At 40.8% G+C, this 277647-nt stretch overlaps 8 protein-coding genes across 16 annotated transcripts; 4 read left to right on the top strand and 4 right to left on the bottom strand.

Moving 5' to 3' along the window:
• Nucleotides 1-7340: 7340 nt before the first annotated feature.
• Nucleotides 7341-55913, bottom strand: bmal2 (basic helix-loop-helix ARNT like 2). 4 transcript variants are annotated; one of them, XM_088923824.1, is made up of 19 exons: nt 55884-55913; nt 55445-55519; nt 31229-31373; nt 26307-26345; nt 24812-24853; nt 23544-23701; nt 23204-23283; nt 21747-21839; nt 21252-21369; nt 20543-20692; nt 19236-19470; nt 16701-16807; nt 16270-16420; nt 15411-15481; nt 15000-15114; nt 14472-14559; nt 12791-12890; nt 12307-12454; nt 7341-11249 (listed from the first exon to the last, which is right to left on the bottom strand). In XM_088923824.1, the coding sequence occupies exons 2-19, from the start codon at nt 55488-55490 to the stop codon at nt 11198-11200; spliced, it is 1938 nt and encodes a 645-aa protein (XP_088779950.1). In that variant the 5' UTR covers nt 55491-55519; nt 55884-55913; the 3' UTR covers nt 7341-11197. The 4 variants fall into 4 exon arrangements, with proteins under 4 accessions (XP_088779950.1, XP_088779952.1, XP_088779951.1 ...); XM_088923826.1 differs by lacking the exon at nt 55884-55913 and having other exon boundaries at nt 12258-12454; nt 55445-55554; XM_088923825.1 differs by lacking the exon at nt 55884-55913 and having other exon boundaries at nt 12824-12890; nt 55445-55554.
• Nucleotides 55914-60407: 4494 nt separating this feature from the next.
• stk38l (serine/threonine kinase 38 like) lies at nt 60408-92727 on the bottom strand. 2 transcript variants are annotated; one of them, XM_088922885.1, is made up of 14 exons: nt 92340-92727; nt 72723-72862; nt 70652-70703; nt 69945-70067; nt 69757-69840; nt 69429-69552; nt 68652-68806; nt 67369-67471; nt 67001-67062; nt 64650-64767; nt 64350-64473; nt 63713-63808; nt 62769-62860; nt 60408-62352 (listed from the first exon to the last, which is right to left on the bottom strand). In XM_088922885.1, the coding sequence occupies exons 2-14, from the start codon at nt 72854-72856 to the stop codon at nt 62225-62227; spliced, it is 1395 nt and encodes a 464-aa protein (XP_088779011.1). In that variant the 5' UTR covers nt 72857-72862; nt 92340-92727; the 3' UTR covers nt 60408-62224. The 2 variants fall into 2 exon arrangements, with proteins under 2 accessions (XP_088779011.1, XP_088779010.1); XM_088922884.1 differs by having other exon boundaries at nt 92346-92707.
• An 8806-nt stretch (nt 92728-101533) lies between these two features.
• Nucleotides 101534-110932, bottom strand: med21 (mediator complex subunit 21). The gene is made up of 4 exons (XM_088922887.1): nt 110876-110932; nt 109854-109968; nt 106075-106175; nt 101534-102489 (listed from the first exon to the last, which is right to left on the bottom strand). The coding sequence occupies exons 1-4, from the start codon at nt 110915-110917 to the stop codon at nt 102313-102315; spliced, it is 435 nt and encodes a 144-aa protein (XP_088779013.1). The 5' UTR covers nt 110918-110932; the 3' UTR covers nt 101534-102312.
• A 1316-nt stretch (nt 110933-112248) lies between these two features.
• Nucleotides 112249-130233, top strand: tm7sf3 (transmembrane 7 superfamily member 3). 3 transcript variants are annotated; one of them, XM_088923591.1, is made up of 12 exons: nt 112249-112596; nt 118078-118232; nt 119679-119829; nt 120909-121029; nt 121811-121982; nt 122585-122762; nt 123779-123865; nt 124239-124319; nt 125499-125651; nt 126060-126157; nt 127327-127489; nt 127929-130233. In XM_088923591.1, the coding sequence occupies exons 1-12, from the start codon at nt 112509-112511 to the stop codon at nt 128180-128182; spliced, it is 1701 nt and encodes a 566-aa protein (XP_088779717.1). In that variant the 5' UTR covers nt 112249-112508; the 3' UTR covers nt 128183-130233. The 3 variants fall into 3 exon arrangements, with proteins under 3 accessions (XP_088779717.1, XP_088779719.1, XP_088779718.1); XM_088923592.1 differs by having other exon boundaries at nt 112260-112596; nt 121844-121982; XM_088923593.1 differs by lacking the exon at nt 125499-125651 and having other exon boundaries at nt 112253-112596.
• Nucleotides 130234-131643: 1410 nt separating this feature from the next.
• Nucleotides 131644-140810, bottom strand: fgfr1op2 (FGFR1 oncogene partner 2). Its single transcript, XM_088924088.1, has 6 exons — nt 140743-140810; nt 139173-139309; nt 138536-138653; nt 137596-137738; nt 136167-136280; nt 131644-133968 (listed from the first exon to the last, which is right to left on the bottom strand). Exons 2-6 carry the CDS (start codon nt 139305-139307, stop codon nt 133831-133833), a joined length of 648 nt encoding a protein of 215 aa, XP_088780214.1. The 5' UTR covers nt 139308-139309; nt 140743-140810; the 3' UTR covers nt 131644-133830.
• Nucleotides 140811-157006: 16196 nt separating this feature from the next.
• On the top strand, nt 157007-188047 carry slc17a8 (solute carrier family 17 member 8). The gene is made up of 12 exons (XM_088923529.1): nt 157007-157107; nt 170578-170830; nt 171747-171865; nt 176106-176220; nt 176750-176837; nt 178987-179073; nt 180748-180890; nt 181815-181964; nt 184136-184268; nt 184525-184635; nt 186452-186579; nt 187697-188047. The coding sequence occupies exons 1-12, from the start codon at nt 157007-157009 to the stop codon at nt 188045-188047; spliced, it is 1779 nt and encodes a 592-aa protein (XP_088779655.1).
• Nucleotides 188048-197077: 9030 nt separating this feature from the next.
• Nucleotides 197078-228076, top strand: nr1h4 (nuclear receptor subfamily 1, group H, member 4). Of its 3 annotated transcripts, XM_088924387.1 has the most exons (10): nt 197078-197177; nt 200321-200454; nt 204376-204750; nt 210184-210324; nt 214080-214222; nt 218015-218113; nt 218718-218817; nt 219703-219849; nt 226104-226217; nt 226704-228076. In XM_088924387.1, exons 2-10 carry the CDS (start codon nt 200358-200360, stop codon nt 226940-226942), a joined length of 1455 nt encoding a protein of 484 aa, XP_088780513.1. In that variant the 5' UTR covers nt 197078-197177; nt 200321-200357; the 3' UTR covers nt 226943-228076. The 3 variants fall into 3 exon arrangements, with proteins under 3 accessions (XP_088780513.1, XP_088780515.1, XP_088780514.1); XM_088924389.1 differs by lacking the exon at nt 200321-200454 and having other exon boundaries at nt 197090-197177; XM_088924388.1 differs by lacking the exons at nt 197078-197177; nt 200321-200454 and adding an exon at nt 202748-203022.
• Nucleotides 228077-240803: 12727 nt separating this feature from the next.
• On the top strand, nt 240804-277353 carry gas2l3 (growth arrest-specific 2 like 3). The gene is made up of 11 exons (XM_088922655.1): nt 240804-240833; nt 254636-254691; nt 258319-258496; nt 260010-260128; nt 261593-261734; nt 265198-265261; nt 265675-265813; nt 266425-266487; nt 270067-270174; nt 272724-273157; nt 273284-277353. Exons 2-11 carry the CDS (start codon nt 254668-254670, stop codon nt 274215-274217), a joined length of 2205 nt encoding a protein of 734 aa, XP_088778781.1. The 5' UTR covers nt 240804-240833; nt 254636-254667; the 3' UTR covers nt 274218-277353.
• The last annotated feature ends 294 nt before the right edge of the window (nt 277354-277647 follow it).

Genomic DNA, 277647 nt, shown 5'->3' with positions numbered 1-277647 from the left:
GCAGTCACTCTGCTAAAATGCAGGATTGTTTCTTTTTTTTTTCCAGATGTAGATGGAGTTCCAGATGTAGGTTCTGGACACGCAGCAAACAAACATGACAGCCCTGGCCAGGCACATCCATCTGCCTTCATAGGCAGCGCCAGTGTGCAACAGGGCCAATTTCCTGCATTTCGACGGAATGGCGCTAAAGCAGAGCATCTCATTCAATGCGCAACTTCCAGCAAGCAGGAATGACAGAATTATCTTCAGTAGCCAGAACAGGCAACATCGTGAAACCTGGCTAAGTGCAAGAATGATTTATTAATGTTTTAGCAAGTTGTTTGGTTCTGAGTAGCTAAGCACACTGTGCATAGCACAAAATACACATAACTACTTAGTATAATAAACATAAAATCAATTACACCAATTGTGTTTCCAAAATCAATTGGAAATAATTTGATCAAATTTTTGTTGCTTATTGTTGAATACTTTAGGAAGCCCAGAGGACCTGTGTATCTCCAGGTTTTCTGTCTATCTGGGTCTTGAATTTTAGTAACCTGAATCTGCTCATTTCTGGCTTAACCAATTAAGGTCCAAACCTATTTAGAAACTTCTCACAGCTCCTCAGGTGCTGCTGCTTTGAAGAGACACAGAAACCACCCCTAACATATTGTGTCATTTATGTACTTTTTGCAACCATGGCCAGGATGTTTTTTATGTAGCTCAGCAGATCTCCGTCTTCATCCTTAACTAAAGTGCCTGTCAATCCTGAGGCCTGGATTAAACTAAATCAAATACCCAGCTGAACGCCCGTTCACTTACTACCAGAAAGCTCCTTAATTCCAGGAAAAGGCAGTGACAACAACAAGGTAGGACAAGGTAGGGCAAACACACACATGAATAAATTCACAGGGACAATCTAGTCCATAAACCAATCAACATAAACCACATGTACTGTATTTGGAAAGTGGGAGATAATTGGAGTACCTGGAAAAAATCCATATAAACCAAGGGAGAACAGGCAAACTCCACAAAGAAAGAGTTCAATCGAAGGAACTGTGAGCTCGTCTTCATATATTATTTGTTCAGTGGAAACCCATCTTCAAGTATTTGAAATGTAAGGGCCATTCAAAATTGATTAAATCTGAGTCTGTCTCCATGAATAAAAACCAAGATAATTTTCACGTAAAGGCATTTGCTAATGGCTTACAGGAGAACATTTAACTGTATTATTGTGTCACAGCTCAGCCATGTGATATCAGGGTTGCAGAGCTGGAAGCGGACTGACTGCACCACCCAGCCCTCCAGACAACCCAGAAGAATAGAAGTTTGAATTTAACAAACAACACAAGTCAGAGCTCTCAAAGCAAAAAAAAAGGCAAGAGCACAGACATAACATCTGAACAGGTATTATACTTTCACTTCTGAGTTCAAAGAAAGACCCAAGATAAGAACGAGACAATTTATCACACACAGACGTATCCACCCAGGGAAAGGCCATATCTGTGCTGAGGCTTTTATATTGCTGGCTAGAAGGTATATTGTGTGAAGTTAGATGTTATATAATAGTATTTGTTTGTAATGGCAGGAAAATATGGATAACTGCCATGGTGCACTTGTTTTCCTATTGAAGCTGGCAGAACTACCCAACAACTGCATTCCCAGTAACTCCTTCATACTGTTTACAGAATTACTCAGTGCTCTGAATTATTCATATTTCACACTGTGACTAAGGGTGCAAAGTAGGCCTTACTTTATAGTCTACCTGCTTTTAATATTAACTGTTGACAGAAAACGGAACAAAACAAGCAAATAGGGGTCGTTTGTAATGCAGTAAGGGTACAATGAAGCCTCTATAGCAGGGATCTGCCACACCCCGATCCAGGCAAGTTTAATTCCAGCTGCTCTCCAAATCCACATGCTGGAGAGGGTAAAATACCATCAGCCTAGCTTGCTCTGACACCCCCCCCCCATGTCAGGCTCCAGGCACTGTTTCTATGATTTGGCTTCTCAATGAGAGGATTCTTTAGAAGAAACAAGGTCCAGTAAGGGGGAAAAGATCAATTAAAAAAGTTATTTCTACTTCATTAAATCCTCAGTTTTACTAAAATGCTAATTGGGGGATATGAAACAGGGAGTAACCTATATGTAAACTTAAGACAGCTTGCAATAAATAACCTTTCAGGAGGTGAAAGAAAAGCAGAATTAAGTTCAGGTGGAGCCTGACCTCATGAGCTATAAGCTAAGCAAGGCTGAGCACCGTCAGTTCTGATACTGTATTTTTTTTTTTAATAAGAGTAGGAGTGTTAATCCTGGAGTCCTGGCTAAATCCTACTCCAGGCTTACACGGTCTGGACCCCTAAAGCGCCATTGCAATTGATTTCTCACTCCTCCACTTCACCTGCTCTGCTGTGGGCCTGCGGTGCAGAAGGGCCGGTCAGGATCAGCAGAACAGGAGGCACTTCTTTACCGAATGGGTTGCTGGAGTATGAAACAAGCTTTCCAGCCACACCAAGTTGAAACTCTGGTTTCTGTGAAGCAACGGCTGGGTGAGACTCTTAGATTAATCAGCTGCTAACTTCTCAAATGGCTGGATGGGCAGAACAGCCTCATCGCGTTTTGCAACTGCTTTTGTACTGAGTGCCTTTTTACAAACAAGATCTATTTTTCCACCTTTTTTCAGTGTTGCAACAATTTGCATGTGTCCCTGACAGCCACTTGTCTAGACCCCCAGCCAACAGGGCTGTGTGTTTGTGCATCTGTGTGCAAAGTCCACAGACAGTTTATAGCTGAACACCCAGGTGCGCCCGAGTTGTGGTATTCTCATTCAAATAGACTTAACAAACTGTAAGCTATGCCAAAAGCCTGCGACGAGACACGACGCCACCCAAGTCGCCCTCGAGCTCCGCCGCAGGGAAGAAGCGTGAAAGAGCTTGTCCAGCCGAGCGAGAGCAGACGGGAGGAAATGGCTAATCAGAGCAGGTGTTCATCTTTCCAGAACAGTGTCAAAGATTCACCAGAGGGACCAGATAGTCTGCAGCGTGCAAGAATGGCGACTGGCCTTGGACTCGGCTAAAAGAAACACACATTCATTGGAAAAAAATGCATGGCTTCAAACCAAAGATTTTTTTTTTTTAAAAAGCATGTTTTTTCCAGCTTTCTAGCTGTAGATATGATACATTTATCTAATTTCTACAAAAAAGGACTGGTGCCACCTGCACATATTTGTGGAGAGATAGTGGGTGGCGCCCTTCACATTTGTTTCTCCCAAACAAAAGCTTCTTGTTCATGCCTGAACTCTTCCCTTAGTCATGGACATGGCCCTTTTAAACCCAAATAAAAATGATCATATGCATTTTCTTGCCTGCACTAAATACTCCCTGAAAATAAACAGCTTCTATTCACCGACTGTTGAGTATAAACTAAACAGGGGCTTTGAAGTCTTAGGCATCCATGCACTTGATCATTTATTAAATGAAATTCCTCGTGTCCATTTTAAAATGCTAAATGACTTTTAAGAATGGCAAAAGTAGACACCGAGCTCCTATTCTCTACGTGGGGTGTTCCCTAAAGGAACGGGAAGGGTTTGCATTCCTTTCATCGGGCTGTGTGTGTTTTCTCTCTCTCCTGCTGGTCTGCGATACGTCAGATTAAGAGCATTTCAAACAATGGCTGCAGCTGCAGAAAGGGGGGAGATTGACACCCCGCAGTTACCCCCTGCCTTCCAGGAACAAAAACCACTATAACAGGTTTTAAATAAGTGATAGATTTTCATGTGTTGAAATGAAGAGTTAAAAACCAGATCATGACCCATGAAACCATTCCAATCGACAGTATCCGTGTTTGACTTCCGTGATTGATATGTGCTTCTAACACTTCAATAGCCAATATGGTGCAGGTAAATTTACTTCTAGGTAGGCCAAACAAGCTTTGCATTTAATTATAAAATATGACAGATACGTGACCAAAACATGACTGAATCCAAGAAGCACTTGTAGATTGTTGTTAAAGGTGCTGCTGAGAGCACTACAGCACCCTTGGACACGTTCTTCTTATTACATATGCACCGGCTTTAAAATAAACACAGTCTACATACTGTATTATACACTGACACTGACAGATCAGCAAAGTTACTAATCTTACATTCAAGTCTAATGACTCTGAAAAAATATTTATTGTGTGTTTCTGGCTTGATCCATACTATCAAGTTTTAAAAGAGACTATGAAAAGCTGCTGGTCTCCTGGTAATTGACAGAAGCCTTTTCATTGATAGGCAAAGTGTAACGGATAGACTGAAAGCAGGAAATACTATCACAAAATAATGCAATTAGCATTTTCAGAAGTTCATTTCCATTTTAAAGCGCATTAGGCCATGATGCTTTTAAATATTTCAAAACCTAAAATACTGGGAGAACTATCTCACAGGACAAGAGTGTTATCAGTTACCTTTGAAGGATAAGAAGTAAAAATTCTAAAGAACACATCTGAAGAAGGCTCCATGGCCGAAACGTTGTGTTCTCTTTCTTCTTTTTTTCAGCATGGAATAAACCTATTACAAAATTCTAAAGGTGTCAGCAAAACACTCAATTTTAAAAGTTAAAAAATTTCCATCAATGCCCAGAGCTTCAGTTGAGGACTTTCATAAAAATCCTGAGATAGCAGCTCTATGTTGAGCTCTGTGTGAGTTTATTTTATTGAAGTAGTTCAGGTGGGTGGCTGTGTCAGCATGTGTCGGCTGCAAAGGAACAAGTAATAGGTTTATTCTATGCTGAGAGAAGAAGGAGAACAACGTTTCGGCTGTGGAGCCTTCTTCAGTGATGCCACATGCTCTAATGACCAGTTAGAGCATTTCCTGCACCACTTCACCAGCTTCCACCCATCCTTCAAATATACAGTTAACATATCCTCTGCTACTCTTCCATTTCTAGACATAAACCTGTCCATTAATCATCCCCGACTCTCTACTTCAGTCGATTACAAACCCACAGATTCACACAGCTATCTCCTATACAGCTCATTTCACTCCAAACACACTAAAAACCCTCCCCCTTTTCACAGTTCCTTCAACTAGGACGACTCTGCAGTGATGACATGGATTTCCAGAACCAAGCACTCAAAATGCACTCCCTTTTCATCAACAGAGGATACCCCACCCATATTATTGACAGGGCCCTCACCCAAGCCAAAAACAAAAACTCCGGGCCTAACAACCGCATTCCTTTGGTGCTTCCCTTCCACTCCAACACACTCTCCATCCCCAGGACCGTTAACAACAACTTTTCCATCCTACAGGCTGATCCCTCCACTGGTGCCCTCTTTCTTGACCGCCCCATCATCTCATATCGCCGACCACCTAATCTGCGTAACCTTCTTGCTCTCCTGACCGCCCTTAGCAACCATCCACACCAGGTATATTCCCCTGCAACAGAGCTTGCTGCACCACCTGCAAGTACATATCTAACACCACACTCATTCAAGGCTCCTCAGGACAATTCCGGATCGCCCAGGCGACCTCTTTAACTGTATCCCTTGCAGTGAATGCCCAGCCATCTACATTGGGGAAACAGGAAGGAGACTCGGAGACCACTTCAGAGAACATGTTAGGGCTGTGAAGATGAAAGATCTCTCCAAACACATAGTTTCTCATTTCACCTCTGAAGTCCATGATCGCACCGATCTCTCCATCTGCGTTCTCAAAGAAGGGTTTCTCAACTCCTATAGCAGAAAGACATCAGAAACAAAAAATATCCTGAAACTTGGTTCACACCTTCCCCCTTCTCTCAACGACAGACTTGTTTCCGTGTGATGTTCTCTATTCACATGCAGGTTTCGACTTCACCCCTCTCTTCACCTCTCTCCACTTCACACCACCTCTCTGCGTCTCCCCTGCCCCGGCCTCCTCCACTCTCCCAGCTTTTGTTCTCCTGTGTTATTCTATTCTATCTGTGAAGAAGGCTCCACAGCCAAAAAGTGTTTTCTTTCTTCTCCTTTCAGCATGGAATAAACCCATTACTTGTTCCTTTAAAATCCTGAGATGTCTTGAATCCAGAGCACTTTTGCTGCAGGAGATTTTCTTTACCCAGTGGAATGTCTGACCTGTCATGGATAAGACTGACTTATCTTTCCCTCTCTCTCCCAGGTCTTTAATCATCAACCACTAACAGAAGGCAGAATTCCAGCAGCTCAGGACAGAGGCTAAAAGGGCTGTTTACCACCAAACAAAGATGTTCCTGAAAGAATGTAACTGATAGCAGTGTTTCAAGGGCACTGGTTCCTCAACAAACAGAACGCAGCAGACATACCTCTGCTGCTGATTTCAGTACTTATTACTTCTTAAAAGCTGAGGCAAGAGCAGAAAAGGCAGTATAAAAGGAAACTTTGTTCTGAATAAAGATCTAGAACTGATCCTAAAAGCACATCTCATATGTCTTTGTACTTTGTAATTCTGGCAATTTTGTCGAGATCTCAAATAATTACAAAAGGTAAGCCTGCATAGAAAATGATTTTTTTATTGAAAACGTAGCACCTTTTCTGTATAATTAAACTGAGAGCTACAATCCAGGCCTTTCTAGCTTTGCTTCGCAAACACAACATGGTGTTAACGTTGTACAGTACTTCCAAAATAATTCAAGCAGTTCAATTACAAGCAAGCATTCGCCACCTTGTGGTACAACCCAGTATTGCGATTTCCGAATCTATCCCGAGTACTTTCAGGACGTCAAAGAAGAAAAATCACTTTCGAAATTAAAATCACTTAAACTTAAAACGTACCTACAAATAACAGAGATTCTTAAAATCTCTGAGGACAAAACGTGCAGAAAAACGAGCAAAACCTAAAAAAATGCATTACGATTAAATTCTTAAATGGAACAAATAAAAACTAAAAATATGGGAATGAAGCAACACAACAGATTGATAAAGGTTTAATCGCTATTCAATATTGTTTCCTTCAGATTCATTTCTGGGCATTACCTTAGGTAAAATATTTAGTACCTTCTCTTTCTGACCACTTACCAGTGACTGGATACATCTTCCTAATAAGAATAAATAGAATCAAAACATGTTCAACAAAGCTGAAACTACGTATTTACCTTCAACCCAATCGGCAATATTGCTTCACAAACATAAAAATGTATCAATTTAAAACATAACTCCTTCAAATGCAAAATGAAGAAAAAAATTGCATTCTAAGGATGAGGTTTTTAACACTATATATATATTTAAGCACCCTCAACGAGATGCACTGTTCCAGCACTTTTTTAAACTTTTTTAACCTGTCATAAGAACCAAACAAAGACAGAAGAGTATTTTCCAAATTAGTTTGAGGGTATGTTAAGAGATATCACAAAATACAGAAAGCACAGGAACCTAACATTTATTTAAAATGTTTATACAGGACGGCTTTGAGAGATGTATCATCTCTGTCCCACAGTTGTCCTGTCACCAGCAGCAACGTTACAATGAAAGGTCTTGACATAAGTGCTTCAGCGTGAATACAGAGAAAAGGGAAAACATCAGGGCTTGTGAGGATTCATCTACTACCTGCTCCACTTCAGTCAGCCTCCCTTAGACTGGTAAAAACTAGAACAAAAACAAGTCAGAAAATGGGTCTACATCAAAATCACATCAAGGAACAAAAAAAATGCAACCTGCTTTCACACAAGTCAAAACCTGGAGCAAAGGCGTTTCAGATACTGAAATGGAGCGTTTGTAACCAGTTGTACAGTACAATGATACTTTTCAATGAGGCTTTCCAAAGGCCTGATTTCTCACACTACCTCATTCCATGATATTTCTTGATAAACTTAAGGCAAATGCAAACCTTTCCCCCTTTAAAGAAACAAACAAAAAAACCGCTCATTCGAAATTCAAGACCATTTAAAAAACTGCATGCAGAGAATAACATTTGCAAAATAACTTGCACATAATATTAAAACAACAGTGACTTAATCAGGCCAATGCTTGCTATAACAGTCTACAATTAAAGCATTCATATTTGCATCACTGCAATTAAGAAAGACTTGGCTCGCAGCTCCCAGTCCTTGGTCTTTACTTAGGGAAAAAAAAGGACCATCTTACAATAATCCAGATATTACTCATATACAGTACTTCAATGAAAAAAAACACCTGCTTTATCATGTGGAGTGTCTTCCTTAGGAAGGGCTCATTCAGACTGCAGATCTACTGTTTCACCGTGTCAGAACAGGACAAGTACACATGGGATTTAAGTGACTTCACAAGCAAATTAACAGAATTCTGACTTATGCAATAATCACTGGTTGCTTACTAAAATGATCACTGCCATGCCAGAAGGGAATAGGTTTCTCCTGAACTATTAAACACCCAAGAAAGCTTGTCATTGTCTTACGCAGCCTCCCTTTGCTCCGGCCTTCTCTCAATTTCAGGCAGGAATAAAACAGTTCATATTAAACTGCTAGTTTGAGAAAAGCACCTACTGTCGTGACTGAGAAAGCATGTAGCAATAATGGTTATGAACCCTTATGGATTTTCTACAAAACTATGCATGTCACCCAGGAGAAGTCTGAATTTAAGTGTGGCAAGGCACATCGGAAATACAGGCAGGTTGTTCTTCTGCTGTGTCCTTCTTCATCACAAACCATAAGGGCCTTTTTTCCCCAATGGAATTTCTGTGAGTTGGTCTTCTATAGAACAGCTGAGATTGAAAAATGCATTATCCTGGCACACTTAAAAAAATAACTAAGATCTTAAACAGAAAAAAATCTGGGTGGATCATGCACTGCACGCCGCAAAGAATTGAAGGAATAGGGGTCCGATCTGGAAGTGCGTCATCACTAGAGTGTACTGCTGTTGTGTAGGACTGAATTTAGCAAAACTCCCAAATCAGTTAACATTCCTCATTCTCTATTCATCACAGCCTGTCCTTTTACTTCTTACATAATGGATAAAACAGATCAGCAGCAGAAAAAGACAAACGGCTGTGAATTTAAACAATTCTCAAAATCTATGCAGGACAGTTTGAAGTGCAGTACTAGCTTCTAAGGTTAAATGGTATCGCAATATTTTCTTCTGCTTCAAAATGTTAAAAACAGAAATGTAGGGCAGCCAGTAGATCTAAAATAATCTTCACAAAAACACTGCTGTATAGGCATGGAAATAAGTAACTTTTCGTGAAATGCACAAATTATTCACACACAAAAAACAAATCCTGCTAAATACTTTGGTAGGCAGCAACTTCCTGACTTTGTTTAAAGGGATGCTATATTTTTTCACTTCTCCAGAAATTAGTTTCACACCTTTCTGAAATCTTTCACTATTATGACGGAGCCAGGAGATACAAACAAGACCAGCAGTTCATATCCACACACAGCAAGGAAAAAAAACACAGGGCCAAGCAGAGGTTACTTCCACACTCAAAAGTGAAAAGAGAACACATTGTGGCTATTGTTTTGGCCGAGGCATTGCATTTTTTTGTGTCATTCAGTGAGAAATGATCTTCTATTTGTTCCTTTGCAGCCCAGAAGGTTGTGCAGAACCTCCGAAGACAATACAGCCAGAAGGCAAATCCCAGGAGCATGTAATCAGCATGGCTACAGCTCAATGTACGTGCGGTATCGCACCCTGCAGCAGGGCCTGGAGAGCCACGGTCCAGCAGGGTCTGTTCACCACTAAATTACCAATATCTACAGACCTGGAGCAACTCATCATATGATGTGAGACCATTCAGCCTTCTTTAGAGATCACAGGAACAAAAATCAAAATAACCCTAAGACTCAAGTTCCCTTCACTGAACAAGAACCTTCAAGTGTTTTAATTTTTTTTAAAAGCAATTAGAGTGGCCTCTAAGACTTAATGGACCAGAGCTCTCCAGGACTTGCTTGCATACCTGTGTATCTTGTGATATCTTGGGATATCCGTCATCCCAAACAAGACTTTTTCAGTGCATCAGCTACTTGGATTGTGTGAACAGATCCGTCGGGAAGTGGAGTTAATGTAATCTCTGAACCTGGAGCCAGAACCAGGATTCAAGCAGCCTCCAAACCCAACTGTACCACACAGCAGAAAGCCTGTGAAGCTAGAAACTCGTCTCGCAAATCAGAATAAAAGACGTGAACTATACTACAAGCATGCAGGTGTCAGCAGACATCTAAGTATAACACAAGTGTAGCTATTATCACTGCTCATATTGGTTTCCTGAGTTATACCCAGATCTGCAGTATGAATGTAAAACTAGCATGTTCTTCACAGTTGCAATGAACCCGTTTGCAAAATCTCAATATCACTGGCTGCCATGTCCTTCTGTTATCTTCTACAGTAATTACAGCATTGTAAAAAAGGACATGTGTAGAGACCTCTGTGCTATTGAGTTATTCACATCACTTAAAGAACTCTGTTGTTTTAGCTTTGTATACAGTATCATTAAATTCACGTTCATGGATCGATCACACTGCTGCAATATTCACAGCTTTGGACAGCCTTCATTGAAGTGAATTTGGGGAAGTACAAAAGAAATATACAATGGCCACACCTGTGTGAACCCCTTAACACCACCTGCATGATAAAATACATTATCTTCACGGCTTGTGTCCAGCTCCCCCTGGCGGCAGGTCATCTCAGCTGGAGGCAGGTGGCAAATGTATCGGTAATGTGATAACTATTATTTCCAGACAAGTTTTTGTCACGAGCCCTCATGTGCCTTGCAGTAAAATGTCCGCAAGTACAGTACATTAACTCCATTAACTGGGATGGATCATAAAGAAGGTCATAAAAATGATACCACCGAAACAATTGGGTGCACAACGTCCTCTTATCATCATTTAAAAGAAACGGGGATTCAAAAGCAGTGCTATTCCAGAATATGAGCTTAATAACTGTTGTTAAATGCACTATGGTTTTATATCAACTACTGAACATCTTTGCAAACTTCACTGAATGCCAGTACGTTCTAGTGAAGATTCCCAGTGATTTCTTCAGCTTCAGACCTGGAATTCAACACTAACTCTATGTCTGCAGCTCTGACGAGAAACAGTGATGGGGAGAAATGCTTGGAGCTGTAGACGTTAAGGACTAGAATTCACAGTCCCTGTCCGAACTCTTCATTCACCTGGAAGCTTCAGCGCTGCCTGTTAGGATGGATCACCCTTCCAAAACACTTCACGAGGGATCAAGGATAAGTGTAGTTTTTATAAAAAACGTTTACTCCACTAAGTCAGGCAGCGAATAACGTATCTCTGTGGCTCTACACAGCATGTTCATCCATAGCATCCTGCCATACAGGGTGACCAGGGTCACTGGAACACAGAGAACAGAGAACGGCATTTTAAAGTGTGCTTAAATTGAGAGAGGTTAATTTTAAAAAAATCAACATTATGTCTCTGCCAAGACAAAAATTGATAAATCATGCCTGCATACAATAAATGCATAACTCCTCAGCCGTTTGCTATAAAACCAACCCCAAAAAGACACTTCGGATCAAATGAGGAACACGGTTCATCTGTTCACATGGTGTGACCTCTGGCAGTGGTTTGTGAACAGCTGATGGAAATTACACATTTACTTTGTTCAGGCACATCACCAGTTTAATCACCAATTATCACCTTCAACACAGACACAAAGCTGATTTTGCACTTTAACCTCTCTAGAAACCAAGCACAGTTCTAAAATCCTGTCCTGTCTGAGCTTACAATGGTGAACTCAGAAAGCCATATGATCACCCTACTTTTAGAAAACAAAATTGCAAACTTTATCATGACTGAATTCAAGAGTTGATATTTTTTTTTTAAATCACCATGAGCTAAGAAGGAGTTCACCTGAAGATGCAATATTTCTTTTAAAAAGAAATCAGTGGTCACGAAAAAAAATGTATCTTGATAGTTAATGTGCAGTAACACTTAGTTTACCTTTGCTTATCAATACAACATAAAAGGACACAAACCATTTTCAATGCACTTAAAAATGTGACATTGTACTATTATGAAAAATAAATAGTAGTTTAGCTTAATTCAACATTTACTCAAGGGGCTGGAATTTTCTTTGAGAGGCACAGCCTTAAAGTCATTTTACTGATATTATGAACACATTAAGACAGCATTTAAAGAGGAACGCTGTTGTTGAACAACTACTTGTATAAAAAACCTAAAAAATGGTCCCCCAGTGTTCCTTGTGGTCACACACACCACCCCAGACTGCTGTCATGTTTAACAGATTTGAAAGCAAAATTCAAGTCTGCAGATAAAACCTCCAAAATATAAATATACATATATCAAACAGCTGGGGCAATCTCAAAGCAGGTGAAATACCTAGAAAAGATAATTAAAAAAGACGAGTAAAAATCAAGTCTAGAGAGACCAATGCATTTCGTTGAAGTCCACAGCTTCCCCAAGGTTTCCTTCAGTCTCTAAAAGGCTCATGATGACAGCCATGGCTGCTTCATCGTTGCTAAGGCTACCCAAGCCGGGCCCGACCACCATGTCCAGGTCCAGTTGGGCGCTGTCACCTGCAAGACAGGGCGAGGAAAGGTCAGACTACACACCTGCCTTGGAAGAGCACATCCAGTTGGGCTAGAAAACACCCACCCAGCAGGCAGACAGACAGACACACAGACAGCTGGATCAACAGAAGGGAGCACACAAGAAGATAACTGGACATCTGGACAGGGGTGCAAAGAACTCCGTGAACAGCCCATTCAAACTCTAAAGGGGTCTGTAGAAGAGCTCCTGGGAGCATCTCTGTGGGAGAGTTCCATGAGCTGCTTGACTGGTTCTACGGCACAATGCACAAGGACTGGCGAGTTAACCTGGAGCCAGATGCACGTCTGTGTCAAAACCCTTACTCGGCACAGTTTCGCCACCTGAAAAGGACGCACCCCCACTTTCACCTTCTTGGCTGGGCTTGTGAGGGACCTCCGAGTCAACCACCTCTCCGTTTGGCACCTGAGAATGACAGCAGAGCGCACAGTGAGCCCAGTGGCATCTTCGGATCTCACACCGGTCTGATGTTTCAGGTCTGAGGTGGGGGATGAACAAACTGGCAGGGACCAGGGACCAAACTCTCCCCATTAGCAACCCAGAAAATCACAAAGGGCTCCAGGATAACATCTAATGTTCTGCAGATCTCTTTCACTATGGCTAATGTCTGTGGGACTGAATGGGAAGATAACAGGAAAAAATCAATTGCTTTCTCAATTTCACCAAAAGAACACCAGGCTATTTGAGAAATGTTCTCTGGAGTCACAAGTTTAACTTTTTGGCCACAATAAGCAAAGTTTTGTGTGGTGAAAACCAAACACAGCCCTTCAATAGAGGAAAAGAAGGCTGAAGCACGGTAGTGGTGGCTTGGGGCTGCTTCAGGACCCAGACAGTTTGCCTTCATTGACAAATGCAAACTTGGGAAGAGAAGGTCAGGTTATCCATTCTTCAGCTGTGGCCGAGCTGAAAGGAGATCATGAAGTAGATCCACATCACAACGGATAAAGAAGAGATTTTGCATTTTGGATTTGAGAGGTTCAAAGCCCAGATCCAAACAGCACTGAAATGGCATGGCACAACCTGAACCAGTCTGTTCCGGCAAGGAGACCCTCACCTCTCACCACCAGTAAAACAGTTCTGGAAGGAAGAATCCAAACTTCATAAAAAGCAGATGTGAGAGAACAATACACACTTACAGACAATGTCTAGTTGAAGTCATTGATGTTAAATGAGACTCCAACAGTTACTGAATCTCAGGAATCATATTGTTATTCACATGCGGATATTTACTGTTGGATTTTTTTTTAATTAAACTTTCCTAGTATGTCTCCGTGCTTTAATGAAAGATAACCACATTAAGACTACAAAGTGTGAATAAACTTGAAGGAGCAAATCACATGATCTGCTTAATCAATCAGTGATTTTAAAGCATTCCCAACTTTTAGGGTTACCTACAGTATAAACCATACTGGATCAGGGATCTACAGGACCTGGGTTGGAGACCCCTGGTAAAATCAGAGAAGTTTCATGCCATTTTAAAATGATTCTGTTTTAGTGTTCATGGTAAAGAACCATATAATATAATGAACACAGTTCGGCTTGTTATCTTAAAGGATTACAGGACATGAAGAATTTAACTCTACACTCAACATAAACCCACACAATGAAACACCATAGTGCCACATAAATAGATTAAAATGTTAATTTAACATTCCCTAAAAACAGTATATATTTTGTAACAATGTTTTTATATATACAGTTTTAAAATTAACTGGTGCACTTCGAGTAACCGAATGTATTTTTGGGAAGTGCCTTCAAAACGTCAGGAGGCCCTTCCTTGCACAAAGGGTTGTGGGAGTGTGGAACAAGCTCCCCAGCCATTCATCCAAAGCCAACACCTAACGATTTTTTTCAACTACGTGAGCCAAATAGCCACCTCTTGTTTGCAAGCTTCTATTCTTCTGGATACAGCCGTTGGCATTTAGTCAACACTTCTGATCAAAGGAATGAAGAGGAAGAAGAGTGAATGGGACACGGAGCACTCACGTTACTGGCTGGAGGTACAGCAAGGGGAGATTTGTCTTGCAGTAAACTAAAAGGGCTTGCATTTCCACTAGATGGAGAGGAGTTTAACCTTTAAATGAAAAGAAAAAAAACTTTTACTTTGGAGAAAAATGTAATGAGGTACTGTCGACTGAAAACATGTTATTGCATGCAAAAAAGCAAGGTCCAGAGAGTTCTGTCCAGCCATGTCTCACAGGATAAAAAATCAGATGTAGAAAACTGCCACCAAATTGTTAAATGAAATAAAAACGATTTTAAAATGTAGTACAGTTCCTATAGAGAGTCTACACACACTTTGCAAAGTAATACCAAAAGTTTTGTGGCCTAACAGCCTGAAATCAAAACACATTAAAAGAGAATTTATTATACCTTTAGTAACAATTTAACACACAACCTCCAAATTAAGAACCAAATGTTCACAACGTTTTAAAAAACTCATTCTATAAATGTCTTAGCTTTTACAATGAACACTTAAGACTCCTGTTCATTACACTAATGTCATTTACTGACCTATTAAAATCTAGCAGCTCGTTTGCAATTTGGGTCCCTATACTTCCAGCATAAATCATAGTTCCCGGCCCACTGGAAATCCCTGGGATTATTGGGAAAGACTTCTTGGATACTTCTGAGGGGAGTGAAGGAAAAAACACATTAAGAGATTTTTCATCATTTATGTGCACCACATAGGATCTTAAAAGATTGTACAGGATAAGATGTCACTGAAAAACAGTTTTGAATTTGTGTAGTTTTAGGTCACATCCCTCTCGAAATGTTGAAAAAATTTGTTTATTTCTTGTTGTACATAAGTTTTCATCAGTAAGGGGTGTCAAAAAGTTGCAGAGAGGAAAGATTTGATCCACGCGAGGACCTAACTTTCACCTGAGGTAGTTACAGCATACAGAATCACTTTGCTCGGCTCACCTTCTGTTGACTTGGAATCGCTGGGTTGCTCCAGTTTGTCGTCGGAGTCTCTAGGACTACTGTGTGCACCCCTTCATGAAACAACAAGACACATTAGGTCAGTGGTCATGCACAGACAGGCCACTGAAGGAGACATTATACTGCTGTCTGGCTGAATTAATTTTCTTTTTGGGGGCATCTCCCTATATATTATCTTTCACAATGATAGAAAAATTGTATTGTAGCAATTAAGGCAAATGCTGCCAACCTCAAATGTCAGAGACAGACAAAGGGATTATTAAAATTTTATTTCCTTTTTTCACGCTTCTTGATATGTTCAAAATCCAGTCTAGTTGTTTTGTATTTCTACCAATTTCAGTAACAGTTCTGATATTTTTTTAGGTTGAACAGATGGGTTCAGATCATTATACTGTGAAAGAGTGAAATTATATTTACCAAGTTTTTGTAAGAGCTAGTGTACAATTTCTAGACACGTCCAACTTGATGTGAGTGTTATTTTGTGAATAATGAGCATATTACAACGCTGAATGAGAACTGGTAGAGAAATAAATCTATTCCTTCTGCATAAAAATTTACATCTCTGAAAAGGGCCCAAAACAGTGATTATGAAGACACAAACAGCATAAATGTATTCAAAAAGGTGCCAGCTTTCAAGCAAATGAAAGCCTATATTATAATCAAAAACAAAATCTAAAACGACAAAAGATAAAGGTTAAGCAGAAACTTGATGAAGCAGTTCTACAAATTCTTAATCAGCATTAAACAGCATTTGATATCCAAACTACCTCATGCATAACCACATTCTGTTATGGGATGAGGAACGCCATTATGGAGTCATGTGATGGCAACAAGTACTTACGATATGACCGTGTTAGTTGACACTATATACTCTACTTCTTTGGTCCACGGATTTACAAAACTAAACCACTGGCTCTGCAGTGTGACGAAAGAGCCGTATCTTGTTTTAAACTTGTAGCAATTTGTTTCAATCTTCTCCTTACTCCGGAGAACTAGAGAGGGATGGGAGGAGGGTTGGGGGATTTTCACAAAGACATCAGAAGAAACACATTAGCCTGATCCAAGCAAAAAATTATAGGCGCATACTTCAAAAAAACAAAAGACAAAAAAACATTCACTATACAGCAACTTGATTTAAATATTCTATTTAATTGTGTATGACAATCTGAAAGTGGTGCAATACCTTACACACAGACATTACAACGGCCTGTTCAGGAAAACGTCAACATGGTGAAATAAAAAAATCACAAGTTCTTTAGGTCTGACTTCTACCTTTTCTGTGTCTGTCTGCTAAGTGTACCAGGTCATCCTGATGGAAGTACTCGTAACAAGATGTCCCTAAAAGCTCCTGTGGTAAATAACCCAGAATGGTGGTTGCCCTACATTGGAGAAAAAAAAACACTGGTTACATTAAGGCCCTGTGAAATTCCAAAAAGCTAGCAACTCTGTTGTTTTCCATGGTTTCATAACCTGAAGATGCCAGACAAACTGCTAGAGTACAAGTAATCAACAGCATTGATTTCCTGGCTAATATCATTCTGTAACGATGGCATGTAATGCTCTCCGACTCATCTATTGAGTAGATTAAAAGCCAAGTGCAATGCGCTCACTGGTCTGAAGTAGCCACAGGTACAGTTTAATACACTGAAATGAGGCATAACAGACACACAGTACAAGCAGAGGAAGCAAATCACCTATCCACTTTCAATAACTACTTATTCCAATACAGGATGATGGAGTGCGTCATGAGTCTGAGTAATTCATGTACCCTTTTGTGATTTACTCTATTTTTATTCCAACTCTAGCATCATAAGAAGCCTCTGGCAATTTTGAGTTACTTTGTTTTCTCTGCTCTCCGTTTGCTCGCTCCTGGGAAGCTTCGCAACACAACTTCACTTTGTGTGCTAAAAAGCTGCAACTCCTGGCTGAAAACCAATTTCTAGAGCCTGACCTGAACTGCTGTATATATGGCTTTGAACGGGTTTCTGCAAACATGCATTGCTGTGCACTTGCTGGCGTTTTACAAATATAAACTGATCGTTGCGTGAGTTTTTAAAGTAATAGATCAAGCTGCTTTTTGCACCTGGTCAACAATGTGTGTCAGCAGACTGCTCAAACTTAAACATGCACAAAAAGATTACAATCTCTCGTTATTGGAGAAAATTGTATAAAGGACTACGAAGCTTTGGTTTTTATTTAACACACCTTATTTTTGAATTGTGAATAACTGCTTATTAAGGTACTTCAGTGTCCAAGTAAAGAAACAAGCAGTTTAGATCTGTTTTATAAATGGTTGAAACCTTAGATGACAAACTTTTCTGTTTCAGGTAGCATTTAGATGGTTATGAACATTTGTCATACAAAACATCTGCTGACACGTGGTGGAAATAAAAGACGCACTGGAGGCTAAGTGAGACGCAGACTGACAGACAAAAATAAGGGAACGAGCGATCAGCGATCTGCGTCGCCCGTCGTGTTCCTGTTACAAATGAAGGAGAAACAATCAGCAGTTCAGTGGAGACTTGAACTTAAGAACAAACAACTGTTTCATAATTTCGGAATCCATGTTTTACTTATCGAACCAAATGGCTTCTCAATTTTAACGAGATGTCACATGGCAAAAATAAAAAATGTAAACCAGTCCTATTTGTACTTAGCCAGCAATTTCACTGGTGTTCTGGGTTTCATCAAATACCTCCTTAATCTTGAGATAAGTTTCCCTGCCAAAACCTTTACTGGAATTTTGAGGTTTTGGCCTGAAAACCCAATAGTCAGGCTGTTCAAATCCTCCCTTGAATTCCACAGGGCCTTAGTTACTACATCAGAAGAGAGACTGAAAAGATTCCAGAAAAATCTGCCATCAAAAAGTTTTAGGCCTATTGGCTGCAAAGACTTATGTTTATTAGCCTACATTTCAGTGGCTGATTACATTCACTGAACAATAAAATACTGAAAAGGGGTTACTCTGCTCTCTAGGTGCTGCTGAAAATGGCACAAATCCAACCCCTTAACTTACAGGTACTGCAGGCCATGACTGTGGAAGTGATTGCCATGGCAACCAAATCCAAGATGACTGCCAGCCATCAATTTAACCAATTCGTTTCTTCGAGTACGACTTAGATTTCAGCATTTCCTTCCCTCTCTGTTAATACACAGACATTGAAAAGGCAATAAAAACATACAGTTTGCTCAGGCAGCTGTTGAAGAAATGCTGCTGCAATTTGTTTTTATTCCCTCAATTTAAATATACATATAATTTAAAAATGTTAAGATCAAAACTGATAGCAGAGCTCAACCTGCATTTACATTTCTAAATGTGATATTACAATTTTCTGGGAAATGTTAAATAACCAATACATTTACAAAACCATGCACATCTGTTGATTTATGAAAAACAAATTGACAAAAAAAATGTTTTAGAACAATTTGAAAATGAGAAAAAAAGCTAACTGTAAAAAGGAAACCAATTCACAGCTGAATTCATATTAATGTGTGCCAGAGTCTCCTTGAATTAATTCACATTATTACAAGGTCAAAACCTGGCAAACTGAAAATACTACAGTAATGTCATAAAGCATTATTAAAGATAGTGGTGAACTCAGTTAAAAATGTGTAATATGAGCTTATTAGAAGACAGCATGGTTTTTAAAAAAGGTAGGTCTACATACACTCAACTCATTTAATCATTTAAAATGATTAAGAAAAACAGCTGTAACTAAGCTTTGGATGGTATAGAGTTTATAATTCTGGTTCTTGTCTAAGTTAAGGCAAGTGAGCAAAACGGGAAATAAGAACGCTCTGCCTCACCTCTGGTCCACAAAGGTGAATTTCCCATCCACGGCGCAACGCGTCACGAACTCTGTGGGCTTGACTCTGACTTCCCCGTTGGCCGGGGGGAGTGTGTGAGGGTGCAGGCGCCCTATGGCCACAAGGCAGCTGAAGTTATTGCTCTCCTTCTCCGAATCGCTCTCCACCCCCACCTGGCTGGCCGGCCAGCTCCGCATGTAGCCAGTGCAGTGAACAGTGCAGTACCTCTGAAACTCTACAACGGTACAAGGGTCAAGGGTCACCAACACGAGCTGCGGTGTCCTCATCTCACACTCACTCACACTCTCATGCTACTACAATCTGGACATTTACACAAGCACATTAAAACACCCCGTTTCAAGTTCCGATCGATCCAAAAACCTGGTGTCACACGTTATGAAACATAAAAAGACAGTCTCTTTCCTCCTAATCTTTCATGTACATATACGCATTTCCAGGTCATTTCCTCCCAAGTGTTTTAAGTCACACACACTCTTTAAAAGAAAAGGGAGCCTGTTAAAATGCAATCATCTATATGAGAATGAGATTACCCATTTTTCCTCCAGTTTCAAGAGTCTGTTGTTTCCCCAGTATCCATGGTGAAAAATACTAACGGTGATAATAGTGATAATGGTGAAAAATATCAGTGAATCTCATGACTTCTCTGCACAACTTACACGAGTTTACTTCGGCTGGAATTGACTTTATGTATAAGAAAGCAAAATAGCAAAGAATAAAATCTTGCCAATTTAAATTTATATAATAAGGGAGATTAATCTGCGAGGATTACTGGAGGAGATGTCAGGGAGGTTAAAGGTTAATGAGGGTTTAGAGGGATTTAAGACATACAAGACAGACAGCTGTAAATATCGAGATACATTTTATCCATTAGACCATGACGGCTGTGACCTTAAACGGACATGTCTAGGGTTTAGAAAACTAACAGGTTTATGGGACTTAAGCATTCACTTCAGTTTACAGAAATGACAGCTAATTGTCTACTATGAATGTCTGCATTTGTTTGCAATGTTCAGTAAATATCTGTATTCATCCAACAGAATAAGTGGTCAAAAATGTTTTTATTGTAATGTTATTTTCAAAAGGCACCTTTTTGATTATAGTTTGTAGCTGAAAAAAAACCCATCATAAGCCAGCACTTAAATCTATAACATGTAATCAAGGACACCATGTAAAGCCTAAAAATTGCTCTATGACAAGCACCAGCAACAGTCCTCAACTCTAACAGATGCTGCTTCAGGTGAAGTGTTTTAAGAGGAAAGAAGCGCGACTTCCAGATTCATCCTGACCTTTCTTCTTGGAAGTACTCGGCTTGAAGTCTTTGTCTTCTGTCTTCACGACCACCCTGTTATACTTCATTCGGCAGAAGAAGGACCGGCGAGCTCCCGAGCACAGGCGAGCTGCACCTACTGGAATGTCCGTCTGTACCTGTAACCCAGCTGGAGACGAGAGCACCATTAGTCCCAGCCCAGCCCGTATCTCACTGAGAAACCTGGAACGAGTTCTAGCCTTCTTCTGAACTAGTGCAGCCTACATGAGGGCAGCACTGTGGGGCAGTGGTTAGCATTTGCTGCCTCGCAACACTGGAGCCCAGGGTTCAACTCAGGACCTGGCACGCTACTGTGTTTAGAGTCCGCATGTTCTACCCACTTTTGAGTGGGTTTCCCTCGGGGTGCTCTGGCTTCCTCCCACAGTCCAAAGACATACTGGCTGGTCAAATGTTGTCAGGGAAGACTGGCCCTGGTTAGAGGACGTCTCCGGGCCTCTGTCCTGAGATGGACTGGTGTCCTGCCCAGGGTGTACCCTGCTTTGTGCCCATTGCTTGCTGGGATGGTCTCCAGCCTCCCAGCCATGGAAGAAGTGGTTAGACAATTACCTATTAAAACCCTGTTCATCTTTTATGTCTTCAAATTCTGATTTTAACCCGATGGAGAATTACGCTATGCACAATAAATTCTGGAAAATTTTGGGAAATCAGTTTTCCGATTTTAATCTTACTTTTGGCATCGATTAGCCTTTCCCGAGGGAAAACCTCGGAAGCAGAAAGCTGCTCCTTGACCTTGGCAATATCCTTTGGGTGCACATAGTCAAAAAGACTTTGTCCGATCAATTCAGCCTAAAAAAAGGAATAAGTACAAATTTAATATTAAACAAATTAAAGGAAAGAAAAACATCTCTCACCAAGAAGATTCTACCTAACTGTATACTAAATGAAGAAAGGGTTTAAAAAATAAATGTCTTTATCCCTAATTTTATTTATTTTTTTAAATGAACCCTTAAACAACTAAATTGCTTCAACCTTCTACCACTTTTTGTCCATCTATACCATTTGATTACTGTAACTGCTGCAAAGAACCCAAAAATAATGCATGGATCAAATGTATACATATTACATGAAGTGCACTTTAATATATTACTTTAAGAACAAAGAATCTTCATTCTGTTTATAACTGTACAATCCCAGCACCACCAGCAACAGCTGATTGTACTCACCCGACTGTAGTTCAGCATCTTGGAAACCGACTCCGACACAAAAAGAATTTTTCCCCGATCGCACCCCACAACAAACAGGAAGCCGTCCGCAGCCTGTACAATGGGCAGTCAGAGGAGTTAACACCGCGCCACCTTCAGGAGCTCCGACGCACTGATGAAACAGCCTTTCTTCTTCTCTGTTTCAACCCAGCTCAGACTAGTTAGACTCACTCCACCCAGGCTACAGTCAAGTCCCATCTCTAAGGTCTTTGTGTAATCCCTGGCTGTGCCTAGCTCAGAGAGGACCTCGGCATTCAACACCTAGCTGGCTCAGGCTTGCCCAATTGGTACTCACTGCTCAGAAGAGACATGCCATTCATTGGGTAGATTCATCAGAGGTGCAGTGGTGCAGCCTAAACAGCTGAGAGCCTTAACTTTGTCAAAGAGGGCTTCTGTCCAAGTACTTAAGGGTAATCTTAACGTGAACAAGGAAAATTGTTAATACAACTGAACAGGCATTTCCACCGTCCAGAGAATCTTGGTTATAGTGTAAGACTCCAAGTGCACTTCTCAAAAACAACTGCAACATACAAAGTGATTAAAGAAATCAGCAATGCAAAAGTGTCCTAATTAATTTTGTTGAAATATATATTCAGCCAGTCTGCCTATGATATCATGACCTGCTATACCTGCAGTGATAAAAACATTTCTAAATTCTGTGATAATGCTACAGTTTGTGTGTTTAAGTGTTAAACATTAGACACTTATTTCCATTCTCAAACAATAACTTATTCCATTAAGTCACTGTGCTGTTCAAACATCTGCCTGGGTAAAGTGATCATGAAACCTTGAAAAAAACTGGATTTCAATTTTTTTTAAAAGGAGTATAAATAAAAAAACAAAATATTTAAAAGGAATCTGGAACATTGAAACTGATCTATGTTATCATTCATTCAGCATTAGCAGCATTCTTTGATAATGCCACAGGGTTGTTTTTACCTTAACAGAGCCCATCTGTAGTAATAGACTTAAGAACAATAGGAAGTAGAACGCTTCTCTTAAATGCCATCTCAAAAACTGTATAAATATGTCTATAGTGTGTAAAATACAGCGCAATCCATTATCAACAGCTGTTTTACAGTACCTCAGATAACAGATTACATTTGTATATAGAATCTCTTCTTTTGGATTCAGCAGTGGAGAATTAAACCACCTGCATCACATTCATAAAACACTATTGATGGATAATGTACTACATTCTTGATTTTCTTTATTAATAGTATCATTGATTTTATTTACTCGTTATTGTATTCTCTCCAAGCCAGAGCAAAAGACTGTCTGTTTTAAGTTTGTCTTTTGATCACATGAGCACTCAACGCTCTTGGCCCTAAACAGAAGTCATAATAAACCTGTTCATGATCACTGCTTTCCCATGCAGATAACAACAGGCAGAATAAGGGTAAAGTAGAGTCAGTTACCCTGAGTACTAGATGTTTGAGCTCATCATCAGGCAGGAATGAAGGCTTGTAACTGGCTTCAGCAAAAGAGCTGGTGGCACCTGGTCAGCAATGAGAAAAGTCAGGGAAACCGGAAAACGAAATCCAGCATGACTACAGCTCAGGCCTGCCTCCAGTTAATGTAGAAGAGACTCCAGATGCACATAATATGCTACCTAAAAGCATAGCAGCCTTTCTTAAAATGCCACTTTCCTGCAAGCTGTCATCATATTTTGAGGCACTTCTATACCGGTGTAAACACCACATCGCCACACAGCTGACAACGCATTATGGGTAAGGGGAGGTTGTCTGCAATGCTTACCTTTCAGTGATTTCAAGTGCTGCACAGCCATCCTCAGCACAGTGAGCTTGTCTAGCTTGCGAGACACGGGGTTACAGGGCGGGATCATGGCGGATAGCTCGTCGATAAGGTTGTTCATTTTGTCCCTCCTCCTCTTCTCGATTTGGCTGTGTGGCTCTCTAGAGGGGATATCAAACGACTGCAGTTAGAAACTACATTAAGATGACCTAAGATGTGCCGCATCCCTCTTTGTCACACTGCGGGAAAACCAGGTTCTCCTGCCCAATACAGTGATTTCAGACCACCTAACTTTAAGTCATTTTCTTGATATGCACAATCCAGTTTATAGACGTTTTCTGCCGAACCTCTTAAGCATGGAATTATTAAACCCGATGACATTGCCTAGAGAGAAGCATGTGTCTCCATCTCCTCTTTTGTTTCATGCAAGTAAACCTTAAGCGGATCATTTTAATTCGCTGTAATTAAAACATGTGTGGAACGTCAGAACCAGGGAACAGCAGTTCCTTGTTGCCAATATTCATTATGTTCTCCTATACAGCGAAACTGAAAACCAGAGTGCTGAGCTAATATGCCACTGGTATCAAAAAATGTTTAATCAGCAAAGTACTTGTGCTCGTCCTACTGACGGTTATTATACCAATACAAATTAGCTCAGAGGCCGAGCCTGTGACAGAAGGTAACGACACCCCAATTAGTGCTGAAATCCCCCAGAGCAGGAGACCTGGTCTTTTGGAGAAGCACAACTCTCTGCTTTGCAGGAGGCTCTGAAGGTGGAGTGCCTGCAGAGACAGAGCTGCACTGGTCACAGCAGGACTTTAAAGCTGTGTGTGACACCACTGGTTTCAAAGGGATTTAAAGGGAATTTGATTTGATGGGATTGACATCTACAAACAAAATTCATTAGACTTTTAATCAAAAAGAAGACCAGTAAAATGGACAACCACTATACAAATATTCATAAGCATAACTGAATATCTAACAGATCAACCTCTATATGAAATTACATCTCCAAATTTCATGGCACTGAAATTTACCATGGTACATGGTAAAATGTAGTACTAATGATGAATGTACTTTATAAATCTTAAGACTTAAACTTCAGTATTCTATTAAATGTTTTTGCCCAAGCAACTATTTTACTGAGATCTTAAGTTTTTGTCTTTCTGTCTTTCACTGTGGAAATAGTTATTTAAGATTTTTTTTACGAAACTGGACGACAGATTCTCAAGTACACAACTCCAAAAATTCAAAAATAGGAAAGTTCATACCTAAAACACTTCACTTTTACTTGCTGGTCATCTCCCTCAGCTCTGCAAAAGGTAAAAAAAGGATTAGTCCACCCATATATACCCACTGTCAGAAAACCACTTATTCCTGAAAATGCAGAGCTGAGCCCCAGCATTGTGCCTCCCAGAGAATTAATCCGGTGAACAAAATCTACATATAAACTTTCCTGTCATGACCTAAGGTACATTGAATAATTCATTCTCTGTTTTACTCAATTCAGGGTCATGGGGGAGCCGGAGCCTACACCAGCAAGCAATGGGCACAAGGCAAGGTACACCCTGGACAGCATGCCAGTCCAGCACAGGGCAGACACGCACACGCACACGCGCACGCGCACGCGCACCAAGGCCAATTGGCATATCTTTGGACTGTGAGAGGAAACCAAAGGACAAGGAGAAAAGTAACAGCACCCCAGGCACTGAACCCAGGGCCACAGCACTGCAAGGCAGCAATGCTGATCACTGCGTTTCCCTACACTGAATAACCCATTTGATGATCAAGTACATACTGTATAAAAAGATTACTGAAGTAGTTGCATACTGAAAAGGCAACATCTGATCCACTTTAAATAGAGCAGACATTTGCCTTAAACACTACACGAAAACGTAAGCAAGAAAACGTAAGCAGCTCCCATAAGCAAAATTAACTTTTTTTTTTATACAGCGCCTTTAAAGGTAGCTTCTCAAAGCGCTTTACAGAAATAAAACAGCAACAAAAACAATTTAGAAAGATCAACACAGTGAGAATATACAGTGGAGACAGTAGATGGTGGTACTAAATACAGCAGGAGCAGAGGGGTAAAGAATGGAACCAGTTCAGTAAAGGCTCTTCTAAAGAAGAAGGTTTGAGTCTGGATTTGAAGGAGTTTAGAGAAGGTGACTCTCTGATATCCTTGGGCAGAGATTTCCAGAGCTTGGGGGCATAACAGGAAAAGGCCCTGTCACCCAGAGAGTGTAGACGGGCTTGGGGGGACAGTTAGGAGACCAGAATTAGAAGAGCGAAGTTTGCAAGGTGGGGAGTAGGGCGATAATAGTTCAGACAGATACTGAGGTAGCAAGCTATGCAGAGCCCTATAAGTGAGCATGAGGATTTTGAAGTCGACATAAAACTTGACAGGAAGTCAGTGCAAGGACTCCAGGATAGGAGTAATGTGATCACTTGCACTAGACCTGGTCAGGATTCTAGCTACTGAATTTTGGACATACTGGAGTTTGTTCAATGTAGATTTAGAAACCCCAGAAAGTAGTTCATTACAGTAGTCAATTCGAGAAAAAATAATTGTGTTGATCAGCTTTTCAGCCACAGTTAGTGATAACATAGGGCGTAATCTAGCGATATGTCTAAGGTGAAAGAAAGATGTTTTTTAACAATATGCTGCACATGTGGGTTGAATGTTAAGCCTGAATCAAATATCACCCCGAGGTTTTTCAATTTAGACTACTACTACTACTACTACTACTAATTTAGAAAATGTACCTGTCTTGTTCATCCTCCATATCGACATCAACAGGATCCCTAGAAGACAAAAAACACCAAACCAAGAGATGAATTGTAGTCTGCTGGATATGTATACGTGTTTAATATACAATGGATATGCAATGGATAACGTGCATTGAGTAGGTCTGACTCCTGTCTGGCTCGTCTTTCTTGGGGCGGTGCGGTGGCTCTGTGGCTAAGGTTTTGCACCTGTGGCTAAAAAGTTGCCGGTTCGTATCCCGCAGCAGATCGTATCCAGCAGCATCCTACAGCAGAGGCCCTTAACCCCAACTGCTCCAGGGGCACTGTATAAATGGCTGACCCTGCGCTTTGACCCCCAGCTTCTCTGCCTGTCTGTGTGTCTCGTGGAGAGCAAGCTGGGGTATGTGAAAAGAAATTCCTAATACAAGAAATTGTATATGGCCAATAAAGTGATCTTATCTTTATATCCACCTGGAATCATTAATCTACAACACTGTTGAGTTTCTTGGATTCATCTACCCTAAAACACATACTCCCTCCAGTAAATTTAGAAGTGGGCACTGTCTTACATGTTCATGCAGCTGCCCTGTGTCCTGAGTCACTACACAAGGCAAAAGACACAAATGATCAAATGAATGGAACTAATCATTAACCCAGGCTTCTCCATTAAATCATTAAGTCAGCCACCTTAGAACATTTAATTTAACAGTGGCCCCTTCGTTCTGCACAAGGTCATTATGACAGCCTTCAAATGGATAGGTCAGGCAGGCATAGGAAATAGTCCTCAAAAGAGGTTTAAAAATGGTAGAAATGAGACAGAAGACAGTGAGGAGATTTGATGGAACCGAGAGAGAGAGATACTGTACGTCCTTCAGCAGACTAAGAAACCAGAATCTATCCAGGTAGGCTGTATACTTACAATGCACTTCAGAAAGGGACTTGCTGTCTTATATAGTTAGAAATATGGATTTTCTAATTGTACAACCCACATACTAAACAACTTTCATTGGTTAGAGATGCAGTGTTTTAGAATAAGGAAATAGGTTCCCATTCATTTAGCACCTTTTTAAGAGACAGCTTTAGTCACAGGCAGGATTTTTATTTCATTAGATGCTGGTTCCCTGTCTTTTTAAGCTGTTTTGTAACTCAATTACTAAATGTTTGGTTTGTATATAGTCAATCACCATGTGCATGACATATTGTACATACAGTATTTGTTAATCCCATTTAAACTTGGCACCTGGTTAATACTCCAATATCAAGCTGCGCCAGAGATTAAGATAGATTTGCCTTGTAACAGTGTTCCCCGACTACAGGGGGTGATATTATCATTAATATTTAGAAATTACTGGTGTCAAGACCTGATTCTGATGTGTTAACTCGCTATTTAAACATTTTAACACTATTATATTTTTAAGCCATTGTTATTTTAAGGTGAAGGTGATGAATGGTTTGTGTATTACAGTAATTCTATTATTAGAGCTATAAATTCTTAACAGCTTTATATATCAGGTCTTCACTGTCAAGACGTACTCAAAAGCATCCACAAGCCCATTTCTAACTTAACATTTGACTAAAGCAAAGACAGACACACAGCTGTCTCCCCGAAACAGAAGCAGTCTCAACCACAACAATCTTACTTTACAGGTCATTTCCTATCATTCCCCTTTGCATGTTCCAAACAGATCACCTGACTGGCATATTGCACACTGTCACATTTCTGCACTGCACACCAGTTCTCTAAACAACATACTAAAATGAGTAACAGTGCTGTTGCCGCCCTTCAATATGAATACATCTATCAAATTTCCAAAGGAACAGCAAGACTGATATTGAAGAAGAGAGTTTTATTCATGTGCAATCTTTAACAACTCCACCACTCCTGCAAAAATATCTATAAGAACAGAGGCTGGTTGGCCTGGTTGGCCTATTTGGCCTGTTAGTAGTTAGGTGATCTCAGGATCTCATCCAGTCACTCCTTGAAAGAAGCCAGGATTTCGGCTTTAACAACATGACTGGTTAGACCGTTCTACACTCCCACAACAGTTTCCACTGTTTTCTGTATCAATGTTGTTTCTAGAGTCCACTGAGCTGATTGTGTTGAGGTTTTTGTATTTAACACTTTAAAACTTTTAGGTGCTCTCGTAGTCTTCCTGTTTCAAGACTAAAGAGATTCAGTTCCCCCAGCCTATCAGCGTAGGAATGCCCTGGAATGTACTTGGTTGATCTTCCCTGGCATGATTCCTCAGCAGCAATATCGGTTTTGTATCTCGGTGTCTAAAAATTGTACACATAGATTAATACAGTAAATGAGTTGCTACTAGTGCACTGGACTACATGGCATCACTTGATTTTAACTGTATACTTTGAACTTTATAGCTTTTTTTACCCCACATATTAGAAGACAGCAGTTCTAATAATGAGAACTAGTTAAGTTCTAATCATTGCTCCCATAAGCTTATTTGTAGTTGAAGCAAGGCTTCAGAGTGTAGAACATCGTTTCACAACCGGTGCTCTGTGACACTTCAGGAAAGACACGAATTGTTGATCCTTTGTGAAACAACACATTTGTTTCATTTTGTGGTGGATCCAAAGTGTTGTGCTTCTCCTTCCGTTTGTAGATGTGTGACGGGCTACACACCAGGGCTGTACTGGCGGCAATGGGGAGTGGTGCGAATTTAAATTTGACGGATATAAAAAAGAAAAACAGGGGACATCTGAGAGCTGCTCAGCAAGCACTCCGAATTTCACCATCATCACGTCCTCCCAGGATAAGGACGTGCACTATGCACTTTGAGACAGACTCATATTAAACAGTGAAATCATTTTTGTTTACAATATTAATAATGTGCTCATGCCGGTGACGTGTATATGTGGGAGGAGGAGAGGACAGTGTGCTGTGCAATGGGAAAGTCTGAGAAACACTGGTCTGGAAGCACTGGGTTCAGTTCTGTCACCCTTATTTTAGCTATTTCCCCAGTCAGGACATACTACCTCATGTACAATTTGTAAGAAACAATTAAACTCATTTTAAGGGCTTCCAATACCTGTGACACTTTGTCTTTCCTCAGCCTGATGCATTTTGCCAATTTCTTCCTCAGCACACACCTGAGTGAAAATATTAATTCCATACGTTGTCCATTTTGTGTTCATAGGCATTTTGGTCTTGAGGAACCACTGTGTTTTCCAATATGGAGACGCAATAACAAGAAATACTGATTAACGCCTACAATCCCATTTCCGTAAACATGATCCTCTAGTTGAGGTTTAATCATTGCTTACATAAACTCACATACAACAGAAATCAGACTTAAGCTTACCCATTGACTGGAAAAGTGCTAATGGAGTGCCTGTCCATGAAAAGGGCAAAAAAACTGAACCAAGTATGTCTCGAGCGACTGCTGGAAGAGTTTTTTCCATGATCTAGCATATCTTCATTCTCTTGTTTCAGAATTGGTAGAATACCATCAGGCCCTGCAGGTTAGCATTAATTTTAGTGCTTATAGCATCTGTAACAATTCTGCTTCTTCCAGACTATATGAAATAGTGTTAACACTCTTTTCCTTCTGCCTGAGCCATGATAGTGACTTCTTCCTTAGCAAATATCTGAGTGAAATAGCCTTTGAAAACACCTGCCATTTTGCTTTCATAGTCTGGTAGTACGATTTCATAGAGCTGTGGTTCTCAGTTCTTCTCCTGAGGAACCACTGTCTTCTGGTTTTCCTTCCTGTCTGGTAATTATTCAAAGGTACTTATTAATGCCAGTAATTAATCCAGTGCTGCACACTGGTGGTGGTGGAGGGGATCCCCATTACCTGTAAAGCACTTTGAGTGGAGTGTCCAGAAAAAGCACTATATAAGCTATATAACTGTAAGCAATTATTAATAATTAATCTTCTTGTGCAGACTTTGTTTCAGCACTTTCAGGCCTTGGTTTCATGAATACCCTGGCTAAAGCACATTACACCTGTACCTCCTTTCACGAATGTTCTTTTTATGAAAATTCAATACTACAAAGCATGTGAATTGTCACCTACATTTCGAATAACGAACAAGGAAGTGATACAAAGAAAAAATTCTAAATCTCTTCCAAGTGTAAAGTGCAGAGGAACTTGTTTCATATCGAGTGTGTGCATCACATTCCCCTGACTAGTCTGGGCACAGAGCCTATGAGGTGGCAGGAAAGACGTGTGATACAGTTCACTACATCTTGCTTTGTGCGTTACTATCGTGTGCGCTCTTACTGCTCATGTAAAAAAACCTGTGGTTTAGAATTTATTATGGACCCTTAAAGTGTTAAGAAAATAAAAACTGTAAGTGTGTTTAATTGGACAAAACGTAAATGAAGTAGTTACTATATAGTACTGTACGTAGGTATGATTACTGATGTCTAACTAGGAAAATAGTGTTTTTTTACTACTAAGTTTGAATGTTAGTTATTATTGGTTCTCTTGTCCTTTTTTGGTGAAAATAGGGTTGACATTTTTAGGGTCTGGAGAGGATCGTAATTTTTCCCCATTAAAAATAAAGGTTTTTCTTTTTATGAATTTTCATTATATGTAAGGGTTTCTGGGAATGAACCATGTTTGCCAAAAGACGTACAGGTGTTTTTCCGACAAGATCAGAACAGCACAGATCTTTCCTCAGTCTCTCCTCATCCTGCTGAGTATTTGCTTCCTTATTTCTAAATAAACGAAGCTCTTGACGGTTTGTGTAGAACGAGCAGCCAGTGGGAGTGACGATGTAGCAGACTCCCACAGTGGGCGTGTCCTTTTGACCTCTGCTTCAGCCCAAGTGGCTGCATTAAAGAAACACCAGTCGGTCACTTGACCTGCGATGAAGAAGTTAGTTGGAACAAAATTCAGAAGACACATCGGCCTCCCCCCATTCCCCACCATCATGTCCCTCGTCGGCTCGCACGCGGCCGGGAGATCACTCACAGGTTGTCAGTGCTTCCTTTCCGCTTCCGGGGGAGGTCCATGCTGGATACAGGGGAGCCGGAGGACATGCCAGCGGCTGGAGCTGGGGGCATCAAGCTGGACAGGGGCACAGAGAGACCTTGGCTTTCTTCGGCCAACATATCCTCTGAAAGAGAGGAGGAACCCAGAGACACGCCAGTCATCCTCAGAGCCGCAGCATGCTCCATCCCGGTCAGGTTTCTGAGAGACGCGTCGTGTCCCTCAACACAACTCATTTATTGAGCATACATCATGTTTAATAATTTAAATATATTATTGTCAAAATGCAAAAAAAATCAGGCACATTTAATTTGTCATTTTTCCACATGCTTTGATGCATCTAAGGCAAATTGACAAATGGCACACACTTTAATATTGTATTAGTAATATAATACAGCATTAGCACAAGTTTGGCACGTTGCCTTATTTTTTTATTCTACAAGTAAGGATTTGTGGTGACTCTTTTTTAGGTTAATGAGAGATAGATCTCTAATTCTGGCTGTCCAGGCAGCATGTAAGCTGGTACAGGAGGTCGCTGGCACTTGTCCCCTGTGCAGGACAGTGGGATTAAAAGACACGCTAGAATGTTAATTGACCTCCTAAATAGACAGCACACATCTCTATGGTAAAACTACAGAAACTCTCTTAATTCTAGGTAGGTTACAAACATGTGCCTACCAACACAATGTACAGAAATATGCTTAATCACTGTAGAAGAATTATTGCAGATTCTTCTAGTATTCAGGCAGAAAATGTAGGGAAGAATAAATAAATGAATGGTATGTGGAAAATGTGTGCAAAATGTGTGGAACTTAAATGAGGATAACATCTCTTCATGTTTTTCAATGTACTAGTAAGAATCATTTAGGATCATTTAAATAACTTTGATCACTATATCACAAAAAGCTCAAGAAACATCAAAGAAGATCATCCCTGGTTTCTGGAAACTGTCGCATACAGACCTAAAGACTAAAAAGCATAAGGACTAAACCACTTCAGTTAATGAACATGGAGATTGGATATGATCTGTAAAAAATGTATAACAAACCCTCAATTATACTGTGGCTCAACTGGCAAATGACCGCAGACTGTACAGTAAAACAAGGAGAGGAGCTCAAGTGTGAAAATAAAATGGAATCATTCATCTTTACACAAAGAGTTGTTGGAGTTTGGAACAGGCTTCCCAGCCAGGTGGTCGAGGTCCAAAATCTGGGCTCCTTCAAAAAGCGACTGGCCTGAATTTTAGATTCACCAGGCTACTCAACTACGGAACAAGCAAGAATGGCCTTCTCTCTGCCCCGATGGGGCCCTTCATCCTGTGCTGGTGTGGGTCTCCTCTGCGTGCTCCAGTGTCCTCCCACAGGCCAAAGACAGGCTGGCAGGTAAACTGGATTCTGGGAAAACTGGCCCTGGTGTGTGCATGCGTGTCTGTGTCTGTCTGTCCTGTGACGTCCACTCAGTCCATTGCTCTTGCTGGGATAGACTCTGGCTTCCCCGCCACTCAGAAAACAGATGGATGGATATACCAGCAGACTTGCTCAGTCAAAACACAGCTCTCTAGAAATAAGTGGTGGACGGGCACAGGATGGTGTGAGACTCAGTCTGCCGCCTTGCTTGGTCTTTGAGAGTTGCCACCTGCACTTGCAAGGCTGCTTCACTTCAATTACTCCTGTTTATTAAGGCAGCATCATGAAAATAAGTCAATATAGATCAAGCACAATAGATTATTGCATTTATGCACACTGAAGTCCAGACACTTTGAAGCCTGTACTTGTCCAAGAAAATAGAAACATCATGCAATGCAATTGCCTCAGTAATCTCTTAACAATATTGAAGTATATTTAAAATTTTAGTCTCATAAGTGAAGTCCTACTAATAATGTAGAGGTAGGAATCAGTGAACGGCATAATTACTACTGTGGCCATGAGAAAACTCACTGATGGCTGCATTTGAGAAAAACTGCTCCAGATTACCCTCTCCTCCCGCTGCCTCCTTTACTGTATTTATTGAACTCAGTACTAGAGCACTAGTCTTATGAGGATAAATTAAAACCTACCAATACTATTAAATGGCAATTTAAACATTAAATTGGTTTCAAATTATAAGCAAATCTGCTAAAATTCAAAGTAAATCATGCTTCTCACACTCCAACTCCCCAGGGCACATAATGTAAGTGACCATTGTTTCGTAGCATGTGGTAAAAGTGTCAGAAAAATTCTTCCACTTGTGATTCGACTTAAAAAAAAACTAAGAACCGTAATGAGCAGGCTTTGACAGGACCCGACTTCCATGAGCTGGAACAGAATTTTTCTCATCCCAACTGCTGAAGGGCCTTGAATGATTCTTTCAGCAAAATTGTCGAAAAAAGCAAGGATCAGTTATGTGGTTTAGAGTTAATCCCAACAGCCCTCAGTTTATTCCCACGCTGTCTAATTTAATTTAAAGCACAATAACAGAGCCTGGCACAATGTGAAGGCCTCTGAGAAACCCACAATTTGGTCTCCCTTCAGACAAATTACAAAAAATTCCCACAAGCCATCAGAAGCTCCAGAATGGGCTATTACACCATTACATCAATTCTCACACTTCTTTTTCCTGAATTAAGCTACATTTATGGAGAATAAATAATTACTCTTATTTTTAAACTTCTTACAAATTAGAACATAAGAGCCACATAACTGCTCCACAAAGGGTTCCTCTCACCTGTGGTCTATTTCTCTATAGTCCCATAACCAGTAATGGTCTGAATGGGAACAAACACCACCAGGTATAAACCCCCACTCCTTTCTCCCAGTACCAGCTCACAGTAACCCATCAACACTACCGTCCACAGGGATGTGGGAGGAAACTTGGGTGCCCAGGGAGAAACCCACATGAGAACATGCAGACTCCACATAGAAGAGCACCACAGGCCCAGTTCCAGCCCAAGACCTTCGAGCTGTGAGGCATAAGGGCTATTCACCAGACCACAGTGCTGCCCAAGCACACTGCGGTGATAGATAAAAATGAACGGTCATATTATTCAGTCATCATTTCGGTAGTGCCAGCTGAGGGTATGGCTTGTCAATTAACAATAATGGTGACTCAGCTGAGTTCAATGCAGTTAAAATCCAGAATACCTAAAGTTTTACAACACAGCCAATAACCGAACTAGAAGTATGAGCTGAGCTTTGGAAAACTGAAAGCATTTGAACTATTTTTTATACTTTTATACAAGCAATATCTGCTCCACTGACCCACTTATTCAATCTCTCTTTTAATATAGGTATAATCCCACCAGATGCCTTCTTCTCCAGTACAAAAGGACTGATAGGCCAGACCCCACTGCTACAGGCATATATACATTCTGCCTTGCCTTTCTAGAATCGAGATTTAACTAGTAGTCAAGATGTGTTTAAAAGTTAATTATATTTGATCAAACATATTTGGCCAGGTTTTTGTTTAGAGTACGAATGTGATGTCATAGCCATTAAAGTTTGTGGTGATATTTTAATTTAACCAAAATCACACTTGTGCCAATACCTTTGCAAATTTATCTAAGGCTTTTAACACTGTGGGTCCTTCTGAAAAATCACTATGTTCAAATGCTATGATCTCATGTGCATGGTCTCAGAGTGACTTAAAACCAGTATAGTGGGTGAAGTCAACAGCTCCAGGTACTGGCTGTTCCTTCTTATATCAGGGTACGGTATTAACGGTAGACCTTCACTGCACATCCAGTATTATAGCGAACTGTAGAGAAACAGGACACTTCCGTTACACCAGTAACAGAAGCTTTCAGGAAACACACTGACATTTATTTGAACAGACAAGGCAGGTAAATTAATTGGCAAGCAACGGGGAGCAAGGTGGGATATACCCTGGACAGGACACAAGCCCATCACAGGGCACACACAAACTCACACACCCTGGACAGGACACCAGCCCATCACAGGGCACACCACACTCACACACCCTGGACAGGACACCAGCCCATCACAGGGCACACACAAACTCACACACCCTGGACAGGACACCAGCCCACCACAGGGCACACACATACTCACACATCCTGGACAGGACACCAGCCCACCACAGGGCACACACACACTCACACACCCTGGACAGGACACCAGCCCATCACAGGGCACATACACACTCACACACCCTGGACAGGACGCCAGCCCATCACAGGGCACACACAAACTCACACACCCTGGACAGGACGCCAGTCCATTGCAGGGCACACACACACTCACACACCCTGGACAGGGCGCCAGCCCATCACGAGGCACACACAGACACACACACTCTCGCACTCATGCCCATTCCCCCAGAGCCCACCTGTATGTTTTCAGACTTTGCAAAGAAGCTCAGAGCACCTGGAAGGAAACCCACGCGAACACATGGAGAACATACAAACTCCACACAGACAGCACCCTACTAATCAGCATTTGTCATACAAGTCACAGGCTAGTAGCATGTGTGGATTGTGTGGATCTTTTCATGTGGAGAAGCAACAAAGAAAGGCAGAGATCGATAAAGGATATAGTGGATTGTGTAGAATTTAAATCAAGATATTGTATAATGGGTCTTCCAGCTATTCCCTTACTGTTGAACTTCTAATTCAGTTAATTTAGTTCTAAAGACTGTTTACATAACCTCACATGTAATAAAAGTCAGATTTATTGGTCTATAAAGAATTGGTTCAGTGTTTGTTATCCCCTTTATTCTGGATGGACACTAAATTAAATGTTTCCGGCCACGGGGTGTACTCTACCTTTGCATTGAGTGACCACTGGAAGAGTGCTCTATGAATAGCATCACATGTGGTCTGTCTGCTAATGGCAGGTGAATATATTCTCGTTTCCTTCAGTGCACATGTGAGAATATCAATTCCTCAGGCCCTGCAGGCTTGTCCACCTTAAGTGCTTCGAGTACAGTAGTATGTAACACTCTTGCCTTTTCTAATACTTGTCCTTTATGGGCTGAACTTGTGCTTCTGTGTGAAAACAATAAGAAATGCTTATATATTGTAGGAATGCTTCCTTTAATACAAAAAAATCAGTTCTCATTGTTGTACTTGAATATTTTCAGGCAGCAGGACTTAAAAGGTCTCTGTACCTATAATATACCCACGTGGATGTTATTAGGTTTTTAATTGACTATTTGATACAAGATGTGCACAAATTGTTTTATCAGAAACATAAATTGATCAGTTTTACACAATTATCAAGGATAATGAAACAATACACTCATAGAATAATTCAGCTACAATGACTCAATGAAAATAAAAATTTAGTAAAAAACTTATTTTCTTCTTTTACACAGACTGAAACATTGTAGAATGTGTACCTTGAATGTGGCCAAGAACAATGTTTTTCAGTGTTTCTTGCTCTTTGGCCAGTGTTCACCTCGATCCTGCATATTGTCATCGCTCAGTGTAAAACTTCCTTTCTTCCCCTTTGCAGGTGGCAAAAAGCTTATAGCTATTTTTCTACGTTCCTACAGGCCATAAGGGTTAATGCAGAACTTTGTGTGGGCTCCACCCGAGACGCAGTATTGATATCTTCCTTGGGAAACTTGTGAAGCAAGTGAAAGTTTCAGTCTGTAAGTGAATGCATCAGCCATTTTGCTTTCATTATTTGACTTTTGCCATTATCCCAACTGAGTGATAGTGTGCTGACTTAGACAGTGGCATGGCCCCTTTCTTATATCTAAAATACACAACCTTTGTTTTTCTAAACTCATGAATGCATTTGTTTTTCAGTGTTTTAATGATCTGTGCATTAGCATTCACTAGATACAACCTCAGAGGAAGAGGTGATAAAAGCTTCTATCTGCAGCTACAAACACAACGTTACACAAAAACATCTATTATAGCCCAGACTACTACAACATAAGATTAAGAGATTTTTTTTCCCCAATGGTCACAAATAGCTTAAGACTTCAGACTTCGTGAACAGGACTTATAAAAAAATTCTATGCAAGGCTGGGAATACCAATCATCTGTAGTATTCAGAAAGTATTTTAAATTATCGTGCACATACAAATTACTTCCAATTTAAACAGCATCTCAGCTCTATAGCCAACCTGTCCAGTTACTGTATGTGCTGTACAGTTTGCTGTGATGTCCTACAAATGTCAAAGCAGGTCATGTAGCTTGAAGGACAATAGCAAAGACTTTAACAGCACTGTTCTGATCCCTAGATCCTATTTTTAACCCTGCTCTAAAGACCTACTGACCTAAATAACACTTGACACATCAGCAACCTGATTTTTAAGACCAAGTCTTGAGTGGAAGAACTGGAGCAGGATTACACAGGATTTGTACTGGTAATCACACTTTAAACACTAAAATTTTTCATTCATAAAAAATACAATTTGGCCAGCAGCTCCTCCATTGCTGAGAGAAACAAACAGCCTAATGACTTAATCAACAACAAAGGAAGGGTTGAAGACAAAAATTGGGTCATGTTTTCCCATCTCTAAAAAGATGATAAACACATACAGCTCAGCAAAACAAAACAAAGATCTTTGAAATATCTTTTATAGAAGCTAGAATAACCAGACTGCAAGAGAATCATGGAGCTGTTATTTCTTCAGAGAAAGGGCTTGTAACAGCACTGCACACTGTGTGAAACATGTGGGATTACATAGTTCAGGAACTTTTCACGACACGACCTGCTTCCGATACCTCTTCACAAGTCTGAGCTAACTGCCTCCCTAATTTCTATAGAAACTGTGAATGAAGCATTACAATAAGGTCAATGTGTAAACAGCCACCCCTTTTTTGAACACAGATTTCCCCAAGAGTTGTGTTTTTTGTAAAATTTTAAAATCAACAGAACTAAGGAAACAAAAAAAAACAGAGGCTTCCTTTCATTTCTCATCATCTTAATGTTACACTTTGAGAAAATAGCTGTGCAATTAAACATGCTTGCTTTCTTCACTGAATAGGGACCACATAAAATACTTTGCATGAGTATACTCTCACAGGTCATAATTATAATCAACAGTTATTTCTTCAGAGCCAAGGACTTGTGCGGCTGGAGAACTTGATCAGCTCATTTGCTGCCTTTAAAGAATGCACATCCTTTCAGAGCTATCAGACCTTCTACTCCAGAACTCCATTTCTACATTGGCATTCATTAGGTCCAATGCAAATTGAATTCCTTGATTGCACATCTAAACCTGGTAAACCTGAGTAATTTTGATTGTCCTGTTTACTGGGTTTCCAATCCACTACAACCTGGCCCAAATCTGCTGTTATTTCCTAATCTATTAAACAAGAAAAGGATTGTATCTTGACAAGTGCAAAACCATATTTCACTTTAAAACTTATGTACGCACTAGTATAAAACTGAAGGCTGTCATGTATTTAAATAAACTCTACTAAAGGTTCAAGTAATATTTTTTCCACTGTAGATAATAGGAAGATGCATAAGAAAGTTTATAAAGAGAGGAGGTCATTTTGCTCCTCCAACCCATTTGGTAGCTAACAGATAATTGATCCAAGGATTGAAAAAAGAGAGTAACAACTTCAACAACATGGATGGGTAACTTGTTCTTGTGCCCTGTGGATCATGTTACATGAGAATAACTAAGATCCCATTGTACAAATCCTGACACTTTTATGTCTATCAATAAGAATACACACTCATGATTCCTGGTTTCTAAAAGAGGGGGCAGCACCTCAAGAACTGGACTCCCTGACTGACGTTATTTGCACAGTATTTGAAAGAATGTTCAACATTTAACTCTGAACAATACATGAGCAGCTTAGAGTACAACTTGGTCGCCACACCAAGTCTTTCAATAAGAATACATTCATTGTGAGAAGGAAATCTTAAAGCTGTCACAGATAAGACATTTAGCTCTGTTATGCACACTGTTATACTACAACATCAACTAATCAAAGCTGTTCTTGCACTGAGTCAAGATTACACATGCAAATGTTTGAACTGCAAACCCTTCATATCGTAAATTAAATGTAAGTGGTGCTTTGCAAATTGTCCCCTCTGCTTGTATGTGACTCTGACTTATTTTGTTACTCAGTCAAAAAAAAACTCAACAGAAATCCTGAGAAACAGCCAGAGCTCCAGTTTAAAAAGCTATAAGAGAACTGGTATGACATTTTCAAACTTTCACCCTTGTGAAAGACTATTCTCTCACCTTGTTTGAATATTCACTGAATTATGTTGACCTACATGTCTCAGAAATATGTCAATGTAGCAGAGAAGTAGCACAAGTCACTAGCACTGACTGACCATCTAATAACTCTACTTCCAATTAAGTAACTTAATCTATAATTCAGTGAGGTCATGTAAAATCCCACTAGTCTATTGTTTTATTTTTATCTGTGTGGATTGGAGTTAATGATTTGGTATGAACAGATACCAAAAACGTGTCACCCTGTGCTGTTTTATTCTATGATGGTGAGGTCTTGGGTTAGGCTACAATCTCACTCTAGATCTGCCGGACCAGAAAGTAAAGATCAGAGGTAACCCTTTAGATGTTGTGTCACTTTAAAAGTCTTAGAAATGGATTAATATCACAAATTATAAGCAGCACAAATGTGACCAACCTGTACTGTAGATTCATTGCATGACAGCAGCACAACCCTACTACTTACCATAGACTAACCCACCCCTGATCAGAGCTCTAGTGATGTGGCAAAAACGACCAGCCTGAAGTCTAATGGCAAAAATAAAAAATATATATATAGTTGTGTGCTCTTCCATCCATCCATTTTCTAACTGCTTCTTCCAATTCAGAGGCAGAGAGGAGATGGCAAGCAACAGGTGCAAGGCCTGATGCACTCTGGGCAGGCTTCAGTCCATCACAGGAGCCAATGGAGTGAAGCTACCTCCTGTGGGGTGATGACTGAACACTGGTAAGTCAGAATCTCCCCTAAAAGGACACAAACGCACACACTCACACCAGGGCCAATTTTCCCAGAAGCCAGTTAACCTACCAGTATGTGTTTGGTAACGTGGGAAGAAAACCACACGAACATGGGGAGAACATACAAACTCCACACAGACAGCACCACCCCAGGTCCAGAATTGAGCCCTGGGCCCCCGCGCTGTGAGACAGCAATGCTCACCTCTGCACCACCATACTGCCTGGCTGTGTGCTCATATTATTCCAAATTCACATTTACTGCAATTCAGAATAACCTTCCAACTACCAACTGACGGTTATACAGCAGTGGTAATAATACAGTGGAAAGGTTGCCAACAAAAAGTATGAGACCCAATGTGAATTATTTGGTTGCTAAGAGCTTATCAATTCAAGGACCTCATAAAAAATGCACTCAAAATGCCCAGTGAATCAGATTCCATGACACTCATGAAACATTTTGCTCCGAACACCTACAACTCTTCTTTACAAAATTACAGTTTCTGTGATAACTAGAGGAAGTAGAAGTAGGAGTATTTTTCTCCCATTGTGTTTCACTGCAGAGTCTGAAGTCATCTTTAAGGGCTCTGGAGATATCTTTCAGATCGGATACTGTCCCTGGTCCAAAGTAAAGTAATGCATTACTGTGGCCTTTTGACAGGCCTTTCAATCTCACATTATTCCTGGTTTCTATTCAATGAACTTTCCAGTACAGCCTTTTTTGCATTACAAAGAACAAGACTGAAAACTGCATTCTTAGTGCAACTGTAGAAGTCTTTTTTTGATGAATTCAAGAATCCTCTTGACCTTTTTAAGCCAGTGTTAGAACAGGGGTGGACAGGCATGACACTTCCTGTCATGCAACCCTTCACTCCAGCTAATCCTTAATTACCAAGATGATCATCAACAACTGGGTTTATTAAGCAATTAAGGATCAATTCGATAACATTTTGGAAGTTTCAAAGTCCTGTGATGGTGTGGTACAGACTTGCTATCTTTTTGCAGTCAAGGGTGACTATCCATATGTTTGTGGAAGATGACTAACAAGTGAGCAGTCTTTTTCCACGACTTATTTTTTCAAAACCTCTTTTGATTTTTAAAGGCTCAATTCTTGTTGCCTAGACAATACCTTCCATGTTCCTGCAGTACATTCTTTTATTTAATTTGCCATGTATCTACACAGCTTGTGCTACAGTGTAGCTACGCCAACAATTCTTGTCCTGTAACGAGTTGCATTGATCACCTCACTGAGTTTTTCTATCATTCCTAAATTCAAACTGTTTAACAATGACATTAGTACACTCCAATGACAGAGCCAGGAGCCATGCATTGAACACTGAGATACTCCTGCAGATACATTAACTCACTCCAGTTTCTCTTCTCAGATCACTGCCCTGTTGTCCGTCCATTAAACAGCTCAGTGAAGTATTCAGTGCAAGGAGCTAATCCTTCATGCAGAACTCCATAACTTTTAAAATCTAAATATATCCTGTTGTATAGTACTGGTGTCCACTATATCTGCTTCTTTCAGTGTCTCTGATGAAGCATAGAGCTCAGGCAGCTACAGAGGAACCGTTAGTGGCAGAGCTGGGGCTTGGACATGAAGCCCTCCTAAACCAGCCAGCTTCATACAATTTTGCTCCCTTTCAACTTCGAAGTGGATGGACATTTTATTTCCAGTTCACCATTTTGTCAATGTGGCCCCTATTCTTAATATGTTAGAAGATTTTTTCCTCTGATATCTTGTGTGTCAGCATGATAAACAAGGACAATGTTGGGTGAATTGATCTCACATATTTTTCTGCCATGTTCTGACCTTGGACCTAAGTAAAATGATAGAATAACAATACGTCTGGGTTTTCTCAGGGCTGAGGCATAACCAGAACACTTGATTTGTCTTGGTATTCTGTTTTCTGTGAAACTGTTCCTCTGACAGTCATTTAGGTGTTTGCATTTTAAAGTTCTTAACAATGGCTTGTTGTTTATCTTCTGCTCGTCTTTAGTTTTATTACCTTTAATTCATAATCCTAAAAAAGACTTAGCAAGACATTGCATGTTCCTAAGACATTTCACTCAATTCTAAATATAGACTTTTAAGTTTTAAGTTTAAGAAACATCACCAGATTTTTAGGTTCCCTCCATAGAGAACATTTTGCTGTACTGTAAAGTATCTTTAGCAAATACAGATTGAAACCTTCTACAGGACTGCAAGGACTGTCAAGCAAACTAATTTATTTTTTAGAACCATTTGCTTGACAATAAAACAATACTTCATAGAACTGATGAAACCAGCGACCATAACTAAACTGTCTCTGTTGGAAGGACATGATCATCTTTCTGAACATGTCACTCATGGAAATTATCTCTGCGGACATGAGGGAAGGCACGGTGGTGCAGTGGTTAGCATTGTTACCTTGCAGCCCTGGGTTCAATTCCTGGGGCGCTACCTGCACCCCCTTCCTGGGGTGTTCATGTGCTCCAATGTCCTCCCACACACCAGAGACATACTGGTAGATTAAGTAGCTTCTCTAAAATTGGCCCACGTGTGCGTTTGCCCAGCGATGAACTGGTGTCCCATTCAGGGTGCATCTCACCATGGGCCCACTGCTGGGTTGGGCTTCAGCTCCCCCATGAAGCTGCACTGCATAAGCGGACTAGTTCAAGTTCACGTTTATTTGTCACTCCAGCCATATACAAGTATACAGTGGAACGAAATATCGTTCCCCCTGGTCCACAGTGCAAATACAGGCAGCATAGACAGGACACTGACATAGACATTGTAGACAGGATACACATAGTGCAATACATAATACAATAGCTCACCCAAGAAGAAATTCAGGCACTCCAGTCTCTCTACAATAGAGGTGATATCGTCATCAAACCAGCGGACAAAGGAGGCGCTGTTGTGGTGTGGCATAAGGACCTATATATTAATGAAACCTCTAGCCAACTAACTGACACTTCTGCCTACCTCCCGCTCCAACAGGACCCTACCACTGACTACCAAGAGGAAGTGGTATCCACCATCTCCCTTCTTATCAGCAGTAAGGAGCTCCCCCAGGAGGCGAACCGGCTCATCATTGAACATCTGCAGGTATCTCAATTTTAATTCCTCCCCAAAATCCACAAACCCGACACCCCTGGACTGCCCATCGTATCAGCATGTAACTGTCCGAATACTTACATCTCAGCCCTTCTCGACAGCCTCATGAGACCGCTGGTTGAAGGTCTTCCCTCATACATCAAAGACACCAACCACGCGCTCCAATTTTTTAATGATTTCCAATTTCAGGGCCCCAAATGCTACATTTTTACCATGGACATCACATCTCTTTACACCACCATTCCCCATAATGACGGCCTTACAGCCCTCAAGCACACGCTGGACAAACGCACAGTGCTTGATCCACTCACCCACACTCTGGTACGCCTTGCAGAATTGGTCCTCACACTGAACGCATTCTCTTTCAATAACCTCTTTTACCAACAGGTGAGTGGAGCTGCCATGGGCACCAGAATGGGACCCAGCTATGCCAATATTTGTGTCGGCTGGGTAGAAGAATGCTTCTTCGCTTCCTACACTGGCTATGTCTCTGACCTCTACAAGCGATACATCAATGACTGTGTCGGTGCCGCCACATGCTCTAATGATCAGCTAGAGCACTTTCTGCATCATTTCACCAACTTTCACCCGTCCCTCAAATATACAGTTAACATATCTTCCACTACTCTTCCGTTTCTAGACATCAACTTCTCCATCAACTACCCCCGACTCTCCACTTCGGTCTATTACAAACCCATGAATTCACACAGCTATCTCCTGTATAGCTCATTTCACCCCAAACACACTTAAAACTCTCTCTCTTTTTCACATTTCCTTCAGCTACAATGATTATGCAGTGACGACATCGACATCCAGAACCAAGCCCTCAAAATATACTCCTTTTTCATCAACAGAGGATACCCCAGCAGTGTTACTGACAGGTCCCTTGCCCGAGCCAAAAACACCCCTCGGACCATCAACTCAATCAGGAACTCCCGCCGTGACAACCACATTCCTTTGGTGCTTCCTTAAAACCACAACACACTCTCCATCCCCAGGACCACTAACGACAACTTTTCCATCCTACAGGATGATCCCTCCACTGGGGCCCTCTTTTCTAACCGCCCCATCATCTCATATCGCCGACCACCTAATCTGCGTAACCTTCTTGTTCACAGATCCCTTGACCGCCCTCAGCAACCATCCACACCAGGCACTTTCCCTTGCAACAGAGCTGTATCACCTGCAAGTACACATCTAACACCACACTCATTCAAGGCCTCTCAGAACAATTCCGGATCGACCAGATGGCATCTTGTACCTCCAGCAACCTTATTGACTGTATCCCTTGCAGTAAATGCCCAGCCATCTACATTGGAGAAACAGAAAGGAGACTCGGAGACCGCTTCAGAGAACACGTCAGGGCTGTAAAGATTAAAGATCTCTCCAAGCCCATTGTTTCTCATTTCACCTCTGATGGCCACGACCACTCTAATCTCTCTGTCTGTGTTCTCAAAGACGGTTTTCTGAACTCATACATCAGAAAGACTACAGAAACCAGAATTATCCAGCAGCTAGGATCACACCTTCCGCCTTCTCTTAATGACAGACTACTTTTCTTCTAAATTCTCTCTATTCATTGAAAGAATCATTTCACACCTCTCTTCACCTATCCTGACTTCACACCTCCTGATTGGCCTCTCTTTCTGTCCCCTGCTCCCACCCCTCACTCCTCCTCTCTCCCAGCCTTTGTTCTCCCCCTACATTATCTTTGCCTACTGCCCTGTCTTTCTCACGCCTGAAGAAGGCTCCACGGCCGAAACGTTGTGTTTTCTTTCTTCTCTTTTCAGCATGGAATAAACTTATTACTTGTTCCTTTGCAGCCTACGCATGCTGACACAGCTACTCACCTGAACTACTAATACATAATACAATATACACAACACACTGGGGGAATTCCAACCCTGTTTCTGGACTTGGAGTGGGTGCAAGTAGATTTCAGGGTGTTAAGGAGCCTGACAGCCTGTGGGAAAAAGTTGTTACTGCGATATTAGGAAATGACTGTATAGATGTGTAAAAGAGGTAAAGTGAGACTATAGCTAGAGAACATAGATACTGTAGGTACTATTCGCTAAGCTTTTTACTTAGTTTCTAACTTAACCCTCTCGTACCACCTATGTGACAACTAGGCCAAGGCTAGCTTGTGGCTTGTGTTTAACCACATCACGAGGAGTGGGGAAACAGGAGCAGTACAGGTCCTGTAAATGGACTGGAACATGGATCTGAAGCTATATACGGAAAATGATTAGCCCGTAATTAAATTTTACACATGTGCAGGAAGTATGTCCTGGGGCACAATCCGTGTATACATGTCAGAAATGCATGATTGTCACATCGAACAAACTGAATACATCAGGGCTTTGAACCCCCCAAAAAATCTATTTCCAAACAAGTCACACTGATGCGACTTCAATTCAGGGAAAGTTTATTCTGCTGATGTACTGTAGTAAAAACCATAAAGACGTAAATTACAATTTAATGGGTCTATTACTAACAGATCCAGAGCAGGCGAACTTCTCAAATTGTCAATTCTAGAACAGCTACCCTTGGGCCTCAGATCACCTCCCATGGCTTTTCATGCCACTTCTGAGCAGCTGATGCTCAGCTCTGCTCTTTTCCTCCCTCTAGTACTCAGGTCTCCTGCTGTATTAATGCCTGAATTGCTGCCATCTCCTCCTGGATGCACTCCTATCTTCTCAAACTCACTCAGTCTAATTTCCTTTCATTCCTGCCCTTCTACCCCTCTGCTACCAAACTCTCACTCTTGGTTCCTCTTGATTCCAGCTCCTCTTACCCTCCGTCTCCAAGAAACTCTGACTTCTCTGGTTCCTGATCCCATCTCATTTCGACTCTCCACTCCAGCCACTTCTTCGTAAGCAATATCCGCAGGGTCTGCTGCTTCCTCTCTGCACGTCGAGCTCAGGCCCTGGTCTCCTGCCTGGACAATCGCAGCTCCCGCCTGCTGACCTGCCTGCCAGTGCTGCTCTTCTTCTCCAGCTCAGAGGAATTCTGCCGCCCTCCTGGTCCCTCCTCCAGCTCCTTTCACTCCACACCACACTGTTACTCCAGTCCCTCCTCTGGCTCCCTACAGCTGCACACATCGGCTCTGAAACACTCCTGTCTAAAGGCCCTCTTCTGTCCCAGTTCCTCCTCCTACCCTCTCCACTCCTCCTCCTCCTCCTCTCCAATTCCCTGCCTCCAAGACCAGTTCAGTCTCATTGCTGGAATGAACAAGCTGTAGAAATCACAAATGCTCAGACCCTCCTCAGGACTCATCTGTCCACACAGCAGTTCTCTCGGACACGGCTGTGAACTTTCAGCACCAGCAGGTACAGCACCCTGCCCAGTGAAAGACTCTTTACCTGCAGGACATCTACTGCTCAGTGCTAAACTTCTAACACCTCCCCTCCTGCTTTATTTTCCCTTTTTCTTTATATGTATTTTCCCAATTTCATTTTTGAATTTGTCACTTCATGAGGTTTTAAACTACTTCCAATTTTGTAACTGTACAGAAGGGTTTATATTAGACAGGAGACACGACCTCTTTTGTACAGCCTGAAAAATGATTTAGCTTTTGTCTATTTAAAATTTAACATTAAAAAACATCACAAATTAGAGCAGCAGGACACTTCCCACAGCTAGAGTAAGCATTATTTACAGGCCTCCCAGTACAGACAGGCAGGCAGTGGCTTATTGTGAATGGTCTCTAAACTACGTTAAGTGCCAAAGCTGTCAAATGTCATAAAGCTCAGCTCTTTCTCCCACTACCTACGCCTTTACACATAAGTAGATTGCCCTGTTCCAATTGAATAATTAATTTAAATGCTGAGGTCACTACTGAGCTGGACAAAAAAAGTATTTCACTCATTTTTGCAGGCACATAAATAATTTGAGAAGAAAACAGTTACAAAGACCTCAGGTATCTACACATGTAGCTGGAATAGGACACAGCTACATGAATACCACTTTGACATAAGTAGCTTTAATGTAAAAAAGTGATTTTCACATCCACACAGACACTATTACACATCTCCAAAACTGTACAGTCCAGACATAATGTGGTTTCCCCTGTCAATGCAAAATCACAAGATTACAAACAAGAAACCTTTGGATTCTGAAAACAACCTTTTGCTCATAATGTAGAGGTTTCCAATAAACAAGTAAAACATTGAAAAAGTAGAGCCAGCCCTCCAAGCACAAAGCAGGACAGCCAACACAGTAATTCAAACCTTAATCCCCAGCCCATATGTAACTAAGAGAACAGGTAGCTCAAGTGCACAGATCACACTAACATCACTCCCAGCTCATGTCTGTTTTAATTTGCATTAAAAGAAATTACAATGATGATCCCCACAGGATTTATACAGCTTGTATTTGACAAAGTTCTGAGCCAACACAAATTAATTTGAAATCATCCCTCTGAGTACATTTACAACATACACATAAAGAAAGCCATTTAGACAAAACATACACCTTTAGAAATCCCTGCCAAAAAGAATATCAGACAATTCATTTACTCTAGAAAGGTTCAAAAAAGGTTAAAGACACTTATATTTCCATTACTGCACTGAGATTAGATTTTCAGTGGTGATAGCATTGACATTCTTGCTATTCCACTGTGCTTGCAACATCTCGATTGTCACGAGAGATAATACTGGTCAGACAGAAATGAGTTTGGTTCCTGCACAGAGAAGTGGAATGCCCAGTGGTGGCTCTGCAGACAAAGCAGGCAAAAAGATGTGATTTGTACAGCTTCACACTTGAACAACCGAATTTATTCTATCACACCAAAAAAATATCATACAAAATACTGTTTCTCTGTTGTAAGAGTTTACAATTCTTAATACTAGTCATCATGAAAGGAAAAATGAGAGTCAGATGAGCGATGAACGCTGAAGGTATGTTCTGTGGTATTGTGACCGCTGCCCAGACAGAGCAAAAGACTATCACAAACGCAACGGTTTATTTAGACAGAAGTGCTCACCTAAAATAATACTAATAATATTCTTAGATAATCTTACCTTTTCCATAACAACCTATTCATAAATCATAAAAGATGAAAAAGGTTCTTCTGTGAATAAATGTTCTTTAATTATCAGATCAGGCTTCAAGGAATCTCGGATCTCCACTGCTTGATTAATTCTTATCAGAGCAAATTTTCCCATCAAGTGCCATTCAATTTCTAGCACGGAAGAACCACTATCATTGCTAAAAATAAACTCTGTTCCAGAGTAGTTAAACACCCTTCTTCAGCTGACCTACTTTCCATCACAAGTCTTCACTAAAATCCATTCTTTAGCAGGATTATTTTGTGGACTGGAGTTCACATCATTCAAACTGGCACATAATTTTGCCAAAGGCTTCGCTAATGAAATTCCACAAACTATGGAGGAAGTTATTTCATTTTCTTAATACAGTTTCCAATCTACTTATAAAATCACAATCCCAATGTGAGAGATACAAGTCACTACAGGATTCTGGACCAAACTGAAAAGGAATCTCAAGAATGGGTCAGGAGCACAAGCCGGCCTTGACGTCTCACCAATATAACCCCAGCGCTGTGTGCTCATGGACGTTTTCCTTCTTTTTAGGAAAACTGCTGGCTCAAGAATGTTATCAAAACACCACTGAGCTGCAAGACTGCCCACGGTCTCCAGCAAAGACCTTCTCCTCCCCATAGGACACCACCACCCCACTGGCGGGCTCGAACACCCCTCAGCACGCTGGCTTCCATAAGGGCCGTCCAAGGGCACGAGAGTTTTCAATCGGGGAACACACCCACCCCTATCACTCTCTGCCATCTCCTTGGGGATCTTCTCTCTCAAAGAAGAGGGCAATTTCATTTCTCAGCTGCCAGCTTCCTCTTACATAGCCTGCTAGTATGCAGATGGCTCACTCCTGTGTTACTTCTCCCTGGGAATGTAATGCACCAGTCCTGGGATGGTTGGGTGACCCTGTACCTTGCAGGGCATGATCCGTCCCTCTCACAGTGCCAGCCTCACTCACTAGGCAACTCTCACAGACACAGGCTGCCTTCAATCATGCCCTTCGCCGCTGAAATTGACAAGGTGTTCTCTTTTGCTGTCCTTGTATCTATTAAAATTATTTTTGGGTATGGAAATTTCTACAGATTCTTGAATCAACTCATTTAAGCAATTTTAACACTAAACAGAGGTCGTTATTGTATTAATCAAAAAAAACATTCCTACTTAGACCTTTCTGCTCCGTATTTAAATGTACAGAATATTATGTTCTCAGAAAAATCTTATCACCATGTTTCAAGAGTACATCAATGCATCTATCACTTCGATGGTGATTAAAAGTTGCTTTGTTCTGCAATAAGATTGCAATTCATTAGCATACAAGATGCCCTCTGAGCATTATAATGACAAGGAAAATCTTTAGAGAAGACACCAGCAACAAGGCAATTTTCTTTTATCTTTCTTCTTCAGAAACATGCACAGTATTGTAACCAATTTCTATTACTTAGCTTAAATCATGGTGATTAACTTGAGCTATTCGTGTTTTTTCAGACATGATTTCGTGCGAAATGCATTTGGTAACAGTGAAAGTATCCTGAAGCAAATACCCACACAGTACTGACAGATGGCTACTGTAAATGATGCCTTAGTGTCTCCTAAAAGTATACATGTAAATTTTATACTGGTGACATTTCCCAGATGCAATTATGTAATTTTATAAGTGGTCAGTACCATGCACAATCAATTTGCATAATGAAGCACTTCAGGAACTATGCAATGTGTGACTCACAATGTTAATTAAGAGTAAGACTTAATTTTTCATGAAATATTTTAAACAGTACTCTTTCTGCATTAGTCACACAAAGAATATTTTACATGCACTAACCAAGGCAAACTGTAAATTGTTCAGTGTTATCTAGAGCGGTATAGCAATAGTTAAGAGTTGCTCACTCACAGCTCTAGGGTCTCGGGGTCGAGCCCACGCTGGGACATTCTCTTTAGTTGCTTCTTACCCCAACACATGCTGACTAGTTTATGGGGGATCACTATATAGGTAACTATATATCCTACCATGGTTTGCCTTTTTTATTGCTTCCCCACATTGTGAAAATGTAAAGATCAGTCATTTTTCATAAGCTACCTCTTCAACTTCAGCGTCACCCATTTTATAGTGTTTTTTCTACCTGCATGTAATACTGCACTTGTCTAAGTCAAATGTCATCTGCCAGTCTCGAACTCTAAGCCCTTTCAATTCTTCTTTTGTAGCTTTTACGGCATTGACTGATCCTTCTGTTTCGGAATCTTCTTGAATACTCTATTACCTACACTAGACTCGAGATCGTTGATAAAATTTAGGAGGGGCAGTTGTCCTTCTGTACATCCCTCAGTACCCCGCTAAGTTACACTACTCCCCTCAGCTGTACCCTCTGTTTACTATACATTAACCATGCTCAATCATAACACATGCATTGCCTTGGATGTCTACTGCCTGCGGTTTGAGAATCTTTCATCAGGAACTGTATCGAACGCTACAGAAAAAAAACATGCTCTGTTTATTGCTTTTGCTTACTCAGATAACTAATATGTCACTTAAGCAAGATCAACCTTTTCCAAATCCCTGCTGCCCATCCCCTCCAATCCTGCTACCGGACAGATAATTCACTGGTTTGGTTCTAGTTATCCTTTTACAATCTCTACATGTTCGCAGAATTAAAACTTATACAGACGCATTGGCCTGATTGTTTTAGACACTGCATTAGTTGACAATTCAATACCACTGTCCCGAGGCCCTGATTATGATTTCAGTGCTTCTGATACTTGTAACACTTCTGTATTAAATACTCTTAGCACAGAAAGGGCAATCTTCCTTGATACTGAGGAATGCTGTCAATTTCTTCTTCGATAAATATCTGATTAAAATATTCATTTAATACATAAGTCAAGTTTATATAATTGTCTAATATTACTAGACTGGACTGTCCTGGTTTGTAACACCGACAAAGGTGCCCTACTTCTCTCAGTATATCATAATTGGAACTGCTTATTGTTGTTTTTTAAAGAGGGCAATCAGAAGGAGCAAATGTGATTCCAAAAGCACAAAGACACAATCCCGGAGCACAGCTTGAATAAGGGAGCAAGAAATTAGCCACACAGGGATAAATTCAGTCACATAAGACGCTCCTTTATCTAGAGAGATTTCACCCTTCACAGCGGTCCTGTGCTGAAGTGTCTCAGAGATGATAATGGGAAACATGTAAGAAATGTGACTGCACTCCCAGCCCCCCGAATACACAGCACACCTGCCAACAGTGATGGCTCTGCTGCACCAGAAGGCTACTCTCCCTGCGGCAGAACCCAACACCAACAGGAGTCCTAGAGAGTCAAAGGGAACTGCAGTGTAATTTTTACATTTTGGGATTATAATGAATTCGCAATGACGATTTCAGACCACAGTGAAACTACCAGGTACACAGTAATGTGTACAAACTCCAATTTACATTACAAAAGAGACGCGTTTCAATGTATGAGTGGCACCATGTTGCCGTCTTTGTCTGCGATTCAGAACGAGGCAACAAAACTTCCGATGATGCAAAAGCAGCCCTGTTATATTGGAAACATGATTCAGACAAGACAGTTTTACTACGATATCAATTTTAAATATTTTCACCAAATCAACAAGTACAAGTAGACTTTTTCTATGTACTGTAAGTAAAAAGCAGCCTGACAACCAACTAATATACAATACTAATATAAAAATCCAAGCGGGACTTATATTTTTGGGGGACTAGTTGCACCACAGCTCGTGCAGTCTCCTGAGCAGCCGAACTAAATTGAATTCAATATCGACTTCGAGACGGTTTTGTCAACAAATAATATTTACATGTTAACTTAGCATGCAGATCATGTTCGAATATTTCTGGGATGAAATGTTTGTTGCACAACCTGTACTTATTCGATCGTATCTCACACTGAATCTCATCGAGAAACTTGCTGATGGGAACGACGTCAGTGCCCATCGGCACCTGTGGTGAGACCAGTGGTTTGTCATCTACCTCGACAGCATGGTGAACCTACAGTACTTTCACAAAGTATATAATTTTGCACTTAATTCAACATTTATCAAATTTTGCTATACTGTCAATTTAGTTTGTTACCAAGATTCAATAACCTGTCTGAGAATTTGGGACCGCAGTTTCCCTTTAAGTCATCCTAACAGGCTCATCCTCCTGTGAGACCTGTTACACATTCAAAATGACAAACCAGATCAACTCAATCAGAATACATCAGTGAAAGTTTATTTAAAATAGCATCATCATACATTTCTCTACTATGTAAAGTGTTTCTAAAAATGTATTATACAAGCCACACAAAACTTCTGGACTCTGCAGTATGACAGTACATTTAGTTTTAGCAAAATGGTTCTTCAAAACTATTCCCACCGCCTAGTTCAAATACGCAACACTATTTTTTGTAACATTTTAGAGACAGAAAATTGCCATAATTGTAAAAGGTTTGGAACAATAAAATGGGAGGTCAGGACAGTGACCGAGGGTTTCTGCATTTGTCTTCTGATCTTGTTCTATATTCTGTTTAATCACACACACTTCTGTCCAACACTAAAATGTTTTTTTATAAACATCAGCATTCCAATATTGAAACAGAAAAAAATGCCTCAATATTAAAAAAATAATTTGATGACATATTTTTCAGTCTTGCAAGACTGAAGACAGTGCCACACAAAAGCTCAACTAAAGATTCATAACATTTTAACCTGAATAAACACAGACGTGTTCGGAAAAATTGACTCGTCAGTTTCACCTTTTAGAATTGTAACAGGACAGGGAATTTGGAGGAGTTTATCAATTAAGAAAAAATAACGCAAGATTATATCATTTTTAAGGAAGCTAAACCAGCATCGTACTGGGTACTCAATGTCTCAAACGCAGGACAGAGCATTTGTTAAAGATGTAGAAAATAACTTTACTGTGCAATAAAACCTACACTCAAAGAGTCAGTCTACTCCTATTGCCAAGGCATTTTCCTATGTCATCCATTCTAGACTCAGTCTTCTTCTTTAGAAGAGCCTTTACTTAACTGGCTCTGTTCCTTACCCCTCTGCTTCTGCTGTACTCAGTACACCCATCTACTGTCTCCTCTCATTGTATATTTTCATCGTGCATATCTTGTGTTCTTTTTATTGTTGTTGTCGTTCTGTAAAGCGCTTTAAGAAGCCACCTTTATAAAAAAAGGTGCTATATAAAATAAGGCTTTATTATTTAGCAATAGGACAACAGCCTCCATCTTCGAGTTCTAAGAACTCTTTCTTATTCTTTTAACTTGTCAGTGTGTTTTCTGATCAGGATCCCTGGAACCTGCATGGGCATACCAACCTCGTAATTCTCCACCAGAAAAGGTCAAAGTATACCGCAGAAAACAAGGTGCAAAATCCTTTCAGACACACTTTACAGACACTTTTGGGGGGAATTGTCCTTTTTGGTTTGGAATAACAATAATCTCAGAGATAAAAGGGAATAAGCGTATTTTGACTGGTTTTAACTCTAGTCCAACACACATCTGCCCTTATTGGACACCAGTCAGCATGAACAATACCCGAAAGTTCAAATGTACAAATTTTACATTGGAACAATTTTTATTTAAAAAGATAAGAAAGATCACCAGCATTGTTACATACTGATGATGAAAATGTTGCGTTAAAAATAATGATGAAAGAAGGATGCTTGTACTGTATCTATTAACATTAATATTCATTCGTTTCTACAAGATCATGGTTAAATTGGCAACAGTGGAAAATGGGCTATATTGTGTTATGTAATTAATTTTATTTGGAATATCTGCGAAGAACATCGCAGTGCGTTCTATTCAATCACGCCTTTAAAAAAGAAATGAAAACGTACACGATTGCATTCAGCAACATTTCGTAACGGAACCGGGGATTTGGCACACAGTGTGAAAGGATGAGAGCATCGTTTAAAATAACTAGGCTTGTTTGACCTACATATTATATAACCCGCCGCCCCCCACAACTGTCACGTTCAGTTTATGCATTTTATGAACGAACAGACCCGGAGGGAAAAACTCATCTAAAGTTTTTATCCTTGTCCTTGTTTTTTAAACCCAAACTTGACACCTTATATTTTTCCCCAACAAATAAGCAACACCTTGCGTTTTGGTTTTTTATGTTTTTTTTTTATATAAATAAAACCAGTTTTCGCATCAATATAGAGTAATTGAGAAAGTATCGCTACGGTAACTAGTTGTCATATATGTTTTTTTTTTTATTTCACAAATACAAGCACAGCAGTACCGTATATTCACAATCATGGCTTGAACTAGATTGTACGATTCACCATTCGTAAGGGTAAATTCGGGAAAATACTGAGTACCAGTACTTGACCTACTTAGGGAAACTCTTTCCATACTATAGCTTTTACGCCATCGCCATATTATCTACCCCAAGATTTATATTTATCTAAAGCCAAAAACAAGTATCGGGATGAAGGGAAACATTACAGTATCACACGCGAACACTGATTGTTATCAGAATTACGCTGTATTATGGAAGAATAAAATCGGTAAGGCTTGCTGAAAGATTCAAAGCTAAATTCAATAAAAGCAGAGGGCTGATATATAGGCTAGTTTAAACATCAAGGTTTCAACTACAACGAGTAATGGCGTTAATCTTAAATGTTTGTTTTTTTAAGTACCAAAAACATACCGAGATCACCTGAAGTGCATGTTCGGAATTAAAACGAACTAAAAGTGGAAGAGTCACCCTTAACCTTTCAAAACGAAGTAATGTCCATTTCAAGAAGCATAGTGAAAAAGTTAATGCACACTTTTTGCGGGGCTGTCCGGAATTTCTGGAGTCGAAATGCTTTCCCAGCTATGCTTTTTTCCCCCCGATTCAATCAATGTCACTACGCGTCCACACAAAACCCAGTGCAATGCGAAACGAAAGCTTTTGTTCCGCGAAGCCCCACGCACGCACGAATCGAGGAGCCCGGAGAATCTGATCTACTAAACTACTGACCTAGTTTCGGGCGCAACCAAGTCTAAACGCCAGGAGCGGCACCAGAGCGACAGCTCCACCGCTCCTTCCACACAGCGCAGCTGCCGGCACTGGGGGAACCGAGGCGCCTCTACACACACACCCCAAACACACACACACACGTTTCCGCGGCCGTGCGCCCCGACTGCCCCCCACGCTACCTGTCTGCTCTCCTGCCGCTCTGTCATCGCCGCCAGCCGCCGACATGGCTGGAAACGGTTCGCCGGGGCCCAGGACTGCAATGCATGAGGAGGAAGTGGTATAGTGGTTGTTGTGGTGGAGCAAAGAGAGAGAGAGAGAGAGGGATTGAGGTTGAGAGGGAGGGGAGGTGTGTGTGTGTGTGTAGGGGGGGCGGGGGTTATAACTGACTTTTTTCTAGGAAGACCGGAGCGGGGTGAACACAGAAACGTGCTAAGTGAGCGTACGAGGTAATCAGAGGCTGAACTCCAGGAACACACGGAAGGAGAAGAGAGGTGTCTCCTCCGTCTTTCTCCACCACCACCAGCGACAGCAGGAGCAGCTGGGCGTCCATTAACTGAAATCTGGCGAGTCCGCCGCAGAGGCCGGCAGGCGGCGGGGTCAGGCCAGGAGTAGACTTACCCGCTAAGGCTAGAGACGCGCAAATGTGTGGCGACTGTGCTGGGATCAGCTGAAGAAAAATGTATCAATCGTGTCCGCGTCTGTCACAGTAGCGGCCTTGAGAACAAGACTAGAGACAGGAGCCGTCAACAGAGCACGCTCTGCAGCCATGCGTTGTCAAATATATATGTATATCCATCTTCAGACTATTTCATTTCTGTTTAAGTGTCGACCTTCTGTCAAACTGTGACAAAAAGTCTTTCTTGAAAAAGAAGGAACCTCATGAAACTTGGATTCTTGCAATGCTGGTGAATCCGTGTCTGGGGGAGTGTGTAGTGTGGTTAAGTACGATAAAAGTGAAAAATTTTGTGGTTCAATAGTCAGTTCCATTTCGTGTTACAGTTTCGTTCAGAGTAACTCTGCACAGCGCAAGTGCTTGTAGTTGATCCTAATCGCGTCCTTTCATTTTTGTACAAACGTCTTGACTTTTTCCCTCTAATTCTAATCAATTATTGTTAAAAGGATTCAAAAGCTATCAATGCGTTTACCGCATATACACACGCTTCATGCCGAACATTTCTAGAACTCAAATGATCATCATTAGACAGTTTATGTTCGTGTAAAACATGACATTAGTATATATGCCTAAACTTTCAAATAAGAACACATAATCCTCTGTTATGAAAAACACGGGACTTTCTCCCTGTGCAGATGAGAATGTTTGGTTATCGCCTCCCTTTGGAGTTGGGTGTAATATCGTCGTTTTTCTCCACCCTGATTAGCTCTGAGAACAGGAAGAGTGAAATTTCAGCAGGTGTTATTCTTGTAGTACTTGTGCGTGACAACATAATGCGTCGATTCGATTATGGAGACGCACTTTTTGCTGTTTCCCCCTGGGCTGTCTTACCTATAAAGTATGGTCTTTATGTGTTATATTTAAAATATGTTTTGTGTTTTTTTTTCTTGTTCTTCAAAAATAAGAAAATATATGTAATGATAGCACTAAGTTAATAGCAGTATGTACAGATTTAAGTTTGCAACATACTGTAAATCGTGGAAATGCTCACTTGAGACCCCAGGTAGGGTTAGTGTTAGCATTCACACACTACTTAGCCAATCTTTAAGCTCAGCGCTGGATTTTGGGGCCCAAGTCAGGTTTAGGATGGGTGGTATTGTAGTCCTATCTGAAATTTTTTTTCAGAAACTGGGGGGCCTGGATGGCGCGGTGCACCACGCAGTAGTTGTATCAAGAAACTGAGTCTGTCGCATCAAAAGTTGTCACCAAGCATTACTGAATCTACTTCAATTTCAAGAGCTTTGATCAACATCTTGAATGTGTCCCACTCGTGCCTTTTGATTTGTGGAACATGTCGATATCCCATGACCAGAGAGGCTCAGATGTAGATCTCAAAATGCTCAGTTGACAAGCCAGCTAGGTTTAGTGTTAGCTTTTACACTCTACACAATTTATTTGCTTAGCACTGTATTTTGGGGCCCAAGTGAGGTTTAGAACGAGTGGTTTTTTGCCCTTATCTGAACATTTTTTTCCCAGAAAAAACTATTTTTCCAGAAACAAAAAGTAGAGCGGGCCTGGATGGCACGGTACACTGCGCGGTATTTGTATCAAGAAACTGAGTTGGTCGGATCAAAAGTTGTCTCCAAGCATTATTGGATCTCATTTACTGTATGCTTCTGCTGAGTAATTGTTGCTTTTAGTAGAGCGAAAGGTAAGGTAAAAAGAGATATTGTTAACATGCACGGCAGCACGCTGCCCTTCATTCGGGAATGGCACTTTCCTTTGGAAATGAACACTTTGGCACAACTCATCTCATCTGCTGTAGTACCTTTACACACTTTCACCAATTTTAAACTCATCTGGGAGCCACTCAGATGATGAAAGAAGGGCAGCAGGGAAGAGTAGCGCTGGGCTGGAGGAGCCCCAGGTTCCACTCCTAGATGGGAGGCCGCTGCTGTAACATTTCAGGGAGGTACTTCACACAAATTGTTCAAGGAAACACATTGTTGTGTGAATGTGTCTTTAGGTAGATTGTTATTTCTTCTAAATGTTTTCATCAATTTACCTATTAAAGATGAGAGCCTGGATGAGCAGTGGTTAGCATTGCTGCTTCACAGCACTGCGGCCCCGGGTTCAATTCTGGACCTGGGTGCTGTCTGTGTGGAGCTTGCACATTCTCTTGGTGTTCACATGGTTCTCTCCAACAGTCTAAAGACAAGCCAAACATCACTTGGCTTCTGGGAGAATTGGCCCTGGTGTGACCGCGTGTGCGTCTGTGTTTGACTCCCCTGTGATGGGCTGGTGACCTGTCCATGGTGGACCCTGCCTTGCGAAGAGAGACTCTGGCTCCCCCACCGCTCCAAATCGGATGGAGCAGTTCAAAAATGGGTGGATGGGAGAAGAGTTGGGCCATGCTGCATTTTTCCCCATCACCTACAGCCTGGGAGATAGGTTTCCCAGCAGCAGAGGTCTATGAGCTACAGGAAATACTAAAGGTTCTTCCACCTAATCAAATTAGCATCCTAACGTTTCACACAGTAATACTTTAATTAAAACAATTAAAACAATCAATGATTATTTAATCCACTGCATGTGAATTTTTTTTCCTTATGACTCAGTTTCACAACGATGACTCCAGCGATTGCTTGCACACAGGTGAAAAAGGAAGAGCACGCAGAAAGACTGAGTCCCCACACATCACAGGTTCTTTAATTTCATGCTGAAATGTAGAAAGATTAAACACTGTGTAGTAACCATTCTGGACATCTTAAAGTATGCCAGGTTATATGTATATACAGTTATATTCAGAACTGAGTGGTGGCTCTGTGGATAAGGATCTGGGGCTGTGGCTGTGGCTGGAAGGTTGCCGGTCCAAATCCCACAGCCGGCAGAGGAATCCTACTCCGTTGGCCCCCTGAGCAAGGCCCTTAACCCCAGCTGCTCCAAGGATGCTGTACAATGGCTGACCCTGCGCTCTGACCCCCAGCTTCTCTCCCTGTCTGTGTGTCTCAAGCTGGGGTCTGCAAAAAGACAAATTCCTAATGCAAGAAATTGTATAGGGCTAATAAAGTGATGTTATGTTACCATTTAAACCAGCATATGCAGTGCACCTTCTACCTAAGAGACTGAGTAACAAGCCTTTGCTCATATGGATCATGTTTTCTGACAGTTTTTCATGTTTTCCCCAAATGTATTGTTAATATTTTTTTAAATATGAATTTGCATTTCCTGCAAAGGTGAAGGACAATGGTTTTAGAACAGCCCAATCAGCTACAGTGTAATCAAGTGTTCAGTTGCAGTGTGCCACATACAGTAACACAAGTGTTCTTGTTTTGTCTGAGAGTTTCCATTAAAAAATGGCAGCCTTGGCGCAATGTTCTCCATTAACTCCCCTGAGATCTTCAACAGGGGATGGATTAGGTCAAAGCCATCATGATATTTTCTGTGCGATTCCATCAGATCTCCTCTTGCGATCTTCTCCATGAGCTCCCGTCAGACCTTCACCATAGGGTGGCTTTGCTCCAGGGCTCGTGAACAAAGCACCTAAGGATGTGGCTGGACCAGTTCCAGAATAAAGCAATTGTGTTTAGCCAGACCTCGCCGTTCTTGAATAGAATCCAAGTTTAATACAAAAGCTTTAAGAATAAATTAAAAAAGGATTCATGCTATTATGCATAAAAAATATGAAAGTTCAGGTCCGATTAAAAGTTACAAGCAGTTAACTGATGTCAGGGGTGAGCTAGTACAAAACCAAGAACACCTGGGTCTCGGAGAGCGAGACGAGGAGCCCTGGGCTTCAGAAATGCGTTGCGGAGTATTAAAGAGGAACTGCAGTCCCAATCTCTGACTGGTGATTAAATCCCACTAACAAAATAAACTAATTGATTTTGGCACTGATTGGTGGCGTAGAAAAACATTACAAATTTCGAATGAGCTCGAAACGTGATTGTTGTGGAAGCACGGTTAGTCGTAAACTGCTGGTCTTGTGCGGGAGCGAGAGTTCCCATGAACTGCGACGTGAAGCAGCCCTTCCTGCATTTAACTTTCATAGTGGTCTGAAACGCACTCAATGCCGTTTCTTTCTAACCCCTAAATATAAATAAATTGTTGCAGTTCCCCCTTAAATTAAAAGGCTTTTCAAACCTCCAATGTAGCTCACATTAAATCATAGCAGCTTTAATTAAAAATAAGAATATTTAAACAGCATTTTCATAGCATGCATTTCTTCATTTGACACTGAAAATATGAAACATTTCAGGTCTATGCACATGTATACAAACAGGCCTCCATCCTCTTCCATCTTTGGCACAGACTGTTAAATCATAGATCATGTAAAAAAATCAAAACTGAAACACTAAAATGTAGCCAAACTCCTCTAATGCAGAGACGGACCACCATGCACACTCACCTTCACACACGTCTATCTTCTGATCACAGCAACTGTCCTATCTAAACATCTAGCAGTCAAAGCATGTTGACATGGATTACAAAATAGTGTATATATAAAAGAAAAACATTTAGGCATTTGGCATACTTGAAAGTATTTTATTTTTTGGAGTTTCCACCATAACTTATGTTAAACTCCAGCAAACAGGAAAGCAATCCAGCTGCCAGGTAAATATATTATTTAAATTCCCTGCTATACAGTTCCCCTCATCCTAAACATATTAAAAATAAAAAAATGTCTTTGCTACAGTGTTTGAAGTTCTTATTAGTCTGTCCCTTTACGCTCTACAAAAGCAAAACATTGTTTATGGGCAGTGTATGCATGGACATGGAACATGCAGTTGTAGAACAAAATGAACAATTACAAGTAATAGTTTAAAACCTAGATGAAAATGTACATAAAACAATGAGCCCATAATGCCATAATGTATCCCAGTCTGTACAATAAAGACTAAGCTCTCTTTAAACAACACCGCCATATTACGGAGTTGCCTCAGCTTAATATATAATGTCATTTTTGATTGCTTAGCTGGCTAATGATCACTCTGCAAAACTTAAATCATGACCTGAATGCTAAACAGTCATACAGTACACATTTAAGCAGAGGAAAATCTTAGAATAAACCAGGAAGTACCTTCAAATCAAATCTGGAAGATAACAAGACAAACATATTTTATACCAGTGTTTGAAATACGGTATGTATAAACGGATTAAGCAATGTAAACTTTTTTAAATTTTCAAACCTGTTTTGTATAACTTTGAGCTTCATCTATTCAAACAAGAGGTATATTCTTTAACATTGATCTATACAAAATAATACAATTCCCTTGTTTTTACATTTTTAGTGACAACTTGTAGTGGAAAAAAACATACATTTACCCTGGTAGATGAGGACTGAAGTTGACATTACAAGTTGAAAACGCAAGTGATCTGTTAAAATAATTGGTACCTTTTAGGGCTTAGTCATAGCTTGCTGTCTGTCCTAGTTTACTGTAGAACCCTGGATTCTGTTATGCGAGAGAGAGAAATAAACTTACTTGCAGTGACTTTTACACATCAAAACTTCCCATTCTCTTATATTATAAAGTGACAGAAACCGAGTCTCCCATTCACCCACTGTGGAGGGAACGAAACAATGGGCAATCGGAATTTATAATTTCCAATAAACCAGTTTCAAAGAAAACAAAGAAAAAAAACTGCTTAAAAAAAAGCTCTTTTCCCCACAAAGTTCGACTTGCATATTTCATTGCTGCAGCATATTGAATTATTCTATACATTTAAAATAAATAAATAAAAGGTGATAAAAGTCTACATATTCTTCAGCAACCAACTCAGTTGTTTCTGATTGACATCATGCTGAAAAAAAGCCCCAAATTAAGGTGAAATGGGCCCCTATTCTGAAAGTGTAACCCAGTCACATACCACTTCCCAACTGCACTGGCAGGGGAGTCTCGTAGCTTGAACACGAGCAGTCACTGATCTTGCCTGCCAGTAATCGCACTGGGTCATGTGGAAGTGAAAATGGAGAGTGCGTGTTTTAGTGCTTTACATACAGATACAGTACAGATAAAACCCAGAATCACACCCTGAAGAACCCTATACACGGGCGCAAGAAAGATAAACAGATATGTTTAACTTACTCCAGTACCTCTACAGTCCCAGAACACAGAACAAAATCAAAGATGGAAAAAAAAATCACAAGAGAACAGCTGCTGGCTCTGCCAACTCAAAATAAAGGAGCCTCTTCAGTAGTCTTTGGAAATTCTAATCCTGTAGAATTTCGGGGTTTGTATTGATATTCTCCATTGTCTCCAGGAGTCTCTCAGTGTACCAATACTGAGAACTGCTGAGTGGCTCAGGCACTGCAGCTTATAAAGGTCCATCTCCTCCCCTCCAGAGCTCACAGCTTCCCTGCTTTCATGTAGGAAGGGATGGTGCCTCTTTGAGTCAGTCCTTCAAACCTCTTGTAGGTGTAGTTCAGGAAAACCCAGTCCTTTGATTTGTAGTCTGGCTCTGTTGCATTTACCACTGAAAGAGGAGACAATCAATAGTACTGAAAAATGACATTTCTCATTTACTTAAACCAGACACCTTCAGTAGGAGACAGAAAATTCAGGGTGTGGTGCACAGTTCATTAATTATAGGAACTGGGAAAATATTTAGGCAGTAAAACCTGAATCTCACCAAGAAGCACTTAACAAATATCATGGAAAATTAAAGATTAGTTCCTCGAACTGCACATTAGGTTTAATAAAAGTACCTACCTGCATTGTAATTAATAAAATTAAAAAATGAGGAGAGAAGCCAAGAATTATCTCCAAACTGAATCATCAAGATGTCTTCTCACACAAGAAATGTGTTTTTCCCCATCAATAACTCCCAATTAAAACTCTTCAAGTTCTTCTAAAATTCAGATGTATAAGAAAGTTAGGAAGGGTCCTTACCGGGCTGGAGGATGTCCGATTCAGGGAATTCGTCAAAGTTCGATGTGTCATCGATGCTTTTGATTTCAATGGAAATGGCAGCTGGCCTTTCCCTAAAAAAGGGGGGGTAGTGATTACAATAGGATCCTCCACAGCATTTGTCATGCACCCTAAAAACTTTGTTTCTGAACTCTGCTCTCCATTGTAAAATATATGTAACACCTTACTTAAAAGAAGCTAAAAACCACAACCCTGACTCCTTCATAAACCATTCAACATGCATACTCCTTAAGAACAGTTTGTAAAAAACATTATAAGCCCATGATTATTAGTAGTGGTTTATAATGGGAGTTTCAGCAGAAAGCAAAGAGCAGAACTTAAAGCAGAAAGATGTCAGGTGAAGACGATAGATTTTAACCCCATTAAGGACTCGAGAGGTCAGAAGGACTTCCTGCAGATGCAGCTCAGCGACAGTGGCAATCCTGGTATGTTTGTGAAATTTTATTTTACTATACATTTTTAGGCACAATGTTTTGTCATTAAAAGTGTTATCATAGTTTAACAATCAGCTAATAAAACATTCTTTTTGCTTAACTGTAACAAATATTAATACATTTAAATCAGGTGGGTAGCTGTGTCAGCATGCGTAGGCTGCAAAGGAACAAGTAATAGATTTATTCCATGCTGAAAAAAAGAAGAAAGAAAACACAACGTTTCAGCTGTGGAGCCTTCTTCAGGTGTGAGAGAGACAGGGCAGTAGGCAAAGGTAATGTAGCAGGAGAACAAGAGCTGGGAGAGAGGAGGAGCGAGGGGTGGGAGCAGGGGACAGACAGAGAGGCCAATCAGGAGGTGTGAAGAAAGAATAAGTGAAGTGAGGTGTGAAATGAAAAGTACAATGAAAAACCTACATTTAAATATGTACACTAACAGCTAAAAGCCACTGTGCATGCATGCATGTCAAATACCTTATGTGTTCCCAGTCAACTGGCTCAAAGAATGGATGGCTCTTAATTTCTTCCACACTTGTGGCACCAATTCTGTTCTCTGCATCAGTACAAAACCTAAAAGAGTCATCAGCAGAAAAATGATTTTCATGAACACACAACATTAAGCTGTTTTTTTATTACTTTTAGTAAGAGAAACTGCAATCAATTCTCAAAGATTTCCACATGGTGAACAGAGCTTGTGTTTAACAGTACCATGTACAGATACTAGATTCTGTTTACTGTAGCAATAACGGAATTGCAATAGAAAATTGGACTTTTGGAAGAAAGAAAACTGAAAAACAAAATCCTCTACTTGCAGGAAAATTCAGATCAATGACAGTTATTTGCAAGTATCTCCTGCCAGGATGTGATCAGTGTCTCAGACCCCATCTAGACCCAGTCTACAGACCAAGCACCCCTGCAGGCAGGGAAATCCTCTCCCGGCTCAGGTGCATTCAACACAATCCAATTTATCATCAGATTATGTCTCAGTCACTCTGTATGAGGTTCACAATGAGCCCTGATACACGTGGTAAACATTCAGCATAACCTCACATACTACCATTTTTTTTCATGTATAATTACTAGAGCATGTCTTATCCCATAGAGCACAAACCTTAAAATCATGTCTTTTGCCTTCTCTGAGATGGGCACTTCCAGAGGGAAGACAAGGGTCTCCTTCCAGTTCATGACTTTTCTGTATGTTTCCTGAGGTGTTTCAGAACAGAATGGAGGATATCCTGAAAAACAACAACAAAGAATAAGTGGTTTGGGATAAAAATATCAAAATAAGTAAACTGCCTCACAACACTATATTGATGCACACTGTGTCAGACGCATCAGCACTTGCTTTCAGCTGATAGGATTCCTCCCCCCTCTTCAACATTCTTACTAGAACAGTATGAAACATACTTACCTATGAGCATTTCATACATGATAACTCCCAGAGACCACCAGTCACACAGTTTGTTATACCCTGTCTGCATGAACACCTCAGGTGCAATGTAATCTGGAGTTCCCACAGTAGAATATGCCTGTAAAAAAAAAAATGACATTCATTCAGATGTTCTTTCAAGCAAAGAGGAACCTGTTAAATTAATTAATTTTAGGATCCACCACCTGGATTATGAGACGACAGCCATAGTGCACCATTACGCTCACCACACACCACACGCTATCAGTGAGGAGCAAACCAGTGTAACAAAGCCAATTCATAGATGGGGATTATTAGGAGTTGGTGATTGGTAAAGGCCAGGGAGAAATTTAGCCTGGACACCCCTACTCTTTTCAAGAAACGCCTTGGGATTTTTAATGACCATAGAGAGTCAGGACCTCAGTTTTACGTCTCATTCAAAGGATAGCAACTTTTTTACAGGACAGTATAGTGTCCCCGTCACTATACTGGGATATTAGGACCGACACAGACCACGGAATGAGCACCTCCTACTGGCCCCACTAACAACAATTCTAGCAGCAGCCTTAGCTTTTCCCAGGAATCACCCATCCAGGGTGTTACTAGTTGCAAGTTGCAGGGTGATACAGCTGCAGATATAGATACAAGAATTACACTTATTATTGAAGTGCTCAGCACTCCTATCCTCCTGGGGGCAGGAGAGGCCGGACCCCAGAGCAAGAAGCCACAGGATGGGAGACAAGAGCAACTGGTAGCTGAACCAGGTGCTGCCCCCAATCCCAGACGGCCTTAAGGAACGAGTGGAGGAGCTCATGGAGGGGAATGGGTACCCCAGCTCATGCAGGGGTATGGAAAGGTATGGGTACCCCAGCTCATGCAGGGGTATGGAGGGGTATGGGTACCCCTGCTCATGGAGGAGTTTGGGAAAGGGATATGGAGCAGCACAGGCCTGACATGGAGTTCTCTCATCTGCCTGGACCTACCTGTCTCTGTAAATAGTTAAGAACATCATCCAAGCCCTGCTCCCCTTACACATGTGTGCCTGAGACTTCAGTAACCTCAAGCGACAGTATGTTAATTTACTGATTGTGTACATGTGATAGTTCATTGGACACATGCTGAATATGGAGTAATACAATTGTTACACAGGGCATCTTATACTGCTCTGTTCACACGCTGGCACTACTGGAGCTCAAGTGAGCGCAGTGTCCTACCACATGTAAACCTGTCAGCTTTAGTTCTGATTGTCAGAGGGCTCCTTCCCTATTATCAGCGTCAGGGCCGAAAAAAACAGACTGGAAAAAAAAGGAAGAGGGGAACCTTTTCTTGTAATCACTACTGTACACCACCAACCTCCACAATATAGGTTAAAACATATTTCAGTGGAGAAATATTTAAAACTCCCTTTAAAAGCTTCCCCTCAATTTCCAAGCTGCAGCACGACATGACATGACTTCAAGAACAAGGTGACCCATTCAGCCCATCCAGCAAGTTCCTTCTTTATTCAAACCCAGACACATGCAGCAACAGCACGTTTGCCTCTATTGGACATATAGAAACGTGGAGTCAGAGCTGCTGCTGCTCATCACCACATTCCTCCGCAGGGAGCAGAAGTGCGGCACCTTCGCTAGGAACTGCAAACTGCGGCTGCTGGAATCGCACCAGCAGATGTTCCCCATTCGGACCAACGGGGGAAAAAAAGATGTTTATTCGGCTTTCAAAACTAAAGCACCACCATAAGCAGTGAGGTACTCGTGCAGAGCAACACACAGCGCACACACAATACTACTGAAAGCAGAACTGAGAAAGCCCAGACTGTATGAGGCATGCACACTGAGGAACACACTAATAACGCATAATGCACGCAATTTTGTCAGGTACACAAAGAAATGGTATCAATCACGATATGATATAGGATGTTAACATTTGTATTTTTCTATTGAATATTTGTCTTTTTGATGTAAGTTCTAGACCAAGACATGCATGTATACAAGACTGTGGATGGGCCAGTGGGTTGTCATCTGAGGGCCACATTAAGGCTACAGGCCACCCATTGAGGAGCCCTGGTGTCTGTTTGGGAGAAGAGCCTTCAAAGTCCTCCATCCTCTCGCATCACCAGCGAGCTGCAGAGGTTCACCCAGCGGACCAATGAGCAGGGCAGGACAAACAGACAGGCAAGTCTCAATTCCACAAAGAAAGGACACTACAAATTGGGAATTGGGTAGTAGATCAAAATAATTTCCTAACATTAATCCTTGCCTTAAAAACACGCATGCAGATTTAAATGTTAAGAAAAATTGGAGCAGTTTACTTCACCAGAAAATAACATTGTGACGTTTCAGAACTGAGCTCACCAGCTGTCGCCTGTTCTTCTTCCATGTCTCAGCTTTTCGTTTTGAGTTCATGTTCTGAAATGCTGCAGGAAAAAGCTCCCTTTAGTACAATCATTAACAATAGACACAGAACGCTCAAATAGCTGAACACATAATATAAAATAAGTCCCCAACTATGTTTATTGATCCAGAGAGAGAATGAGTATATCTTCAGATCTCAACCCCTTCCTTATAACAAAATACGAACACATTACTGTTCAGAAGACCAAGGTGGTGTTACAAAGTTAGTCTTTAAACAACAGATTCAATCTTGATCCACAATACACAAAGAATAACAAAGATACTTTAGTATAATCCTCATTACATGCCAAGACCATATGAAAACATACTGAAATCGCTGGGTGGATTGTGAGTGAGATTTCTGTAGAACTCTGTTCTGTGTGCTTTCTTCAGCCCTGTGCACAGACCAAAGTCAGACAGCTTGACATGTCCCTGTAAAATAGGACAGGTTATTAAATCCAGTATTGAAAGACCGTAAAATAACATATTTGCAGTCACCTTCCCATTTGTGATATTAACATTTAAAAAAATGCATTTATGTTTCAACAGACTAAACATTTATTTTTCAGAGAAGACTATGAGGAGACATTCACCCATTCATCCTCAAAGGCCTTGATAAAGTCAAACAGACGGCCTTCTTTAAAATCAACTGTGAAACACAATCCAGAGCACACTAATGAAAACCAGAGAGATGTGCATTTGAAACCAAGAACTGGAGGCACGTCTGTGGGAGTTGGAACAAGCTGCCCAGCCATGCTGAAGCGTCTTTCAAAACGAGGCTGGTTAAGGTGTTAGATGATAATTCATCCAAGAAAAACGAGCTTAATGAACCAAATGGGCTCTAGTTCGTAACCTTATCTTCTTTAAGGAATGACGTACTATAAAAAACTAGTTACAACCTTCCTTTATTAAGGTAATGGTCTCTTCCAACCCATAATTAAGATATACCATTTTATAATTTGTTGTAACACCTGTTGTTAACAATACTGGTTATTTTCTAAGTATATTTTACAGCTCACTCATATTGAGACAAAAATTAATTCACTCAACTGTTAAGTAGGCCTTCATGAAAATGAACATTTGTATATGTTAATTACTGAAGAGATCAGAAGAGTTCAGTAAAAATGATTTTATGTATTTGAAATCCTGGCTGACCAGATAAATATTAAAAAGTTCTAAGTCTGATGTCAGCAATTGTATAGAGATGCAAAGGAACAAGTAATAGGTTTATTCCATGCTGAAAAAAAGAAGAAAGAGAACACAATGTTGTGTTCTCTTTCTTCTTTTTTTCAGCATGGAATAAACCTATTACTTGTTCCTTTGCAGCCTACGCATGCTGACGCAGCTACCCACCTGAATTGTATAGAGATACTGTATTTTATTTTTGAAGAAACTTATTTTATGAAATGAGAATCATATTATAATTAATCATTAAAGAAATAAGCCTTATGAGACAATTCTCCAACTAATTAGCCAGGGTGGTGGATAAAGGCTTGTGTGACAAAGATGTTGCTGCACAGATCACCATCAGATAATTGAAGGAAACCAAGGTGCAACTATCCAACAGAAATGCAAAATATCCAAAACAAAGTCAATGCATTATGCTCCTTACTTTGGCATCCAGTAGGAGGTTATCTGGTTTAATGTCTCTGTGAATGAACCCCAGCTGATGTATGGAATCTATAGCCAGCACAGTCTCAGCAATGTAGAACTGGGTCTCTTCCTCTGACAGGGTATCCTTCTTCATCAGCAGAGTCATCATATCTCCTACACAGACAGAGGGCAACAGGAGTTCAGTTTTCCTTAAATAGCTGTTTTTAATGTCTCTCCATATAAAATATGTGCTAGGTCTTTACCGAGTCCTTTCATTCATGTGTAAATGACTTAATTCTGAAATCTAAGCAGTGTCAAAAACAACGCAGAGCAAGCTTCCAGTAATTTACACCCTTAATATAAAAAACTGTGCCTCCACAAGCTACAGTATATACTAAAAATGCACAAGTCTTAAAAAAAATAAATTTCCAAATAAATAATTTTTCATTAAATCTGACAGAGAAATCTGCGTTCCCCACGAGCAATACACATAGAAAGCACATTGTGAACAGAGCACTGTGGTCATACGCACAGTCACACTGCTTTGGTTGGTGTCTGTTGACCAGGGGTAGACAACCCCTGGTGTCCACAGCTGGGCTGGTCAGCAGGTTTAAATTCCAATTCAGCTCAAGATAAACCTGGTTACTGGCTCAACTGGACCAATTTAACGGCTTCTCCCAGCTCTTCACGCGCTGCTGCTTTAAAGAGCTCCGTCCCACTGACACACTGGCTCTCAAGACCGGAATCGGACAACCCTCGCAGACCACGCCCATGGCCCCAGCTTCATATCCCTTACCTCCAGGAAGAAACTCCATTATGAGGTAGAGGTTTCTTTTGTCCTGAAAGCTGTAAAACATCTTCACAACCCAGGCACCATCAGCCTCCACAAGAATATCTCTCTCAGCCCGGATATGAGCCACCTAGACAAGGTGAGGGGGGTGGAAAGAATACTTAACTTACAATGTAATTCTTTTTTACCATTAAGATTTAAAAAAAAAGAGCTTTACACCACAAATCACTTCATAGACCTGAACAAAACCTTTGGATTTAAAAACAAGGTTCAAACTTTCCTGAACTAAATTGTATGAAATGGCATGGAGTAGGAAGTACGGCACTCCTCATACCTGCTCTTTCTCCAGCATGTCTGCTTTCCTCAGAATCTTCATGGCATAGATATGGCCCGTGTCCTTCTTTTGCACAAGACGCACCTGCAGCAACACAGGTGGTGACACATTGGAGCAGCTCGCTTACATGGAGAGAGAAACACTGAAATCGCAGCACTGAGAGTCTGAGTGCGTGGCAGAGGACAGACCTCTCCAAAGGCTCCCCTCCCGATGACCTTCAGGGACTCGAAGTCATCCAGCCCCAGCCTCGTCCTCTTGAGGCGGAGGAACTCGGTCTCCTTGCGGGCGTGCTGGGACCTCCTCATCTTCTTCTGCAGGGGTCACAGAACAGCCGACGCAGGTTATTTCAGTAAATGCAAGCCTACTCTCAGCTAGAAAAAGACAACTGCAGACATCACCTCCCCCATAACCTCCTATCAGGAAATCAATACTGAAGAACAAATCACACAGGCCTGCATTCGCTGTGAGGACATATATACATTTTTTGCTTTTAAAAGGACAATTCAAGATCCAACAACTCTTATTTTCAAGGACAATTCATCTATTGAATAAAATGCTCATAATAACTGCACCAGCTGTAAAAGACTTATTTTCAGAATGAGTAAGTGTTTCAGAACACTGAAAGTTATTATTTCGTGATGTTTGGCAATTTTTTTTCCATTCCTTTTCTCCATTTGTAGATGGCTTGAATCACTGTTGGTTTGATATCTAATTGCCACTTGAGCTGCTAATGGATTTCAAACACTTACCTTCCCCCAGAGCAGCATGAGGAACAGGTATGTTTTCTAGTTTGGTTTTGACAGACTGAGATAAAACACTATTATCCCAGAATAACAAAAATATTAAGAAAACTGAACTTAAAAGCAGACTATTTAGAACAGAAAAGGTGCATTACCTCCTCATCTGCTAAGCCCTCTTCATCCATTACTTTTTCCAATTTCTTTTGCCTGCAGGGGAAATGCAACTCAATTAAATGGCAGAATTCATGAAGCAAGATGAAAGCACATTTTGCCACTAGATGGCACTGCAGTCCAAGACTCTAGACCATACAAAATACTTATCTACAACCTACTCATTACTACTATCTACTTAACCTACTAATCAACAGTATAAATTGATTACAAACCAGGCTTAAATATCAAAGCTGTGCAGGTTTTATACTCTTTTCAATGGATTTCCTTCTTTATGCAGAAACAATTCAATGTCTTCCTACTATTGAAATTTTAATCAATGTTATAAAATCAATTAATCCAGATAGATTAATATAGATATGTATACAGAGGAACAAAATGATGATGATAATGAGTCAATGAGATTCGATTGCTACATGTGGTAAATGTGACAAATTAAGTACTATGCCAAGTCGGCAGATATGTGAAGTTTGAGTCGTGATCACTTTTAAGATTCTTACTCATGTAAACTCAAGGTAGCTAAAGCCAGGCTTGGTTTCTTCTCATGCAAACTAAGTTCTATCAACAGTCAAAGAGGATTTAATAGTAGCAACACTAGGTTAGCATTAGTGGACATTTTTTTATGTTTACATTGTAACACCTGAGAGTCTTAATTCTACAACCGTGTACAGGCCTCATTCTTCAACCAACATCTACTTTTTGCAATAAGTTGACAAAAAAACTACAACTGTCGTTACATAGGTTACAAAAAGCTCAAACCACGTGCAGAAAATATTGCTGGCCAACTGTCAGTCAATTCCAAACTGTCTACATTAAACAAATATAAAAAATGTGAATTTAACTTTTAAAGGCACATCATGCAAAAACAGAATTGGAAAAAAAAGCTTCTTGCATTCACTGTGATAGGAACAGCTTCAAATGTCAACTGAAACAAGGCGCCGATATCAAACATCTGGCTTACAGGGAATCTCCTAGTAACAGAAGTAATAATGCTAAACTGCAGAGGATTCCAAGCCTCGAGAAGGGGAATCACTTCATCCTGCAGTGAAGAGAAGCGCCAGTCTGTTCAGAACCAGCAGGCCCTCTGCTCAGCAGATCACACAGGCGTGAGAAGCTCCTCTCCCAGGCGAAACAAGGGTAACCTCAAGTATTACAGACTATGGAGCCCCAGGGCCAGGCTCGGCCTGGACAACAGATTTCACACCCCCTACTCTTATGAACAGCACCTTTGGGATTTTGAATGACGAAGCAGGCAGAGCCCTAATTTAATATTTCTTCCGGAGGATGGCGCTTGCTACAGAACAGCAATCCTCTCCCCGATACCGAGCTGCTGGGGCAGAGGAAAGAATTCCAGCTACTGGCTCACCAAAACCCACTAACAGCAGCAGCCTGGTTTTTCCTAGAGGTCTCCCATTCAGGGACTGACCAGCCCTGAGTCTTTGCTCAGTTGATTGTTAAAGGGGCAGCGTCCACCTGTCCACAAGCTCCTATATAAAGAGCCTTCTTTCACACAATTAGACACAAGTATGAGTACACGCACATCTATGGCCAAATACCACAAGTCTTGAGTTGCAAGTCTACAGAAGCTTCAGGCAGTCTTTAAAGCCGCTGGAAGTCTATTAAGCTGCTTTGTTAATATATGAGTCATTCTTAAACCCCAGGGACATGTGCTGCTTGCGAATATTCAAATGCCCAGAAGGAATAAGATAGCCAGGTGTGATGATTAAAATGTTTAGAAGCAATTAAACTAGAAAGGTTACAAAATAAACACCTGAAGTATATTACAGAATGGAATGATGGGATCAATGTTTTTGAGAAGGGTCTTGCAGGTTATGGGACAGAGAAGCCTGAATTATTACCCAGACCATTTTAGAGGCCTTCATTTCTTTAACGGAGGAATAAAACACAAAGTGCAAGATGTTAACATATCCCACAAGGATTTAACTTCTAGGGTAAGTCAGGAAAACATCTCTTTACACCTTTTGTCACCGTTGCTCTTGAGCTCCTGTGGAGGAGGAACAATAGGTGTGGGAACACGCGAGACCAGGGGCCTACCTCATCTCCCGCTCCTCGTGCTGCGTGAGGAGGGTGCTGTAGAAGTTCTCCAGCGTCAGCTTGGCCACCGTCACTCTCTCGCGCGTGTGATTGCTCATGGGAAAGGATGCTGGAGCCCCTCCGGTCATGGCCATACTCGCCTGCAGCCACGGGGAACACAGAGAGGCCTATCAGAGCCCACCCGAACCTTTCTTTCCTCCTCTCGGGGGGCAGCAGAACGAGGGGCAGACAGACCGGCCTGCGCCCCCCACCCGACGTCACTGGAAGCCTCCTGGCACCAGGGAAGTCACAGGTGAAAGATCGAGAAATCCTGGACACTTTACTGACCCCTTTTTTCCCCTCATGTTTTAATGTGCATCGTTGGCTCTCCTGAACACGTTTGTCACATCCATCACTGAAGCACAGATCACTCCAAAGTAATGTAGGGGTTAAGGCGAACTCAGTTTCTGCCACCAGGGTATTATATAACAGCACTGCCTCAGTTGGGCAAGGCGTGGCTGTTTGCAGCAGAATGTGGTAAACACGTCACAGCTGAGTCTAGCTACCTGTGGGACACTGACGTACTATACCACAATACTTTGTCTGATTTCACACAAATCTGCTTTGCATCCAAGCAGCTATGTTTTACACACGGAGATAATCCCAAAATGTATTAACATTATAAATTACAAAATAAATAACTTAAGACATCAACACATACACAGTTATTATAATTCAATTAGGTAGCTGCGTCAGCATGCACAGGCTGCAAAGAAACAGGTAACGCGTTTATTCCATGCTGAAAAGAGAAGAGAGAAAACACAACATTTTGGCTGTGGAACCTTCATCAGGTGTCACCTCCCCCCACAATTAACTTGAGCCCCTTTAATTGCACAACACCTCTTAATCTTACACATAAGCACTGACTGCACTTGCAATCAATACTCCTTTATTGATTGAATATGGGATAACAAAACAAATAATTTCTTTAAGTCTGCATTGAGGGACTCTAAACATTTGAAGGCATGAGATGATATTCTTTTTGCAAAACATAACAGGGATCAGAGGACATACTAACAGCTTGTTTCAGCATTACTCTTTATTTAAGCAGTTTGAAAGCTGTGGTCAAGTGGCTTCCCCACTAACTTAGAACACATCTTCTAGAGTCTGGAGATCTTAGTATCATTACTGAGCTAAGTACAGCAAGAGAGTGCAATTTAGATTTTAAATGTTTTTTATAGGTATTGCAACTACTTTAGTACAGTAACAGTAAATTGGGAGTATTTCTTTCTTTTACTTGTATTCAACCCACTTCTAACACAAAACAATCAAGTTCTTGTGCATTGTATTAGGTTTCCTTACCTAGATTCTAAAAATAAAGAAATTGCAGGCAAGTCACAGAACTGTAAGATAACTGTAAAGCTCCCCAAGAAACTTTTGTAACTGAGGAAGCTCTTTGATAATCTGCAAGAGGAAAACACACCCATACCACAGCCTAACAGCCCTCATGGTTTTCTCAAGCTTACAAAACCAGCACTAACACAGAGGAGAAGGATACAAAGGCAGATTCACATATTAATAATCACCTTGCAATCCTATAAATCATTCGTTACAAAAAATAATCGACTAGTATGTTTTTTTCCAGCTCTTTTGAATGACAAGTCTTCCTAATCCATTCTCTGTCCCAAGGTCTTCTGCCAGAGAGAATCTCTCTCTGCTGCTTCTACCCATACTCCTGGCTAGCAGAGATCTGCTCCTCTGTCCTAGCTGTGTGCCCCAGGCTCCTGCTCCAGAGTGCCCAGCCCTGGCTAGCCGAGATCTGCACCTCTGTCCTAGCTGTGTGCTCTAGGCTCCTGCTCCAGAGCGCCCAACCCTGGCTAGCAGAGATCTGCTCCTCTGTCCTAGCTGTGTGCCCCAGGCTCCTGCTCCAGAGTGCCCAGCCCTGGCTAGCCGAGATCTGCACCTCTGCCCTAGCTGTGTGCTCCAGGCTCCTGCTCCAGAGCGCCCAACCCTGGCTAGCAGAGATCTGCTCCTCTGTCCTAGCTGTGTGCTCCTGCTCCAGAGTGCACAGCCCTGACTAGGCCAGCAGAGATCGTCATCCGTCTCCTCCACGCTGCGTGCTGTGGCACTGCAGTGAACTGGCCCGATTCACTGTTGTCTCCACCGTCATGCTGCACCTTGTAGTACTCCCGCCAGCGCCACCACTGTTGGACAGTTTTCCTCACAGTTTGACAGCTTGATCTGCGCTTACTTTTGTACCGAAGCCGGTCCCAAGGGTGGCTGCGATCACCGTTGCCAAGACATGGTCTGGTTATACCCACTACATGCCACTCTGCTGTGCTTGCCCCTACCGGTCCACTTGCACTTTGTACAGCAGCATCCTTAGAGGCCTCCCATTCTAGTACTGACCAGCGCCGCAGAAATTACGAGTCGCCAACAAGAAGAGGCCATTCAGCCCTCAACAGCCCATTTGTCAGTTAATAGCTAACTGATCCAAGACTCTTATCCAGCTGTTTCCTGAAAGAAGCCAGGGTAACTGCTTCAACAACAAAGCTGGATAGCTAATACTATACTCTCACAAACTTTTATGTAGGTAGGGCCTGCGGTTGCCATTTTTAATGTAAAAACTCGTGACCTTGTGACTTCACCCTTCACTCTGAAGAGATCCGCTGGGTTGACTTCCCTTTGAGGATTTTGAATGCTTGCATCAGACCTCCTCACAGTCTTCTCAGATCAAAACTAGAAAAGGTTCAGTTCCGTCAGCCCATCGTTGTAAGAATGACATCCAGGAATGTGGCTGCTCTTCCTTGTTCGGCTTCCAGAGCCACAAGCTCTGTCTGCTCTCTAGAGAACAAGTCTGTTCCGAAAGGGCACAGCAGGCTCAGATCACCAACAAACTCTTTCTCCATCTCAAGGCAGAGTCGACACCTAGTTAGCAACAAGGCTAGCTTGTATGATCACTGTGGCATTATGACAATGCTGCACCGATGTCCATATGAAGACTCTGTTCACAGTACATAATAGCAGCACTGATGTTAGAGGTATCTTGTCTCATTGATATCATTACTAGCAATGGCATTCATTATGGCTGTCTGTGCTGTCTCCCAATAACTCTAATATGCATCATCATTAAATTTAACCTCCCTTTGCCAAGGATTTCTCCTAGGCTTGTATTTTAATACTTAATAACGTTCTTTAAATGTTAAGCAACAAGAGTCTGACCCTCAATGGGTTTGTTACTGACCAAAAAGTCGGTTTCTCTTGTCTGACAGACTCACCGACAGCTGTTGTTTTACCAGTTTAATATCACACGATATTGGCTCTAATAAAAAAGCTTACAACTCTGGCCAGTGGTGGTATAGCAGTCTTTTAACACCAATGCTGGTGTAAATAAAATTCCTGTACAGTTTGTTTTTCTGTAACAAGCTCAGTGTCTTCTGTTTGAGGATTCTCCTTATAATGGCACCCTAGGACACGTCATTGACAGTCTAGCTCAGTGTTTTGTTCAGCCAGTGTGTCAAACAAGTCTTCTGCAGGATTTTGGCATATCAGAGGAAAAGTAATGAATAAAAATGTTTTCAGACACGTAGGCATCAGCAGAAATGATATCACAGCTGTACCCCTTTTGTATGTAGAAACTCCGGTTTAAACACCTGCCTGACCTCTCCATCTCTTATCATTTGTAGTTGATCTTTTCCGTTTCTAATCACTGTTCAGCGGTGATGTCAGCACTCACACGTTGCTAGGCAACAGAACACCTAGTGCAGGGCTCAGTCTGCAGCAGCTCTGGAGGCGCTACAATGAAAAACTATGAATGAAATCAGACAACTCCCTACAGTCCCCACCTGTCACTGCTTCATTGTTGTTGGTTTTTTTTTTAAAGAGACATGGGGGGGGGGGAACAAGTAGTTAAAGCTGTTCAGTGTTTTCCTTCTTGAGAACTGCAAGTGACTTCATCGAAATTAAAACACTGAATTTTGCTTAAAATGTGTTAAATTCATCAAGAAAACCTGCAGTGATGACTGAGTGATACAGTAACTGGAAAGATACCACACGGTTCTTTTAGAATACAAAATCATTCTGATCTTCAGCAGACACAAAAATGAGAACTAGGTTTTCTTAAAAAACAGGTATTCAAAAATCTAATGTATGCAACCAAATGCATCTTTGACCCTGGCACACTTGCAGTTTTAGTGGCATGTTGAATGTACAACCCCCTGAAAGACCCAGTTCTGATCTGGAACAGTATAACAATATATATCCTTCCAAAAACAGCCTATGAATTTTCTCAAATCATTCCTCTATGAACAGAAGAGAGACTGCCGTCATTTCTGAAAATTTTTAAACAATGTAAAATATGTAGCAATACAGGATTAAGAAAGGATTTACAAAGAGATGGGGATGAATCTGATTTGATATTTATACACCCAGATTAAGACCCAACAGATGCCTTTGGTTTGAATGAATACAAATCAGAGAAAGATGCCAGAAATTCAAAATAAGTTAGAGATTTTTTTTTATCTGGAGCCTTGCACAAGACTACTGACAATGTTCAGCAAACATCTCCTAAGCAAAAATGAACAAAACCAAGCATTCAGCAATGAGGAACGAAAACGTTTTCTTTTAACTTTTCAGACATCTTTTAGTATTAAATAGAGCTTGAACTTCTTGCTTTTCATGTTTTCAAGATTTTACAGTGCCCTGCATATATTGATAATCCTAATGAAAAGAGGATTTACAAAACACGAACTGTAAGGTTGCAAAAAAAATGACTTTTCACTGTGCAAGGCTATTACAATTAAAGTATTTCAAACAAGACATTACCCAATTTGAAAATATTTCAGTTATATGTTTTTCTTCCTCTTTCTTTGTGGCTGAGAATAAATCTAGCGAGCAGTAAAATGACAAAGAGCATTAGTGCTTAATGGGCCTTCTTGAGCGATGCCCATGACGCGTGAAGGTGCCTCCACATCTGCGAAGCGTATTTTAACTGATCCCAGGTGGGTGTGGCTGGGTGCCACACAGCACTTCAATTAAACAGGTGTGACTCGGGTCAGCAAAGGCTGGGAAACCAGTCGAGTGCCAGTGAATCCTGCCTCTCCCCCGTTTGCCACTTTGGAAACAGGTGTGCTACACTCTTGTGCGGAACAAGAACAGGCCGACTCAAGAACAGCTGCAGGCCAACTCTGGCTTTTTTTTTTCGTTCTCTTACTACAATTTTATCAAATAATAACAAAAAAACAGCCAAGTTAGAAATAAAAATGGATGTTCTCCAAACTAAGGACGCTGCATGAATTTCATACTCATGCAACATTTAACAAAACACACACTATTAATAACCGGTCGCTGACCTCACCTCCTGCAGTCATGACAACAATGCCCACTCCAGCTTTCTCAGGGATGAGTTAGCAGCTGTAATTAGACCTGCTACCTGTGTCTTGGGCTCTAATTGTACTCAAGGCCATCTTCTCGGCTGTTTGGCCATTTGTGACTAAACTCAATGAGGTTCAGTCCCTGAAATCCGGTCTCGTGCCTGTAGGCTTACAGTCTGGTGCTGTCAAACCCATTAAGAACAACTGGCCAGGACCTCAGACTAGGCTACTTAACTACCTCACTTGTTCCAATCTGCCTGAAACCTGGAATGGCAGTGGCAGCTCAGTTACAACCCCAGGGACTGGTAAACTGCTATTGGTGCGGTCAATAACAGCTTCTTCCTGGAGCATCTGGGGATTACTGGGAATTCCCTTCATTTGGTTACCCGAGACTAATTTGTAAAAGTTGGTGTTTTCGTGACATTGACCCATTTACTCAGGGTGTATTTGCATGTCGTCTCTTTGTCAGATTAACTGTCCTGGTTTGGGTTGCACTGCTTTGCTGCTAAATGTATTGCCAGACCAAATCAGACATTGGGCCTGTTAATGCAGTTTCTGCATTTTAATCATTCAAGGTTTATTTATCAATGCACGAACAATACATACAGCAGTGCCACGAGCTCGTTAAGAGGGATAGGAGAGTAGAAGGACAGATGTTTATAGGGATTAGGTTAAGATTACGATACAATAAATTATACAGTTGCTATTTACAATACAGTTTACAGATTGTGCGAAAGTAATACAGCAATAGGAGGTATTTAGCGCTCTTCGTATGTGTCCTGAGAGCAAAGTGACAGGAGGGCGCCAGTGCACCTGGCAGTTCAAGGAGGTTGCCTATTCGCCAGCGGCCGTTTGGGTAATTGCAGGCATCTGCTGTAAACAGCCAACCACAGCTAAAGACTGTTTGGCCCTCTACCGTCTGGAAAACAGTACCGGAGCATTCAATCCCGGACTACCAGACTCAGAGACAGTTTTTATCCCCGCACTATTAAACTATTAAACCCCCAGCCTCTCTCACCTACGATCTGAACCCACACAGTGCCTTCTCTCTTTATCAAAACTCAAACACACACTGAAATCTACCTCCACCTCACATGTCAAGAAGTTTACTTCTCATAATTTCCTATCCTTTATTTCATTCTGTTGATGTATGATTTTGCACAACTGTTGTTATTTTGCACACTGCCTGTGGTCTCCGTCTTTCTTTCTTATACAATTGTATTGTTGTTGTTTTTTTGTACTGCTTACCACCTGAGAGCTAGCTAAATAGCATTTTGTTACACCATGTACCCGTGTATGAGTATAATGACAAACTAACTTGAACTTAGCAGTCTTACTGCCTGGGGGAAGAAACTGTTATGAAACCTGGTGGTCTTGGTCTGTATTCTTCAGTATCGTTTTCCGAATGGTAGTAGAGAGAACAAGTTGAGGTTAGGGTGACTGGGGTCCCCGAGCATAGACCTGGCCTTCTTGAGGCATCTAACAGAGTAGATATCCTCGATGTTCAGTAGCGCACAGCCAGTGGTGTTTTGAGCCAGTTTCACCACACTCTGGAGTGCCTTGCGCTCTCGGAGCACTCTGACGTTGTGTTGCCACTTGAAACATTATAAGGGTGTCTTTCATCCACTAACAAAACAGTGCTCACATAAGGCCCCTTCTGTGCTTATCTGATGCAAAATACTGAAGCATATCCTTATTTCAACTAGATTATTGCAAAACCAATAAATCGTCAAAGGTACTAAAAAGCTCTCAATCTCTCCACTATTGTGGCTCAGGGGATAACTAAGCATACTCTGCATCGCCTCATAACTCCCACCCTCTGTATGTTGCTGCAGCAAGTGGCAATAGTAGGAAGTTGTTTTCCACATATCAGTATGACATTAACACATCCCATTCCCAATAGTAGCCCTGCTAACAAACATCAAGAGTTTAAACTGCTTTAATGCTTAATCATGAACTGGTACAAATAGCTGGGCGATAAAATACTACTACTGTTTTTAGTTTGGGTAAATCTACTAAATTTGCTCCTGAACAAAAGTATATTCTTCTGAAAGAAGGTTCAGTCCTCTCCTCTACAGGTGAAGAACATACTGGTATACCATAACAGTCTTCTCACAACCAGTTGAAATGATCCTTCATTTAAAGTCTGGGGAACCCGTAAACTACATTCAAGAGCACAGATAAGTTCTATGCTTTAGCCTCCAGATTCCATCCTTCAACAAAAAAGCAATTATAAATCTTAAGATGCTGGAACACAGCACAAATGAGATGCTTCCATTTAAGAAACCCATGCAAACCCAGCTTTTCAAATTGGCAAGTAATCTTTTTAAAGTTGCGTATGTAAATTAATATGGCAAAACAAAAAATCAGTGGAACATTACACCTATTTTCAGACAAAAATTCAATGGAGAACAAGTTTGACCTGTCCTGCTCTGTTGATGTGAAGTAACAGGTTGTTAATCAGCAAGATCCTCTCGTATGTACAGTCTAAAACACCCTTTTGTGTTGTTGGCACTTATTCTAAATGGCAAATGTGAAAATAACCCAAAGTTGATTCCTAAATGTCCACCCATAATCCTCCATCCTGAACAGCAGCTTTCACCAAGTGTCCTGTGCCATCGGTTGAAGCATAAAAACAGGTTCAAAGGAAAAATTCGTAGGCAGTTAAATATTCATAAGCCGCAAAGAAAAATGAATGCCAATTTGAAAACTGAAGAACCGCATCAACACATTTTAGAACCAAACAATGAAAATGCTTATTCCAATACATATCATTAAGTCCTAGGCGTGCTGTTACGTCTGATTTATACCATAAAAACAACCAGTCCTTTCTTCCTCATTTTCCCCCCATAACCTCAGGTACAACTGCTTGTACCAGCATAATAGGACACATCAGACAGGATTTCAGAACTTAGATCCTTGATTTACAGATGACCAAACATATTTCCACGCTACTGTAATATACTGTAGATCACGTAGGACACTCCTTAACACACACACACACACACACACACACAACAATTGTACAATTAAGAATGAAACGAAGATAACCTAATAGTAATTCATTAGTTATGTCATATGATATATACAGTATACGTATTTTATAGAATAAGTAGTAAATATTCTGTGAAATATTCTGAAACAAGGTTTGTTGAAATGATAGCAAATGAGTAGTATCCTTTGCCCTAGCTGACCACACAAGATTCCTCCATCCATGCAACCTGATGAAGCAGGTGAGCCAGCACTTATTACAGGACAGAAGACAGCACTGTGGACAACTCCAGTGTCTGCATGGGGTGAGCTGCTGGTACTCACAGCGCCATTCAGAGAGCTCTGCTGACGCCATGCAGTGCGTTCTGTGCAATTGATCCTTTTTCTTTCCCCGACTCTGCAGTTTAGAATAGCAGCCTCTGAAGTGACCTTAAAGACGTCTTGCGAGGAAATGCAGCAAGCAATGTGCTCAGGAGGGTGCCAGCACTAACGGGATGCTAAATATCATCAAAGCCACTTTCCTCAAGTTTACTGTATATAGCTCACACTACACTCTGCCCTCTCATTAGCCACCAAAGTGTCAGAGGATTGCCTACGCTTCTACTCATCTGCTTCCTGGAAGCATGTGAGCCAGTAATGATGTCCTAGAGGATAGAACACCAGCTGAACATCTTTACTTAAACTGCGGTTGCAAAAGAGGTGCTCACCTCTCATTACAAATCAGTAATGCAAGAATGTGCTTAGACTGATTGTCTGCAATATAGTAACCTCTAGACACGTTTGTTTTACTAAGACTGTATTCAAGCCAGCACAGCCCCTGTCAACCATGTGAGACAATAGGAGCGGCCATCTACAAGAGAAGTATTGCTTCTTACACAAACTGAATGCCATGGAAGACACGCAAACCCGACTGCAGTCATCTCATGACTCAGAGCTGCCAGAAAGCAGTGCAACCGCTCATACAATGGTAACATGACTCAGTTTCACAGGGCCACACAACTGCAGTCTGAACACAGATGACAAATCCTGCCATACCAGCAAAGAATCATGTTTCCTGAAGAATGTCCGCCCCCATTGGGCAGAACACAAATCAAGAAAAGCAGCAAAGGTAAGGCTGAAATCTCTATAATGGAACAACACTGTTTTGGTAGACATGATACACTGAAGTGCAGGGCTATAAATGCAACCTCCAGGAAGCCAATTTGTTTTGGTCAATGTACAGCACAACACACTAGCGTAATCAGAATATTATGAAATTATAATGCCTGCCAACACATGGGTATGGGCACAACAGACTTGTTGCTTCCCTCACAGATCAATGTTATGCAATAACCTGCTGTACCATACCTTACAGCAGGACACAATGGACACAATGTGCCAATCACAGCGTAATAACTTCTTCAGATCATCTGGGAGACTGTGGGCAACTTCTCTGCCAGTTTATGTAAGCTGTTTGCATGTTTGTGTTGAAACGTTTAAGGAACGTATCCTGCTTAAGTGACCAATATCTGGTGTTTGTGACTTGAAGGCATCGAGTGATCCTTACTACATGGGACCTATAAACTTACTTTTCTGAAACGTGTTTACAAAATGAAGATGTTACAACCACAGTGTATCCAATAAACCTAACCTTGAATATGTGACTCTAAGCCTAAGGCAGTAGTGTGAAATAGTCTTAAGGGCTCTAGACTCATTTATTTAAGTTTGGGGGCTCAAAGCTCAGGACACTAGTTGTACCCTTGAGCAAAGTACTGTACCTCACAAGAGATTAATGCAGTAAAACATCCAGATGTATAAATAGGTACAAATGAAAGATGGTTTGGATGAAAGATATAGCCACAAATTAATAACAAATAATTTCAGTCCATAAATATTTTGTCTATAATAGCACACATTCACAGAAAAAACCTTAAAATACCTTTTAAAAAATCATTTTACAAACTATTCATTCATGCACTAAAAATGAGTATTAACTGCTACTTGCAAAGCATTCATAATTTTGTACTGATGTTTTAGAACCATATTTCCTAATAGCAGTCATTACGAACATGATTCCTGCAAAAAAGATCGGGGTTCCTTAGTCATGTAGGACGCTAATTCCTGTAGGGAAAGAAGTTCTTCATGTAGAGCAGATGGAAATGGATCTGTGGTCAAGCCCTTGAATACAAATTCTAATCAAATACACATTTTCTGCAGTCAGGAAGGAGATGGGCAGGTGCAGGAAAATCCAGACACTGTACTGGAATGCTGCGAGTCTGACCCATTAACTGTAAATGACTTCATCTGGTAAACAAGGAGTCTGTTGACAAGATGTTCACCACCCTGGTTCGCCTTTCCAAGCCAGGAAGCTGCTCCCCTTCACACAAAGGCCAAGTCAACAGACTACAGATTTGCAGGCTGGCACCCGTGCCAAGACAAATAACTGACAAACTAATTTGAGCTCCTTAAGTCATCTCTGCAGAAGTGGAACAATTCACTGAGACTCTTGCTCAGTGGGGAAGGGGGTGGTGTGTAACCAGGGGCAATCGCCATGCCAGAAAAATCGACAAAGCAACAAGGAGCAAATTCTTTACCCAAATGACTTTACTGAAGCTTAAAGCCATTTGACATAAACTCGTGAAGAAGTTTACAGAGTGTTTTATGAAGACCAAAATTATACTTCACCTACTGAACACAGAGTGGCCACAGCAAGGTGGTCTTAAAGAACACAATCAAGAAGGAGCCAAGGCGTTGGGCATCACTTTCAGAGCAGGATCCCAAAAGCTGCCACCAACCACCTCCATCTGTACTTGACTGGAGCCTGGCAATGACGTCCATCCCCACAGAACAAGCACACAGGGCACGGGCACAAGCCTCAGGAGGCCAAGTGGAAGCGAGCAGTTTGACACCAAAGCTCCCCCTGTGGAATCCATTTACATCCTGAAAACGATTCTCAGTGCAGTTACAACATGAAACTGCCATTAAGAGGAAGGGTATTTTTCATGGCGATCCATCAGACCTGCCAGACCTTGTCAACAACCTTTTTTTCTTCTAAATAAAACAAACAACACGAACGAGGCCATGTAACATGAATCAAAGGACAAGTGGAAACTGGAGACGTGGGTATTCAGTACCAAATGGTTGTGGGACGTCCAGAACATGCATCCACGTTGTCCAAGACAACATCACCAGGTCTTTCAAAAACAGCTGGGTGAGATCTTGGGATCAATAACTTGCGAAAAAACCAAACAAGCGTACAAGGACTAAGTGGCCTCATGTTTGCAAACTCTTACGCTCTTACTATTTTAAAGGCTTACAGTGGGATTTAGGACTATCAAGTAGAGTTTTTCTAGGTAAAACCTGCATAACAGAAAATGAAGAAATCTTCAGATTATCTCGTGTTGAAAATGCAAAGCCCTTCACAAATTCACAAGGCACTATAAATATGTAAGCATGTCTAACATGCAGAGCTTTGCGATATATTTATAAAAGGTGCTGTGTAACATTACTGCTACTATAAATATGACAACTATAAGAGCATCACAACTTCCTGTGTCATGTTTATTTTGTCTGTGCGTGCTATGAAAAACATTACAAAAGACCTTCTGTAAACTTGATATTTAATTATCAGATCACTTAAAAGAATTTTAAAAGGGTTTCATCCATCACTGCATTGTGTGATTCAGAAAAAACATTCACAAATAAGCAGAATAAAAAACACCCAACACACCATTTTGCCAAGAGCATAATGATTTACAAGAAGCATGTAGAAAGGCTACAAACGAGAGGAGCCATTCAGCCAGTCTGGCCTGTTTGGTGGTCAGCAGCCCACAGCACCAAGGATCTCATCCAGCTGATTGTTGAAAGAAGCCAGGGGTCAGCTTCAGTGGAATGCTGGGAAACATGTTCCACACTCCCACAGTCTTCTGGGTCACTGAGACCCAGTCTTCACAGAAAAATCAACTGCCACATACACCACATATATGCAGAAGGCCGTTTGAAGTGGAAAAAAAGAAAACTACATTTAGGAGTCTGTAACAAGATACCAAGCCATATTGCTGAATCAGATACCCAGTCTCCTCTTAAGAATACAGATAAAAATCCCAAGGTGGCCAAAAAGAGATGAGGGATTTTTACTCACGTATGAAATTCCCAACCCCACGTACTGAGCACAAAGTAGCATTACCCATGTCCTGTGCAACTGCTTGGCATGATAAAAGTCAATCTTTGTTTAATTTAAATTTTTATTGCTAAAGATTTAGAAAAAAAATTGAATCTTTCATTTGCACAAGACAGGAGTACCTGCAAACATTTATTTTTCAGGTAATTACAAGGTATTTAAAACTGGACATCACTGTGATATAATCCTTCTATCACTTCATTCTCATTGTTTCTGAAATATTAAAAATGGTTTTTGCTATTACCATAAGCCACTAATTGTTTTTAAATGAAGCAAAAGCAACATTTATTGAATAGACAATTATTCCACCTAAGGTTACTTAATAAAAGCAAACTGATGTGTTTGGAAAATATAATCACTGTTAAGGACCCAGTTATAATTTACGGAAGAAAGTATTTAATAGATTACAGCGGATCATGGCAGCATCTATTTTTGAGAGAAAATTCTCTTGAATTAGAATTGTTTCAACATTCAGTTTCCCCTTAGCAAAGACTTAAGTGGGGAAAAATGACTTTCAAGACTTGAAGATACCTTATGAAAGCGTTCATCTAAAAATTATTGTATCTGACAAGATGATTCACAATTTCTCACAGAAACATAATTCTTCAAAGATGAGAGAGGAATACTCTCCAGTACAATTTACGTTCAAGAAGATCTCCTCCACAGCTGACTAAGGTAATGCCTTCCTCCATACATCAACTGTATGTAAAAGGTTCTCTGTGCAGGTCTGCACCTGATAGATGTCATCCTGTTGTATTCATAAAGTGTACTGCAAGCAACTGATCAACAATAAAGAATGCAGTCCCAGTTCTTTTGTAAAAACATTAGGAGGGCAAAGGTTTACCTGAAGAGTCTGAACCAGTTTTGCAGTTGAAAGTGAAAGGGAATTTAGATTAATCCCGATCATTGAAGACTGTACGACTGACAATACTAAAGTATAATAGAAAACAGTATTTCACAGCTGAGCATCAGGTAGATGTCTCTGTAGTTCTAAAAAAAAACAGCACAGCAGGAAATGTGACAAGATCTGCACATCTGTACGTCATGATTATGGGGAAATGAAATTGTGCAGGTATTAGTGAGTCTGCTTTTCCTCCATCTACTGAACAATAACATATCCAGGGTATTATTTCACAACAAAACATCAATCCATTGGTTGACCTCACCGCCTGCAGTCATGAACCCGTACTTCCAAAGGTTCTTGAAAAGCACTCACTAGTAAAACTGTGTGATTGTTATTAGTCTGTTTTCTGAATGATTTGTCTGATCACTCTGCGGCTCTTAAATGTGTGCACATAAACTCCTCTCCTGGCTCCTCTGTCAAGGACCAGATTCCATCTCAGTCCACTTTAACAACCTGGTCTGTCAGGAGCAGAGGTTCCAGCCCTTTCATTCCAGCCTAGAAGCATTTGAGCTGGGCATTACTGATCACAAGGCTGTATACTGAACCGGGTACTTCCAACTTATATTATTAGGATTCTGTTATCTAATGTGGAAAACATCTCTCTTCTGCTCGTTCCTCCTGTTGTACACAAACGGACAGTCTGCCCCCTGCTCTCGATGCTGTTTTGTGCCTTCATGAAGCAAAGTTCATCTACAGGCTCCTGAACACTCTTAAGGCAGCCAGATCCTCCTTCTCCAGTCTTAATAAAGAAGCCAAAATGAACTAATTCAGGTGGGTCCTCAAAGATGGTTTTCTGAACTCATACATCATAAAGACTACAGAAACCAGAATTATCCTGCAGCTAGGGTCAAACCTTCCCCCTTCTCTTAACAACAGACTACTTTTCTTCTAAATTCTCTCTATTCATTGTAGGTTTCATTTCACACCTCACTTCACCTATCCTGACTTCACACCTCCTGATTGGCCTCTCTGTCTGTCCCCTGCTCCCGCCCCTCACTCCTCCTCTCTCCCAGCCTTTGTTCTCCCCCTACATTACCTTTGCCTACTGCCCTGTCTTTCTCATGCCTGAAGAAGGCTCCACAGCTGAAACGTTGCATTTTCTTTCTTCTTTTTTTTAGCATGGAATAAATCTATTACTTGTTCCAAAATGAACTAATTATTCCGTTCTCCACTATCAATGATGTTGCGACCAGATAATTTCCTTTTCCACTCTCTACTGAATAATGTAGCACAAGACATTCACACAATTTTACCACAAAAACATGATAACCAGTTGTTGACTTCACTTCCCACAGTCATGAAAACTGCATTCTCTTCTGCTGACACGGGTTTGAGTTTCTCTCATTTTACCGGTGTTAAGGCTGCTTATGCAACTAAATTGGCTGCTAAAATGGGACCTACTGTGTCCTGGTCCCTGTTTCTACACCCCTGAGCTCAACGTTGATGAGGTGAGTAAGAAAAAGTCACTGAAATCTGGCCTAAATTAATCAAATCTGACCTGGACCTCCATGTTATTCATACCAATTGTCTGATTTCCAGTTCTCCTTTTATGCATTCCTGTTAAGTCTGCGGCAAGACTGGGTAGGGAGCTCAAATAGAATTCCACTTCAAATGAGCTCTTTGAATCTTTTCAGTCAGGGTTTATACAAAGACACGATGGAGACAGCCCTTGTTAAGGTACATTCGTTCATAATTTGTTAATGTATTTCTGGAATCCATCTCCCGCACTTTAAGCATAGCTTTTGAGCTTGTCAAACAGTCATAATATCCTACCTGAGAAAATAACGAACTTGAGCCTGCTTTAAATCAGATTTATGCCACTTACTCAGGGCAGTTACCTTAATTTGTTAGTATTGACAATGTCTCCAGTTCAGACTATTTGCTGTTGTGTACTTGGGCTTCACTGCTAGGATGAAGCTCGTTTGTACTTGCAAATTAAATCTGAATCTAAAGCAGAAAGTACAGTGGAGCAGTATCCCTCTTCCCCCAGAATAACACTGCACATTCAAGAACCTTACATTGCCTAACTCACGCTAAAATACCGAGACTTTTTTATCACCTTGTCACCAAGACGTGACTCACTAAGGTATCTTTCTAGTGTAACGAAAGGACCGGAGACAAATATTCAAAATCCTCCAAGGCACTGACAGATTCAACCCTGAGGATTTCTGGTGAATGAACAGACAGGAACCAGAGGGCACAAGTGGAAACTACGCAGAAGAGCTTTTAAAACAGGAGGCACACCTTTACGCTAAGGGTTGTGAGAGTATGGAACAAGCTACTAACTACCAAAGAGGTTAGACAGGCCAAATGGCTCTAGGGGACCAGGGCCCCCAATCCTGATCCATGAGTGCACCAATCCATCTGGTAATCCAGATTACCCTGAAACATCAGGAGTTTTGGTCATTTAAAGATGAGGTACGTAATTTGCTCAATTAAGGGAACTCACGAATCCTGTGGTTTGTGTCACCCAGCACCAGCATATAACTCGCTAGGTAACGGCACTGGTCCCTAGGACAACTGCACTGGAATCCAGTGAAATTTAAACATCCTCTCAAGAGTTTTAACAGCACTCTGAAACAAAACAGTCATTTTATTCCAGGAAAGGAAAATAACAGTTTTGCAATCTCTGCTGAAAGATGTGGGGTCTTGAGGACTCTAACCCCTTTCATCGACTTTGCTGACCTACAAAGAGTCAAAATCCAAAACCTTTCACATGCGTTCTGCACTCAATGAACTGGTTATTTTATAGATTAACTTTCATTATGAAACATAAGTTCATGACAATGTATTTCAACAATTAATTTATTTTGATTATAATCTACAACATTTTCCCATATGGATATCTGAACACAATGGAAGAATAATCATTACCCATAATTTCCTTGCAAGAAAGGAGGATCCTGAACGCATTCTTTTCCACTGTTCATGGGCTCAGGAGTGACTACAGTAAACACTGTGAACACTGTCCTTTATGTTAAAACTGAAATCGACACCTGCAAAGACAGAATGTAACAGTGCAGGACAGTAAGCACTAACCCAGCTGAGGGGCTGCATGTTGGACACTAGCAATAGTTAATTAGTGGTCCCTTTACTCTTCAGGTTATAATAATGTGTTGCATTACCACAGACAAAATTAACCTGAAATTGAACCAATCCACTGACACCATGGAGAAAGTATGTTTCTCTCAAATTGTAATGAGGAATTCAAATGGTACCTCCACTGCGTCCTCACAAGACTCTGTCTAGAAGGACTATTACAAGCACAAAAAAATGACAAAACTGTACCTGGGGAAAAGAATGTTCTGAAGCTTTAAAACTTATTTTATATCAATGTTGAATAAAAGTCTCAAAGTGACATTTTACGCATGATACACATTTCACAACTCCCAAAAGGCAGATGTTGTATTACTTATGGTCAGTACCTGAAGGGCTACCTGCCAGTCGGCCCCACGCATCTCCAGTTTCAGACAAATATTTTCTGAAAGTCCATTGTTTTTAAAAGACTAATGTTGAGAAGTGTCTATTTAAACGTTAATTCAATGATCTCATCAGAGCTTTAAATTACACCCTCCAGTCTAGAACAGGGATCCCATCAAAATGCTGACTCCTCACCAGGCAGCTACGTCAGACCCAGAAATTGCTGGTGGGATTTTGACCAAGGAGACCGAACAGGACAAAACAGAAAACGGAACCTGGGATTAGGGACTGGAAAAAAAATCAAAGAAACTTTGATTTAATCAGGATCTTCATTGGGATTTGAAATGAAGGCTGGGGGTTCATATTTATCTACTTCTTTAAACGTTCAGGTCAGCCGGGGAGTGCATTAAGGCTCCTAATGTTTTGTACTATCCAAAGGAAAAACAAAGCACTGAATGTTGTACCATTCATTTCTAAAATACTATGAATTCAGCAAAGATGCTGCGTGAAATTAAATTCCCAGTACTTATCAGGCATAAATAATATTACAAAATAGGCACACCTTTATATACCGGTTGGCAAGATCGCTTGCAAGTAAACCAAAGTAGGAGGAAAAGCGTCGATATGCTTGAGTGAGGTTTATCCACATGCATGCAGATCCAGCTTTGTCAAATCCCAGCAGAGTTATACATATTATATGAAACCTGCAGTGCCGGATGGGCTGCATAGAACTGCAAGCACAGAAACACACCGGTGTGAAGATTATGGTGGAAGACACAGCTGGTAACTAAACTTGACTTGAGAAGATCAAGACTCGCTACAGGACTTATGAAAGTGGTTAGAGCTGGATGACAAACTTATTACTGTGCTTTCAACTCACTTGGAAGGCTGGTTGACTGCCAGCTCTACATGAGCACATGTAACTTCATAAACGGTTTCTTTCAGCTTGCGTTATTACAGAGGCAAGAGAAAGTGCAATAAGGACCATGTGGACGTTCAGCACGGTTGAACTCCTCTCAGACAGGCACACCTGCTGCAGAGCGCGCTGTGAGCAGAAGCAAAAAAGATTCTTAAACCTGAACATCAAAGGCCATTCTTGGCAGGTGGAATGGTTACAACCACATCTCGACAGAGTTCTAACCAGAAACCTCACTGTGCAATTACAGACCACAGGTGGTGTAGCGCGCTGCAGCTGCTCTTTCAGGTCAAACCCAGAGGTGGTAAAAGGGAGTTTCAAGCCTCAGAAAACTTCAGGCTGCTTTTACTCCAACAAAAACCTGGTTTGGCTTGAACTGCAGAGTTGTAGTATTCATATTGGAAGATAACACAAAATTACAAATATCTCTACCTACAAAGCTGTAAAATAAACTTAAAATCTAGCTGCTAAACGAAAAAAATCACACCAATGAATGGGGTGTGGTTTGGAATTATTAAAGACTGAATGGGGATTTTGTTCATATATTTTATATTTTTTTACTGTACTCATAGAAAAAAGCTAAATTTTGCTAAATTTTGCTAAATTTAGTAGCAAAGGGTCAAATTAAAACCTAAATTCGTCCCTTTTTTTCATGTATTTGCAATTAAATTCAACATTACACCAGCACATCATCTTCTGTAAATTGGGGGCTTTCTTGTCTTACTTTCTGATGTTTTTTCAGGAGTTTCAGCAGGTCCCAAGAAAACTTATGTACATTTATGCTACGGATAAGGCTGTGATTACATGACTCACAGTACGGATCTTAGCCAAGCAAAGCATGCCACTGAAACAGGGTTCACTGTGAAACCAATGTGCACGATCAGAACTTTCCAAAAGGTATCCAACTCATAGATGCTCACATGCAAAGACATCCAATTTAACATTTGACATTTTTGTATAGAAAATAAGCTTAGCATTGGAGAGATCATTCAATACCCACTATGCGCCAGACCTTGATAGAATGAGCAACAAAAACACATGACGTTATTGGACAACAAAACGGATGTAGAGGAGAACATGAAGAGTTGCGACATCACTGAAGAAGAACGATCAGTCCTGTGCTGTTCGGCTGGAGCACGGTGTGGTTACCAGCGGGCAGGTTAGGGACTGTCTTCAGAAGAGCTCGAACTACTGGAATAATACTAAAAAAGCTCCGAAGGAAAAGTCTGAAAGTAAACCTCTAGGGGAAACTATGACTGTGCTCTGTGGTGTTTGAAGTAAACCTGACTTGCTATTTGTTTCAATAAATGAAAGAGGAGATTTCTAAGAGGTACATCCAACAGACAGAAAATGTATCGTGAGTTTTATATATCGCTGGCGTTTTCTCCGGAAAACATGACACAAACCATGCCACTTAATATCACCTTGTCACGAAAGGTGCAATCGCTCAACCTTATTGAAAACCATGATTTCTTTAAAGCACTTAGTAGGCTGTCTTATCAAAGGAGATGAGGTCAAATGAGAATTAATCTTAAAATATGATGATACAAACATATTTAGCTAGAGCCCCGGCGACCTGAAAATAGGAGTAGCTGCAACTTTATTTTTTAAATAAAGCTAGCTAAAACGCTCTCTAAAAATACCACAACCGCCTTGACTTTAAAAGGAAAATTATCACAGATACGCTAAAATTATCCCATCTCTTATATCAAGTGATGTGTTTTATCGTTATGTGAGGCATTTGTCTCGGGTTTTTTTAGCAATTCCAAAAATATGCTAGGAAATCTCATCTCCCATTGCACACTCCAATGCAAACAGATTTTGGAGCTGCATTCCAGCTACGCTTCGGAAATAAAAGTTTGGAAAATATCCTTACACTCACCGACGCGTCCTCCTGCGATCTTTTTCTCCGACTTGAAACGGGAGATAATTTCACTACGAATTAAACCTCGGTCAAAACTGTAAAGGAAAATAAGAGCCCAGACAAGTCTCAGAAGATTAAGGCAAATTCAACTGAGGGTCATCCCCGGTGCCTAGACTAAAAAAAAAAACTGTGCACTTTTTGGTAATCCAGCAGACGTAGAAAAAAAACTCTATTTGAGCAAGGTAATGTTTTCGAAACTTCGCCAGTTGTTTCTTTCAATAAAGCAGCGCCAACCTTGTAGCTTCTTCCCTGTTAGTAACAAATATAACCAGTCTTTCCTGTTCCTGCTCACAGAGACCTCACGCCACGCATCCCTGCGTCACCGGGATCGGCAGGCGCCATGGCCAATCAGAAAACAGAAGGGGGGCGGTGACCGCGCGTCTAGACTAATCAGAACGGGAGGCGTGAGCCCACTCTGTCCATTTACAGGACGCACAGTGCGTCAGCCACAGAGTGCACCCATTCGTACACACAGCTGGGCTTTGGAAAGGTTAACCCTCTGTTGGGGTGGTCGTCAGAACCGCTTGACACGTCTTCTAATATCGTAGTGCTTTGATTTTGAATGGGTGATTCACATAATGCCAACCCATTTTTTACACAGTTTATATCACATTTCTTTTGTGGCTCCTGGATGATGTCGTTTGATGAACAGTACGTACTGTACTATGAATGTTATAGTCACCATTTGTAGACTCACTCCCAGATAAGGGTTTCCAGGGAATTTTCTGGTCATCAGCTTGTTCCCAGAAAATATCCTTTACCCAATTACACCTCCTCTTACAACGCGGAGAACAGTTGAAACAGTTGTGCAGTTGAAAGCACACAATTTAGAAAAGAAGGAATGTCGAATTAAAATTGTGTAATACACTTGAAAGACCTCGTCTGGGTTGTTGTGCACATTTTGGACACCATATTATAGAAAAAAAAACATACTGCTGCTTTAGAATCAGTCCAGAGAAGAGCAACCAGTTACACTCTGGTGCTGAAGGGAACATCCTACACTGGACAGCCTGCAGGAATTGAACAGAGAAGATTATTAGCTGACCTCAAGTATCCAAAATCCTCAAAGTCATGACAGAGTCAACCCAGTGAACGTCTTCTTCAGAATCAACAAACCTGAAGAGACAAGTGGAAACTACGTGGGAGAACTTTTAAAAGAAGAGAAAACAAGGAGGCACTTGTTTACACAAAGGGTTGTGGGAGAATAAAACAGCCCAAACAGGTACAGTATGTGGTTGATGGGCAAAATTGCTTTCTCTCATTTGTAACCTTCGTTATGGTCCTCTTCCTCTGCTAGAGCTTTGCCACCTCCAAGAGAATCTTCTTGCACATTTCTTATTTCTTGGGACCCAATATTTCTGTGGCACAGTGGTGAAACGATCATTCCTCCGTCTAGCCATTATGAGAAACTTGTTTATTCCTAAGGTATGGGTCACAGTACCCTGGAGACTCTGTTGCTTTTGCAATATGCCCTGAGCACTGCCTTTTAATTTCCTCATTCTTGTAAATGATGTCACTCTCTCTTCCTGGAGCAATGTGTATGAGCCGTTTGTTGTTGCATTTAATGAAGAGCAATTCCATTAGCTAAAATTATTGTAAGCCAAAATCTTCTCAACAGCTTCCTGTGACTTCTGATCAACACAAAAAGCTCTCCTGCATGAGTGTAATGGGCAAACTTGCATTGACTACCAGTCACAATGTATTGTGAAGACTTGTGTGGTATTAGTGTATTAATGGGACTTACAGAAACTGTATGTGAACACCTGAGCCTCTGTCTCTACCTTCATGGTCAGTCAGTGAGATGCACAGCGTGCTTCTGCAACACTCACAACTTAACTGTTCAATCATGTAAACGTTTTAAAAAGAAAGAGAAGTAGATTTTTGCTATTGTTCTAAAATGGAGAACCCAATTTTTGCAATTCACATTTAAAATATTAAGGTAACATATAACAAAATGAAATCCTACTCATTATTTCCAAGCAACAAAAAAGTTTTGTATATGGTATCAATAATAAGAAAGACAATCCTATCAAAAGGCAAAACTGAAATATTTTACCTGCTGCAAAAAAACTCTATCTATAATCTTTTGCATGGCAAAATTATGTGAACAAAAATTAATATCACTAGCTTAAAATTTTAGTGTCTTATAACTAAACTGCATGAGCAGAATTTCTGACCTCCAGAAACGAAGGGTTAAAAATGGGTGTGGGTCTTGTGAATACCAGAGGCCTCAGGTGGTGATGTCACTGACAAGAAGCAGACGGGGAAATAGTTCTGTGTACTAAGACGCGCTGTTTGCAATAAAAGGGAGCACCATTCCCTCTTTTTTATAAAAGTGAATTTACCTACTGTGAGTTGAAACTTTTAGGTGTACTGTCAAATACTGCTGGTCAGTGAAACTTACTGTTACACTTCAAAGGGCACTACTAACATCTACAATTCTGGACTAACATCACAGTGCCCTGAGGGACGACAGGCACTCTTTGACAACAGTAGCTCCTTTTAGGGACTGTTCAATTCCTCCGGGCACTTGGCTGATGATGATCTCAACGTCTGCTGTTGGTACTTCCACCTCTGTAGGGGCTGGACTTCTTTGATGCTTGACATCATTAAATGAGATGATGTCGGTGTCATAATTCTTTAAAAATAGAGCATGATGACACAGTCTAAGACTCATTTTGTTTTGTTTTTTTTTCCAAGAATGTGGGACAGACAAAGCAGGGGGAAGATTTATTTTGTAATAAAGGCCCCCTTATCTGCCCTGTACAGTTCTTTATAATTTCCTGAAAGTAAGAATGATGATTTAACTACTGTAAATTGGATTGGTGCCTGAGTAGACCCATTATTCTTAATGTTGTCCCATTAACCAAAGCCAAAACATTCGTAAGTTCCTAGGACAGTAGACATATATGGGCTTTGTTTTCAAAATAGCCTGCAGTGCAATTTCTTAAGTTCATCATCAAACCGTGATTAACTTGATTGGATTCAAGGAGTTAGAATGAAATCTTAGTGTTAAGACACATGCAAAGCAAAAGCAGTTAAGCCCTTTTTGGGGGTTTGGTACACAATGTCCATGTGCCGCCCTTATCAGCCGGTAGCAGATGTCATTTGTTTAACATACAATCTTCCTGTCTCTTTCAACACTAAAGCCATGCCAAGGTCTTAGCAGGCTTCCAAAACAGGCTGCATTTAGTGGGATCAATGGTGGAGCTTAGCTGAGGTGGGAGAAACACCACCAAGAGCATCAGCTGTCTTGTTTTCTGTGCATGTTAAGAGCTTGAGTTTTTATTACCATAATTACTGCAGGTTTTGTGCACGCGCAAATAATAATAATAATAATAAATAGTTCCTTACACTTGTTACACTTATACAGTGGTTTTCTGGACACTCCACTCAAAGCTCTTTACAGGTAATGGGGATCCCCTCCACCACCACCAGTGTGTAGCCCCACCTGGATAATGCGATGGCAGCCAGAGTGCACCAGTCCGCTACCCACACACCAGCTCTCAGTGGGGAGGAGAGCAGAGTGATGAAGCCAGTTCAGAGATGGGGATTATTAGGAGGCCATGATTAGTGAAAGCCAGGATGCCAGGGTAACACCCCTACTCTTTTCGAGAAACACCCTGGGAGCACAGAGGTTTTATGTCTCATTGGTAGGATGGCGCCTTTTTCCAGTATAGTGTCTCTGTCACTATACTGGGCATTAGGACCCACACAGACCGCATTTGGAGAGTGGACAGTCGAGCGCATACTAACTCTTTTTCTCAGTTTTAAAAAATAAGGGGCAACAAAATCACTGAAACTAACCATCACCTCTCATATTCATTATTCACAGGTTGGTAATTATTTATTTTCTAAAAATAACATTAAATTATTGTAATAACATAGGGGGTCATTGTGCTATTAATATACATTGAATGATGGAACATAGAATCACAGCAATCCTTTACTGAACCAAATATGTCAATTAGGAACAAATTTTTATTCAACAAGAAGACTTGGAGTAAGTGAATTACACAGTAGGGCATTTACTGAAGCATTTGAGCCTCCTGTTTGCAGTTCAGAGACCTAACCACTATCCATCACTGCTGCTCCAAGAGAGTTGTAGAGAGCAGTTTTTTTTCCTTTTTTGGCCACATACTGTACTGTATATTGTCAACTCTAAGTGGAAAAGATTAATATTTACAGAATGTCCTCTGACAACTTCAATGTGGATGTTTAAAGAACAGCAAAATGTAGTTGTGTGGCATTCTGACTAGAATGATGGCAATGTACTGAAAATGTGCCTGAAATATAAATCTTTTTTTTTTTGTTAGTTACAATTCACATTTTCTTAAGATATATCACAGACCTATTTGGGTTATGCTAAATATTAACAATCAATTTAATAGCTGATCCGAGTAAAGATCTCATCCTATCAGACGTAGGTAACAGTGCATTTGAAGGTATTTAAATATCCTAAATGCGTGACCTGTCACTTTGCTTTCACATTTTCAGTTTTAAAAGTCTTAAATAAATACATCTATTATATTGGGGATTACAACATTAAGGCATTGCAGTGGAATTTTCTTGGTGCTTCTCCAGCCTTATCATAATATTAACAAAATGACATAAATACATATCATCCCATTCCAGACATCGAAAGGTAATTTTTACACTGAAAATGAAATAAAACAGCTAATACTTTATAAGAAATAAGGTAAATGTATCACCAATGAAACCTAAAAAGGTTAGATCCCCTGAAAACAAATTTTCTTCAAAGGGTATAGTTTAACTGATACATTACACACTGTATTACTTTCCCATTCAAAAACGTGACCGAGGTCAAACTCAGCGATCAGCACAGAGTTGACCAACCTCATTCTGAGCTCCAGACGTGCTGCTCTATCACAGTCAGTGCAATTCTCAGGTTTGGGGTAAATCACTCCTTCCAGGTTGGCAGAAGAACATTTCTTTAAAAAGGAAATGGAAAAATCAAGGAGTGTGGTCCAGAGTTTAAATTACTTCAGTAGGATTTACTGTACACTGCATTTCAAACCATTTATAATGAGACTAAGCAATCACAAAAGTCCTATTGCTTAAAAATTACAGAGAATTTTTAAATTTAAAAATTTAAGAGAATTTTTAGAGAATTGTTTTCATGGGTAATAAAATGTTGCCATGATAAGGGATTGAAAACCCATTCTAAAACAGGCCAGGAAACCTAGACAACACAAGTTTCATTAGGAATGAAGCACAGGAAATGCCGCTATTAGGGACTGTTATTAGTTGTTATCTTCTTTTGCCTCATTGCTTGACAACTATGTTATTTACATTAAGAGCCGCTGATTTTGCTCAAACCATTACTGAAGGCTTCTCACATGAATTAAACTGTTGTAAAATCTGAATTATTAATTCAAAGAAAAAATATGCCAGACATTCAACATAGGTTTTGATCAATACTGGAAAAACATCTGTCGGGTTTAATTGTTACCCCAAGCAAATCTATATATATAGGGTCCCGGGAAATTAATTTAATGGCTAAACAATAAGGGGCAGTGATCTTTAAAGCTTGTAATCAAGCTTTAATGTCTTACTTACTAAGATCTAGACAGATCTGGTTAACATTTCTGTCTCTACACGTAACATGAAGTGTCTCAGTTATCCGAAAGCTAACTTAATAAACATGTAATTTACAGAGGTGCACCAAAATACTGGAGAATCACATTAAACAAGTGGAACGCCATTTAGTGATATAACAGCACAAGGAAGATTGCAAATGAGAAGAAGCAATTTGGGCTCAAAAGTACTTTCAGTACAGAAGTGGCCACTGCAGAAAAAGGAAGGTAGTCAGAATCATTAAACACATTAAATAAAAAAAGCCCATTAGCTCATCATGCAACATGAGCTCATATTAAAACAGGTCTGTACCAGTTGCAATAACTGTACCATTGCTCTCATTACTTTCTCACACCCACTGCACTTACACAGCTCACTAAAATATCCCAAACCACAAGTTCCCCTTCACTGCAAGAACAAAGTTCAGTATTTCTGACAGAATGCTCACTTGAGAGTGCTTGTGAGAAAGGTGTCCCTTTTCCCTCACATCTGAGAGAGGTCTCCTAACGCAGGCACTTACATCAACGAATTAATATCCAAAGCATGTCTGATTTTTTATGTCTCACTTAATCAAAGTTCCCAACCCAACAGTGATCAATTTATTGAGTTTTTCAGGCTCAACAAAAATATATACTTACAAAACCTCTTTTGGTAACGTAGGATTACTTTTTTCTCATTCTACCATTCATTACATGTTTTGCCGGAATGTCGGATTAAATTAATGCAAATCATTAGTAATCCTTAGAATTACTTTCAAATGTATCTGAAATATGACTCAGTTTAAAATTCACTTACACTTTGTTAAACCCCTTAACATCTACATTCAGGTTGGTGAATCAGCAATATAAACAACGATTCCTAGACAATGGGAAAATGTGGCATGCTAATTTGTCACAATTTATGGACAAGTGAAATCTTCATGCCAGAAACCCCAGTCTGATTAGAATTAGTGATTTATATTTCTTTACATAATAATGCAAACAATGAAAATCCACAAAAACTTTTGTAGTACGTGAAGAGGAAATTAAAAGTGAACTATTTTAATCACATTTCAAAGTGAAAGCATTAAATTCCACCAACAATGACTTCTTACACTGTAGGCACTCAAACTCTGATAATCTCTGGAATTAATCTTGATAATTTCAAGAATTTCTGACTGACAATTCCCCGTTCTGTAGTCTATTCAGTTTTCTGTCAGACACACCCAGAATTGGGGTTTTAAAGTAAACAACTGAATGAGGCTATGCTAAAGATGTGAAATCAATGCTGTTATCATTGACTGGGAAATACAATAGATATACAGTCATGTGAAAAAGAAAGTAAACCCTCTTTCAATTCAATGGTTTTACATATCAGGGCATAAATAACAATCATCTGGTCCTCACCAACTTCTATAAATAGACAAATCTAGCCTCAGATAACCATGTGGACAAATTAAGTACACCCTTACTGCTTCCATAGCAATTAAGAAGATATTTAACAGCCAGGTGCTGCTAATCAAATGCACCTGATTAGTTGATCATCAGGACCACCTGTGACCACCTCTATAAAAGCAGAACTTTTGGCAGTATGGTGGTCTGGAGTATTCAGGTGTGTGTTAACACCCTGCCAAGAAGAAAGGACATCAGTAATGAACTCAGAGAAGGGTTATAAGGCCATTTCCAAACAATTTGAAATCCATCATTCTACAGTGAGAAGGATTATTTACAAATAGAGAACATTCAAGATGGTTGCCAATCTTTCCAGGAGTGGGTGTCTCGGCTACGTCACCCCAAGGTCAGACTGTATAATGCCGAGAGAAATCACAAAGAACCCAAGAGCTACATCTAGGGATCTACAGGCCTCAGTTAACATTTTAAATGTTAAAGTTCATGACCGTATGATCAGAAAAAGACTGAACTAGTATGGCTTTCTTGGAAGGCCAGCCAGGAGAAAGTCCCTTCTCTCCAAAAAGAACATGGCAGCACGGCTTAGATTTGCAAAGTTGCATCTGACCACACCACAAGAAAACCCGAATGCAGCGTATCGCCACAAACGCCTCGTACCGTCAAGCATGGTGGTGGAGGGGTGATTTTGGCTTGTTTTGCAGCCACAGGATCTGGGCACCTTAGAGTCATCGAGTCGACCATGAACTCCTCTTTATACCAGAGTATTCTAGACACAAATGTGAGGCCATCTGTCCGACAGCATGGCTGAAATTGGGTCAATGATCCCAAGCACACAACCTTTCTAGAACTGAAAGGCTGAAAAAGAAAAGAATCAAGGTATAGGAATGGCCAAGTCAAAGTCCAGACCTCAACCCCATTGAGATGCTGTGGCAGGACCTTAAGAGAGCTGCGCATGAACGAATGCTCTCAGACATCAATGAACTGAAGCAATGTTGTAAAGAAGAGTGGGCCAAACTGATGTGAGAGACTGATAAACTCACACAGGAAATGATTTATTTCAAGTTATTGCTGCTAAAGGTGGTTCTACAAGCTACTGAATCAAGGAGTGTACTTATTTTTTTTTATAAGTGGCTTCTGCATGTTGGCTTATTTTTTGTTAAATGACATAGTGGAATCCGTTATGCGTTTGTCACCTGAGGTTAGATTTACCCAATTCTAGGACCCGGTAAGGACCAGATTATTTTATGTCCTGATATATAAAACCACAGAATGGAAAGAGGGTGTACTTTATTTTTCACATGACTGTAGAACTGAAGCATCTAACCTCAGTGAACAGAGAGAGAATGGCTGACAAACCATTTCCAAGTTCTGCTCACCATGAGGACACTTTCAGTCACGCAGAGCCAGACATTCTCCCGTTTTTAATCTCCGTAACCTGTTTCATTAAAATTGTAGTACAGTACGTGAAAGGTTTAATATTAAGTGTAATAATGAGGGTAAATAACCAGTTTGATTAAAAGAGAAAGCTTGTATTTAAAATTCCAAATATAGCCTTCTTAGGGCACATAGTATTTTGTAGATTAGGGGTTTTCAGCAAGGCGTCCAGGGCCAACCAGGAGTTCTCCAAAGCAGGTGCTAGAAAGGCACACTGTGATGTAATTCCCAGGCTGGGTGTGTAAAGATGATCATTATCACAGGGCAGATCAGTGCTAACAGCATGATGAAGTGTGTTGAAGTGTCTAAGATCTTTTCAAGTCATTTTTTATACCCACCTACAGATTTCAGCTCTTTATTGGTAGAGATTTCTTGAAAAGGGCTCCCCCCACACTGAAAAGGCAGAAAACACCCAGCCTAGCTTGGGAATGCTCATGAGGGCCTCAACTGGTTGCCCCTGCAGCTCACTCCCTTTCCTTAAGGCAACCAGCACTTAAATTACTGAGACAGCTAATGATCAATAAAACAAGGAGCTTGTGTGAGTAAAACATTGCAATGGAGTGAACTGGAGGGGCTGCTGGTTAAGATTGTTTCTTCTGTTTCAAAACAGATCTTGCTCATCTGTTTATAAGATTTAATGGAACTTTAACAGAAATTAATTAACCTGCATTGAAAGAGACATCTTAAAGGCTGATAAGCACTTTTGCATGAAGTACTGGCAGCTTGCTAATGTCTGAATAAGATCACTTTATTGGCCATATACAATTTCTTGCATTAGGAATTTGTCTTTTGACATAGCCCAACTTACTCTCCATGAGACACAGAGAGGGAGAGAAGCCTGGGGTCAGAGCGCAGAGTCAGCCATTTATACAGCACCCCTGGAGCAGCTGGGGTTAAGGGCCTTGCTCAGGGGCCCAACGGAGAAGGATTCCTCTGTCGGCTGTGGGATACGAACCGGCAACCTTCCAGCCACAGGCGCAGATCCTGAGCCACAGAGCCACTGCTCTCGTTCTTACGACTTGTCAGACCTGGAATTATTCTGACTACAGCTGCTCATGGGATGTAGCCACGTGCCATTTCAACAGCACACAGACAGTCATCACTTATGTGTTTGTTTTAATTAAATTAGGGGTTTAAAGTCATCCTCGTTCACTTCTGCATCAATTTAACAACTGACAAATAAAAAAAAGAGATTGAAAAAAACTTTGGATTTCTTAGTTGACCTAGTAGTGAACATGTATCTAGAATTAGACATGAAAGGGTATAAATACATAATTTACAATATTAAGAAGTTAACATTAACAAAAAGTACAGAAAATATCTCTAGTGGGCACTTTAGTCAATTAAAAGCAAGCGCTAAATAATCATTAACATGATAGTTTCCCACATAGTTGCCATACTCTGGCATTCATGGAAGCATCTTGCTTTCAATGTCAATGAAAGAAAAAAGTCCTCAAGATTTGTTGGCTTCTTGTGTTTGTACAGCTGGGTGCTGCCCCCTGCTGTTAGGAGTCTGGAACTGGCTGGCTGGGTGCTCCACTCCTCGTCCGTAGCTGAGACTGCGCGATGTCTGCCAAAGCATTCTGGATTTTCTCCAGTAGCATGTCCCCTCGATACACCACCTCCTCCAGTCGAGCTGCTGCCTCGTGATTTTCCTCCTCAAGCTGGCGCAAGCTTGCAGCCTAAGTAAAGTAAAAAGTGGGAGGGGGGGGAAATTCACAAACCTTTTTCCTTAATTTTTTCAGACAAATGTACTAGTTTTGCCACATGAAAGGATACGGATCCTCTCGGCTGTGTGATGGCATCAGCTCTACATGCGTTCCTGAACTGTGAAGCAATCATTGTCAAAGGAGCAGCAGGCCCATCTACTTTCAGTGCAGCGGCCAATTTATCTCCGGAGTAGCATTTCCTAGTCCTGACACTGGAGTTGCCTCCTGATTTCATTCCATCTCATAAAGCATTAAGCTTATTGGACATCTGCTAGAATGACTTGTTTAAAAAAATTTTTTGCTGTCTCTGAACAGTGAAAAAGGTTCAAATTAAGCATCAACTCTGTATCAGAAGATAGGTTTCAGAATTTGTGCCATTTAGTCTAGCACAGTGGAATTTAAACACTGGGTTAAAGAAAGTTTAACAGCATCATTCCCCATGTGCAATGGCAGGAGCAATTGGTAAACTGTTCAGAAAGCAAAAAGTTGAAATGTAGATCCATTTGAATTATTTGTTTGAAATCAATATAAATGACTTATGAGACTAAGAACCGAGTGAACAGTTATAAATCTGCTGGCAGGGTAAGTTTAATTCATCAGCAGCTCAACACCAGAATATTCCAGGACCAGGAAGGCGAAACATTGCTTCAGCAGGAGTCTCAACATCAGGCACAGGACACCAGGTGGGACATCCCTGTATTACAGGGCAAGCAAACACTCACATACACAGGGCAATTAACCTGGACAGCACGTCTTTGAACTATGGGAGAAAACCAGAGCACCTGGAAATATCCAACACAGGGAGAACATAAAAGCTCCTCAAAGACTCGGACAGATTTGAACCCAGGACTCTGAAGCTGTGAAGCTACGCTTCCAGATGTTTGTCATCTTTTTTTTTTGCTAGGATTGGCATTTTCCACCAAGCAAGGTCTCAACAATGGATGCGTTGTTAATTTAAAAACCACAGTGAAATATCCATTTCATTGCGAGAATGTAAAATTATTTCATTGTTGAAATCATAGCATTCTAAAAACTGCCAACTTCCTGAGTTATACCAGAAACTATGCAATGTGCTTTATTTTTTGGCGTAACGTCTGATGAAAACGGGCATGTTTGTAAATTTAATTACAGATTTTAATTACATATAAAATAATCCAGCATTAATGTTAGAAGCACAAAGTTCTCACTTGAATGCAGCACCAAGGCTGTAATAAACTGTGAAAGAGGAACTGCTTACTGAAGATACATTACCACATCCCATTTCCTGCCACGGATAACAGAAGATAAAAGTAAACAGTTAGAAGGTGTTTATTAAAGAACTTGCTCATATTCTGCCAAATATCTCCGATTATCAGCACGCTTGTGGTACCAAGCATATATGATAATGTTGCATGCAATTAAACCTTTAGTTGAAATGAGTCACAACACCTCAGAAAAAAGATATATCCGTACATGAGCAAGATGTGCCATTTTGCATCCTGCTGAGGCATGTGCCTTCAGCAAATCTTCCGATTGCAAAAAAAAAATCCATACAGGACAATTCTTGCTTTGTAACGTAATATTCCAGCACACTGCATATCCACCTTTTAAGCTCTTTATTTGGCAAAAATATAAATGCTCTTGGGAATAAGTTGAACACAGGGACCTCAAAGTCTATTCTAAACTGTTTGCAGTATTAGGGTTAAGCACTATGGGTTACATGACATAACAAATCCACAATAAATTGAGCAAAGCTTGCTTATAGGCAGGTAATATTTAAAAACAGTGCAAACACTTCATGTCTGTGAGACCACAAACAGCAAAATCACAGCATTTATATTTTACACCACGCAGCATTTAGACATCTCCTTGCAAACTGTTAGCAGAAAAATCTCAATTAACCTGCCATTCTGTTCTAGATATTGTTCTGCTTTTAGTTCTAGATTAATCGCATTCATGGAAAATAGTTAAACTGCAACAGGAAGGCAAACGCAATTCAATTAACCTAAAGCCAGTTGTGATGTGATGTAACAAAAGGAAATGGCAGTTGGATTGTGTCAAAACCTCCTTAAGAGTGCATAACGAGTCAGCTTTGTTAAGAAACAATCAGTGCAACATTGCAGCAGGTACTTACTAAGTAATATATGACTATACAATAATTTTAATACTGAATTTGATGTAACAAATACAAAAGGGGCATCAGAAAATAAAACACCTAAATGTCAGACCGCTGATATTCAATAACATACAAACTGGGAAAATTAGTCACTGATATGACACTTGTATGCAAAGAGATTTAGAGTCTTCTGTGTGAACTCCCAAACACGTGCTGCTGCAGCACTGCATCACTATTCTTTCAAAACAGTTATGCAAAACCATATTGACAGGATCAGTCATTTTTCTACTTGGGAAACCCTAAAAACTCAAATACCTAGGTGTTCCAACTGACCAAAGACAGGAAAGCTCTGAATCTTTCCTCAGCTTTTCACTGATTGATGAAATGTAGGCTTGTTATAGACAGCCACACACCCACTATCCAAGATGTGAAACTCATTTCAAAGCCTGACAAACTGTAGAGCGCACATGAATGTCTCCCCAAATAGGCCTGTTTTTCTATTGGCTTTTAAGCTAGATGCACAATGCTGTGACACACACTGCTGTCCATAAAGCCATCGCTGCTAAAAACACAAAACCCATGAGCATGCTTTGATTTAGCTGAGAGCCCCACAGAGGATCCTGTCTTCAAGCTCTTTCACATGCAGAGGGATGTACTATAAATAAGCTAGCCGTGTGTCAAGAGCCACACAACTCTGAGGGTTACTTAAGATTTATGATAAGACTGATAAAGATATATTCTGTGATCTGGATGTAAAAGCAACTGTGCTGCCTCTCAGGCAGCTGCAGAGGACATTGCTCTCACCTAACCTAACCCAAACAAGCATTCAGTAACTCAGCTCAGTTCTTCCAAAGATTGAGATTTCATTCAGCCATTGTCAGCTATTCCTGGTTCATGGACATTTAATAAGCTCTGAATATTGAATTCAGTAAAATCTATACTTTAGACCTTGATATTTACAACATGCCCTGTTGTGACAAATTTGTAAGGTACTTGGTGATTTTGTCAGATTTTGTCTGAAATGCAAAAGTAAGATAGACAGCCTTCTTTCCTTGGTAACCTCTATTAAAAGGACAGTTAACCGACCAGACAGACTTTTTTCGTAGGCTGTGAGATGAGCAACATTTAGTATAGAATACCAAAACATTACCATGACCAGCCAATAGTACAGTAACTTAAGCAATTGGAAAAAGGTCTGAAAAGGACTTCTTCTCAGAGATTTGATACTTATCGTGGTTGTGCCTGAAACACATGCATTTACTGCTCCCTTAAAGGTGTTGATTAAAACAAACAAGATGGTGGTTAAGTGTAATGCGACGCAGAAAAGCAAAACATTCCTTGCAAACCTAGTGCCCAGCCAGTTTGAAATTTAAAAAAAAAACATACGCTCCCCCCATATGGGAGGACTCTGCAGTTTCAAACTCTGGCAGTATAAAAGAGGAAGACGAAAAAACTAAACTTACTTGTAAGGCTGCAGTTGACTCCTCACTCGGCAGCGAGTCGATCAGCACATCAATGTCCTTCGCAGTTCGGGCAATCAAAGCAGCAAACAACTGGGCATATTCTGAAAGCAGAAAAATGGCATTTGAACAAAAGCAGTGACAAGCCACCTACTGTATGTCTTCAACTTTAGAGCAGACTAAATTAAGCTGAGTACTTAACTCAAGTGAGATTTAAGGTCAACATCAAGTGAAAATGGGAACAAAACCTTTAATTTTCCATTACAGATTTTTCAATAAACCAAGGGAGTATATATAATGTATATAAAATGTCTTCTTCTGTGCATCATCCCATGTAGTTTTTTTAATCAGCATAACAGTTCAGACAAAACACTCTTCTTGAGAACTTGGATTAAAACAGTGTTGCACTACCAGGTTTTCTACTGTTTGAATTCTAAGGAAGCTAAGTTGGTTCCTCCAGACAGCTTTAAAACTAGAAGCCTAAGTAAAACCCTATCTGTTTTCCCAGATTAGAGAATGGCCAAAGCATCACAACATCACTGCCCTGTTTGGTAGTTTCTGAATAATGGTGCAAAATGAATCAAATACTACGATAAGGATTACTTTAAATAAAGCAAACAAAGGTTTTATAACGCAGACCCTACATGGGTGTAAAATATGCAGAACATGGACACAGCACCATGAGAATGTCCTCAAGGGTGGGGAGAACATGCAAAATGCAGGGGTTTCAAGGGTAAGAAATATGATACTTCTGAAATGGAAAAGACACAGCAAAAAAAAAAAAACAACCTTTGACTGGAACAGCACAATATCATGAGTCATACAGAGGTTAACAAGCTACAGACCCCTGTTCTGTTAGAACCTGGTTTTGGATTACGTTAGTGTGATTTCCTGTAAAGCCTAATCAGATGCTTATTAGTGGAAGTCTCATTTGTTTCACTACATCATGCACAGTTTGGTTAAAAGATTACTTAAATAACCTCATCCTACTGACAAGACCACTAATACCATATTTCCATGTGCTGCACAGCTCAAACAAGTGCCTGAAATGGTAATCCCCTCCTCCCACCAGCTAAACAAGAAACCACACATGGGAGGAACAGAAGTAAACTTTTTGCACTGCCTTTTTTAAACCCAAAACATGAGACGACCTGCGGAACTCACTTGGAAACTCAAGTATTTGAAGGAAATTGTATTTTCTTTTACCAGCATGAGTTTTGAGGTAGTCCAATTTGAGGTCACTCAAACTGTCTGATCAGGGAAACAGTACAAGAACTAGTTGCAGTATCTTTATTTCCGAGAAGGAAAACACTTCTTAAAAATCACATACAGCAAAAGAAAAAAAAATCATCACACCTTTTCATGAAAGTTTAAGGATAGCACAAGTAGTTATATAAAGGTGTAGCTTAATCAAGAACCCCAGTGTCTGCAAAAGACCATGTACAAAATCAGAATCCATCACATGGAAATGGATAGAACTTTTCCCAACAAAAGAAAACCAGTATGGATTTCTGTACAGCTGAGAATGAGGCTGTGATGTCAATGTGCCAAATATATTAGTAACAGGCCAGAGGGAATGTAACAAGCTTAGACTTGTTTATGGAAATTGAGAAGATACTGGCGGTTATCGTAAACAGGTAGTGTAGAGTGACTCACAGAAAATGCAGTCCAATGGCAATCATGAAATCTTACAGAGGAAGGAAAAGGTTTTTATGATTTCTGCTGTTCACAGCACTTCCAACATTGCCAGCTACACTCACTCATCAAAATACAACCCATTGGTACACCGGGCCTCTGTTCTTGAATGCCTGTAGCCCAGACCCCTCCCAGTCTTCTGGCCAGTTCAGACTCAGGTGAGGTTGCGCTGAGGATAGTGATGTGTTGAACTGAAGGGCACCTTTCACCCATTATGACAGCTTTCCAGTAGCTTTCAACAGGATAAAGATTTGCGGATCACTCTGTTTGGGAACAGTAGTGGAAGGTCTGCCAATGAAAACCAAGTCTTTTCTTCTGGCAGGGGCTCTAAAACCATTCTGCCCAGTGACTGGATATATCCTTGCCTTTTGATGACTGAGGGTCAGTTCCTTGCTCTGAGTGTCAACTTCTCCAGAATTGCTTATTCATGCATTGCCGGATTTGAGCAAGCAAAGATAAAAGTGCCTTTTTAAAAAAAAACAACAAATGTTTTATTCTTCATGGAAAGACCTCCAACAAAACTGACACTTTGAAATCACAAAGGAAAATGATTTAATCAGAAAATAACTTCATGCTTTCTTAGTACAAAAATACTGTTTTGTGCTATTATTTTTGGCCTAAAGTCCCACCGCACACATTCTAAACATATGCATTATGCACTAAAAACCACTGTAACTGTTAAAAAAGCCTTTTCCGTTAGAAAGTAAGAAAAAGCCAAGCTCAATTTTTTGGTATGGCCACCACTATGTGAATAATTATGAACTTCTTCCTGCATCACTTCACCAACTTCCACCCATCCTTCAAATATACAGTTAACATATCCTCTGCTACTCTTCCATTTCTAGACATAAACCTGTCCATTAATCATCCCCGACTCTCTACTTCAGTCGATTACAAACCCACAGATTCACACAGCTATCTCCTGTACAGCTCATTACACCCCAAACACACTAAAAACTCTCCCCCTTTTCACAGTTCCTTCGGCTACGACGACTCTGCAGTGATGACATGGATTTCCAGAACCAAGCACTCAAAATGCACTCCCTTTTCATCAACAGAGGATACCCTAGCAGTGTCATTGACAGGGCCCTCACCCGAGCCAAAAACAGCCCCCAGACCATCAACTCGATCAAGAACCCCTGGCCTAAAAACTGCATTCTTTTGGTGCTTCCCTTTCACCCCAACACATTTTCTATCCCCAGGACTATTAATGACAACTTTTCCATCCTACAGGCTGACCCCTCCACTGGGGCCCTCTTTTCTGGCCGCCACATCATCTCATATCGCCGACCACCTAATCTGCATAACCTTCTTGTTCACAGCTCCCTTGACTCCTCAGCCCTCAGCAATCATCCACGCCAGGTATATTCCCCTGCAACAGAGCTCGCTGCATCACCCGCAAGTACACATCTAACACCATTCTCATTCAAGGCCCTTCAGGACAATTCCAGATCACCCAGGTGACCTCTTTTACTGTATCTCTTGTAGGAAATGCCCAGCTATCTATATTGGGGAAACCGGAAGGAGACTCAGAGACCGCTTCAGAGAACATGTTAGGGCTGTGAAGATTAAAGATCTCTCCAAACACATAGTTTCTCATTTCATCAGAAACAAAAAATATCCTGAAACTTGGTTCACACCTTCCCCCTTCTCTCAACGACAGACTTGTTTCCGTGTGATCTTCTCTATTCACACGCAGGTTTCGACTTCACAACTCTCTTCACCTCTCTCCACTTCGCACCGCCTGAGTGGCCTCTCTGCCTCTCCCCTGCTCCCATCTCCTCCACTCTCCCAGCTTTTGTTCTCCTGTGCTATTTAATCTTTGCTGTCTGCCCTGTTTTACTCACACCTGAAGACGGCTCCACAGCCGAAATGTTGCGTTTTCTTTCTTCTCCTTTCAGCTGGAATAAACCTGTTAATTATGAATTGTACAGGTAAACACTTCAATAGCTATTGGACAGTTATTGATCTTCATCAGTATCCTTATTTCTTTTTTTTACTGAGGTATTACACAATATTAAAATATCCACCCCCCATCAGTAACTTAACCTCTAACAAGAGATCATCTTAGTAGAACAGGCAGAGACCTTCTGTGGGGTTGGATGGCTGGTCCTTGTTGATGGCGGTCTGAATGTTGCTGAAGGAGGCCGGCGGCGCACACTGCTGCAGGACTCCGATGGCGTTGCAGAACTGGTCCGCCAACTGCAGCGACAACAGAAGGTTCAACAGAAGGTCCTGGATAACCTGAGTCTTCAGCTTCTCATTCCAAGAGAACCGTTTCAGTTCTGCTCAGCAAACTCTTAAACTGCACTACCTGCTCGTAGTTTTAAAATCTCTTCAGTTATTAAACAGCACAACGAGATGAGAAATTAGCATGACTTGGCTGAATTTATTCAACCGGCCCACATAGCATTAAGAACACTTATGGTATGCTTGACAGCAACATTGCCACCCGTCTGCACATCACCGACAAATAATCCAAGTTGTTCAGAAAGTTAGAGGGGAACTATAATATTAAACCCAATTGGAATGGAGTTAAGCACAGCAGATATCTTGAAAAGTATTTGCTTGAAAGTCATTATGGGCAAGACTAAGATCCAAGGGCAGAAAACAGGTAAAAATCAATCATTCTAGTGGAACTAGAAATGACAGATTTGAGTCCTCGGTTTTAAGAGCTAAGGCAGTACAAATACCTCACTATAAACAGAACCAAGAACGCCAGCTCTCGAGTATTTAGCATTTTCAAAATGAATGTTTAAGCTTTCATTAAGTAGGGAGACAGAACTGTATCCGAGTACAGTTACTGAAGTATTACTATCTGGGAGTGTTGTTACAAACGTACAGATATTAATAAATAATTTCATTTGAGTTTTTAAAAGGAAAGTCTACACCGAAAGCAATTTATAAGTTAGAAAAGATTAAATACAAGAGTATTCAAATGGTCAGGATAACATATAATCAATAGCTTATTAACAAAACATTCCGACAATATAAAACCCGTAGCCATGCGTATTTTTTCGTTCTCGATAATTAGAGATCATGAAATAAACTATTAATAACCATTTAAATTCCGTTCAACGTTGCCTAGAAAACCAAATACATTTCTTACAGAATTTACAGCATCCTGCAATTGCGTCAACCGATCCGCCATGTTTGGGAAAGGCCAGTCCTAACAAGCAGCCTTCCTATTGAAGGAAGGTCGGCGGCCTCAGCCAATGAGAGGCGCTGATCTTGACGCTCTTCCTGGCTCTAGAAAGGCGTACGTACGGGGTCACAGAGGGGAGTCTGGTATTTCACTGCTGTAGAAGATGCCCAAAGGGTTTGAGCTGGAATAAATTTAGATCTTGTAAGTGAGCATGAAATAATTTGGGTTTGAGCCAGTTTTCTCTCTCTAAACGAGTGTTTACTTGTAACCACGAAGTATCGCACGACATGAGCTGTGCCACTTAATAGATGCAGTGGAATGACTCCAGCAATAAAACAGGCAAATCGGGTCCCACTTGAAACTTTTTTCCGCCTGATGCTTCTACCCCAAGACAGCTTCCATTCAAAACAACGAACTATAACTATTAAGCATATTAATTGTATTTTATGTAATTGTGTATAAATTGTAGAAAAGCGTAAACAGAAAATTACTGCCCTCGACCCCTACCACTGACTCACGCGGATGTGTTTTTTTTTCTCACACTGCTTGTCTGACTTGTTTTAAGCTGTATGTTATTTAACTTCTTGTTGCTGCTGCTGTTGTTGTGTTTGTTTTTGGTGATTCCTTTAATGTCTTTGTATTGGAGCACACAAACAAACAAGCATTTCATTGCACTTGTGCATATGACAAATAAACTGGACTGGACTGGTCCTTGTGAAATTTGTAATAATGGATTTAAGGTTATTCTGTGTACACACTATGTGCTGAATCCACAGCATTTTCGCTCAGGTACGGCTGACCCAGGAAGCAGCTGGGGTTAATTTTATCAGACGGGATCTGAGGTGCGTGATGCTTTAATAGGATCACCCGCATTAAAAATACAGTTGACCATGGCGAAATGTCCCCAGCTAATCCCAGAGTGACCTGCCGAGCTGTCGGGAGGCCTGCCCAAACGGGTAGAGCAACGGGCCTGGTTGAAATGTCGAAATCGCCTTCAAAAAAATTAAACAAAAAAACAGCATTGTTCGGTCAGGCATTTTTTTTCTCTCTCTTTCTTTCTTCGAAGTAGGTCAAAGACCTTTTTTTTTTAAAAAAAAATAACGAACACCCTGTTGTATTTGCAGATTTTGGGGCTGGTTTCCTCTGCTCTTCGATCTTACGTAACCACGGCAACGCGCCCGGAAGCCGCCGGGTCAGGTGGGCGCTCTTTAGCGGCGGCGCGGACCGCGGGCCGCGGGGGCGCGGAGGGGCTGCTGGCTGTGACTGGGGCGGAGCGGGGCGAGCGCGCTGCTGCGGGCGGAAGTGGGTGCTCGGGGACGCGAGTGAGGATGCGCGGCGGCGCGGGGGGGGCGCTCGCGCGCTTGAAGCGGGCAGTCGGGGCGCTGCGCAGCTGCCGGCTGGTGTCGCTGGTTTAGAGACCGGCTCGGACCCGGGGCCGTCTCCTCCTCCTCCTCCTCCTCCTCCTCGCCGCCCAGGTCCGCCTGGCGCCTAGCCATGGACAGACGGCGTCTGGCCGGCCTCCCTTTCTGACCGAGCAGCGGGCTCTTGTCGTTTGAGCTGTATTGGCGTTTGTAGCCGCTGCAGCACGTTAATAATCATGTTCCGCCGGCCGTTGTGGGGGATATTCCTGGTCCCCTTCGTTGCTATGCTGTGGGATGGAGCAGTGTCCCAGGTGTCGAGTCCCGGTGAGTGTTGCTGGGTTTATTTCATTGCAGCAGCTGAGCACAGGCACCTGTGCTGATCCGGTGCCTTATTATACGAAAACACCGGAGGAGATGAAAGCAGCCGAGGCAGAAGACTTTTAACGTGCATTCCTTCTCAATGTACGCTTTCTGACCCTCAGACCCTGGGAAATTGGCACTGAAGAGCTGCCGTGCAGTCTAGGCGTCATTCTTTCAGTTAATAGTAATAATATAGGTGGGGGGGTTAGCGTCATCTGGCAGTATGCATTGCTCAGGGGTAGTTTATGGGTCTTCAGCTTTTTTGTTCACCCCGAGCTCCTTATCTGATGAAGACTTGTCTGATTAAGTGTTGGGCTGCAAAACGTCGAGCGCAGCTCCGGGCTGTGCGTTTCAGCGGCTGAACGTTTGCCTCGACCAGACTTGAAAGATCTCAAGACGCACGTTGTGTAAGTCGGAGTAGACGGAGGCAGTTTGAGGATTTTTAATTTGGAGCACAAACCAGAAGACGATCTTATAAGAGGCTCTTCAAGCACAGAGGTGTCAAACTCGGTCCCGGATCCCGACGGACCGATCCCCCAGCTGCGCTGAAACTAAGTGAGAAAGAGACTAAAATCAGGCACGACTCCGAGTTCGTGCATTTAAATATAGGACACACATTTTTGGATGTTTATATTTTTTTCGAGGAAAAGGTCTTATGACTTTGTAGTTATTCTTAAACGTGCATAGCTCCAGAAATACAACCACTGACGCGCCCCCGTGGCTGCCGAATTAATAATCGATACACAGCAAAGTTATTCCCCAATCTGCGCGTTTGCAAATGTGTCGATTTCCCCACGTTGCCTTTAAACCTCACCTCCCTTTGTAGGACACCGGGAGCAACCATTTAAAGTTCAAACCAGGCAGCCAGATAGGTGGGCATTGCCTGTGCAGAGGAAGCCGGTTTATTTTTGTTTCGTGCGAAAGCAGAGCGAGTTAGCTTTGAGCTGGATATATCAGGTATGCAGTTTCCAGAATGACTTATTACTGTGCACTACAGCGCGGCAGGTAGGCGAGAAAACCGCAGTATGTGAGTGAAGGGTTGCAGTGGAGGACCTCAGGGGCTCGCAGTTTACCTGCACCCAGGTGCCTTTGGAGTGATCTTGGTCATCACCCCCTGCGGCCTTGATGGTTCAGAGCCTTTTACCTGGATAGTGACACTTTAAAAAAAGTAACAAGGGGATGGGTGGTAGTGGCAGAGTGGTAACCCTGACACTGACGTGCCTATCGGCTGGTGAAATGGCTGATGGGGAGTGTGCGGTGAGGTTGTTGCGCTGGGAAGATGCAGAGATGGAGCGTATCAGCCTCATGTTTGTTTGATACACAGGGCGGGTATTTCCACAGCAGCTGATGGAGCCTTCACCGCAGGTTTGCAGTGTGTTGAACAGAATGTATTTGTTGTTTTTTTTATCATTGCTGAATTAAGACGTTGCAAACAACGTCAGGATTTTTCATTTATGTACCGGAGAATTTAATCTTTGTGTTACACAAAGAATTTTATTTTTAAGAATTTTAAAATGTATGAATTTTAAGAATTATGTCACTGTTACTCCCAGTAATGTACTAGTTTGAAGTACACTGATCTATTTTGGGGACCACAGATCTCAACACGTTCATCCAGAATGACTACAGGTTTTTTTTTTTGCTTCATCTGGTGGATCAAATTTCAGTCTTGTCAAAAACAATGTTTGTATTATTCTGAAAATATGTCTATAATGGATTAGGACTACACCAAATAAAAAAAAATGCCACAAAGCATTGAGGTTTATCATGAGGCTTTTTCAAAATTCAATTATCCAAGCTCATATGGCATTTCTGAGGAATTTAGTATATTTAAACTTGACAGGAGTGTGACTAATTACCAATCGTAATTTAGTTATTCTGTAACAACATTAAATTATTAGGTTTTTGTAAACATAACTTAAAAAAACAGCTGTTTCATCACATTTAGGCCAAATCAGACAGTTATGTCTGTTATTAGAAGCTTGTTCAATTTGCTAATCACTGGAGACGCTTCCAGTACCATGAGTAAATTTGAAAGGGATTATCACAGACATTTTGTATTATTTATTTTGATAAAAAATGCATGTTTTAAGTTTAAAAAAGTGTTTAAGCACAGCGAATGTCACAGAAAGCCAACTCGCCTCTTATAGTAAGTTCTGCTGCATTAACTTCACTCTGAAATATGAAATATAAGTGAAAAGTCAAGGATTTCTTCATTTGTATCTCATTTTTTAATTAATACGCTAATTGGATCATCTGTTCCTTTTCCATGGGAGTGGTCTCTACTGCGTTAAAAACTGCATTAATTACTCCTATACTAATGAGACCTGGCATGGATTCTGATATAATGATGAACTACAGACCAATTTCTAATTTACCATTCCCATCTAAGGTTTTAGAACATGTGATTGCACATCACTTACAGGATCACATGAGCTTTTTGAACCCTTCCAGTCTGGATTTAGTACTAATCATAACACTGAGTCTGCTCATGTCAGTTTAGTGAAAAGTTTGCTTGAAGCATTCAACTCTGGGGCCAAAGCATTCTTATGCTTCTTGATGTTAATGCAGTTTTTACGGTCAGTGATTGAGTGTTGCTCGATCACTCGCATACATTTTTATCAGTGGTACTGTAGTTAACTGGCTCCTTTCATAAATGATTAACAGGCGGTGTTTTGATTCACATAAATCTCTCATGTCCCTGGTCAATTACGGTGTGCTGCAGGGTTCAGTCTTGGGCCCTTTGCTTTGTATTACTTATATGCTTCCTCTCAGTCAGGCTGCACGCAGACATGGTCTTCACTTTCATTGCAATGGAGATACTACGCAGATCCATCTCATAACCTCTTCCCCCTTCTGATTTACCATCTCTGTCACTTATCTCTTGTCTGTCTGACATTAAGCTGTGATTGACACTCAAGTCCTTGGAACTATACAGGAACAAAACCAGTTTTACTGGTCTGGGCAGTAAATATCAGCCGGAAAAGCCGGAGAGTTTCACACTAATGGTGGATGAGTTCCCCATTCAGGTGTCAGCCCTAGTGCAGAATTTGGGAGTCATACTTAATCCTCTCCTGTCTTTTGAACCCTTTGTGAAAAATTTGATTAACGCATCTTTTGTTTTCCGTCTTGTAAATATTGCCCATATTAGGAATATTCTATCGATGTCCGACACTGAGTGCTTGATTCATGCATTTATAATGTTAAGGCTTGCTTTCTGTAAGTCTTTGCTCTATGGGTAATATGTGCTGCAAAATGTCCAAAACTCTAGGCTGTAAGCTCACACTAGACTCTGGCAGTATATTACTTCTACTAATACTTGTAAGTCACGTGTTCAATACAAGATCTTGTTACTGACTTATAAGGCTCTAAATAATCTGGCTCCGTCATACATCTTTGAATTCTCCCATGTATACACGGCTTCTCATTGGCTTTGCTCATTTGAGTCTGGTCTCCTGCTCACTGTACCCGGGTCTAAATCTTGAACTGTTGGTTGCTCTTGTGTTGTACAATCTTGTTTCTCTCAAGCTGTTCCTTAATTCAACTGGTGAAGCAGCGTCTCACTTGTCTACTTGGCTGCTGCTGTGCTGTGGGGTCAGGGGTGCAGAATAGCCAGTCAGGTACATGCTACTCTTCAGTGGTGGAAACTGTGGGTCCCCTCCTGTGTGTGAAGCGCCTACATATACAGGCTCACATGCAATTTTGCAATGCGGTGCATGGCGTGTCTCCAGATAGTGATTTGTATCCTTTAGTTTGTTTTTTTGATCAGGTATATGTCAGTATTTATTGTGGCTCCAATGCTGTGTGCAATAAAGCATATTAAAAAATAGAATATACTGTACAACTGTTTCCTGTTTGTAAGGTACTGTGCAGAAATACAAGTTCTTTGAAACGCAAAACTTTCCTAGTCAGGCAAGCAAGCCGTACAGAGCATCAGCTACACTAATCTGGACCGGTTTCAGATCGTTCAGCTCGTGAAGTCAGATCGTGAAGTTGCAGCATGTGCTCTAACATTTACACGTAGGCCTTATAGGTAAAAGGCTATGGGGACAAATCTTGCATAAAAAAGGAAACTGAAAACGACCTGTATCACAGATGGTCTGCTCGGCGGAAAATTGTTCTGAAACGCTGCCAGCTGGCTCCTTTGATTGAGAAACGCTAATAAGTACACTAAGCTTGTGTATGTTGCGTTCAATAATGAAGTATTCCAGAGGTCTTTTCGCTCTATGGGCTATATAAATGTTTGTAGTCCGCATTTAAAGCCACATAGTGCTATTATTAATAAACTTGGTTACACTGCAAACGTCAGGTGAAACTGTGAAAAACCAACCCTATCATTTTGTGAGAGCATGCTGTTTAGGTCAGTTACTTCACAGATATGTTAAATTTATAACCAGAATCTTTTATACTTTAAAAACAATTAAATCATAATAGTTTTTTCTGTAGTATATTATAGTGGGATTTAAGCTTTCTTCTTCACAATCCAGTTAAATCATAATAGTTTTTTCTGTAGTATATTATAGTGGGATTTGAGCTTTCTTCTTCACAATCCAAAGGGCCTGTAAATCTGGCTCTACACTGGTATTTTGCTAATACGTCTTAAACAGTGTTTTATACCACCTAAACAGTCATGTGCTCTAATCCACAGCAGAGATCCATTAATGGATTACAGGCAATAAAATCAGCAGTTAAAGTGTCTGGCAAGGTTGTGACATAGCAAATTTTCAAGGAAACAAGAAAATTCCTGGGACCCCATGTGACGTTGAGAAGTTGTTTAGATTTTGATGTTATCAAAATCCGTTTCATATACTTTTAGATATTTTCCAGCATTCAGCTCACATGATTTACTAGTGAGCCTGCAACGACAACACCAGCAGGGCTCCAGTGTCCCAGAAAAGGAGCTGTCTTTAACACCCCTGTAATCTCAGAGTAGCTGACAGAAGTAAAAGAATAAGCAGAAGGTGGCACTGTAAACTGTGAATCACAGTGTGCAAACACCTCAAGAAAACCCTCTTCTTTTTAGGTGAATAAAGTACAGAATCTGTGAACTCATTTTGAGAGTGCCTGAAGATGTCTTGATTCCCTTTTCAGATTTGAGGAATTCTAATGCAACACTAATCATGGAAGCAATTCCCCAAAACACGGTAAACTAATCATCAAGAGGCGGAGATGATCATATATCTGTAAAGCTCAGCTATGTTACTGCTTATACTACTGCTATCTTATACGATATATGTTACTATGTACTGTGAACTTGGTACATAAGTATAAAACAATTTTAATGCCCTTATATTACAGACTGCTGGGTGTGGATTTGTAGAAGGAAGCCCTTAAATTTGTCCTCATTTTGAAAGAAGGCTCATCCTTGTTGTAACTCTTCAAGCACGACCTTGTGCTCGAAGGTGGAGTTTGCCATGTGGGCTGAAGTTTTTTATTTTTTCCCAGGCCGCATCGTTTTCGCGCTGGGAAGGTTCCGGAACGTGAGTCTGCTGCAGAACGCCACTGTGGAAGCCATCATACCCAGAATCCCCGCAGACGTCACCTACATCACCTTCCAGCTCCACACGCAGCACCAGAATGCCACAGTGTCTTATCACCGGGTAGGAGCCGCTGCTACGACCAGAGATTTATACTGCTCTGGGGAGACAGAAAACTAAGGTTTTGGAAATGCCAACAATTTAACAGTGCATAATGATCACAGCCCTTAAGATTAACTTTAATATTAATTTCTGATATGTGCAATGCTTGAAAGCCTCCAGTATTTACACCTCAACAGAAAACTGAAGTGGGGATTCTGCCAGTAATGTTTATTAAGCTTAATTTGACGTAGCTAAGAGCTATTCAGTAATCCCTGCTAATTCTTTCTGTACAGGGCAGTTTTGCCAATTAAGTAGACATTAGTGGATTTATGGTGGATATACTGGGACAAAAGCAAGCTCCTAGATCTAAAGTAAATTGTTTACTTAAGTGTGGAAACTCTCCATCTGCACAGTGCTTTACCTCCCATCAAATCATTTTTTTGCTTCTTTTCATTTTTTCCTCGTGGATGAATTTCTTTTCAAAATAAATCAATATACAGTCTCTAAAATGTGCAGCATTTTATACTGCAAAACATTTTATACAAGCATGTCTTTGTCTATTGTAACACAACAAATAAACTTACAGTCTGTGTAATTGTTAGATTATATAGTATTCTTTGGTTGTTAAAGTAATTTTCTGTTAACTGTTGTTAGCCAAGACTATAAACTGCTTTCTTTCACTTCCCTGTTTTTGTACTAGTCAGTATTATTAATGTTTGATTTGAACTTCTGCAGTACAATTTTAAAGGATCTATAAAAAAATATTTCTGGTAGTCTGAGGTTTATCTCCTCTCTAGGAAGGTTTTGGATCATCACACCCATCATGGGAATGAGGGTCCAGACAAGATACAAGCGTGACACAGTGAGGGAAAGTCAAGTGATGCTGCTTGTCAAGAGGTCAAGTTACAGCAGCGAGCACCAGAGAGTCATGAGTCTTGTTAACGCTGTGTATGCTACAGACTGCGGCAGTGACTGGGCCAGCCAGGACCCTGCACGGCTGCTGCGCTGTAGGGAAGCAATCATGTGGCGGCTGTTGTAGTATACTCAGAGGTTCTGTTGTTTCTTCTCCCATTCCGATGATGCGTAAAGAACACATCAAGCCCTGAAAAGATCAGACCTAGTAAAAAAAATTAGTGTGATTGTTTTGTAATAAAGGAAGACCAGCAGCTAAATGGGGTTGACTGTGCGGTCATGTGTGTGAGATCATATTCACACATCTGTGTGTAATTACATAATTCCTTTATACTACCACTCCGATGAGATTTTGATGAACATAATCATACTTGAATAAGGCATGAAGCCATGCCACTAACAAAGTGCTGTTTAACCGTGAGTTAAACAGCACTTTGCTCTTGTTTCCCTGCTACAAAATTACTTTAACATAGACCTCCTCCTTATCAGAAGTTGCCGGTTGCCTTATTGAATAACTTGAAAAGCCAGTTTACCACCCTTTTGCCCTGATTTCAGGTGCTGACCTCGAGCTCCTCTCTGAATGGCTCCGATGCAGGGTTGCTCTTCCCTCTCCTGCGCCTGCAGAGAACCCTCACCTGGTACCTTCGGTCTCCTGAGCGCAGCGCCATCACTGGGACGGGTGTGATCTTACCTTACAGGGAAATCCGTGAGTTAAACAGCACTTGAAGTTCAGCTGTCTTCACTTTGTCTTTAAGGAAAAGATTTATCGAATGAGTGTCTTTCTGTGTGTAAGATGTTGAAGATCCTTGTCCCAGAGTCCATCTGTGTCTGCTGGTTTTTTGTTTAATTACCAGTGCTAATTGATAACCTACAGTTCAGTTCAGTTTATTGTCATACGCACAATAAACAATAAGTGCAATGCTTATTTGCATGTGTGCTCCAATACAAGACATTAAGGAAACACCAAAAACACAAAACAGCGGCAGCAACAACAAGTTAAATAACATATAACTTAGAAAAAAAAACCTCAGTGTGAGCCAGTGGTAGGGGTAGAGTTCAGTAATCTGACAGCTTGTGGGAAGAAACGCTCTCTGAATCTGGAAGTTTGTGGCTTTATGCTCCTATAATGCTTACCAGAGGGAAGGGGGGAGAAAAATGAGAAACCAGGGAAGGGAACCTATATGCTTGCTGGTTTAGTTTTTGTTTCTGCCTTCAGTCATTGGTTTAAAAAATTACTTAGTCTTATTTCCAGCATTTTCAGTACACTGAACTTCATGCAGTTTGAGAATTAAGAATCGTCTCCCGTGTTTCAGACTAAACAGCTCTTATTTGGTGACCCATTGATGATGAAAAGGCAGAGTTACCCAGAATCTGCATCTAGAACCTCTACTAGGATTTTTTATTAAAAAAAAGGCCCGAGTGCAGAAAAAAAGGAAATGGATGAGTTACCTGCTGCAGTGATCATTAAAGGCCCAGTTGGAACAAAGACCAGCAGGCACAGACGTACTCCAGGACCAGGATTAAAAACCACATCTCTGTGGTGTTCAACAACAGGATGTCTTTCCCTTTTCTGATAATTCAGACTCTTCAGTTCCGTCTCTTGTTAACTGGTTATATTTTTACAAATTCATGCTCCGGGCTACTATTATAATGTTTGTTTAAGCATTCTGTGATGTTTGAGTGTTTCTGAATGTTCCAATTACATGAATGCAGTTTAAGATTTTAATATTTTCAGTAAATGTAGCAGGATTAATAAAATGAAAATGTTCTTTTCTGTTTCTGCAGACCCTGTTCCTGGAGGCTGTAACACTGAGTATAACCTCCTTGTTGATCCCAACATTTACCTGCAGTACAATTTGTTCGAGACCATCATTCAGTTTGCACCTGCGAATATTGGTTACGCGAGGTAGCGTTTTCCAGCTGTCTGAAATGTTTGAAATTTTCCTATTCCTGTTATTTTTTCATTCCATACAACAGTGCAGTCTGAGCAGTGGTTAACGCCAGATAGTTTGGGATTCCACTGGCAAAATCAAGGGCTCAAGGAGATTTAATGCCTGGGGAGTTTGCTCCCAGAATAAAAAGTTTAGAAATGGAGCTTGAAGGGACAATGAGCCTAATGGCCATTCTGTCGGTATTGTAATGCTCTGAAGAGTTCCTCCCACTGGACTCCTTTTCCACATGCTTGGGAAAAGAACGGTTACAAGGGAGGGGAGGGTACTCAGCCCACCTAGTCGGTTAGGTACTGTAGTAGATCATGAATCCAAAGATCTCTCCCAGCCGTTCCCTGGAAGAAGCTGGGATATTGGCTAGAACAGCTTGTTTCATAGTCCCACAGTTCTTTAGGTAAAGAAGTGCTTCCTGTTCTTGTGTTCAAATGCACTTCAAAAATGTATTTAAAATGACATAGAACCCTCTAAATTTAACCTTTGACTTTTTTCAATTTTATGTTGCACGCATTTTACAGTGTTTGTGCATCTACACTTTACTACCTTCTTTCCACATTAATTATATCCTGGAAAAGAATTCTCCTTTGCCTACATTTGGGCATGTGGCATTGCAGGAATAACATTCTCCTTTCCTTGGCTAACGGCTCCTCTGTGGATTCCGAGTTTATTTTTGGCACTCTCCCAGTGCCTTTTTCAATCCGGTCCGGGAGCCCGGCAGTGACTCCCTTCTCTGTGTCCCAGGGGCCGCACTCCACCACCTTGCGATGTAAACAGCGGGCAGAGCTCCCGCTGGCGCCTGGAGTATGACGTCTACCAGTACTTCCTGCCAGAGAACGACCTCTCCGAACAGGTCCTGATCGATCACATACAGAAGGTGGCCAGTGTGCAGCAGATGGTACTCAATGGCAAAAAAGTGAGTACAGTCCCTCCTCCAGTGTCACTGCCAAAGGGATCCTTTCGCAGTTTCAGTGAAGGTTTCATACCTTCTCTGGGTTACCTGGAGAGGCAGTTGTAAAACTTGAACTTTATTGCCATATGTAACCAGTGCATGAACTGGTACAATGGAATTCTTACTTACAGAAAGTCTCTCGATTGTTTAAAAAAAAAAAAAAGAGTGCAAGATCTGGGCAGGTTTCAGGTGCAGGTGAAATACAGAAGTACAGTACTTCTGTCTGCTTGTACTCTCATCCTGCTCTAGGGTTTGTTGTTTTCACAGAAGCAGTATTTGCATGGCGTGCAGCCTTCCTTAGTGACCTTCCCGATGGCACGTACGTCAGGGACTATATTTGCGCAGTCTGGGGTAAGGGGTAGGGGGATGTTTCTGCAGCTTTTCAGTTTGATATTCTAGGATTACATTGCAAGTGGGACAAAAGGTCATTCTGAGATCTAATATAATCCAAGTGCTGAATAAGAAGGTAGTTCTTGCACCACAAGTCTTAAAAGTGTAGATAATTGATCAATGTCAGCATTTAGTTCCCTGTTCCTCACATTTTTATCCTCCTCCTCTTTCTACAGCTGGTGATGTTAAAGTCAGTCGACAAAACTATGGTGTCCTTCAGCTCTGTTCCAGGCCAGGGGGTGATCTACTCCGTTATAGTGCGGGATCCACTGTTAAACTCATCTGCCTCCTATGTCCCCGTTCACACCTATGCCTGCAATTTCTCTTCCACCTTGGACAACTGCTACACTCTGGGTATGCATCGCCTGTCTCATTGGATCTTTCCTTCTACTAGAGTTTTTCTCTGAGAGGATGTATTTGGCACTGTTTGCATTCTAGCTGTGGGTAGGGCATTGTCTAAGTCAGAGCTCAGCTGGATGGGCTGGAAAGCATATGGACTGCTTCTGGATTCACTTCCAGACATTTGTCCATGGTCACAGCAAACATTGGTTGAAATATCCTGCACTAGACAAAATGCGTGCATCCTTTTCAAAACAAGTCTTCTAGACCCCTCTGGCCCAGTCTGTTTTCCAGTCCTTCATCTCTCCCTGCTCCTCTGCGTTTCACTTTCCCCAGAGCCAGTGCGTGCTCATCGCTGGCTCTGCAGGGCTTAGATGAGCTATCTGTTGAAATCAGAAGTACTCGGTTGCTCCTTAAAACTCATCTGTTCAGACCGCACCTCCGGTCTCTGATCACACTGTTGGGAACTTTCACCAGTACAGTACTCGGTTCCTGCTTTTCTGTAGTCAGTGACACCTTATTTGAACATTACTTCCTGCTCAGTGGACGTTGTTTTCACTTCGCTCTTCACTGACACTGTTCTAAGGTGCCTGCTTCTCTGTTATTGTCATTCTTTTTTGCATTTTTTCTTTTCTGTTGAATGTTTTGTTTTGTACTTGATGTAGTTTTGTCAGTTTTGCAAGTGCCTCTGGATAACAGCATCTGCTAAACAAATAATACAAAATAAAAATCTCACTTTTAGATGTATAATAAAGAAGGTTGATCCACTTTTTAAGATCTCCTTCCTGTGAATGTACAGGATGTTAACAGATACTTTTTAAGACGAAGGCTTGTTTTGTGGGGAAAAAAACAGGCATGGATATAGATTGTAATCATTTTGAAATCATTTTCAAAACCTTAAATATGAATAAAATATGTAATAAATATTGAAGAACCACTTTGTTGTTCCGATCTCTCAGGAGTGCATAAACAGCAATGTATTTTGAATATATTTAACTCTACACTGTATTTGTATGTGTTTTTAATTTCAGGAAGAATATCTACAAAGGTCTTTTTTACCATCGCTGGTATAGCTGGCCTTTTTGTTTGCTTCTTCGGGCACAGATTTTTCAAATCTGGTAAGAATTCTTCTGTTTGAAAGATGTTGTGGTAAATTAACTTTGAGCTGGAAATCTGAAAGGCAGGTTTCCCTCAGTGATGGCGAGTCGTTGTTGGGAACAGTGCATGAATGGCAGTAAAAGTGACACTGATTAAATAGCAGACGTTGGATTTGATTTCACAGGAATTCTCTGTTGTTGGTAATAGCAAAAGAAAGGGACACAAGGTGAAGGAGATTCAGGATGTAATTAGTACTGATTAGTAATTAGTTAGAACCAGGACCACAGAAATGGACTTGGTTTATTTAAAATGTTTTGTGTTTTTTATGCATGAGCATTTCTGTTGTGGTTGCTTAGGTAGTATTCATCATAATGCAACTTTGTTTCTCTTCAGAACTGTTCTGTATGGGATTTGTCTTTGTGGCGTTCCTGTTCTTCATTCTTATTACAAGAGTGACATCCCTGGACTACGACAGTGAGTGGCTGTTGTGCTAATTAAGTGGGCAGTGATACAGTCATGTAATGAAACATTGTTTCTCATGACCTCGCATGCTCAGTTACTGTACATTCAGATGGAATACATGGCACCCCTGCTTGTAATAAATAAGCGTAGCAGTGCTTGTCTGGTATACTGCTATAGTGACAAAAAGTGACTTGTGTCAAAAATAAAAAAAACAGAAAAGGCTTCAGCTCAAGTCCATCTGCCCAGCCATGTTGAAGTCCCTACAATGGCCTCTTTCAAGAAGTAACTTTAATGATATACCATTTGTAAACCTTTCTGATGTTATCTTCCAATGTCAAAGAAAGACCGGTTCACTCACATCCCTTCTTTTCTCCTTCTGAAAGCTTGGTTTTCTGCACTCTGTCCACACATCTTCGCCCCTCTCCATGAACAGAAAGGTGCTTTTATTCAGCCAGCACACCTGTGGCTTGTCCTGATTGTCAGATCTGGCCTCTTGCTCCGCTATGCTTTCATAAGCCTCCTGGCCATGTCATTATTGAAAACAAGAATTTGTCCCTGTTCATTTAAATAAATATAAGGAATAACATAGTTGGTGTGAAATCATTCAATTGTAGACAGATGTTAAATACATTCAGTCGTGCACTTGCTTTCTTAAAAAATATTGATATTCCATGATTAGTTTGCAGTACATAAGTTACTTTGATGGCACTATGGGGTTTATGATGGCTTCTGCAAATTAGGTTTTTCATAGTACTTTTGAAATGCAATCACATTGATATTAAGTTATTAGAAGGGAGGAAGCTCAATTTTATGTAACTTAACGTAATAATCCTTATCTTCTTTCATGTGCTGCTTATTAAGCTAAATCAAATTTCATGGCCAGGGAATAGAGGACTTTGTGTACAATCATGAACAGGGGTCAGAAAGCTTTGAATATAATACAGAAAACACAAGGCAGTTGTGTTGGCCCAGCTTTTAGTACCCTTTGTGACATATACCCAAACAGAAAGGTGAGGATATTGTGGGTGCTTTTTTCTCTTTATTTCTGCTCTTTTTCTTCTGCGGTTAGAAAGGACTGGATCTCTTCAGAGACGTTTCTGATGTTAGAAGATGTTGGCAGGGATTTTCAAATGCTCTGAAAGTGTTCTGTAGGCCAAAGCTATAAGTCTGAGTGCTCTGTGTGTCTGGCAGTGCGCTTGGGCCTGACCGCCCTGGGGGGCGCCGCTGGAGGGGTTCTGCTGGTTCTGTGCTGGTGGAGGTTCGGCTCGGTGCTCCTCTGCGTCGTGATTGTAGGGCTGATCCTGGGGTTCCTTGTGTCTTCCCTTTTATTCTTCACCCCAGTAGGTAAGTCAGCGGTAGCTGGGAATACATTTACACCTCAGTAACATGTTTTGTGCTTTAGTTTGGAAAACGGCGTGCTTGATCAGGGGCTGTAGTAACCGTGGTTTGTCATAAAAGTTTAATACGTCTGTTCCTTAGTTTGTGGGGGTTATGTAGTGGGTTGGAGTCCCGTCCAGGATGTTCCCTGCCTTGTGCCCGCTGCTTGTCGGGATAGGCTCCGGCTCCCCCGGGACCCTGAATTGGAAGACATGGTTACAAAACGGATGGATGTAGTGGGACATCTTGTGGAGTAAAATTTTAACTAAAGATGTGGCATCTGCTTTATCAGTGTGTCCTGTTTTAGTTCATAATTACTGCATTGGATGCTAAGATGGGTTTTATGTTAAAAACATTGTTTTTTATTCTCTCCAGGAGACTTGTCCATTTTCCGTACGGATTCTGTGTTCTGGCCAACATTCTGTAGCGTTGTTGTGATCATTCCTTTAATATTCTTCAGGTGGCCCAGGGAGGTAAGATCGTAATGCATTCCCTTTAATACAGAAAGAGATAAAGCAGGTCTTACCACGTGCATGGTCACCCTGTCTTTCTCGTCCATGAGTCGTCCGTTACTTCAAACATCCATTGTACTCGAAACTGCAGCTCTTTTATAGACCACATGCCGAAAAACAGCATGTGACTTCTGTCTTTTCCTGCTGGAAGACTAACATGAACAGAGAAGTTTTCCTCAGTACGTGTATATGATTAGATCTTAAGCTTCCTGAATAAGAGGTTTTAATTGTGTAGTTCGAGAGCTGCTCTGTAGCTGAAAGCATCCCAGAGCTTAGCCTAAGCACAACAAGGCACACATGTGCCAGAAGGCTGTCGCAGAGGAGAAGCATTCAAACTACCGTATAAATTACCGTAGATCCAGAATCTAACAGTAGACATCATAGAAATAAGTAGGCACGTCTATAATAATTAATCTTTCTTGCTTTTCTCATGCTACTCCATTACTCCACTCCCTCCAGTGGCTCCCTGTATTCACACACATCTAATTCAGAACCCGGGTTCTTGCCTTCCAGTAACTCCAGCTCCCTGCTTCTGCCTGTCATCAGTCTATCCCAGCCCTCCTCCTCCAGGAGCGGGCTTCCAAGCCCATGTGTTCTCCGCCCTCTCTCCTCAGTGGAGAAATTGGGAACATCTTTCAGCATCCGTTCAGACAGCAGCTCCAGTTCCTAGCTAACCAACTCAGTAACTCTCGCACTGTACTGCAGCAAAACATTTTAGTTCTTGATTTAATTCCCTTTGTTGCCTTATTGACAGGAAAAAAAGAACACATTACTGTTTTAGCACCTACACTTAGTGGGATGTTTCTGTTGAGCAAGTATAGAATAACTTGGTCGAGTAGCTGAATTCAAGTGGTATATTTTCAGAATAAGTAATAGGTTTATTCCATGCTGAAAAAAAGAAGAGAGAAAACACAACGTTTCGGCCTTGGGGCCTTCTTCAGGTGTGAAGGCTCCACGGCCGAAACGTTGTGTTTTCTCTCTTCTTTTTTTCAGCATGGAATTAAACCTATTACTTGTTCCTTTGCAGCCTACGCATGCTGACGCAGCTCCCCACCTGAAATATTTTCAGAATGCTGAGTCTTAACTGGTTTCAGAGGGTGCAGGATGATAAAATGCTTCATTTCTCCTAGGGGAATATCACTGCCTGTGGAGTTGCCGGCGGCTATGCAGTAATTTTAGCTGTGAACAGCTACATCTACACCAGCCTCTCCTACATTACATTAGATGTCCTGAAGAGAGCCTTAAACAATCAGTTCAGCAGAGCCTTCACAAACGTGCCTTTTCAAGGAATAGGTGAGCATGACCGCTCCTCCTTTGTACTGAAGCACGTATACTGTTCTGTCCTACAGGTTGATGAAATAATCCCATTGGCGAAGCAGTTTCTCACATGGCTACCTGGTCTGGCACTTACAGGGAGAGCCGTACTTCAGTGGTACATGTTCTTGAATGTAAAGCACATGCAGTATGGCTTCATGCAGGAGGAAAAGCACTAAACATATTCATTCCTTTATTTGTAGTTATTGCCCTCCTTATGAATCACATTTTCCATTTTGTTCGTTGTCTCCTGCTTCAGATATTTTTCTGAACTTCGGAAGCATCGGTGGAGCCGATCAGCTCCTTTTCAGATGGCTTATTTGGGCTCTGCGACTACTCTTCCCTTTGCTCTTCGTGAAAGGTGTGATTTGTTAAATTCACAATTAAGGGATGGAAGTGTCTCCCTGTGCTCTTGCAGATTACATCCTGACCACGGTGTGGGCAGTCCTGGCGGTCAGCGGCGTGGTGCTGCAGCTGTACCGGGAGCGCAGCAGGCCCTTCTTCCCACCCAGCCCCTACCTCATGTGGAAACAGGAGAGGGAGAGGCGGAAGACCAACATCCTGGACCCCAGCTACCACATCCCCTCGCTGCGGAGCCGCTTGAAAAGCAGAGTGCAGGATATGTTTCGGCGGAGGGAACCTGCAGGAGAGAGAACTCCCTTACTTTTATAACGACCTTCCGTCCCGGCTCCATCAGGCTTGCAGGGCCTCCAAGGAAGCCGAAAGCACGTTATCTGGAATGTTTCTAGCGCCGATGACCCAGACACCTGCCGTATTATCAAGGTGCTGTTGAAAACCCAGACTTCCCTGGGACATAACGGAAAAGGTGGAAGTTTTCCTGAACACCTGGAGTGTACCAGCCACAGTAAAAAAAAAAATATATATATTTTTGAAATTGTAGTGGCACCATTCCATAGTATTTTTAACACATCTGTTACTGCAGTGAAGGCAATCCCCCGATTGTCGGAGAACGAGCGCTCTTGCTGTAAGCGCACATGACTGTTGTGGTGAGGTAGAGTAAGGCACACTAAGGATTTGCCACCAGCATTTAAACTCCTTTGGTACTGTCAGTGAATGGCTTGTGGGACTGATGTTCAGTAATTGTCCGTTTGCACCCCAAATGTCACTTTATTCCCTTTGTCCAGCCAGGTCCCGGCATAGGGAGCTGCACTACTGAAGCAAATACCAGGGTTTTGACTTCGACTGCGCAACAACCTCGATTGTTGCAGGACTAGCGAAACAATTGTCGACATGCAATTATGTTTCTCTGAAAGGTAATAAAATTATCCAAAAAAGTCCTGGTACCAAGAACTCCAAAGGGCTACTGTTTATTTTCTAGTGGAGGGTTCCTTTGTCAGGGGTTTTGAAAAGGTGATGGAAAATGCAGTCCCTTTAAAGATCTGATCTGTCTTAAGCGTCTCAGTGAGGTATAAGACGTTTCTTCATGCAGAATTAAGAATCCCAGGTTGGTTTGGGCAGTTTGTATGTGGTTTGAGCTGGTGGTGTAGAATCCAAACCTACCTAACATAATTTGTTAAGCAGTTTGTTACATGAGCTTATTGTTCCTGTAAAGGATTTAATCTTGGAGGTTTGTATATTTGTATCTTCGTTTTACACCATCAGAATGTCCAGAGATGAGAGGAACAGAGGAAGCTGTTTGGATTATCATGCTCACTACATAGCTGTATTGAGAGCAACTTCGTTCCCCTGTAACGATATCTCTCATGGTTGTGTTTCTGACAGACAGTACGTTTGCTTCTTTTACATATCCCCTCTTGTAAAACTATCAAGGGCTTTGAAATACATCACCCATGTCCTCATTAAAATATTTTTAAATGTAGCACGTTTTCATGGGAAATTTGTTTTTTCAGCATTTAAGTTAATCATGTTTTAAAGCCATCACTTTATTGTTCCTTTTTCTAGAACCATTCAAATCCACAGTTGTTTTTAAATACTCAGATTAAGAAAACCAGCACTGTCTTTTAGTGAGCGCTTCTTGATTGTTTTGCTTATCGACTAAAAACACTAGTTTTTATCACTTCAAATCACAGGAAGGAAGCACTTCGAATCCCTTCTACATACAGTATGTATTTTTTATATATGCAATTTTCATTCTCCTTGAATTTTTTGTCCAGCTGCTGTTTAAGTAATTCAGTGTCTTACAATAGGTAGTATATTTAAAAAACAAGAAGTTATTTTTTCCATTATTGTGAAAAGCAACTTTAATAGAACTTTAAACTGGGAAGGGGGGTATACATCTTCCAAAAGAGGAGAACTAATATAAATATAAATGAGGCATCCCTGTGTATCAGCCCCAGTTAGAGTGCCTGCTCTTTTTTTATAAATGACTTTTTTGACAAATTCTTTGTAACATGCACTGTAAAAAAACAGAAAAGTACATTTTTTGTATGCATTTGGAAAAAAGAAGATAAAGTACTGTGCAGTGAAGATCAGCATATTCATTCTCAAAGGCAAGAGTATTTCCACTGCTTTAATCTGTCTTGGGAACCCCATCATGTTTTCCTAGAGATTTTTGCTAGCATTCAGGTGCTTTATAGCCTTTGAGAATCGGGAATTCAGTTTGTTTTGCCCTGTGACACCTGTAAAATGTCAAAAAAGGCATGCATTTGTGATTTCCTAAGCCCCATGAGGCACACAAGATTTACAGAGAATGTTTGAAAACCTTGTGTGTTGGTGTTAATAAATATTGCTTTTTTTGCAAGTGTGAGAAAGTGTTTGATTGATGCACAATGCACAGATTTGTTTTTAGAGATGAGAAATTGGTTTTCTTGCCAATTTAACAGTTTTCGGTGGTTTTTGCCAAGTAAAGCATTTGTTCACAAGTATGCCAGTTAAGTATTATTCATAAAAGGCAACTGCTAATTGGGCACATCTGTTGTACATTGCTCCTGTCTGCTGACTTGGCAACATTTTAATACTTTAATAGATATGGATGTATTGAAACATCCAAATTAAACTGTGCAGATGAGTATGAAAATGTCTTGCACAAAAAAGACTAGGCTGTTCTTTTACCATGTATTAATTTACAAATCTTTAATTGCAAAGGAAAAATGTACGCTGTTGAGTGCATCTTGCTTATTAATGAACAGCCTATTACCTAAAGGAACAGAGTTTCAGCCTCAAAGTCACTTCTTGTGTGGAAAATGTTTCCAGTTCTCTAACTTGATGCTTTTGTTTGTTCCTAGTAAAATATTCCCTTAGAGGTGAAACCTAGTTCATCAAGCTTAAGTGCCAATCTAAGTCATGGATCGTTATTTAAATATTGCAGTATTACAATAGTCCAGTATATAAACAGTGATGATCTGCCGATTTAAGTCTTATAGTTTGTGTGTGGGGACGTTATACCTGTTTAATTTTGGAGATATTTCAAGGCCCATGAATAATTCTGTGCAAACAACCATTTAGAATTAATTCCACAGCTGATGTAAAGTCCTTGCTCCTTTTAAAGAAGTGATGTTCTCAACTTGCAGTGATCCACATGCTTTATGGTCAGAGGTAATGCCCTCGCATAAACACTTCGGAATTCAAGGAGAGGTGTCACCCTGTACGTAAGTCATCATGAGCTTAAATCATTGAACTTGTCTTTCACTACGCAAAGTATTGACAAAAGCAAACCCTTGAACTCGTAGTCGAACCAAAAATGCCACCCCCTTCTTTGAAGGTACTACAATCAATATACTCAATTGGTACTTGACTTCTTAACCAATTGACTCAAGCCATCAAGACACTGAGGTCTGACAAGTCATAAGAACAAGAGAAATATGGTGTTCCAGCGATGAGCAAATTCTGAAGAGAACCATCTCTTGCTAGTATTCAGGATTTATTCCATATACGAATGAAACGGTAAGTCTGTCAATTTACCTGTCGAATTACTGATAACTGTTGGAGATACCAGGTCCCAGAACTAATACTTGGGGCCAGGTGTGTGTGTTCATATGTAGATGTATTTTTTTGTACACTTTCACTTTGTATAGCTGTTCCCTTTGTCTTGTCACACTAAACTTTTATTAAAAAATAAAAAGCAATGTAATGCTTACAATTTAAACAAGATGCTTTAAATCCTGCAGCATCTGTGTTCCTTAAACTTTACTGTACAAAAAGAGCCAACACGTGATAGTTCTCATTTTATTCGATTTATATTCATCAAAATATACACATCCTGTTATTATACAGTCCTTTTAAGCCAAAACATTCATTATATTTGGATAGCATTTCTTGTACATTAAAATATTTATTTTTCACAATAAAAAGATCTTTTTTTGTATAAATATCAAGCCACTGTTGTCAGTTGCTGTACTGTAATGAATGAGGCTGATCAAAGGGAAGATGTGTGATTTTATAGCATATATATATAGTAATGTTTAACAGGGGTCACCCGTGTTTCCATTGCTTTCTGCTTCATTGGTTGAATAACTGCAGACTACATTGTTCATACTAAATAGTATTTTAGATGCACGGGACACAAATCATTTCAATTCTCAAAATGTCTGTTTATAAACTGCTTTACAAAAGCACAGCAGAACTCTTAAGCAGGTGAAAGTAAAAGTAAATGAATGATAGAACTGAATTTGGCTTTTCTTTAGAATTTCACTTAACTTGAAATTCATGTACAGGGTTATGTTTCCAAATGCTGTACACATGTTTAACAAGCTATTGTAAAATTTAGGACACTACCTCATAATTTCTTCAGAGACATTCAGTTGCCAAAATCATAACATTTGATTATACAGTACAGAACTTCACCAGTTTAATTTGAGATAAAACACTAACTGGTTATTTACAGCATGTTATTTGGTCATCAATTAAATGTAAATCTCCTGTAATCTGAGATAAATGAAAACCACACAGCATTTAGCAGACTAGCAGAACTGATGCTAGTGTTTGATAGCATGTACATTTGCAGTAGACAACAATGACATTTTAGTAATTATCCAATCTGGTGTAATTTAATCCGTTTCATATTGCAAAAATGCATGCAATTTAATGATCTTCATCTAGAATTTTTAATGCAGTAAGGTAGATGGGATGGTCTCATTGAAATTAAGCAGATGACAAATAGTCATTACTTGTATTATAAATATGCCATAAATACCTTGCTGATTATGATTATCAGAACTAAGATGATTGCCGTTTCCTCTAAATAATATAACCTAAAAAATGTATTGTCATAAATATATGTGAAAAGCACAGATAAACACTCATTTCTAAGTGCCACAAAAATCTTCAGGATTTCTGCTCAACCCAGTATTCTCGCATACGAGGCCGAAGATCTGCCCATTACTTGTGTGCTACAGACCCTGCAGCCGCACACAGGAGAGTGCAGGCAGACTCCTCTGACCACCTGAGTCACAAGACCCACTGTTCTGAACCAGAGGTGCAGCCCTGATGAACTATCCCACATCCTGCCCCACCATACCCTCAGTGGAGCTCAGAGACACCTGGATCAAAGAGCTCTGTACAGGAAACGGGTGCGCGATATCCACTTCGGAAGAAATGCCTTTAATCTGGAACCGCTCGCCTTTAAAATTCAAGTTTTAATTAAAAAAGAACAGCAAACATTACTACAAATATTACCAGCATGTTAGTTAAAATTCTTCAGGAAACCAAACAGAAAATACAGCAGGGAGAACACCTTTAGGAAAAAAGATTGTTGGTGGAATTGTCGTGTCACACTGAGAAGTAATTTTGGATGTTGCGCTGTGTTACTAATCATCATTGTGGAAGTCCAGGTTTCTTAACAAAGACTAACTAAATGACGAACTTTATGTTTTGATAACCTGCATCTGTCATTTTAGATTTTTCTACCTATTGTTATAACAGTACTCTGATTCCAGTCTTGACATTTTCATGAACACACCTGGTGCTATACCCCGTGGTATAATACAGCATTCGGATACATTTCACTTCAGGAAATAAGTAAGTGGCATTTATAGAATTACAAATGACTTACCCTTAGTCATCTGTAACACCATAAAATAGTTAATATATTAACTGATACGTTCTCTCACATGGCCAGAAACATTTACATACCGGGTAAAATTCAACAACAACAAATACTTTGTTCTTTCACTGCTCTAAAGGATTCATGCATCTCTCTGTACAATAGTAGTTAAAAAAGGTAAAAGAAGCACATCATTTTGTCCGTTCACGATGCAATTCGTAACCAAGACCAAGCGTTCACGTCCACAGTTAGCTAGGAAAGGTAAAAAGCAGAGGCTCAGGGGCTGCGCCCAGCGTGACACCTTCCTGACCCCGGCGCCCGTGGGGAGCGAGTGCGTTCGCCGCCGGTCCTCGGCCCTCTAGCTCTTCCTCTGGCTCAGGTCCGTGCTCGTCACCAGGCCGGACAGCGAGGTGCTCTCGGAAGTGTCGTCTTTCTTCAGCGTTAAGAAAGCCTCGCGGCTGATATTGAGCAGCTCCCTCAGCCCTTTGTTCTCGAGCTGAAAATATGAATTTTGAAAGTGAAAACCCAGAACAGTACCGTCAGTGCAGCTGGGCATTTATATCTTAGATCGGCCGATCAAGGAAACGAGATGAAAATGAATGAATTAGGGCAAACAAGTGGACTATCAAAGCTGATGCTGTGTAGCTAGAAGCAGACTGTTGCATTCTGGTTATGAACAGAAAACACAATAAAAAATTCAATAATATCCATTCAGTAATTGTGCCTTATCTCCTGTGTTTTTGTGGAATAATAAAATTTACATCAGGTTAGGATTTTGAAAAAAACATTTTCCATTTTACAGTAGCTTTCAAAATATGTGAAAATCTACATTACTATAATTATATTTATACAGTCATGTTTAAAAGAAATAAAACAGCAAGTCTCTGACTTCACTCTTGCGGTAAGATTTTGATGTAGTATTTGGTATGATAAAATAAAGCTCTGCATTTTGATTAATGAATTAATTTCATATGTGGGCCGAGACCAAACTTTTATTGCAATTTATATAACAATGAGACCTGACACCTGGGCTTGGGTTCAATAGAAATTCTCTACAGCTCTGGCCAGCAAGACCCTAATTCCTATATTCACTATAGTTGCTCAAGAGTTACTTTAATCATTTATTAAATTATGCGTGATTTCAGTTTTTAAGTACATACAGTATTAACTTGTTCTCATTCACAAAACCTAAATCTCTCAGGATTAACAGATCAGCACTCCTGACAGTGGGGAGTCCTACAGTAATCTGCCTTTCAAAAAACTTTACTTCTTCTTTGCGGTCTCTCATCAAAATGGTCTAACCCCCTATTAGGAGCTGAAGAATGGGACTCCTTTTTAAGGAAAGGTGAATACTACAAGACCCAGGTAGCCACTCCAGATTTCTCAATATGAGGTTAGGCTCTTACTTTATAGACACATTTTCTTGTAAAACGTAGACCAACAGTCTAAGTCCCTGATTCTGTGGCCTTCTGACAGATTATTTCATGTACACAGACAGAATGAGATAAATATACTGTTTAAAGATCATAAGAGACAAAGTTCATGTCTTCACAATCTGCTTTATGCACACTTTAAATATTAAATACAAGTTAAACAGAAGTTCGAATTAGTGCTGCTTCTGTTTGCGCTTATTTGCCACTGTGCTCTGTGTTCTGACCGTTACTGTCATTATTTCCTGTACATCTTTATTAGAGCAGAGTGCCGGTCTGCGAGTGATGTGAATACGGGTCAGGAGGAAGCACCTACAGCAGACCCAGCACAGGCAGGAGCTGTACATCCTGCTACTACTATTTGTGTCCTAAAGGCAAGAAGTAATGAAAAACCGTGCGCAAGCCGTCAGTCAACGGGAGAGCAGTGAAGAACAGTGATCCTGCTATCGTTTGCGACAAGAAGATGTGCAGGGGCAGAGAGCGCGCTGGTTAATCTCTGCAACCCCCACCTGAATGCGCTGGAGCGCAACCAGATTGTCTGCATTTCTGTAGTGGGTAATTTAAAAACATACTCCTTTGTGCATTGTGTACATCACCGTGTATTGAATACCCCAGTAAACAACAGTGCAGATCATGCTGATAAATGTGATTTTGGAGAGACTCTGAGCTGCTGCTCACACTGGTAGTGTCACCAGTACATACTCTCCCCAGCACTGAGCACAGTTAAATAAATAAACACAAAAACGACCCCTCATATACACAAGCGACTGCAATCCTTTAGAGGACGATGTGGGCATTTCATTTTGGTGTCCACTGTTGTTAATAATACAGGCAGAGTTTGCATGCAAGAAATAACTCAAAATTCAAAAAGAGAAATTTCAGGGATTGAGTTGAACTCTTCAAGGTTTATGATAACTACAAAAACACAATCTGTGTTGCAAGATTAATCCTCAGCAAGTGGAATAACACTGGGGAACCAGCAAAGAAGGTTAATGATAAGCACTACATTGTACAATTAATCATTAATCATTCTACATTAATACAATTAATTAAGATTTTTAAAAATGCATATAGAAACATTTCAGGAGAGAGAACAGCTGGGGGGATATAGATCACAAACAACTCCACTGCTTGTAAAACGAAATCTGTATTTCATATCGCACAGTCAAAGAAATACAATGAGGCCAGAGGAGCAGTCAAACATGGATCAATGGCTTTGGACAGGGAAGTGCTGCAGCTTCTTCTTCAGGCACTGAACACTCACTTCAAGTTGTCTGATCCGTTCCTCCTCTTCACAGACCCGGTCTTCGTCAAGTTCAATGGCCTTTTTCATCACTGTCGCCATCTCACTGATCTTGTCAATATGAGCTTGCATTTCCTGCAAAGACAGATCTGCCTGATGACACAATTCAGAACGCCACTGGTTACACAAATGAATATCATGATCAATAAAGCAACTATTTCTGAACTACTGTACTACTTCGGAGCACCAAAAAAGAAACTGCTATCAGAAGCATATGCAAGAAAGCAGCACTAAAACACACCTGTGCAGAAAGAGAGCAGAGAATAAAATGGAGTAATTGCAAGGGGTTTATAATCTGGTGTACATACAATACAATAGAATATATTTTTCCAGTGACACCTGAAGAAAGCACCACAGCTACGTACATGAACGTCATACAGCTTGACATCATGCAGTATATACTATTTCCAAAACCCCCATCGGTCTCAATAGATGTTACCAAGTCACAAAAACAACGTTTAAGCACTCCAGGTGCCAGCGGGTTTAAGGATCATTTTCGATACAGTGTTTGACTGCAGGCATCCGGGGCAGCACGGTGGCGCAGTGGTCAGTTCCTGGCGTGCTGTCTGTGTGGAGTTTGTACGTTCTCCCCTTGGTAGGTGAACTGGCTTCCGGAAGAACTAATCCTGGTGCAAGTATGAGTGTGTGCATGTCTGTGTCTGTCCGCCCTGCGACGGACTGGCGTCCCATCCAGGGTGTATCCTGCCTTGTGCCCACTGACTGCCAGGATATGCTCCAGCTCCCCACACCCCTGTACTGGCTAAAGTGGCTAGGAAATGGATGGATGAAGGCATGCAGAGTCTTACAGCATGACAATAAATGAACTATAGACAGATTTATGCTGCATTTTCCATTTATGCTGCAACCGAGTTGCAAAATTCACTTTAGACTCTGGCGTTAAATCTACTAGTGTAGATTCTTGTATCACACAGTTCCCCCGACTCCTGGAAGGAGGAACTGCTCTTCTGCACCCTCAGTATATTTTGCTTGTTGTAACTCTGCTATATCAAATGTCTCTGCAGGACTGAGCCCTCCTCATTGACAGAAATACCCACGACAAGGCCAGCTGGCCCAGCTAGGCGGCTCCCCTGGGCCAGTGGGATCGTGCACTGCGAGCTCCACGTTCAAGCACAAGAGCCCGCTCGTCAGAAACAGTTACTATGTGGCTCACAAAGTCTGCGACACTGGTTCGTCTAGCTGACGCTTTGGCTTTAGGGAAAAGAAAATTATCACTGATGTAAAAAGAGCATTTGATTATTCCAGTAAGAACGCCATCAGTAAAAGTGAATGACAAGGGTAACGCTTAACAAATGGTTTAAGAAGAAGAAGGTTTAAGAAGCCCACACAAAGTTAAAAGTCCTTTAAATCTAACAGTGAATCTCATACTCACGTTGGAATGCTGCTCTTTCAGCTTTGCGATTATGACAGGGTCGTCTTTCTTGCTGGCCATTAACAACCTGAAGACCTGCTCCCTGTATTTGCTCATGATGAGCTCAAGAGCTGACTGGTGCTCCTCCAAAGAGGTGCGCAGTTCTGTGAAAAAGAACAGACACAGATTTGCAAAGGTACAAAAATGGCTCCATACCGACAAGCAGTCTTTTACAACATACACACTGTGGGGCTTTTTAAAAGCTTAACTTACTGTTCAGTTCTTATGATGTAGGCCAGTGGGAGGAAATAATCACTGAGCTGCCTACTTTGAGTACCTCAGTGAAAGGAATCTGCTAAAGGTACAATCACAATTTACAATACATCTTTCAGACAATGCTTAATCTTCCCAACTCTTTGCTCACTACTGTTGTTTTCTTGCTAACATTAACAAGAGGTGTGACCCAAGGCAATGCCTTTACTTTCACTGGGAGATCATTTTTGTGAACTGAGGACTTCTATCATAGGAGTAAAAGGACATTTTTAAGGAATGGACAGGTGGAAAAAATAATGGGATTTCCCTTCATCTTAAACTACCCAAAATTTAAGAACTTAACACATCTGAACAATTGAAAGGGTTTGTGTAGCTGCAAAGAAACAAGTAAAAAAGAAGAAACTTTTTGGCTATTGAGCCTTCTTCAGGTGTGAGGGAGGACGTAGGGATATAAAGCACAGGAGAACAACAGCAGGCGAGAAAGTGTCCGAAACGCTTAGCAGCTGAAGCCTTGTGCTCTCTTTCTACTGAGCAGCGTGGAATCAGCCTTCACTCGGGTCTGAACGGTGCTGGCTGCAGCCACGCATTCAAATGGAGAGGAAAGAAAAGAGATGAAAAGGTGTGGTTCTCATAAGATACGAATGATTATTCTGCTGATGTGTTTCGTCTCGTGGCACGAGAGTCTCACCTTTGTTCTCCTGCTGCAGGTCTCTGATCTGGCGGTTCTCCTGTTGAATGCCCATGACCAGGGTCGACCGAGGCCGGTGTCTCGCCACCTCGTTCAGCTCTTGGATCTCCTCCTGGTACTGAGGGCAAATCAAAGGTGCATCTCAAAAGGCCCTCTTCAAATTTCATCAACAGGAATACGCTTTCGTGCACCGAGACGTAGAAATGTATTTAAAGCAGAGAACAGGAGATCTGTCCTGGCCAAAGGGTTGTGGGAGTCTGAAACAAGCCACCCAGCCACCCAGCTGAAGCTGATACTCTGGTTTCTTTCTAGAAACAGCTGGATGAGACCTTTAGGTCAATTCACTACTAACTGTCAGGTGCGCTAGTTGGGCTAAATGGCCTCCTCTCACTTGTGGTTGCTCTTATGCACTAGTACAGCTTGCTTTGGAAAAATGTGGCACCTTGTGTTGTTACAACCAAGTGATAGAGATCTCTCATCTATTTCTTTGGCATGCATTTCACAAGCACAAAGCTCCTTAACTTCAGACAGTGGTCTGAGAACAGAAATCCATCCCCTTGTTCTTCAGTGATTTATCTGTTGCTTCCTGACTTCTGACACACAATGCATACAGCTGTTGCCTGAAAGGCAGCCTTACCTGTTTCATTGCTTCAACTCGCTTGTTTAGGGAGGTTGTCTGCTCAATCAGCACCTCGGCAGCACTGTCATGGTCTCTCAGCCTGTCCACAAGGGCTTTAGCGTCAGCCAGAACTCTGTCTATCGTACAGCTCATTTCTGCGAAACACGGGGACAAAAGCCGTTTGACAACCATGAAGGGAATACACCTCACAGCAGGTCGAGTGAAGAGCATCCCAGCGATCAGCAGGGGCATGCTCCGAATGCATGATTCCACTGTAAGAAGGAGGAAATCACAACACCACTCTTAAAGAATTCATAGCATAGCAAAATAAGATGAGAAAGAATGTATATATACCACCCTAAGAGAATCAGACCCCCCAGCTTCACCTGCAATACCAATCAACTGGAATCAGGGTCATCACAGAAAGAACAGACTTTATCGGCCTAACCTGAATTGAGCAGACAGCCTCACTCTTTTTCACGAGAAGGCTGTGGTGTTGTGAATCCTTTTCCTGTTCCATTATTAGAAAGGTCTCTGTATATGTACAATTTTCAAAACGTTGCCGTTGGAGAATTAGGTTTCCAGAGCTATTACAAAGCCTGTGCTTCACAAACACCCGCTTTAATTCACAGAACAAGGCGTCTGCTAGAGCCGCTCAAGAAGCTTTCCCAACAACAGCAGCTTTGAGGAGCTACATGTAGGCTACTCCAGTCACGAGGACCACAGAAGAGTCTCAGAATGATAAACTGGATTCACTAGATTACTTCATATTAAATTGTGGGGACTGACACTTAAGAACACGCGTTCTAATAGAAGGCACGTTGTTTCTCCGATGCTAGATCGCAGAGAGATTCTCATCCTTCGGTACCATAATCCACTACGGTTTTTATAAGTCTCTTAAGGACCATCAAAGCATATCTAAACTATCAGTGGCAGAGTTTTGGATTTAAAGAAACACAGAACGCGTACAGTATTCCGGACTCCGAAAAACAGAGCTGGGAACCGTGGGTCGAACCCAACCCCCTGAATCCTGGAATAAGACAAACATACAGCCGGATCTACAGCTCATACCAATGAGCAAACAAGGAGTTTCCCTTATTCTGACACTTAACCGACGGTTCTGTCCAATGATTATGTCCGATCACTATCACACGGGCAGCATTCATTCATTTCTTTTCAAGGACACGCAACTGCCGACTCTTTCATGGATCATGAAAATCTAGGACCGGAGAACCGATTCGACACTTTTGGCAGTGTTAAGAAAAACAACTGATGTGTCGACGGTTATCACTGTTGCGCTGTGTTCATTATGATACATAAAAGCCTGTGTTGAATGAAAATATTTTAATTTTCACAATGGTTTACTCTCAAGTGCAATACTCATGACGCGAACTTCTTTATTTCTAAATTGATGAATACGTAATCTAGTTTAAACTGAGTGTATCACTGACTGCTGCACCGAATATACAGAACTTCCTAATTAATTTTATAAATGTGCCCATTCAAACATAAATGCCTAAATTAATCAACTGTATATTAAGCCTATTAACTTTTCTATTTTTACATATAACACAATTTCAAACCTTACCTGAGAACTCCAGCACCTCTCTCCGGAATCTTTTTCCTGTTTATGTAAAGCCTTTCCGGTTGATTGACGCAGGCACACCGGATGCGACACCCAAACAGACTTCTGGGAATTGTAGTTTATACACTGCCAGGGCTCCGCTTGGTAGCATCACAGCAGAAAAAGTAAACCTCTCTGTGTTTTTTTTAAAAGACATATAATGTGGTTATCGAGGATATTACCTTACATTTTTTAAAATTATTTTGATTAGTTTCTTTAGACGGTGAGGTCTGAAGTTAAAACATTTCACTGACTATACTGTACACTAACCTGTAGGGTTTTCTGTAGTTTTCAGATCCCTGATACATAATTATTTATAATTTAATTAATTATAAATAATTATCCTTGATACATAGCCTTTCTCCCCCATAACAGTTACAAAATAGACTCCAATTAAAAAATAATTACGTTTTAATTGGGTAGTATTGAAGTTGAAACACTATTCACGATATTTTTAACATTGTATACATTGTACTGTATATACGTAGTTCAAGGAGGGAGCTGCGTCAGCAGGCGTAGGCTGCAAAGGAACAAGTAAAGGTTTATTCCTGCTGAAAAGAGCACACCTGAAGAAGGCTACACAGCCAAACACTGTGTTTCTTCTCTTCTCTTTTAAGCAAGGAATAAACCTTCACTTCATTTTCTGCAAGAGATGCAGAGAATAAGGTCACTGGAGGTACAAGATGTCATCTGAGTGATCCAGAATTGTCCTGAGGGGCCTTGAATGAGTGTGGTGTTAGATGTGTACTTGCAGGTGATACAGCTCTGTTGCAAGGGAAAGTGCCTGGTGTGGATGGTTGCTGAGGGCGGTCAGGGGAGCAAGAAGGTTACGCAGATTAGGTGGTCGGCGATATGAGATGATGGGGCGGTCAAGAAAGAGGGCACCAGTGGAGGGATCAGCCTGTAGGATGGAAACATTGTTGTTAACGGTCCTGGGAATGGAGAGTGTGTTGGAGTGGAAGGGAAGCACCAAAGGAATGCGGTTGTGAGGTCGGAGGTTCCCGATCGAGTTGATAGTCTGGGGGCTGTTTTGGCTCAGGTGAGGAACCTGTAAATAACATGGGTGGGGTATCCTCTGTTGATGAAAAAATATAAGTTTCTGTATAAAAGACTTTTGTTTAGCAAAGATTTAGAATCAGATATTGTCCAAAAGATCTCAAATAAGTAATACAATCCCCAGAGTTGTACTTCATAATCCAACAAACGACAATATTAAATAGTGACTATATATTCAGCTAAACAAACAGCTACTCCATTAATCAAAACCAGAACCTTTTATACTGAAAGAAACTCTGAAGTCATACAACTAAGAATTCATACAATAATCATTCAGCTAAGAACATATTCTCTCTTACAATGATGATTTGGCTGGGAAACACACACCACTGTTGCACAGAAGAAAAAAATAACATAGAAATAAAGAGAACAATCGGTAAAAAATAAATTCTAAACATGTGCAAGTGTCAGGCAGAAAAAGTCGAAAATGCTGCATTTAAATTGAATTTTTTACTTGCACTTTTACATTTTATTTTACATTTGATGTTTTATTGTACAACAAGGTACAGAAGTGTCTCCTGGGTATAAACAAATCAGTGGCATCTGTTTTGATTCTCTCTCAGTCTTAATGAGTCTGCACAGAGCCACGGTTTCTCGAACCAGGGTTAGCAGGAAGTGATTACACGACAGGTGACAAACGACCAGCAGCCAGCTCAACACAAGCCCATCCTGTGTTTCTCACCTTTCTCTTCCGATGTGTTATTAGCTCAAGGTTTTAGCATTTATGAAAGCTGGGTGATTTTTAACAAGAGGTATTCTTTTTTTCGATTTCTTGTCTTGCAAATGGAAAATAAATAAAAAAAACAGATAGCCTCAATCAAGAAGCTGAGTGTCCCTAAATCCTCATTCTCATTTAATTCCACACCCAATCTCTAAATTATAACTGAATAATCAACTTCATCTTTTAACAATAGACAATAGACATAAGGATTAGACATTAGCTTTAGCTACAACTGATGCTGGGAGTTTGAATACATCTCATATAATAAAATTTAGAGGTTTTAACAACAAAGAGTGTCGAGACTTTTAGACTATTCAAAACTATACTGCAACAGCAAGAGAGATTGCTCATTTAAATTAAAGTGTGCAAAGCTAAAAAAGGAGTCATCCAGAAAAAAAACTCTATCATTTTACAATGGAATAAATGAGGAGAAACCAGAATGTCATTAAACTAATGTCTTAGTTTACACCTACAAGAGTCTAGAACAGATCCAGAATCCAATCCAGAGTGTCTTACAGGTCATCCTAAATCACCCATTTTCATGGGTTTGGAACATGTGATGGAGGTGAGTGTCACATTAGTGGATACTGGAGAGACAAAATGAAGTCAGACAGCTGAAACAAGTTGAATAAGCACAGAGTAGGCAGAACAGTTTTGGGTATTAGAAGCACTCAAGGTAATAATTTCTCAGGACCTGATGGTATTGATAGCACCCCCAACTGTCACAAGGATGTGAGAACTGTTATACTGTATGTAAGACATTGACCCTTTCAACACCTTCTGAAGACAGAGTAGTAGTAGGAATTGCTCACTGACAAAAAGGGTGAGAAAACTAAACTACATAATTCCAGGCCAATACGTTAACTACGGTTACATGCACGGTAATGGATACAAATATTGGAACAACTAGATATCCTAAGGAAATAGGATTGTGAGCATGGAAAAAGATAGGACCTGCTTAACTGATTTGTTATGATAAACATATATACTGCACGGATTGATCTACTAATTGTTTGTAAGGAAATAGTAGATTACATTATAGAACATTTCCAGCAGTGACTGGAAGCTTCAGTTCACTTCAGTCTATTAGTCAGATGCACAAGTGCAATGAAATGCTTATTTACATGTATGCTCCAATACAAAGACATTAAAAGAATCACCAAAAATATGAACACAGAACAGCAGCAGCAACAACAAGTTAGATAACATACAGCTTAAACATACAGCATACAATCAGACAAGCAGTGAGAGAAAAAAAACACATCAGCGTGAGCCAGTTGGAGGGGTAGAGGTCAGTACTGACAGCTTGTGGAAAGAAACTCTCTCTGAATCTGGACGTTTGTGCCTTTATGCTCCTATAATGCTCACCAGAGGGAAGGGGGGAGAAAAGTGAGAAACCAGGATGATCGTTGTCCTTAACGATACTTCCAGCATTCCTGAGACAGCGAGTTGTAAAAAAGTATACCATTTTACCATATACTTGAATAATTAGTAAACTAGTCATATTTGCAGATCATACAAAATCATGAAGATTAGAAAACATTGTAGATGGCCCAAATTAAATTAAAAAAGATTTAAATAAAATTCACAACTGGCCAAACACCTGTCAGACGTGTAATGTAGACAAGTGTAGGGTATTGCATACATGTTACAAACTGTAAATACAAAATGGGAAGCAATGAGATAGAAAAAGGCAATTAAGGAAAAAGAGTTAATTGTTATTATTGACAGTTCCACCTAAACATGTTGAGAAGCACTAAAAATGTCAAAATGTTTGTACAATAGCTAAATCACCGAATTAAAATGAAGGGAATTTACAGTATGTTACTAAAAAAATGGCATAGCACACTATTAAGACTTCTTGAGGATTACCGAGTACAATTTTAGTCACTATGTTATAGAAAAGACATGCTTTGGAATCCATCCAAAGAAAAGTAAGTCTAGACCTGAAGGGACTGTCCTACACTGACAGCTGAAGGAACTGAACCTTGTTAGTGTTGAACAAAATGGAGGCAAAAAAAAAAGACAGCTAGTCTGATCTCAATGAGATATATCAAACACAAAAGCTGGCTCATCCCAACCCTCTCAGCCTGTAGAGGTGCCAGCCCTCGTGCAGAGCGAGCCGCACGATCGCAAGCTCCAGTGTGGGTGATGTCGCCAGGTGGCTGTGCCCAGGATTCCCTGGGTGGCCGAGGGTGGGGTGCGGTTAACAAAACAGAGCTCTCAGTGGCACGGCGCACCCTGCTGCAAGCCTGTGGCACTCGCAGGAGAGGGACGCTTCTCCCCTCCAATCAGTGCTGCTCCTGCAGGGTTGTGGGCGGGAGGAGAACGTCTACTTCCTCACTGTTTCCTGTGTGGGGTCACAGGGTTTGTACCCGCAGGCTGAAAAGTGAATCAGTGAATCGAAAGTTATCAAGATAATTCGAGAGAGTATTGTAGCGCCCTTGCCCAGCGGTGAGGAGGAAGTGCATCCAGTTGCTGAGGGTATCGCAGCACCGGCTGGGAGTTGTAGCCGGGGGGGAGTCTGGGGGTCCGTAAGATGACCAGCTACTGACCCTGCTATGTAAATAGACCTGTGTTAGCAGACTCTACACACTTCACTAATGGAACACTCTGAAGCTTAGTGTTCCATTAGTGAAGTGTGTAGAGTCTGTTAAGCCAAAAAAGATCACTTTACACAAACACTCCTCATCAAACACATTGAATTCTCGGGTGTTGTTATTCCTCGTGAAATAAGAAATTGTAGAGTGTAGCAAGAAACTTCTTTGAGTATTAAAAAATAGCGAAAATCTTTAGATCTGTATGTTGGAATGATCATCAAAAATTAACTATTTTCTTTTTGCTCTAAACAAATGCAAGTGAACCGTAATCCTGTAAGAAATATATGGTAATATATGGAAGTAGAGGAACAAGTAAAGGTTTATTCCCTGCTGAAAAGAGAAGAAAAGAAACACAATGTTTCGGCTATGGAGCCTCACACCTGAAGAAGAAATGCTGTGTTTCTTTTCTTGTCTTTTCAGCATGGAATAAACCTTTACTTGTTCCTTTGCAGCCTACACATGCTGATGCAGCTCCCTACTTGAACTGCTATGTAACTAGTGGGCAGGACATAGGCTTCATTGTTAGCATTGCTGCCTCACAGTGCTGGGACTGTGGGTTCGATTCCTGTGGAGCCATCTACGTGGAGTTTGCATGTTGAGTTTTTTCGAGGTGCTCCAGTTTCTTGCATGGCTGTGTTTGTGTCTGTGTGTGCCCTGTGATGGATTGGCGTCCCGTCTGGGGTGTATCCTGCCTCACACCTGTTGCTTGCTGGAATAAGCTCTGGTTCCCATGCAACCCTGAATTGGAAGAAGCAATTTGTAAATGAAGTAAATTCCAGATTTACTAAACATAAAATTGAAGCGTTGTTTTATATGTGTTTTTTGATTCAAGAGAGACATAAAATTGAAAAATAAATCAACAAAGTGATATTTGTTTTGTGAGTTTACCCAGATGACACCCCCTACATGCTAACTAAATAATATTGCAGTGTTGGGTGCTATAGGACTTTTTAATATAAGAAACAAAATACAATCATACAAATTACAATTGTGTCTTTGTACACATTCCTCAAAAGCAGAGCCAATTGCATGAGCCTGTGCTAATTCTTTCATCAGGACCTCAAAGTACACTTAAATTAAATCTACTGTTCTTTATGAACTATTAAAGTCTCATTCTGCATCTTAGTTTTCCAGACACAAACTTAGAAGATGAACTGCGATTGGAAACCTCTTTTTGTTGCTAGGCTACCAAGATCCATTAACATTTACTTTAATTTGCATGCCCTAATAAATAGATACCAAATCAATTTATTTTGCCAGGCACTTCATTAATTCTAAGGGCTATTAATAGAATGATGTATAGACTCTACTTAGAGACATAACAGTTCTTTATAATTTATCTGCCAGTACTGCACAGCTGTAATAAGTATACAGTAGATCAGTTAAGCTAAAGTTCTAAGCCAAACCCCAATACTGAACTTTAAACATGTTGGAACAAGTAAAGGTTTATTCCTTCTGAAAAGAGAAGAAAAGAAACACAACGTTCACACCCAAAGAAGGCTCCACAGCCAAAACATTGTGTTTCCTTTCTTCTCTTTCCAGCAGGAATAAACCCGCTACCTGTTCCTTTGGAGCCTCTGCATGCTGACGCAGCTCCCTGCTTGAACTGCTATAAATATGTTGTACAAACAAAAACTTGTGCTTGTTATAGCATGCACCAGCACCATTTACAGTATATAAAAAATGGAGAATTCCTCTCAGTGAAAACACCAAGAACCTCAAACACAAACACCCTTTCTAAAATACCTTTTACAACAGATTGGACACTAAAACAAGAGTCTGAAAGTCATAGAAGGTGGTGTGACCATGACATCTAACAGGAAGTGTCAAGTTGAAGGATGAATCCTCAGTTGTAGAAGAGCTGGCAGCCATGTGCAACAGGTTCAGAAGGTAAGATAAGACTTGTGGCACTGCAACACTGACAACACCCCCAGGGCTCTCAAGAGCAGTCAAGCTCCCCTGGAAACAGACTGGTCTTTCAACACAGGGGGTTGTGCAAATGCCAAGCTGTGCACGTCTGGCAGCATGGACAGTGGTTTGACCCACACTGCAAGAGCCATGCCACCCATGTCCTGTGGCTGTAGAGAGCACCACCAGGACTGCCAGCACTGAAACACACACTGAGAGGATTCTGGGAAGATCAGAGAGAAGAACTTGAGCCCCAAACTCTTTCTTCCATGTTTACATTGACTTAAAGTGGTTGAAAAAGCACCCACATTTTTGCAAATTTATCAAGATATTATCCAGTCACTGTATTTCCCCTGCATTCACCCTGTGAATCAAAGGTTTTAAGAAGCACTATATTTTGTATTGATATCGATACTGACATATATCCAACACCATAGTTAATTTGATCACACAAATCATTTTACAAGTCAGTCATCATATTGCAGTTAAAGAGCCTAGCATTTGAATATGTAGCTTCAAGACAAAACACTCCCTATGTCAAAATTTAAAATACTGCACTGCTCGGACAGCTCCTCATTTTGTTAGAGTAGACTCTTCCATTTTCTAACCGCTTCATCACCCTGTAAATTAAACGTAGTCGTTTTGATCAACAGGAAACTGTCACTCAGAAATATTGAAAATCTTGCAGCACCATGCAGAGGTGTTGCGATGTGTTTAAAAGAGCTTGAACTCAGTCTTACACAATCCTTTCAGACTGACAGGCTCACTGCTGCTGAGTTACCCCAGCATCCTACATCAACTACCTATTCTGCAGGTAGTGTAGTATTCCCGGGCCGTGTGTACCCTTCAATAGATTTATGTGCGTGTTTAAAAGTTTATGCAAGCTGTGTGAACTAAGTGAAGTTGCCCCTCCTACAAACAACACAAACGATGAAACCCCCCTCATTTTTTTGGTCAGGGTCGTGACGTCACTCAGCCCCCCCTACAACGTCGTAGGGGAACCGGACCGGTCTCATTCGTTAGTGCTGCGTTTGTACCGGTCTGTGCCACTGAAAGTAACTTCCCAGCTGCTTTCGGTCCCGAGGTATACCGCCAGCAACAGACGCTTGAACTCGGCAGACGGGGTCACTGGAGGTCGAAGTCGCCGTGCATGGTAACGTGATCACCGGGAAAACAAGGCGCTGTACCTCGGGAACGAAAGCAGCACAAACGAATAACGAATGGGCGTGCTGTGTACATATATGCATGATATCTACACCCAGGCGACGCAGCCTGGAATACTGGTTATGGTTTGGCCATCGGTTCACATCCCAGGTGCGGGGATATGTACAGTATCATTGAGTGAGGTCCTTTACTCTGAATTGCTCAGTCCTTCCCACTTGTTCAAATCGATACACACATACTGTACGTGTAGGACTCACTGGCGATTGTAATCCTGTTACAGTCGCTTTGGAGAAAAAAAAAAACTCTATGCTAAACACGTTATTTTATATATATGACAAGATACTTCAGCTATAGTGTTCATTGCTATCATATCAGCCTGGCGCCGTGTGGTTTTAGGTACGGCGAAAGAGCGTCTCCTTACGAGCACATTGATTGAAGTTACAAGAAACTAACTGAGGCAGTGTTCTGTTTATTGCTAGAATTACAAAATGCAGCGATAATATCAAGATAACTGGAAACGGTGCTCATTGATATGGCAAAAGTTTCTTTGAGTATAAATGGCTATGGCGCGCATTACATTAATCAAAATAACCGGTCACGTCTTTCTAACTCTATCTGAAGGAACAGTATAGGTAAAAAATACTGCATTAAAAACGAATAATACGAATTATTCAGCCATCATTGACGAAACTCTACAACAAAGTACCTAAATGCATCACCGCGTTTTAAAAACGCCCAGCTTGTTTTACGGTGCGCACTTCTGGGTGCTAACATAACGCAATCAACTCCTACCCTTTTCTTTTGCCACATACTGTATGTAGCGATTTACAGCACCTAAAACCTCCAGGTTATTTTCTTCTCCCAGTGCCAGCGGACTGTTACAGACTCGCAGCAGGCCGAGCGCTTTACCTCCGGCCGATATCCCTTCCCTCCCCAGCTGCTGCAGAGTCGCTGCCCCCGGTCTGAGCTGCGAAAATAGCGAACAACTCGCATCATCGTGCTCCAGCGCCCCTCTCCCAGAGCGGACTGGCCGCCCTGTCGCTTTCCTGAAACACAGCCCTGTTGCACATCGTGCAGATGGCGCCCCTCCGCCCTCCACATGAAAACGGTAGGCGTCAAAACGAGAGAGGGAATTTTACTAAGAGGACGAGACACCCATTAACTCATCGTTCCTTTATTCTAGTGCATTTGATATTTTCCCAATGAGAAAAAAAGGTGTTAATTCCTGTCTAAATTCCACTCTGACGTCTCCCTGAATTCAACTGTTGTGAGTCGCCCAGGTGGGCTTTGATGAATAAGGATGCCCCCTATAAATACAGTTCTTTGAGACCCTTTTCGATGGAAAAGTGTTCTTCATGCCATGCTCAACCACTCTATTCTCAGGTGCAGCTGTGGTCCTGACACAGACATTGCAGTCTGACAACGCCGGCCTCCTGCAGGATTCTGGCGTGAATGTACAGTATATAGTGTAGCGAATCCCTCCCCAGTTCGTCCCTCACCGCATGGGCTCAAACCCGGGTCTCTGGCGTCACTCAACAGGGGTCTTGCCAGCTAATAAAGAAGACCTTCCTCAGCCCAGGCGGCCAACACCCCTGTTATGCGCAGGGGCGTATTCGTTACAGTAGTAAGAGAAGGAGGTGGTAAGTAGAGAACAGAATACAGAATCTTTCAGGAATCCTGTGGGATTCGGGAACGTTTGGTCTACCAAACCAGGAGGTTCCTGGAGGACCCTTCTACAAACTGAAATAGAGAATTCTGTATACTGTAACTCAAAACTAATTTAAACTGCTTAGCTGAATACAACAACAGCAACAGGACCTAAGCTTGCTCTTTCCCAGGCTTTACAGACAGGTTGTAGATTTGAGTTTGAAATCACTGCAATGTGATGTCTATCATGACGAAGCCTTTGCGATCAGCCTGTAGTCTCAGTGGCTTTTGTGGAACATCTTAGGGAAATGGAGGCCAACAGAGTTCCCTGCCAACTTCCACAGTGAGGAAGTCAGACAGATAATAATAATGAACTTTATTTTATATAGCACCTTTAAAGGTGGCTTCTCAGAACACCTTACAGAATGACAACAACAATAAAAAATACACAAGATATGCACAATGAGAGGAGACAATATATGGGGGTACTGAGTACAGCAGGAGCAGAGGGGTAAAGAAAGAAGAGGGTTTTGAGTCTGGATTTGAAGGAGTTTAGAGAAGGTGACTCTCTGATATCCTTGGGGAGAGAGTTCCAGAGTTCTGGGGCATAACAGGAGAAGCCCTGTCACCCATAGAGTGTAGGGGGCTTGGGGGACAGTTAGGAGACCAGAATTAGAGGGACAAAGGTTGCGAGGTGGGAAGTAGGGCGATAGTAGCTCAGACAGGTACTGAGGTGCCAAGCCATGCAAAGCTTTATAAGATAAGATCACTTTATTGGCCATATACAATTTCTTGTATCAGGAATTTTTCCTTTCACATACCCCAGCTTGCTCTCCATGATACACACAGGCACACAGAGGGGGAGAGAGAAGCTTGGGGTCAGAGTGCAGGGTCAGCCATTCATACAGCGCCCCTGGAGCAGCTGGGGTGAAGGGCCTTGCTCAGGACCCCAACGGAGTAGGATTCCTCTGCCAGCCGTGGGATACGAACCGGCAACCTTCCAGCCACAGGTGCAGATCCTGAGCCACAGAGCCACCGCTCCGCCCCGTGTGAAGGCCTTATTGCACAGGTGCTTTAATAGAGGTAAACAGTAACAAGGTCACTATCTAGAGTAATTGATACTCCAACCGCAGTCCTATGCAGGGGCACCCCCTTATACAGACGTCTGGATGGGGGTGGGGAGCGGTGAAATTTGACCTGAGAGGCCCTTCCTGGAAGGAGCTGGATGCTGAAACGTTTACTGTGGGCTCCTGTTTGCTCCCGGCACGTAGCGGTCTTGGGGATGAGGAAAGGGGGGTGGCAGAGTGACGATCTGTATGTTCTCCCTACTCTAGCTTTACACAATCTTGGCCTCCCTAAATTTCACCCTTAATTAGTTTGAGTAATTGCAATAGGAAATGAAGAAAAATGATTGCTTATTCATTTTCATACAGCAGTATTAGCATCTTGTAGCCTGGACTTGTGAGATCTCAGAAACTACGGCTGGGCCGGTTCAGTACTGGGGATGGAGATCTCCAAGGAAAGGCAGGCTGCTGCTGTGAGCGTGGGTGGTGGACCAGTAGGTGGCGCTCTTCCCAGTGGAGTTTTCCAAACCAGTGCCTCAGTATGATGTGCAGACACTGTGCTGTAGGAGGCGGTCCTGACTATTTTGTCATTAAAGATCACATGGAGCTTTTGGAAGAGGAAGCGTGTTAATTGTGGTGTTCTGGTTCATTTGGACAATCTGGATTAACTCCAGTTCCCATGTAATCATGTGGAGGAGCTGTTTCCCACTCCTGCATCTAACCTACTGTGTGATGAGGCTGCTGGGGGTCTGCTCCTATATGTGAAATGCTCTGCAATGCTTTGATGAAATGTGCTATATTAATGCATTCTACCACCACAGGGTAAAAAACAAAATGCAAAGTCCCCAAATGTTCCTAAACAGTACACAAAGATTCAGACTGTTATGGCACTTAATGCCGTAAGCATCATAAACTATAAACAAGAAAAATAGAAGATAAAATGAAAACAAAACCACCACCTCTTTCCCCTTCCTATCAGAACCACAGCACTCAACCAAAGCATAGGTGTTTGTGCTGACATGTTTAAATAAAGTCATTTAAAACAAGGGATATTACATTGACACTGTATAATACACGAGCAAGGCCTCATTTTGGTGACCACGATACACAAAATACATTGCTGCTTTGGAATGCATCCAGAGGAGATCAAGCAGATACAGTGTACTGTACATACAGTATCCACAGTTCACTGGGACAGTTACATTTAAACCTTTCATTAAAAAAACAACAGTACAGTTCTCAGTCTCGGCATCTTTGTCATCTAACAAAAAAAACTCACTGTGCATAAATTAGGCTATACAAGGAATAATCCTGCAATGATCCTCAGGATATTCTTCTTATGTAATTAACTACACAGGGTGGCAACTGTGGAGCATGGGCCCACAAGGCTCAGCAGGACTGACCACAGGGAATGCCTGTATGTGGAGGAACACTGAGGTGTGAGTGGTTGTTCTGTATTCTTGGAAGCACAAAGTGAGAAATACATAACAAAATCTCCATCCAGCATGGAACCGTTTCTGTTCATTCATGAAGCTTTCGTATGTTATACTGTACCTAAAAAACAACTAAACATATTTTTTGTTTTGAACATTTTGGTCCTACCCAGATAGTGATATTTGTTTTTTAGGAATATATATATATAAGATGTAGTAGGCAAGAGTAGGGTAAAAGTTTGTTTGGAAAATATGTTTTCAGCATATGTACTGTGTGTGTTTAGTGCGATGCGCAAAGCATATGATGAAAAATCAATAAATGTTTTTCAGTATTTCACCACATGGTGGCAGTCAAAGCATATTAAAGAGAACTGTTAAAGAAAACCGTTCAATTGTTATTTCATTAAAGTTCTTCAAATTTGTAAAACAGTGCTAAGATATAGCTAAAATTTGAGGTGCTTATTTGATTGAAATTTAACTAAAAATATATTTTCAATTTTACTGTATGGCACATCCCTAAGGCTGCACGAAGTCGTGTTTAATTTGGCTCTTTATTTTGCTCACGGAAAAACTAGCGCATTTGAAAAAGCCATTCATGTAATGGACTTCGAAAAAATAACAATCAAGTAAATATTATAAAACTACTTTGAATATTAAACTGTCGATCTCTGCGTCTCTTCATAGTACAGGAATACTATCCATAGACAATTTAACATTAGACTCACGCAAAGTAAAACACTAAATTGATATACTTTCAGTTTTACATGGTAACAATCCAGTTCAAGTCTTTTAAACTATCGAGTGTAGTTACATTTATGTTCAATTTGTTTATTGGCTTTCAGGAAAAAGAAAGAAGATTACATGGTACGTATGCAATAATGAACAAATGTGAATAATCATGATGTCATGACAGACTTGGTACCGCACCTAAACAAGCTGTGTAAATCCAGCAATAGTATCAAAACAGGAAGAAAGGAGTAGAAAAAAGGAAAGCAGAGATGTGAAAGTGATAACCGAAAGGAAAAGGAAGTGAAAGGACAGAAGAGAGAAGCCACAGGCTTCATGGTTTAAACAAACATTTAAACAAACAAAAAACTCCTTTATTTGTTCAAGATCATTATATATTCTGTTAAGGGTTGTGTTGGTTGTGACTTAATAAGAATATCTTAACACAGTGTTGTTACAATCTAAAGATCATGCACTTACCCCATGCAGATATACCTTTCAACTTCTTCTATGACACTTGGCATAAACCTTCACTTCAAAATTAGTTGGAGTATCTACTAATGACCAATCTTCAGCGAGAATATACTAGTACTCTAAATCCAACCATGCCTTGTAAGAGAATTGGTGCCGATGTTTGCTATCCTGTCTTCATGTGGATCAATCCATGAATTTCAATAATCGCTTAAGCTCAAACCAGGGGGAGTCAGAGCCTCACCCAGCAGACAGTGGGCGCAAGACAGGACACACCGTGGACAGAATGCCAGTTTATCACAGGGTACGCACACATATAATCACTCTGACACTGAAGATCATTAACCAAGGTTGCATGTCTTTTGACTATGGGAGGAAACCAGTGCACATAAAAACTCACGTGGCCTTGGGGGAAACCTGCACACTCCACACAGAAAGTGTCCCAGGTTCGAATCTAACATAGGACCCAAGAACTGTGAGGCAGCAGCAGCACTGACCACTATACCAAGTGCTTCATCTTCATCTTGATAGTCCATATGTGATTAGTCTATGTCTGATGGATATTAAAATATAGAAGAATACAAATTCACAATGTCTGTTTATTTTCTCCAAATTATGATATGGTATTTAATTCTAGTTTATATCCTTAAGATCTTCCTGAGCCAATGCCAGGAAATCCAGATGAGTAATACATAATCACAGCCCGATAGCACCGTTATTATTCCTACATGAGGATAGTCCTTACTTTTTAATTAATTGGGTGTGCATAGATGTTTGAATTAAGTCGCCAACAAGATGTAGCTTTCTGTTATTTTTTAAAAGGTAAGCTCACACTGTTATGTTTTAAATAATTTAATTCTAATGCTCGAAATAAATTAGCATTAATGTATGCGTTTTGAGGCAAATTGCTTATTTATTATGCTGAAACTGGAAGGAATACAGTTTCCAGTACACTTTACCTCCTTTCCTACAAACAAGCAATTAGAACACAAATGATCTAGTACAGGGTCTCGGGGTGACTGAACCCTGTCCTGCCAACAATACCAGCCCATCGCAGTTGACTGTAAACTTACTCCAGAACAAATCTCCATTTAAATTTAGACTGGCAAAAACATCACAATGTACATTTACAATAGTAACACAATAGTATACAACAGGATGCAGAACACTAGCCCAGACTAGCACACAGCACACTACACACAGCGCAAAACAGAGCTTACAACACACAGTTCACAAGCCTAGCATACAACACACAACACACAGCACACAGCACAAAGCATAGCTCATTACACACAGCTCACAAGCCTAGCACACAACACACAACACAGCACAAAGCGTAGCTCACAACACACAGTTCACAAGCCTAGCATACAACACACAACACACAGCACACAGCACAAAGCATAGCTCATTACACACAGCTCACAAGCCTAGCACACAACACACAACACAGCACAAAGCGTAGCTCACAACACACAGTTCACAAGCCTAGCATACAACACACAACACACAGCACACAGCACAAAGCATAGCTCATTACACACAGCTCACAAGCCTAGCACACAACACACAACACAGCACAAAGCGTAGCTCACAACACACAGTTCACAAGCCTAGCATACAACACACAACACACAGCACACAGCACAAAGCATAGCTCATTACACACAGCTCACAAGCCTAGCACACAACACACAACACAGCACAAAGCGTAGCTCACAACACACAGTTCACAAGCCTAGCATACAACACACAACACACAGCACACAGCACAAAGCATAGCTCATTACACACAGCTCACAAGCCTAGCACACAACACACAACACAGCACAAAGCGTAGCTCACAACACACAGTTCACAAGCCTAGCATACAACACACAACACACAGCACACAGCACAAAGCATAGCTCATTACACACAGCTCACAAGCCTAGCACACAACACACAACACAGCACAAAGCGTAGCTCACAACACACAGTTCACAAGCCTAGCATACAACACACAACACACAGCACACAGCACAAAGCATAGCTCATTACACACAGCTCACAAGCCTAGCACACAACACACAACACAGCACAAAGCGTAGCTCACAACACACAGTTCACAAGCCTAGCATACAACACACAACACACAGCACACAGCACAAAGCATAGCTCATTACACACAGCTCACAAGCCTAGCACACAACACACAACACAGCACAAAGCGTAGCTCACAACACACAGTTCACAAGCCTAGCATACAACACACAACACACAGCACACAGCACAAAGCATAGCTCATTACACACAGCTCACAAGCCTAGCACACAACACACAACACAGCACAAAGCGTAGCTCACAACACACAGTTCACAAGCCTAGCATACAACACACAACACACAGCACACAGCACAAAGCATAGCTCATTACACACAGCTCACAAGCCTAGCACACAACACACAACACAGCACAAAGCGTAGCTCACAACACACAGTTCACAAGCCTAGCATACAACACACAACACACAGCACACAGCACAAAGCATAGCTCATTACACACAGATCACAAGCCTAGCACACAACACACAACACAGCACAAAGCGTAGCTCACAACACACAGTTCACAAGCCTAGCATACAACACACAACACACAGCACACAGCACAAAGCATAGCTCATTACACACAGCTCACAAGCCTAGCACACAACACACAACACAGCACAAAGCGTAGCTCACAACACACAGTTCACAAGCCTAGCATACAACACACAACACACAGCACACAGCACAAAGCGTAGCTCACAACACACAGTTCACAAGCCTAGCATACAACACACAACACAGCACAAAGCGTAGCTCACAAGCATCTCACAAGCAGTGTTTAGCACACAGCACACGAGCCTGGCCTGTGTCATGGAGCCCAGAACCGAGGGAGTTACTTGTCAATTTTTAATAAACTTTGTTTCCAGTCCCAGGCTCCGTATCAGATCTCTCTGGCAGAGGGGGCAGGATCTGAGGCAGGTGATAGCTCACTGATGCACGGCAGTGCTCTGTCTGCGGGTCAGCCTGTCACATCAACACCACTGCCTCGGAAAAACTGTCAGAGAGACGCCTTCTCCAGGTCTGGCACTAGGACCGAGAAGCATGTTCCAGCAGGAGAGACTGGAGAACCTGTGCTCCCCTGGTCTGAAAACATGGTAATTTAGTAAAGGGCTGTCCGACGCCGGATCTCGGGGTGGAATTGCAATGGTGTGCCGGAGATCCCATCTGTAGACTCCAACCTTGAGGATTCTTCAGTGATCCTCATCCTTATACCTTACCATAGCAACTGGTTGCAGCGTCAGATCACTGGAAGGAGGCAGTGCAGGCAGAGGAAGAACAGGCACTTGGTGTAAACTTGAAAAGATGACCAAGGTGTGGTGATTCAGATCAAGGAAGACAAGCCAGAGAAAAGATGCCTTTCGGAGGATTTACCGGGCTGAAGGAGAAGGTTTTAAAACCTGGCCAGGAGGAAGTCAAGAATGCTGTTGGTGACTCGCTAGGAAACCTGCAAAAGTAAGTCGCTGTGTACGTCTGCAGCTGTCTCATTCACTTGTAGTACACCGAATAATTTGAAATTTGCAGTAAAGAACTGCAATGTGTGCATTGTTTTATGGTTTTGCTCCAAGAGGTGATTAGAAGGGGTGTCTGCAACTGTTTAAGAACATTTCATTGCAAATGTTTTGAAGAACAATTACAATTTTAAAGGAAAAATGAAAAAAATAAAATTATATGATCTATACAAATAAGTTTGAGTTGCAATGAATAAGAATAAGAAGAATTGCATGGGATTAGGGTGATGGATAAAAACTCTAACTGTGATGTAATCAAATGTATTATTCAAGAATGCTGTATGTATTATATAACTGAATATGGATATAAAAAATTTACAAAAGACAATAGAGAAGTGCATTATAAATATGAGAGGGTCTAAATTGCTTTTAAGTTAGTAAATGCATGTGAGGTGTACTATTATCTTTTTCAGAAAAAAATATTTTGAGCAAACAGAAAGACAGTAAATTTACTATATGCATTGATATACAGTTAACATTTAAAATCTGATTAAACATGAAAAATTTAAAGTGTATATACTAGCGCCTTTTTTTATTTAGAGAGCTATATTTTCAGCATTAATTAAAACAAGTTAAAATTAATAAAAATCTTATGTTTCTAAGAAATGTTGTATACATTTTGGAAATCCGCATTTTGAAAAATATATTTTTTTATATTTTTAATTGCTAACTCTACATTTTAAAAGAAAATGGGAGGTACTCCAGAGTAATAATTCATTTTGTAGATGGATAATGTAGAAAGGGTATTTTTTACACAGACGGTCCAGAGGATCTGGGCTTAGGGGCCACAAGACCACAGTTTCAGACAGCCCATGTTTGTAGGACATAGAAATGATCAGAATTATAAGCAGGAAAAATAAACATTAGGTTTAATAAATATGAATACGTAAATAAATAACATTTGTCACTTCATTTCCTAAATGCACATAATAATAAATAATAAATGTCAGCTTATTCAATTAAATAATAGACAAATACAAAATGTATTTAATCCGTCCTTTATTTTTTCAAGGGCTGCATACTTCTGAGACAAATGGTGCATAAACATGACAAAATTGCCACACGGCTTCAATCAATTGTCCACAGGCAGGTGTGGGTACTGAGCACACATTTGAATTATGATGATGACTATTAGAATATCAAAATACATTTTCCATTACGAATTTCTGATTAATAATAATAATAATGTTTCTTTATTAGCCCTATACAATTTCTTGTATTAGGAATTCATCTTTTCACATACCCCAGCTTTTCTCCATGAGACATAGACACACAGACAGGGAGAGAAGCTTGGGGTCAGAGCACAGGGTCAGCCATTGTACAGCACCCCTGGAGCAGTTGGGGTTAAGGACCTTGCTCAGGGGCCCAAGGGAGTAGGATTCTTCTGCCAGCCATGGGATTTGAACCGGCAACCTTCCAGTCACAGGTGCAGATCCTGAGCCGCAGGGCCACCGCTCCGCCCTTAAGTGTGCATTTACTATATTTTGCATATATAAAAGAATTGTGATATATCTTTGCAGAGATCATTCCAAAGCTACTTTCATGATGTATAAAATGAAATTACATTGGAAAGATTGTCTTTAGTTCTGATGTACAGGTGTTGCAAAGAGCTCTTTCCAGATCTTAAAGCTTACAAGATTCCTCTCTATCTGTAAAGAATTACAGATCAACCACATTTAGTTTAAAAAAAAAACATGAGAGAAGGCAAAGGTATTACTTCCTCATTTTCTAAGTTAAAAAGTTTGATGTGATAAAATATTAATTGCTTCAATCAGTTTCTATTTTTTTTAATTGATAATTGTAACGAAACAGTTCTTTCCGGACCCTATGCGGATGACACAATCCGAAATAGTGAGGAAACACTGGGGAGAAAAGTCATGCAGGAATACGGGGATGAAAACAGGGGGGCGTGTCCATGCAGTGCTGGTGGTCCGGGGAGGTGTGGCCGAGGCAAACAATCCAAAGAATAAGTCCAAGGGAGAATCCAAAAAACAAGCAAGAGTCTGTGGCCGGGTGATCCATCAAAAACAAGGGACTAAAATCAGGTGCCGGGTCGGGACCGGCGGGGGGAGCAGGAGCAGGAGCAGGAAGCTAAAAACATAACGGAGCCAGGCGCAGCCAGGTCCCGGGGTCACACGATGTGGAAATCAGACGCAGAGCCAGGACTGACGTCAGCGCCTGGCTTTTAAGGAGGACGGGAACAGGGGACAGGTGCGGGGAATGAGGCAAACAAGGAAGAGCCGGAGCGCCCATAAGGAGGAGGGACTACAATCGTGACAATAATGGCAATATTTTGATCACTATAGCATTACTTCCCACTTAATGCTGAAGTCGTTTCACGTTTTTAGAATTCTTAATGTGTTTGGGGAAAAAAAGAGTAACACTCACAAGAAGATTGGTTCAGAAACTCGGGGTACGCCTGTCATGCTTTACAGTTTATCATCATTCCTCTCCAGAATAACAGAAAGAACAGCTTATAAGCCTACTGTAGCTGACAGGTCTCCACTACCCTAAAGTTCAGTGGCAGATGAGACAAATCAGAATGTTTTACACATGAGGAAATGGAATGGCGTTGGAGTCATTTGCCAAATAACTTGGACAATAATAAAATACACATTTAAAGTGGTTAAGTATTGGTTTTAATTGTACACTCACCCAATTTGTAACAGTCAGCCATGCCTTCGTGCATTGGCTCAGCTTGATGAGCCCTGTACCCACCCTGGGAGAAGTGGGTGGTGCAGACAGACTCCTCCCAGCCGCCTGTCCATCAAGCCATTCAAAACGTCATGTACTTTAGGCACTGCGGTGTTGTGCAGGAGGGTCAGTGCTGATTGGAAGAGAGGCCTGTCCCTCAGTGACATCATCAAGAGCCTGCTGGAGCTGGGAAAGTTACAGGACTTCCTTATTCATTGGGAGCTGTAGGAGCCCTGGACAGCTAACACCACCCAACCTCCGAGGTGCCACCACAGCACACAAAGCCATGTCACAGTCCATTACTGACATGGTCCAGTCTTGAGCCATTCATGTCTAATGCCTTTATGGGTTATGAGCATGGTAACTTGGTAATGCATTGGGTAGAACTACAGGTGCTGTTATCTACTATTGTGTAGACAGTGTCTTCATAACGTTTTCACCCATTTGTTATGTTGCAGACTCTAATAGAAACACTTTTCTATGGGATTTGTTTTGTCACTAATCTACACAATATACTCTATAATGTCAAAGTGTGATGAAACATCTATAGTTTTTACATGTCATTTCAAAGAAAACATTGAAATGTGTTGATAGGTTTTCACCCCCTTTGCTGTGCCACTCCTAATTGAGCTCAGGGACATCTAATTTCCTTGTGAGCTTGTTTTAAACCTTGAATGGAACCTTCCTGCAGTCAGTTCAATCGGTTGACATGAAGACATACATCTGTCTGTATGACGACCTCCAGTTCACAGTACATGTCAGAGGAGAAACTCCACCATGAAGACCAAGGAACCATCCGTACAGCTCTGTGGTAGATTTATAAGGAGGTATAGATCTGAAGAGGGTATAGAAACCTGTCTAGGGTGTTGAAATTTCCTAGGAGCTCAATCATAACCATCACTAGGAAATGCAAAGAATATGGAGCGACCCAGACTATTCCTAGAGCAGGCCCTTCTCCCACACTGAACAACTGGACAAGAAGGAACTGGGTCAGGGAAGCAAGCAGGATCCCAATGACCATCCATGGCAGAGATGGGAGAACCTATCCACAGGACAGCAATCTCTGCAGCACTGCGCAGATGGAGCCTCTATGGGAGAGTCGCTAGACAGAAGACACTGCTGAGAAAAGCTACCATAGTAGCACAGCTGGAGTCTGCAAGAAGGCAAGACCATGTGGTAAAGGACTCTCCAGTCTGAGGAAACAAAACCTGAACTCTTTGGCCTGAATGCAAAATGTTATGCCTGGCTAAAGCTGAACACAGCCCATCTCTTGTGTAACACTATCCTCTCCATAAGTCATGGTAGCAGCATCATCTTATGGGGATGCTTATCAGGGCAGGGTCTGAGGTGCTTCTCAGGACAGAGGGAACAAAGAATGGAGACAAATAAAGGCAAATCCTGCTTCAGTCAACAAAGGCCAAAGACTGGGGCCAAGATCCTCATTCCAACAGGACAATGATCTCAAGCATGCAGCCAAAGTGACAACTTCAAAACAAGAAGGTGAATGTCCTGGAGTATCCCTGCCACATCCCAGACTTGAATCCCAATGAGAATCTGTGGAAGGACTTGAAGATTTTGGTTCACTGACGTTGGTTCACCCATTCAACCAAGTAGAGCTTGAACAAATCTACAAGGAAGAATGAGTGAAAATTCCCAGATCAAGATGCGCAAAGCTGATAGAGACATGCCCAACAAGACTTTACATTTTATTTGCTACAAACACTGATTATACAAAGTATTGACTTAGGGGAGTGAATACTTAAGAAAACATCCACATAATTTTTCATAAATTTCTGTTACACGCTAAAAAAATTGCCCCCTTAAATTGTTGAATGTGATATGTACAGGTAATCAAGGGGAAACAAATTATTCCAATACATTAGAATTTCTAACAAAACAATATTTGCAATTGTTCTGGAGGGGTGAAAACTTTCTGAAGGCACTGTAACTATGTGCTGCAGTGGAAAAACATATCTTACATTTCACTGTCATTGTTTGTACCATTTAGAGAGAGATGTGAACTCAATCAATTCTGACATTTGAGTGCCCACATATTTTGAAAACAATTTAAGATCAATTCTTGTTTTTCCTGTTTATATAGACCTTTTATATTTCCCAGAAAACAAAAATGTGTGTGTTAATGCATAGCAAAAATAAAAAGTCCAAGGAATGAGAGAAGAGTGGAAGTAATGTAATTTATAAATTACCTTCTCTGTCCATTGCTGTTTATAAACTCAGGCTGCCAGTGTAAAACATTCATTGGATACCAGTTAATTACTGCCTGATTGCTAAGGTGCCTAAGATGAAAGATAATAAGGTTCTATTCCTGCAAATTCATGATTTATGGTAGTGTAGTTGGGCAAACATAAATCCAGGTGAGAAACGACGTCCAAAATGAAGCCTTCCTTTGAGTGACCAAATCTCAACAAACAGCAGGTTAATTGGATAGAAATACAGCATACAAAGAAAACAAACGGCTGTTGGGTTTTGCTGAGTGGTTTTTTTTCCCATTTGTTTTCTAAGTGCATTTCTGGATGTTAAGTTTTTTTCTGTTACACACAAGAAATTCTGTGGGCTTTAATTGTGTCGGTTGCACAATCCAACATATTTCCTGTTAAAACCAATTAAAATCCCTTGTAGACGTTTGTACTCAACTAATTGATATGTAATAAATTGCACAAAATTGCAACAAAAATACTCCATGGATAAAAGATTTTATCTTCTGTAATTATTCTAATTAATTTAAACGTACTGATTTGGTCACACATTGAAAATAATCTTTCTTTGAGTATTGTTGTAAATATTAGAGATTATTTAAAGGTTTGTGTCATTGTAACAATGGAGAGCTTAGCAGGGTTTTTTGATCTAACATAAAACTATTTAGAGTTCTGTTTCACCGCATTCAATAAAAAAAATCCATTTAACCACATTATCAGAAATACTTCAAAAAATAACCTGGAGCCTGCTCTGCGACATCAAACTTCATTTTGTGTCTTTCAGCTCACTGTGAGCTTACTTTCCCTTCCTGCAGCCTTGTACTGCAGTTGACAACGTTGTCCTAATGGAAAGCACTAGAGGGGTAAAAACATTTTTTACACAAAATACATTTCCATTAGTGTTGCCTGGAGAAGAGCATTTTCAGGGAAAATGAATTTCCCTTACTGATAATACCAAGTTATATAGGCCTTGTGACATCTATTATATGAACCTTCTCATTCATTTTCTATTTTTAATAAAATGAAGGTATGTCATGACAGAAGGGTGTCCTCTTGTTTAATGGCTCCTTTATTAATGGTTGTAAACGTCTCTGCGGCATACACACAAGTTGGAGCACTGTACTCAGTAGTTATTTAAAAAGAGCATGTGCTATGCATGTACTGCATTCAGTGCCCATTATCCATTTATGCACCATTATCAAACAACAACAGCTGAGAGAAGATGCAATGGGGGTTAAGTTTTGTGTTTTGTGTGTAGATCACATTTATGATCAGCACCCCGGTCTTACACTTGTGTTATTTTCACCTGCCTCCTCGTCTCCTCGTCGACCTATACGTGCATCACTGTGCATTAAGAGCCAGAAGCCTTATTTTTTTTGAAGCAGCCAGACTGAATGTTGTTGCATCTGCAAAGTCTTTCATGTAAAGGACTTTACTTTTCAAGCACCTGTCCATTTCTCAAAGCCAGAATAAAAGATTTCTTTCATGTAGAAGTCCAATTATTAGTGTATATCAACTACTTGCTTCACAACAGCTTCCTGACATTTAATCTCATCCCTAAATCCTCTGTCTGATCACATCATGCATAATTGAAATGTAGAATGTTATCATTTCCTGGAACCCCACGGTTTCCAGTTTTCACCCCATCTCCAACTTAACCTTTCTTGAAAAAATTCTAGAACATGCTGTCACACTTCAGTTACATAACCACCTCATGATTAATAACCTTTTTGAACCCCTCCAATCTGGCTTCCGTCAACTTCACAGCATAGAAACTGCCCTGGTCAAAGTCACTAACAATCTTCTAATAGCTTCTGATTCTGGTTCTCTTTTTTATACTCATCCTTCTTGATCTCAGTGCTGCTTTCGAGACTGTTGACCATGACATCTTACTTTCTCATCTTGAGACTGTGTTTGGAGTTTCTGACACTGTTCTTAAAGTCTTACCTCACTGATCGCTGTCACTTTGTCTCTCTTAATGGGCATAGGTCTGAAGTTGGTCTTGTTAAGTCAGGTGTTCCTCCAGGCTCAATACTGGGCTCCTTGCTCTTCAGCATTTGCATGTTTCCACTTGGTCAGCTTTTAAGATCTCATGGCCTCAGCTATCATTTCTACACTGATGATACTCAAATATACATCCATGCCAAACCTGACACTGATGTGGCTGTCTCTATTCTATCTAATTGCATCTCTGACATATAAACTTGGATGACTCAAAATGTCCTTCTTCTTAACTGTGACAAGACTGAAATCATGCTTATTGGCACCTCCCATCATCTTCGTAAAGCAAGTCTTCTAACCCTATCTGTAGATGGTTCTGTACTTGAGCTTCAGTCTAAATTGAAAAACCTTGGAGTGATATTCGATTATCTATTAACATTTGACCCACATGTGCAGCATATTATCAAAACATCTTTTTTTCACCTGAGAAATATCGCTCGACTATGCCCTATGCTATCACTAACTGTGGATGAAAAACTGACCAACACATTTGTGTTCTCTCGAATTGACTACTGTAGTGCTCTACTCACTGGGGTATCTAAATCTACTTTGAACAAACTGCAGTATGTCCAAAATTCAGCAGCCAGAATCCTGACCAGGTCTAGTGCAAGTGATCAAATTACTCCTATCCCGGAGTCCTTGCACTGGCTTCCTGTCAAATTCTGTGTGGACTTTAAAATCCTCATGCTCACCTGTAAGGCTCTGCATGGCTTGGCACCTCAATACCTGTCTAAACTATTATCGCCCTACTCTCCACTTCACAACCTTCGCTCTTCTAATTCTGGTCTCCTAACTGTCCCCCAAGCCCGTCTACATTGTATGGGTGACAGGGCCTTCTCCTGTTATGCCCCCAAGCTCTGGAACTCTCTGCCCAAGGATATCAGAGAGTCACCTTCTCTAAACTCATTAAAATCCAGACTCAAAACCTTCTTCTTTAGAAAAGCCTTTACTTAACTGGTCCATTCTTCGCCCCTCTGCTTTTCCTAGTACCACCATCCTCAGTCTCCTCTGTATATTGTAATTGTGTTTTATCTTATGTATTCTTTTTATTTATTATTGTTGACATTCTGTAAAGTGCTTGGAGAAGCCACCTTTAAAGGTGCCATATAAAATAGAGTTTTTTATTATTATTATTATTATTCCTGGGTTGCACAGTGGAAGAGCAGGTGGACGGAACATGAACCACCCGGAACATCTAAACAATTGTTCAGGTGGAAGAAGCCTGCAGCAGAACGAGACACTCCAGTCATCTCGGTCTCCAAGCAATTGGATCAAGGTCTTGGTCTGTCACTATACCATGGTTGTAGAAGCTGTTGTGCTGTCTCCTCCACAATATCAGATGACAGGCCCTAGACTGCCACTAATTTGCACATCAGCTCTTTGCTAGCACCCTGTCAATGCATTTTCCAGGTGGCTGTTATCTTTATGAGCATCAGTGATGCAGTGTTCTTGAGCTTCCCATAGTAATTCCTTCAGATCTAGCCAGATTCTGGTCTACTTAATATTTTTAATGTAAATGGCTTCCAATCAAGGATACCATGTTAAGGAACTGTCACATCTGGATGTCATGTCATTTGCCAAACCACTTTAGACCATACGGTGTCGCGGGAAGCCAGAGCCTACCCAGCCAGCAATGAGCACAAGGCAGGGTACACCCTGGACAGGGCGCTGGTCCATCGCAGGGCAAGTGCAAGCCAATCATACATGGGGTCAATTTGGAGGCCACGGTAAAGGCCGAGGGGGGAAATTTGGCCCAGACACTGGGATAACTCCCTACTCTTATCGAGAAATGCCTGGGGATCTTTAATGACCACTGAGACCACCTCGGTTTAACGTCTCATCCGAAAGACGGTGCCCACTATCGTGTAGTATATGCCACTATACCAGGGCATTAGGACCCACACAGACCACAGGTTGGGCACCTCCTGCTGTTCTCACTAACACCACTTCTAGCAGCAACCATAGCTTCCCAGGAGGTCTCCCATCCAGGTACTGACCATGCTCAACCCCGCTTAGCTTCAGTGGGCTGCCAGATGAGAGTTGCAGGGATGCTGGCCACATCTGAATGTTGTACATAACATTTTTATCAGTTGTTTTATTTTTCAAGGCAGTAACAAAGGTGTATGTGTTTTCCTGATCCATAAAATAGATTCCTATGCAGATGCTTCTAACTGAGACCCAGCTTTACTTGTTCAGGTGGAACTTGCAGAATTGCACAGAAGTAAGTTGCATGTAGAAAGTCACAGGGAACATGAAACCGTAAACTTGACGAATGATGAATAAAAAGAAAAATTCTCATACGTGTTAATTAATGGGAGCCTCCATCTAGCAATCTCTGCGTATATGAAATATCTTAAAGTCTAGAAAGTGATACATCATACCATTGTAGTTTTACAAGTATAGCTGCTTATTCAACCTCCATTCTGTCTATTCACAAACCTATCTGGAGAGATATTTCGTGCTTTGACCATCACACATATCTATCGGTTTTATAGTACCACCTTCTAGTCTTCAGCTCACATCTTGTGCCATAAAACTCCCAAAACCTTGATTTTACCTCCTCCATCTGTGAGGGTGAAATATCCACTATTAAAGCTTTGAAAACAGTAAAATTTGGGTCACAATGATGTTAAGATGGTGGGTTTCTTAAAATTGTTCTGAATCAGGTTTCAATGGTACTATTTAATTAAATAGATCAACTAAAGAAGTGATCATTAGAAAAAATGTTGCGTATATATCAAAGTGTTAAGCATTATGATTTTATTAGATATTTTTTTCTTTAACAATTATGAAGCGCTAATTTGGGAAGGAAATGTTCAGTTCAGTGCCTGTGCAATCTAAGTAACACCATCACAACCTCATATAAAATATCAAATACTGAACATGTGCAGAAACCTGACTGTTATGACCCTAAAGGGGTAGACACTTCATATGAGAGAGAGAGAGACCCATCTAGCCCATTTGTTAGTTAATATCTAATTGTTCCAACAATCTCATCCAGTCGTTTCTTGAAAGAAATCAAAGTACTGTATCAGTATATTCAACAACATGGCTGAGTAGCTTGTTCCACAGTGTTTTGTATGAAGAAGTATGTCCTGTTCTCAGTTTTAAATACATTTCCATGTAGTTTCTGCTTTTGTCCTCTGGTTTGTGCTTCACGACTCTGAAGAAATCCACTGGCTTGACTTTGTCAATACCTTTGAGGATTTCTAATATTGAAAGCCTCACTTCCTTGTAAAGCAACGGTGGTTTGCAGTTGGTTACCAAATGAGTTTTTGGGAAGCCATTACCTGTTTCAGAAAGTGGTCTCACAGGTATGTCAGCTGTTTTAAAACACAGGAGCTTAGCATTCAGTCTTACTCTGTTTTTAAAGCCTAATAAAACCGTGTCTGGCCATTTTACAATTATAAGTCCCTGGAGGTCCATGAAACACCACCCAGGTCACTGAGAAGCTTCTGGTCTACCAGCTGATCAAATCTTCTAAGCAGCCTTTCTGGTGCTACATGATTCTCATAGGTCTCAGCAACCCACCAAGACAGCATTGCCTTGCATGACACCTTACACTGTGCCTGGGGCTTGCAACAAAGAACCTGTCATTTCTGTATCAATCAATACAAAATGCCGAAGTGCATTCTGGGTACAACACACACACTAGGATACTGGTGTCAGGACTATTGTTTGGAAACTAGCCTTCAGAGCTACAAAACTAAGAGACGTTTTGGGATGAAAGCAGAAATTATCCTCAAAACCACTTCTGCTAAACAGACATTCTTAGCTGAAGTCTGGGAGGGATGAGTTAAGTCATTTTTGTCCCAGCAGTTCCAAATCATCCACATTCCTGACGTTGGCTGTGACTTTTCTTCTTTTCACTGTCCAGCGCAGAATGAATCTCCTCTTGTCCGCTTGCAGCTCGCGTGTTGGTGCTGCCGCACTCTCGCAGGAGTTTCGAGTGTGCTTTCTGATTTTGCAAACAAGGTCACAGCTGCTATCTCTGTTGACACAAAACATCTTACACTTCTGTTCTGGTGAGTATATTGGCCTTTTCAGGCACGCTGCTATCAAAGGAATACATTAGGGAGGACTGCCTCCTGACTTTTATGTCCTATTAGGACAGGTTTCGTGATAATTTAATTGGTAGGAGACAGATGTCTGTAAAGCAGAAGACATGTTTTATTTTGAGGCTTCCTCATTATCTCTTTTATATAATGAAAATCTTATGATTTCTTTCTTTTTTGACTAATGGATTACGACTATCCTTCATATTTAAGTAATTCCACACTGAAAATATGTATTGGCAACACGTCACGAAGGAGAACGGCAGGACGCTAGGGCCACTCTGCATTGCAATCTCAATCTAAATGCTAAACAGAAAACCTCAGCAAACAAATTATTTCTAACAAGACCCCGGGGAAGCTTTGTTTGCAAACATATTCACTGCAGATTTGATTCCTTTTAAAACGGCGGAGGAACTCAGGTGGAGATCTGTCCTCCTCAGATTAAAGTGAATCCAGTGTGGAAGAAGATGAGAGACGGGTAATGGAACAGGTGCAGCCTACGAACAATGATGGAGACGTGATGTAACCTTTTGAGTGTTGTTCTGCGTGTACCGTGCTTTGTAAGGTCACCATCAGCAGCAGACCAGACATGCATAGCTGCTGTCAGGTGGGAATACATTCTGAGGACCTCTTGAAAAATGAAAAACAGAAAAACAATACTCTTAGTGTAACTCGGTGCCTGGGTTTCAAGAGTCACTGCGTGCGTCGCTGTATCTATATATGAGATACAGAATATTTATTATTATGTGTTAGTCCATATCACAAAATTATGTTTTAATTCTTGTCTATACCTACATATTATTGTGAATTATTTGGACATTCTATGGTGAAAGTGAGACACAAATTATTTTTTTTTCAGATAATCAGGTTTAATATTCATCATCAAAATACCTCATTAAAACAAGTATTCATAATAGTAATAATTTCTTTAAAAAGTATTCCTTAAAAGGGTCATTCCCACTTCAGTCCCATTCATTAATTATTGCTTTTTTATTTCTAGAAATCAGTGTTTCACAATTTTGATTTTGGAAACACTAGTGCATTTTTCATAGTGGTGGAGCTCTTGATCATGTTACATGCAAATCAAACACTATTTAGAATTATTTAAATTTGATATTTCCTCTTTTTAAATTACCTACAACTTTGAAAAATATTTACGGCTACAAATCAGCCTTAACCCTGACTTAGGCATCTGATTTCCCTGCTCTCTCCGCTCAGCTGCTGTACCTTACCTCATTGGTCTGGTTCTCGGAATTCAATTGATCTGGCTCAAGCGGAATGAGGAATGTGTACTACAGGGATGGGGCTGATAAAACAGAATTCCCACCAGTGTCATTGCATGATCCATCACTGAGCAGTGCTAATATGGAGCAACAATGCATATGCAGGTTGACAATGTTCCGAAGAATGTTCTCCTAGTTATGTTTCCTGGCAACGATGCACCTAAATGAAGGACTCAGTGCAGAAAATAGTTAAGATATGAGATAAGACAGCTGGTGCTCTGACAAATTAAATACCAAACATAAGGCTACCTGCCACTCAAAGACTACAAGTCCATTGTCTACCAATGGAAAGCTGTCCCCAAGTATTGGGTTTTGAATCTGCAGGTGACGTCAGGAACTGGTCCTTTAGCCTACAGTGGGAGGCGTACAGTGACTTAGGCTGTACTGTGCTATTGCTTCATGCCATCTATTGATTGCGTGTGTGGCACTTTCAGATTCAACTATAACACTTCAAAGCTGCAATAGAGGGTACAAAGAACATTTTTCTTTGGTACGTAATGACTTTCATCCCACCATAAATCACACATTTACAAGACACCCGCACAGCACTAGTAGTAGTGCTGTGGATCAAGCTCATTGGCTGGTTCAGCAATGGACATGGAGAGACGTGTTGAAGGTCCAGCAGTGACTGGCAGGTGAAAGAAGCCTCCAGCTCTTAGATCTTCAGCAGCCCCCATGAGGTGGATCACCCGCCTCACCTCCTCAGTGAGATGTTTATGTTTGTGACAGTTAACCCCGCATCACATCCTTTGATGAAGGGATTCCTTTCTTGGGTACTTATGTGCTTCCTTTCATAACCAAGTAAGATCAGACTGCCACTCCCTAGGGAAATATCCGCACGTTTACACAGAATCCCTTGAATCCCATGTCATCCATTTAACATCTGAGAGAAGATTATTTCGACGCCAAGATAGATGCATATTGGCTCCATAACATCTTCCATTATGAAGCCATTATGAAGGATGTTGCATGGTCGCTCAATCCCAGAATGCCCCGGGAAACAGGAAATGGGCGGTCACTCCCACTCCTGGAGGGCCAGGCGTTCGCCTCAGGGGGCTTGTCCACTGTTCGTGTGAGCTGCACGGGGGATAAAGGTCATGGGGAATGAACTACCGCACCGCAGGATGTATTCTTTTACTCATCTGCATGTTTCCCTCCTTCCCAGAACAATCGACGGCACGAACGTCGAGGAAGACCACATCGAGCTGACGCAGGATGGCCGGCCCGTGGAGGTTCCGGTCAGGAAGCCGCCGCTGTGTGACTGCGCCTGCTGCGGGCTGCCCAAGCGCTACATCATCGCCATCATGAGCGGCCTGGGCTTCTGCATCTCCTTTGGCATCAGGTGCAACCTGGGGGTGGCCATAGTGGAGATGGTCAATAACAACACTGTTTACATCAATGGCACACCGGTGATGCAGGTAATGGCATCAAAGCAAGTTATGTCATGGGGGTGATACATCCAGGGCGCAATGCTGACATATCAAGCTGTTTAGAGACACGGCATAGTTTACAGGCAGCAACCGACTCAACAGTTCAGCAAATGCACTGCTACTGTACACACAGGATTCAGTATAAACTCCTTCAAATCTTTACTTTACTAAAATGTAGTACTAGTGGAGGGAATATCGCTGCCTTACACAAAGACATTGAAATGTAAATAAAGGCTCAGCATGACATATACAAATGAAACTTGTGCTGATGGGATTTATTAAATCCAATTAAAAATGGTTTTCAACATTAAAATGAGCACAAGGTGAAAGCCATTGAGAGTCACAAGTAATAGCGGTGAACTAATCAGAAAAAACAATAAATTCATTCATAGGGCTGAAAATGGATATTTTAAAAAAACATTAAAATATTTCAGTGGATTTACAGAACACTTTAGATTGCTAATGAATTTTTGCTGGATATTACTGTCATGCTTATTTTAAAATGCATCATCACACATTTTTTTGTAATACAATCAAAATTGGTGCCCATCATATCAGGGTGTTACAAGTGATTTTTAGTCTTAATGAAGCATCCCAATCAGATTTTTTTCAGCAGAATGTGAGCTAATGACTTTTGCACTTCAAAGAAAATCAACGGGAAATAAATGAAGGAAAGAAAGACCACAAAGGAAAAATAAAATTTAGCCACTTCACAGAGGAGAAAACATAATCGGTAAAGTGGTTCAAGACTGGATTGCTAATTGGAGCATCTGGAATAACTGTCTGTTTGGACCTAATCTGGTGTAACCAGCTGTGTAAATACTTTCATTATTGCTTATTTCTCACTACTGCAGCGAAAGCATGTGGAATGCATTGACTGTGAAGTGCTGTGCATGTTTTCCAGCCTGCACAATTTAACTGGGACCCGGAAACTGTTGGCCTGATTCACGGCTCTTTCTTCTGGGGCTACATTGTCACCCAGATCCCAGGAGGTTTCATCTCCAACAAACTGGCAGCCAACAGGTGAGGTGGGCGTGGCGAGAGCTTGGTGAGGGCAGATGCATGTGGGCATTCTGACTCATTTGTAACACAAGGTTAATCCAGAACAAATTAACATTTGTATGAGCGAGAAAAAAAAAGCAGATTGTTTTAGTGGGTGCAACTTAACTCTTGCCCCAGAATACCTCTCACAAATGTCCTTAGACCTCAAACTGTACTGAAATAAAATAACAACGTGGTTTCATAAGAATCTATAGGTAGCTTTGCATGTTTCAGAGCTGCAGCTTTGAGTTGTGTTCAACCATGAAATTCATGGGAATGTGGAAAAAGCTACCCAGCCATATTGCTGAAGCATATTGAGCTTTAAGAAAATGCTGGATCAATTAGCGACTACTGTAACTACCAAAGAGGCTTGATGGGCTGAATGGCCTCTTCTTGTTTGTAACTACTGTTACAGTGTGTTCTTGTTTTGTCATTTACCAGAATAAAAGCAAACAATATTAACTAAGATAAATAATCCCCAGTCTTGCAAATGCAGTGCTGCCATACTGTTCTGAGAGACCATGAGGCAGAACAAATTTTTATGCTTTTTGAAAACTGTTTTATGAGTTCAGGATACCAGATTGCGGTAACATGACAAATGGGGCTTTCTTCATTATTTTACAAAATACTTTTTTCCAAAGTGACTTTCCTCCAAACCCATTTGAACGCGTGAGACAGGCTCCAGCTCCCTTGCAGCCCTGGACTGGATGGCTGGACTGTAACTGGCTCAACCTGAGTGAAGTACCTTGCTCAAGGGTACAACAGCTGTGCCCCAGCTGCAGTCCAGACCCACAAACATCCCGGGGGCGCTCCTGCAGCTGGCCATGTGTCGATAATACCGCGCACAGGCGATTCTAAAACCCTGATCGCAATCTTGATACAAAACACTTTCAAATTCCATGCATACATTTCCTTTCACTCCTTCCTGCAGTAAAAAATGTTGTTTAATGGCACAAAGGACAAAAGAAATCAGGAATCATTATTTTAGATAAATAGCTGTCTATGTCCATCTATTCTCAGTCACCGCTTTGCCCTTACAGGGCCTTGCTGAGTCAGAGCCAGAGCCCAGCCAGTCTGGTACTGGGTAGGAGGTGGGTGGCCTTCACAAGATGCCAGTCCGCCACAGGCTTCCCTCTCTAATGGTCTCCAAGTGCAGGTTTATCCCTGTGCTTAATGGGTTAACGTGCATTACAGTAGTGTAAAATGCTGATAAGATGATACCAGGGCTGTAATAAAAGCTTCACAGAAAAGAGGACATGCAGCTGACAGAGTTAATAATTAAAGATTCAGCTTCTGATTTCACTATGGAAGCTTAGCTCTGCAATATTACAAGTGTCACTTACATACTGCCATGGAAACAATTACAGAAAAACTCTGTGATAAAACAGCAATGGAAATGAACGAGAAACACAGTATAATAGTAGCAGTTAGGCACTTAGGGAGCACCTTTATCAAGGTGTGTTAGTTGGCCGTTTCTTGTACCCAAACCCAGGTCAGGGTCAGTCCTGCAGGCCTTTTGTAGGCCAGTCCTTCTCATCCTGGTTTGAGAAGGTTTGCTGTAAAGGTTACGATGTTGGTACGAAAACATCATATTTGTATCCAAAGACTTTACTAAAAAAAAATATAAGCGAAGTCTTTTAAAGGTCCAACAGCCTGGTACATAAAGGACACACTGATCCATGCCTGCAGCCACAGGGCTGTGACAACAGAAAAGCAGACAGAACAGGATGTAGGAGAGTAACGAGAGTTCAAAAAAGTATGTTAAACAAACCAGTCTGCCTTCTGCCTTTGTTGTGCATGAATTAAAAATTTAGAAAATAAAGAAAAACTATTGTGGAAGAAATCAGAAAGAATAACATTCTAAAATTTAACACGCAGTTAGGACTGGTTATGGAGGTGTCAGGCACAAAGTTCTGGCTCAACTGGCTTGACAGCACATTGGGACCCCCAGACAGAGAGAGGATGCTCCCACACCAGGAGCAGCAGCGCAGGGGGAGGGGTGGAGGAAGGATGCAGAAGGATAAATGCAAACAAGAGAGAGGCGGACTGTGGTGTCCTTCACTTTTCGGGAAGTTGAATTATAGAGAACAATGGGTTAGAATAATAGAGGTGAGGGAGACCTTGGCTACAGCCCAAACCTTGTTAAAATCATTACAAAAGTACTGAGCATGATGGCTTTAGGATGATCATTTCTACAGGACACTTAATGGGATGAACTTGCTTCTCTCTTGAGTTTCTGTAGTGGTAAGAATAAAAAAAACTAAACATTTATTTAAACCTTTCTCCAGAAAACCTTTTCCTTTTACCTGTTTATGGATGTAAGAACATACACAAGTACATAAGGCATTTTCCCCAAAGTTTGGGAAAAAGGGTCAGCTTGGAATAGGAGAATTTCATTAATGTTAGTTTAATTGGAGAAAGGAACAAGAGAAATGGTCAAGTATCCTTTTTACTAATGTGAGGGCACTTAGAATTCTCTCCTAGCTTTGCCATTTGCAAATAAACCCTTCTAGAATGATTGGTTGATTGAACTTAAAGAGATTCAGAAATGGTGTGCTGTAAAAGCTTTGAGATGAAGAGTAGGAGTACCAGTATGTTGCAATTGAAAAGCTTATCCAACCTCTGAATGATACATACAGCATAATAAAGACCTTGTATGCCTTTGTTTAACTCCTTTTCCCTTCAGACCTGTGAAAAGCTGTCTTCTAAATAATACAAATGTAAAATGTTGAATATAAAGTAGAAAAGGTTTAATCAACATGATGTGTAAAAGTTCTATTTTTTATTATTTTTTGATAATGCACAATGGAAATGAGACGTGTAGTTGATGATAAATGCTATCTGTCAGCACTGCCCTGTTCAGCTTGGTCTGGGGTGGGAGGGGAGGGGGTGTAATGACCACGGGGCGGCCACCAGAGGCCGCTAATGTAACGAGAGTCATAATGATTGTTCTTCATAATCACCAGTTTCTTAACGCTGTTTCACAAGAACACAAGATGGGTTATAAACAGGAGGTGGTCATTCAGTCCTTCAGGCTTCTTTGGTTACTCATAAGTAATTCATCCAAGGATCTCGGCCAGCTAGGTTTCCTGGAAGACGTCAGGATATTGTCCCTCGAACTTACACGAGCCGAGTCCTTTTGCACACAGTTTTGTGCCAGGGAAACAGAGCAGGTGCCTTACAGGCTAGTCAGCACTCATGGTTTGATTCAGTTTCTCCTGCATTTGGCTCCTGAGGCCTTTGTTTGTACAGCTATTGTCAATCAATGCCATCCCTGATGCAGTAAGGATCTTTTATTATTTTATTTTAAAAAATCTAGTTGACTGACATTTTGGTGAAAACAATTTACAGTATAATTATACCCATTTATACCTCTGGGCATTTTGCCGGAGCAATCTACATGGAAGGGGTTATAACAGCAATAGGGTGGCACTGTGGTGCAGTGGTTAGCAGTGCTTCCACACAGCACTGGGATCCTGGGTTCTGTTGTGGGTCTAGGTGCTGTCTTCCAGGTGCTTGCAGGGATATGAACATTCAGACACCCAAAGAAGGCTCCACAGCTGAAACGCTGAAACATTGTGTTTCTTTTCTTCTATTTTCAGCAGGGAATAAACCTTTACTTGTTCCTTTGCAGCCTACGCATGCTGATGGAGCTCCCTACCTGAACATCCAGACACACCCATTATGAGCCTCCTGACCACTACTTCTCCTGATGCCCATACTGACATAACTCATACTTAAAGAACAGTCAGCACAGCAACTGAAACCAAGCACCTGGAAACAATATGTCTTGACTAGAGATCTGTAAAATAAAGCTCATTATTTAACAGGTTTTGTCTGTAGGTTGATGCAGTATAATAAGACACTGAAACATATGCTGCAATAACAAAGTACAACCAACAATTAAATTAAACAATTAAACAAACAATTCTGTTTACTCATTTTCATTAAGGCTAAGAACTGAAAGCAATGAACACAAGATATTTGACATTTCTAGTTTGCTAGAGAACATAAGAATATAAGAAAGAACACAGGAAAGGCCATCTAGCCTGACTGGCTGGTTTAATGGCTAATTGATTCAAAAAAGACTAGTGACCACTCATGGACAGCACTGTATATTGAAATGCCAAAAAATAAAATGATTGTCTTCTTTTCCCTAATCACACTGCAGCCAGAAACACTCCTCAGCAATTAAATAAAAACATGTATGTTTCTCTCCTAGGGTGTTTGGAGCTGCTATTTTCTTGACATCAATGCTCAATATGTTTATCCCGTCTGCGGCAAGAGTCCACTACGGTTGTGTTATGTTTGTGAGGATCCTTCAAGGCCTGGTGGAGGTAAGAGACAGTTCACCCATCACACAATAACAACAGCAACATAGGTTTATATTTTTGGAAAGCCTTTGGTGATAAACAACGGAGTTTCAAGCTCTCCTACCTTAATAAAATCAAATATAATTGAATTCATTCAAATTGCAATTTGTATTGTGGTCATGGTGTGAAACTGAGTGAAGGGCACTGCTTTCTTCAATCAGTGTAACTCGTACATCATGCATTCACTGAACAGTATTCACCACTGTAGCAGTAAGACAATGCAGACCTTGTTTTAAAGAAAAAGTTCCCATGAGTGTTGTTTTAATGCATCACAGATTTCTCGGCCTTGGTAAGCTCTGAATGGCCTTGTCTTTGCCAACCTGGGTGGATGTCCGGGAGTTGCATTATGTGCTGCAAGCATCTCTGCGAAATTAAAATAAAATACAATGCTTATTTGTAAATAAATATGTGATCAAAGAGTCTCCTCCGCTTTGATAAGATAATAAACCATGCCTTTTTTTTAATCATGGAATTTTGATGTATCCGTGTTTAGGGCGTTACGTACCCAGCATGCCATGGGATGTGGAGCAAATGGGCGCCACCGATGGAACGGAGCAGACTGGCCACCACATCCTTCTGTGGTCAGTGTCTCTATGGTTCTCATCTTCTTGGGGGCACCTAGTCTTAATTTACAGCGACCTGGTATCTTTAGGACAGTGGTAAGTAAGTATGAGTCCCCTTACAACTAGTTGGTGGTTGTGTACTATCAGTGTTACGGACGTGGTCTGCAATCCGCGTCGGGTGCTGTAGTAGACCCTATGCGATGCGGTAAGAGCTGGAGGAAACAGGAGGCGTGGTATAGGAGAACACACAGGGGTTTAATGGTGTACAAAATAACAATGACAGTCCATGAGACAGTGAACAGGGGAGACAAAGAGTGGCATCCAAATCCTAGCAGGTCCGAAGGAGGGTCAGGCCACAGTCCAAGAGTCAGTTTACCATAAATCCATACGGAGATGTGATGAGGTTAAAATACCCGGGAATGGGGAAAACACGAACAGACAACCAACATGGAGATCCTGGGATAACTGGGCGAGGTCCTCCAGACCTCGCCCTCAGAACACAGGAAGTGTCGAGGACAAGGCCTGTGCCCTCAGGATACGGATGTACAGTACAGTAGGGTATCCTGGTGCTAGGCAGGCCTGGTGACATCAGTACCCTAATGTTGAGCCCTGAGCCCTGGAGGAGTTAAGAATAAGTAGGGGGAGACACAACAACACACCTGGAACACATACAAACGATCACAGGGAACTACTGACAGGAGTGAAATGGAGCGCCCTCTAGGGGAGGGATGTCAACCGTAACATCAGACATGCCTAATGAGATAATCAGGTTCAAACGCCAACCACAACTGGGATGTTTGTGTTGAAAAGATCTAGTTTTATGGATTGTTTTTCCCAGACCCACAACAAGCTGCAATTTTAACCCAGAAAGGCTGGGAAAAATGATTGACAGATTCCTGCAGGAGATGATCAGATGCCGCAGCTATGGTAGACTATATCGGAAACAATGTTAAATCGTTTAACACATTTTGGAGATCAATTCCATCTAAAATGTTTAGGGATCTAGTTCAGAATGCACAGATATCTAGGAATGCTAACCACTGTGCTACCAGGCGGCCCAGCAACATATCTATTACAATCAATCAGATAATTCAACCACTCTTTTCTGTAGAGTTCACTAAGATATCACAGTGCTATACTCAGATGGTCGAGTTTGCTTTAGGTATCCAGAACATGGTTAGTAAAGGGATTATATCAGAAATCTGTTCAAAAGACCAGATGTAATAAACTCCTACTTCTCATCTTGTCCAATTTCTCCTTCTGTAGCAGGTCTTTTTTAAATACAAAATAAAGAATAATAAATAAATACATAAATACAAATGATATTTTTGAGCATATGTTTGGAGGTTAGGGTAAAAAAGATGGCTCTGTTTGCTCTGAGGAGTTTATTTATAAATGTGCAAGTTGGAAAATTGATTCTTCTTTGCTTTGTACTGCAGTATATTTTCAATGTTATGCAGAAAAGGAGTCTTCTGATTTAATGAGCATCTGGTGCCATGGAGACCTGTGCTCTCTACATTAGGTTTTTGATGAAGAGTACCTGCAGATGTTTCAACTGCCTCAGCCCACAGCTGGAAGATATTTCTTTTACTTAGGCATATTAAGAGTCTTATTCCTTCTTGGATACTTTGTATTCAGCTCTTTCAGAAATAACTTGCTTTTTCCTGGTATTAATTGGTATTATATTGAATATCCTGTTAAAAGATAATCAAAATAATATCAATAGTCATATAATCAAAACATGTTTGGAAGTCTCTGCCCATTGAACATTACTTTTATTGTTAATGTTACAATCTCAAGCTTTTTGTGATAGCACGCGTTTTCTAAAATTAAAGAATGATTTGTAAAACAGCAATCCCCCAAATTCTAATGGTAACTTGTGCCTTTGCACCTGTAGATCAGGTGGTGCATGTTTCTACTTTGTTGATATTTGCTTTGTTAAACTATGCCATATAGTCATCACTAGCAGAGATGAATACTGGAACAAGCAATGGAATGGCAAAATGATGGAATAGGTCTTTCAAGAAATGAGTGGATGAGATCTTCAGAGTGATCACTAACTAACTTACCAAATAGACAAGATGAGCCTACTGTCATTTATAGCTGAACCTATGATCTTTTTACGCTCCAGCATTCTGTCTCCAACTGTAATGTGGTCTGTCTACAGGTTCATATGCTGGTGCCGTGATTGCTATGCCTTTGGCAGGTGTCCTGGTGCAGTACATTGGGTGGTCATCTGTTTTCTATGTATATGGTAAGGCCTTCGAAGAACAAAGCATTCCAAACAAGACTACAAAATGCACCGGGAATGAAGCATGGAGAATGCAAACTGGCTGATGTTCGAATACATGAATACATGAGATTACAAGGCGCCCACTGCCCATTAATTGCAGATAAAGGAGAGATAGGCAGCTTCAGATGGCATTGATAAAGACTTAATACCCCAAATGGAGGAAATTACCAAAGATTGCCATCCGTTTTTATTAGTCTAAGCCAGGTGTGTAATCCGTAATGCATGAGGATTTGGCCACATCATACACTGGTGAAGAAAAACCAAGCTCAAACCGGCTCAAGAGATAAGGTCTTTTTTTTCCATTATCTCTCAGGTTTATAGAGAAATAGTGCGTCTTTCAGAAGATGCCTTCAAACATGTTAACATTAGATAAAAGGTTAGTGCAGCCGGTGTTTATGATTCATCCTGAAATATGCTAAGACCTGCCCTGTCTTTGTCAACTCATTTGTGTTCCCAATGTTCCTTTCTTTACTAAAGCCTCTATTGCACTGAGTGTAATTGCAGTGTGATATCTAGCAATGCCTTGTAATGACACCCATTAAAAATGATAATTGAGGCTGCATTAAAATGTATTTGCATGCAAAATTTAAATAAAAACTAATTTATTACAACTTATTTTTTGTAAAAATAATAATATTTTCTTATAATAATGTTTGGCAGTCCTATATTTGCTATGCTAGTAAACTTAAACATAGCTAATATTTGAACCCATCAGTCCATTATCTGGGTTATTTGCTACCTGATTTGTAAACTGAGCAGTTGAATGTTTACTGTGAGGGTCACAGAGTGCTATGGACTTTGTTCTACTACATCTCCTTCTCTGTAAATCTAATGTTACATTTCTTGCCTTGCAATGGACAAGTGTCCAGTCCAGAGGGTGTCTTGCCTCGTGTCCATTGCTTGCTGGGATAGGGCTGGATGCGTTAACTTACTAAAACTTCTTTCCAGATTGAATTGTGTTCACAGTTACAGGTACTACTGTATAGCTTGAATCAAGTGTGTTTTTGAGCCATTTTGCAGTCCAAGAAAGATGTAAAATACCATACCACTGCCTTTTTCCAGCCTGGGCTATAACTGGAAAGAGGGCATTACAGGACAATGGAGTATTGCTTTTTCAGCCCCACCTGTAGTGTAAAGAGGAGACAACTTGCAAATTTGACATGTGCTCTTAAATTGCTCACAATGCTAATTATGAATCACTTTCGTATATGGAGAATTTTGAAGGCAGTGTTCATTGCATTCTCAATTATTAATGCTAACAGGCTACTTTTGTACTGCAAATCTGTCAGGGTTTGTAGTGTTAGATTAATCAAAGAGGCTATACTTTCAGCAGGAGAAAAAGTAGAATTGTGTTCCTGCAAAAATAAGGAAAAACACTGAGTGAAAGTCTACACCAGGAAACGTCTTCAAGACTTGTGCACTAAAGTGTATACTATACATACATTTATAAAGTGTTATTTAGCTGTTATTTCATTATTGTTTGTTCAGAAAAGAAAACAAGTACCACTGGAGTGGCCCTGCAGCAGGGGGGCGATATGAAATAGAGGATTTATATGCTGAAGAGCTTCAGATGATGCAAGACTCTTTCCTGAAGGGAGAAGGAGAGTTTTGATCTGTGTTGTTTGTTGCCATTAGGAGTGTTCGGGTTAGTGTGGTACATTTTTTGGCTTTTGCTTGCTTACGAGAGCCCTGCTGTGCATCCTACGATCACTGAAGAAGAGAAGACATACATCGAAACAACCATAGGGGAGGGCATGAACTTACTGAGTGCCACTGAGGTATGGCTCCCTTCAAAATAAATAATTTCTCCCCAGTGGTGCAAAATGTGTCGAAGATTTGCTACTGCCTTTTCACCACATGTGCTCAAATGTTGAGATAGTCAAAATGTCTTTTTACATATGTAAATTGTAATATATAGTAAGTATTAAGTATTGTAAATATTGCATATTGCAAGTTGTTTAGTGATAGAGATTAAAGCGCAGCTGTATAGTTATAGCACAACAATGCTTGTAATGTAGAATATTCATCTTTTACACAAAAAGTAAAGCTAGAGATTTTGTATTGGAAATATGGTATGTAAGAATTCTCTGTCCTCTTTGCAATTTTAAAATGACATTGTAAACCAGGAAAAATACATTATTAATTGTTAGATGAATATCCTGCTTGTGCAACTTATGTAAAAGAGTAAGAAAGTGTCACAGATAGCTAAATATCAGGTACTTCTATAGAATAGACAGAATTGTGGAATCAATCAGAATAAGATCTCAATATTCGAATCCACCAAGACGGATTTAATAATCCATCAGAAAGAATTTGATATTCCAAGAACATCTCAATTGCATTGCATTAACAGTGCTAAACTATGCTTTGAGGTTTGAATTTGATTTCTGCGAGTCCAACTTCAATGTTCAAAGTTACGTGATAGAGGGGTATCCTTCACATGTGCAGAAAAGCTGCCATGGGAACAGGTAGATTACATACCTCCAGTGTTGTGAAGCACAAGAGCTAAAAAAATGTTAATTCCCAGAACTCACAGTGACTGCATGCATCTTGATGAAGCCTTTACATCATTGGTCTTAGTAGTAAGAGATTTCTCAACCAGAACAGGGCCCATTTGGGCCTGAAAACGTATGAGCTTGAAGTGCTATGAAGCCATGAAAAATATCATATTAACAATACGACATGAATCTGAATATCTCTAGAAATTCAAGACCCCCTGGAGAAGGTTCTTCACATCCATGCCAGTCTACGCCATCATCGTGGCCAACTTCTGTAGGAGCTGGACCTTCTACCTGCTGCTGATCAGCCAGCCGGCCTATTTCGAAGAAGTGTTTGGTTTCGCTATCAGTAAGGTAGGCCTGGGTTAATGGGTTAATTAGCAATTAACTAATTGGTAATTAATTGGTTCTTAGAATTGTCTGTTTTCCCAGTTTATTCCCATTAGCTCCAAACCTCCACTCTTATGAGATCCAAAAGATGTCAGTTTCACCCTGCTGTCAGCCTGGGAAAAGACACAGCACACACCCTTCCGGCAGGATGTGCCAGTTATCACTGGGCCACGTGCCCCAGTTTTGCCACTCAACTCCAACACAGCCCTAAATGACACCACACCGTGCCCAGAACCAAGGGTCCTGCAGAAAACCCTGACAGGGTGGTGGTAGTCCCATCCCCAGCCCACTCCATCAGTAAATGTTTTAACTGATCTTGGCTTTGGCAGACTAATTGGTTCACCTATTAACCTTAATTAATAAACACCTGATTTTGAATAGCCAGTTGTCACATCGCGGCTCACAGCTCTGAACTCCTCAACTGCACACAGGGGAGAGAGAGGAAGTGTGGGCAGAGCCCTCTGTCTCACCCTCCCTAAGCCGGAGGTTCAGAGCTGATCGGAGGAGAGGAACAGCCCCAGCTGACAGGCTTGCATGCCTGCAGGTACCCAGGAAGATGAGGAGGGTCAGTGGGAACCAGTAGAGCCCTGACTGACCCTACTTCAGCCAAGTGCATAATCCCAGTCACAGGACTCTCAAGTGTGCTCTCAAGTGTGTGCCATTACTGGTCCAGCAAGAGAGCGAGCTGTATTGTCCTTATCATCTGGATGTATCATAGACCTGTCATTTTTAGTGGCACACAAAAAAGAAGCATGACATTGTTACAAATCGGGGGTTACAGATCTAGAGAAATATGAGGAATAACCAAGCAGATAAATCAATAATTAAAATAATCATAACCCCCAGCTTATCAATGTAGCGCTCCAGGGTTCACATGGGTATGCGGCCTCGCCGCTGCCACCTCAGGTCTCCCCCCCACCGTCGGGGACTCAAACCCGGGCCTCCAGCGTCACTCAACAGGGACCCAGCCAGCTGAGCTAAAGGTAGATCTCCCGTCCGACAGCTGCGGTCACTACTATTCACAGGGAAGGGCGGTGATGTCACCGCGCTGGTAAGCCGGCTCTCACAACCTGCAATGGTGGCCGTATGCGTTACATAAAGGTTCTGCCAAGGATATTACCAAGCGGTTGGTATAATTAGAGGCACATGAGTTCTCTGATCTCTGGCACAGCTTTGGTGAAAAGAGTAATAATTCAGGTACACTGGGTTGAACAAGTGTTTATTAACAATGACAATACAAATACAACATAAATATACAACATACAAGTTACACTATGTAAACATTTACAAATAAGGCATAACGTCATAACCACCCAGAAAACCCTAGACTGCTACCAAGTATTTGAAGAGAAAGCAGCCTTCTAAAATAACAGAATATGATCTGGGTATCTGCAGATCTCTCTCTCTCTGCAAATTCAAGTGCTGCAAACTGAATGGGAACCTATCTTCCTATTCCAAAAATGCACCCAATAGCCAGGAGAGGCCATTTGTAGCCAAGGGATTCTTTAGGCAGGAAATCGGAGTTCCCTAAATATCACAGGATTGAAGGTTCTCTTAACTGGGTTCAAATACTTAGATCTAATCTGTTTTATCCAGGTGATCCGGACAGGGAGCTCTTGCCTTCCCTCTCTCCTGCTTGTTGATTCTCTTCCCTTCTTTACTCTATCTTCATCTTCATCCTTTTTCCCTCCCATCTCCTTGTTTTATGTTCTATTCCTGGACTGTTGATTGACATTTACCCAGAACTTAATTAACTGAGGTAAACCAAGGTAAACTTTTCAGTTGCATTGATCATTGAATCCGGGACCCTTACATCTCAGAAAACATTCCCTTGCTTTAAGTCAGAAATGTTGACACAAGCCAGGTGTGACCCATTGTATCTAGATTCACTTCATAACAATATTTTAGGAAACATTTCTATCAATTCGAGTTGAAACAAGCTCCTAACATTGATTCATACCATTATGTTATGTGCCAGTGTCTTCTTTGGACCCACAGAAATGCCATCTGGGAAAAGCTTGCATGACTGTCTGGGTGACTGTGTGCTTTTCAGATGTCGGTCAAGCAGAAATCCAATACTGCTGAACCCATCGCCATTCTGATCCTGCACTTACAGTCATTTCCTTTGGCACCAGGTGGGGATTCTGTCAGCAGTACCTCACATGGTGATGACTATTGTTGTCCCCATCGGGGGACAGCTAGCAGATTTCCTGAGGAGTCGGAAGATCTTGTCCACAACAACAGTCCGAAAAATCATGAACTGTGGCGGTACGTTTTAAATTCCTGTCTTGAGAAAAATGGAGACACCTGTTCATCTTTTTAAGGTATTACCAAAGGAATTTTATCATTTTCTGCGAACGCAACTAACTTGGAAAAGAGTGGTGAAAATTCAGAGTGCATTATAACTTAAACACAAAAAGCAGTAACATGTTTGTGATAATCCTGAATATCTATGACCTGATATGAATTTGAAATTGAAGTGTGCTTAGTTAATGTGCGATATGAACGGCTTCTTTGTCCACAGGCTTTGGAATGGAGGCCACTCTGCTCCTTGTGGTGGGTTTTTCTCACACGAGAGGAGTAGCTATCTCCTTCCTGGTTCTGGCAGTGGGGTTCAGTGGATTTGCAATTTCTGGTGAGCAGCCTGTCCTCACCACATGCACAGCAAAACTAGAGTCTGGTTTCATTTTTTGTTTTCTTTAAGGCATTTTAAAACTTTTTACAAGAAACACAAACTAAGGAACTGCATAAAATATACTAAAAACATCTCAGAATACATCAGCAAAAATGCCAGTAAAGAACAGAAAGTTCAAACATGCTTATACCTTTCTACAGTTTTCTTGCTGAGGTGAGAATAAAGTCAAACTCTTTGATGTAAGTCACCAAAAAATGAATGGATGTATAAAACAATCAGGGATAAATAGACCTCAGTCTTATAGGATCACAGATCTTATAGGATCGTTCCAGAGTGCTTATCGTGTAGGAACAAATGCTCTCCATTGTCATAGTGGAGACTGTCTCATTGAGCAGCTCTTGACACAGGTTCAAAGACAGACTTCCATTCTTTAAGAAAAGTTTTTTTTTTTGCCAAAACTACTCCGAACATAAGCACCGATTGTTCTACCTTTGTCTGGTTTCATTTTTAACACAAGGCTGCAGCAGATGTTCTGTAGGGAGACATGCACTATGAGAATAAACTGAATGGATTTTCTGTGTGTTTTACATAAAAATTTAATTTTTTCAGCCACAAAGTGTAATTCTTTTTCAGAATGTGTGGTCGGTGCCGCTTGTGCTTGACATTTACATTCACAAAGAAAGCATTGTAATTTCTAGGAGGAAAATATGGTGTGCATAAAGAGAAAGGTTTGGACATCTACTTAAACATGCAGATAATTTAACAGCTATCAATAATCAATTCAAGAAACATGCGTTTTTAATTAAAGAAATGTTCTAAATGAACGAACAAAAGTCCTAAGGGTGCTGTTTATGAATTTTCTGTGGCTCTTAAAATATGCATTTAACGTACTCTAGTGCAGAGCAGACGCACATTATCTAAATATTTTATACCATTGGAGGCTCCTAGAGAACTTAAGTGCCTGAACTGCAAAATGGAACTGGCAACAGGATTGTTAAAACTCACCTAAGCTCAAGATCTTTCATTCTTTATATTTTATTGCATGATGAAGCTTTTGATTTATGTAGGTATAGCAGCCTATAAAGTAAATAACACAAATAATGCAAATGTAATTTCAGTTTGTTTTTTCAAGTAGTTAAAACCACTGCATTTGGATTTTAATCAAGAACTCTTCCACCACAGAATCCCTCTTCAAATAATTGTCGTTCTGCGCCAAATGTGGAATCACCAATTGTTTATCAAATAAGCTTATTACGACAGTCTTTAGAACAGTAACTGCCCTCCTCCATAACCAACATTATTATTGTCATCTGCCCCTTTGCACACTGCAATGTGTCTTTAGTAGAGACTGGAATCTAACAGAGGGGTGATGCAGCTCCGGCCACCCAAGCCGCCCTGACAAAGAGCCCAGGAAGTCCCAGAGGTCGCTCTGTCTCAAGTCTGATTGCCAGGCTAACCCATGCTCTGCCACGACTGTCCATTCTCGGTCAGTTGTGGGTTGCTGGCCTGTCATATTACCTGGACAGCTACCTCTGGGCTACAGGGCCCAGCCTGCATTCAAAGCAAAGGCCTTTCGTTATGGTCTTTGTGCTGAAGTACAGTAACACACAAAATTACAGAGCATGTACACAACAGCTTAGAGTGCTTTTTCCTCCTCTGCGGGCTTTTTTGTTTTTAAAGCTCTTGCTTCGATGGACTTTATGCTTATTTTGCTGAGCTTCAGAGAAAAAAAAAGTCATGTTTTTTTCCCACAAAATTCCCTAGTGTGTGTGTATGCTGTAAGTTTTTTCTAATAAACATTATTTTTTGTTTGCAGGATTTAATGTAAATCATCTGGACATTGCTCCTCGATATGCCAGTATTCTGATGGGGATTTCTAATGGAGTTGGGACTTTGTCTGGAATGGTGTGTCCACTCATTGTAGGGGCCATGACAAAGCACAAGGTACATTGGCACTCTTGCTACTCAGGCCGAATGATGGTCATAGGTGAATACTTGGTGTCTGCCTTTCAGATTTAAAAATGCTTTCTGTAAATGTATCTATACCAATGCTAACATGTGCATTTTTAGCTTTAAAATCCAGTCATTTGCTTTATTTGGAAATAGCGAGAGCATGGAGTAGTGTTTAGAACACTGTTGTGCTTAATGGGAGGATGTGGACACAAATCCTGGATTTCCTTCTCTTCAGCAAGATACTTGACTTTCATTACTCCGTACAACTGCTAAGATGTATAAACGGATCTCCAGGCCATAACTGTAAATGAGAATTTGTTCTCAATATAAAAAATAGAAGCAGTGGAAGTGATGGGCTCAGAACTCTCTGAAATGCACGTGTCTTCTTCTACTTTTAATAGATAATCTTATAATAAATTGAAAATAGAATTAGTCATGTCAATTTAAATTATTCTTACTCAGATAATCAGTTAGACCAAAGTAACTCCAACAATCTCTTCCAGATGTTTCTTGAGTAAAGCTAAGGTATCAGTTTAAACAATATGGTGGATAACTTCAAAGAAAATCAAAAGCACTGGTTTCAAAAGTAAAAAAAAGAGAAATTAGATGAACATTACATAATCAACAAATATGTTTCACGTCAGAATGTATTACTGAATTTACAATGTAAGACTTGTTTAAAGATCAGAGTGAAAAGTGTCTAACATTTCAGTATTGGAAGTGTAAGCGAGAAAGGAATGAAGTCCTGTCAGCTCCTAGCTGAGTTGAGTTGAGTTGACAAAATTCTGAGCCACAGAAAAATTGTAAAACCCTTTCCATTATATGCCCTTAATTTAATTTAAGGCCAGGGCTCAAATCATGGGGTTTATCCTTAATGACAACAGTAATAAAGGAAAAATGATTATTTCCAAATGTAAGTAGCAACGTAAGAAACAAATATTGGATTGTGGTTCCGACACTATTGTACTGATGTATGGGACACCGCATTTCAGCACTAGGGAGTCTTGATGGCTCACAGCCATTTTGTGTCAGTTGTGTAAGATATACAATAAGAGGCAGTCTTTCCGTGATATAACATGATCTCAAAGTTTGTTTGTTTTTTTTGCAGACTCGAGAGGAGTGGCAAAATGTGTTTGTGATTGCCTCAATGGTGCACTACACCGGCGTGATCTTCTACGCCATCTTCGCTTCGGGGGAAAAGCAGGACTGGGCTGATCCGGAGAGCACCAGCGAGGACAAGTGTGGGTTTATAGAAGAAGATGAGCTGGCGGAGGAGACTGAGCTTAACAGCGACAGCTTTGCCTCGAAGAAGAAAATGTCGTATGGAGCCACAGTCCAGAACCCAGGCAATCGCAAAAAAGGCTGGAAATCCAAGAAGGGAGTCACTATGGACCTGCAGGACAATGAGCAGGGTTCTTACCACTATGACAATGGGAACTTCGAAGAGATGTCTCAGTGACATTCGATGGAGTCAGGAGGCAAAACGTCACAGCGTAGACTACCGAAGTTTGACATTAGTTTTAATTCGTTACGAAAAAGGCCATTTTCCAGAGAACACACAGTAACACAGTGCATTTCCCTGTAATGTTTTTCCTTCCAGCATTCTCAAAGGGACCATAAATTCACCTCTTGATCCTACATACAGCTTATGTCTTACACAACTTAAATGTTACGTATGTGTTCGGTAAAAATACTATAGGACCCTACCTGTTTCCCTGCTTGTGAGCAGATCAGATTCTTCAAGGGGTTAAACTGTAATTTAAGGAACAAACCTGACAGATGATGTGTCAGTGGATACTACTAGGAAAGCAGGAAGAACTACAAGGGACCTATAATGGCACCCAGGGCCTGGTAACGAACCAGAAGACATATTTAAATGTAACAATGAATAATGTGATATTGGACTCAAAATTCTCATTACAAAATGCATTTTATGGAATATCTCCAGAGGTATTTCTCCAAGGAGGCCTTTTAGCCAAAACATAAAATGTTACCTTTGTTTCTTTTTCAAATATTTTTGTCTGCACTATGATTTTGGCTGGTGCTGTGATCTCCCCAGTTCTAAGGCACGTAGTAGTTACTTTATGTATTTTAAACGCTTAAAGTTTTTTTAACTGTTGTATTTGAGAAGCAAAGTTTGGTGTGATTGCCATCAATGAAACATAGATAACTGTGGTGGTCTGTCCTGCTCTTGCAAAGACACAGCCCAGATGGCTTTAAAAGTCACACTACTCTTCAGTTTCTGAAGCCAATACGTTCTGCTCGGTCAGGTAGGAGATTTGTTCAGTCATTATGTTACATGTGTCCTGTTACACACAACTCAATGACCAGGTGTGACCACTTGTGAAATGTGCTTGAGCAAATTTGTCCGTCCCATCATGCAGTGACATATATTATACTTAAACAGAGCACTGCAGCAACCATAACTACCTACTTGGGTACTACCTACTTGGGTACATTGGGTAAATTCAGAAGAACTAAAAGTGTAAATGATTCAAATGCCTTTTTCAAACAATATGCAATTTCACATCTTCAGTGAGGAAAATGTCTTTTCCTTCCTAAGGGTTGGCAGATAAGAGAATCAGAGGCCTCCTAATGAGAACCTGCAAATTTAATTAGGGATGTTACAATATACAAATAATACAGTATATTGAATATGTAAGTTTTTTATTATGGGAACCATATTTGCTTATATGTTATTGTTGTTGTTCTTTCTTGCTTGGTGAGGTTATTTTAAACATGCACTTTATTATTATGAATTCAGACATGTATTTCATTGTGTTAAAGTGATCAAAGCAGTCTTTTCTGTGAGCTTTCTTCATGAATTAAAGTTTGTATTGTCACATCTCTAAACCTAGCAGTGTGTAGGTTTCTCAGAAAAACATCACTTTGTTGTTTTGTGTTGAAATGTTACCAAATGTGACCCCAATCTCACACACAATGTAGGTTTTATTTGTCAAGTAGCTGCTTTAAATATTGGGCCTTTTGTCTCCTGTGCTATAAAGTTCATATTTTGTAGTCCAGGCCACAAAGCTTTTAGCAGCCTGTGTTTCAGTTGAGAGGGAAAATTACATTCGATTTCATACAATGCAGTAACTTTTTCAGCAGCTTTCCATTGTACTTCATGCTGTAGTACTTCCTAATATATTATATGCTATATATATTCTGAGCACCAAAAGAAAGAATTACCACTAATTCACAAAGCTATAAAAAATTACCTTCTTTTTTGGAGTGGGTGGACCCACATTTTATTGAGTATGATACAGGTAAATTGTTGTACTGTTAGCATTTGTCATCAACCGGGGTCCACTGTGAGCCACAGCAGGCTGGGAGTGTGAGAGACAAGGCTGGAGGCTATACAAGCTCTATGTCACGACGCCGTACTGTAGGATTCTGCTGCCTCTCCTGGAGCCTGGAGCTTGTGTCTGCTCACTGGTCTCTGAGTCCCACACGTCACACACCCAAATCATCCCACGGATGTTCAGTGGGGCTCAACTCTGGACAATGGAGCATTCGTGGCATAACTGGGACATTCTAATGAGAAAACCATTGTGAGACTGGTAGCAAGAGGTAGTGTACTGAGGACGTGCGCTGCCCTGCTGGAGTGATGTCGAGTCACGATGGGGCAGCAGGTGAGGTCTCAGGACTTGATCGATGCACCACAATACAGTCACACAGTCAGTCTGGACAGACGGAAATCTGTAGCAACTGGACACACCTGCCCAGAAATAAGTGTCAGTATGGTCTCCTAGATCATGGTCTATCACTGATGAACTTTATTTGGCCATTATGTCTTGCAAAGTTAGACATTTCAGGCTGTGAACAAGTCCAATAGCAATTGACAGTCCAGTGACATAGTCCAGTTTTCAACATGCTGATGGCATGAAAACGTGCATTAATAATATAAAGTTCTTTTGATGGTCAGTATACACATACATGTTTAAAGAAATAGGACCACTTATCAGCCTTAGAAAAAAATAAAGATTTACTGCTCCTTAGGAAATTAGTATAATTGTTCCTTACTGGCAGGAAATGCTTTATCATATCAAAGCGGCATTCCTCTGTGTCAGTGAAAACAAACAGACACATTAAAAGCACAGTTCTTGTCTGTTTCAGTCAATTCTCACTCAAAAGGAGCAATCTGAACAAATTGTTCAGCCTCCACTTGAAGTGACCTGTTTCCCACCATCTGTGTGTAAACATCCTTTACTTTATCTTCAAGCTTCAAAACATGTACTGAATAATATGTCCTTTGTAAGTTTGATAAAGGCCCAATTAATTAAAGATGAATCTGGATTCATCACCCCACAATCTCACCAGTTCTAAGAGCTTGACTACTTCTCCCTTTTCCAAGAAATATCAGTAAAAACAGTGTGCCTGCGTCAGCTGGTGAAGTTACTACTAATTTTGTCAATACTGTTTCTTTGCACAGCACATTTTAGAAGAACTTTCTCTTTAGAATTCAGAAAACATGGATATCCCATTCCAATTTCACATGTTGGGAATGTAAGATTTTCAAGTGTTATTCTATATATTTCTGGTTGATTTTGTTTAATTCCAGGACTCCTTTGTTGAGCAAAAAATTATTTGCATCGGTGTATATCCCTCACTTCATTTACTTTTTCTTATTCAGGAGATGGGAAGCAGTGTAGCATAACGGGTAAGTCTTTAGATTCATGACTGGTGAGTTTAAGTACTTACTGCAGACACTGCTGCTGTATACCTTTAGGGTTACTGTACCCTGATTGCTCAGGTCCACCCAGCTGTATGAATGGGGACTGACATTTGCCTGAGTGAGGCTCTGTGATGAACTGGTGCCCCATCCAGTGGGGAATCACATACTCTCTTTTCACCTAATGACTCTAAGCTCTAGACTGATGGGCTGATGTGGCTCAAATATGGAGCTACCTTCTCCTTACCTTTTCAGGATGTGATGTATTGTCCTCATTGTGAACTACAAAGACAGAGGAAACTGTAGGTTTTGCTCTATGAACCTCCAATTGGAAAATTAGACATAGACTGTTTTCACAACACAGTCGGGGCAGTGCAGTGTCACTAAGACATTAAAAGAGAAGAACACAGAAGTCAAAGTTTTGTTTCAAAAACTGGTTCCAATTGCAAACAGAGCTCCTTGAAAAATCATTGCTGCACCTTAGCAAACAGCCAGGAGAATGAACTTCAATGTGAAGAGAAGTTGAACATGAACCAGATCTTGCAATGAAATGTGACACACCACACACCTGGAGGAAACCATGCCGGGCACAGGGACTCAGGTGGAAACTCTATAGAAGTACATTTAAAACTGAGAACAAGAGGCACTTCTTTATGAAAAAGGGTTGTGGGAATAATTGAACCCAGTCATCTTATTGACAGCCTGGCTTCCTTTGAGAAATCGCTGGATGAGATCATTGGAACTCCAAGCTACTAACTACCAAATGGGCCAGCCTCCCCAAATGAAACTGTTCTTGGGGTCTGCTTAAAATACAGTGGGCGTACAGGCAGAAGCCTATGTTACTCACAATCCCCGACAGTGTTTTGATTTACGCAGTTGCTTGCATACATCCTAGAGCAGGGAGGATGCAGAGCTGTCCATGCTTTTCAATTATGATACAGGACAAGTGAAGCTCATTTGCAGTGCCCATGATGTCAGGCAGCTATTATGTGCACGGCTGCAATACAGAACTCTCAGAAAGGTTATATCTAAGTATTTATTTAGGGTGAAAATGAACACTTTTCTTTCTGAACAGCATTTTTGATAACTGTTGATAAGTGTATCCAAGTCTGAAGTGTTCTTCATTAGGCTTCATACTCCTGATTTCATTCTCTTAATGTTTCTGAGCAGTATTACTGATTAAAGTGACATCGTCCCCTAAACCAGTTTTGTTCAACTTCCAGAGTTTTTTTATCATTGTGGTTTTAATTTCCTTCTTACAGATAAATTCACAAAGTTTGATTGACAGAAAAATGGGAGACAAAAGGTACAAGGAGAAGAAAATTCATGGATAAAGGCTTATTACACTTCATAATAACAGCAATGCTATATTACAGAAGGTAATGTTTCAGTGACAGTTACTGAAAGTGCAAGTATCCAGGCAGTTCAAAGTTCAAAAGTGCACAAAGAAAAATAATTGACACAGCTGCCTGCAGAAGATCTGAAGCTCTGATGGTGTTGAGTAATAAGAATGGATACACCCTTGAAATGTTCAGCAATCACCCGGTGGTCCTGTATTCAGAGTTTCTGAGGTTTAATGATGCACATCAGCTACTCTCCTCCAGTATCAGGTAGATTCTGATTGTTGAAGCCATGTGAGATTGATGTGTATCTATCCCTCAATTGAGGGATAAATGCACTTGGCAAAATTCATGAGCTAATGAATAACGTGTTTTACAGCAGACACCCCATAATAGAAATAGACATCCCAGAAAGTATAAGTCCACTTGTTTTGAATTTCAGACCAAGGGTTTTAGATAAGGCCTCTCATTACCTTAACAAAAAGCCTGCGAATGCCAGAGTCTGAATGGCTTGTCAAATGGAAGAAACAGACATTCTTAAAGGCCGAGTCTGAAAACGCGTCGCTCAGAAAGCTGTGTTGCACTCTATACAAAGCTGGAGATGCAGTAGTGAGTGGCAAAGGTTTTGTTTACTTCAAAATGCTGTCTGTTGATTCAAAAGCCCTGTTAGTGTGATGGTTGGCGATGGAGCAACAGCTCATCAATGATTTAACAGTTGTTTTTATACATCGATGTCTCCAAGCTTGGTTTCAGGAAATCTTCACTAAAACCTGCCCATGACCGAATGGAGCAGTGCTTTTGCAATAGTCCCAGGTGCAAATCCAAATGCATTTTTCTTGATAACAACATTAAACGCTTTATGGTCTTTATTTTTATAACTGCTCCCAGTATTGACTGTACTTCATTTAAAAAAATCCCTTGTATTACCAGCCTGGTTTGTCAAAAAGCCAATGCAACATTAAAGTGTCACAGCTGAAATCTGAAGTAGCACAGAATCGCAATATCACAATGCTGAACTGGTCAACTATTTTTTCATTACCCTAACAGACTTTTACTTGAAATAAGATGTGTCAGATACAGACAATTTGTTGGCAGAAATGATTTTGAAATTAATAATTTGTAAGACAAATCTGTGTGTATGATCTATTCTGATATCTTACGTGAATATTACAAGGCAAAACAGATGTACATTTTTTGTTAAAGTTAATTATAGAACAGAAACAAAATCCAGTCATTTTCTCCAGTCTATTTTCTTCTTCTTTCATTTTTAGTGTAGTAAAAATGAGAATAGTACAAGTGTCATCCTTATGTTCACAGCAACATTGATTTCAGACATTTTCATGAGTAAAATAAACGCAGTGAAAGTTTGTCTTCATTTTGCACTCTGAACCCCGAATAAAGCCGTTAAACAACCTTGTAATTCATTACTGTGGAGCTCATTTTAATTAAAAAAAACAATTAAGAAACACCAGCAGCTGCATGGCTGGCAATGACCACGCACTCCATGAGACAGGAATCGGAGGTTAAATACAGCTGAATCAAGACAGATTATCCCTGACGAAGACGTTGCTCAGCTGATGGAGAGCAGCCAGCCTGTTACCCGAGAGCCGATCAGGAGTGAGAACATGTGATCGGATCACTTAACTAAGGGATCTACTAAATCAATAACAAATTAATTTTTGGAATTTCTCCATTCGCTTACAAATTTCATTTTTACACACTGTACTTGCTTTATATGTCTGCTACCTCTCTCTTCCTCACACATGAAAAAGGCTCAACAGCTGAAATCTTACTTTCTCCTTTTCACTGTGGAATTAACCTTTACTTGTTGACCCAGATACTGTATCTGCTCGAAGCTCTGTTAAACCCTTATACCAAACCCAGACTTCATTCGCTGCTTTTTCTTCCACTTGACATGCAGGACCTAAAATCCTGAAATTTTTACATGGAAATAATATGTAAATGACACATAAAATGCCCGGTGCTTCATAGATACATCCCACAGCTGAAACAGAAGACCCATGAAAGATCAAATGCATAACAGCAGGTAGGTATTGAGACACACTCGATATAGGAAGTAGAAGACAGAATATGACACCAAACAGGGATTGAAAACACAATAAACGTTAGTGTCATTTACTGATACAAGGATGTATAGGATACAAGGGATCCTTACGTGTGTTTTCTTCATATTTCCACTCTTTCTTATGTGCACAGCCTTCATATAAAATGTTTAGAGCATGATATCTATCTTCTGTAGAAATACAGTATGTTGCAGTATCATTACATTGCTCGTGGAAAAAGAGAAGGAGAGGTGTGCTTTAGTGTGTTTAGTTAATAAGAGCTGTGCTAGACCGGTACATACAGTTGCCAAATCCTGGATCTTTATTGACTAATCTTCTCTCATCAGCTTCATTTACTTTACAGCACTCGAAGTTCTGAGTACACTGCTGCCGAATAAGCTGCCATTAAACATACAGTGTTTGCTTAGATCAGTCCAAGGCCAAAAAGCAGCAGCCATCGGCAGATCTAAAGAGCATAAATACAGTTAACCCATTGCCCAGATTCACTGTTTCAGTACGGACAAGGGACTCTATATGCATGGAAAAAAATTGTTAAATTAATAATAAGAACTTAAAGATCTGCTCTGGTACGTATTCTTGTCTTTGGTATTTCGGCATTTCGTCCTTTAGTATTGCTGAATCTAATACTTTAACTGGAAATTAATAATTAATTAGTTTATTTTATTATCAATAAAAACAAATTCACACTTGATTGCAATTGAATCATGTAGGAGAACCTTTTTCATCACTTTATCAGTCGTTTCATCACATTTTATTATACAGGATTCCAAAGCTCTTTATCTGAAGGAGAGCACCCCCTCCTGGGTGACAAGTGGCAGAATAGCCCTCAGTCAAGGAACCACGATCAATACTCTGACTCATATGAATAGTGCGCTGGAATCTTTAATGACCAATGAGGCAGAACGTGTTGAATGACGGTACAAAGTACAGCACAGTGAGAATATCGCCCCCTACTGGTCCACCAACACCACTTATTCAGCAAGCAGGCTTTTGTTAGTACAGACCAGGCCCAGCTTTGCTTAGTTTCTGTGAGTGGATGAGATAAGCTTACAAGGTAGAAATGCTACTGCTATGAAGCAGCACACTAAACAGAGAAAAGGTTTCATTTAGTCCTTCATATGTTGCTCAAGAACAAAAAAATGTAGTTCTTAATTTACATTTCACTCGAGAATTAGCTTGGAGAAATTGCTTTTTACTTGACCATTTGCTTGTATCTCTTTTGTCTTAACCTGTGACCTGCACAAGAAAACATGACATATCACGTGGTTTCATGATTTTCATCTTATGGACAGTACATTGTTTGACATACTACCTCTTGAGATGGTGTTATTTTGCAGACACCTTTAGGCAGAACCTTTTTTAACAGAACGTCTAAAATCTTATATCACATGTCTTCTCCGTTACGTAAATACTCCAGTGCTGCCCACAACTCATCTGACCTGCACATCTCTTCAATTTCCCCTCCTTCACCCAAGCTTCACCCTCACAGCAGCTCCCTGGCTCATTCCTCATAGTCAGGAGGTTATGAGAGCGCTGGTCTTTGGCCAGTTCTGTTAAAGGAGGGTTAACTCTCAAGTATGAGGTACTCTACCCCTCTGGATTTGTCATGTTAGTATCAGAATGTGATTGAACTACTGAGAAGTTACACATTGATATAAGCTGTGAAGAGAGGGACACCCTGGATAAAGTTTAGAACTCCATTTTCGAGAAATCTGATGACGATGGCCTGACCTATATTTATCAGTAGGGGGTAAACATAATGCTAAACTTAGTTTCAAAAACGTAAAATACAGAACAACACAAACTAATGTGCATGACCAGTTCGACACTTACCGCGCTGTCTGCCACCGAACTGGAAGTGCTGAAACCACAGGGAGGCCTTAGGAAAGCTCAGTCCTTGTTTTTTAACTTTATTTAAACGCTATTAAAGGTTTCATCCTGCATGGCACATTGATAGAAGTGTAATTATACTAGTTATAACCATTACATACAAATATAAATAAAATGCTTTGATCAAATTTTCGTTCAAAATTCTATTAGGGTTTGCTATGTGATATGCAATGAAAATAAAAAAAAAACTAAATCCAGGATGTGGAAAGTAGTGGACTTGCATTGAAATCACAGTTCATTTTGTTAGGGGTCATTGCAGACTTTGATATTGTTACAATAGGATGATCTTTTTAATTCCCTGTTAAAAAGTTTGGCTGCCTTTTAAACACGAGGAGCTGGCTGGGGGAATGGCAGCTGCAGACCTACAGTGGGGCTTTACTGGAAAAAAATGAGAGTTTAATAAATAACCACTGGCCTCTTTCTCCCTGACCCTAGACAGTCGCAGTGGAGCCTTGGGCTGGAACAAATGTTCCTAGTGGTAAATACTGATAGCATTAAAACAATGAGGACAGCCAGAGCCCAGTGTGGAGCAGCACACCACAGGATTTCCAAAGCAGGCAACCAGCAAGGGAAGGTAATGTCTACTGTCTGAAACTCTGAAAGGTAAGACTGCTCTGCTGTTGGAATAGTCCCAGCCCGTGTAGCATGCAATCTGGAGTCCCATGTGGCATTTTAAGGGTTGGATTTAATTTGATGTGGCAGTCTATTGAACACTGTAATGTGATAAAAAAAAAACTAATTTGGAGATGAATGACTGCTGAGCCATATTTTAACTGTGCCATAACATTTTTTTCTAGGTCATGCACTTTGATTTATTTTTATTATGATGTCCTGCTTGATGGAACTGTATTTTGCTGAAATGCCATACACTCATAACTCAATATTTCATAAATCATGACTTGACTGAAGCAGAACGCTAATGGCAGAGAATCACGTGGGCTAGTAGGACATGTAATGCTTAATGTTCATATCATGGAGGTTTAAGGGGATACAAACAGATGCGGTGCATAACTTCAGTTTCTGTAGAAATGTTGGTAATTTAGTCTGATTTAGATTTAGAAATACTGTATATTGCACTGTGTAATCTATACAAAAATATCCATCCATCCATTTTTCTAATTGCTTTATCCAAGGGTAGCCGGGCAATCAGAGACGAAAGGTAGGCAAAACATACTTAAATACATTGTAAGAAATATATCATAATATAACATCACTTTATTAGCCTTTTCAATTTCTTCTTGCATTAGGAATTCATCTTTTGCATACGCCAGCTTGCGCTCCATGAGACAAAGACACACAGACAGGGAGAGAAGCTTGGGGTCAGTGTGCAGAGCTAGCTGTTGTACAGCACCCCTGGAGCAGTTGGGGTTAAGGGCCTTGCTCAGGGGCCCAGCGAAGTAGGATTCCTCTGCCAGCTGGCTGCGGGATCTGAACCGGCAACCTTCCAGTCACAGGAACGGATCCTGAGTAACAGAGCCACCACTCCGCACATATAATGTGCTTACGTACACAGTATAATAAAACAATATATAATGATTTCACATATTATAGACATTCATTTCAAAATGCATTCCAAAGAAAAAAAAACATCTGCTCACAATATCAGTTCAACTGAGAAGCCAACCATTATTAAGAAGCAAAATGAAAGTAAAAGGTCTGTGGACCAGTATTTACCTCTCCGGTACAATGGCCTCAGCATTTACTGTACTCATTGTAAATTGAAATACTAATAAACAATATAAGGGGTATCTCTAGAAATATGATCAACTGTATATCTGTTCTATTAGAACTGACTCTTATTCAGAGATGACTTTTATTCTTCATGGTTACTAACTGAACCTAAACGAATTTCTTCAGAACAACTGAACATAATGTACCAGGTGTTACTCTTGTTACTCATATGGGAACTATATACCTGTATAGAATGTACTCAGAGGAGCTTTCATGATTAGTATGTTTATTTGAGTGGAGGTACTTATGAATGGGGTATGTAATTCAACAGGGGACGCATGCATGCTTTCATATACAGATTAATACTATGCAGTAGAGAAGTCTTAAACACAAGTACAGCTCCTCTGACAATTCCCATTAAACTCCTATTACCTGCATGTGTGTTAAGGCTTCATGGTGTACAAGATACTGAATGTGATAAAAGAAACTACAAAAGTTAATACTCTTGAACTGCTAATGAGATGCAAATTATATAGTATATTCAGATTTTCAGAAGGTTTTGGATTAGGTTCCTCATAAAAGATGAACTCTCAAACTGCAGATTATAGGCATTCAAGCAAATCCATATGCTGGGGCCCTGTGTTCTCTTCCTGGGGTGCTAACTGTGTGGAGTTTGCATGTTCTCAGTGTGTTGGCATGGGTTTCCTCCACGTTCTCAGTTTCAAAGACATACCAGCAGGTCAACTTCTGTTGTTTTTGAGAAAACTGGCCATGGTGTGCGTGTGTGTCTCTGCGCGTCGGCACCCTGCGATGGACTGGCGTCCTGTTCAGGGTGTGTCCTGCCTTGTGACAACTGCGTGACCAGACAGACACCAGCTTCCTTGCGGCTCTGTATTGGATAAAGCCCTAAGGAAATACATGGATGGACTCACAATTTGGCTCAATTGAGCATTGAATGATCTGCTTCAAATTCCTTTTACTAGTCAGTTTTTCAGTAATGGTCATCGTTGCAAAAGTCAATGACCCTGACAGACTAAAAAACATAATGCTTTTTGGTTTTAAACAGAGAAGTCTATAAGGAGACCTAATTCAAGTAATTCCAATCCTTAAAGACATTAACAAAATCAATCCGATTGACATTTTCAGAATAAACAGCAAAACACGAAAGAGATAAAAGAAAATTGGAATAGGAAATTAGAAGGGCTTTTAAAACTGAGAACAGGAAACGTGTCTTTACACAAAGGGTTGTGGGTGTGTGGAACACATTATTTGGCTGTGCTGTCAAAGCCAGTATCTGGGATTCATTCAAGTGATGAATGGATGATTTCCTCCGACTCTAGATATCAAATGAGCTCGACAGGTCAAATGGAGGAGACACTGTTTCTCCAGGACCGGGGCTGGGGACTCATATTAATGGTTGATGCAAGAATTAGAATGGACCTGAAATGATATCTCCAAACCTTACAGGATCTTCCTCCTTCACCTGTCAGAATGAAACAAAGAATCATTATTGCATCTCCCTGTTGTTGTATCAATTACAGAACAATTTCTTTGTATTGAGTAATATTATACTGTAGTAACAGCATGCTTATTCTTGGAGTCTGTGATGTCGCCCTGATGGGTTTTCACTACTGAAATGGTTAAATAATTCTGAAGTTGTCAGTCCATTAAGCCAGTTCGTAAATGAGGCTTCAGGCATTTTGAGAGTTTTAAAAGTTTTAAAACAGAATGTTCCCGTGAAATAACTATCCTTAAAACTGTGTTGGTACTGAAAAATAATAGTTCAGAAAAACAGTGCAAAACATGTTTTCGTGAAACTTCGTATTTTATTTAAAAAATCACGAAGCGATTGTTGCATTTGAATTTGTTTTTCCAATACGACTTGAAGAGTCTTAAATTTTGCTCCAACTCTAAAATGTCAGGTTTTATTATAAATGGTGTTTCAGTAAATTAATATAACTGGAAATTCTGTATACACCAGATGAAAGCGTGACACACGTAGAAGGTGACATTTCTCCAGTGCGTGCGGTTTTTAAGGACACTTGGAGAAATGAACACGTCTTTGTGTCTCGCAGGACTGTGCTGCTAGCGTGACCTTCTCAAGCCAACTTCATGAATGAGTGGGCGGGCTCGGATATTACTGTGGTGGGTCAGCTCCAGACGCCAGCAAGCGATGGGTTCCCCTTGTCGGAAAACTCACAGTTCTTCGGTAAGGAATGACTTCTGCTGTGCGAGGGTGTCATTGTAAAAAACCTCGTGTGATTCTGTGGCAGTGACCTCATCCTGTTTGCAAGGAATAACAACAACCACAAGAATGAAGTGTAGTCTGTAAGGATTATGCAGTGATTTAGTGCTCTGGACGGGGTCTTCCTGGCCACAGGACGAGGAGGCCGGGACCCCCATGAGGAGTATGCCGAGTGTGGAGTGACCAAGGGGCAGCTGCAGAGGCGGAGATGGGGTGGAGGAGGGAGGCTGGAGACGTGCGCAAGGGAGATAGGAGGATGACGTATAGTATAGTATGTATAATGTTTAGTTGAATGAATGTTGACAGCAGCGATAGCGAATTGCTGACAGGTCAGTCCGAGTGAACTGGGCTCTTGTCAACTCCCCCGAAGTTTCGGGACTCCCCCCGAATCAGGAACCGGAACAGCACTGAATTCTCCGACAGAACCCCGGTCTTGTTGAGGTCTGGCCGGGCAACACGCGTGACAGACCGTCTACATCAAAGCTGCATTAGGTGCCGTATCACCATCGCAGGCCAAAACAACACTGATGCCGACAAAAGCTACAGCGTTTTCTCACGAACTGTGTTCAGCTCCTAAAAGCAAGCGAATGAGATTATTAAGACAGTATGGGACCAACAGGTTCACGAACTAATTGCTTTTCAGTAGCGTGCTCGGGGTTTGTGCTCTTGTGTCCCGAAGCGGAAATCTCGATCAAATGAAAACAGTTCAAAACAGTTCAGCTTTTATTCTTTCCCCTCCACCGCTGTGCCCAGCTGCACCCCAGAAAAGAAGAGCATGAACACACTGCTTGCATCTGCGCTGACAGACAGACATGAAAGTGAGAGATCTTAGACGTGTGTGTCCTTTTAACTTACACTTCAGCTGAAGTGGATTCTGAAAGGCTGAACATAGGCAACATCACAGACTTCATGTTTTCCAAAGAAAATACGCTCTAGGTTTTGCATTAATAATCTTTAAAGGGTTCGTTTCACATCTAAGACTGTCAACGTCCAGCAATGTAAACCTATTTTTGATAGTCTGCATATTTAAAAAGGAAGATGGAAACGACACACGGAACACTCATTAACAAGCATGGGAGAATCAGTTTATCTATTGCAGTTCCTAATGATTTATATCTTGATTAATTCTGCTTGCTAAGTATTAATTTAATACTTACTACAGACACCACTGTCGATTTAATACCCCAAGATGTGACGTTCATCAGATGCGTTTTGCTTTGGTCGCGTCTGCATGGCGGTGCAAAGCTGTCAAACAACAGCCTACATTTACCTTTTACTCAGGCCCATAAATCTCAGCGTGGCGCTCCCTCTGGGCTCGGACTGAAGCTTGATCACCCTGACAGCTATCTGCATTAATCTCTTCCAAAACAGCCTGCTCATTGACAGCTCGGAGCAATTTTGTTTTAAATGGAGATGTGCAAATGTGTTTAAGATTAACAGCCTTGGGAAGAAAAATAACATTGTCCGTAGTAAACTACATACTATCACTTCATGCTGACCTGATAAATCTGGGGTGTTTTTCCTGGATACTTACTACTCTTAGTCAGTTAAATCAAACGCACACTTAAGTAACTGCTGAAAACGCAATAATTAGCAAAATGTTCACAATTAAATTTACAACAATAGGATATTAATGATTTCAATACAAATACTAATGATTGGTTTCCTGCTAAAATATTTTGTAGCCACATAAAAATGGCTGTGAAATGTAAAATTCTGTAATGTATGAAATGTAATGGTATTCCAATATTTTGTGTCCATGATTTTGATGTCATAGATCACACAACCCTCCTACAGTATATGGATAAATAAAATCGTCTGTCCTGGTCAGCTGAAAATTTATACAAGATCTGAGCGAACTAAAACTTTACACAGGTATATTCTTAGCTATTCTGCTACACCACGTTATTGGCCTGTTATTGACTCAGCATTGACTCAGGAATGTATTTTGATCCTAATATCCTATTAAAGAACACATAGAAGCCCAGGTCTGTAACAGTTTTAAAAGCATATCCATGTAGATATCTCTTGCATTAAACGAAGTACTGGTGTGCATTATTATAGCTGTACATAAGAAACTGACAAATTCCTATACACAGATCAGAACACCATTCCGAAGAGCAACGGATACCACACAGAACTATTGTACTCGGTGTTGCTTGGAGTCAGTTTGTCCGCATGCAGCATCCATACTGTCACACAAAGACATCTGTATAATATTGATTTTGTAGTCATGCAGCCCTGAAAATGTCTTAAAAGTTAATTAACAACTTTGACAACCTTTGATCACTTGGCTCGCATTCTTAGGTACTAAGGTGCTACAGTAAAACTGAGGCGATGAGTCACACGTTAGCACACACTCTACTTCTTTACGATAGCATGGTGCCTACAATGAATGCGCTTCTTAATTTCAAACTGCTCTGGACGGGGTGAGTCACAGCAGCGTCCGGACCAAGGGCAGTCACTCCTGAAAGGGACGCAGTTTCTGGGCGCTGACTGTCATGGAAATGGTACAAGAGAAGCCAGAAGGAGGTCAGTGTTAGTGTTAGAATGGAGGACTCCAAACAGAAAAAGAAATGTCTGCTTCTTCCTGTTTAAATTATTGAGTTAAGAAACCTAGAACTGCTCTAGATTCTGCTTTGTTGTGATTATAGCTAAGTATTAAAAAAGTAGCTCATGTCTTTGATTTTGCTTTTAGGAGGCATGTTTAGAAATTGGTGGAAAGTCAGTCTAAAGCTGAGTATCTGAGACTTGGAACGGATAACCTGTGTTGGTGTTCTGTGCCATTTCATATCTGTGCTGATATGAGAACTAGAATTCATGTAACTGAACACTTTTTAGGGGGTTTCTGATTGAAGTGTTTTTTTATCAGTGCTAAGTGGTTATTTAAAAACAAATGTGTCTTTACTTGTAGAGTTATGTGCCATGTTGTTGATTACGTCATGCCAGGTTTATTTTATGAGTAAGTTATATGTGAGCTTCACCAAAGAAATTCAATGTAGTTTTTTAAATGCCAATAAAATAAAAATAAATGTATTGTCACCATAATACATCCAATACCTAAACACTTTATACTTACAGTGAGCATTTTTTAAATTTTATTTCTTTCCTGTTGTTTCATGTTTTCTCTTAGTTACAGTAGGTCAATGTCAGATGAATCTGAAATACAGTATAAAACAAAGCATAAAACATGGTAAGGTTGAAAAGCAGTGGTAACCATGGTAAGGTTAACCCATTTCAGTGGTGAGTGATTGCATCACTGAATACATGCCAGAAAGAAGAAAATACAGCTGAGAGGCCTTTTTATTCCTTTTTTCACGATTTCATAAGTTTCACGACCATATTTAGTAGATTGCATTACATAGCATTTTTATTTGGATTTGAAAAACTCAGTTAAGGGTGGCAGGTGAACAGGTGTCCGGTCTGCATGCACACCGCCCTGAGGGACACCAGCCACGCAGCAAAGGTTAGAGTTTAGGGGCTGCAAATACCACTTCTACAAGTTTTCTGTGTGGAATATATTAATAACATATTAACAGAGCAATATAAATGTGATAATAACTGAACTCATTTGTAGATTAGTTGCATGTTTAGTGCCAAAAACCTTAATCCTGATCTCACACCCTAACAATAACCCCAAGGGTTGCAAGTAGCTTTTTACACCTGGAACGCTTTATACATTTCCCAACAGGTGACATATATTTACTTACAGGCTCTAATTTTCCGAACGAAACTGTGACCAGATGTCCAGCAGTGGGTGCAGAACTTGAGATGCAGTTTCTGATCTGTGTCCTAGAGAAACAGGGGCACACAGTTACCAAGTGCCTCTGCTCTATGGGCTTAACTTTCCTTTGTGGTTTTTTGTTTTTCCTGCTGGTGGCACAGACTTGCTGGCAGATCAGGGCAGCCCCCTGCTGCAAGACCCAGAGCTGCTGCCCTTTCCCAGCTATCCCAGCTATCCCAGCATGCAGTTCCCTCCAGCGCAGCCGCCCATGGCGTCTCCACCTTACTACTCCAGCCAGAACTACTTCCCAGCCTATTCCGAGGAGTGGTACTCTCCCTCAGGGATGTACGAACTGAGAAAGGTGCCCTGTGAGAACAGTTACGATGCAGAAATGGAGGATGGCACCATGCCAGTGTTCAAAAGGTCAAGACAAGGGCCCCATCCTGGCAGGATCAAAGGGGAGGAGCTGTGCGTGGTGTGTGGGGACAAGGCCTCTGGATACCACTACAACGCTCTTACATGCGAAGGATGCAAAGGTAGGGTTGTGCTTTATGACCTCTCCCCTGTGCTGTGAAGTGAAAAGCTGAAAACACTAGCGGGTCCATACTGTGAAAATCTGTTTTCATTTATTTGCTTTAAAAAAAAAATCTTACTTTACTTTTAAAAATATTTACTTTGTATCAAGTGGCAGGGACTGAAATTAAGTACTATTAGTCATAGCTCCACTTAGAATGTACTGCAGGAAGGCATTCATTGCAAGACATCAGTCAGCCCTATCTACAGTGTATGTACTGTACTATCAATGCTGGATATGATATGTTAACAAATACTGCTAACTTATTACCATGCAAGGTACTGCTGTTCTTAAAAGAAGGCAGAGACACATATAACTGAATTTACTATATGAATTCTTACTGCACCCGTGAAAGTATCTCACAGAGAAAGTATTGTTTTCCTCTGATCTCAGTGCAAATGAGTGTTTGGTTGAGCTCAGTTTGTCGGGCAGTGTGGAGGAGTGATGCTGGATTTATAGCTGGGAGGTTGTGGGCCCAAATCCTGGGACTGAAACATGGCTGTTGTGCTTGTAACTTGTGCAAGATACTTTGCTCAAATTGCTCCAGTAAAATACCTCCTGTAGCTGTGCAAATGGGCTCAAATGTAAATTGCTTGGGATAAAAGCATCTGCTAAATATAGCTGTGTGTTCAGCTGTTTTTCAGTATGAATAATGACAAGAAAGTACTGGAAGACTACTTCAAAATCTGGAACAATGTTTATTAGCTGACAAAGCTGAACGGTTGATTTCTGCAGTGCAGGCACATTGGCACACTGTCTCAAACTAGCACATGCTTTTGTTTAACAGTAGAAAAGGCCGTACCTTCAGAAATTAATACATTGCTAGTGTCTTCTTATTTATTTTTAAGATGAACTCCATACAGAAATATAAATCAACCAGAAATGGACTTTAGCATCCAAAACTTGCAATGGGTGAAAATCTTTTTCAACACATTGACAAATAAAGAACAACCAAGATTTTCCACACTATAAAAGTGTAAGTCTAATAAAGAGTTAAAGAAATATTTGAATATCATTAGAGCATTGCAAGTGTCAGAATACCAAAAGTTATATTTACAAAATGGGAATGTGCTTATATTTGATTGTTTATGGTACCACTGTAACGTGGATAGCATGTCCATCAGAGAATGTTTCTGCTCTCAACGGAGGGAGGAAATTTAGACTTAGTTGTTCAGTGTTGTACCTTTTTGCTTGCAGTAAAGCACTTCTTCCCTCTGCTGAAGCAAACATGACCTATGATAAGTTAAACTGGTCCTCATTTCTGCTGTAAACCACAGATGTCATGTTTGCCTAGTTTTTTTGTTGTTGGGGGTCAAATAGATGTTTACTGGACCTTGGTTATGCGAAATCTGTGATCAGACAATTGACCTTGGACTCATGCGTCCAGATAAAGGATGTTGCAAGGTCCTACTTCAACGAAACCCCCTCCTCACCCAAATAAAACAAAACACAGAGAGGCCTCAGAAAGCAACACTTTTTCCCTTGAAACAGTGGTGATCAAGGTCATTATCTGTCCTTTCATGTTTTCTCGTGTTTGTCTTATAACATTCCAAATTTCATGTACAGAATAATTGCTCGTTACCTCAGTGCTCATGGGGCGGTGCTGTAGCTCTGTGGCTCAGGATCTGCGCCTGTGGCTGGAAGGTTGCCGGTTCATTCCAGGGGCGCTGTACAATGGCTGACCCTGCGCTCTGACCCCCAAGCTTCTCCCCCTGTCTGTGTGTCTCATGGAGAGCAAGCTGGGGTATGCAAAAAGACAAATTCCTAATACAAGAAATTGTATATGGCCAGTAAAGTGATCTTATCTTATCTTTTAGATGGACAACATATTTTGTGGGTGTAGGATGCCCTATATTATCAATATATCCAGAGCTTCCCATTTTTGTTCCAAATAGGAAATTTGCTATTCAGAGTCTACCAGTACTGTGTTACTGTGACAGAGGAGAACCGCAGTCACAGTCTCTCAGGATCACTTCACAACTAGCTGGCACAGAAGACACTAAGGCTCTGCGTATTTAGCCAGATACAATATATGCCAATAGGCCAGTTTTGTTTTCTTTCACACTATGAGGAACAGTGAAGGAGTCCTAAGACTATAATCACTTGAATAAGTAGTTACTTTAAGCTATTACTTTATTAAAGCTTGAAGATGAGAGGAGGCCAAGTGGCCCATGTAACCAGTTTGCTAACTGTTCTGAGAATCCCACTTAGCTGTTTCTTGAAGGAAGCTAGGGTATCGGCTTCAACAACATAGCCAGGTTGCGTGTTCCACACCCCCACAACCCTTAATGTACAGGTCTGCCTCCTGTTATGGGGCTTAAAAGTATTTCAGACTTGTATTATTTAGTTTGGTACACTGGGTGATGCTGAAGTTGTGCTTTAGGGATGACTTTGTCAGCGCTTTTAAGGATTTTGGACACTTGAATTGGGTTCCCTTGTAGTCTAGCTTATATGAGCATAGAAGTATCTATGAGCAATTTTGTTTTCTCAGTTCTTGCTAGTGTATTGAACAATTTCATATAGAAGTTACTGATTTTTGAACTTTTAACTATATATGATAATATTTTGTTTGCCTTTTTTAACTATACTGTAAAACTTAATACATTGTTGGCCTTTCTCATTACTTCCCCACACTGACTAGAGAGGAGGAATGTTATGTGTTAACATAGAGACCTGTTTTTCTATGGCTCTCCAATTAGTGTCTCCCATCTTATATTTTATTTATTTATATCTGCACGAAATACTCTGCCTTTGTTTATGTGAAACATCATCTGCCAAATTCTTACTCAGTCCTTTATGTTCTGAAATTCTGTTTGAATTTCTTTTCCTGTTTCTACAGCATCTGCAGGTCCTTGTATTTCTGTATTATATACAAATTTGACAAGTTTGCAGGAATCTAGATTATTCATAAACACAAGGCACACCACCACAGCATGTACATTCGCCCTTCCTGTGTTTTCTGTCCATTGCCTTAGACACCTAGAGCTTTCCCCTTAAAATTCATCTTTGAAGTGAAGCTTTCACTTTTTCAAAAATAAAAAAATGGTCAAATAAAAATAGTCCATATCATATGTTCTGCTTGTATCCATGACTGCAATTGCTTGTTCAAAGACACTTAGGATGTTAGCTCAGCCAGCCTTTTCTAAATCCATGCTGACTATCCCCCAGAATTATATTGCTGTCAAAAACCATGTTTGAGAACCTGCTTAGTCTTGGTTAAGTTAAAACAGCAGAATTTTTCATACATGTCTAACAGGATAGAAGATATAAGTCACTTACAACTCATACAATAAGCTGTTTCAAAAGAGCTCATAAATGAATGGAAACTACTAAATAATCACAGGATCAAATCGTTTTGATGAGCAGCATTTATAAACACAAATTGTACCACCTCACTCTTTGCCTTTTGTGATGAATCTCCTCCTGAGTGGTACTGTGCCTCAGTTTAGAGTGATTAATTTATGTCCCAGTCTCACAGCCAGGAACTGGGAAGATCAAGGTCTCAGACTGACTTTCACAACGTCACACACTAAGTCAAAGTTGTCGCTGGGGTAGTGACTTATAAACTGTTATGTACATTTTGTGCACAGATTAAAAAAGTGATAACGGGAAATCTGCATTTTGGTAGACAGGGCATTGAACACGATAAGATGAACAACTTGCATTTCTTTAAATTAAATGAGTCAATTGACTTGATTCACTTTTTGTATTTGTTATAAACAAACAGTGAAACAAAAGGCTTGGAACATACAGTACCTGTAGGGTGGTCACGTCCTGGTAGCAGCTTCTAGGAAGTTTGCTCACAGTAATTACAGAGAGGGACCCTCTGCCCTCTCGGAAGATGTAGATGACATCCCTGAATTCAATTATCGAAAACAAGGCATCTCTCCCACACAGCTGTTATACTACTACAGTAGGGATTGCAACTATTAGCCATCAAATAATTATTTTGACTCACGTTATAGTTCTTATCTCTGTGGTCACAGCAGGACAACACTGTCTCTTTTATGAATTAATGTAAAATACTATGTTTATGTGATTTCTTTTCTATGTATATGTATAATTACCAGTTCAGATTTGATACAGATAATTATTGTTCCTGAATATTTGTATTTAGAATTGCATATGAGCTATAAATGATAACTATGAATGTGATTCCCTTTTTGAGCTTCAGATAATGTAGTAGTTTAATGAGTGCTAATATAATCCAACATTCCTAATTCATGAAGCAGTGCAGGCACGCTATGTCTTTCTCCTTTCTTAAAGCTTGCTACAACTCAGCATCACAGTCTTCCATGGGCAGAGTCAGTTACCCCTCTCCTATTTCTCCTGAATAACAGTAGGAGAAACTGAGCTCCCTCAGGGCTATGCATTTTTAATGGCTGCCATTCTCCTGATCACCAGGTGGAAGGATGTATAATGACCAGTTCTGTCGTCCTGTCACATACAGAATTTGGACAGACAGACGGTGGAACAAGTAAGGAGGCGTAGCACAATGATTTCTCAGGGGACTCAATTGTTGAATGGTTTTCCCACGTACTAATTAAAGGGCATAGAACAGCTACTGTATATAGAAAGAGAAGTAGTTTCATTCTGAATACTAGAAGCATTGCAAAATGTTTTTTCCTTATTTTGTGGTGAATAAAACATCAAATCATTTTACTCTTTGACCAGTTGGAACCATGTTCCTCTGGCAGTGAAGTGGAGTTGTGGTTAGGCCTCAGGACTCCTTACCTGGAAGGTTGTGGGTTCGAGCCTCAGGCTGGACCCTTGAGTAAGGCACTTCACTTCAATTGCTTGTCCGATTGCTCCAGTAAATACAGACTCCCCATCTGTATGAATGGGATTTGCTTTAGACAGATGTGCCAAATTTATCTGTTAAATTAATAATCGTTATTCGATCTTAGCATGTTTTATACTGATCTTAGAGCATCCTGACAAATGTTAGAAATAGAGGTGGACCAACTATGAGTTGTGGGTTTCTGTGCTAACATACTGTAGGTGAGTGCTTAGCTGTCCTTATTTAACTTTCAAAACATGACACATTTTTAATATGCCAATTCATTTGGCTGACAATGTCATGTAAGCAACTTACAGTACATGTGCACCTAATTGCACAGCTGGGTATTTTATTGGAGCTGTTAGAGGGAAGCAGCTGGCTCAGGGTGTCTCCCCTGGGGTTAAACCCACAGACTGACCACTGCATCACACCACCGTCCTGGATATGAGACTGAGATGCTTTACCTGAAATGGGAAATCTGAAGATTTCAACACACGGCCGTCCATAAAGCAGGCGTCTCCCGATGCGGTGTCTCAGTGATTTGGGGTTTGTTGCCTTTCTTCCACACCGGACTCCTGAGACCTTCACGCCTCACCTTTCCTTTTCATCCCCAAGGCTTCTTCAGGAGGAGTATCACCAAGAACGCGGTCTACAAATGCAAGAATGGGGGGAGCTGCGAGATGGACATGTACATGAGGAGGAAATGTCAGGAATGCCGTCTCCGGAAGTGCAAGGAGATGGGAATGCTGGCCGAGTGTAAGTGTGCTGGGAGAGGCGGGAATCAGCCGCAGGGGCAAGAAAGACAGGTCAATGCGTCGACCACAACAGGGTGTGTTAGGACATAGAATCCACATTTATAGACAACAGCAATAAGAAAATCTCTGACCTCTTACAGCCTGAGCTAAACAAGACCATCAGCTTGGATTGTAGGGCAACCGGAGCCCCAATTTCTCACATGCCTATTAGCCAATTAGCCTAATTTATTTTTAAATAGTATTTTTTAATAACATTGTCTTTATTGAGGACCAGCCTCAGTAATTTGAAAAGCCGTACAGTGAAATATTTTTGAAAGCATTGTCCGTTTCAAATATGCCTATATATTTTCCCAAGGCAAGAAAAATACCGTAGAAAAATGGAAGCTGATTTTAAATGGGCTAGTGATCACAGTGTACTCCCATTGTGTTGTGACGCATGTGTCTGCTGCAACACAAGGCTAATTTGACCCTACCAAGGGTACCAATAGATATGAATATTGAATGGGTATTGAATACGAATGGGTGAAGCAGTTTCTCACTTCCCCACCTGAACTGCTGGTGCAGAGTGCCTGCTGTGTGTCACCCAGGTGGGGGCCGTGCTTCAGTGGTGCATGAGGGGGGTTCTCTCCTATATCTAAAGCACTTTGGATCATGTGGAATGAAAATCCCTTCATAAAATGCAATTTGGGACGGAAAGGCGCTATAAAAAATGCAAGTACAGTAATTATGCTGAGTTTGTCCAGAAAATGGTGCATGTCAACATACAGTATACTGTATTAGAAATTATTTAAGGTTGTGATCAAGATAAATCTAAAGATTGTGACATCCGTTCAGTTTCTGGACACTTGTCTTTCAGGTGTTTGACAGCACTCAATCACATTTGCTTTCACAGTATTTATTATTTTCTTAATAAATTACTTATATATAGTATGTGTATACTGTAAATGCACACACAGATACATTTAGCAAATGTTATCAGTTGTTTCCTAACCTTCTTTCAAGGTTAAATCTGTTAAGTGTTTAATGATACACTCGAAATGAGCCCTTCTGTAGTAAGAATGTTAACTATTTGCCTTTACAGCAGAGAGCAGATGTGTGTCTAAGGACACCATTCAGCAATGAGGAAGACAATAAAAGATAGAATGAATTTAAAGTAGACACCAGGAAATTAATCTGAAATTAACATAGTGTCTGTAGTTTTCCCATATGTACTGGTTTCCTGATAAGAAGATGAGGTGTTTTATTAACTCTGGGCTCTGAAATGAACTATGGTTGAATTTGTTTGGAAAATAAATTGAATACTTTTATATCTGTAGATAATGTTTTTTTCTTTTTTTTATCCTGTAAAAGTGTGCACACTTCAGTTTTACTTGTTGGTAGGTTCTACAATTCTGTCCAAGATGTTAATACCCTTTATTTATATGTGCTGCCTGAAATTATTTTAATACACTGAAAAGAGAAGAAAAGAAACACAACGTTTTGGCTGTGGAACCTGCTTCAGCTGTGGAGCCTTCTAAGACACAGCTGAAGAAGGCTTCACAGCTGAAACGTTGTGTTTCTTTTCTTCTCTTTTCAGCTGGAATAAACCTTTACTTGTTCCTCCGCAGCCTGCGCCTGCTGATGGAGCTCCCTACTTGAATTATTTTAATATATTAATTTGAAATCTTCTCAGATTTCCTTAACATTGAAAAGTTATCATGATGCTATGCTTTTATATAAGAAACTTTGTCTGAACAGCCATCATCAAAGAATATGTAAGCACACATAAAGCCTACAGTATATGAATGTTTACATGCGGAAAGACTAATATCTTTTTAATTGCATGGCTCTTTGTGTGAAAAATGATCGCCTCAAGGTACTGAACAGAAATGAAAAATAACAAGAAAAGTTGGAAAAGTGAGACAGAAAAATAAAGGCAACTTTGAAAAGTGATACTTATTTTGAAGGCTTCCAAGCAAAACCACAACTTGTTAAGTTTCGCAGTAACTTGGCATAGGCATGATTCATTTAGCCAGGAACATTTTAAAATATGCAACTAACTTCACATGCTGGTGTCTGATAGAATCTTTGGTATAAAAAAGAGAAAAGACTGACTTAATAAAAGCCCTCAATATGAAAGGTGTGAAAAAGCAACAACATCAAAAATGCTGAAAATATGTACAGTATTCCAGTGGCGTGTAAAAATGTATGAAGTAGAAAACATGTTGTGATGATAGATTGTTGATGAACATCACTATTTGATCGCCCAGATATCGATATAAAAGTAGCCTCATGAGATTTTGTGTCATTTGCGGGTTCTCGGATATTTAGGAAGCTGACGGAAGTGCTTTGTTGGGATTTGTGTGTTGATAAAGGGCCACTTCGCCCAGCGAAGCGAATCGTTGTCGATGGCAGGGGGAATGGGAGAGCGATTGTATCGTTCTTGGGAGTAAACTCCTCCAGGTTGGAAGCTGACTGAGGACAGGGCTGACAGGAAGCCGTATAAAAGATGGATTGATTCTCTCCTGTCGGCTTGGGCCAGAAGAGAAGAGCCACAATGAGTGTTGCTATTTGAAGCTGTCAGATGATGGAAACACTGAGTGCCCTGATTGAACAGCTCATGTTGCTCATAAATTGTACATCAGAATTTTTATAAATATTGTAGGTGGCAGGCATTCTGTGGGCCCGCACTCCAAACACTTGACGTGTTTCCGAGAAGGAGTGGGGGGACAAAGGGTGCTGCTATTTCTGGATCTAGGCCTAATTCTGCCTGAAAGGCTCTCATCTACTGGAAAAACCCTCTGGTCATGCAAGAAGTAGCAGAAACACCCCCAGAGAAATTGTTTTCCCATCTACCGTTATTCGGAACAATTACAGTGTATTTCATTGCATGTTGGCAAAATTATTTTGCATTTAAATTGTGCCATTTTCACACCTGAGATGTGAGGTCTCAATTCCAATACATAAACTTGAAGAATTCAAAAATATTTTTGATCCTTGAAATGAATAGGGATCAGTACATTTAAATTTCTTCTAACACACTGTTTGCTTTTCTTCTTTAAAAAAACTGGCAAGTCTAATATATCCCCGAGCTGTTGTGGGAAGGGCCGTGCATATGAAAAATATCAAACCTGTGATGGACAGGGATAGGCTCTGGTTCCCCAGCAGCCCCAAATTGGATTAAGTGTTTAGAAAATTGATGAATATCTTTGTAGAATGCTTTTTACAACATTTACATAGTTACTTATAACAATTGTAAATTCTACAATCACTCCAGTGAACGTGCATTAATATCCCTTTCACTTCAAGACTCTAGGAATATTTGAACATACCGTAAGATACTTTAAATCATATTGCAGTCTGTCTATGAGCAACAGAGGGAAAAAACAACTCTTTCCGTTGTTGTTTTCCTTCTTTGACAACAGTTCACTGACAGCTCCATGACTAGTGACTGTAAGCAAGCGATCTGCTGTGCATTTTGGAGACAAATGGCAAAGTAAAGTGTTCCTTTAAAAACAAGGTTTTTCGCATCAGCGGTAAGTCAATGTTGACTCTTGGGTATTTTTTTTGGTAACTAACAAACAGTCAAAGAGACAAAGTATAGTTCCACTGGCTGCTCTGTTGCTTTAGGTATTGCCTAGTAAGAGTTTAAGCTGTGTTTTGAAGTAGATATTTGTGCAGTACCACATGGTTCCCTTCTGGCCCTGTATTAACTGGGTTTATGAATTGAACAGAATGCCTTTACTCACGTCCGTCTTCTCCAAATGCTGTTGACAGGTTTATTGACGGAGATACAGTGCAAGTCCAAGAGGCTGAGGAAAAACACCAAGTCCTCTCCTGACCATTTCGGCAGAGAGGAGACAGAGGCAGGCGACAGTGGGGACAACAAGCAAGTCACGTCCACCACAAAGGTTCTGAAGGTAGGCAAAGGGGTGGTGGGAGTGTGGAACGAGCTGCCCAGCCATGTTGTTGAAGCTTGGTTTCTTTCACTGAACAGCTGGAGGAGATCCTGGGATCACTCAGCTACTAACTAGCAAATTGGCCAGATGGGTCGAATGGCCTCCTCTCGTTTGTAACCTTTCCTATGCCTTTCAAGGCAGAGCTATGATGAGGCAGAAAAGAGAAGGGCCGGGGTTCAGACAGAGGGCTGTGGGTTCACGTGCCTGGTAGGGGCCCTGTTGTTGTACCCTTGAGAAAGTGTTCAACCCAGATTCCTCCAGCACACCCACCTATATAAATGGGTTCCAAATCCTGCTTGTGAAAATTTATTAAAGTATCATATTAATAATGAGGCTTGTGAAAAACCTACTGATTGTTTCTCAGCAAAACATTCCCCCTATTTTTATTTTTTTTTTAGCTGAATTTGTTGCTGGAGTGCAGTACTATCAATATTTTTTTTTCTGGCTGGTGTGAAGACCATTACAGTAGTGTCCGTCTGTGGGAGGCTGAGTAGTAAAAGAGCCACAAAAATAAATACAGATAAATTAATTCTGCATGCATGCTAAACACAGTGTTGTGCTAATCTATATTGTGTCTTATGGCTAAGATGAAAAACCGAATTGCCACAGAACAACTCTAAGCCACCTGAAGGATCAGTAATGATCATGCTACTGTTTTTGAGGAAAAGACAATCCATCCAAATTCCGTAAGAGTGCAAAAAAAGAAGCTGAAGAAGTTTTGGCATAAACATTATCCACACAGAATACAAGTAGGCACCCCCCTGGAAAGCTAATCACAAGAGCAAGGCTATACTTTCTTTTAGAAATGCAACATGTATCAGTTATAAGGAAATGAACCTTATTACTTGCAACTAGAGCTTATCAGTAATTTGGCCAGGATGCCAGGGTAACACCCCTACTCTTTTCGAGAAGCACCTTGGGATTTTTAATGACCACAGAGAGTCAGGACCTCAGTTTTATGTCTCATCTGAAGGACGGCACCTGTTTACAGTATAGTGTCCCCATCACTATACTGGGGCATTAGGACCCACACAGACCGCAGGGTGAGCCACTGGGCCCCATACTGGCCCCACTAACACCTCTTCCAGCAGCAACCTTAGTTTTTCCAAGGAGGTCTCCCATCCAAGTACTGACCAGGCTCACACCTGCTGAGCTTCAGTGGGCTGCCAGTTGTGAGTTACAGGGTGATATGGCTGCTGAATATGTTTGTTGCAGGTGTAGCATTTTGCTGAACAAACATGTCATTCATCAATGCACAATGCTGATCATTATTTGTTATTAGGGTTGATCAATACAGACACTACTATAGAAGTGAAAGGCCAGTAACATGTGTCCCCTCCATTGGAAGCTACATAAGCTTTATCATCAGCAGCACATTTTGTGTCATTTAGCAGATGATATTCTATTCATCTCATAGAGCCCAGACCGACATGTCCCTGCTCACTGAGCCTGTCTCTGAGCCCTAAATATTACACATCATCCCAACTCATCCCACAGGTAATTAGTACAATTTCATCTTGCAAGAAAGACGTTGTTAAGTGACCAGCTTGGGAATGGGTTCTGTCCTGCAGGGAAAAGGATGAGCTCATAGGAAGGGCAGCAAGTAATTCTCGAGACTCGATTAATGTAACACCATGCTGTCAGGGTGCCGTCAATCACTAGATGTGGAGTTCTGTAGCAACTAGAATCCTCTGGCCAGACCATCACACTTGAGCTCATCAATCTTGGCGGCGTGTCACAGTTCACAGTCTCCTAGATTATGGCCTGTCATTGACATACCAAGTGTGTCTGTAATGTCTTGCCAGGTTAGAAGTTGCTAACTGTGAACATCCTGAGATGGTGAGTGTCAGTGTGACGAGGCAGTTTAGTCTCCTACAGACCAATGACACGAAGGTGTTGCTACAGTATCTTGATAAATGCGTTATATCCTTTGTTCATTTTCACCAGACTTGATATTCAACAGGTTAAGTCACCTCACCGCCTGTACCCCATCACCTTTCTCACTGATGAGGTGATGTAGAGCTTATACAAAGGTTAAAGTCAATCATGTGTATTACGTTCACTAAGAAATAATCAGCTGATCAAAATGACACCAAAAACATTTATTTGGTAACCAGAAACCATATTCTTTATTTTTCTGTAACAGAAACATGCATAAACAGAGTGATAGGTTACATTTGATGCTCAGTATAATGTGAAATAAAGGACAAAGAGCTTTGTAGCTTCTTGATTTAAAATTTCTTGAGCTTTAAAATAGTCTCCATGATAACTTACTGACTGTGCTGTGGTTTATGGAATTATAACAGAAGATATAACTTGTATTCAAGAGAAAGTGTGCAGTAGATCCTAATCTATTCCTAATCACACTTCTACTTACCTGTGTATATAAGGCTCTCACCTGGGTCCTCCCACAGCACATTTCTCTTGTATGAGCACTGTGCATCTCGCTTTGTTACAGACAGAGGTGTCTCATATTTGGGGTTTCCGGGACTTAAGCTGCTCACCTCCAAAGCCTCAAAGCAAGCGTCTCTGCGCCCACCACACTATTTTTCTTGCAGGTCTCCTGATGTCCGCAGCCTCCCAGAACCTCCAGGCGTCCCTGCACCGGTTTTCCCCTTACCTCTGTCTTGCCTGCTCTTTCCTCCCCACTTCTGTCTCCATTTCTGGTCTGATGTCCACTCCACTGCACATATTTACAGTATATAATTTTGTCTCCCCTATCCCCATTCCTTCTTTTCCCTCTCCCATGGGAGCCCCTGGTTGCCGAGTCCCATCCCACCCTGCAGGGTGCAAGCACATGGCATCAGCTTTCTCGTTCACCCCCTCTCTGTCCCTAGCACTAAAGCGATGGGTTCTCCCCCCAAAAAAATGTTTTCCTCCCTTTTTCGGTTGGCGTCCAACTGGTCACTGTTGGCCCTTGATTCTTCCCCTTGCCAAATCCTCCAGTTGCATATGTAGCCGATATCCCTTCTCTTTTTGGGGGTTACAGGCTGAAATACGTTCCTAATGCCTAGATAAATTCAGCAAGAGGCTCTCTTCTGTTTCCGCGCCAACCCTACTCTTCCTCGCCCCTGCAGCATCTTCCTCTGCCTGCCACGGAGTCCCAGTACCTGCCCACTGGTAGCTCTCTTCCCACTTCCCTTTCTAGATCAGCATGTCCCCATGGCAACCGGTACAAATACAGCACTGTCAGAACTCGCTCATCTGGCAATTGCTTGAAACCCCACCACCAAGACAACAAGCTCCTGCTCATGAGCATGCATCAGCAAGTGGCCCTATACCGGCTCCACACAGGTGGCTCCAAGCTGCTCCTTCTGGTCAATGCACAAGTGCACCATCCCATTTAATAGGAGCTAACCACACTACTGAGTATGATGTGTCAGAGTACTGTATTGACCTTCCTCAGGCTCACAACTGCAGTCCTCCTACTTTCTGTGTTGCTGTATGGAAGTACAGAAAAATTAGAATTTCCCTGGATTTTTTTTCCTCTTTTTGCCCTGAGATGAAGGCAATAGACTAACGGTTCATACATTCCAACATACATTTTATATTTTGTGTGATACATGATGTTTTTATTATACTAAATATGAAGAAGCAGCTCTGAGGTTTATAAAATATGCAAGACATGTGAGCTAACATTTAAAACAGAAGCTGATAAAAGCAATGGAATGAAAACTATCAATTATTCAGATATGATTACAGTGGCCCATAGTATTCTTACTTTGAAAAACCCATCTATTCTTTTAATTTCAGGAGAAGATAGAATTCAGTCCAGGACAGCTCAATCTCTTAAATTACATTTTAGATGCCTACAATAAATATCGGATTCCTCACGATGTTGCGAAAGAACTAGTAAGTTTCCTGTTTTCATCATTCTATGTATACATGTATCCTTTCCATTTTCACTATATGTTATTTTGAGAAAATATAACAACCAGCCAGTCATGCTAAAACTACTTACATACGTTTGAGGTTCTTTGGTTCTGCTGGATTTTTCTTAATTTTTATCCACATAAGTAATACAAACAATTATTTGCCAGCTTGTAAATTTGTAACTTAAAACACACTCAAAATCTGCTTTCAGAAGAAAGCTTGATGCAATGGTGATTCATTTAGTTTACATCAGATTAGTCACACAAATTTCTAAACTTAAATGCTGGGTTATTGGATAAAATTCTTGGCCCTTCCTTACATAACAATACACTGTATGTGAAAAGGTTTCAAAACTTAAATGGAGGTTAAAAACAAAACGTTTCTGCAAATACTGGAAACTCATTTTGTGTTAAATCACATGGAACACTGTCTCAAAAGAGCTTCACTTTATGTAAATGATATGTAAAATGAAAACAAATAAAAAATAAGCCTGTTGATACTGGGTTATTTTTAATTCTGGAATATGATTATTATGTTTTTTAATTTAGCTCCATGACCAATTGGGCATTATTTTTTTCTTTAGCTCCATGACCAATTCAATGCTGAAGAAAACTTCCTAATACTGACAGAAATGGCAACCAGTCATGTGCAAGTACTGGTGGAGTTTACAAAAAAGCTACCAGGTATCTATCTCACTTTTGATTTTTTTAACTTACAACACAGAGTTCATTGGATATTTACACAGCTTTAGAAGGTGTTACTTTTTTAGAAGGTGTGACTTAGAGGTGTGAATAAATGTGCAGGATTTATTTTCCATAAGAATACTAATAAATTCCTTCCTCCACTATTAAAAGAGACAAAAATAATCTGAAACTACTATGTTGAAAAATGTTTTTAAAAAAATGTTGGGTAATTTAGGTGCAGTGTGTTAAGATAAAGGATGTTTATAAATGTTACACAGAGTACTGGACACCACAATGGCATAGTACTGCTCTTGGGTCCAGGGTTCGATAATGTGCTGGCGTACCATCTGGGTGGAGTTTGCACGTTCTCGGTATGTTCACCCCAGCTGTTCCGATTTCCTCCCACCTCCCACACCCATGCTGGTAGATTGCTTGGCTGTTCCAGGGGGGGCAGGCGAGGGGCTCTTTCCTCTGCCTGGCTGGAAGCAGCTCTGCTGTGGCACTGAGGCTGACACAGGTGGGTCAGGTTTCGGGTGAGGAGGAAGACCGGGGGTTGTGCAGAGTGGAGAGCACAGCGCTTCCCGGATACACATAAGCACACCAGCGCCTTCAGGAGGACCACGTGTCTGAGCTGCCACTAACAGGGAAACCCAACTCCAGGGAAAGGTCTTCTCCTAGCCGGTTGCAGATCACCTCAGAGGTGCTGCTCCGGTTACCTGGGAGGCGAGGAGAATAGTGTACTTTATTTGCAATGCATGTGTGAAAATGTGCAAATACTCGTGAGATGAAAAAAAGGTTTTGCACCCATGTTTCCATAAGCCGCGCAGGGGAAAGATCACAGCTCTTCCTCTGCCTCCTCGCGCTTGACGCAAGAACCTCTCTCAGGCTTCCAGGCTCTGGACCACGAGGATCAGATCGCCTTGCTGAAGGGTTCGGCAGTGGAAGCCATGTTCCTGCGATCTGCGCAGATTTTCACCAGAAAGCTACCGGAGGGGCACACGATGATGCTGGAAGAAAGGATCAGAAAAAGTGGTATGTGCTGTACATCGTCTCCTTCACAGCTCTTTCTGTGATTTTACATTTTACATCATGATTGCGAACCATCGCCTCCTCTGATGCTTTCATTTTGACCCTGGCATTGAGGCCCTGATCTCTGTGTTTCCACTTGTTGAAACAGGACCAAGCTAGAGGGTGGTGGAAGGGAATCATTTCATAAGTTAAACACACAAAATTTCTTTCTTAAGAATTTCACAACGAAAAGTGAAGGGGCAATCGATTATTCACCATGAGAGCAGATCTAGTACATTGAAAGCAGTAACTGCCCTGGATTGTCACAGTGTTATGAAAGATAAGATCACTTTATTAGCCATACACAATTTCTTGCATTAGGAATTTGTCTTTTTGCATACCCCAGCTTGCTCTCCATGATACACATAGGCACACAGACGGGGAGAGAGAAGCTTGGGGTCAGAGCGCAGGGTCAGCCATTTATATGGCCCCTGGAGCAGTTGGGGTGAAGGGCCTTGCTCAGGGGCCCAGCGGAGTAGGATTCCTCTGCCGGACGCGGGATACAAACTGGCAACCTTCCAGCCACAGTCGCAGATCCTTAGCCACAGTGCCCAGTGACAGGGATACAAACATGGTCAATCAGTTCAATTCTTCAGAGAGCCTCTGTGTACCAGCTTCACATGGCACCCCCAACAGGGCAAGGACTTACTGCAGGTGACACATTTCTTCGCACATCAGAAGTAAGAGGCAGGGATGACTGATGTTGCCAAACTGTGTCATCTGGCACGTTGATCTCTTAAGATTGACGATATGTATTGGCTGTGTTTGATCACAAAGAACCAGCTGTTTGCACACTGTGAGAATCAGCAGCAAACATTTTTGCACTTTGTGCAGGGCTTACACTTGCCAGAAATAATTGAAAATGTCTTTGACATTATAGACATAGACCTTAACTGCTCTCTTATACAGAGAAAACAGAACCTCTCCTCCATGTTTATTTCTCATGTGTAATCTATTTCTGCGTGCCAGCCTCTATTAGTGTTTGGCGCAGAACTGTGTTTTATTATGAGAACAGCATGAACATATTTCAGAATGAATGAAATCTCTCTCTTCTGGGGACTAGTAAAAAGAAAAGGACATGAGCAAGTGAAGCGAGATACGTTGCACTGTTATACACTGTTATATGATACATGGTGTACTTTTGACAGAGGTGGTGTACTGTGCATGGTTCATCCAATACTTTGGTAGGTTTTATGGTCCCTGTGGTAGCTACCTATCCTCAGTTACAGTGCCAGGAGCTAGTGCCATGTGTTAATTATATTGTCCGTGTAGCATTGAATAAAGGTTGTAAAGGAGCCAGTACTGACACAAGGACTGGTAATGAGCTATTAGCCTATGATGGTCTTACTGGTAGCCCACCAGTTAAATGATGAAAAAGGCTTAGTAGATAATATGTTAGCTGTATGATGATGTGCAAAAAAGTGTAGGTCAGATGATAGTAGTCACGCACTGAGGAAGCTTTGTTTCCTACAAAGGGTAGCATGATGACTTGGCAGGCTAGGTTTTAGATGGGGGTGACTTCGGTGTAGTTTGCATGTTCTCCCTGTTTTCTCTGGCACCTCTATTTTCCTCCCACCTTCCAAAGACCAGGTTAATTAGTGAGTAAATGATTCCTGTATGTATGCACTGCAATGGGCTGACACACTGTACTTATCAGTGTTTATGCTCCAGGTTTCTGTGACTCAAGGCGTTGCGGTGGCTCTGTGCCTAAGGATCTGTGCCTGTGGCTGGAAGGTTGCCGGTTTAAATCCTGCGGCTGGCAAAGGAATCCTACTCCGTTGGGCCCCTGAGGAAGGCCCTTAACCCCAACTGCTCCAGGGGCGCTGTACAATGGCTGACCCTGCGCTCTGACCCCCAGCTTCTCTCCCTGTCTGTGTGTCTCAAGCTGGGGGCTGCGAAAAGACAAATTCCTAATGTAAGAAGTTGTATATGGCCAATAAAGTGATCTTATCTTATATCAGGTTAAGTTGAGTTTCTGATAATCTTTAGATCAATTTTTGCTAGAGAAAATATAGATAGATGTCATTAGACTGTTTTTACAGCACATGACAGGCTCCAAATCTTAATTTTTATTTACATGTTCTCGAAGAGCATTTTGTGAAAGGACAGCAGTGTTCATCCTTAGGTCACTCCATATAAAGTATTCACATTGTTTTTCTCTTTTAACTGCATATACTCATATCATGCATATTCACTCAAACACAATTCTTAAAGGAAACTGAAAATAATGATGTTTGATCAGGAAAAATAAGATCTCTGTTGTGTGAGGTGTAACATTAAATTTTGGAAACATAAATGTTTTCAAAGGTGTGCTCAAAATAGTTATTGTTATTTTTGAAAATTATAATTTTGAATTTAAAGTGATTCGAAATTTGCTTCAAGGTGAACCGTGAAGAAATGCATCTCGTATACACCAAAAAAGGGGTGTGAATAATAAATCCAGGGAATTAAACTAAAGGAAGAGAGGGGATTATGCATATTCATGGAGGGGCTCGTTGTCTCTGTACTTCATATCAATTACAGGTGCTTTCAATAGAAACTGTATCATGTGGTCTTCATGGCTACAGTTTCATTCTTTTTGGAGACCAGGTTAAGTGTCACTAACAGTGGAAAACTGATGCCCCTGACACTACATAGAAATGTTTTAGTGAATCTTTAGAAAGGAAACTATTCTGCAAACAAACAGAGCCATAATGTTTAGAAAAATACTAAAATGTTATCATGCTTTGTGTTATTTTTGCATGAATGTAACAGACTTTCACGCTCGTGAATGCATTTTGATTTTTCTGTGTTGAACCTACGAAAGCGAACTGAACAAAAGAAATGCAATTTGAAAATCCACCAGTAAAAATAGAACAACACTCCACCAATAAATGTGGATGGTGAAAATATTGGGCCGCAGAGAATCTATGAATGCATACAAGATATTCCTCTGTAGCATTTCTGTGAACATATTTTAGAAGGACCTGGCATTTCCTTTTAACTTAAGGATAAGAGAAATTAAAAGATAAAGATTAAGATAAAACTTGTCAGACCACCCTTGTAATTTACAGCTGCTGGCCTGTACAAGCAATGTTTGGGAAGGGAATGTGCTCTCAACGTTCGCATGAGGTTGCGAACGATTTTGAGGAACAGGGTTTCTAACAGCCCAGCTCTGAAACTCCCTGGGACTTTGAGCTGCTGTTCAGGTTAGAACAGTCCCTCAAAATGCCAGATCTTGAAGAAAAGACCCTGCCAAAAGGGAGCATTGTTTCTAATCGTTACATCACAAGTGGTATTAATCTCCTGCTGCCATTGTTTGCTTTTGACATTTGTCTGCCTTGAGAATCCTGTGAGGTGCTCACGCTCAATGCCTTGTCATCTGTCTGGCTTCCCCCCTTGTGACCAGCTCCGTGTGTTATTCATGGATTATCCTCTGATCAGCATGAATTTTAAAAACACTCACTGTGCAGAGAAGACAGAGCCTGTCTGCTGGTGTCTGCTGGTGACCTTTCCGAATATGTCTTCATTGTCATGCTGAAACTCGGACTGCAGCAGGTTCCAGTCCAGGCTGATCTGTGTTCTGTAGGGGACAGCAGCAGCGCCCCCAGCTACACCCACACAGCACTTTACATGATAAAAGTGTTCGCAATGCTCCACAGACAAAACCCCTTTGACGAAATGGGATGCCTTTCATATGTTCATTACTGAGGGAGACTAATTAAAAGGGCACAGAGAGAAGACACACATCTGTACCTAGAGCAGGGTTTTGATTTGCTGGGTAGGGCCCTTTGAAGATCTGCGCAAGACGAAAAGCACAATAAGTCAATATTTGCAGAGCCTAAACGTAGGCAATCATTTCACGGAATCTGAAAAAAGGTGATATTTTTTAAAAGGCCATAGTTAATTGTGAAATTGCTCTTGATTGCACAGGAAGTGGTATTTGCTGTGATTTTAAATGTGTACTCTAGGCCCCTACAGCTGCTGCTTCAGAAGGAGTGAATGATTCAGTCATTTCTCAGGATTATGTCTGTGATTTTGGAACCTTATTTCTCACCCATATATATTAACTTAAGTCAATATCTGTCAAATTAACAACGATTAACATCTTGGATTGGATCCAGTTGGAGATCCAATCCCAGAAGTTAATTGTTCCAAGTTCTCGAGAACTTTTTTCAGAGCTCAATTAAATGCAGATGACAGGCCTCAGAGAGGTCTTGTTTTGTGGGAGAAAGTCACATTTCCGTTCTTAATATCTGGAAAACACCTGTCACAGTTGGAACAGACTTCTGGGAATGCCTGGTAGTCCCTGAAACACAATTAACTACTCTTTACATAATATATATCTAATAGAAGGAAAGCTGTGTGCAAAACTTAAATTGTGTAACATTCCTTGATTAACCAAGTTTTAGAATACTAGCTTCAGTGCATGCTTTAAACTATCTGTAAAAAATGTCCATCTGCTTTTTCATCTGTAAAAACATCTGTAAATAGTAAGCCAGACACAATATTTTATTTTATGACACGATATCTTCAATTTTTGTTTCGATGCAAGGTTTTCTTTGGAGTGCTCTTTTGTGGTCTGCATATGAAATAGAGGGATAGCACGATCATCACACGTCCGAGCACATCAGTTCACAGAGCATTACCGTGGCACCACCTAGTGGCGTAACGGGGAAGCGTTCCACAGCGTCTTCCCAATTCCAAGTTACGGGAAAGTAGATTTTAGCATATGAGACAAACGAATAAATCAACGGTGAAGCTGTATCAAAGTTTTGTCCTTATTTGTTATTGGACAGATGTTTTTTCAGAGTGACATCTGCATGTTGAGTATGCTGAAAATGTGTCAAACATCTTATTTTCTCGGGCAGATTTATTGTCCTTGGCACTCCTTTAGGAGTTATCATTATAAATGGAATTTCTGCACGTAAAATGCAGGACACAGCAATAGCAATAGCCAAAATCGCTAGGTTAACCTTCAGAAAAAAGAGACAGGTGTGTAGGTGACTGGGCTATAAGACAGTCCACCTCTTGTTGTCTTCTTAGTGATAAAACATTCTTACACATTTCCAAGAGTCTAAGCAGATGTTCTTCCCCTTGACTGCGTGGTACGGATGCCCAGGTGCTGGTTTTCCATATATAGCAGCCAGCTAAGAACATCCTCATTCACTTTTAATGGGTTTTTTCACTGCGGTCCAGAGGCAAGGAGTAGGACATCGGAGTCCGGGAAAAGAAGAGAATACTGTTCCATATGCAATACTTCTTGGGCAATTGCAGTTATTTGCTAAATTCAATTGTATTATTGTTTTTTTAAGATAATTTAGAACGGAAAAAGAAACAAATAATTGATATCATAGAAAATGTCTTATTTTGCATAACCCAATGAAGTAGCTTGTGCGAATATAGAAAAGGCTACCCAGCCATATTGCTGAAGCTATCCTGCATTCCATCAAGAAGCGACCAAACGAGAGCCTCTGGTTAATTACCAATTAACAAACACCAGTTACTACCAATTAACACAAACTACCAATTAACAAACAACCTAGATGGCCCGTACAGTCTCCTGTCTCTTGTAACCATTCTGGTATTTAACAAAGTTCAGTTGGTGCTTCTTTCTACAGTATATCAGGCCCGTGTCTGCTTCCCGTCAGGCATTCCAGCTGTTTAAATGCGCCTCATACCTGCAGAATGAATGTAGCATTGCAGGAACGAGGATACAGCCTGCAGCTTAATTTACTGGAGGTTTTTGTTCCAGTGATTCTATAAATATCGTAACGCATACGGCCGTCAGTGGTGTGTAAGAGCCGGCTTACCAGAGCGGTGACGTCACCGCCCTTCCCTGTAATAGCAGGACCACAGCCACTGGGCTGTGGAGAGATCTCTCTTTGGCCCAACGAGCTGGGTCCCTGTTGAGTGACGCCGGAGGCCCACGGTGCGGGGCCGACCTGTGAAGGCAGAAGGCGAGGGCGCCCACCTGAACCCCGTAGCGTTACAATATATACATCTTCTAACTGTAACACAAGAAGGAAAATGATCTTATAGAGACGTGATTTGGGATAAAATAACGTGCCCGATTATTGCACATCAGGAATTGAGGCCTTATTGATCCGCTAATAAAATAGAAAGTACAGTACATCAGAAAAGTTCCAGGGGTATCACAAAACAAATTTGTTGGTGACGGTACAGATGATCACACTACGCAGTAGCTTGTAGTTCTCAAAGCTGTTATTCTTTTGCAGGTATATCAGAAGAATACATAACCCCAATGTTTAACTTTTATAAAAGCGTCGGAGAGCTTCGAATGACGCAGGAGGAATACGCACTGCTCACCGCGGTAACGATCCTCTCACCAGGTGAAGTCCCAAGATTAGTTTATCCACTTTGTCTTAAAACAACTTTTTATTGACAAAATAACGTTTTTTACAAGGTGAATGTTACAGCCAGTAAGTATTAAACATTCACGTTACGCGCAGAAGGTATCAGCATTTTATCTAATACACTACTGACATCAAAATACAGCTTGTTTTCAGGCGAGGAGAGGACAGAGCACTTCGGAAACTCCAAGCATTTATTCCTTAAATTTATTTCAGAATAATAATTTAACACACTTACTAGTAAGTATAGTATTATCATTTTTATTCAAATATGCAATATTGAGTAAGATATGTTTGATGGGGATTCGGTAACTGAGCTCTACGGAGAGTAATCTCTGTAGATTTTATTCCCCATATAAACACCAGTTTCGTTTATGTCGGCGGGCCAGGAGACAGGTGAGTGCTGACTTCTGGACTACAGGTCTTACTACAGTAAGGTGACCAGTGCTGTTGCTTGTGTTACAGACCGCCCTTACGTGAAGGACGTGCAGTCTGTGGAGAGGTTACAGGAGCCGTTGCTCGATGTCCTCCGCATATTCTGCAAGCTGAACCACCACAAAGACCCCCAGCATTTTGCCCGCTTGCTGGGGCGCCTCACGGAGCTGCGAACTCTGAACCACTACCATGCGGAGATGCTCCTGTCTTGGAGGATGAATGACCACAAATTCACCCCCCTGCTCTGTGAAATCTGGGACGTCCAGTGAGTGCCGTCGGAAGGCACGTCGTGCAGCTTCTGCGACATTGAACGCCTGTTTTAAAGAATACTGAAAACCAGCCGTCTGTATGCAACTCTTGCTGTGTTTTACTGTGCGGAGTAAAATAGTTGCTTCCGCGGCGTAAATATCACAAGCAGTTACGTTTTCTTGTTTTGATGCAAGTGTGGTCTCTTCCGTTCACAAATTGCTGCATAGAGTTTATATTTTTATATTTTTATCGGGTTTTAGAGTGGCACTCCCAATAGTTTTAGGAATGAGCAAATGGCCGTTTAAACAGCACATAGCAAAAGGGAAAATGAAATGCATTATCACATATTCACCTAATTTATGAATGGAGAAATGTTTCTTATCGTCTCTCTCTAATACAAGCCACTGTGATAGCTGTGGGACTGTGGGGCTGTGGGACTAAAATACTGTACTTGGATTTTGTATATACATTGTATCTTTTATTCTGTATTTTACTGCCAAAAGCTATAAAGCACTTGATTCTTTGTCATTATTTTATATTATTGAAAACATTGACCATTTGCCTGATAAAATAGAGTATTTTACCTTGTAGTGTAATCAGTGACATTAAATACAAGTAAAATACCAAGTTGTATATTAAAATAAACATTAAATGCAATTTTGTAGTGCTTGGTCCTTTTTAGCTTCTGTTAAATGCTGAATAATATATAATGCACTAGGAAGGCCTCTTTAACAATATTGTGTACCATTTTGGTTACCACATTAAAAAATAAACATTGCTTTTCTGGAATCAGTCCAGACAGGGGCAACCAGAGCAGATCCACAGCTTTTGTGAATGTCCTGCGCTTGCGGACTGAAAGAACTGAACCTTCAAGAGCTCCACCGAATGGATTTCTTTCAAGTGAACAGTGACACACGAGCAAGAGGACACAAGTGGAAGCTAAGTTAAATCCAAGAACAGGAGGCACTTCTTTGCCCAAAGGGTTGTGGGAGTGTGGAACAAGCTACTCAGCCATGTTGTTGAAGCTCAAACCCTGGCTTTCTTCTAGAAGGGGCTGGATAAGATTCTAAGATCAATTAGCTACTAACCACCAAATGGGTTAGATGTGCAGAATGGTCTCCTGTAGTTTGTAACCTTATGATTTTGATTATTTCTTTAATTCATAATCACTGCAAAATCGAATTAAGTACTCTTTCATATAAATAAGTAATGTTTTATTACTTATTTATTACTTTACTACTTATTTTCTTGTTCATTTTCCTCAGTATCTAAATAATACTGTTTACTTCCACAAAATTTAATAAAAGCATGAAAGAAAAAAGAAAACGTAACCATATGTTGAAGTTTTGTTCTTTCTGCTTTAAAGTTTTGTCAGAGTTAATTCTCACTTGTGTTTTAAATGTCAGTGAAGGAAAAAGTGCTATAAAAAAAGATTTGACTTCACAGCCCTTTTCATAAAATGCCCTTGAGTTCTAGAATCCGGTAATGTGGCCATCAGTGAGTCACAAGAACTTTCTGGTCATTTTTGGTTTTGTTATAGATATGGATTGTGGGCTGACATGAGGCCCTCTTTCAGAAGCACTGATTTACAGACACTGTGTTTTTCTCACTAGAGAGTTATGTTGGAACAGTTAAACAAGCCATTCTTATTTCAGACTGGTCAGAATAACAGAATTCCTTTAATATAGGAAATACTTGTAGATGAGGAGAAAAGACCATTTGTGTTTTGCAGCTGCATAAATAACACCCTTTGCTACCCTTTTGCTTTTTAAAATTCGAGATAGTCATCCAGTGTATTCTTCCTTTATTTTGCAATGTGGTCTACATGACAGGTTGTATCAAATGACGATGCCACTAACATTACAATGTACAGTATCAGGCACACTTCTGAAGGAGACTACATATTGAAGTACGGGGTAGAATCTAGCAATACACTGTCCATTTCACTTCTGTGCCTTTATTTGCATGAGACTTTTAAGGAGCATCAATTTGCACCTGTTTATACAGCGGGGCATCGTACTGGAACAATGGAATTCAGGTGAAGTGCCTTGTTCAAGTTCCACTTCAGCCTTGAACCCCCAACCTTCCAGCTACAAGTTCAGAACCCTAGCCACTGCTCCATATCCTGTATACTAGAAGGTAGTCCATACTGTATGGGTCAAACAAATTCTCCCTTGAAGGTGGCATTGTGAAATAACACATACCTGTAAATACAGTTGTACTGTATGCAAAAGTTTGGCCACTGGTCAAAATGCATGTTCACTGAATCTTTAAGTGAAAAGAAGTTAACACAACCTCTGCAGGGTACAAACATAAACATTTCTGCACATGTTAATACACAATTACTATTTATTTGCTGAATTAAACAAAAAATAAAACAGGGAATGAGTCACGTGCAAAACTTTGGTCACCCTGTCAGTGAGTACTTAGTAATACCTCCTTTGGCAGAGATCACAGCTTCCAGACAGAATATCTGAAGGTTTGTTCAACATTGCAGTGGTCTTCACCTGACTTAATTTAAGGCCTAACGAGTCAATTAAGTTTTGGGGTAAAAACACAAGAGTAGTAATGATTCAACTGGAAAGGTGCCCAAACTTTGGCAAATGCCATGTTCACGCTTTTTTAAAACTGTTAAAATCAGAAAAAATAGTAATTGTGCATTAAAATGTGTAAAAATATGTCATGTTTAAGTTTGTACCCTGCAGAGGTTGTGTTAACATCTTTTCACTTACAGAGACCACTCACCCTGTGGTCTGTGTGGGTCCTATTGCCCCAGTATAGTGACGGGGACACTATACTGTAAAAAGGCGCCGTCCTTCAGATGAGACATAAAAATGAGACCCTTATTCTCCATGGTCGTTAAATATTCCATGGCTTGTCTGGACTAGGGGTGTTACCCTAGTGTTCTGGCCAAATTTCCCCCTAGCCTTTTACCAATCATGGCCTCCTAATAATCCCCATCTCTGGACTGTGTGGGGAGTGTACTGGTTCACTCTGACTGCCATCGCATCATCCAGGTGGGGCTGCACACTGGTGGGGGTGGAGGGGATCCACATTACCTGTAAAGTGCTTTGAGTGGAGTGTCCCGAAAAGTGCTGTATAAATGTTATTATTATTAGTTGTTATTCCTACTCAAGAGATATTTAGGTATTGCTCCAGTAGATGTCACTGAAGAGCACACCAATACCCATGTCAATTACCAAACATCTCCACCATGGGGAAAGGTGATGTTTGTTTAGTTCCTTGGGTGATGCTATCAGCTTAACAGTAAAAAGGCTAGGCCTATAGTTTTTATAGACTGATATACAAATTAGAACAAAATAGCATAATGAGTATGATTGAGAGGAGGCCAATCAGTCCATCTAGCCATTTTTACAGTAAATACCTAATTTATCTAAGGCTTTAATCCATCATGTCTTGAAAGTAGCCAGAATTTTGGCCTCAGTAACATGACTGCTTAGCTTGATCCATCCTCCCACAAACCTTTGTGTCCATCCTGTTCGCTGATTCAAATGCATTTCTATGTACTGTAGTTACTGCTTGTGTCCTCTGGTTCATGTTTCACTGTCAACATGGAACCAGTCAGGAAACTGGGTTCACACTGTCAGTGCATTTGAGCATTTTGAATACTTGTATCAAGTTCCCCCTCTTAGCCATCTACTGTTCAAGACTAAAAGTGTTCTGATCCTTCAGCCTGTCAGCGTAGTTCACTCCCTCCAGACCCAGAATGTATCTGGTTGCTGATTCCAGATCTCTGGACTGATTCCAGAGTAGCGATATCTTTTTTCTTTTTTTTACAGTAGATACAGTGCAGTAGATGACCAGAACATATTGTCTGTTTGGTGCCATGATGCTTTTATTTATTGAGCTCCTCTTGCTTTGTGAAGGCTCACCCCAGTACGTGTAACTTTTTAGTTTTTGGTGATTTTACCATTCTTATACAATTCATTACCTTTGCTGACATTTTACCCATTTGTATCAAACTTTACTGTAATTTCATCATGTATTTTTCATGGTATTATTTACACCTACACACAGTGATGAATTCTGTAATCGATCTTCATGCAGTGATCGAGGAAGGCGATGTGTTATTTTCTCAACACTAGAGGATTCTGTTTTTTATATGTTCTGGAATGGTGCACCGTTCTCCTGCCAAACTAAAATGCCATGTGTTATTTACAGGCCATTATACAGCCACACTGGGACAGACTCCTGGAAAATCAAGCCATTTGACAAACCTGGAGGGCCCTACTTCATTTTTTTGTAAAGGCTTTACTGACTGGGCAGGGGACAGTGCAGGAGACAGCAGTATCATTTGGTGCTCTGCCTCCATGTTGCTTATTGTCATTAATTTGAATCAATATTCTACGACTGCATCCAAAGAAGCCTTCTACTGTTTTGAATGTTTCTGTTTTAAATGACAGGATTCGCTGAAATTCTGTGGGATTTTGTATGTAGACAATACTGCACTAAAATTCTCATTGTCTTGTGATGAACATTTTTCTTTTTCAATGGGATGGGCTGGTAGCAGTACAGACTACACACTTCCGTAAGCATCTGCCCTTCTACTTTCTGCTGACACAATCAAAATGTACTGTACGTCACATTCCACTCTGAGGGTGGACTAGTAACAAGTACATCTCCATGATCCAGTCTCTACATGAATGTGTAAGACAACAATCTCAAGAGCAGCTTGGAAAAACCTTGCTGACATACTAATAACAAGTTTGTACATGCAGAAAACGTCAACAAAGTCACAGTGAAAGGCATTCTAACACACACCAAAATCTACTACTATGAACAATTCCATATTTTCCAACATAAAAGGCTGGCTTCAGTTTCAAGTAAAATAGTGAGTGTTCTTTATCTTATGACTGACTTTAATCAGACCCCTTACATTTGAATGGTTTCAATAATGCAGTGATTCACAACCCTTTGCTCTCAGGATTCCTGAGTTTCTGGCTTTCATTGCGACCAAATTTCTAATGATTTGATCTAATTATTTTAAATAATTAGTCCAAATAATTAAGTTATGATCTAATCACTATATTAAATAGTATCTTTTATATTAATAATATATATTCTTATAGATTTTTTAGAAATATATAATGTGTGCCTGTGTGCCTGTGTGTCTCATGGAGAGCAAGCTGGGGTCTGCGAAAAGACACATTCCTCATGCAAGAAATTGTATATGGCCCATAAAGTGATCTTATCTTATCTTAATGTTAGCATGCCCAAAGGGGTTGGGCAGACAGTTGACCTTGGACCCCTAGAGGTTTTTTCACCTTACAGAGGAGTTTTTGGTTCCTCTCCTCTGTTGTTTTTGTGGCTTTTTCTCTTTCTGTATTGTAATGTCATGTACTGTCACACAGCTTTGTTAAGTGCCTTGGGGAAACCTTGTTGTGAAAGGTGCTGTATAAAAAATAAAATAAATTGAATTGAATTAGATTTAACTGAATACAGTATATATATTTATATTGAAGGAACAAGTAATAGGTTTATTCCATGCTGAAAAGAGAAGAGAGAAAACACAACGTTTTGGCTGTGGAGCCTTCTTCAGGTGTAAGAAAGACAGGGCAGACAGCAAAGATTAAATAGCACCACCACTTCTAAAACCCACTTCTAAAACCATAAATGTCACAGTCTCGTCCTTCGAACGTTTAGAGGTGTAGATGGAATGCAGCAATAATAATGGCACAGCCACAATTGCACTGCAGCCAAAAGGTTGTGTTTCTTTCCTTCTCTTTTTAGCATGGAATAAACCTTTACAGGTTCATTTATTTTAATTCCACATACAGTACTTAGGTGGAGGGAGTACTACAGCACTGATACTAATGACTAACCCCTCTTGACCTTGTAAAAAAGCTAGGTAGCAGGCTGGAGTAGTAGTTAGGGTCTCTTCATTTGTGGGGCACTGCTGTTATATCCTTGTGAAGAATATGTCACTTAATAAGCTACATACAGTACATGAGTACACTTACTGGTGACTTCAGATAAAAGCTTCAAAATAAAATAAATAACTGGTGATTATAAGAATTGGAAACAGTTCTCAAATGGGACCTTAGCACACAAAAGAACTCAGGTTGGAAACAAGAGACATGTAAAGATCTGCTGTCGGTCATGTACAGTATATTGCATGCTTGCAATTCAAACAACATAGAAAGCAAGCCCTGGTGAACAGTGTCTTCCCATGTCTTTCTATTTGGAAACTGCACAGAACTTGATGGTTTGTGAAAAATCCCAGGACTCTAAAGATGAGAAGAGGTGATGTTATTAAGATATCATTCCCCAAATCATGAAGCCCTCTCAGCCTTTCCTCAGCAGGGGTGGGAACTCTAAGCTCACCACAGCAACACCACATGGCCCTTAATACACTGGGACAGAGATGATCACAACAGTCACAATAATATCACCTTCTGTCAGCTGATAACAGGTCACCACACACCTTGTTCGGGTGATTTCACGCCACCAGGGGAATTTATAACCATAACAAAAATTACATCAGTGTTCACACAGTACCTCTGCAAACCAATTTACAACACTGTACAATATCAGTTACTGTCAATCCTAAAATAATACAGTCAGAATTAGGTATAGCTCAATACATTTGGAAATATTGTATATTTTTATGTCTGCTTTTACACATGTGTGGCATGTATATAATACAACTCTGGGATGGAAATTTGCACTTTATATCTGTGGAGATACATTCTATTGATGCCAATTTGAAAGTCAAAAGGAAAAGTGTGGCAGATATTATCTTCTGGCAGATAATGTATTTGTTTTGGGATGTCTCACTAGCTCAATATGGTTTTGTGCTTTGATTACACATCTATTTGCTTGTTTAGGCAGGGAAATGATCAGGGAATTCTACACGTATTTGCAAAACTATTTGGTATAAATGGAATTTTATATACGCATCAGTGCTGTAATTTCACTATGAAATTATTCTAAAAACAGCCACTTTGGTCTACAGAACTGCAAATCAAAAGACTGCTGCTTGCAGTTTACTTCTTTGGTTTTAATGTGTGGAAAATCAACATGGAAGTGCTCCATGTTTTTACCTGTGAAAGATCAGTTTACAACTTGAATTGATCTGAGATGAATAACTCCTCCTTATTTGGTATTCTTAAACTTGTCAATTAAAACAAATTCTAGCATTTACCTCCTAATTGTCTTCTTTGCAGTTCTCTGCCATGCTTATAAGAATTAATATTAATATTATTTTATATATCCCCTTTCAAGTGAAGACATCTCTGAGCACAATAGACTAGAAAAATAAATCAACAGTACATAGGCAGTTAACACACAGAAAAGAGACTGCATTTCTGTATTCAAAGTTGGGAAGTGCTCGCCCAGAGAAGTGTCTTTAATCAGCTTTTCAAAACAGATGGATAGAGGCTTACAGTCTCAGCCAGAGCAATCACAGTTTAGGTCCATATCTATAGGAAGTTCTATCCCCTAGTCATTCAGTGACTAATGTAAGGCATCTTGACATGGGCACACCCAGCAAGCCAGAATTCACAGAACAGAGCTGGTGGGGTGGAGTGTAGGAGCTTAGCAAGTCTGTGAAGCCAATCCCATACGGGAATTCAATGCAGGAAATGTAGGGAATCTTGAAGAGGAATAATATTTATGTGGGAACAAGATTCTAGCAGCTGGGTTTTGAGCTCTTAAGTACAGAGTCTGTGGACTGTGCATTTAGAACCCATTCTCAGCATCTGATTGAAACAGAAAACAGGTTATATTATACGGGTGAAAGAAGGACATCTTTGAAATATTCCAGAGAGTAAAGTAGATTTACTCTTTTCTTAGCTGTTACATGAGCAACGGAATTACCTGATGTTTTCTAGAAGAAGATAACTGGTGATAGTAGGATTGTGGCTGTATCTGGACCAATGTAGAGACACACAGAGCAAGTATAAATGGTGTTTTTTCATTGTAAGGGACATGCATCACCGGCTGAAATTGGGGTGGAGTGTGGACATTCTTTTAATATCCAGTATTTCAAATTTTCACCTACACTGCACAGACACACACAGCATTTTTCCATCCTTATGGAAAATGTAGAATTTTCTTTGAAGAAATTTAAGACAGATGGAACATTTTTAACACATACTGTAACATGCCACTGAGACAAAACTCATTAATGTCATCAGTGATCGATCACAGGCTGATTACATATAATTTGCAGTGGCCAGAACAGGATTTGCTGCCAGTATTTAACTGCACTACTAGTAGTAAGTTGGTCTGGCTGACAGCTACGACTCAAGGAAACAGTATTGGTGATTTTAGAACTTCTTTGTCTTTTAATCAGGTTGACGAATTATCTGGTGAAGATATCGCTAGCATTTGTTTTCATTAGCCGCGGCATGAGAGAAGAAGTCAATAATATATTTGCAATTCCAAAGAGACATACTATACAGTATATTTACAAATGATAAACATGCTCTGTCAGATATTTGTTGAATACAGCTGGGACAGCCATCCAGAGACGCAACCTCCAGACACAAGAGCTGTCAGGACAGGCACAAATCAGGCCAAGGATTCTTATCCTTGGAGCTGCGAAGAGGCCTTTCATGGTCTTGTCTGAACTACTTTTTAAACATTTAAACACCATTGCACAGTATGCAGTGCACAGCGTTTCTCTTTATACCGGTTTTTGTACAGTAACAATCCAATGAAATTACCTTTAAAAGTGAAAATAAACTACTAAATAACTTATTCTGGACACCCTGCCTTTCCCATACTGTTATTTCCAAGTACAGTTTGAGTTACACCACAGTTATTAAGTCTTGAAGCTTTTTAAATATTATATGTACACAAATGAGCTAGTAGTGATATGGGACTACAGACCCCTTCCCCTTGCATTTCTGGAGTTAAATGTATGAAGTCAAACTTATACAGCCCCTGGCTTCAATTAAGGGACGATTTATAATGGGCTCATACCCTTTATGCAGTTCATGAAAGAAAAGCTTATGACTATATTTAAAAAAAAACAGATGAGATTTACTGTGCAAATTCCTCTGATATTCCCCCCAGAGTCAAAACTCTGAAATAACATTTTCAGCCAGCCGACGTCCACAGTCTTTTGTTTTCCTCACTGCTCTGAAAACTCCGAAAACACAAAACAAGTATGGATGTTATAGGGTATGTTCAAGTAACCTTTCTTTTGGAAATAGGTGGAGCAGATATGAAACTGATTTATCTTTGTGTTTCATAATTGTGGTCTACAGGAAACACAAATAAAGTGAGAAGCATTAATCGCCCTTTATAATCATGTTTGTTTTTTTAGTTGCCTTCAGGGCTATAAGTGTTGTAAAGATTCACTCAAAGGTTAGGGTTGACCAAATAGGACTCACTGCTGACCAATAGATGTGGTTGAGAGCTTCACATCCACCGATAAGAAAGACTACAAATGAGAGGAGGCCAATCGGCCCATCTAGCCCACTTCTTAGTTAATTGATCTGAGAATCTCCTCCAGCTGTCTCTCGAAAGAAGCCAAGGTTCCAGCTTCAGCTACATGGCTGCAGCACTGCCCATTGGATAGAGACATGCCTTCATTACTGGATTTAAAATGTACCTCCAAATAGTTTTCACCTGTGTCTTCTGGTTCGTGTTTCATTATTCATTATGGAAAAAAATCCACTGGGTTGAATCTGTCAGCTCCTTTGAGGACTTTGAAAACTTATCAGGTCTCCCATTAATCTCCTCTATTCAAGATGTAAAAAAAACAGTTCTCTTAGCCTGTGTATAGTGTACAGTAGTTTAGAGTAGCAATATCTTAATCTGTTTTACAGTTTTAACATACCATCAACTGATTTCAATTCTGTTTTAAACTGCATATCCTAGGATTTTGTTTGCCTTTTTAATCGCTTTCCTATATTGTCTAGATAGAAGATGTGTCAACATAAACACCTAAGTTTTTTTTCCATACACAATACTTACACCCCTGTTGTTTATAAACATCAACTTATCAACCTTGCAGGATATGTGTGAAGCATTCTCTTCTCAGCAGGCTCTTATTACATTTTCAAAACACGTATTTTCCAAAGCATTACTCAGACTTAATGTGTGCAGCCTTCAATTCAGATTCATGTTTTTTTTTACTTTTCCTTCACTGTAATCCATGATGGCCATTTTGTGCAAATCATTAGCACGAGTTGTTAGGGGTTCTTTCTAGCCATGCAAACAGGTTTGGGGAATCTGGATGAGGAAGGCTCTGGGGCTTTCTTCTAGGACCCGCGGAATGCAAGCCTTCTGTCAAAATGAACAGAACGTCTTCTCAGGTGTAACCCTTCTTAAGTCAAACGTCAACACCAATGCGACCCCAGTCAAGAAAAGTGGGAAACTCAAATTAGTCACGTTTTTCCCCCCATGAAACTCACTTTTTACAAATAAAAAGTTAAAGCTGTGGGTGTGACCAACGGACACTTCATTTGACGGGTATTTTTGGTGTGACAAACATGGAAATCCACTGTTAATTTAAAACCGTCATGTTATTCCTAAGGGTGGGGCGTTGCCATGGGTTACATCTGTCTTAACTGGAATGGGGATCAGGGTCCCATGAACTCATAGCGTAAATTAAATAAACATAAACTTCTAGGCGTTTGCCAAATGAAGGGTGAAGAATAACGCTTAAAAAGGCAAACCTTTGAATCAGACTAAAAAAATAACAAATTCCGAACCAAAAACAAGATGAAAGCGTCATTCATAAAGGCGTTCTCGCTTTGTACCTGACTGTACTCTCGTACAGCGCGTCTCTGGCGCTGGATCGGAAAACTAGGAGATGAAGCTCAGAAAAAAAAAAACAAAGCGTGAAACTGAAACCAAACGGTTACAAAGTTTACAATGATTACACACACACACACACAAGGGGAAAAAAGTGGCATCAGCCCGTCCTTTCCAAGCGCCGAGCGGCTGGGAGCGGCGGCTCCGGGGGGCGCTGTGTAGGTGTGTGACCCGCCCCCGCCCGCACTCCCACCTGTGCGGCCCGCCGGACAGCCGGCGCTGCGCTCCTCCCCGGTGGGTGTTCCTGCGGGATGGCAGGCAGATCCATTGGCTCTTTCGAATGGCGCTCCAGAGGGCTCTGCATGGCGCCCGGAGAGCCAGGGGCGGCTGACAGTTGGAGCTGGTGGGGGAGGCGAGCGCGTCGCGTCTGGACAGAAACGCCGGGTCCAGCCACAGGTGCCAAGCCGCCCGTCCCTGGGCCGATGCCGGTGAGTAACGTCGGCGACGGGGATCAGTTTGGAAGTGTTTTTTTTTTAAATGTGTGTTGTCCACCGTCCCACCCCTCCCCTCCTCTCCCCTCCCGTCGCCCTTAGCCGGAGCAACAAGTAGCTCAGCTGCCTGCTCGTGGTGGACTAGTCTGTGATCGGAAAGATGCCTTTAGGAAGAATAACAAATGGGAATTTTAAATAACTTTGCTGCGAAGTAATAACGTGGAAAAAAAAAGGTTTTAGGTTGCTTTTCACGCTGGACAAAAAGGGAGCAGGGAACATCTGAAGTATTCGTGTCTGTGTGTGAATGCATGAGTCAGGCTTTGGTGCTGTTGGACGGGGGTTACAGATTTGAAAACGGAAGGACGCTGATTAATTCTGCTCTACCAGCATCACGGCTTTAATCTAGTTGAGATGTAGCTGCAGGGAGCGAGATTTCTTCAGAAAGAAAAGGTCTTTTCACCGGGGAGGGGGAGAGATATTACAGTACAACCAGAACGTTTCTGAAATCTGATGCTGCTTTAAGCGCAACATGTCATGTCTTATATATAAGAGTTTATTGAATTCAAGTCTGAGGATGACGTAATCCAGCTATACTGTATGTTATTTTAAGTACCGTACTCCCGTTTCATTGCATGTGTTTTGTCCGCTAAGACCCACTTTGAGCTCAGCTGACTGGGGTATGTGCGATTTTGGGCTTTTTGTTATTGCTTTCTTCGTCTGTCAATCACAGTAATGTTGCAATTTCAGTGTACTTATCAGGCAGTTTAAAAGGATATTGCCCTCGTTAGTGCTGTTGATAAAGCCTTAGGTAATCATGGGGACACGTTTTTTTTTGATAATCTTGGAAAGTAATGACTCCTAACTGAGAAAACTATCAGAAACCCATTAGACAGTGCGATTATTGCAAAATCAAACGAGGATTGTTTTTTGTATTTACTACACATTAGCAGCTCGCCAGAGGAACCACCCCTAGTGAATGGCTGTTGTTCTTTCAGAAACCGGGTAACGGTTTAATGAAGGAGCTCAGGGAATGTAGGCATCTGTTTCCTCAGACACAGTCTGTTTGCCTTGGAAAATCGAGTTACACCTTTCGCCAGTTCTGCCTACTATGCGACAGTGTTACTGGCGGCGCTTAAGTCCCGTTCATTTTACAGTATTAACATATTGCAAGGAAAAAACCCCACTACAGAACCACGTGGGTAATGCTGTCAATAAATCAGCTTTGTTGTGCGGGATTTTAAGACTTAAGTATTTCATTTAAAGTAAAATAAATTACATGCTCCCTCCCCCTTCCAGCACAGTGTTCACAGGGGTTAAATCTGCCTAAAATATGGTGTCCTCATGCCTGACTTTAGCTTTAGCTTACAGTAGCACATCAGGAAATGTTTAAAATAATTTTAGGAAGTTCATTATACGAGTGAGTTCATGAGTCATTCCCTTGGCTTAATGTTTTGGGCTGATGCAAATCTAAGATATTTGTAAACTATTTGCTAAAAAGCAGCGTGTGTGTCAGGCTAAGATCTTGGAAAATTGATTATTTTAGCATAATCCCTTCCAGTCTGTCCTTCACTTATTTTTGCCTCATGGTCAAACAAGCCTTTTTGTTTATTGTAAAACTTCATGCTCCCTTTGTGTGTTTTTAGATGAAAATATTTTCAGAGTGCTCTACTTGAAGGGTATAAACTGCCTGGGACCAGATGTAACACATCTGCTGGAAGGAGCTCTTCTGACTGAAAGCTGTGTGTACCCTTTGGGATGTCACTGACAGATGGCCGTACCGACGGCGGATGCATTTGGTCGGCAGAGGAAAAAAAGTGAGAAAGGGGCAGGAAGTCTATGTTTTGAGCTGATGGCACACGGTGCCTGGCCTTGAACCCGACCTGGTGCCCCCCACTCTGTACTGTAACAGTGACGTGTTCTGAAAGTTGTTGTTGTTGTAGTGGTTTTTCCCTGTAGAGAAAAACAGTTCACTTGTAGTATAATTTAATTCATGATTAGATCTTGCTCTACGTCAGGAAGAGTGGAAAGCATCGTCTTCAAGCTCACCTACAGTATAAGGCTGTGCATGGCCTGGCACCTCAGTACCTGTCTGAGTTATTATCTGTCTCACGATCTTTCTTCTCCTGACTCCGGTCTCCTGTCCTCTGCCTTCTCCTGCTGCACCCTAAAGCTCTGGCACTCTGTCCCCAGGGATATCAGAGAGTCACCTTCCCCGAGCTCTTTCAAGCCTAGTGTCAAAACCTTCCTTTTCAGAAAAGCTTTTATTTAAGTGGTGTTTGTCTGCTCCATGTTCTAATCACCACATATTTTCTTCTGAACCTCGAACTGCTGGTGTATCTTACAGTTATATGTGCTTAATTTGTAATTTGCTATCCCTATAGCCGTATTACAGTTACTGTAAAGATGCTACTTTTTTTAGATTCTACGTTTAAAAGCACTATATAAAATTAAGTTTACAGTTCTTATCTGAGGAATATTGTGCAAGGTTGGAGTGAGGAAGAGGTTAATTCCAAGCTAAAAATCAGAAAAAAACGCCTTGACTGTGTTGCTATTGGGCTTCACACAACTGAAGAAGACTTTACAATTGAAACATTGTTTTTTCTTTCTTCTGCCTTTTAGCTTGGAATTAACCTTCACCACTTCTTAATATTCCAAGAGTTGGAGGCAGATGTTGACATTTTTTAACACTGTGAGTGAGAATGGCTTGTGTGGGATTAAGTGTACAATCTCTTTAAAATGATGCAGGCGTGTTCATTGTTTAAAAGGCGTGTTTAGAAATTGTGTTCATTGACAGTTTTTCAGCAACAGAGCTGTATTATTGAGGGAGTTCAGAATCTAATGTAATTACATTTGTTTAGTCCTTATTTTAGAGAGATTTATATCTTGTTTGTTGAAGATGAATATCATTTTCTGTCTCTGTTTTAAAGTTGCAAAATGCAGTTGTATTTGTTTTTGTGTCTGGTTTAAGCAGTTCATATTGGATCATAAGGAAAGGTCAAAGCTCAATTTAAAAATGCCTGGGCAGTTCTGAACCTTTTGTACATGTTTGCTGTGTTTCAGTTATTTGCTGTATTTTGAGTTATGCTACCTTTAAATTATTCAATTAGAGTATTAAAGTGCAGTGTAGAAAAACAGTTTGAAATGTGGACATGATGTTATTTATATTTTATATTACTTTTATGTTATTAGATTGTTATTTATATTTATTTAAAATCACTCATAATAACCATTAGTATTAGGCTTACCTTCTTTTTACATATCACTGTGAAGGGTGTCTTGTACTGGTAGAAACAGATACAATACGTGTGACATCTTTTTAATCCAGAGACGGGTCTAGCTGGCAGCTGCAGTCCTGAGAGCATCGCGCATCCTAGAGGAGCAAACCAACCTTATGGGCAGGTGTCCCAGAGCCCAGAAAGGGGACCTGATCAAGTCCTTCCCTGTCAGAGAAGAGTATTGTTCCTGAGCTCGGGGCTTTGCAAAAGCCTTTGTAGACTTTCAGTGCCTGTTTTCCCTGTGATTCCCAAGGGGGGAAATTAAACAGGGAAACAAGAGCAGCTGCTTCCCTCTCTGTGCTCCACCTGGGAATTGCACCTCTGTGTTAGTGGCACTAGTTTCTCTCCTGTATATTCATTTGTATTTATAACGGGTGGTACGGTGGCTCTGTGGCTCGGGATCTGCGCCTGTGGCTGGAAGGTTGCCGGTTCGTATCCCGCGGCCGGCAGAGGAATCCTACTCCGTTGGGCCCCTGAGCAAGGCCCTTAACCCCAACTGCTCCAGGGGTGCTGTTTAAATGGCTGACCCTGTGCTCTGACCCCCAAGCTTCTCTCCCTGTCTGTGTGTCTCATGGAGAGCAAGCTGGGGTATGCAAAAAGACAAATTCCTAATACAAGACATTGTATATGGCCAATAAAGTGATCTTATTTGTTCTCCTGTGAGAGGGAAGTAATTTAGCTTGAAGTAGCTGCTGAACCTTATTAATAATACAGCACTCAATCTCAAGCAGGGGATTCAGCCTGAAATTCTAAGAACATAGTGTAAGAGTCTGATGCGTTTCTTAGAATCTGAATCTACTTTATTCTCCACATACAGTGGAAGTGTTTCTTGGGTTACACTGAGACGATAACTGAGACTATATAAAACATTCGTTGGTTTATACTGATGTATACAATCAGTGCAATATAAATGGCAATACCGTACAATGTGATACAGTACAAAGACGTCAGATTCAAGTGTGAATCATAAGTTTCATGTGTGAGCTGCATGCGTATACTGCACATGTTGTCAAGGGCCTCAAACATCAGAGTTTAAAAGAGTAAGAGCACTCAGAATGAATTACTTCTTAATGTTTTCTGTGACCTTCTGTACTCTGAAACGTCCCGTGGGTGGTAATTTTTCAGATTGGAAGTGCAGTGCATGTGATTTACTCTTAACACTGCTTTCTTGGCTATTACTCCTAGTGTCGATGTGGTTCAGCTGGCTCTGTGTCTGACCAGTCATTCTGCTGCCCATGTTGATAGTCCTTGGGAGCTTGGCTCTAGCCCTGACACCCAGGGGAGAAGTATAGGGAGCACACACTCGGCCAGCTCTAGGACGTGTTTGATTACTTCAAAGCTCCCCAACCTTTGAAAGGGAGAGACTCTCTGCACTGCTGTTTTAAAACTCTGTGCTGTTCGAGATGTTTAGTTTGTCAATGCATGTACCCAGGTATTCAAAACAAGGGACACTCTGCATAAACTGACAATGTATATTCATAGCCGTTTCTTGAAAGAAACCAGGGTATCAGTTTCAACAACGTGGCTGGGCAGCTTGTTACTCCCACCACCCTTAGAGTAAAGGTGCGCCCCCAGTTCTCAGATCTGGGCCTACATTGGAATATGTTGGAGTGGAGAGCTGTGTCGGCATGTTTGAGCTGCAAAAAGAGGCTCAACAGCTGAAGTTGTCTTACCTCCTGTTTTTCAGTATGGAATTCTGAACTTGTTCATATACGTTTTTGCCATTTTTCCAAAGTCGAGATTCTGTCTGCATTGCGTGAGGCGGTATCTTCTGTATGGCCTCTACTACACGTATTGAGTGCAATGTCTGGGTGTCAGCTACAAATAGGTTTTGGCTAATCGTGGTAATTCCCTGCCAGATGGTACAAGTCCTATTAAAACTGGGACATGTGGGGACAGTTTTAACACATGCATTAATTTTACCCCTGTTGTGAATCTTGAATGAAACAAGGTATATAATGTAGATATATTCAGCTGTCAATATTGATACGCACTTAGCAGTCAGGAATTTTGTACCAATAATGTATAAAATGGCATACTAGTTTTTATGAAAGATACTGAGATATGGTAAATATTTAATCGTACAAATGTGATGTCAATATTTTTTAATTGTATAATGACATTTTCATGTTTAAATAATGTTTGTATTGTTTCTTCCGTGTTGCTCTCATTAAAGCAATTAGTAGAATTATGTGACTGATTAAATATTTTCCCTGCAGTATGTAATGGGAGACTTTAACGCATTGTGTGTATCAGCCTAATTCAGTTGTGCCAAGTGAGTGCCCATCCATCATGTCTCTCAGACGTATGTTTTAGAAACAGAAACGTTAAGCTTTTCACATAAAAGTCGTTTTTTTGTATTTTTCCAGGAAAGGTCACTTCAGAGAGAAAGAGATCAAATCCTGTGTTTAGAATAGTATAAATAATTAAGGTGTACAACAATATCTCATGCTAACATTTTGCAGGCTGAAAGATGACTTAGTAAACTGTCACTTGGACGTCTTTAATTTGCAAAACAGTTTGTCTATCATATAAAAGTCAGAAGGATTAAACTACATTCTGGTTAACCATTGAAAAGTGTTGCTTCTCTCAGATACGTTCACTTAATTTTAGATGGATGTTGTGTAACAGAGCAGTAACAATAATGTTGAAATTAGATTGTACCTCTAAAACGTGAAGTACAGTGTAGTTAAAGATAACAATCGTCTACTGTTAATGAACTTCACATTCAGAGATTTAGAATGCATTGAAACATCCAAAATAAGACAGGTCTTCTGAGGTCTGAATCTGTGAGAGCCTAAGTCCTTCAGCTGTTGTCTAGAATACCACACTGCAGTAATCAGAGCGAGCACGAGTGTTGTATTGGTAATTAGTCTGGAATGTGGAGAGGGATGTCTATGTCCTGCACTTCGAGCAGCAAGAAATATTAAATGAAAGAAATTTTTGATTGAATCATTTTTTCGTGTTCTTGGCTGAAACTTTTCAGTATTCTTCAAGACTTCACTTATGTGCATGTAGAAGAACTTTTAAGCAAAGGTAGCTGTTGGCTGTTATTTATCGTCTCAAATTAAGTGTTGTAAGCTTTTTATCAGTAATATTGTGTTACTACATTTGGACAGGTAGATTGTGTGCACTAGAGAGCTCAAAATATTTAGCAATAATTTGGAAATGACTAAACCTTGAGGTAGAAAAGGATACATTTTTACCACAATTTGAGTTTTTTGGCTTTTTGTAAAATTCAGTTTTCGCACCCTGTAACTTTCAACAAAGTTTCCAGAACTGTGTTCAGAACAAGTGAAGTAATTATTTTTATGTATATGTAGTATTTCATAGCAAGTTGGCATCTGTTGTACTCAGAAGGTAGGGAGGTATCTTTTCTGTAGAGCCAAGAGTTCTGAAAAGTACCTGAAAAAGCAGTGATTTTTATCTGTGTAAACAGCCAATGGATCTGGTTTTCAGTAGCCATGTATAATTGTGTGAGGTCCACAGGCAGTAGCAATGGAGCTGACTTTTTAATTAAACTTTTAGTTTAACAACACCTAATTTTAAACAACAACCATGGAGGAAACCCATTGTAGAGAAGCATAATTTTAAGTATAAACTACCATGGCAGTCTTTTAACAAGGAGGCACGATCACAGGAATGAATGGTACTACTATCTGAGTGCTGTTCCTCTGGGTTTCTGTAATTCTTCGTGAAGATTTTTGTGTTATTTGTGTTACAATCGCACAGTGTTACAGGTTGTGTAGCTTAGCTGGTTTTTATTTCTAAAAACATACTCTAGCAAGCTGCTGGTATTGCTGACGGGTATTGAGGCTACTGAAATGCTTGTGTTGGCTTGTGTGCTCTTTTAATTACCAGTACTCCTTCAAGCTATTGTTGGTAGGTTGATCCTTCCTTTTAGACTAGAGGCTGAACTGCTTGCACCTGAGGGAGCTCTTTCTAAAGCTCTCAGTTTCCCGAAAGCTCTGCTAATCCTTACACACCACTACTTAACTCTACGCACATTTTTTGTAATTTCCTTAATGCTGTTAATGGTGAGTAGATAATTGAAGGGATTTAATTTTTAATTTTCTTTTTTTATGTTCATTTTTACAGATATAATTGCATTTAAGTATAAAGAGCGTGATTTATCTTGATTCCTCTGTGTTAACGTTTCAATTTTACCAGATCGTTTAAATTTGTAAATTATTCAGGAGGAATAATGATGTTCAAGGATTAAATGCATTGGAAAATGTTTAAATGTGTGAAGTTATAGTAAGATCTGGCCACAGGATGAGGAGGCTGGGACCCCCTGCAGACTGTGGAGTGACCAAGGGGCAGCTGTATGGGTGAAGCTGGGTTGGAGGAGGGAAGCAGAAAGATGAATGAGGGAGAAGGTTAACATCTAGTTTTTCTGTTTAAAAAAAAATATCATCAGGAATGACTACAGGTTTTGACAGCTTAGGTAAATCAAACTTTTCTACTTTTTTCCCTCCCAAACATCATTGTAAATGTTGTAAACTCCATTTAAGATTGAAAAGCATCTCCTTTCATTCATAGTTTTCACAATGATCTTAGAAACCGAGCGTTTTGCATGATAGTTGTGTTATTGACAGGTCTTCACCCGAGCCAAAACAGCCCTCGGACCATCAACTCGATCAGGAACCCCTGGCCATTCCTTTGGTGCTTCCCTACCACCCCAACACACTCTCAATCCCCAGGACCACTAACGACAACTTTTCCATCCTACAGGATGATCCCTCCATTGGGGCCTTCTTGTCTGACTGACCCATCATCTCATATCGCCGACCACCTAATCTGCGTTACCTTCTTGTTCACAGCTTCCTTGAACGCCCTCAGCAACCATCCACACCAGGCACTTTCCCTTGCAACAGAGCTCGCTGTATCACCTGCAAGTACACATCTAACACCACACTCATTCAAGGCTCCTCAGGACAATTCCGGATCGCCCAGGCGACCTCTTTAACTGTATCCCTTGCAGTGAATGCCCAGCCATCTACATTGGGGAAACCGGAAGGAGACTTGGAGACCCCTTCAGAGAACATGTTAGGGCTGTGAAGATTAAAGATCTCTCCAAACACATAGTTTCTCATTTCACCTCTGACAGCCATGATCACACTGATCAGGGTTTCTTTACTCCCATAGCATAAAGACATCAGAAACAAAAATTATCCTGAAACTTGGCTCACACCTTCCCCCTTCTCTCAACGACAGACTTGTTTTCTTCTAATTCTCTTTATTCATTTGTAGGTTTCATTTCACACCTCTCCTCACCTCTCTCGACTTCGCACTACTTGATTGGCCACTCTGCCTCTTCCCTGCTCCCGCCTCCTCTCTCCTGGCTGTTGTTGTCCACTGCTGTATGATCTTTGCTGTCTGCCCTGTCTTTCTCACACCCAAAGAAGGCTCCACAGCTGAAACGTTGTGTTTTCTTTCTTCTCTTTTCAGCATGGAATAAACCTATTACTGTTCTTTTCCGTGATATTCTAGCTGACTAGAATTATCACATGCCCATCAGGACATGTTTCTTAAATGGTACTTAAGCCACTGCATCGTTAGTATAAATAGGTGGGATTAATTAATACCATGACCACATTGGGATGTTTTGTTACTGGTAAGGTCTTTTGGTTGAATGACCCCATTGGACTCTGTAGTCCACTTTCTATGTCTTTCTTTTTGAAAATGTTTTTCTCTGTCTTTTAATTTAAAAAATATTGATGATATCAAGGACAGTTCTCAAGGCAGAAAATATCTGAGTCATCAGAGAAATACAAACCAAAGGATGTGAGTGGGAACCTAAGGATAAGCTTATTTAACACTGAAAACAGGGGACGCATCCGTCTGCACACAAGGCATTATGCGGATCTGAAACAAGCTTGTCAGCCAATACTTTGGATTTTTTCAAGAAATGGCTGGAAGAGATACTTTGATCAATTTACTACTAGCAACGAAACAAACTAGATGGGCCAAATGTCTCTTGTCTGCTAACCTTGAGTTCGTATGTTAGTTTTATGCTACAGGTCTGTTACATTATGACATTCTTTTTTAAATCTGGCAAGATTCATTGTTAGAATAGTTTGAATAGAGGAAAATATTATATAGGTCAGCAATGTTCTGGAGTGCATAGTGTTCTGTTACTGAAAAGATATGGGTTTAGATCTCAGAAGATAACCTCATCCAGTAAAATACCCCGCTGCTTTGAATAAAGGCATCAATCAAACAAGTGTTGTACTGTATACAGTACATAAAAGTAGTAAGATGACTTGACCTTTAGGCCTGTAGGTCTATTTGATTTTCACGGTTTGGAAACAGAAGTGCACGTTATGTTTACTTTTGCTACACAAGTGGCAGACTGACAATATTGGGAGCATTTTAGCCCTTAAAATCTCTGCAGAAGTGTTTTAGAAAATCCCTGTACCCAGCAATGAATACAGATGAGATGAAACTGAAGTTTTAAGATATATTGGAACATGAAGGCTATATTCAAACTAAAATTTAGGTTATTTATAGAATATGTTTATAGTTTGGATGGCTGATAGGCTTGTTATTATCTGGTAACTAGTAACTTACCAATAAAAGAGCAGTTACAGAATCTTTTTTACACGTTTATATGCTGATAAATGTAATTATCGGCCTCCTGTGTAATAACAGCTTTCCTGTGAGATGAGGATGTCTCATTTATGACCTGGATACCTGAGCCCCTGAGACAACGTGTGGCTCAGACACCAGTGAACAGACTCATTGCCCAGCTATGCCAGAGGAAAGGGACTGAAACCCAAACAGACATGTGCAAACTGGAGCACAATGTGTGTAACAGATTACAGCTTGTGTGGCTTCCAGAGGTGGCCACACAAGATACCAGGCTAGGAGACCACCCTGTATTGATCAGCTTTTTTTGATGACATGTTAATCAGCACAATCAGTTCACCTTCGTCATGTTGCTTGCTAGGAAATGTCATTTCCTAAGATAAGATTAAAGATAGGACTTGATTGATCCCGGAGGAATCCAGCCCTAAGAAAAGCAAGACAGACATCAGAATAGACTAAAATAACTACAGCATTAGAGTAATTAAAAAGTATATAGAATACAAAAATAAAATAGTTAGGAAAAAATATGTGTGTGCAAAATAGGCTAATCATCACTATAAAACAATAAAAGATGTGCAAAATGCGCATAGGTATATACAGATTGAAAGTACCACACTGTAAACAGTATATGAATGCAGTGTCCAAAAAGTACATGAGTGCAACATGCTGTCCATAGACGAGCAGATGAAGGGCTAACAGTCCTAGCCTAGGGCAGTGTTATACACCCTGACAGCCGCCGGGGGAAGGACCTGTGGAATCGTTCCCTTGGACAACGTAGCTGGAGCAGTCTGTTGCTAAAAGTGCTCCGCTGCCCAGTAACAGTCCCGTGAAGCGGATGAGAGGTGTTGTTCATGATGGCTGTGAGCTTGGTCAGCATTCTCCTCTCAGCCACCACCTCCAGGGGTCAAGGCTCAGCCCCAACACAGACCCAGGCTTCTTGAGGAGTTTATTGAGCCTCTTTGCATCTCTTGTCATGATGCTGCTGCCCCAGCACACAACAGCGTAGAAGATGGCCGCTGCCACCACAGATTCATAAAAAATGTGTAGCAGTGTTCCACACACACCAAAGGACCTGAGCCTCCTAAGAAAATAGTCAGCTCTGACCTTTCTTGTACAGGGCATCAGTGTAAACAGTCCACTCCAGCTTATCATCCAGCTATGAAATGTCATTTCCTGATGGCAGCTGGGATTTTCTTGCAGTCATAATTTTCTTCTGTGTGTGTCTCAGAAGAGCTGGTCTTGGCCTTATATCCCCGATGTTAGATGTACTTCGTGTTACACATGGCTGAGCTTTAGCTCTGGGTTACCATGGAGGACAGCTCAACACACACATGATCCTCTTAACGGATTAATAGTAAGGCCGTAGATCACTTGTGGTGTAGACATCTGGCTTTTGAACCTTATCTTTTTTTTGTTTTTTATTTAAGATTCTATTCATTTTAGAGAGGAATATATTTTGTTGGAAACATTTTGATTATTGGATTTGAGCAAGCACTGAACGGCAAAAGGAACTGTTCTGTTTGTGGATTTTTACTTATGAAATGCACGCTGACATATACCTACAAACAGCAACCATGACAGATTGTATAGAATAGGATTTCGCTCATTTTTATAACTGTGGATAGTTATAATCAGTTTAATAATTTTAATATTTAAAGTAATTTAATGCTCTCTATTGTGAATAGCTCTAAGCCTTTTGGTTAACCTAGAGAGCTTAAAGTAAGAGAGAACACTTGGACTTATCAGTTAGGGTTTTCATTTTTATGTGTTACATTCATTAAAGTGAATGACTGTTGACAACATTTCTCAGTGTCTTCAGAAAAACTCCAATTTGTTTCTTGTTTTTTCACCCTTTGTTCATCTGTTTGACATTAAGTGGAAACATGATGGCCTTTGAGTTCACAGTAGACCATTATACTGTATGAAAAAGAGAGTTATTTACGTCGCCAGGGCCGCAGATGCTGTGCGTTCTTGAAATGAGGACCTCTTTATATTTCATATTGTTCCTCCATCCCCCGCACGCATTAAATCAGGCCTACTTTTGTTCTCCTCCTTGGCAGTTACTGCCCTTCAAAATCTTTTCCTATTTTGTTTTTTCAGACTTTTTTTGGAATCCTAGGCAGAGAAGGGGCTTTCTGCTAGCTCTCCTCCTTTTGTGTTGAGTAGTTCATCGTAGGCCACTTTCTGCGAGCTCATTTCGATGTCCATCTGGCGACAATGAGGGCATTGTGCTCTTCCCTTGAGTTAAGGACTTGGAGGAGAGGAACTCCATTGTTGGTGCTGGCCTCTGTCACCGTTTGGCCTGTTAGCTCCGTCGTAGCTCAAACTAATAATTTTGACATTTTGGAAAACAAGGGAATCCCTTAGTTCTGGTGTCCATATTCAAAGCTTTGCATTTTACAGCACAGACGAGGGAAGAATTGGCTAGAGAAATGTCAATATGAAATCATACACTATTGAGGAAGCAGATATGTTGAGTTATAACATATCTCAAGCTCTGTGTTTCAACTTTCTCTTTTCTGATAAGATAAGTTTCAGCAGTTTTTTGTTGGAACTTTGAATGCAAGCACTGGCAGGCCAGCCTGTGGATTCTAAATCAAAAAATGGAGCTGAAATCTAAACTATGTCAGTTTGATGTTGACAAATGAACTGCAAATTATGTTTTTCATGCCTTCTTTTCATATTCTGAAAGCTATCCAGCCTTGATTTAACACTTGAATTGAAGAAACATGAACCACATTTTGGCAACTGCTGACTTCTATGAAAATGCAGTAGATTTAAAATCTGGAGAATTAAGCTGTAGCCCTGGGTTTCTGTGCTGTTTAAATTGCTTTAAAGATTGTGGGAATGTGGAGCCCGGAAATCTGAAGTAGTCCAAATATGAGGTTTCACACGCCAGCTGGATAAACTCGAGGAACCAGGGGGTGTGCTTGTATCCCTCATGGGTCTTGGTAATATCGAATGATGTTGCAATGAGAGACAGACAATACACTTTAAAGCTTATTCTTATTATTTGCCATATTATTATTTTGTATTAGATGGATTGTAATATTGATTAATACTGCACATAGATTTGGTCAGTTTGACAAGTTAAAATTTAAATGCTATTATAATACAAGACAGTAGAGTTATAATACATGTGGCCAGCAGCCATATTATCCTGCAACGCACAACTGACATCCTGCTGAAGCTGCTGTAAGCAGGTGTGAGCCTGGCCAGTACCTGAATGGGAGACCACCTGGGAAAGCCAAGGTTGCTGCCGGAAGAGGTGTTATTGGGGCCAGCAGGGGGCGCTCACCCTGTGGTTTGTGTGGGTCCTAATGCCCCAGTATAGTGACGGGGACACTATACTGTAAAAAGGCGCCGTCCTTCAGATGAGACATAAAAATTAGACCCTTATTCTCCGTGGTCGTTAAATATTCCATGGCTTGTCTGGACTAGGGATGTTACCCTAGTGTCCTGGCCAAATTTCCCCCTAGCCTTTTACCAATCATGGCCTCCTAATAATCCCCATCTCTGGACTGTGTGGGGAGAGTACTGGTGCATTCTGACTGCCATCGCATCATCCAGGTGGGGCTGCACACTGGTGGGGGTGGAGGGGATCCCCATTACCTGTAAAGTGCTTTGAGTGGAGTGTCCCGAAAAGTGCTGTATAAATGTTATTATTATTAGTTGTTATTCCTACTCAAGTCCTGACTTTCTGTGGTCATTAAAGATCCCAGGGCGTTTCTCGAAAAGAGTAGGGGTGTTACTCTGGTGTCCTGGCCAGATCTTCCCTTCGTCTTTACCAGTCATGGCCACCTAATAATCCCCATCTCTGAACTGGCTTCATCACTCTGCTCTCCTCCCCACTGAGAGCTGCTGTGTGGGGAGTGTACTGGTGCATCATCCAGGTGGGGCTGCACATCTAGGTGGTGGGGGGGATCCCCATTACCTGTAAAGCACTTCATTCTGATGGATTGTAATTTTTGTGTATCGTTTCTTCTGCTGGTGTTCTCCATTCTTCCTTTTTCTCAGTCCTTCTATGTGGCTGATGTAATTGTGCCTGATATGGAATGAAGAATGGACCAAGCAAACAGAGTATATTTTACTTTTATTTGAGCAAATTGTGCAGATGTTTTCCAGAGGTCCCTTGTGTTCACAGTTTTTCCTCACTGATGCAACAGTGTTGATTCAGATAGAAGTGTTTAATTTTGAATTGGATTGGTCTGCTGCCAAGTCAAGTGAATCAGGAATGCAGCATTTTTTTTTCTTTGGAAAAAATTATTTCTATGCTAACAGTGAACCGTTGATTCACGCCTAATGGCAAGTTGTGCACAAGATTTTAGGCAGTAATTTGAGTCTCTTCAAACAAATTCGCATGACTTAACTGAGAAACCCATAAAAGTAACATTGTGTATGTAAACTGAAGTAAGGAATGTTGCTTTTGCATATTGAGATAGCCTGTGAATGTTCTCTGCATGAGCCTACAGTATTTCTTTAAAATCATCAATGACGGATCTCTTTTTTCATTGTTAGAGAAGTGGATACTGATGGGAAAGTGAGCAAAGGAATGTGATGGGAATAAAGTTTGCCTTTTTGTTTGAACAGCTGTCTGAAGTGTCCAGTGTTTAAGCAGGCGAATCCCCACAGGAAAAGGATCTTAATGGCCAGTGTTTTGTAGCAGCTTGATCTCATCGCCGGCACAGTCCCAGTCTCTCCAAACATTTGCTATGCTTTAAAAGGATGGAGAAACTATAGATTTGACTTTGAAGAGGAGATAGACTGCACAGCTAAATCAATAATTTTAGCAGAGTAACTTTTTAAAAAAAGTTTCACATGAGTGTGCAAAAATCGCTAAATAGACACCACGTAAATATAGAATTCAAACTCTTAGATGACTATGACTTTGGATTTTAAGCCGTCATTTGATTGTAGAAAGAAATACCTATGTAAGAAATGTTACAAATGAGTGGAACACATTCGCCCATCTGGGCCATTTGATAGTAGCTTTCGTATTCGATGATCTCACCCTGGTTTCTTATAAGACATTGCTGCATATCGGCTTCAACAGCACAGCTGGGTAGTTTGTTCCAGACTCCCACAAGCCTTTGGCTAAAGTAGTGCCTCTTACTCTCTGTTTTAAATGCACAGCTACGTAGTTTCCACCTGTGTCATCTGCTTTTTGTTGCATCATTCGTTCTGAAGAAGTCAGTTGAGTTGAACTTTTTGAGCACTTGTATCAGGTCCCCCTTGTAATCTTCTCTGTTCAGGACTTAAAAGGTCAAATTCCTTCAGCTTGACAGTAGTTTATTCCCTTAAGCCCTGGAATATATCTGGTTGCTCATTTCTGGGCTGAATCCAGAGCAGCAATGTCTTTTCTCGTGACATAATGATCAAAATTGTGAATAATATTCCAAATTAGGCCCAACAGGACATTGTACAGTTTTAACATAACATCTTGTATTTGCATTCTACACTTTTAACTACATAGCCTAACATACTGTATTGTCTGACTTTTTATTACTTCCCCACATTGTCTTCTAGAAGATGTACTGTACATACAGTAATGTGACAACGTAAATACCTACGCTATATACATAAGTAGCCTCTTCAGGCTCAGTGCTTCCAGTTCTGTATGACGTTTATAGTTTGTTCTCTTTACCTGCATGCAAACTCTGGTCTACATTAAATGTCATCTTGAATTTTGTCTTTTTTAAATTTAATTGGCCTCTTCTATAATTAGTGGAGTACCACAAAGGTCTGTACTAGGACCACTGCTCTTCTTAATGTTCTTAAAACCATTTCTGTGCCAAAACGTAACACGAGCAACTTGTTTCATCACTTGAAACACAACCATGTCGTGGAATACGAAGAGTGCATGGCCAAAAAAACTGACAAGCGCACTCGTGACCGAAGTGATTCCCCCAAACAGCTGTCTCTAACACAAGTATTTTCTAATGCCACCCAATATGCAAAAGATTCACGTAGATGGACAAGATAACTAATGCCATTGCATACTGTACTACATAGTGAAGGACATGGTCCATAGCTACAGTGGAACAAAGACTCGTTCTAACCCTTGACAAGAGATGCGTTGTACCATTGAGAAAATATTTTTCTCAAACTGCGGTGCCCAATTTATAAGATGTGAGACATTTAGATTGTTTGCATTTGACACATATTCAAAGTTCTATATTTTTCATAAATGTTCATTGTGCAGTATGTTAAAATGTTCAATGAATGTTCATTAAAAGTTATTCTCTTTGTGTTTCCATGAATTATGTCCTTAAATTATTTGTAAGACATTGAGATACGATTAAAGTCTGCATAGTTTCGCATATTTAAAACATGATCTTTCAGCATATCATGTAATCCTATAATTCCAAGGGTTTAAAAAAATTATCTTTAATTTATCGTTATCGAGGTAGATGTGTGAAATTATTGATTTGAGGTCACATCGCCCAGCCCTAGTCGAGACGGCACATGGCGAGGCAGGGTGGTAAAGAGAAGGACAGCCGAGCAGCCACAGAGAGGAGCAAGGAGGCCAAGCCTAACCTGTCCTGATTCAAGAATAGTTTGTATTAAAAGAACAAAAAAGGGTCATTAACTGTATCGCTAAAAATGTTCTTTGCTTCCTTTATAGGACGCAGATTTGAATTCTTCCTGATCACACCCATGGCGGTACAGGCTGGGATTCAGGTACATTCAACCCTTAATCTTCAGATCTTGCCATTTCAGTATCACAGCTTCATCCCATAATCTGTAAATGCTGATTCCATTACTGTGAAGCAACGTATCGAATGATGACACTTGCTTGTGAATTAATATACACGTTGTTGTGGTGATTTTATGGTCTGGCAAGATGATGGTTTTCTGAAAGTTTGTGAATAAGTCAAATGGTTTATACAGTCATTTTAAAAATGAGTATTCTGTGAAGGGGTTCGATTCACTTGAATGCAAACAAATGATGTGAATACTTTACTGTACATTCTATTAGTGTCCCAGTGTTTTCAAATGATAGCTTGTTTTATTCATAAAGGATAAATGTTTATTGTATCATTTTTACCTCTTGCTTACAATTCTGGGATCCTCACACTGAAATGTTTATGCTGGAAGCACCTGTAAATAGTGGCGACTCAGTTTGTAGTCATTATTAATTTGGACTATCTTGGTCACCTGCTTCAGCACTGTTAATGAAATGTCTTCAGAAATCAAAGGAGATGCCATATACTGTACCTTCAGGTCTTATTATTCCTGTGATATTTCCTCTGATTTAAAGGGGAATTGCTACACTTTTTTATATTTCAGAGTTAGAATGCATCAGCATTGATGAGCTCATTTCAGATCACTATTAAAGTAAAACGTAGACAGTCACATGGAAAACCTCCAATTCACATTACAAGTTAGACAAAATTCCAGGTATATGTAGTGCCATGTTCTGCTGTTCAGAACTCGGCAACCAAATGTCCTGTGATGTGTTGTTGCCGTATTTCATTGTAAACAAACAGGCTTGGGCATACCTCTCTCTTTTAATCCAGTTGTTATATTGCTCACGACTTTGAGAGCTTCGCTGAAAAATACAACTGACTTGTGGACTCTGCACGTTGTAACTCAGATCATGTTGTAATGTTTCTGCAGTGAAATGTCTGCTGCACAGCCTGTACTCATTCGTTCATACATAACAGTACATTAGTCACTACAGTGACTAGTGAGCAGGAAAGGCTGTATCACTTTGCAATTCGCGCAAACGTTTGCTGTCGCCTCTGGCAAGACCTGTGGCTTGTGACAAAAAGGCGACCATACAGTACTTTCAAAAAGTTCACATTTTGTGCTTAATTCAGAATTTGTTAAATTTTGCAATACCGTCAATTAATTTAGTTACAGAAATGTAATAACTGATCTGAGAGATTCAGACTGCAGTTCCCCATTAAGGGCCAGTGTTTTGCAGTACTGCCTTTTAATTTTCTGAATGTTCTTTTTCTATATTCTATAACTGTATATAAATGACCAGGGGGTGCATATAGATTTCAAGGCAACCACGCTATTTGTGCCATTTATTCCAGCCTCTGTGCTGGTGGTGTGCAGGGCTGTTGCACAGCAAACTCTGGAGTACTAATGATAAAACAAACATGATTGAGAGCGAGTTTTGTCGACGACGAGCTGTGACCAACCAGTTCTCCTAACACCACCAGAAATCAGCACTAAACAACAGCTGTAGGACCTCCATAGCTGTACCGTGTAACCCTTTATGTTCTAAGGGCAGATATCAAAACTGTGGGTTGGCCATAATTGATGATATTATGAAGTCTGTACATTAACACTTCTAAACCCAAACCAGAAAGAAATATATTTTAGTGCTAGTTGGTCCAGTTATGTTAAGACACCTTCTTAAGGCTTCGATGGACTGTTATTCTCCTATCATGAGAACAGGCTTCATTGGGGCTGTATTGTTTACAACACAATATGGTTAGTCGGCAAGTGTTGCCTTACCAGATAATATCCAGGCGCTATCTGTTTCTTTAAAACATCCCCTGCAGTGGCCCCTGAAAAATCTACTTTAAAACCAGGAATGTTTTTTGCATCAGCTGGAAGCTAGAGAACAAGCCACTGCTTCCTCCAGCGTATGAGCTTCACTTGAAGTGTCTAGTGTTTTCCACATCTGGCACAAAACGGGTTTAAAATATAAACTTAAAGTATCTGTATTTTTATTGTGCTGCTTCTTTGTGTTTTCTGTTGTTCTAGAATGAAATGTTGATACTTTTTACCTTTGTTGAATGTTTTGAATGAATCTATGTACAACTGTCCCTTAAGGGCAACGAGTGTACTGTCTGTAAGGGTAAAACTGCTTAGATTGCGGTTATGCACTAATGACAGCAATCTGGACTGGTGGAACGTGCTCTTCAGCTAAACCCATTTCAGGAGAAGGTAAAACAAACATTTTGCTTGAACTCTGGACTTGTGTGAAGACAGATAGTTTGGATTTCAGTCTCCCTTCCTATCTCTCCAGCCTGAAATGCCCAACTGCTCTTTTTTGAGGGTGCTTTAGTAATTAGGTGTCGTTTGATGTGATCATGTTGCGTTCAGGTGCTCTTTGCTCCGTATGAATCTCAGGAGGATGCTGAGGCTGCAGTGGTGAGAGGGAGGATCCCACTGCAGTTGATTAATCCTTCACACTGGATCAGGAGATCAGCTCTCTGATTGCTCTTCCGAATGACTGGCATTTTGGCATGTCTGCAGCTTGTACTGCTGATGTCATACAGTGCGGTGGTTTGTTTTGGTTTGCACCTCTACTGGACATCTGAAATCCACATTTTTATGTACAAAGAGCCATCTTTTCAAATGAAATTTAAATCCGCGTACTAGTAATCCACACTTGCCAGTACCCCAGGGTCATCACAACAACACAGCAATCCCTTGATTCCTGAACTCAAACTGGTGTTCTTGGCATATTCTTACACAGAAAGAAATACATTCTTCACAACTGTATGTTTTTCTGTTATAAACTTCTACCTAAATGTTATTTGAGCTTTTTACACATCATTAAAGCCTTTTGGAAATGTTTGAGCTCAATCAAGTTGTGCAAAAACCTGTGCTAAAAATGCAAACAAAGGCTTAAGGAATAATTACATATGTTTATGTTTATGTTATAGCTGGTAAGTTTATCTGTACATCCGTTGGATCATTTGAAGGAAGTGGTTTACGGTCTTGGCTATGTGCTGTGGTTTTTATTTTATTTTTGCTATATGATATCTCATATAGCAGCTCATAGCAGCTGTAATTATGCTGGCACAATCTGTGGACTGAAACTTTACAATATACGTCTTAATCTCATAGTGGCTATTCTGTTTCTCCATGAGTTTCACCCAAAGCATAAGGAATCTGGGTATTTACCAGTGAATAGTGTACACCTAGAGTCTATTGTTGGCACGCTCAACAGCTAATCTCATTTGTTGTGTCAGTACAAATTGAGAGACCATTTGACAAGAAAAAAATGAATAAGAACATATATTTCCTATCCTTTGGATGCCATGATCACATTTCATCTTTCATATCTTGAAAAAGTAAGCAACGGATTCGTTTTAATGCAGATTTAACGTGTTTTATCGTTGCCACTTGTTTTGTGGCAGTTTTACCGATTGCGAGTTGCTAAATATGACCCCCATGCAGGTGATTGGACTAACCCCCCAGGGAGGGTATTATAGAAGCCTTTCTCAGCTCTTGTTAATAAGTGATGTGATCTAGGGACGGCTGCGTCAGCCCAAGCCATTACACAGCAGCAGGATCGTGGAGGCCGGGGAGATGGCTGACGTGTGCTCCTGTGTGCAGGTGTGGTTCGGAGAGAGGTTTGACCTTCCTGTGCCGAGTCCGCGAAGCCCTCTGACCCCCAGGCACGGCCCTGGTCTGGCAGATGTGTTCCAGTATGACCAGTGGCTCGCGGTGAGACATGAGGCGGCCCTGGTGCCCATGCAGGAAGACCTGGCGATCTGGCTCACGGGAATGCTGGGTAACGTACTGAATTATGTGGATGCAATGCTGAATTTATAGAAGATAAATTTTTCCTTTTGATTCCTTGTGGGTGTTTTTGCAGGGCCTTAATCAACTCATGTTTAATCTGAAACTTTGGCTGCGTTCACTAATAAGTATGAGATTATATAAAAGTTGCTAGGTAGTATTTTGTTTGAATAATTTGTTGGTTTTAAGCTGGTTTAGAAAAGAGCTGTGCCTGTGGCTGGAAGGTTGCCGGCTCAAATCCCGCGGCTGGCAGAGGAATCCTACTCCATTGAGCCCCTGAGCAAGGCCCTTCACCCCAACTGCTCCAGGGGCACCGTATAAATGGCTGACCCTGCACTCTGACCCCCAGCTTCTCTCCCTGTCTGTTTGTCTCAGGGAGAGCAAGCTGGGGTCTGTGAAAAGACAAATTCCTAATGCAAGAAATTGTATATGGCCAATAAAGTGATCTATTGTGGACGACAATGTCCCAAAAGTATAGAACATGGAAATAATGCTATTTTAATGGACAGATTGGTGCTTTAAAATTTTTTTATAGAACTGTAGTATTGCAAATTGGTATAATAAGAGGCACCTAAGTTCTGTCACTTTTTATTAAATCTGGCACAGCTCTGGCAAAAGAGTAATAAAAGCAGAGGTAACCAAGAGCAAACAGATAGTTATTAATAAAATGACACAAACTAAGCAATCTGTACAACAAAAAAACTTTAAACAACATTAAACACTGCATGGTAAACATAAAAAATGTGTGAAATATTTTAAAAGAGACACAGAATAAAAATAAACAGTACCCTGGCTTCCATCAGGAGACTGCTGGGTGAGATCCTCCGATCAGTTATCTACTAAGTATGGAAATGTCTAGGTGGGTTAAAAGGCCTCTTCTCATTTGTAACTTTATGTATTATGTATTATTATTATTTTCAGTTACTCTTCTCATGTGTATTTGAACAGATTTGCTCTCTTTTTTTGTTCAAGTTACGTTAAAGTGTTTTTATAACTAAATCTGAAATTTACACTGTCAATCCAATAGCAGCATTTAGGGCCATTCTGGAAACATTGGTTTTGTTTCAAGTGATGGGAACCTTCTTTTTTGGGAGTCATGTATAAAATATTGTCCTTTACTATAATAGGTAGTATGTTTCGTGATTAAGTACTGGTGTCTATCTCCTAGCCTTTTAAATTCTGAACAGGTTAAATCCTTTTTAATTGTTTAAATTTAAAGATTTAAGGATCCTATCAGCCATCATCCAGAACAAGGGAATCCATACCAGAGCTATACTGTAATTCCCTCTCAGTCAGGAAAGATGTTAAAGAAAACCTTGGGATTCATCACAGCCTCGTCAGATATGAACAATAGGTTTTTTTCTTTCATTTCCTCCTGCTGTCATTTAAAATGAGCTTGCGGCGTGAAAAAGATACTAGACCTGCCATCACTGCCCGATACAGAGCTCACAAAGCTGTAATCCAGAAGAAATGAACGTTTCAGTCGACTCTTCTCTCCAACGCAGGAGCAGAAGTAAGAGCAGATGCCTTCATGGAGGAGCTGGACAACGGGGCGCGACTCTGTCAGCTGGCCAGCATTCTGCAGGGAAAAGTGAAGGAATGCTGTCACCCCGACAGGTGGAAGGTGAGGCCGTGGTTTCACAGCAGTGGTGCAGTTCTGCAGCGTTGCTGGGCAAGACGTGTCTTTCCATGGTTTGTATGGGACGCAGAAACCTTTCACCCTGCAGTTTTCTTTAACTTTGTATTGGTATTAAAGATTATTAGAGACTTAAATGAAAATACAAATTAAAATCAGTAATTCTCTTCTAGGTCTCTTTGAGGGGCTTGATATAAAGGGTTCAGTGTCTTGTGGTGGGATGCAAAAAAAGACTCTTTGCACAGCATAAACCGAATGTCAGTAACTAAACTGGAAGCCTTGGGTAGTCTGAAAGCTCTACATTTCCAGCACATACATATTAAAAGAAACAGCGCTCAAATCTGTTTCATAGCACTCAAAATATAATCTGATTTTTGCTGTTTTGATTAATAAGGCAAATTTTTCTGCCCTCTAATAGTTTTTAGATCATCGTGTGAGCTGGAATTAATTAGCGTCAGAGCGCTTATTGAATTCAAATCCTTAATGAAGGTGACATTTGCATACAGCTGTCTGGGCAGACTGACAGAGTTTGCAGTGAGCTGTCAGCAGGGCTTGAGTAGGTAGTCTCGGCACAAAGTGCTGCATTGTGTACTGAAAAGTAATGTAGTGTTCTGGGAGATGTTTTTGAAACACCTGTTTCCTAAAAGTCCCCGTTGTTCGCTTTCACATTGCCATCATAGTGCATTTGTAATACCTGTTTTATCTGTCATTAAAGACAGGGGAAAGGATGTATGCCATTTTTTTTAATGAGGCATAGCCTGCAAGCAGAATGCCACCACATACTGTATATGCTAAAATAATGGCTGAGGAGTCGCCTTGCCCACTGGCCGTTTTTTTTAAAATACAGTAAGAGGAATAAAGTTTGATGACATTGAATAACACTACCTCCATAGCAGTTGTAAAATATAACAAGAAATGTGTGGTTTAGGGAACCCATTCTTACTCATCTGCACAAGGCAAGCAAATAAATATCTGCATGAGGCTGGAATCAGAGAGATGAAATGAACGAGAGTCACGAACCAACTGGTTGAAATTTACAGTTCTTCACATCTTCAGGACCTGAAGAGTTAATGTTAACCTGTTTATATTAAATACCTTTGCTAGATTATCAGGCTTTTAAACAATTTTGATAAATGTAATAATGTGGAGGTCATTTATGGAGGCTCTAATTCCTTAAATGGTCCAGATCCATCAAGGGTCAAGACTTTATGATCTTTAGCACACACACAAGCAATCTTAATAGACAGCCATTTAGAAAAATGTTTTTTTTATTGAGAAAATACATGACATACGACAGCATCTAAGCTGAACAGTAAGATTTGTTTTCTCTATTTTTGTTTAAATTTGCTGTGAGAAGTTCTAAATCCGTTTGCTGTTAATTTATAGGGGGAATCTATTTTGCAACTGAAAATGTCTGTTGTAAATGGAAAAAGTGCGTGTTTGTTTTTCCAGCACTTTCCTATGAAGAGGGTCCCATGCAAGAAGGATGCTTCCCCTGGATCCTTCTTCGCCCGGGACAACACCGCTAACTTCCTCTGCTGGTGCAGGGAGCTGGGAGTGGATGAGACGTACCTCTTCGAGTCGGAGGGCTTGGGTGAGTGTAGGACACATCTCTTCCAGGGTTTCTGTCCTGCTTGGAGAATCCATGTGTTGTTACAGTTCGCTGCATGGAAATACTGAAGGTGGAGCTTTTAATGGATAGATTCAATCAGCCACACAGCAGTACATTAATATGAAAACTTTGTTTAATTAAGTTTTTTTAATGAAATGTATAATTTGACCAGCTTTTGTAAAGTATCCCCATAAAGATATATACATCATATACTGTATATATATATATGGCACAATAATTTACAAGTATATATTTGAGTGATTTTATCATTTTCAGCATTTAAAGAGCACTGGAAGCTTAACTTCAGATTTTATCTCAGGCTTATTAAATTTAATTTGCGGTTTCTCTAATGTTTGCTAATCCTCCTATTTTTGGTGTCATCTGCAAATTTGACTCCTTCACTAAATGAAGAGGAGGAGTAGGCCTAATACAGATCCCTGTGGGACTCCAATAAATACAGCACCTCTTATTTGAACTCTGTTTTCTGTCCATTAGCCAGTTCTCAATTCAAACACACAGTTCCCCAAGTGCCTGTTGCCTTTATTTCAAGAATTAATATTTTAGGAGGAACTCTTTTAAAAGCCTTCTTAAAACTGTATTGTATTGTGTCCATTTCTACTGTGTGCGTTTTCTAAATCCATGTGATCCTTAAGATCATATTTCTTTGTATGTGATCCTCTGGAATTAGTGTTTGGCTACTTAAGTTTTATCTTCTGCAGTTACTCATTTTATTGCATTTCGTTTTTTAGTTCTCTTTATACATTTTTCTAATTTTAAGATACGGACAATGAAAATTTCAGCAATTCAGGATCATCAGTTTTGTTTTGTTTTTTCATTTTGTTTGAAATGGGGGAAAAAATATGTATATTTTCTAGTGTTCATGTACACTACAAGGATTAATTTATTCTCAGTCAGAACAATTTTGGATAATGGAATGGGAATAGTTTAGAATTCTTGCTGATGTGTATTTCTGTGTTGCTTCAGAAGTCTGTTGGATATTATATGTTTATGGTGGTAATCTGATCCTTTAAAGATCATTGCAGTGTTTCCATCACACAGAATGAATCTTCATTGCTGCAGTCCGTCCATGGCTATCTCACACAATAATTATTATATGTATTTTTCCTCTTTGTCAGTCTAGATTTCATGTTAGATAAATTAATTCTAGAAATGCTCTGTGCCTCATGAATGTTTTCAGTTCCATCAAAGACCACAAGTGTATTGAATTCATTTTTGGAATGTCGGTTACGTTGGCCACAAAAAAACCCCAAAAATCAGTAAAAGAGGAACACTGCAATATGAATGCGCTAAAAACCAGTGTACAAGTATTGTTATAGCTGGGACAATAACACATTTAATAATGAACATTTTATATGTGTTCGTCTAAAATTCTCCACTCTCCGCTATTTTTTCACATTGTTCCCAGAAGACACTGCAGTAACCGGCAAACCAGATGTCTGCTTGTGATTAGTGCATACCACAAGAGATGCTTGAATCATTGCCTTGTGTTTTAAGTTTAAAAAGGGTTTTAACAGCATTTGTTTGTCGTTAATATGTAAATACACTAACATAAAATATTTCTATAACACGGCAAACTGTACTTGACACAAATCGTTGCCTACCATAAGCTGCTTGTCATTTCTTATCAGCTGCAAAATGTGCTGTACACTGTGAACATGTGCAGAACATTTGGGTGAATTTTAAGACAGCTCTTTGTAATGAACATATTCTGGCAGTTGCTATAGTAATTAGATTAACGCTCAAACAATAAGACTTAGTATTGCAGCTATTCTTAATGCTGAGTATTCCTGCTCGATTGGAAAACGCTGTATTAATTGGTTGAAAACATAGGCAAGTATTACAGCAATTGACTAAAAAAAGAAAAATAATCACATAATAAAGGTTATAAACAATAGGAGGCTGTTCAGCTCGCCTAGTCTGTTTAGTAGTTGGTTGTTAAATGATCTAACGAGCTGTTTCTTGAAGGAAGCCGAAGTCTTGGCTCTAATTGCACTTCCACAGTTTCCACTTGTGCTCAGAATGGTGATCTGCTCTGACAGCTGGGTTAGCAGTCATGTTTCACCTCAGCTGAAGTTCTGGGTTTGCGGTACGTAGTTGGCTTCTTTTAATGTCAATCGGAAATATCTAGAATTAAAAACAAAGAAAGAAGTGTTCAGTATCTTGTTCTGATTGTTTGTTACAGCAAAGGGTAAGATGATTTACTGTGGTGGTGTGCTTCGCACACCTTCAGTTTTGGGCTGTGTTTGGTAGATACAGTCCAGGGTAGTGGATCTATATATTCAACCCATATAGAAATGGAAAATTGGAATAACACTTAACTTAACACAGACAAAGCAACAATTACTTATTTTACAGAGAGCAGTGGCACCTTCTGTAGCTTCTGGATCTTATTAATGAATCAACTATAGTGTCCCAGCTAGCACCTCCTCCTTTTTACCCAAGGACACCTTGTGACCAGGTCAAATTAGTGCTGGATTTTCTAACACAACAAGAAAAAAATACTGATGGCTGTGTCTTTTGCCAGAATCCTTGATTCCTTGAAAAGATCGGCGCTGTGGGGCTCTGGGTTACATCATGAAGGCCTCCACACGTGGGATCAATCCCGATTGGCAGTCCCAAATGGTGCCCGTGCCCTGCAGTGTGCAGTGGGCTGCTGCAGGGCGGTATCTCTAGGCCAGTGGCTCCCAGTCCTGGTCATGATGCCCGCACACCTGGGTTTCATTCCAGCACACTTCATCAGATAACTGAAGCCTTACTGGGTCTAAGAAGTTGCTTCTCTGGAATATTTGCATTTGGTTCCTAGTCGCACGTTTGGGATTTTATTTCACTTACAAAGTGCAACAGTTAAAGCTCCAACATGTTTAAGAGCTGGGAACAAATTAATCTTAAGTTTAGGGTTTGATTGTGGATTTGAGGGCTCGGCTGGAACAAAAACCGACCTGTGTGTGGGTCACCAGGACCTGTGTGTGGGTCACCAGGACCAGGAACCGCTGCTCTAGGCTTCCCGTGCTCCTGCAGCACTGTGGCTTGTGTGTCCTCTGACTGGCACTTAATCTCCGTTTGTGTTTTTTTTTCTTGTAATTGTGCATTGTGATTTATTTATAGGCTACTTAATGTTCCTGCGACGCACCCATGGGTAACTTTGGAGTAGGGCTTCGGGGATATACTTGGGTCCAATATCATTTAACCAGGGTAAACCAGGTGGCAAAGCGAAAGCAAATTCCTCCTTGAGCTTTTTGTTAGCAGCACTTTATGCCTCTTCAAGAAGGGTTAGAATAAGCGTGTCTTTAAGTGCCTCATTTATGTTCACATATGTTTGTTGAAAAGCCCAGGTTTATCGTAATAAGCTGTGTGTCCTTGCTGTTCCTAGTTTTGAGATATTAATTGCTTGAAGTGTTTTGTGTTTTTTCTTTCTTTCCTTTAGTGCTGCACAAAGAGCCACGCCAGGTGTGCCTTTGCTTGCTGGAAATTGGACGGATTGTGTCTAAGTAAGTGCTCGTTAACGCCACCGATGACTGACGTGCGGTGCTTTCATTCAGCTCCTCTTCATAAAGCAAGCCTTTTCCCTTTAAGATTTAAAGGGGTCCCTCCTTAGGCGTTGAGTGCTGGAGATTTTCACATGCTTTTGCTAGGAGCATGGCAGCAAGTAGCCATGATTTTAATAGTGGAAGTCTTGACAAACACATGTGTGTAGTCATCCCTTACACATAAGTGCAGGTGCAGGCAGTTACAGAACATCAGGAGATCTGTGAAATTCTTCACAGTGAACACGGCACTCGCCTGTCTGGTCATTAGTCAGTGATCCCCCAACATTCCCTTGGGGCAGTCAGTGAGCTCTTCTCCAGCATTTTGACTCATGTGTGCCAGACATTTCCAGGGGATGATCTGTTTTGTTCCTTAGATACGGCGTGGAGCCACCAGTCTTAGTCAAGCTGGAGAAGGAGATTGAACTGGAGGAAACACTACTCATCACCAGGGGGCCCACACCTCCAGTTAAAACCTTCAGCGTGTGCTGTCAGCATGGAGACCTTCATGAGGCTGTAAGTGCTGTCTGGTTGGGTTTTTTATGGTTATATTCTATGTCATTTCACTTCATGACTATCAGGCCAAAAGCCTTGCAGAAGAGACACTAGGGTTCTGTAGAACTCTAACAGTGTCCTGTTTTGTCCAGCACGCCCCTAGGGTACAGATAGACATGAAAATCTGGTATAAAAATACAAGCTTTGCATTGATAATGTTAGATTGTTTGAGTATTTTTAAGACAGAAGCGTGTTTTTCAAGACACATGACTGTGCACGTTGTATTAACGCAGATTCTATGAAAAGTACAACTTCTGTAAGAAAGTGAACACTTACTCTTTTTTTTCCCATTGATGGATTTAAATATTTTTTTGGTCACTTATTGCTTTGACAGGCTATGGTGATTTTCTCACAGTTGTATTAGAAAATATGTGTTTGTGCTGCTTGTCGGCTATAAGGGGTTGTGTGCTATTTGTGACACCTGCAGTGAAATTGCATTTCAAATGCTTTTCCTGCAAAATCCCGTTTCAAAGCAAGTCATACCTCAGCTTTTCCCATGTTTAATGTCTTTGTAATTTTGTTTAGTCTCGTATTATTTCCACAATTTGTCTCACTCTTTTTTATTCGTTCAGTCCCCCTCAGCAGCCTGGGTGAGATTTATGGGCACTGACCAACTAGCCCTTCGGACTGAACAGGTCAGGTCAAGTGCACAACAGCTGGGTGTTCATTTCTGTGTCTTACAAAATATAAGGACATTCCATGCTGTTTAAAATAAAACTTTTTTATCTGTTGGAGAAATTGTAGTCTCGAAAGCCCAATATAGATCTACAGTGTCTGGAATGGGATTTCCAGTTAAGGTCCTGCCAATGTATTAAAACAAAAAGGAGGGTGAGAGATGAGGAATCTTTACTTACTTTATTCAAGTGGTGTATACTGGATATAAAAAAAACTGAATGTCCATATATTTTGCCATTAGTTTTGTGTTGTTCAACATGAAGTGATATAGACACTTGGATCTGTGGGTTGTGTTACCAATGTATAAAGAGTGTTTTATATTCTTTTGAAAAAGGACGGTCTTTATTAAACCATAGTTCTTTTTCCGTTTTAAAACCCTTTCTACTGCTTCATTAATGTGAATTGAATTCTTTTTATATAATACCAGAAAACACTGAAACGCAAATCTGTTTTAATCCTCAGCACATCCTGTATATCTGACGCAATGTATTATATAATCACGCAACCACCAGAAATATGCAATATGCTTTAAAAATCAGTTTGATTCTCATTTTGTCAGATTAGTTTGTTTTAATGCTTACCTGTGTCCTCTCTCTGCAGGACCTCTATTTAACAATACGATATATGGCGCAAAAGATACTTAATATGAGATGGAGTCAAAATGAATTGATATAACAGATGGTAGATAGGGTTACAACTTCCTTTTCCAGACCTGTTAAACACTTCAGGAAAACCTGAACGCTCATTTTTTCCTTGTGATTCACTTCTGGAACATAATAGAAATTGGAAAGAGAGTTTGGCATCCGAGCTGTCCACGATGGCGACTTTGAGCCTGATATTGCAGCTGATAAAAGAGCATCAATTGTGAACTGTATCGATCGTGAATAAGGGGTTACTGAAATGGGAGGAACACCAAAACAGCCAAGTTTGACGGAAGAAGTTTTGAGTCTACGTCACCAAATTGACTGACCGACATCAGACTGAAGCAGGAAGTGACAGAGACATTTTTGTACAGTATGTCTTTACCAACTGTGGACATCGGTGTCACCACCCTGTGGCCTGACCCCTTCTTGGTGAAGCTGTGCAAGACTGGGCCTGATGAGTACTAGGAGTTCATACCTTGGAGACCTGTGAAGAAACCCAGATTGCTGCTGTAGTAGGTGTTGGTAGACCAGTAGGTGGCGCTCTTCTTTCTGTACCTAGTTTTCTGAACCAACACCTCACTATCAGGACTGGGGACACTGCTGTAGGAGGTGCTGGTCTTCAGAAGAGATATTAAATTGATGTCCTGACCACTTGGTCATTAAACATCCCCAGGCACCATTCGTAAGAGACTAGTCCTGGTGTCCTGTCTGATTCCACCCTGGGCTTGTACAGCCCCCCTTAATTAAGTTAGTGGAGGATAATTGGTGTGCGACAGCACCCAGGAGGACGCTGCACGGCAGTGGTGGATGAGGTGGGACACCTCCTGTGCAGTGCCTTGCAAAAGTATTCACCTCCTTCCAAAGGTGTCCCATTTAGTGTCCCATATACAGTAGCTGAATAATGCGCGTGCATATTTTATACGTGAATACTTTTGGTCAACACTTGAACACTCAAACTGAACACTTGCAAGTACTGTAAAAAAATGTCAGCAAGAATTGCGAAGAGTTATCAGACCTAAAATATGTTGATTGCAAAAATATCCCCCCCACCCCACCCCCATGTCAGTTTTTGGTGGAAGCATCTTTGGCTGTCTTTCTTTTTGCATATGTCTCTTCCAGCTTAGTACACTGTGAAGCTAGTTGGAGATAATTGTGAAGCAAACGTTTTTCCACAAACAATTTCCATTGTTTTCAAGTTAGGGTTTTATCAATGACATTCTATGATTTTTTCTTCTTATGCTGTTCCAATGTAGATTTGGCCTTACTGTCTGACTGAACTATGAAAGTCCATCTTGGTTACAAGTCTTTATCGGATCTAAACTGCTTTTCGTCTAAGATTTGCCTGTAATTTGCTTCACCTTGTCGCCAGTTTTGGCAAACTGCCTTGACCCTTCTGGCAGTGTATTTTCCTTAATGGCGAGAAGCATCACCGCTGTGCTTGACAGTAGTGAAGGTGTTGAGTGGATGATGATCTGTGATGGGTCTGCACCAAATATAACGCTTAGCATTTAGACCATCAAGTTCCAGTTTGTTCTTATAATGACCAGCACCTTTTGCCACGTTTTTGCAGGATCATTCAGGTGCTGTGTTGCAAACTCAGCAATATGGATGGTTTTTGCATGTTACTGTCCAGTCCTGCTTTATGGGGTGACCAGGATATTGTTGACTCCAGGACATTTCTCTCATCATGGCCATTGACCTCTGTACAGTAGCTCCCTCAAAATCACTGTTGGCTTCGCAGTGGCCTCCTTGACCAGTTCTCTCCTTGCCAGGTCACTCGGTTTGGATGGACAGCGTGATCTAAGCACTGTCTGGGTGGAATAATACATCTTCCTTTTTGTAATGATTGACTTCTCTGTGGTCAAAGGGATATTCCATGTCTTTGAAAGTTTTTTTTTACCCTACTGTTGATCTCCTGAGTTGTTTCGAAACCCCCTATGCCTTCATGGTTAATTCTTTGCTTGAAATTCACTGACACAGGGTCATTTTATTCTGGTCTAATGTGTGTGTTTTTTGGATTATCAGGGCCTAGTGTTAAAGTCTACACAGTTTTGAAGTCAACACGAAAAATGAAAAGATTAAATTGTGATTTACAGTATAACTCTGGCTTCAAACTTTGGTCTGTACTGTAGGTCACAATCCTTAAAGTGTTTACCAAACTGGACTTAAGGTATTTACAAAATGTGTGCTTTAAGTCATAAAGAAATGTATCCAGTAAATAAATGAATAGTTGTATTTATTGATCTTCTAAAAACTTCCGTTGGTTTGAACACTGTTGCCTGAAGTTGTCTCAGATGAAACCTCCCCTGGTAAAGTAGATGGATAAAGCTCACTGGATTGAACATTGTGTTGAGGGCAAAAGTCTGCTCCGTGTAAGTTGTTCTATTGAAATTGACCTGACAAGTGTGACTGAGGGAACACAGTTTAGTATTTCACTTGCTTCACTGAAAATATTTTGCTCATTGAGTAGTGTCCCATGGTTTGCAACTTCTGCTACAATGTGCTCAGATCGTCATGTTGCAGGAATTAGGGCATTAACGGTTGACATGCACATTCCCGGACTTGGACTGCTTGATTGAAAACCCTAGCCCGATGGTTATTATTTTATCTCATTTGTGCATAATTGTAACATGGAAAGATGTAGTTGCACCCAGTAGTAGATTTACAATTCTGTGTGTGCTTATGGTTGTATGTGTAGATCCATGCATGTACAGTGCATGTTAATTTTTGAACCAACACATACAATAACCTCAACATTGGTGTATTAATGGACAATACAATAAATATATAATTCATTTTATAGGATTTTCAACTACAGTTTAGTAGTCATGCATGTGTGAGCAATGCATTATTTGAAAGTTGAGTATTGATGGTTTGCTCTTTTTCTTCCCATAGGTTCAGCATATTGCTGATGACCCTCCTTGTAACTGCTCTCATAGGTTTTCCATTGAGTATTTATCTGAAGGCCGATACAGACTAGGAGACAAGATCCTGTTCATCAGGGTGAGTATTCACGTCATATACAATGAGCAATTCCCAGAGCCGATTGACTGTGCTTACTGTAAACTAAATGCTATCCCAAATTTGGGAGAAAACATTTGAATTCCTTTTAGCTCTATCCAGCTATTCACAATCACTAGCTCAGATGGAAGTCTGTCCTTGGACCATGAATCTCTTGCCATTTTGAGTTCTGAGCAAATTTTTCCCAGCAGCCAAAGCTTGCTGGTATGTGGCTTTTGCCCCTCCAGCATTTTTTCTTCCTTCTGTTGATCCTGACATGCCTGTTTCCTTCTTGAGTCAAGTTTAAGACGCATGCATTCACAAATTATTTTGGAATCCTCAAGTTTTTTAATCCTAACTTGAAACGCTATGAAAGTCTCTAGGAATGTTTGAGCCCTATGGTCCAGGTGTTGTGGGTTCGGGCCTCGGTCATGTCACTAGCTGACTGAGACTAGAATTCCCCAGATAGGCTCATATTGGCTGAGAGTAGGGTGGGGTTAGACTGCCAGGGCTCTCCAGGGGATTGGTGACAGAGCGACCCCCTGTGTCTACCAGAGTACTTACAGGAGATCAGAGCCAAACGTCTGGAAGAGGACTGTGTCGCCTGTGACATGTTAAAAGACGAGCTATTCAATGGTGGCAGGTCGTCCTGCGGCCGTGGGTATCGTATCTATGAGCCGAGATGTGAAAGACACAAGCTTGGCACTTCCAAAATCAGTGGGGTTTAACAATAAAACAACAGATACTTCTAAATGAATAAAAATTAATAGAATTATCCTAAAAATTAAACTTCTCAAAGTAGGAAATGTGATCTGAAAATCAATCAAATTTACTATAAATGTAAACCAAACAGATTGTATATGCTTTGTCCTTATCCCGTCGTGTCATAAATGGTGAGGCTTAATTCTAAGAGGCTTTTTATGTCTGAACCGGATTTATATGTTCAATTACAAATTTGCCTCATAATTCTGAAGTGCTGACATGGATTAACATCCTTCCTTACTTGGAAACTGTTTTCTTCAGAGACAGTTCTGGACGCAGTTCTAAACACTGTTAATTATTTGTTTTGGTTTCCTCACACTGTCCCTCTGAAGCTTTTCTCATGTTTCTTCTCGGAACTCAAAGTGCTGCAGAGACCGGGGGGGGGGGCGTCATCCAACATTTCCTCCTCTTCCGTGTTTCCTTGTTTAAAGAAACAGAGGCAGGGGCCTCCTGAAACATCAGGATGTTTCCTGGAAAATGGGACAAAAAGAAGCTCTGCAAAAACAGCTCAACAGGCCGCTCTTAACAAAGAGTGTTCCTTTTCTCCTGCCCTGCTGCACAGGAGCGTGGCTTCATCTCCCTGTCGGATGTACAGTTCAATAGCCTCAACACAATGTCTATTTATACAAGAATTAAACAGGATATGCAGGAATAAATCCTCCTTTAAAAGGTTGAGCATATCCATTTTTACCACCTGTGGCAGGAGCACCTCTGTGAGCTTTTTATGTCTGATCTAATGCCACAGTATTAGTGATCCGTATGTTAAAGAGAAACATCTCAATAGTGCTATACCTTTAATATGCAGCAGAGAAAAAAACGACTCAATGTGTTCATCAGCTTTAGTGTAGAAGCTATAGTTTGAATGCTACAGATTTCACAGCTAGGAAACCATAGGAGACAACTTAGGGAAAAACCATTAAGGAATTCTAATGTCAAGTGAACATACAGTAAATGGGATATGCATTATGTATTGCGTTAGTGGAAGATAAGGCAAGATGATCTATACTTCATTGCTGATTATAGAAGAGCTCTGTTACTGTATTTGTAACTGTAAAGTTTAGCGTGCAATGTTTGACCATCTTCTTGTGTGATAAAAGTGCAAATGCAAGCTTTTGTCCCTGATTATATATATAATTTATTCTAATCAAGTTATTGTAGAAAGATAGGATTAGCCTGCATTGCTACTCCGGGTATGCAGTTTGGAGTTGTAGAAATTCAGTCCCTCTAGGCTAGAAATGTTGTAGCACATCAGAAGTATTCATAATTATTCTACAGTATATTTAGTGTTTGTGAAGGGTATATAACATACCTGGGATCTATTTTAAGCCTCGTCTTCGCTTGGCTTATAGCTACATTAATTACCAGCAAGCATCGTAAAATATGTATAATTCTCGGGGATGTAGTCATGTAATCCATCTGTAACTCGTGCAGGCCTTTTAGAAATCAGCAGTGTAACTGTATTTTGTATGGTTATATATAACTGTACTAGTAATTTCAGAAGTGGCATTGTATGTCTTCATGGATATGAAGACTCAGCCTGAATTTGGATTTCTTAAGTGCAGAATAATTGGGAACTTTTTATTCTGACAATTAGTTTTCATCACAGAGTCAGTACATTCTAAAAAATCACTTCTTGCGTACACTCTTATAAAAAGACTACTACCAAGTATCATTTAGAGCCGCAAGCCTTCAGGAAGGGGCAGTGAGCCGTGTGGGCGGGTGTGCGGGGGCTCCTCTGAGGCCGGGCCGGCTGCGCTGCTTGACCCGCGTCTCTCGCTGCCGTCTTGCAGATGCTGCACGGGAAGCACGTGATGGTGCGCGTCGGCGGTGGCTGGGACACGCTCCAGGGCTTCCTGCTGAAGTACGACCCCTGCCGGGTGCTCCAGTTCACCACGCTGGAGCAGAAGATCCTGGCCTTCCAGAAGGGCATGACGAGCCCCGCGCCAGCCGTGCCGGCGTCGCCAGGCAGGTCCCCTCAGCCTCCCGCCATGCATCCTCTCTCGGCCGTCCACTTGTCCCACGCCAGCGTCCCTTCTCCAGGTCCCAGGCTGACTGCGAGAGCGCCGCCGTCCTCGGCCGCTGCGCCACACCTGGCGAAGAGGCCGCTGGCGCCTTCCAAAGCCTCGCGCCTGCCCCCTTCTCCTCCTGCCGGGAGACTGCAGGGCTGTACGCCGAAGGCAAGGACACCCTCGGCGCTCACGACAAGTCTCGAGAGCAGGGCGAGGCGAGCCCAGTCTCCTTTGACAAGTCTCGAGAGCAGGGCGAGGCGAGCCCAGTCTCCTTTGACAAGTCTCGAGAGCAGGGCGAGGCGAGCCCAGTCTCCTTTGACAAGTCTCGAGAGCAGGGCGAGGCGAGCCCAGTCTCCTTTGACAAGTTCCCCAGTGGTGTCCAGGCTGACTCCTTCACCCAGGTGCACCACGTCCCTTAGCAGGGACCCACCTGTCCACTCCAAACCAGCGTGGAAACCCCCCAAGCCTACGAACCCGAGCCCGGCCCAGTTGACCAAAGCCGCCCCCTCCCCTCCCCGGTGCTGTCCAGCGCCCTCCGCATCGAGGACGGCTTCGGTTTGTTCTGACCCCACGAGCCCGTCTGCATTGGCTTCGAGGGGGCCTCCCAGAAGTGGCAGGGAACAGGCCAGGCCACCTCCAGCTCCTGTTCCTGCTCCAGCCACTCTTCAGAGACGGCTTTCCCAGAGACGCCCAGGGTCGCCTGCGGCAGCTCTTAGACTGAACACCCAGGGCCTCGGGGCACCGGAACCGACTTCCCGTCCGCTCAGAGCCGGTACCCCCGCCAAGCCAGAGACTCCCACGCCCAAGAGCAATCCCAGCTCCAAGCCCTCTCCTGCTCTCGCACGCTCTGGGCCTTCCAAGGCAGCCAAAAATCAGCCCCCCGTACCTAAACCGATGCTTTCTACTGAGACAAAGGTTCAGACCCAAAGCCAGCCTTCTTCTAGGGCTGTAACAAAAAATCCCAAAGCCTCGAGACATCCAACCGCTCCCTCCACCTCCACCGTGCGGAGTCCGTTGTCTGTTGTCAAGATTTCCCAGACTACGGTCCAAGCCCCAGAAGCCCCAGCGCGCCGAGCACAGCCCGCCGGTCAGACTGCGGTGAGAGGGCTGCGCCCAGCTCAGGGTCCTGCCAACAAGAAGAAGCCCTTTATAACTGGAAAGGCTCCCCTCTCCTCCAGTAGGACTGCTCCATGTGTCAAAAGAAATCCTGAACTCAAGAGCAAAGGTGAAGACCCTTATTTTGTAATGAACGGCAAGAAGAAGCAGAAAAGCTGAATCTTGTGCAGATGGCAAGGAGAGAATTGTCTTCCATGTTTGAACATATAAAAAATATTTTTTTTTCTTGTAAAGTGTCATGAAATTATAAAACAAAGCATGTTTGAGGTTGTGATTTTGCACCAAGTTTTCAGTACAAAGAAGAGGTTCCACCATTAATTTAATTTGTGTTTTGGGGGTGCCTGGCTCTGCTACCTCACAGCTGTTCGCTGGGCTTGATTCCAAACCGGGGTATTTTCTGTGTGAGCTCTGCATGTTCCCCGTTAACCGGTGTCTCTAATTTGTCTGTGTGCCTGTCTGTGCCGATCCCGCTAGACTAGACTATTGTAGGTCAGGCATAGAATCAAGACACTGCAGCACCAGTTGAAGGGGGAACTGAAGGAAGACTAGTCTGTACAAACCTGGAGTGGTATTTAGTCAGAGCAGTTGGTTTTACAGCCCTTCTCATTGACCAAGGATTCAGTATCTGAACATCTTATCTGAGGGCATCATCTCCAATCTAAATACTAGGGCATTGGTTTGATCTAGGTGGAGGGCCACCTCCTGTCCCACCTGCATCACTAGAGGTCCAGCCATCATTGTGTCTGCGAGGGGCTGGCTGACGGTGTGTGACTGTGTGCAGTGAGAGCCAGTGCCTCCTCCACTGCTCCATCTGTGTTGACTGTGACACTTGCAGTGAGAAACACCACCTCATGGCTCCAGCAATGTGTTTCAAAGGAAAACGTGCACAGCCTGCATTCTTCAGTCCTTCTATCAGGTTTAAAAAAAGACAGCCAAGTTGATTAGCGCTGTGCGATTCCAAATTTGGATGGTAAAATAAATCCATCCATCCATCTTCTAATCACGCCAGCCAGTTCAGGGTCACAGGGGAAGCTGGAGCCTCTTCCGGCAAGCAGCGGCTTCAAGGAGTTGACTCTCGATGGGCAGACACACACACACACACACACACACACACACACACACACACACACACCAGAGCCAGTCAATCAGCCACTATGTCTTTAGACTGGGAGAAAACTGGAGCTCCCGGAGGAGCACAGGGGGAACATACAAACTCCACACGGACAGCACCCCAGGTCCAGAGCTGAACCTAGGGCCCCAGCGCTGCCAGGCAGCAACGCTGACCACTGTGCTGCCGTGCTGCAGTAAAATCATTTATGATTCCAATTTTTTTTTAATTAATGTTTACAATGGTAGCGCTGTGTTTAGTAAATCTGCATCTTTTTGTTTTAAGTCAGTGCTGTCACATTCAAACATAGTACAGGACATGAGAAAAATATAATATTGAAGAGAAAGTTTAAAAAGAAACCACCATTCCGCTAGTTCTGACCCATGATATTCATTTTGTGGTTAAATATGTTACATGACTTGTGCCTGGGTTTGTCAGCTGACTGTATATGTGATTAAATCACAACAAAGCAGTCATTGTATTAACAGTAGCGTGCCAGGGGACTGTTCCTGGAGGGGTGCTGTATCTTAAGAGTTGGGTGAAGCTGTTAGTCTGTTATATTTAAGCCAGGAACTGGCTGATTTAGCTAACTAATTGCTTGACTGGACGGCCCTGCTACAGACACACTGACCCTTCAGGACCAGGACTGGACACCCCTGCTACAGACGCACTGACCCTCCAGGACCAGGACTGGACGGCCCTTCTACAGACACACTGACCCTCCAGGACCAGGACTGGACAGCCCTGCTACAGACACACTGACCCTCCAGGACCGGGACTGGACGGCCCTGCTTATGGATATGAATAACATTTTAGAAACCTGTTCATTAGTCATATACAGAAGGGCTGCTATCTTGCACAGTGAGCAGGATGGTCAGATCTATTGTTTGTGAGAAACAGTTTCCTTTAGTAAAATGGGCATCCTATCCTGAAAAGTAGCTCATGTGTGTTTTCTGATGTTTCCTGCTGAAAGAAATCTAAGGTATTTTCTGTTTTATTTCTGTTTTTAAGAGACTGGGTAGATTCTGGTCATGTGTCATCGGTTCATGAAAAAGAATATTCTGCCTCGAGGCGTCTGAAGTTTCATGCCAAGTGGTGCTGTTGAAGCAGGGAAGGTCTCAGCTGACCTGCTTGACAACAGGGTGTTTTACCTTTTCTCCATAGTTGTGGCACAACAATAAACCACATTCTGATAGAAAGCAAAGCATTTGTCTTCGATTATGAAAGATCATTCTACACATTTAGTGAAACGATTTTGCTAATTTCTAGTAAATTCTAAATTATTGAAACAGCATAGTGGGACAAAATATGCCTAGCTTGATTTGCACAGATACTTTTACTAATACTATTCCAACTGTTTGTAAGCATATACTAGAGCAACTGTATGCCAGTGATATGGTAATAGTATCAATATCCATTGTTTATTTTGTTTTCTTTTGAACAGGGTGCTGCAGGTATGTAATTTTATTGAATTTTCATAATTCATATGGTGTACCATCCGTAAGGAGAGGCTCTGAGGAAGCCAAAAATAAATCAAACACAGTATAAATTATTTTAGTTTCCATTTTTGAAAGGCCGCAAAAGAGGTTTAATTTCTTTAATTTCTTCAATTTTGGTTTACCGGTGTTGAGAGGTTTTGGACTGAAGGTTATGCTATAACAGTAAATAGCAATATGTATTTTATGTAGCCTGATGATTAGAAAATTAGTCCTGTTAATGAGTGGGCTTTTCCCTTAAAACATAATGTTTAGTGCAAATTGTCTCTATAATATACTGATATGTCTTGAACCATGGCGCTACTGTCACCTCAAAAATAAAATATGGTTACAAAATATTTTGTCCATTTACTATATAGATGTAAAAGCATTTTAAGGCCTAGAAATGTCACTTTAGCTGTTCAGGTTTTTGTGAGAGAAAAGCTATTTTTGTAGCTTGAGTCTTTCACAAAATGGGGTATTTTGTATAGATTTAAAGAACAATTTCATATTTTATTATTCAAATAAAGCTTTGGGTCATATTTTCAAAGATTACCTCATAAGAACTGTTCTGTATAGCATAGGAAGTCATTGCATTGTCTGTAGAACAGTCTAAAATAAAATGACAAAGTTATATGTGGATTTGTGTGTATACAGTATATGCAAAACTGGATGGAAATTATTTAAGACTGCTGTAATCCTTACAAAAATAATCTATTAAAAAATCACCTTGAAAATCCTAGCGTAAGTATATGTTGAACGTTCTTTTTGACTTAGACTGTACATACAGTATACTTTGTAGTCTTTGATTCTGTACTTTTATCTGCAAAAGGCCTTATTGTTTTACCTTACAAAGATTAAAGTAGGAAGGTGTTTATTGTTACTTCAGCTGTGTTGCATTGGTATACAAAAACGCATTTGTATATAGATAAAAACCTTTGCATCTGTGGTCAAAGTAATCTAATTCTGCTCCTTTAAAATAATAAGAAGAATGTTTTCAAGGTGT

This window comes from Atractosteus spatula, chromosome 8 (assembly GCF_055471065.1).
Source record: "Atractosteus spatula isolate fAtrSpa1 chromosome 8, fAtrSpa1.hap1, whole genome shotgun sequence".
NCBI classification, from domain to species: Eukaryota; Metazoa; Chordata; class Actinopteri; order Semionotiformes; family Lepisosteidae; genus Atractosteus; species Atractosteus spatula.
This window is presented reverse-complemented; position numbering and strand designations above follow the sequence as displayed.

Coding starts and splice junctions, on each gene's coding strand:
- bmal2 (XM_088923824.1), bottom strand. CDS start 55,490: ATGTCGGCGGCTGGCGGCGATGACAGAGCGGCAGGAGAGCAGACAG. Junction 23,284..23,543: donor GCACTTGAAATCACTGAAAG/GTAAGCATTGCA, acceptor ATTGCTGACCAG/GTGCCACCAGCTCTTTTGCT. Junction 21,840..23,203: donor TCAAACATCTAGTACTCAGG/GTAACTGACTCT, acceptor CCCATTGTACAG/GCTGCGGACGGCTTCCTGTT.
- stk38l (XM_088922885.1), bottom strand. CDS start 72,856: ATGGCCATGACCGGAGGGGCTCCAGCATCCTTTCCCATGAGCAATCAC. Junction 69,841..69,944: donor GGAGGGGAGCCTTTGGAGAG/GTCTGTCCTCTG, acceptor GTGTTGCTGCAG/GTGCGTCTTGTGCAAAAGAA. Junction 62,353..62,768: donor ATCGGACATCCTCCAGCCCG/GTAAGGACCCTT, acceptor CTCCTCTTTCAG/TGGTAAATGCAACAGAGCCA.
- med21 (XM_088922887.1), bottom strand. CDS start 110,917: ATGGCGGATCGGTTGACGCAATTGCAGGATGCTGTAAATTCT. Junction 106,176..109,853: donor GCCATCCAACCCCACAGAAG/GTCTCTGCCTGT, acceptor TTCTGCTTTCAG/AATATGCCCAGTTGTTTGCT. Junction 102,490..106,074: donor AGTCAACTGCAGCCTTACAA/GTAAGTTTAGTT, acceptor TACTTTACTTAG/GCTGCAAGCTTGCGCCAGCT.
- tm7sf3 (XM_088923591.1), top strand. CDS start 112,509: ATGTTCCGCCGGCCGTTGTGGGGGATATTCCTGGTCCCCTTCGTTGCT. Junction 125,652..126,059: donor TTTATTCTTCACCCCAGTAG/GTAAGTCAGCGG, acceptor TATTCTCTCCAG/GAGACTTGTCCATTTTCCGT. Junction 126,158..127,326: donor TCTTCAGGTGGCCCAGGGAG/GTAAGATCGTAA, acceptor CATTTCTCCTAG/GGGAATATCACTGCCTGTGG.
- fgfr1op2 (XM_088924088.1), bottom strand. CDS start 139,307: ATGAGCTGTACGATAGACAGAGTTCTGGCTGACGCTAAAGCCCTTGTG. Junction 138,654..139,172: donor GAGTTGAAGCAATGAAACAG/GTAAGGCTGCCT, acceptor ATTTGCCCTCAG/TACCAGGAGGAGATCCAAGA. Junction 137,739..138,535: donor CCTGCAGCAGGAGAACAAAG/GTGAGACTCTCG, acceptor TCTTTTTCACAG/AACTGCGCACCTCTTTGGAG.
- slc17a8 (XM_088923529.1), top strand. CDS start 157,007: ATGCCTTTCGGAGGATTTACCGGGCTGAAGGAGAAGGTTTTAAAACCT. Junction 157,108..170,577: donor TCGCTAGGAAACCTGCAAAA/GTAAGTCGCTGT, acceptor CCTCCTTCCCAG/AACAATCGACGGCACGAACG. Junction 176,221..176,749: donor TCCTTCAAGGCCTGGTGGAG/GTAAGAGACAGT, acceptor ATCCGTGTTTAG/GGCGTTACGTACCCAGCATG.
- nr1h4 (XM_088924387.1), top strand. CDS start 200,358: ATGAATGAGTGGGCGGGCTCGGATATTACTGTGGTGGGTCAGCTCCAG. Junction 200,455..204,375: donor GGAAAACTCACAGTTCTTCG/GTAAGGAATGAC, acceptor CTGGTGGCACAG/ACTTGCTGGCAGATCAGGGC. Junction 204,751..210,183: donor TACATGCGAAGGATGCAAAG/GTAGGGTTGTGC, acceptor TTCATCCCCAAG/GCTTCTTCAGGAGGAGTATC.
- gas2l3 (XM_088922655.1), top strand. CDS start 254,668: ATGGCGGTACAGGCTGGGATTCAG. Junction 254,692..258,318: donor CGGTACAGGCTGGGATTCAG/GTACATTCAACC, acceptor TCCTGTGTGCAG/GTGTGGTTCGGAGAGAGGTT. Junction 265,814..266,424: donor ATGGAGACCTTCATGAGGCT/GTAAGTGCTGTC, acceptor TTATTCGTTCAG/TCCCCCTCAGCAGCCTGGGT.